Source organism: Molothrus aeneus, chromosome 9, assembly GCF_037042795.1.
Source record: "Molothrus aeneus isolate 106 chromosome 9, BPBGC_Maene_1.0, whole genome shotgun sequence".
NCBI lineage: Eukaryota > Metazoa > Chordata > Aves > Passeriformes > Icteridae > Molothrus > Molothrus aeneus.
Window position 1 is genome coordinate 8,641,733 of NC_089654.1, and position 280,405 is coordinate 8,922,137.

General features: G+C 46.9%; 12 protein-coding genes across 19 annotated transcripts; 8 read left to right on the plus strand and 4 right to left on the minus strand.

Moving 5' to 3' along the window:
• Positions 1-308: 308 nt before the first annotated feature.
• On the minus strand, positions 309-14,928 carry CMPK1 (cytidine/uridine monophosphate kinase 1). Its single transcript, XM_066555963.1, has 6 exons — positions 14,762-14,928; positions 5,857-6,003; positions 4,833-4,985; positions 3,271-3,347; positions 3,087-3,183; positions 309-2,610 (listed from the first exon to the last, which is right to left on the minus strand). The coding sequence occupies exons 1-6, from the start codon at positions 14,834-14,836 to the stop codon at positions 2,569-2,571; spliced, it is 591 nt and encodes a 196-aa protein (XP_066412060.1). The 5' UTR covers positions 14,837-14,928; the 3' UTR covers positions 309-2,568.
• A 636-nt stretch (positions 14,929-15,564) lies between these two features.
• STIL (STIL centriolar assembly protein) lies at positions 15,565-34,110 on the plus strand. The gene is made up of 16 exons (XM_066555603.1): positions 15,565-15,632; positions 16,649-16,756; positions 17,083-17,198; positions 17,304-17,491; positions 18,444-18,691; positions 19,521-19,604; positions 19,718-19,804; positions 21,455-21,602; positions 22,734-22,843; positions 23,622-23,736; positions 24,506-25,552; positions 26,795-26,945; positions 27,674-27,899; positions 29,762-29,954; positions 30,552-30,805; positions 32,594-34,110. Exons 2-16 carry the CDS (start codon positions 16,665-16,667, stop codon positions 33,411-33,413), a joined length of 3,879 nt encoding a protein of 1,292 aa, XP_066411700.1. The 5' UTR covers positions 15,565-15,632; positions 16,649-16,664; the 3' UTR covers positions 33,414-34,110.
• A 3,520-nt stretch (positions 34,111-37,630) lies between these two features.
• On the plus strand, positions 37,631-48,857 carry TAL1 (TAL bHLH transcription factor 1, erythroid differentiation factor). Its single transcript, XM_066555771.1, has 4 exons — positions 37,631-37,644; positions 40,357-40,785; positions 41,534-41,625; positions 45,768-48,857. The coding sequence occupies exons 1-4, from the start codon at positions 37,631-37,633 to the stop codon at positions 46,184-46,186; spliced, it is 954 nt and encodes a 317-aa protein (XP_066411868.1). The 3' UTR covers positions 46,187-48,857.
• A 14,086-nt stretch (positions 48,858-62,943) lies between these two features.
• Positions 62,944-69,649, plus strand: PDZK1IP1 (PDZK1 interacting protein 1). The gene is made up of 4 exons (XM_066555711.1): positions 62,944-63,010; positions 66,748-66,856; positions 68,726-68,824; positions 69,359-69,649. Exons 1-4 carry the CDS (start codon positions 62,944-62,946, stop codon positions 69,429-69,431), a joined length of 348 nt encoding a protein of 115 aa, XP_066411808.1. The 3' UTR covers positions 69,432-69,649.
• Positions 69,650-76,445: 6,796 nt separating this feature from the next.
• Positions 76,446-82,526, minus strand: LOC136560078 (cytochrome P450 4A6-like). The gene is made up of 12 exons (XM_066555710.1): positions 82,341-82,526; positions 81,364-81,505; positions 80,633-80,677; positions 80,421-80,548; positions 79,878-80,002; positions 79,644-79,795; positions 79,333-79,439; positions 78,973-79,163; positions 78,543-78,676; positions 78,055-78,119; positions 77,311-77,393; positions 76,446-76,614 (listed from the first exon to the last, which is right to left on the minus strand). The coding sequence occupies exons 1-12, from the start codon at positions 82,524-82,526 to the stop codon at positions 76,446-76,448; spliced, it is 1,527 nt and encodes a 508-aa protein (XP_066411807.1).
• A 6,750-nt stretch (positions 82,527-89,276) lies between these two features.
• Positions 89,277-101,841, minus strand: LOC136560169 (cytochrome P450 4B1-like). The gene is made up of 12 exons (XM_066555853.1): positions 101,041-101,841; positions 97,036-97,180; positions 96,341-96,385; positions 95,683-95,810; positions 94,054-94,178; positions 93,787-93,938; positions 93,082-93,188; positions 92,427-92,617; positions 91,518-91,651; positions 91,303-91,367; positions 91,016-91,098; positions 89,277-90,023 (listed from the first exon to the last, which is right to left on the minus strand). The coding sequence occupies exons 1-12, from the start codon at positions 101,218-101,220 to the stop codon at positions 89,855-89,857; spliced, it is 1,524 nt and encodes a 507-aa protein (XP_066411950.1). The 5' UTR covers positions 101,221-101,841; the 3' UTR covers positions 89,277-89,854.
• Positions 101,842-102,161: 320 nt separating this feature from the next.
• On the plus strand, positions 102,162-118,064 carry EFCAB14 (EF-hand calcium binding domain 14). The gene is made up of 11 exons (XM_066555606.1): positions 102,162-102,423; positions 103,360-103,508; positions 106,475-106,620; positions 108,243-108,341; positions 109,991-110,101; positions 110,667-110,747; positions 111,615-111,806; positions 112,521-112,601; positions 113,408-113,519; positions 114,341-114,472; positions 115,285-118,064. Exons 1-11 carry the CDS (start codon positions 102,248-102,250, stop codon positions 115,458-115,460), a joined length of 1,455 nt encoding a protein of 484 aa, XP_066411703.1. The 5' UTR covers positions 102,162-102,247; the 3' UTR covers positions 115,461-118,064.
• On the minus strand, positions 117,961-118,747 carry LOC136560273 (uncharacterized). Its single transcript, XM_066556002.1, has 2 exons — positions 118,558-118,747; positions 117,961-118,472 (listed from the first exon to the last, which is right to left on the minus strand). Exons 1-2 carry the CDS (start codon positions 118,745-118,747, stop codon positions 117,961-117,963), a joined length of 702 nt encoding a protein of 233 aa, XP_066412099.1.
• On the plus strand, positions 118,729-127,693 carry ATPAF1 (ATP synthase mitochondrial F1 complex assembly factor 1). Of its 3 annotated transcripts, none has more exons than XM_066555721.1 (9): positions 118,729-118,954; positions 119,974-120,082; positions 120,621-120,671; positions 121,364-121,426; positions 122,045-122,095; positions 123,887-123,934; positions 124,824-124,919; positions 125,511-125,618; positions 126,922-127,693. In XM_066555721.1, exons 1-9 carry the CDS (start codon positions 118,746-118,748, stop codon positions 127,114-127,116), a joined length of 930 nt encoding a protein of 309 aa, XP_066411818.1. In that variant the 5' UTR covers positions 118,729-118,745; the 3' UTR covers positions 127,117-127,693. The 3 variants fall into 3 exon arrangements, with proteins under 3 accessions (XP_066411818.1, XP_066411819.1, XP_066411820.1); XM_066555722.1 differs by having other exon boundaries at positions 127,194-127,693; XM_066555723.1 differs by lacking the exon at positions 126,922-127,693 and adding an exon at positions 126,522-126,653.
• A 5,173-nt stretch (positions 127,694-132,866) lies between these two features.
• Positions 132,867-154,919, plus strand: MOB3C (MOB kinase activator 3C). Of its 3 annotated transcripts, none has more exons than XM_066555628.1 (6): positions 132,867-133,026; positions 133,242-133,699; positions 134,171-134,341; positions 140,729-141,228; positions 149,987-150,189; positions 153,344-154,919. In XM_066555628.1, the coding sequence occupies exons 4-6, from the start codon at positions 140,811-140,813 to the stop codon at positions 153,371-153,373; spliced, it is 651 nt and encodes a 216-aa protein (XP_066411725.1). In that variant the 5' UTR covers positions 132,867-133,026; positions 133,242-133,699; positions 134,171-134,341; positions 140,729-140,810; the 3' UTR covers positions 153,374-154,919. The 3 variants fall into 3 exon arrangements, with proteins under 3 accessions (XP_066411725.1, XP_066411726.1, XP_066411727.1); XM_066555629.1 differs by having other exon boundaries at positions 134,178-134,341; XM_066555630.1 differs by having other exon boundaries at positions 133,644-133,699.
• Positions 154,920-162,788: 7,869 nt separating this feature from the next.
• On the plus strand, positions 162,789-185,135 carry MKNK1 (MAPK interacting serine/threonine kinase 1). 3 transcript variants are annotated; one of them, XM_066555748.1, is made up of 14 exons: positions 162,789-162,857; positions 163,702-163,812; positions 166,264-166,358; positions 169,470-169,568; positions 170,252-170,349; positions 171,769-171,848; positions 173,273-173,346; positions 176,183-176,287; positions 179,255-179,310; positions 179,867-179,962; positions 180,720-180,914; positions 181,538-181,702; positions 182,295-182,338; positions 183,291-185,135. In XM_066555748.1, the coding sequence occupies exons 4-14, from the start codon at positions 169,472-169,474 to the stop codon at positions 183,517-183,519; spliced, it is 1,239 nt and encodes a 412-aa protein (XP_066411845.1). In that variant the 5' UTR covers positions 162,789-162,857; positions 163,702-163,812; positions 166,264-166,358; positions 169,470-169,471; the 3' UTR covers positions 183,520-185,135. The 3 variants fall into 3 exon arrangements, with proteins under 3 accessions (XP_066411845.1, XP_066411846.1, XP_066411844.1); XM_066555749.1 differs by having other exon boundaries at positions 182,298-182,338; XM_066555747.1 differs by lacking the exons at positions 162,789-162,857; positions 163,702-163,812; positions 166,264-166,358 and having other exon boundaries at positions 169,454-169,568.
• A 27,606-nt stretch (positions 185,136-212,741) lies between these two features.
• On the plus strand, positions 212,742-220,958 carry TMEM275 (transmembrane protein 275). 2 transcript variants are annotated; one of them, XR_010784114.1, is made up of 3 exons: positions 212,742-213,156; positions 216,995-220,611; positions 220,644-220,958. XR_010784114.1 is itself a non-coding variant. In XM_066556052.1 (2 exons), exon 2 carries the CDS (start codon positions 217,085-217,087, stop codon positions 217,631-217,633), a length of 549 nt encoding a protein of 182 aa, XP_066412149.1. In that variant the 5' UTR covers positions 212,742-213,156; positions 216,995-217,084; the 3' UTR covers positions 217,634-220,958. The 2 variants fall into 2 exon arrangements, 1 of the variants encoding a protein (XP_066412149.1); XM_066556052.1 differs by having other exon boundaries at positions 216,995-220,958.
• Positions 220,959-280,405: the final 59,447 nt, after the last annotated feature.

Here is a 280,405-nt window from a genome sequence, read left to right on the forward strand (position 1 = left end):
ACTCCAAGTCACTCTTCCTTTGCACATGTGCCCAATAAATGATCACTGCACAACTATATGAACACAGTCATTTGATAAACATGTATAATCAAGAAAAGGTATCAATGCCACAGGCAAAGGCTTGATCTTCTCCTGTGCCTAGAAGGATCTTCAGGATTTCAGTTTTGATGGTGAAAACTGAACTTTTATACACATACCTGTGCATGTGGCCACGTGAAGTATTTAACTCTAATAAATACTTACTTTATAAAGATGGATATATTTGGAAAAATATCCCTTGTGACAGATAATTGTAAGGCAAGCACTCATTAAGCCACAGAAAAAAGTTTATTGGATCTCCTCAAATTCTTTATACAGTTTTGCTGCTAAATGGACACAACACATTCGCACATTGCCTTTAATTTTTATTTCAATCATAAGTCCATCTTGAAAGAAGTGGTAACACATTTAATGGCATCTTCAATAAATAAAATGACAAAAAATCTAGTCCTTGCACAGACACATTACAATCCACTCCAAACTCATTACTGCCAAAACATTGTTGGGAATTTTTCTAAAACTTGCTTCAGAGATTGGGATCTTTTTGTTTCAGCACTTAAATACACAGAAAAGAGTATGATGAGAGAAAATTCTGAACAGAACTTGTAAAAAACAGTAACTTAGAAGCAAGAGTTAATGAAATCTCTCTAATTGGATTAAAGAACCAGTTTGAAGTATTTCTGAAAAACCCTGATTCTAACCTTCATATTAAAACATGCAGTTTTGCTGGATCCTATCCATGTCAGCATACTTATACAGGAAGAGTTAAATTCCAGGTTTTCTTCTTTTATTTTTTTAAACAAGAAATTCATAAAGTGAGAGCATTGGCCTCCCACACTCACAAAAGCAGTCATGGTCCATATATTCAGCAGTAGTAAACAGTTATTTGTGGCCAGTCCATTGCCTGAACTCCTACCAGACTGGAAAAGCTACTGCAGTGTACCCCTGGCTCTGCACCCATCTCTTGCCCAGTCCAGGAGCCTCAACAACCTCAGCGAGGTGAGAATTCCTGAAAATACAAATCTGACTGCAAGATGAGGACCAACACATCTGATTCTAATTAAAAACTAAGCTTAATTTAAACCTTCTCCTAAATAGAGAAAGTCATGACTAAAGAAAAGCTGAGCACCAAGATTTCCAAATTGCAATTCTGTGTAATTAGCATGTCACAAAGCAATTAGAGTGTCAGTTAATGTAGGAACAACCATTCTAGCACTAAAATCAGTTAACACTCTCATCTTCATGCCATCAGTGGAAGCTTTGGGCACAAAAGGAATGCATGGTTGGGCCCCTCCAGACCTATGCATACTATACAGGGGACAGGAAAGCTTAAACAAAAGACAAAATTGCACCACATCTGTGCAAACATTTCAACCAGGTTGTTTCAACCAGTTCCCTGCTTACCCCAGCTCCTCCTGCTGACTCCACCTGGCTTATTCAAAAGAACATGGGGAAGCAGGACTCTGTTTCAGGGTATGAAACTTTTTTCTGCAATTATCTTCCCCTCAGCTGACCACATTGTAACAAAAGTGCAATAACTTACAAACTTCTCAAACAAACAGCTATTAAAATTACACATTTTTAGGGAAACATATTCACTAGTTTAACCATAAAAATATTTCCCCAAGTAACAAACCTTAAAGCATTTGGTAACACAGTATTTCAATAATAATAATAAAGAAAAACCCTTCCACTTGTTACAAAAGACAGAACTGTCAGATTTTGCCTACTGTACACTTTTTAAGAACTTTGCCATCTTGTGAAGACTATGCTGTAGTTAACAACAGAACTATCATTTAAAATAAATGAGTATTGAAATATTAAACTGACTTTCTTAATCTTTTGCAAATTAAAACAAGGAAAAATCCAGGACCATGTCATCCAAAAACTTGCAAGACAGTTTACATCCAGAGTCATAAGGAAGCACCACTTCTCATAAAGTACTTTTTATGTCTGTTCCTGAAAAGCATATTTAAGTTTCTTGGCAACTGCTAAAACAGATTCTCACACTAACTGCAGCTTGACTTAGAGAATTCAGGTCTGGGGATATAAGGGAATTTTGGGCAAAATTATACTTCGAATAAAAAAAAAAAACCTGCTAAATTTGGTCCAAGCATCCAAAAAACCCCAAGGTATATGGGTCCTTCATTGACCCTAATGCTGCTGCTCAGTTGATCTTTAAAAAGAAAGTAGGTGTACAGCAATAAGGAAGAAGAAGGACTGCCTATGATAGGCACAGAACTGACAGAATAAACAGTTTCTTTACAAAGATGTATTAAACTGTGTTTCTGCCATGTGAGTAACTGAACTTGCACTAATGGAGAACCCTGAACTTTGTATAATATAGCCACAAGAAATGATTTCCTATTTAAAAAACAGATCCATTTCTAATCAACTGTTTTACCAATCATCATTAGATATGTGAAAAAAAATAAAAAATCTTTTAAAATAATTACAAAGAGTGGACTGCAGTAGCAGCTATTCAAGCAAGATTCAAGCACAAGTTTAAATGGAGTTTCAAGCTGGGAATTAGCCTTCTTTGTCGAAAATTTGTACAACATTTTCAAAAACCTAAAAAGATAAAAAAGAATTTTATGAAGCATTCATCTAACAGTTACTCCAAGTTAAACCAACTTAAACAGTATTTGACAGTACTTTCAAAAATATATAGGGTTTTTTTAAAACATTCACAGTAATTCTTTAACAGTGAGACTGGCATCAATTTTGGGAAGCAGACAGAAGAGTAACACTACTTGAGAAGAGTAAAAGCTCATGAAAACGTAAAAGGCAAGACCCTGTTAAACACAGAAAAACTGGAAATGTGTTTAGTCCAGTTCACACTCAAGCAGAACAGATCAATTTCCTCAAGTTATTCACATCTTACTCGGTCCTTCAAGAGTCAAATCAAGAGCTCCACAACATCCCTGAGTAATAACATCAGTGCTTAATTAGCAGGCTAATCACATACACACACATCTCAGAAGAATGCCAGAAATATGCACCCTGCCACCCTGTGATCCCCATGGTTTTTTGGCATATATACTTACTTCATCAACAGATTTAGAGGCATCCACTTTTCTGACTTTTCCCATTCTCTCATACAAATCTATGATAGGCTTAGTAGACTGCAGATATGTATGAATTCTAAGAGAAAGCACAGGGAGAAAAAGAAAAACACATTACAAAGAAAAATACCAAGAGAAGGGACCAGAAAAGTTTTTAGGACAGTACCTCTTCTCCAGGCTCTCCCGGTTATCGTCGCTCCTACCACTGCTCTTGCCTCTCTCAAGACAGCGGCCGATACAGATCTACAACAAAACATCAGAAACATGACTGCAGCCAGGAACACCAGCTGCCATCCTGAGAGCAGGAACTAACAAAAATCCTGCAAATCTAAACTGGCCTGGCACACAAAATACAGCCCAGAACTGGTGGATGTAACCAGAAGTCACATGGGTAGTTTCTTCTAGAGAAGGATGATAGTTTACAATCCAGTTTACGAAAATGGGATTGGGGTCAGAGGAAGTAAAAGCAGCATCAAGCTCTGTGATTTGACTGGATCCCCAACCTGAGACATAAAAAAAGAAAATTACCTGATTTTCAAGGATGTGTTCAGGCTTTCTGAAAAGCAGCATGTCAAATGGGACTATTAATATATGTCTGCACTGAAGGAAAGTCACTGTATGTTCTCTCAAGAATTTTGTAAGGCAAATTGACGATAATAAGTTACTGTCAGTTAAAATGTTCTTACCTGACATTGCTATAATGAAGACTTCAAAATCTAAGTAAAAAATAAAGAACTAACCATAGCTAGAAGTGTCCCAACGAACTAAGTTTTTTAAACCTTTAGTTAAATAAGCAAAGCTGACACATTACATTCCCTGAATACTTTTATCTAACTCATTCAAGAGGACAAGGGTTAAAAATTATTTTCCCTCCACAATACAATCATAGTAAAGATCATTAAGCATTGTGTATTTTTAGATCTAGTAAAAAACTGGAATCACAAAATTAATGCCCCACCAAGTGAAAAAATTAACTTAGTTTTCTTTAAGGTTTTAGCATAAAAATAGTAATCCTTCATGTGCGCTTTAAGATTACAAAATGATTGCAAATAAGTTGAAAAAAAAACCCAAAAACCAAAATCTCAGGAAGCTGGGGAAAGGGGTAAGAGGAAAAAAGTCAGCTTAAGGTGCTGGGATACTCATAACAGTTTTTATGTTCAAGGGCACTGACAAATTAAGAAGACAGCACATCACGGCACTTGTTAAATGAATGTAATGCATCACTGTCAAAATGCCCTTGTAATTTAATGACTTACTGAATAAAATGTTGATTACTGACTATCCTATAGCACAGCTCATAACTATGAAAATAAAGATTGCAGCTGCACTTCAGAATTAAAGCAGACATTGTACCAAGTTCATTTTGGACTAAACAACAAATTAGTAAGAGTAAATAGAGTAATATTTACTGAAAAGTAACCAAATAATTTTGTAAAACGTATTTAAAGTTTTGATAAATTTTCTTTAAGAATGCAATTGCCTAGAGTACTTACTCAATATAATTTATTCACATACAATTATACCAGTTGTCATTAGCTGTCTATTTCAATAAACATGCAGCTTTTCATCGGCTAAAACAAGTTGTCAAAAAATCCTTCAAACACCCAGGCCAAGTTTTCCTTCTACTCTTACATTAGTCCATTCTCCCTGTCAGAGTTTAATTGTTCTTCTTGAATGATTCCCACAATATTGCAAGAAAGGAAGTTAGAGAATTACACACTTCATTACCTCATTGTCACAATCAAAAAAGAGAACAAAGGAAACATCCGCTTTTCCATCCATAGTCTTATTCCAGCCTTGAAGATTATCTTCATTCCTGGGAAATCCATCAATCAAAAACTTGTTCTTCTGGGAATTGGCAGCCATTGTTTGATCCATAGCCTGATAAAAGATAATTCAATTCACAATCTCCTGCACATATGCTGATTTATCTACTTATTAATTTACCCCCAAGATGTTGACATGGTAAATTGAGAAGCATTTATTTTAGGATTATTGCAGATTTACAAAATGCACTTTTTGTTTCACTTTCAATGCATACTGGTTAATTCAATGATGCACCAACAGAACTATTGTTCAAATTGAATCAGTTATTTCACAAAGCTCAAAAATCTCATAACAAACAAATCTTGTAATAAATCCCAGATTTAAAGCTTATTTTCTACCAGATACTGGGAAGTGTCTTTACACAATAAGACATCAGAACATCCCTGATCTAAAGTTAATTTGAAGGGGAAAACTCCAGATAAATTTACTGCCATGAACAGCAGCCTTTTTTTTTACTTAAAGTAGATATTCCCATTGTTTTCATGGACATCCAGCAGAGGCTGAAGCTTTTCCTTTCACAAGAACATCAGTAGGTGCTCTTCTCCTTCACCTGACTATCTATTTTGACAAAACTTACAAATCTTAGTGCCTTTAAGGCCTCTGACCTCCAATCAAATATGACTGAATAGACCAAGAGGTCCAAAAGCTAGTGCAGGGAAATAAAAAATACAGTTTCACTGCTTTTCCTAGAGCTACTAAAAAATTAAGGAAAATAAAAATAACCCATTTTCACAGATCCCCAGGTATGAGAGGCCATCAGCTCTCCAGCAGTGAGAGAGAATCACAAGTGATTGCTGAGAGAAGCAGCTCCGTGTCTGCCCATTCATACCGCTCACACTGGAAAAGCAGTTCTGCCAGAACACAGCCACTGCTTTGTTGCTTACTCTGCAGGAGTGACCCTGCAAGGAAATAGCCTTTTCCTTACCCTCTTCAGCAAGCTGATTGTTATTTCAACTGGCACGATCTCCCCCTCTTTAATGTAGTTCTCAATGAGTTCTCCATACTGGGAGCCTGGCCTTTTCCGCTCGTCCCGGAGAAGGTCACCGGCAGAAAGGTGAGTGTAGCCGTATTTCTGCAACGGGCAAAGCAAACACAGGCTCCCTTCAGGCAGAGCATTTGTGCAAACCCAACACCAGTCAGCAGTGTCGGCCCTGTTTATCCTTGCACTGCAACAGAAAAACCCAGGGAGCAGCATCTTGCTAGTGACAGATCTGTTCCATCTTCACTGTGCAATCTGACAGTAGAGCACACTCTGCACACAACACACACAGTAAGAATCAGTCATTAAGGATGGAAAAGACCTCCAAAATCATCAAGTCCAGCCTTTGACCAAACACCATAGTGACAACTACACCAAGGCTTTAAGTTCCACATGCAGTCATTCCTTGAATGCTTCCATGAATGGTGACTCCACCATCTCCCTGTTCCAGTGTCTGACAACCAAATCAATGAGGAAATTCTTCCAAATGTCCAACCTGCTGCACCTTGAGGCCATTTCCTCTTGTCCTGTTGCTGGCTGCCTGGGAGAAGAGGCTGACTCTTACCTTAGTACAAACTTCTTTCAGGGAGTTGTGAATGACAAGATTTTCCCTGAGCCTCCCTTTCTTCAGGCTAAAACCCCCAGCTCCCTCAGCTGCTGCTCATATGACTCACTCTCCAACCCTCCACCAGCTCCATTACCCTTCTCTGGACACACTCCAGCACCCCAATGTCTTTTTGAGGTGAGGGGCCCAGAACTGGACATCCTTGGGTAAAATGCTCAACAGGGTTTTGGTCAGGTATTTCTGTACCATTTTCAAAACCAATTTTTTTTATGTTTGGAAACAAGACAAGACAAGAATTTTGTTTAATTACATACTGAAAGAAAACACAGAGTGATTGCAGTTCCTTTGGAGCTGGAGGAATGTCCCAAGCACAGGCTAAGTCAGAAATCCCTATCTTCATGTTGTGGTTCTAGCACCAGCTTCCTCCCCTGCCTTGGTGAAATCACCTATAACACAGCAGCTGCACAAATAGTCCTCCTGCCCCTGCTACCTCCTTCCCTGGGATGACCACGGAGAGCAGCCCTTGGGGAAAAGCAGTGACTTCTCCTAAGGATGACGTGGTAGATGAAGGTCAATAGCTACACTGGTTCCACCCTCTGCCACACCACACAGAGTAAACAGAGAGATCAGATTCAGATCCATCAATGTGATAGCACTGTGCAGGAAAACAGCACACACCATTGCTCTTTCACCTCAAACTACAGCTAAAATAGTTACTTATGAAAAAAACTGATGGAAGTATTTATTAGACATGAATTTCTCAGGCATTTATCATTGTAAATAGATACCCAGTGCAAGTACACAAATATATTCCTACCAAAGAGAAATGCATGGTTATAAATAATCATTTTCTCAGCTCATTTAACACTGCAAGAAAACTAACAAAGTGCACAATGCTCCTTGACCAAATATAAGTCCATCAAAACAGGCAATAAATACATCTCCTTGGTATTACCTAAGCCAGTTATACATCCAAAACACAGCACACACATACATTCTTATCGGGAAGTTTTTACACAAAACAAAAGCAGCAGCAAAAAACTTCAGGGTTATCAGTTTGGCTGCAGCAACATCCAAAGCAAATTTCAAACAAGGTGTCTGAGAGGCATAATAATGTGACTACACACTTGGCAAGGCTGTGAACTTTGGATTTAAAAACTTGGCTACTGAACTAAGTACAACAGAAATATTACACAACCCACTAAGTGACTTTAAAACATTTCAGTTGCTTTCCAATTTCACCCACAAAAGCATGGAAAGTTAGTTCTGCCATAGTCATAATTTAAGAAGGGATATAATTACTTAAATCTCCAAAACTGTACAAAGTTGGCAAAAAACAGAAGCAAGATTTTGCTGTAAGTAAGTGTGAAGGAAAAGCTTCATAGACATCCTCTGTAAGCTCACTGTACTCTTGCTTTAATGTACATTGCTTTTGGATAGGCCTAACTAATTGCAAATCTAAATATTTATAACCTACAGAAGCCATAAACCAGAATAAATTGTTCCTTATAAGCAAGAAACATTACTCTGCTGAATGCTAAATTAACATGTAGTTCTTCTTGCTAAAGTTATAGAATGATGATTTTTTTAGCATCAGGTTTCTACAAAGAAGAAAACAGGAGGAAAATACAATCCCTTAGGTTTTAGAGGATTACCAAACCATTTAATTTTCCTTGGCATTTTCCTTTTCATGCATGAAAACAAAATTGAGTCCGAATTTTTTTGGAATTCTCCATCTTTTGCAAGAGCAAACTAAAGTAGTTTTTAACAGCTGAACTGGAAAGCAAAGACAGAAGTGTTTAAAAGTGCTTTTGTACAAATAGACTTCTTTGAGATAATAATAAATTATATTCAAGACTAACCCTCAGAATGGCTTAACCAGGCTGTAAGAAAAACAAACCTCTCCTTCAGGGGCAAAACATCTATTTGTGAAATGTGCTGAGCCAAGAGCCAAAGAAAACACATGGGTTTAAACAATGCAAACAAGGGGGGAGAATGGCTTGGCTGCTGCTTCACACACAGAAGGCTTCAGAGATGTGGAGCTCCCGCTACCCTTGCCAGTTTTAATCAAGATGTTCAGGGCACAAAGTTTTCTTTCATTTTAGGTCATAGAAACCCTCAGCAAGCGTCCTGAGCTGCAGCAAATCATTGCAATGCCAAGGGCTTGCAGAAGAGACTGTGATGTAACAGCACAAAACATGGGTCAAACGCTCAGGTCTGGACAAGGTCTGCCTTGTGGCAGCAGGACTTGGCACCTCCCAGCAGTGCCAAGCACATCTTGATGCAATCACCAGAATGTCACTCATTGCCACTCCTGCACTCCCTTCTGCAATCAAAAAGGGAGCAGGACTGTGGTTGCCAAATAATGAAAAAGCAGTTTCCCCAGCTCTTACTAGGCACATAATGTCAGAATGAAAGGATGACTTGGAAAAAAAAAATAGGTCAAAAAACAATTTCCAAATATAAGGATGCCAAGCACTTAAAATCTGGAGAGATTTTGGTATTACACAGAAGAAAAAGGAAAATATAGAATTAACTATTCTAAAATGTATTTCAGAGATAATGCTTTCTGCTATGCTGTCAGACTGATGTGATCTAGAAGAAGAAAAAAAGATTAAATTGGTAAGTTACTATTACACAAGTTCTCATTACTACACAAGTAATGCAAGCTCTTGGTGCTGCAATGATTTGCTCCAATTCAGGACACTTGCTGAGGTTTTCTCTCACCTAAAATAAAAGAAAATTTTGTGCCCTAACCACCTTGACTAAAACTGTCAAGAGTAGTGTGAGCACCACATCTATTTATTACACAAGTTCTCATTGTTTTCAAAATTAATTTTTTGAAGTATGGGTCTCCAAATATTACTTACAAAAATCAACTGTGAATGAAAAAGTGCTGCCTTCAACACCACTCAAGACATTCTCCTCTTTTGCTTTAATAAAACATAAAAATAATTTAAAAAAAAATCTCAGTGAAATAGAAAGGTGAGCTCAAGTTTCCATCAATCCCATTACAGCAGTGGCTAGAGCAGAGCAGATCAGAATAGCACTTGCTGTTTGCCTCTGCCTGGTCAGTCACAGCAGGACAAACTGGGACACGAAAGCTGTGAGCTCCACATCTCCAAATTCCAGCCCGAGACTGCAGCCTCCCCGGGATGCCCTTCCCTCCCCTGTCCTCCAGCCCTTCCAGCTTCCTTCTGCCAGCCGGGATTCGCAACTTTCACTCTGCAGACAGAACAGGCTTTGTTTTCAGTAAATACAATAAACAGACGCATAGGAATGGAAATGCATGAGTCACATCAGGCTGGAAGCAGGCGGAGTGTGCCCAGCAATCTCGGGCAGTCAGGAAGGATCGGAGGTGAGCAGCAGCTGACGCTGGCACTCCTTCCACAGCCCCTTCCGAGAGACACGGGGTTTATTTCTGATTCAGCCCTGGTGGTCCTGCAACAAATCTCCCCACTAAACACACAGCTTGAGACTTCCTTAACAGGGCAGAAGCCAAGAAGCAAGAGAAACACAAATTACTGCTTTGACCTTGACTCCTATCTTGGCTTATCATTGTTAGTTTTAAAATGAAAGTCACAGGGCTTAAGATTTAAACAAATAAAATACAAACTTTTATTGCCCTAGTTCTGACCTGTCATATCTTGGGCAACCTTAATAAACAACCAAAATTTGCTACATACACCATTCAAGAACTAGTAAAAATAAAAACAGAACTGTGCAAAGCCTGCAGCCTTCAGGGTTTTTTTTCTAGCCTTGAAAGCTTTTATCTGTCCTACTAGCACACGGAATTAAATCTTTGGGGTACAGGTTACAATGCAGTAATAGACCTTCTGTCTGCTTATTCCAATTTAAAAAATGGAAGAAATTTCAATAACAAATATGTTATTGTCTCTGGGAAACAAAAACAAACAAAACCCCACATTAACAAACCAAAACACACAATGGAGATACCACTGACAGTGCCTCCAAGGGAGAGGGGGGCAAACAGAGCACCCCAGGTGCTTCAGGAGCATTGACTCAATACAAGGCACCCAGTATGTTCAGGAAAGTCCAAAGTTTAATGCCTAGTGTTCTGCAAAATGGAAATGTTCAGGGATAAATCTTCAGGGGCTAGATTTAAACACTCACCATGTTTTCTTAAAAAAAGCTCCCAAGTTCAGCAATATAAATTTGTATTCTAAAAATCAACTATGAGAACTTAAGGCTAAGTAGAAAACCAACACATTACATTCATTAAAGAGATTTCAGAAGCTGAGTTTAAAGCAAACAATTTAAACCCTGTTTTTATTTCAAGGAAGTTAATGCTGTATCTCAGCAGACTTCCAGAAGACAATTAACACATGACAGCAAAATCTAAATCCTCTGCTACTTTCAGAGGAGCATTTCTGATACAATGAATACTTCTTTGCATTGTTTTCTTCACCCTAGGAAATCTCCTTATCATATATCCCAAAGCAACTTAACAGCTTTTTCTATTTGGATATCAACTTATGCTCTTATAAAACCGAGAAGGCTCAGCATCCCACTTTGTGGAATCAATTTTAGATTTAAGCACAAACATACAGGATAGGGCTGTGGTAGAGGTGAATTATATTTTAGGTACACAGAGAGCAATGCCTTGCATAGCCCAAATCTCTACAGATCACCTTGCCAAAACAATCAGACAAGAAAGTACAACTCAAATCTTGCTTGGAATAAAGACAAATGATTTGGTTATTATTCTTCCCAACAACCAAAGAGCTTTACATCTCAAGCAGAGGTTATAAGGATTTAAAATTTAAGCACAAGAAAGCACATTTTGTGCAGATTTGCTGAACGCATTTTTTTTCCTTGACTTTACCGTAATGATTTTATACGCAAAGTTCAGAAGTCAGCAATAAAGCACATTTCATTATCTCACAGTCACAGAAGAGACACTGTGGAAAGCATGAAGGTTACTGCAAGAACCTGCATTCAAATGACATCATTCAACTATAGCTCAAATATTCTGCCTCACATGACAGCTACGCAACAGTCCCAGATGATGGCAAGCTCCACCTAACAAAGCTGTGGAAGGTTTCAGGAGTTAATCTGCAGAGCTGGAAGGGAGAGGATAAGAACTTAAGAGGGAATTCTGCTTCATCCCTCTCTAAATAGGAGGAACTGCTCCAGAACAGCAGCAGTTCTGCTGCATTTGCATTTCCCTGACAATTCTGTGTCTGTGGAACATACAGGAGTCGAGTCTTCCCTCCGTATCGGAGAAAACCAGTCTGGTTCAGCTGTCTCATCCAACCTTATCTGTGGAGATAAAGAATCCTAATCACTTACCCACTGTTCCCTTTCTTACACTGTGTCAATACCCATTTCCACTTGTTATTAGGTCTTCCCTCAAATCATTTCTCCATTTGTGTCCAAATTCGGCGTGCATACATGCCTTCTCCACATTTAGGGACTCCAGCACACACATATTGAGCAGTTATGATTTACACTAGTATTTAACAAATACATATTTCACCTACAACATGGGATACCCATCTCCCTTTTTTGGGAATGCAAAGCACAGTCTGCAGAAAAATTACAAAACTTCTTTGAGAAATTGTTCCCAGGTACTTAATGCATAATATCCCCTTTACTCTAAAAAACACAGACATCCTTGGTTTTTAATAAAAATAGTTTGATGCTAAATTCATACAAGAGCTCACCTCAGCCAAATGAGACTTCTTCCACATGTGATGTGCTCTGTCCCAAATCTCCAGTATGAATAGCAACCAAGAAATATTTATAGCTCATACTGACTTTTTGTTCAGCACAACCTTCAGCTCTACAGTAAGATACTGGGTCAGATTCATTCCAAATGTAAACTAATATTATTCCGTCCATTTACAACAAGGATGAATGAGGTTTATTATTACTCAGCTACAGCCCCCTTTTCTCTGTGGCAAACTGCCAACAGGGTTTAAAACATAAATAAAAATATGCTTTCAACCTAAAGGCAGCATTGACTGCACACAGGCTGCTCACTTGCCTGCAGCAGGGCTCTCTGGGGGCTGCCAGGGGCCACGGTGAGGATTTGTGCTTAGAAAAGCTGCTGCTCTCCAGTACCTCTGCTGTGTTTCACCCACACTTCCCTGCTCATGTGCCCTTTTTCTAAAGTTTTCCAGCACACTCGCATCAGTCCAACTGTTCTTTAAACTACCTCAGACCCTCTCTGCCTCCCAGTTTAGCCAGTGACTCTCCTGGAGGTGTCTGAGACAGCAGGAAGGTTGTTCTTTGCATTCAACAGGTCTGAGTGCTTTCTACTGTCAGCTCACTGACTTCAATAAACTTCTTTCCATGTAGTGAACAGGATTAGCAGAATTAAAGCAAATTTGCATTTATTCGAATTTGGATTTCCCTTTCCAGGCTTAGAGAAGAAAATAAATACTGCATAAGCAAGGTTTTCCTTTTTTTCCTTTCCAGCTAGAAATACTATTTGAATAGCAATGGCTCATTTGAACTCCTCCTAATAAAGTGGTCTTTATCCAATTATATCAGCCTATCCAGCCATAGGCATTTATCCTCCTAAACACAGGCCAGCAGCCACACAAGGTACTTCAGCCCTGAGGCTACACTAATGGTTTGCTGAAAGCCATTAATGACAGCCTACAAGGTCCCCCTATAGTTTAAGCTCATTTGTTTTCTACGTGCCAGGGGCTGAATTTGACCTTACCAAAAAGGCTTTATGAGCACTGTGAACCTTCCATGCCACAATTTAATTTAATGAATATGCTGGTTTGAATGCAAGTCTGTAATTTGAGGTTTAAATCCTTCAGAACTAAAGTCATAACGGCATTTTTTAGTCTGGACCAAATTCACTTAACTTAGTTATACCACTCCAAGGTCTGGGATGTAGCAGCAGCGTGGATAAACTGAAACAGCACTCCCAGGCCACCACCAGAACAGAGGACACACACAACGTGGCTATTCCAGGAGTTTTGGGGTACTTTCCCACCAACAGATTCAGGAACATGGGCATCACTACAGTTCTAAGCCATATCTTTCAGTGAGGGTATGCATAAGCTTTGATCCTATGTGGCTCTTAATAAGAAAAGTACATACAACTGCTCAGTAAAAAAAGGGGAAAAAAAATAAAAGAGCTGTTTGAAATCCAACATACACACATGTTTGGAAGCATTCATCCCTAACTACTTCTGTAATTATCCACCTGGATACACTGTAATTATCCCTGCGGTTTTGGTGTTTAAAAGGACAGTACTACACCATGTATCATCCACCATTCTTTCTTACATATTTGTTGTCTCAAAAGGCTGGAAAAAATGTATTTGGAAAACTGAAAATTTGAAAGTTTAGTAAAATTATACTGTCAGTCTTAGGCTCTTTAAAAAGAAGGAACAAGATGAACGATCTATGGGATCAGGATATCCTTTGACCTCTATCATATTGTGTCATAGAAAAAAAGAAATAATTTGTTCTATTTTTAACATATTACTTCCACCACTTACTGAGATGGCACTGGGTAAAAAAGCCAACATCCTGCAATGCCTGCTGTACCAGCTGTACCATTTATGGGACAGGCCTCAGGAGACGCGGACCTTGATCCATTTGAAGCGCACTATTCCCAATAGCTATCAGACACCTCACCCACCTCCTCTGCCAGGCCCCAGCTCCGACGTGGCCGTGCAGACGTGTACGGAGCCACCCACTCGGGATGGGCTGCGGGACCGGCCCGACAAGGCAGCACCGCCCGGGCACCGGGAATCCTGCCTGGCCGCCGGGCCGCCCCTCGGCCACGGCACAGCCGGCAATCCGCGCTCCCGGCAGAACCGGAGCGGCCTCCGGACCACCAGCGGGTGTCCCCAAAGTGGATGTAAAAACCTCAGTGGTGTCCCCCAAGTGGATATAAAAACCCCAATGGTGTCCCCAGGGTGGATGCCGGCGCAGGCACCGCCAGCAGAGTGTGATCCCGCGGGGCTGAGGGAAAAGGCAGGAGAAGGGAAAGGGCCAGGCGGCCTGACAGGGGTGGAAAGGGAACGGAAGAGCAGGAGTGGGGGCTGCCCCACCGCTTCACCCACTAAAGGGGAGATGTGGGTCAGTTATTTTTATTTATCGCCTCAAAGGAGCGAGGAATGGATGGAGACTCGACAAGAGACCAGACCGAAAGGCAGACAGTGGTCTCGCCACCCCCGTCTGCGGGACATGGCCCCCAAGAGGCCACCTCAAAGATGGTCCCGGACCCCACAGAGGGATCCTACAACTCCCAGGGCCCCCCGCGGCCGGGGTCCCGCACCCCCTGCACCTCACCTCCACGATACGAGCGCACTGCGTCCCCTTGCCCGCCCCGGGCCCGCCGAGGACGAAGACGACGACGGGCTTCATGAGGAGAAGGAGGCGGCGGCGTTGCAGCAGCAGGACAGCGGCGGCGAAGCGGCGGCCGTGGGGCGGCCGATAGGGAGGGCGGGCGGGGAGCGGCGGGGCCGAGGCCGGGGCTGTGACCGGGGCTGTGACTGAGGCAGCGCTGCCGCCGCGCTGTCCCCGCGGAGGGAAAGTGCTTCCGGGTCCCGGACGGGGCGGGGCGGGCACGTGGGCGAGGGGCTGGCAGCGGCGGTTCTGCGGGGACTCACGGTCCTGAAACCCGGCTGGGGAAGGCGGAGGCCGGCGCGGCGTTCCAGCGGGACCGGGCGTGTCGGTTCATTGCTGGCCCCGCCACAGCCCTTTCCGGCATGGCATGACATGGCATGGCCCGGCTCAGCGGCGGCGGCCCCGCTGCCATGGCAACGCCACCGCATCGCCGCACTGCGCCTGCGCGCTCCCCGCCCCCTGGCATTTTTAAACCCCCTGCGCGCGCGCTGGCGGTTGGTTACCCCGCGGCTCGCTCTGATTGGCCGAGCGAGCCGTTCCCCGCCGCGCGCCGATTGGGTCGAGACGGGCGGAGGGGGCGGGTTCTGCTCTCTGATTGGCCGGTGGGGGCAGAGGGCCGGCCGGGGCCGCAGAAGGCGCCGCGGCGAGCGGGACGCGGCGGGAGCGGCCGAGCCGGGCTTGGAGCCGCCACTGCTGGTGCCGCTCCTCTCTTACGGCCGTTGCCCGGCCGAGCTGGGGGCTGCAGCGGGCGGGCCCCGTGCTGGAGAGCGGGAGAAGAGGAACGGGCGGAGTTGCGGCCCTGCCTGGATCTGAGGTACCCGCTTGGTGCCGTGAGGGCCCGCATCGCCCCGGCCCCGCCGAGCACACCCTGCCCCTCTGCAAGTGCGGCTCGGGGTATACAGAGCTGTGGGAGGAGGGGGGGTGGGCTTCTGCTTCGTGCTTGCCAGGTTGAAACAGTGGTGCTTTAAAAAAATGTCCCTTTCTGCAAATTTAAGTTTAAGGCTTGTTTGCGCATTTGGTTTTTAAGGGGAGTTAATTAACTGCCGCTGGAAGCATCGTGGCTGAGTTCCTTGGAGGACTGCCTTAAAAATAGAGTTCTTTCTTGGCAAGTTGAAATGCAGAGGAAGCACCTTTGCTTGGCAAAGTTTCATGCTTGACATAACTACCGAGAGACTTCTTGCTTGTTTGTTAAAAGATATTGAGGTAATTGCCAAATTATATGGGCTGTCAATTGTTTTGTATTGTTGCTTTGTTTAGGTACCTCAAAAAATCTAATCCTGATAGTGTAAATAAGTTAATGTGATTGCATACTGATTTCTTCAGGGCTCTTTGAAGTCTGACTGCAAGATTTGTACTATACTATTTGAGTTAAGCCAAAGCTTTATTTCAGAAATCTTCAAAGTTTAAGTGGTTTGAATGCTCACTTGAAATATGGAGACTAAAACAGGGCTTTGGGAAGCTGATCTAGTGTTAAATTTGCTAAATCAGGTTTTTTTGTGCTATGGAAGTTTCTAATTAGTGATAACTCTTATCCAAGTAGTTTTCCCTTAAGCTTTATCTGCAAGCTTGTATTTTGGCCTACACATCTTCCAAGGTTGCACAAAGAAACTGTCAGTTGGACAGTAAAGGTTTTGTGTTGACTGTAACTCTGACAACTTCGTAGGACAAAGTTTCTGCTTTGTTGGCCTGGACTTGAAATAAAAAAAGTACCAATAGTTTATGTATCCTATTGCTTGGTTTTCTTACTCTGGCATGCCTTTGTTCCTTCTTTTAAACATTGTAAGATAACAATGTATCTTAAACCATTTTTTTCGTCTCTGATTTTCCCAGATTTGTTCCCAAAAGGATGGTCCCTTTCAGTTTCCCTCTGTCCAAGTGTGCACTTTGGGACCCAGTCCCCATGGGCGATGTCATTGGCACACACATCACCTATTACAGGTAATGGTACCCTCTTTGGGCAAACTAAAGGTTAAAATAAATTATGGAGTGTGTGATGCAAAGCCTTATTTTGTCTTTTGAGTCTGTTCTATGGCAAGGCCCAAAGGAAAAGGAAGCAATGTGTTTGTTATAAGCATATAGGGATTTTCACTGGAAATATTTCAGTTTCCTTTCCTTTGTGTAACAGTCTAGTGGCTTGAAGGTGCATGAATTTAGAGTAACTTAAAATTTCTTTCTATTTTCTTCCTATATGGATAAGTGATACTTCTTAAAAACAAGCATTAAAAAGAATTTGTGACTTAAACTTGCTTATTATCTCTTTTTAGAAACCCCAAAATATGTCTGGTGGAGAAAACCTTGCGGCTTGCCTATCGCCATGCTAAGCAGAATGAGAAGAAATCATTTTCCTGTTTTCTGCTTGGAACCCTGGCAGTAGATGAAGGTAATTCTAAACATGAGGTAGACAGGCAGTGTTGGTTGGTTGATTAAGCTGTAGTTAAGCTGAGCTGTTGCTCTGGGACTCTAACTTGATTTCTTTATTTTGAAGATGGAGAAGGCATAACGCTGACAGTAGATCGCTTTGATCCTGGCCGAGAAGTTGCTGGTGGATCAGGCAAAATTCCAACTGCATCCCTTCCTGGAGACTTCTTGATTCCATGTACAGTTAATGCCTGGGAACCTTGTTCAGATAATATAATAGTGCACAGTGTTGAAGATATCAGCTTGGCTTTCAAGGTAGGCAGCTCTTAAAAACTTTTGGGTCTCTTAAACAATGAACTGTCTGCCAGGCAGGACACTGGATTATGCACAGAGTTTGGTTTCCAGCACAGCAAGGTTAGGGCTGAACCAAGACTATGTAGTTAATTGTGTGAAATGAGCTGTTTGAGTGTTATTGGAAACTGGTAGAATCAGTTAATCCTCACAGGTGTTTAAGGATCACACAGTCTTTAATCTTGGATGAAAATCTTGCTGACTGACCAAAGTTTTTCAGCTGGTCAAACCACCAAAACCAGCAAAACAAAAGCGATGGCAGCAAACTTACTTAAATGAGAGAAAACAGCTTTTTTGACTTTATTCCCCTCAAAACTGTCATTAATCAGTTGCAGTATTTGGGCAGTTGTTGCTGAAGCGTTGCTAGGCAAGTGACCCGCCCCAAATGTGTGGAGCCCTGTGTAGGTTGGCAGCCATAGCTGAAATGTGTGCTCTGCTGTAATCTGTTAAATACACTTTCCATTCCTCTAGACTTTTCCCTGTAGTTATTATAGTGTGTATTTTATAATACAAATTAAGCCTGCCTCACATCTGAACTTTTTCATGATGATACATCCAGATATTAAATTACGTATTTCTTAAATGCAAGTAAGAAAACTTTGGTAAATCAGCTTGAGTCTTTTAGTTTTCTGTTATTATATTAATTTTTATATAATTAAGTAACCCCAGGTTTTCTAATACATCATAAAACAATGCTGAGGTGTGCCTAGCTAATTTTCAAGTGTATTCTGCATTATTCATTCTATTCAGTAGAGCAGTGAGCTTTGGAGACCTAGGCTAATGGCTTTTTGTATAGTACCTACTGCAATAATAGCTGTGATGAATGATTTGAATTCCTAGTGTAATACTTGAATCTTGAATCATGGTAATCATAGAAAATAATTTAGTGTATTTAACTTATTTTTCTTATTTCTAGGGTCTGCAGCAGAGTCTGTGCAGTAAAGAATCTCTGGATCTTTCTAAACTGCTCACTGTTAGAGCTCACGTTTTTTTCACAGAAAACCTGGATAATCTACACTTTAATTTTTACTGGGCTTCTCTTACTCTGGCCAATATTTTGGAATACACCCCTGTGAAGTCTGTCCCAATTATTCCAACAGCCCTAGCAAGAAATTTGACCAGTCCTATGAATATTGCACAAGTTCAAGGAACTTACAAATGTGGGTGAGTAAAGGGTAGTGCTAAAGCTGTCAAAGTTGCCTGTCAGTTTCTTGCCTTTCCTAAAGGAGGTGGGTAGGAGAGCTCTCAACTGTACTTTGCATTTTAGTAAAATAACTGACATAAAAATGGCATGTCTTGTGGCCTTGGAAATGTATTAAAAGTTATGAACAAGAAACAGGAAATAGGGTGGAGCAGAAACATTAACTGGTTGAGTAGAAGTTCTTGCTTTTGGCTTCAGTGAAAGGATCTTCCTACTGGGACAGGAGAACACACCTCTAGTTAACATAATAAATATAAACAGCTTCCAGCTTTTTAAACACCCTACAATGGAAAGCAGATGAATGCAAACCAAAGCTTTCTTTTTGTTAATTGTGCTTCTGAGATTGTGTTGGGAAGTCATCATTCTGACTGGTAACTAATTTAATAGGGTGAACTAAGGATAGATCAGGGAAATAGTGTGAAGCAACTGAATGTCATTTTATTTGGACAGGGACTTCATGAATGCCTCTTTGAAAGTTACTCTTCAAATTTAACATGACTTGTCCTTGGGGATTTGTTATAAATACTAATTCTGGTATTCACTATAGTACTACAAATAGTACTATGTAAATGTTGTCCTTGATAACTCTTTGATACACAGGGAATTGCTGAAAAGCTGGGGAGTTGCTGTTAAGTGTGTGGAGTAAGAGCAGTTTTAATCTTTAATTTGTTTCCCCTAAATTTCTTTTCTTATGGTATTTTCTAAACTTTTACTTGTCACTCAAGGAATTTTTTTTTGGTAAAAAACTGTCTTCCAGAATACTAAAACAACCCAACTTTTGCTTTCTTTCAGCTACCTTACTATGGACCAAACACGGAAATTGCTTTTACTGCTTGAGTCTGATCCCAAGGCTTATGCTCTGCCATTAGTTGGAGTGTAAGTGTTTGTCCAGATTAATACACACTTTGATTTGAGATGTATCTGAAGGATTACATAGCAAAAATTTGGTACCAGAGCTGTCTCTAATTAGATTATTTTCTTATTTCTAGTTGGCTGAGTGGAGTTACTCACATCTATAGTCCTCAAGTCTGGGCCTGTTGCTTGCGATATTTGTTCAGTTCTTCAATTCAAGAAAGGCAAGTCACTTTTATAGGTAAAACATAGAAGCTATTGGCTGCCTAAAAAAGTATTCCACAGAAATGCATGACAGCATGGGCTCTGCTCAAAGATATTTGAGGGAATTCTGTGATTTATATGTTGTATAGTGGTAAGGCTGTCTGCTTTAAATGTTCTTTTTTGGTTTTGGCTTCTGCACAAAAATTTTCTGTGACTGAAATGTTGGAAAGCTGAGCTGATACCTCAGTCAGAAGAGGGTGAACATTAATATCCTTGAGGTCACTGCATTTTAGTTTAAATAAGAAGCCACAAGCAGGAAACAGTAGTTTAAACAGTGGTGGGGTTTTGTTTTTGAGCTTTTCTTAGGGATATTTTCTTTGAGATAAGTTGTCTTCCTGGTTGTGCCTGACCAACATATTGAAGCATATTGATTTGCAGCCTATGCTGTCCTGTTATGACTTCCTGTTAAATGTTCAGGTTTTTTTAAGAGTTTTTGCATTCTGGGGTATTTTTTCATTGTGATGTTAGAGGATAATCATTCCTCATTGTCTAGATTTTCTCATTTGTAACATTTGCTGAGTTCTATTTGTATGGAGCTGGGAGAGAGTTTAGGTGTTTATAGTTTGAAACTGCATCTCAGGTAAATGAGACTCTATGCTGTATGCATAAGTGCTTCTTCTGATTGACCACATTGGTTTTTAAATTATGAAATGCAACCACGTTTGGTGAACAGATGTGTCTGCAATTACAAAATAGACTTCTTTCCCTTAACAACTGAAATATGTCCAAACACAGATAAGAGACCAATTAGATTATTAGATAGGCAAGTTGGATGCTTGACTCTCATTAACTTTCACTGATGCCATCATGGAAGTGGATTAGGGAGATTTGATGAACCATGCAAGCAGCATTAACCTCTGCAGGCTAACTGCTTAATCTGTGCATCGTACATTTTTAACTCTTTAAGTTGTAAGTAAATTTTGAAGTTGCATGAATGTGTTTTTCAAGCATCCTGTTTTTACTGCTTTTTCTATTGTGTATATTATTTAATGAAAAAGCAAACAATCAAAAAACCTCACAAACAAGCATGTTACAAGTGCTATTAAAAGAAATTGTTCTGAAATTAGTACTACCTTTTACTGGAAATACACATTGTTGTCATTATGCTTGGACTTGTGTTAAATGCTGATTGTTGTTACTCACTATTCTCAACTTACAGAAAAAAACCCCTTAAATACAATTTTCCTAAAAAAAAAATATTTTGCTAATGAATGTTTTTTGAATGTTTAGGGATAACTGAGTCATTAAGTGTCTTTATAATGCATCTTCAACTGAAAACTAAAAAGAAAATAAAACACAATATCATTCTTACAGATGTTTTCTTCTCTGTTATGTTTGAACTCTTCCAGGAATTCATTTAAAGTACTAAGTGATCGTAAAGGTTTGAAATACAAAGGACTTGGATTATTCCTATTTCTCTACTTTTCTTTGGTTCTTGCATATGGCTACAGTCATAAATCCATCTGCTAACTCTCTATAGCTAAGCACTATTCAAAATACTGTGATTCACCAGTTTGCTAAACTGTGTGAAAATTTGCTCACTGTATTGAAAATCTAAAGGCCTTCTTCATGTTTAAGTTATTTAAAGATGTGTTTTTCTTCTATTTTAGGGTTTTTTCAGAATCTAGGAGTTTTCTTGTTGTGCTTTATTCATTGACACACAAGGAACCAGAGTTCTATGAGTGTGTTCCATGCAGTGGGCAGACTGAGCTGGGGTTTCAAATCCTAACTTGCCATGAAACAGTTCACCTCTTCAAAGTAAGTGTCTTGCTTACCTCCTGCATCGTGGTACTTCAAAATTTGCCTTAAAAGAGTCATTATGATGTGACCCGAATGGATCTGCAATGTTTGACAATGATGTAGCTCTATAAAGCTGCTTTTTCCTAGGCACTACTGTAAATTCAGTTTGGCCCTCAAATTGAGAAATGACTTCCAAAGTCAGCACTGCTCATTTTTCTAATAGCATTAAGCATCTGTCTTTTAAGTATATCATGCTGTGTTGGCCTTGGTTAGTGTTCCTTCCTACTAGTGACCTTCTGGCCTTGTGAGCAGAGACTCAGACTTCCTGCAGCATTTGGTGTGCTGTGTTCACCTTGGCCACATCTAACAGCTGCTCTGGGTGATGCTTGCTGGAGAGCAAAGCTGAGTGTTGTGCTTTGCTTGAAGTTGAATGCAAAAAGGAATTCAGAGGCTACTCATTTCATCAGTTTTATTAATGGAAAATTTTATCTTTGTGCAAAGTAACTCTCCGAAAGAATTTGATGATAGAAGGCTGGGAGATGGCTAGTAAGGTTTGAGGAAGTTGTAGGAAATCTCAGTTCCTTATGTGTTTTCTAGGCTTGTGCAGAACCTGAAGTTGAGCTGTTAATTTGCTCAATAGATGCTGCTATGCTCTGTCAGAGAAGCAGTGAGTGTAATGTGTGTGCTGTGCTGTGTACTCAGTTCTCTTCCCAGCTGAATTTCCTTGTCAGGCCTGCCTTCTCCCTTTAGCCTAGGGCCAGCTCAGCTTTCTAAGATGACAGATCTCTCCACAGAAGCTCGCTTCTGTTGTTTCCAGGAGTTGCCCAGCTGTGGTGTGTGAGGCAGTACAGGAACGTTTGCTGTTTCCTGTAGTGGTGGCAGCCCTGGAGGAGTATCTGAGCAGTTACAGTGAGGAAGCATCTGCTCATGGCTATAATTAGCCCAACTACTTTACAGAGTAGCAGGGGAACAGTGTTAAACAGGAAGGGAAGTTGTCTGCTTCCTTGTAGTGCTGAAAAATTTCAAAGTAGGGGACAAGCAACAGATAATCATATAAATGTCCTTAAAGCTGTTTCTTTGGTAGTAGTACCTCAGTGATTGAATGTTTGAAGGTTTCCTGCCTCACGAATATGGAACATCTCATTCCAGAATGTTGAACCATCAGACAAGAGCCCTATCCAGTTTGAGTTGAGTGCAGAAAACCAAAATGCAGAAACTGAGTTCTTCAGCAGAATTTGCAAGAAACTTCCAATCAAAAGGTAAATCTCTGAAATGCCATTTATGTGCAAAAAATGAAATATTTATTGGATGAGGGGTTTGATCTGATCTGTGCTATGTGTCAGTTGAGCTGTGCATACATTCTATTGCATTAAAATCTGTGTATGTGCTTTTATTTATTCCTAGAGTTAATATTTTTCAAGTAAGATGGTCAAGCTGTCTGTATTCCAAAAAAACCTACTTGGTACTGGTGGTTTTAATTTATACAGTGGATGTTTCTAAAAAGGCTTCCTCACTGATGAGGCTTAGTTCACTCTATTGAGCTTTAAGTGAGCTCTGTCCTTTGAAGCAAATCTCTAATTGAAATCTACTTAAGTAAAAAAAATATTCCTTTTTTTCTTCCCACTTTTCAGAGCTCCAAGACCTGGATAGTTTGAAACTTAGTGATTTTTAAGAACCTGGCTTACCCTTCAAATTTTTATTTATGACTAGAAGATGGTCTTTATTTTCCTTCAAACAATGTTACAATTTTCACTGTAGCACCTCCTATCTTTTTGCTATATATCACTGCTTTGCTGTTAGAATGTCACTTAAAAGGTGTTTGTGTGGTGCTGTGGGGAGGGAGGGTTTGTATCTTCTTGCCCAAAAGCAGCTTTTCTGTTTTCATTGTTTGATCTTAGAAGTGTTTCCTGGGTGAACTCCCCAGCTAACCAGGGAGAAGATGGATGGCAACTGCTTCTTTGAAAAATGTGAAGTTTCACATTACTGCTGCCAATTCTAACAAGCAAGCATTTTTACTTTGTTTTATTTTGGTTTCAGTCCTCCCCAAGGCTCTTCACCCAGCAAGTTGTCAGCAAGTGATCACGACTCTGGTGTGGAAGATGAGGATTTATCCCCCAGACCAATTCCAAGTCCTCACCCAGTGAGTCAACAGGTAACTAAATAAATAGTTGCTCTGGGTGTCTCAGATGTGACACTTAGAGCAGCAAAACTCATTGTAAGGGAACTGGAGAGGGTAAAGTTTCTCTCAAAGTGTCAGCAAGGAAAAACAGAATTGAAGAAATTAACTGTGAGTCCCACTCCTGTAGTTAATCTGCCATTTTTCCAGGATTTTAGACACTTTAAATTCCTGTACATGCTGTGATTTGGAAACAGAGAGAGTAGTTTCTATTTTAGGAATCTCACTGTTGTTGAATGGAAGAGCTGTAGTGTCTGAGATAGACAGTCAGCTCTTGTGGTTTATTTCATTTACCCAAAAGATCTGCTCTGTCCTTTTTTTTCACTGAAATGTGTACAAATACAATAAGTACACAAATAGGTCTAGAAGGATGTGATAATTGTGTATAAAATATGTTCACTTGGAGCTATCTCCTGGATCTAAGAATAGTAAGAGGGGACACAAAGTCCATCTCTAGAAGGGAAATATCCATATTCTGAAATGTACTCCCAAAAGACATGGAACATTCATTTGGCAGACAAGGCTGTTACACTATATAAAATTTTCCTTTAACAATAATCCTAGAGATCTTGCTGCTTTTTCTGGATTCTCCAGCCTTTAAGGAATGTGTTTAACATGTGATTGGTTTGGAAGCTGCTAATTATCATATATTGATTTTAAATGAAAAGATTTTCTTTGAAACTCTGCATTCAAAGAGCAGACAATATTTTTAAATTATCATACATGTGTGTAATTGTCCCTTCAGGTTACCAGAATTTTTCCTTCAGTGCCGGAGCTATCACTTATTTTGGATGGGAGTTTCATAGAATCAGGACAATCATCTAAACCTGTCGGGACTTCAGGTGCTAAAAGTCTGCCCACAGTGCCAAATCAGCCTATGAAAAAGAAATGTTGCATGAGACCTACATGTCACCCCAGCCAGCACTCTGAAGACAGTCAGAACTTTCCTGGTAATATGGGAGATCCCTCTTTGAGACGATTACCAAATCCTATAAACCAGAAAATTCCAGCTTCAATGCCTTGCAGAGGAAATCAAGCTCTACTACAGCAGCAGTGTAAGAAGGCTTCCCCTCAATCAAGAAAAAGTTCAGGATCATCTTCTCCTTCAACTCCTTGTAGTGGGCCTTCCCCAGATACATCAGTGCACCACCCCAGAAAGCCATTGGAAAAACTTGTATTAAATCCTGAGAGTGTCACACCACAGGGAGAGTCTCTGCCTAGGAGAACATCAGTATCTGGTTCCAAGCAACTTCCTGCTGTCACACAGCCAGTCCTCCACAACTCTGCTCTGTCACCACAGAGCTGCAGACAGCCACCAGATCTGCAGGTGCCAGTTCAAGTGCCACCTTCCTGTCCAGCATGCAGCTGTCAGTGTCCTGCTTCTCTCCAGTACAATCCCATAAACCCATGGCAAGGAGTTGGGAAAATGAGCCCCAATCACAGAGCGGAAATCCAACCGGAGATGGCTCAGCAAAATCCTTGTGCAGTGTTCCATCAAAATATCATTTGCCCAAACGTTTGCTGCAACCCAGGGTATGCCACAAGCAGCCCTATAAACGTGAGATATCCTGGGAATGCAGGGAGCTGCTCTCTTGACAATGGCTTATCAGCTGGAATGAGGATGGCATCGAGTGCGAGCCCCTCGAGTGTGCAGTGCTGTGCAGCCCACTCCCCGTGCCTGCACACGCCTGCTCCTGCAGCAGCATCAGATAATGGCATGATGGGATTATCTCCAGATGCATTCCAGCTCCTCACCCAGCAGGACAGACAACTCAAATTACTGCAAGCTCAGGTCTGTGGAAATGTCAGCTTTCTCCTCTGCCCTCTCAGTGATTATGCTTTGATAGTTCCCCTGCCAAAGGAATTAAATTAACTGTTGTCTATCTGTGTTGGAACAAGGGAGCCTGTCATACCAGCTGCAGTCTGGGCATGGGGAGGGGACTCCATTAGCTCTACCAACTGATGTCCCTTTAAAAATTATTTGACTTATATCTAAGTAAATTTTGCATTTATTTTGATGCATGAAGGAAAAGCAAACTGATACACTTTCTGTATAAATGCTTTTCTACTTACCTGCTTGTACACGTAAAAAAAAAAAAATTGCATAGGCTATAGGCTTTGTAATTATTGTAAATAATGAAGCACAGAATGTTCTCTCATGTTGCTTTTTCTACCTTCAAACCTGCAGCTCCCTGAGCTGTTGCTTTGAAAACTTAAGTTGTCTGCATCAATTCCTGGTTCATCAGGTCTTTTCTGTGCTAAAAAACTGGATTTTGGGGGTCTTGCTGTGCTCTGTTGCCTCGCCAGGTTAAGTTTCTTCAAAATACCAGTCCCTTGATCAACCTTCTGGCCCTGTATTTTGGGGCTGAAGAGCCAGAGTTTAAATTTTGCTGCTGGTGATGAACAGTACAAACAGAAAAGTTTCCAGTACTTGAACCAGAAAATGACAGCTGGAATTTGGTTTTGGTATAGTTCCTGTTTGTAAAGTTAAGCTCCTAAAGCATGGGTTGTGCATGAGGGAAACCCCTCCTTACTGCAGCCTTCGCTGTTACTGTATTTCTCCCTGGAGCTGCAAGCTAATCATTGAACAGGGTGGATGAAAATCCTAGAGAGAAGATTGCCTGGCAACCTTAATTTTATCATTTAATTGCTTAGCTTTGTAATTAATACAAAGTTGGTGTAGGGACAGTTGGCATATAAATGCTTGGCTGGTAAGTCGGTTAATAGGCTTTGTGTGTGAATGAAAGGCAAGGAATACTTCCAGCAAGTGTGGTACAAACAGGCTTTACCCAAGTTGTCTTGGTGCTGCCTCTGCCAACGTGCTTTAAGATCTTCTTTGCTAGCTCTGCCAACATCAAAATTGGTGTTTTGATTTATGCTGTGTGCACTGCTGACAACTGGAAGGTGTTCAGACTGCTGTGGCAGCACAGCCTGCATTTGAATCCAGATCTTAGCAGAACCCAATTAATTCACTTTTGCCTGTCACAGCTGATATTTTATTGTGCAGATCCTAACTCTGTGATGACCGTTACAGATCCAGCGCTTGCTGGAGGCTCAGGCTCGCCAGGAGGGTTCCTCGGAGGCGGTGGAGAAGGCGGAGAAGGCAGGGGAGCTGGTTTCCATGGAAACTCAGACCTCACCACCACCGCACCCCAGGAGAAGCGTGAGCGTTGCCGTGAGCACAGGTAACGCTTCATTCCTTTAACACAGACTGGCACTGCTGCTTTCTGGACGTTTCTGTGTTTTGTTGGGGCATGGAGGAAATGTTTTTGCAGAAACAAGCTGTGCAAATATGTGCCTAGATCCAAAAAACACCTAAGTTGTTGAGGTGTTATTTGCAAGTTTAGGCTGGAGTTACTTTTGTCTTGGATTGCCATCACTGAAAGAGTTATTTTTCCAATAGAAAAGTGTTCTATTTATAATGGTGTCTTGTTGAAGTGTAACTCCACATCTTTTTTTATTTAATACACTGTTTTGAAAAGTAATCATTTCTATGCCAATATATATATATATATTTGATGTTGTTTGTAAATCATGCATGAAGAGGAGGTTGTATTTGCTTTAGTTTAGGAGGGTTATGCAGCTGTATCTGTACAGCTGAATATTAACATATTGGCTCCTGCTAAATCCATGGAAATGTTGTGCTTAGTCTGGAGGAAACTTTGAAACAGGCTCAAGGTCAATGCATTAAAGTTATTTAATGCAACCATTTATTTTCATCAAGTATACTTTGGAAGAAACGAGGACTTGAATGATGTTTTGGCAACTTTGAGCTGATTTAAACTGTAAATCACTTTTTAAATGGTGAAAGAAACATGAATGGGAGAGAATTATTCCACTAGCTATAGAAAGCCAGAGTCTCAAAAAAACTATTGACTCTTCCTAAATAGTTAAACCTCTAATTTTGTCCTAGGTGCTAGTTTATTTTGGAATACAGCCTCAGAAAAACAAGGCAACTCCATACCACGAGGGAAAAAAGAAGATGGAGAGATTTCTAAGGAGGACATAAACATTTCAATTAATGCTGAACAAGATGCAAGTAATACAAGTATTGCTTCATCCTTAAGGGTGGTTGACATGCCCAGCTTTGTAGAGAGTATTCACCTTGTGGAAGAAGGAGCTAATCAGAGCACTCCCCAGTAAGTAACAGAAACACCCTGTGCTCACACAATGTGCTGAACTGCCTTATGTAAGTTATTACTTCTGTAATATTTTTTCCTTCAGGAGTTATAAATAGTCTGACCTCAGCTGTTGTGTTCTCTCCCTTCTTTATTTTTTAATTATGCTTTGAATTGTACAGCTCACCAAAAGACATCTGCCTTTAGAGTCTGTGTTTATCAGTCATGCAGGTTTAGCTACCTGTCAGCAGCAGCTGATGGCAAAAGCCTTTAACTTACAAAAGCATGCACTGTGCTGGCAGCATTTACCTTTTCTTACCTTAAATCCTGACTGGAGAAGGTGATGCTGCTATACTCAGTTGTTTTCCTACAGTGGCTTTTCCTTGTCAGCATTCAGAACCTTTCCAGTTCTGAGGGGCTTGGGATGAGGTGTTTGTGATTATGTGGCTGTTCCCTGAATTTCTCTTTATTTTATGCCTGATTACTTTGTGAGTGGTGCATGCAGATACTGACTTCACTGCTGTTAATTATTTTTGAGCTCAGTTGCTTTATAGTGCAGTGGCTAATCTCAGACTAATTTGGGAAGTGGTTTTTAAAATATTTTTAATTATCTATATGCATAATATTTCTACGTAGGGGTAGCTCAACAATTTAGCACTTTAGTGATCTAATATTGCCTAAGTATAAAAAGCTAAAGGAGTGGGAATGCCCTTCCAGTTAAATTAGGTTCCTAAAATAGTCATATTGGGAAAAATGATGGTAATGAAGCTATAACTTAACTCCTCATAGTCCTTGATGGAAGTGCTGTCTGCAAACATATCAAATGTTACAGATTCAGATCAGTCTTACAAACATTGTATTTTTGGACAATGCCATCTTAAGGTTCTCTTCAACTTGGATTCATAAACCAGTAAAACAGCTGTAAAGTATCTTATAGTGAGAATGTAGAGCATCACCCAGATTCCTTTGAGGAGGAGGAGGAGGAGGGGAACATTTTTGGGAATGATGAATAATTGCTAGTATAACAGTAGCTGATAACCTACATTGACTATCTGGTATGTCACGTGGTTTACATCTTATCACTTTCAACACAGGCAATTGATCAGTTGAGTTCTGAAATTCCCTTATCTTACACTTGTCTCCTCAGGAGGAACAGGAAGGGGGAGGAGGGTTGCTTGAGGATCTTCTTGGGATGATAGTAGTATTGATATGTCTGGTCTCTAAAGGCTTATGCAACGCACACACCAATGAGGGGGTGCAGAGCATTGTGTTGTAACTCATTCAGTGTTTAGCCTTTATAGCTCCTCTTGCACATCTCCTTTTGAAAAATATTTCAGCTAGGTGTTTGTTCTCGGTTTGTGATACTCAGTGTGCATGTGGGTACTTGTAACTGTCTTTGAGAAGTTTTTAAACTGCCACAGGAATCCCATGGGAAGTTATGTACCTTGGTAAAAGCAGCTTTTTTAATAAGTCATATGTCATAGCATACAGAAGATACTTGCTCCTAAAGGCTTATAAGTGATATGCTGGAAACATAAATTCCAAATTGTTGATAACTTTCCTTTCATCTGGTTTAAGTCATAGTTTGTCAGTGAGTTTTCTCTAGTCCAGGGATGCCATTGCCACTCTGAAGTCAACTTTTGGAAAACTACTCGGGCTGTTGTAGTTGCTCACTTGGAGGTCCATTTCCTCAGTCCTCAAATGACTTTTGAGACTTTTGACTGCAGAAAGGAGCAAAGCCTTGAGCAGCAGGCAAAACTAAAACCCCTTAGGATCAATTGTTCTCCTCCTCTGATGTTCACGAACAAATAAAGTACATATAGTGATAATGATGCTTATGCTGTTTCAAGGAAATATGTATCTATCTTGGTGTTCTCTTCCAGAACTGGAAACGTTTCCCAGGCACTTGTTCGTGGTTCATCCTTGGAAGAAAGTGCCAGTGTGTCTTTACAGAAAGAGCCATCGGAGGGAGCCAGGAGCCAGGTGGTGGTAACAAGTGAGCAGAGCTCGGAGCCACCCAGCTCGCTGCTGCCTCAGCAGCCCTCAGAGGAGCTGAAGCTTTACCAGGACTTACTGGTAACTCATGCACGTTTTATATTCTGCACTGAATGCATCAGTCAGAACAGCACCCTGCTGAACTTATGATGTGGTATTGGCATGAATGAAAGCTGCTTGTGGTTTTCAGATTCACATTGTGCTCTACAGAAAACTCCGAGTTTGTGGTTCTTCAATTTTTTTATATGTTTAAGTGGTTGTTTTGTACTTCTCTTTCATGTATATGTGGATTACTTTCTATTATCTAATAAATAATATTTTTTTAATTCAAGGACCTCAGCTGATAACTTCCCAAATTAGTGGCCTTTAAAATAACACAGCATTTTACCTTCAAGTCCCTTAAAGGGCAGATATTTTCATCTTGAAGAATATCAGTATGTGATGTGTTTAAATTCAGAACAGACTCTTTTAGAAAGCTTGAAGTGGAAGATGTTCCAGTGTTTGACTACACTGCTATGAGTTTAAGTGATTGCATCTGAACTGTATCTGAATTTGCCTTCTTTGTTAGAATAAGCTATTAATCCATCAAGTTGTATCTGAAATTGTGTAGTCAGGAATTTGGTATTTGACAGTCCCTGTATGTCATTATGTTTTTGCCATGTGCTCCTTTTTCTCTAGGGCCAAGTAAACCACCTCTTAAAGACCTCAGAAGAGCAAGATCACTTGCCTTTAAAATCAGAATTTGTGGTTGATGGTGGTCCTACATATCAGGATATTGATGATACAGCAAAAGTTGCTTCAGAGACTGACACAGGAGGGGTGGACAAAGAGAGTGTCATTAGTGCCACACTCAAACAGCTGAGGAGTCTTGGAGTGACAGTGGACTCACCTGGCAGTATGAAGGAAAATACACACAAAGTGGACAATGCCAGGTAAAAAATGCTGGTGGTTTTGAGCAGTAAGGTGCAGATCCAACTGAAAATGAAGATTTGGCTCAGTGAGTCAAGAGAAGGCTGTTCACTGCCACTGGGATTTGGGTGCACCTTCATCTGCATTTCCTGCAAAACTGAAACGCTGGCTCATGCTATGGGCATTTCAGATAGGTTTAAGAGCTCTGCTAGAAAAACTCAGAATATTTAACTAGAACACAAATAGCTCTTGTTGGCAGAGCATCTGGTGATTCTTAAAGGGTTGTGCAGGCAATTCCCTAGAATAACAAGGAAGCTATGGGCAATTCTTTGGTCTGTGTCCAAGTATTCCAGAGCAACTCTGGACCTGGGAGACTGAACATTAAGCAGCTGTGTATTTTGCCATTGCTTTTTTACCTTTGTCTTGCTCTTTACCTGTATATATGAAATTATCACATCAAAACTGGTTCTGTCCTAATTGATTGTTATTGCTGTGACTTGAGCAGAGAAAGTGCTGGGGAGGGAAACAACTGTCTTGTTGAAACAGAGGAAGGAACAGAGAAGTAACTTCTGAAGGAGGGTTTTTAGGCACAGGAATTTACTTGCATAGCTGTGTAGGCATAGGCTGACTGCCTGGTACAGCTTCACTTTCATCCTTATTGTCTTCTTGGTCCTAGTGTGTAGCTGTTATGTAAACAAAAAATCTAACCACCTCCTAATTAATCTTCTCTTCAGCCATGTGTCAAAAGCTGTTTGCAGTCATACAATTTCTAACCTCTATTCTCTCCTTTTCACTTGTGTTTTATTGGGTGATTTTCTGGGATTTCTGGACTACCTCCCTGGCTGGAGTCTGTCAGTGTTCTTTTAATGTCAATGCCATGCTAACATGTGAACCTGTAAGGCAAAACTGGAACTCTTGGGGTTTTTTTCTTCAAACTTGGGGAGTGGGGTGGAGTTCTTCCTTCTGCCACTTTCAAGACTGATAAACAATTCTGAGAAAAGGCCTACAGCTCAGCAGAGAAGGAAACAACAGTGCAGCTCCATAGCATAATAAGTGGTTGTTGTTGCTGAGCCAGTTTATTTTCCCTGGGCAAACTTCAGAATTTGTGCTCAGTGAAATAGGAAGCCTCTTAATTCTTGAGGAGCTTGGGTTTATGAGCTAATATATGATGTGTGAACTAAATGCAGTGGTTTACAACCATTACTGGTGTAGCAGAGCTTGTTCTTTTGGTCTTTAAACACTTGATATATATATATACAAGAAATTGCTGCACCAGGCAACAGAACAAATGAACGTTCCTCATTTGAAGATACTTCAAAAACTAGAACCTTGTAGGCTTCTGGAAACAAATGCTATGTCAGAGTTTCTGTAAAAATCCTGGAATTACCATGCATTGGGAAAGATGTACTTGGTCTCAGTCATTTGGCTTGTATTTCTAGCTATAAAATTTGGGCTGAATGGTAGAATTTAGAGTTGTAGGATCAGACACACAATGTCACATTCCTTGGTGAGAAAAGACCAAGAGTTCAAACGTGCTTTAAAACCAAAACCAGCACTGGAACCTGCTAGAGATGGGTGGCTCTTCATATGAGGGCACTGTGTATTGAAGGAGCAGTGAATATCATCCATCCTCTGGCAGTGTTTGGATGCTTATGGGGGTGAGTAGCTGGTTTTCATTATGTGCAGATAATATAATCTCAGTCCTGATTGGGCTGTGTTCAGAAGAAAGGAGAAATCAGTACAGTGCGCAAAATTGTGAAATTGATGCTTTTCCTGTAATGCTAAGGTAACTTTTTGCTGCTTTATTTCAGCATCTTGGCGTGCATAAGTCCTGAAGCAGTGGTGCCTGGGTTAAATTCCATGTTACTTGCCAATGTCAGCATGTGTCCCAACGTTGTTGATCTGAGCATGGAAGCCAACGCCATAGCCCTGAAGTATCTCAGTGAAAATCAGTTATCCCGGCTGTCCCTCAGTCGCTCAGGCCAGAATCCTCCCACAGATTTCTCCTTCCAGGACATCTTGCAAACAAATACAGACAAGAGCATGGTGGGTCTGAGTTTAATTTCACCCAACAACATGTCCTTTGCAACCAAGAAGTACATGAAGCGATATGGGCTGATACAGGGCTGTGACAGCAGTGAGGATGAAGAGGAACTGCAGGCTCAAGATGGCAATTTTGGCACTGTCAAAAGCAAAAGCATGCCAGACAAAAACTGTGCCCCTGCATTGGACACCTTCAGCCAGCAGACTGAATTACCCAAAAGAGTGGATGGAAGGGTTCCCATTCACCTAAAAAGTCACAGCAGAGAGTTGGCTACTAATGCTTCTCCACCAGAATTAAACAGCCCTGTGTTAAGAAACATTACAAATGAAATTTTTCCTCCCAGAACAGATCAAGCAAATGAAAACTCACTTCAGTTCCTGAAGGATTTAAAATCAAAAACCAGATTGTTACCTGGGAGGGTTGAATTCACTGAACAGCCTGTCAGGAAAGATGAAGGAGATACTCAGGCCTTCCGTGGAAATCTGCACACTCCCGCCCTTGAAATGTTAAACCAGTCAAACAGCATCAATTCTGTTGGCACCATTCTTGATGTCAAACAACTCAGGCAATTACCAAAGCTGTTCTGAACATCCCTTGAGATGGCTGCAACCACTGCTTCAAATCAGAGGGCCCTCTCTGTAAAAGAGTACAGGAAACCACGGATTGAGCTCTCTTTGAAGAGGTCACTCTCTTGTAGCAGTGTAAAACTTGCAGAACTGAGTTTTCAGCCAGCTCAGGGACAGCCACCTCAAAGTGCCTGGCTGAGGCAGTGCTGATCAGCACAGACATGTGTGTGCACTTTTGTTTACAGTTAAGTGTGATTTTAAAGCATATTGAAGGTGAATCAACCTGAGCCCAAGATGTACTTTTAATATAATTTTAACAGTGGTGATTTTTTACTTAAGTGTTCTTTTGTTGACTTTTTTAAAAACAGACTTTTCCATGTTTGTGCCAACTGTGAGCCACTGATAATGTGTGTGGCAGAGCAGGGGTAACAGAGCTAAAGCACTAATTTTTAGAAGTTTGCTGAAGTGGTTGGATTCCTGTTTGTGGGTTGTGTCTGTGGGGAAGGGAAATATAACTTTGGCTTTACTTTGTATAAAATTATTTCGAATTCAGCCAAAATGGCACATCTAACTCTGTGTATCATGAAATCTTTGAAGGACAGGGGGGAAAGCTGGCACTTTTAAGACTTGTAATTTTTTTTCATCTCTGTTTTCTATTTATTTAAAATTACGTACTGCTGATAAAGGTCAAAGTTTCCATTAAAAAAATTAATCTTCACTTGACTAGTGTTGCCTTTATTTAAGACACAGTCATTGTTAAAATGGTTAACTTGAAGTTCATTGGTTCACCTGCTACTGAACTCATCAGGAATCTGATACTGGGTGGTGGGGTAAAAAGAAATAATAATTTACTTTGTTCTGAATGAACACATAAATATTCTGTCACCAAGCACTCCAGTCTATTAATGAAGCAGCTCTTTTCCATAACCTTGTGATGATAATATTGCGAAAGGTGAAGAATTGGCTGGAAGTAGTGATTCATTCCCATTCCCACCATTCCTGGTGGGAGTGAAATTATGGTAGAGCCATGTGTTTTCTCACTGGCCTTTTAGGTGCATCAGCATTCTCTCACAGGCTTTGGAACAAACTTTGTTTTAGTGATGGCATTGTCTCAACAGCAGTTCAGCCTGGTGCTGACCTTGCCTTTCCTGTTCTGAGTGTTAAACCAGAGATTAAAACACCCTCTACTGAAATCCTGGGCCTTTCCCAGTCACAGCCTAAGGACTGCAGTGTTCTTGGTATGTTTGAGTGAGCACTAATTGCTAATTAATTTATTACAGAATTGGGCTGAGATAAACCATGTGCTGTTTTGAAGCCAGTACAGAGAGGGGAAGGCAGCAGCTCCTTTTAAGCCAGAATTTCTCCTCTCACGCAGCCTCTTCCATCAACAAGGATATTTGCTTCCTTTCAGGAAAGGTGCTACTTTACTGTGCTGAAAAATAAAACCTTTCTCCGTCCCTGAATCTCCCCTGGATCAGGCATAAGCTTATTATCTGCCAGCACATTTTCTGCTGAATCAGTCAAAAAATAGTTAATGTTTTTGAACATTCCAGTGAGATGAATGAGGCAATTCATACCTCTGAGCTATTGTTGCAGGGTTTTGTTCTTTGTTTCCTATTGTAAAATGTCTGGAAACACAGGAAGATGACAGCTGTATTGGTTAATATTTTAAAGACTTTCTTCAAATGCTCAAGGGCTAGAAACAATTTGAAGACAAAAGCCAAACTACTTGCACACAGCTCAGGACAAGGGTGTGGTGTTATAATAAGTTACACAAAGCACATAATCCTGGATAGCAGCCTCCAAGCAAGCAAAATGTTAATTTACTGGACCAAAACAACAAAAAAACACCCTTCCCTTTAAGCAGCATTTTCTTTTCATAGTGTGGTGCTGAGTAATTTCAGGATGCCTGGATTTTTTTTTCCCTGAAGCATCCACTGCAATTTGAGGTAAAAAAAAAACCACCTTTAAGCCAGGTCTGGCTTTGTTAATTGAGCACTGAGGCCCAGGCTGTAGAACTGGCTTGTGAGGTGATGGCATAGCTAATGGGGCAACGTTAAGGCTTTAATGATTTGGGGTTTTTTTTTTCTTTTTTTTTTTTCTATTGTTTCTAGCAATTATTTATTATAATTAAGGGAAGATATATATAGTGCTAGATGAAAATTTGCTGGGCTTGCTTGGAGCATCACTGACCCCTTTACTTGGGATCATTTTGGTACTCCCCACCCTGACTGAAGCGTTTGATCCCTCTTCAATAAAGTCAAAATGCGGACCGGAGGTGGGCTGAGCACGGCCCGGCTCCCACCGCAGCGGGCACAGGCACGGCTGGGAATGGCCCTCGGTGCTCAGAAGATGCTCGGCTTCCTAATCTCCCCCGCCCAGCCCCGGCTGTTCTATCTTTAACGCTTCCTGTTGCTGAGAGGAGCCGGCTCGAACATGGTCGTGTTTCCTGGCGGGAGGCACGGCGGGCTCTCCGGCGCGTCGTGACCGCCCCGGCCCCGCCGCCCCACGCACGCCGCCGGCATCGTGCGGGCTCCTGCCGCCCGGGACACGGCCCCGGCCCCGCCGAGGCTTGTGGAAACCTCTCCCACGGCCGCGTCCAGAGCGGGAGGCTGAGGGGAAGGAGTGAAAGGAAGAATAACAGCTCCGGCATTTCCCCCTGCGGAGGGCGCGCAGGTGGCGGGGAGACAATAGCGACCCCCGCGCCCCGGCCCCGCCGCCAGCCCCGCTCCACGGCAGGTGCGGCCGGGCCTCGCCGCCGCTTGTCCCGGGGCCCCGCGCACGGCCCGAGCCCCGCAGAGAGCACCGGGGGTCTCCCGGGAGGGGCTCAGCCCGGGCCCCTTCCCTGCCGCCCCGAGCCCGCCGTGATTTCGTTGATTTTCGGGTTCCCGCTCGGGCCGGTGCCCGAGCTGTCCAAACCCGCTCCCCGCCGCTGCCTGTGGGGCCGCGCTACCCGCGGGTGCCCTGAGGAGCGGATCTGGGACCCTCCAGTGACTCCTGCCTCCCCGCTGTCCATGCCGGGCGCCTCGGGCATTTCGGGGAGGTTTTCACGCCTCCCGTCCCTTTGGGGTGGCCGCGCAGGGCACTGCGACCTCCGCACCGCCCGCTCCGTCCCCACGAGGCGCTCCGGGGGCAGGGGGCTCTGCCCAGGCCGGGGGTCCCTGCCCAGGCCGGGGATCCCGGCCCGCCCGGGCCCGGAGCCCTCCGCAGCCTGGCTGAGCCCTGCCCCGACGGGGCGCGCAGCCGGTCCCGAGCTCCGGCCCCCGCAGCCTGGCCCCAGCCCCGTCGGCTGCCCCGCACTGCTGCGGGGCGAGCCAAGGCCCTTTCCTCCCTTCCCCAAGCCCCTCTCCTCCAGGATCCGCCGCTAACATCCCAAATTTCTCGAGGTGCCGGGTCGGTACCCGCTCCACTCACGGTTCCCAGCATCCCCCAGCTCGGCAAGGATGCCCGGCCTCCTCCCACCCCAGAACGGGAGACCAGACAGGGAGCTCGCCCCAGTTCAGCCCTTCAGCAAAAATGCACAGTGTTGGGGGGGAAGGCTGGGGGTTGGGGCCGGTTTTCTCCAAAACATCTCCTTTCGATGTGCTTTATTTACCTCCTCTTGTCCCAAAGCAGCCCACACCCTTTCCCCCTCTCTCAACATCTCTAACAATTTATTTTGGCTCATTAAATTTAATTAAGAACGGAGTAGGTGTTCCATATTTAATAATAATAATAATATAAAAAAAAAAACCAAGAAAAAAAAAAAAAGGAAAAAAAAACAAACTAGGGGCATAATAACCTCCAAGAGGACTAAAATAAAGAATCACTATTCAGATGCGGGCAGCCACAGTGCAATTTTTTATTACTTTTTTTTTTCTTTTTTTTTTCTTTTTTTTTTTTTTTTAGTGTCTTTTTAAGAGCATCTAAGCACACACACATAAAAAGCTAGAAGGCATGCATTCCGGAGTTATTCCTATGCATATCCCTGCAATAATTTTCCGCTTTCCTTCGATAAAATTGCCAAATAATAATGAATCATTTCATAAATAATGGGTTTAGAAGCTTATCAGGGCAGGCGGGCCACTGCTGGGGTTTTATCTCTCTCGGCCACATTGCAGTAGTGTTCCGCTCTCCATACTAAATAGGAAACTGGACGTGATGTGGAATTAGAGCCTACCCAGCTGAAGCCACCCAACACTTACTACAAATATAGCCGCGATGCGTAGGCCACAAAATGGCTCCACTCACTTTTCCCAATGAAAAGCAAATGGTGAGTAAAGAGGAATCGGCTCCGCACAAGTCTGGGCGCTGGGGGCGGCGGGATGTGGTTTTGGGGGGCTTCGGAGGGCAGCGAGGGAACTTTTGGGGGCTTCTGCCCCACATGAGAGACGAGAAAAAACACAAAACCTTTTCCGCGGTTGGGTTTTAATCTGTTTTATTCTTTGATGCGGGGTCGGTGTGAGGAGAACACATTTTCCCCTTTGAAATTGCGGGGTGCGGCACCCCCAGGGCGCCGGGACCCCGGGGCTGCGGCAGCCAGGGACGGGCTGGGGGGCGCTGGGGGCGAAGCGACCCCCGGGCCCGGCTCCCCCAGCCCTCCCCAGGGACAAACACCGAGACACGGCCCGGCCCACGGCCAGAATCGGAGCGCTTCTCCCCGAGACCGGGGTCCCCCATATCCCGCTCCCTCCCGTCCCTTGGCTTTGGGGCGGTTTCCCTGCAATGGGCCGGCGGGAGAGGTGCGCTTTTGGGTTGGAAATTTCCTGCCGATCGGCTGCTGGAAAACAAAAGGATTTTGCGAAGCAGAAACCAGCGGGCGGGGATTTAATGCCCCCCCTCCATTTTTTTCTAAACGAAACCACCCCAATTTAAGGCAAAATTCTGCTGATATATTTGCGGTTTTGCGTATTTCGTTTTTTAACAAATGCGGGAACAGACGCCATCGGGATTATTCCTTTTTTTACGAAGGGGAAAACCTAATTTTTCGTGATTTCGTTGGCGGGGTGAGCCGGCCTCGCCTTCCTGTGGCTGGGCGGCGGGGAGCGGGCTCACTCCGCCGCCGGCCCCGTGCCGGCTCTCGCGGTTCCTCGGCCGGTAACCGGCCCCTTGAGGAATTTAATTTGCCCCTTTAGGAATTAAATTTTCCAGCCGGACGTGGGAGAAACGCCGCCGCCGTCGCCGCTTCGTGCGAGCCCATCGGGAGAAAAACAACCCCGTGTCCGGCCCCGTCTGTGATTTCCTCCCGGGAAGGACCGGGCTTGCAATGTGTCCAAAAAACCGCCCAATTCGCCCCAAATATAGGGCGCTTTTTTTTCACGCCTTTTTTTTTCTCTGTTTATTTTTATTTTTCCACGCCAGGCCATGGCCGTCGCTCGCTGTGGCCCCGTGTGCGAGGCGGCGGCTCCGGCGGCGGCGGGGGGAGAGCCGGGGGTGGCCGCTGTCCCCTCTCACAGGGGCCTCCCCGGGGTGCTGTCCCCTCCTTCCCTCTCCCCTGCACCTTTCTCCCTCCACTGATCTCTGGCAATCCGGACCCACGAGATCCACCCTCTCCTTTCTTTTTTTTTTCTCCCCCCCTTCTCTTCCTCCCAGGATTTAGCAGTTTTATCCCGATGCGGGTGTCCTTCCTCTCTGTAAAGTCGTAAGTACCTTGAGGTGGGAGGAGTAAATTCAGCCTGACACTGAGAGCGCTTTTGTTGAAACAGGAGAGACTTGCGGTGTCCCTACTTAAATATGACACATGTGAGTAATCTCTTCCTATACAATATCGGAATAGGCAATTAGATTTTTCTTTCTAGAGGGCTGGCGGGAAGGTGGCCGGAGGGAAGGCAGAGAACCTGTACTGTAGGTTGGGTGGTTGTAATTTTTTTAAATTTTATTTTCCAGAGAGATAGTGATATATGGCAAAAAAACCCAAACCAATTGGGTTTTTGTTTTGGTTGTGTTTGGTTTTGGGGTTTTTTTGGTTTTTTGGTTTTTTCTTTTTTTTCCTCGCGACTCAGTTTATCAGAAACGGAATAAAAAATAACCCGAGGCAAAGGAGAGAGAAGGATGGGTGGCAGCTCTCTGCTCCGTGAAGCTCCTTATTTATATAGAAAAGAATAACCAATCAACCAAAACAACAACAACAAAAAAAAAATCCAAAAACGAACGAGGGCATATGTGGGAGATAAAGCATAGAAATAACCGCGATATCTGCCCGAGGCGCGAGGTGCCCTGTCGCGACAGGGTTTGTTCTGTGGGAGAAGGGGGACAATGCTGTGCGTGCGGCCGCGGCCGGGCCCCTTCCTCCTTCCTGCGGTAGCGAATGCGCGGGGGGATTGACTCCGTTAGGGGCTGGGTTAACCCCCTCTCCCCCAAAAAGTGGTTCCAGGTATATTTCGATAGTTCATAAATAACAATAAAAAATAACCACGGGCGGAGAAGGGGCCGCCCGTGAGGCTAAGGCCGCTACAGGCAGGCCGGGAGGTGACCGGGCTGGCTCGGCAGGGAAGCGAACACCGCCGAAACGAACGGGGATGGGGGACCCCAAAACGGGGAGAAATACCCCCAGAAAAACGGGGCTGGGTGCTGGGCCTCCGCCATAATTTGGCCGCACAATTTGGCCGCACAATTTAAAACCCTCACCCTCGGGCGCTGCCCGAACCCCCTCGCTGCCCATCGGTGCCGCTGCGAATCCCCGCGGGGCACCGGGCGCCTGCCGGGGGCTCCGGCCCGTCCCCATCGTGCGGGACCGGGGCGCTGCCAGACGTCAAAGCGCCGCTCCGCCAGCCTCCGTGACGTCACGGCAGGGCCGGGGCGCCCCGTGACGTCACGGCACGGAGCGGCTCGGCGGGGTGGACGGACAGACGGCCCCCCCTCCCGCCAGCAAACCCTGAATGATTTGGGGCGATCAGGAGCTCGCCCGTTTCTCCCCGTCGGGAGGTGCCCGTGCAGGGGCAAAGCCCCGCGCGGGGCCGGCCCTGAGCGCTGCCTCTCTCCGCAGGACGATGGACAGGCCGCCCGCCCCGCCGCCCCCCAGTGACCCCCGCGATGCCCGCCCCGCCCGGCGGCACGACTCGGAAGCGGAGACCACGAGCGAGCCCGAGAGCAGCCGCGGGGGCATGGAGGCGCCGGCAGACCCCCAGCTGCTGCTCAACGGGGCGGCCAAGGAGGCGGGCCGACCCTCCCCCGGGCCCCCCGCCGCCCCTGTGCCCGTCATCGAGCTGGTGCGCAGGGGGGGCTCCCTGGACATAAAAAGCCGTGAGGCGGCGGGGGAGGCGATGCAGAGAGCGCCGGGAGCCGAGCCGTGCCGCGCCGCCGAGGCCGCCTGCGAGGCCCGCATGGTGCAGCTGAGCCCCCCCGCGCTCCCGCTGCAGCCCCCCGGCAGGGCCATGCTCTACAACCTGGGCCAGCCGCTGGCCACCATCAACAGGTCCGTGTGCCCCCTGTCCCATCCCCAGCCCGGAGCGGTGTCCCAGGGGTGTCCCGCGCGGTGTTGGGGCGGCGGGAGGCGCGGGGTGGAGATGCGGGGCCAGGAGCAGCAGCATCCCTTCGTCTGCGCGGGGCTGGTCGCTAAAATCATCGCGGATTTGCATGTAAACTTTGCAAAGAGAGAAAGGGAAAAGGCGGGAGGAAAGTCAAAAAAGAAACGAAAAATTCTTTCCTCGAAGGAAAATAATTTGCGGTGGTAAAGTCCTGGGTAGAGCGAAGGGCTCCGTCAATAAGCGGACGAGAACCGGTTTAGCTCTGCCGAGCTCCCCGGGCTCTCTCTGTTCTCTGACGAGGCCCGCAAATGAGCGAAGGGGACAGCAAGGCTCCGACAGAGCCCGGGGGTGTGCGGGGACAGACCCCCGCCTCGCCTCCCGGGGAAAGCTGCGGTCGGGGGGCCGAGCGTGCACGGAGTCGCGGGAATGGGGGGATTCTGCCCAAATCCGCAAGCCTGGACTCCCAGCGCCGCTCACGTCCCCCTGCCCGCGCAGGGCTGGCGTCTCTCGCTGCGTGTCCCCGGCTGGCCGCGTGTGGTGTCACCGCACGACCCCGGGCTCGGCTTCGTGAGCCCTGAGCTCGCTCCGAGGTCACGGAGCAGCTCCGCTTCCCGCCCACCCTGGGGCAGCCCCCCTCACGGGCCGGGCCGGGGGGATGTCGGTGTGTCCTCACGGCCTGTCCACCTTTCCTTGCAGCGGGTTTTTCGGCGAGCCGGACTCCTTCTCCATGTACGGCAGCAACCGGGTGAAGCGGAGACCCTCTCCGTACGAGATGGAGATCACCGACGGTGAGAGAATTTCGTCCCTGCGCCGCATTTTGGGCGGGAGGGGTGTCTCTATCTGCCATGGGGGGAAAGTTCCTGCACAATGCCACACTCTGGGACTAAACCCCCAAATAATAAAAGGACTAAACCCCCAAACAGTAAAACGCGAGTAGGATGCTCAGGGAGGCAGGGGGGCTCTCCGGTGAGCGGAGCCCACAGCCGTCCCCAGCAGCGTGCTCGGCGAGTTTGCCTTCACCCAGCACCCAGCGATGCAGCTCAGCCTGTGGCTAATTACATCCCTATTCTGCGAATTGCTTAGAGATTAAATCCGAAAGAAGACAATAAATGCGTGTCTTTGTTGAGGTGCGGATCAGGGCCGTTGCGGTGAGAGGTTGCGCCTGTAAAACCCTTCCAGCCAGGAGGCGTTCGCCCTGCGGAGCACAGCCTTGGGCAGGAAGGATAACCTGCCTTTAAACCAACACCTGGGCATCCTACTCGCGTTTTAGGGTTTGCCTGCTCCTGGCAGCAGGTTTGGGGTGTGCAAGGGGATCTCTGCCCGCGGGCTGCTGCCCACGCAAAGGGACACTTGCAAGAACGATTTGCACGTGGAAGGCCGGTCTGTTTATCTCTGCAGTTAATAGCCCGTACACACGAGATTCGCTGAAATATGTTTTATCTTTAGCGATTGGAAACACTGTATTTCAATTGCTGGACAATTAATTTTCCTCCTCTCCAGCTAGCTGTCCCCTCCCTTCCACCCAGCTAATCTAAGATCGAATCATAACCTGCATCAGTCTAAAATAATGCATCCCGAAATGACAGGCTCAGGGCATTATCTGCATTAATCAGAATCCTCTCCCCTCCCGCTCCTTTCAGACTGCAGCCCCGTGGGACAGGGGATGTTACAGCCCCGGCACAAGAAGGGCTTTTTCTCTGGGTTTTAGCATTTATGGGGAAAAGTCCATCAAATCTCGGTGTCTGACTAAAGCTTTGCACTTGCTATTAAATTAGGTATTAAGGATTACAAAAATACTTGGTTGTAACCAAGTTTTTGAACATGTGTTTTGATGCAGGTGTACAGATTGGGCTCAATCCTGCAGGTTCTGGTTCATGTGAATTTCCAAGACTGGACTCAACATATTTTGAGGGGGAAAAAAGGGTATCAGATTATGTTGTGTAAACAGGAACAGTTTGTAGGGATGTGCATCCCATGCTGAAGCACCTGTGTGGTCTGAGACACTTTGCTTATTGCTCTGATGGGCACCTGCTGGGTGACATCCAGGGCACACGGGAGCATCACTCTTGAGGGTCCTCAGCCCTTGGGGGCTGCAGAAGGGCAGGAAAGTCTTCCCAGACTCTTTGTGTTTGTGGATTTTTCTGTGAGAGAATAAATGGTGGGGGTTTTGCAGTAATTCTTTATCTATTTTATGGAAATTTTGTTCCATTTAATATCTTCCTTAAAAATAACCAGAAGTGAAAATAAAAATGCAAAAAAGTATCTCTAAAAAAGTATATCCTGGAACTTTGGAAGATCATATTTTTTATTAACTTCCCTCATATTTCTAATTTTAAAAAAGCATCAGTCAATCCATTAGAACAAAATCCAGGCAAAAATTCTCATCTGATTGCTTGAATTAATTATGAGGCAATTTTTTTAATGACAAGTAGATTTTCTATTATAACACAGCTATGGGGCATTTTAATTTCCTCCACTGCTTGACACGTTTTGGCCAAAGTCTGATCTCTTTCTAAAAGATATGCTTAATTCAGTTTGTGCAGGAATCGAGAATTTGAGTGGTGTCAGAATTTGTTTTATATACTAAAGCTTGATTTAGGTGCCTCTGGATGAAAATGAACAGGTGGTTTTTTTTGGTTTTTTTTTTCTTATTTCTGACCAATTTATGAATAGATGCCTTTTAGTTACCAACTTTCAGTGAACAGAAACACATATTTGAAGACTGAAAGCCTCTTGAGGATATTTTTTAATGAGCAGTATCCAAGGTGTGGTTATTTCTCATACCCTCATGGGAGTAAATAGCTTTTGAGCTCCATCTTTCTCTGGATTCAAAACCAGTTGCTGTGTCTTGTCTGGAAGGAGTAGTAAAGTGTTAAAAATCTCATATTATTTTAGTAGGATGTAGCACATTCTCCACTGCTTAATTAGCAGTGCTGCTGAGGTCCCTTTGGTCCCTGCCACCTTCCCCACAGTCCTGTGGCACAGTAGGCTGCACACATCAGGGACAAGAAACCTTCCCCGTGCATGAGCTCTTGTACCTTAATTCATACAGAGGGCATTGGGTGCTGCTTGGGGGTGAATATTGCCTTTATTAAAGCATCACACTGGAGTCCTAGAGGTCAGGGAGGTGTTGGCCATTTCTACCTCCCCCAGCTTGTCCCAGGGGCCGTTTGTGCCTTTATTCTGCACACACCGTGAGGAGGAGTGAGTTGTGTGGCTGCTCACACACTGGAGAGGCTGGCAGCTTTAACTGGCTGCTTGGGACTGTGTCCCCATGCAAACCCTGCAGTGCAGGGGGTTCTGAGGGGTGTGCTGGGCTGCAGGGACTCAGCTTCCCCCAAAGGGAGGAAAGTGTGATGGCATCTGATGGTATCTGATCAGCTGGAACAAGGGATTCCACTTCTCCTGTTGTGCTGGGTGGGATTTGCTGAGGTACAGCCTGGCCAGGATACTCATAAAAAGTCACAGTTTGGTTTGGTTCCTGTGCCACAGTCAAGGCAGCCAAGAGTTTCACTAGAAAAGAATAAAGGTGTTTAAATGTGCCCTGGAGGGCTGGTTCCACTGTGTGATGTCAGAACTGTGGCTTGAACTGCTCATCATGGCCAGGGACTTGTTCCCACCAGGAGGGAGAAGTTAGGCAGGTGTCACAGAGTGGGGGATACAGGGGAGAGATGGGGGAATGAGAATTCCACAGTCCTTTGGGGTAAATCTCACCAGTGTGTTACCTGCAAGGCTTTGCTTCCCACTCTGTGATGGTTTTCATTGTATGTGATGCTTCCTATCCCATGGGAGTTTCTGCCCTGGTCATTCTTCCAGATTTTCATGAGATTGATGTGACCTTCCATTGTTGATGTCTCCTGGAGGAGATGATGGGAAGGATGTAATAATAAAAGCATCTTGTGGTAGTGTTCCGTGTTCCCTCATGTGAGCTGGTTTCCATGGACCCAAGGACCTGCAATCCTGATTTACAGCACTGCTGCTCCTGCAGAACAGAACTTTTCAGTAAATGTGCTTTTGGGTCTCTTCTAGCACAGAGACAAAGCTTTTCTCATGTACACCAGAAGCTGCCCTGATGTGCTGAAAGGAGAATTGGTGTGCTTTGTGCCTTCATCCGGTGTACCATCCCCTCTCTGAAACATGGCTGTAAAATTTCAAGGTGTAATTGGAGGTCACATGTAATTAGGTCAAATGAGCACCTCCAGCACTTTGGAATCTCTTCTCCAATCAGTGTCAGAGGGAGTTTTTGCCCTGTGGCAGTGATGACAGAGAGCAGGCAGCCCCCAGGTCAGCTGTGAAGCTGTTCCAAACAGCGCTCACCCTTCCAGCAGGACACTGCCTTCACTCCATGGGTCAGTGTGGGCGCTTCCTACCTGTCCTCATTGCTATGGGACAATTCCCACCACCCCATCTCTTTCAGAGGGCTGCTGGCAACCCTCTGGTCTCTCTCAGCAGGGAAGACCTCTGGATCTCAGAGCTGTCAAAGCCTCTGCTCAAGCTGATTTCCTCCCATCCCAATGGTGTGTCCTTTAGACAATTTTTGGAAGAGAAAATAAAGCCATCTAGTGAGATTAATTTTAAATAGGACTGTTGATGTTGAGTTACCCTTGTGGATAAGTTGAGATACACTAAAATTCTGCACACATATCATGGCCTAAGCCTTCTTCCTTGGAGAGGTAAATTTCGATATCTGAGGAGACATCCAAAGAGATGCAACTCCATTTTTCCCTTCCACTGGATTGAACAGAAGTTACCGCTTTCTCAGCTCATGGGCTCAGCTTCCACTTAGCTGGAAACTCTTGTTTCACTGCCTTGCTGATTAAACCTCACTCAAATTAGTCAGTTAGTTAATTTGCAAAGCAATGACCTATTCAGCAAAGTCACACCTGCCCTGTTAAGCCCAGCCCCTAATTCTGCGTGGTTGGCATTGCAGGCCCTCACACGAAGGTGGTTCGTCGCATCTTCACCAACAGCCGGGAGAGATGGAGGCAGCAGAACGTCAACGGGGCCTTCGCAGAGCTGCGCAAGCTCATCCCCACCCACCCGCCCGACAAAAAGCTCAGCAAGAACGAGATCCTGCGCCTGGCTATGAAATACATCAACTTCCTGGCCAAGCTGCTCAACGACCAGGAGGAAGAAGGAAACCAAAGGGGCAAGGTGAACAAAGACTCGGGGATAGTCCAGGAAGACCTCCTGCAGGACATGTTGTCTCCCAACTCCAGCTGTGGAAGCTCTCTGGACGGGGCGGCGAGCCCGGACAGCTTCACGGAAGAGCACGAGGCGCTGGACTCGAAGCACACGCGCAGCCTGCACCACGCCATCCTCCCCGTAGAAGGCAACGCGCAGCGGTGATGACCCCCACGCTGCTCCCCGAGAGCCACGGGGGAGAGGCCAGGCCTGTGCAGCTGCTGGAACTTGTGCCTGGGGGATTTTGTGGCTCTGCCTTTCCCCAGGAGCTCGCTCTGCCCAGCCCGGCACGCTGGCTGAGGACCAGACCAACCCAGATGAACGTTCGGGGTTTAGGTACGCGACCGTACGGAGGAGAAAAGCGTTGAGGTCATCTTCGTTGTACAGAACTGCTCGGGATGGGACTCTGAGGAGGGGAAGGAGACGTGGCTGGCGCCTCTCCACGTTTAGAGGGTTCCCAGACCACTCGGTGACCGTCTCTTTTCAAACAGCCATCTGGGTGAGACATGGAACTCCTCTTCCACTGCCCGCGGAGGCCGCCGGCGCTTTCCAGCTCCACGTGGTGCTGGGAACTGCTGCATCACGCCAGTGCTGCAGCACTTCTCCAGCCTGAGCACATCCAGCTGGTCTGAGCAGGAGCTTGGCCACATATTCCTGTTGTCTGAGAGCTTTTGACTGTATCTTTTTAAAGAGGTGAAAAAATACCCTCAGCAAAAGAACTATTAAAAGGATTTAGACTATTTCTTTTTCTCTCCTTTTTTCTTTCTTTTTTTTTTTTTCTTTTCTCCCCTCTTCCCTTTCTTCCTTTTTCTTCTATCTGATTTTGGATTGTTTGGGCTTGTTGTATTTATGATGTGGGATTACTTCCGTTTAACACTGTCATGCAGTATCCACTGAATGAAAAGGTACATAGGTATTTTCTGCCACCCTCCCAGTCCCTGATCCTTCTGCTGGTAACACTCAGCAGGTGAATTTCAAGCCTGCTGTGGTCTCCTAGAGTTTTCCCAGTGGTTTCTGTGGGGCCAGAGCTTCTCTTGAGAAAGATGAATTTCAGAGTTAGTAAAGGAAGAAAATATTTGCTAGTGAAGTATCTCTTTGGACTGGGGGATTTTTAAATTCAAAAAAGCAAACAAAAAAAAGGGCAAAAGGAGTCAATGATGTATCAACAGTGTGCGTGTACATAGGGTTATAAAAAGGTTTTTTGATGGTATGCTTTGAATTTTTTGGTTTTATTTTGTGAAATGGTGGTTCAGCTGTGCCAATGCCCACAGTGTGGACAATAGTGCTGGATTTATTCTGGTGTTAGGAAGGTCCTCACCTGTTGAGGCTGGTGGGAGTCCCCAGCCTCTCTGAATCTTGGGGGAAGCAGTAAAAACAGTGGTGGGATTAGCCTGCACTCCTGAGCGCTCAGAAAAAGCTGATCTCTGTGACTTGGCTGGTCCCCTGACCCTGCTGCCCCCACAGGAGGATGTTTGGGAAATGGGAGGACAGGGGAGCAGGAGGCTGCTGCTGCTGCAGTGGGAGCTGAGAGCCACACTGTGCCACCACTGCTGCATCAGGCCACCTTTCACCAGCCCATCTCCTGAGCCTGATGGAGGAATTGCCCCAAACCCATCCTCTCCCTCTGCTCACATGTCAGGGCACAGAAATCTCTCCCATGATACAGCAGAAAAAAAACCCCAAACCCACACACAAACCTCCTTTGGAAGGGAATAAATCTTTCTGAGTGGTGACATCTTCCACCACACTCGTGCCTTCCCAAGGATGCTGAGGTACAAGGGAACACAGGGAATTTGAGTGGATGTCTGCAAGCCCATCCGGGCTTAATTCAGAGCCTTGTCATTTCCATCCCTGCTTGGTTTTGATGCCTCTTTGTAAATAATAGGTAAGAGTCTGGCATGTGGTTTGGCATGTTAGGCAGAATTAGTTGCCTGGGAAGGGATCCTGGCCCATGCAAGGATTTCCAGCATAGCCCCCAAAGTTTTGGAAAGCACCAATCTCCCCCATCTTGAATTGGGGAAAAGGAAGAAAATTCTTGGGTCTGGGTTGCCTGTGCAGGGGGTTTTTACTAGAGAGGGGGACTGGGGGTGAGGAGGTGATGCTGAGGAAGAGGTTTGGACTGGTACTGGTGCCAGGGCTAGGAGAGACAAGCAGGGGGGCTGCCAGGGTGCCCTCGGGGTGGGGAGGGAGTAGGGGGGTGCTGTCACCCAGGTAAAGCCGTTCCTGGTTCCCAAATAACCCTGGGTGGGGTATGTGGGGGTTTCACACCCTTGTTATTAACCTGACGCAAGAAAATAATTCACCGATACTCAGAAATCCCTCATTCCACACAAACCCATTACGTCCTGTCTGTGTCTTTTGGGGAGCTGCACAGTTGGGGAAATGGTACAACCTTGTCAGCACCCCCAAACAGCCCCATGCACCGTGCACGGAGTGCCACAGGTCCCCCGGGGTATGTACAGTTGTACTTTAATTGTGATTTGAATGGTACATTTCCTCTGCCCACCTCTCCTCCTGCCTGCTTCACCTCTCGCTGTGTGGCCCATCACCCCCATTCCTGTCAGGAGCAGGGCCCTGGGGCAATGTCGTACCGTGTGAGTGAATTCCTGCCTTACAGATTTTGGTTTTTTCAGCCCCATCCCTTTCTCTGCCACCCTCCCCTTGGATTTCTGCATTTTTTCTGCAGAAATGAAGTAACCAGACCTGGTACCCTGAGTCTCAACCCACTGTGGACGTGCTATTTAGAAAACACATTTGTTGTAATGTGTGTGTATATATAAATATATATATATAATGAATATATCAAGAATATTTCTAAATAAAGTTTTACAAAGCAGCCTCCACTCGCTGTCTGCCTCTGTCCCACCTCCCCACTCGAATCCATCATCCCTGAATGCCGTGGGGTGAAGATGCCGGCGTGGCCCATTCCCAGCCAGCCAAAGACACAAACGGGCAGCAAAAAAACGTTGCAGAAGGATCTGCTAATTGTGTTTTTGTTACTTGCTTGACTCACACGGTCCAGCCTGGGCGGGGGAAGAGCTCGCAGGGCCGGCAGGAAGGAAGGCGGGCGATGAAGCAATGCCCGCGGCAGGGAGCGTTACCAGCCACCCCCTCCTCGGCCCAGCTGTCACTTGCAGGTCCCCCAAAGGCTCCCGTGGCCTTTTCCCTTCTTCTGGCCAGGCTGACTGCGCAAGGAACGGGCTGATGGGGGCCACGCTACTTCCCTTTGCACCAGGGCAGGCATTCGGCCATGGTTTAACAGGCAGTGAGAGTAATTCCTCTTTTTTAGAAAGAAATTATCACGGCCACGTGCACAAGTGCTTTTAAAAATACTCAGCACTAATTAGGGAGTGTTTACGGGCTAAGCAGTTCACTGAACATGTGTGTGTTTTAAATATATATATATATAGATACATTTATATATATATGTATCTATGTGTGTTTTAAAATATATGTATGTATATATATATAGATACATATATATATGTATCTATCTATCTGTATATATATCTTATACATATATATTATATATATAAATATATATATATGTGTGTATATATATATGTGTGTATATATATATGTATTTATTTATTTATTTATTTATTTATTTATTTATATGTGTATACAGCACCATGCTGCTGATGGTGGCTGACACCATACTGAGCACAGAACAGATGAGCAGAAATGGTACCACAAATATTTTCTTCTCTTTAATTTCTATGAATTACGGATGGTTGCCTTTTTAAACAAACCCTTTAAAGCATCCCTTGCTTTTTTAAAGCCTCCCCACAAAAGTTTCACTGCTAACCCCTCCTCCCCATTAGCCTGGGAGCCGACGCTTGCTTTTGAGGTTTCTAGGTGAAATTTCTCTTCCCAGATGGAAGAGGGGAGCCCTGTCCAGAGCCCCAGAGGAGGGACGTGGGGCTGTCCCCACCCCAGCCAGGCTGAGCAGAGCGCCAGCAGCCAGGGCTGGGCTGGTTCCATGCCAGGCTCTGGGACAGGCGTGGGGCAGGTGTGGGCACTGTGGGGCCGCTGGGTGCTTATCTGGAGCCGGGAGATCATGGCTGTGCATCTGGTTTAACCCCTGTCTCCTGTTGTGCTGCCAGCCCAGCAAGGGCTGATAGCTCACCCACCAGTTATCTCTGCCTCCCACCGCCTGCCCCTCTCCCTCCCGCCTTCCATTGCCCAGACAATTCTCCTTTCACCTCCCTCTTCTGCTCTTTTGCTTTCTTCAAGTAAAACATCCTTGATGGCCACAAGTGTTTTGCAACCAACAAAGGAAAAGGCATCCTTAAGGGACAAACACCCGCAGAGTGAAGGCTTCAAACAACTCTGTGCACATTTATATGTTCTATAACCTATGGAAAGGGCTGAGAGGCTTCCAGTGCCACCTGCTCCGTGGTGGGATGGTCAGTGTGCATCACTCCTGATTGACCCCGGTGGTGGGGAGACCCTGGGTGCTGCTCTGCTGGGACAGGCTCCAGGGTTGTGTCCACAGCTGGTGGCTTTGTGCTGGCCATGCTGGAAGAAGCATCTTTCTTCCATCATCTTTTTCTCCTGAGCATCTGGACCTTGGTGCTGCTTGGCCACCAGAATGCAAATGTCACAGAAGGTAGCAGATATTCACCTGCCTTTGTGTTTAAGAGTTTTTTAAAGTAATTTTTAAAAGCCCTTCCCATTCTTGTCTTCCAAAATTTAATTAATTTCTCATCAAATGGTAATTTCTTTCTACAATCATGTTGTTTTGCAAAGGGTGATGTGCAACGCTCTGTGGATTCAAATATATGGGGAAAAACCCCAACCCAACACTTTTTTTTTTCTGTTCATGCAAAACAGAGAAGAAAGCTGGGAAAGCACCCTAATGTCCTGGTTGCCACTGCACAGAAGGGATTGGTGCAGCAGGAGGAAAATAGACTGGGTGTCATGGGTGGCATTGCCCTCAGCTGGGACAGTGCTGGGGCCCATCCCTCACTGCTGGCACCACAAGGTGATGGGGGTTCTGGTCTGTGGGGCAGGAAATATTCTGGCAAATAGCAGTTTCTTCATAGAAAGAAACCAGAAATATCCAGTTTCTTCACAAACTTGAAACAGATGCATTTAAATGTGTTTTGTTCATCCAGTTTTGTAATGTGTTCCAGGAACTGAGTGACATTCAGGCTTCCAGTGGCAGGAAATTTCCCTTACAAGTGCATGGATGACACTGGGGAGTGAGAACAGCGGGACTTGACATTGAGATAAAATTGAATTAAAAACCAGAGAGAAGGTGGGAGGATTGCATATATCCAAAATGATGAGACAAGAAACACAAAACCCCAAAATCACTCCGAATTTGGGCAGCTACTATTTTCCAGCCTCATTATCTGTTTTTAATTACAACCTTTCTGGCAAAGCCACGTTGAGGGCAGCTTGTACTGGCAGCCCTGCCTGGGAACACAGCCGAGGCCAGGAGCAGGGACCTGCTTCATTAGGGGCATTCCCACATAATTGAATCAAATATGCTCACGGAAACGGCAGCACCCAAACGTTCCCACCCCGGCAGCCCATGAGAAAGCTCCTCCTCTCCGCTGTGACAGGCGAGGTGACAACAGGAGGGAGTAACTGATGGCTCTCTGGGACTGCTCGGTCCGCCCTTCATCCCGGGGCTCATCCCTGACATTCCCAGCGCCGCACAAAGGCTGCAGCCGGCCAGTGGTGCCCAGGGGACACTGCATGGAGATGAGCAGTGAGCAGGTTCCTCTCTCTCCTCCCAGTCCTGATTTTTGTGTTTTTTTTTTTTTTTTTTTTTTTGTTTTGTTTTGGTTTTTTTTTTTAGTTTCCATCTCAAAACTGAGATGGGAGAGAAGGCTGGGGTGGATGGGAGAGGATGAGGATGCTTTGAGGCCACAGGGGCCACAGCGGGGATGTGCACCACTGATGAGGATGCAGGAAACCTCCCGGGGTGGGTCCAGCAGGCACTTTCAAACTTTTCCCCCCGGTAGACATTCCTTTTCCCCTGCTCTTGGAGCTATTCTCAGCCTCCCCAGTGACCTTTCCGGGGAACAATTTACCATTGTGTTTTGGTGAAGCCCAGCCTCTATTTTTACACTCTGTTTTGCTGATGCGGGCACAGGGAGCGAGACGAGAATCCAGCAGGAAATGGGAGGGAGCGTCTGAAGCCCGGGTAAAGCCCCGGCGCTTTGATGTGAGCCCGGCCGGCAGCACCTGGGGGCCCGGGGGCTCCTCTCCGTGCCCATCCCTCGGGTAAATCCCGCATGGCACCAGCGGGATCTGGCCGTGCCGAGGTGGGGATGGGTCCTGCAGCAAAGGGATTTTGGCAAAGGGGCCGGCAAAGCCGCGGTGGTGCTGCGCTCCTCGGGGCAGGCGGCTTTCTGCCGGCTCAAGGAGCGCTGGAAAGAAGGGAAGGAGGTGACCTGTTGCCTGGGCTAGGAGAGGCTTGAGGGCATGCCAAGGGTGTCAGGAAAGGCATGGCAGAGCATCCTGGCTGCACCTTGTGAAATAAGCCGGCTGGAGGTGGCAGGTCTTTGTGCGAGGGGCTGCCAAGCCGTGCTCCTTCCTGATGTGGGACAGGGAGCTGGGCTTGTTGGGAGTGAATGGCTCCAGAAACCCAAGAATCCAGCCTAGAGTGGCTGGGGAAGCCTGTCAGCCCTGCTCACCCCGTGTTTGTGGCAGGGAACGACAGTGTCCCACTCCAGATGTCCATCTGGGAAGACGGCCAAAGCCTGGGAAGGGAAGGGAACGTGTCTCCAATCCTGCAGCTGTTCTGCTTGCACCACTGTCAGCACCTGCAGCACAGCCTCTGAGGCAGGACCCTGCTGCCAGGGCTTGCCCAGAGCCCACAGAAAGCAGAGGTGAAGTCATCCTGCATGTCTGAAGGGTCCAGCTGTGGTCTCACCTACTGCCAGGCCAAGGCTGCCTGGGGGGACTGGAGCAAGGGGATTCTTTCAGCAGCTGTCCCATCTCCAGAGCACTTTGCTGGCTGTGAAATATCCCTTCACAAGCTGCTGTAGCTGAAACAAAACACATCCACACTGTCCCAGTCGTGTCTTGCTACCATCCAGCGTCACAGCACTGCTGCTGTAAGCATCCAGCCTGCTCCATCCCCAGGAATGGCTCTGAAAGGGGAGCTGGAGGCTGGCAGGAGTGTCCTGGATGGGGTCAGCAGTGTGCCACTGTGGATACTGTGCGTGGGAAGTGCCTGCTTTGGGTGGGGAAATCTCTGTGCTTGCCAGGGGTGCTGTTGGTGAGCTGGTGCCCTGTTCATGTTGGTTCAGGGCGAGGAACAAGCCTGGGTGAGGCTCCAGTGTGGGACATCACTGAGGCGGGTTGGCAGTGACACATCAGCACAGCCACCTGTGTGACAAGGAGTGACAAACACACCCCACAAACACCTGTCCATGCACAGGACAGGTGGGTGTGCACTGATCTCAGGAATGCACAGCCCATGTGCCCTTGCTCTGTAATGGTGCACAAACACAAACACTCCTTCTTGCACGTCCCATTCCTGTGGGTGCATCCACGGATGCACATTTGTGGGCAGTCCTACATACACATTTGGATGGGTGTTGACATGCAGTCCTGCATGTGTCCTCAAGCCACCCAAGCCCATGACGTGCTCACACATGTCCTCCCTTGCACGCTGCCCTGCTTGTTGTCCCCACCAGACAAAACTCCAGGGTGGCTTTGCTTTTGGCTGCCATCAGCAGAATTCATTCACAGGCTGCTCCCTGCCTCATCCTTGCAAACTCTGAGCTGTTTTTTTTCCTTTCTGGGTCAGATGGCACCAAACCATCCAAGGCAGGTACTGGATGTTTTCCTGGGTGTTTCCAGGGTAGCAGGAAGGCTGACTTGAGGTGTGGCAGCCGTTGTTCCTATCTCAGCTCCCTGCCCATCCCTGGGACCACCCTCCAGCTGGCTCCATGCTGCTCCGAGCGGCTCCCCTCTATCGCTGCGTGCAGGTGCGGCGGGACAGGGATAAGGCCGTACATCCACACACCCCAGGGACGGGCAGAAAGGCGGTGTGAGCGGGAGCGCGTCTGTCCCCTCCAGCGGGGACACCGTGACAGCACCAGCGCCCTGCCCGCTGCTCCTCTCTCCAGCAGGAGCTCGCAGCCGACGCCTCCCCAGTGCCGTGTTCCAGGGGTCGCAGCGGAGCTGCCCTGCGCGGGTCCCACCCGCGGGTCCCACCCGAGCCCCTCTCACCGAGCCCGGGCGGGCGTTGCGCTCCCCGGGCCGCCTCCTCAGCACGGGCGCCTCCTTTGAACAGGTCTGGGGGAAGCCCCGCTCGCAGATAAACGGAACATCAATCGCACCGCAGCACCGGCGCTTCCCGCCGCGGGGCCGGGCCCGGCCGCCGCGGAACCGGAGCGCAGCAGCAGCCGGAGCAGAACCGGGGCGGTTCCGAAGCGGAGCCGCAGCCTCAGCAGAACCAGGGCGGTTCCGAAGCGGCCGGAGCAGAACCGGGGCGGTTCCGAAGCGGAGCCGCAGCCTCAGCAGAACCGGGGCGGTTCCGAACCGCCGCGGACCCTCCCTGCCGCCCCCGGCGCTGCCGCCAGAGGGCGCCGCCCCCCGCCCCGAGGGAGCGCCGCGCCCGCCCCGGGGTTTGTTCGTAACGGGGTTTGGTGTTTTCTCAAGTTTCACAAATAAAGTGTGTTAAAGACTGTCCTTTCCCATCCTCACTTTCTCTGCTCCTCCCCTTCTCCATTCCTCCCTCTCCTTTTGCCCTCTTCACCCTCTGCAGGTCTTCCTGGGGTGGCCACACACCGATGATCACTGTGTTAAACCCGCTGCATCTGAACACTGCAGCTATTTTCCTGCAGAATTTTGTATTCTGGGGAAGAAAGGCAGAGAGACAGGTTGAGACAGCTGCTTTTACCCCAGATCGGCCAGGCTTTGGGGGTCTCGGTGCTGTCTGCAGGTTCCCACTCCCTGGAAAGTGAGGCCAGGGGGTTCTGTGCCTGTTGTCACCGGTTCCCTGTTGGTTCTGCCAGAGGAGCACAGGCAGCCGAGTCTCCTGGGACTCAGCAGAGATGAGGTGACCCTGTGAAGACTCACACTCCCCAGTGGGAGCGCCTTTGGCTGTGCCGATGCCCTGCTAATTACTGAGTTCTAATTAATGTCCCGCCAGTCCTGGAAACAGCCTCTCCTCCTCAGTCCCAGGCAAAGACATCTCCCAGGGGTCTTCACCTTTTGTCCTCAAAACCTGTTCAGGGCTGGATCCAAGAGGAGCCTGTTCTGAGCTGCTGTGGCACATCGGCACAGTTTGGCATTGTTCAGCCCTCTCCCATCAATCCTGTCCCTCCTGCAGGAGCCCCGGATGCCTGTCCCCATCTCAGGGTACTCGGAGCGTCTGCAGCAGCATCCTGAGGGGGCCGGCAGCCTCCAAAGCTTCAGGAATGGGTTAAGGTTCCCAAAAAGCTCTTCTAACTCCGAAACACCCTGAGAAATGCCTTTTTCAGGTCTTGGACTCACATGAAATCTCTCTGGCCTTTCCATGTCCCTCCCACTCCCTTTCCCAGCAGCAGAAGTCGCTGCTCTGAGGAGACAAGGATGATTTCCCCCCTCTCCTCCATTACCTGCATCTGTTTGCTTGGGTGGCAGCCAGAAAAGTGACTTCATGCATTCAATCTTTTTTTCCCCTGCCCTTTATTTTTCATTTTATTTTCCTGCTAGCCCAAGGCTCCCGCCTGTTGTAGAGTCGAGGGGGAAGCATTCCGGCCAAATCCTACCCTTGTGTTATGGTAATCGCGGCTGCCACCCAGCAGATGCAGCTCGCTGAAATAAAAAGGCTGTTTAACAGGCAGGGAGAAGGAGAGGGGAGCTTTTGTTTGCCACTCGCCAGGGTTGGAGTACACTTGTAAAGCAACAACTGGAGCTCGTTGAAAAGAAGTGGAGGTTATTAGGTTCATTTCACTTACTGCCGATGGTCCCGTTGTTTTTTCCCCTTCCTATTCCAGGCTTTTGCCCTGGTTCTGAGAGGGAAGAGGAGAGAGGAGCCACCTGAAAACCTGCTGCCTCTGCTGCTGACCGTGGAAATAGGGCTGGTGCCTGCTGGCAGGGTTCTGGCTGATTGCAGCCCGGAGTTCAAGGATGCTCAGGATGGTTTCCTGTATTGGGGATGCTCCTCCCTCTGCCCAGGGCCCTTTCTTTTTCCCAGTGAGGATGTGGGGCTGGAGGAAGGAAATCACCTTCCTCAGGTGGTGCTGAGCAGGGTACCCTGCTGAATGCAGGCTTTTCTCTACCCTTGGGGACCCAGACAGTCATGGAGGGCTATCCTGCTCATGGGACCCGACCTCTCCTGGTGCTCCTCTACCTTTCAGGATGCTTGGTCCTGCCTGTTGTGAGACAGCAAAGTTAAGACTCAAGAGCACATTAATTGTGCTGGGAGTTATCAAAACACAGGGCTTGTCAGCAGCAAAGGTGGTCCAGAATTTGTCAGAGCTTGGACAGATGTGGGTTGCTGATGGGGAGGGAAAAGATTCAAGACTGCAGAAGCTGGGATGGTGTAAACCTGCATCCTTGGGGGTTATAGTCTCGTTTTGGATAGGAGAATGACAGAAAGTGGTGCCACGAGGATTTTTATCTTCCCCCAGGTAAGTGGGGACAAGGAAATTATTAGATGGGTTGGATTTCTGCCCCTGGTTCCCTCTACCTACCTCTCCACCCCTCTGTCCTGGTGCATCTTTCACCAGCCCTCTTTGCTCTGAAAAACAGCAGTGATCCCTTTGGATGCCAGGAATAAAATCAACACATTCCCTCTCCAATTCAGGTAGCTGCCCATAAATCTTCCCAGCTTCAAGCTGGTCTCCTAGGACTCCCACATCAGCTGGGAACCTATTTAATCAGCTGAGATGATCTGTGCTGTCTGCTGCCCAAAGGCCCTTTGCACTCTTTGTCTCCTCGTTGAATGATGCTCCAGTCCCCAGGGTTCAGCCAGACTGGCCCATTCTGTGTGACAAGGCTCAGGTGAAAAATGCCTGGAGCTGGCAGTGCCCAGGGTGCTGAGAGGAGCCCCAGCCCCTCTGCCAAGGCTTTATCACCACATCTCCCCTTGCCTGGCTCTCTGCAAAGCTCCATAAACCCACACCAGCACGAAGAGCACCCAGCCTGGTGCCAGGGGAAGAGAATTATGGCTCTTTTTGGGAGGGCTTGGCAAGGGCTGGAGGGGATGTATGAAACCACAGCCTCTCCCTCCTGGGGCTGCAGGCTTGATTTTCAGCATATTTTAGTGCATTTTAGGTTTTAGTGGCAGGGAATCAGTTCCATGCAGCAGCTTTTGCTGAGGGACTTCTGGAAGAGGTTTTCCATGTTGGTCCAGCCCTTGGAAACACAGAACTCAGCATTGCTTAGGATATGGCCTCCAAGAAACAAACCTAAAGCTGCCCCAAAGCAGCAGGACTCTTGGATCAATTTCCAGCCAGGGAAAGGCTGGAGTGCCCCCTTTAATAGCTGAGATTCTCTCCCAGGCTGTGTGGAAGTTGTGCTGGAGGTGCTTCCCCTGCCCTCCAACAGCCTGGTGAGATCCTGCCAGGCCCTTGCCCCAACTCCATCCAGCTCTGGCCCAAGGGGTCAGTGTTTCCAAAGGCTTCTGCGCTCCATAAATCACAATTTAGCACGGACCACCATCAAGACAGACAAAGTAACCTAATCTGCCCCCATATTAGGGTGTTGGAAAACAATAATCCAAGAAGGAAACACATTATCTGGCCTTGTTACTTTACAAAGTAATTTAAATTAATTTTTCCCTAGAGTGGTTAGGGAGCACTGCAACTTGCCCTTGTCTATTCTCTCCAGCTAATGAAGCTTTACCAGAGGCTGCTCGTGAATTCCTATTAAGACCTCATCTTAGAGGTTACAGGGCAAAGCAATTTCTGCTCCTGGGAAAAAATGCCTATGAATTTGTAATTGTAAGTCCATGTTTGATAGGGATTAGCATCTGAAAGGGGTAGAGTGGTGGGTAGCAGAGAAAACATTATTTCAATTAGCTGAAGAAAAGCAATTTAACATCTGATTATAGTTTACACTTTTAATTTTCTCCTATTTCTCTTCCTAATTTTCTGGCATCTGAGGTAATTATTTCCTGAAACTTTCCACCCTCACCAGACCAGCCATCTTTCCCTTCTCCTCCTTTCATCCATCATAGTTGAGATTCAAATATAAATGGTTGCTGAGTTGAGTTTTTTTCCTTTCCCTTCTCTCCAGATTCACTGAATTTGGGGCTGGTGTAGAGGTTGCTGTATCAAATCACACTGAAATGGGACATGATTATTTCTCTTCCTGCCAAGGAGCTGAAAGATGAGGAAGAGGAGGCTTTGCTCCACATCCAGGCTCACGTCAGGCTTGTGCCCAGCAGCCCAACGTGGTGCCAGCTCCTGACTCTCCTAGGCAGAGCCCCAGTGCCTAAAGATCCTCTCTGTGCTCAGAAATCACTTCCAATTCCCTCTTTCCCTCCCACCCCTCGGCCTTAGCCTGGAGCTCAGCTGTGCTCCATCTATTTTCTCGTGGCTTCTTGGTCTCCTATTTCCTAATGACGATGCAATCAGTTTTCAGGCAGGAGATTCCTCGTGAGGAGGCTTGTTGTTATTTAAGGGAGATCATGAAATCCATCCTTAATGAAAGGACAGGAGAAAACCCTTCCACCAAGTTACACTGAAGCCTGAGATTATCATTTTTATGGGCTTCCAATCTTTCCTGCCTCATGTCTTATCAGCAAATGCAGCTGGAGGCTTCAAAAACCCTCCCAGCTTGCTGCTGATTTTATGGGATGAAGATTAGAGATGATCGGATAGCGAATTATTCATTCCATTCGATATCCCTGGGCAGGAGGGAATATCCAGAGCAAAGTCAGCTCCTTTCTCCCTCTCTGAGCATCACACATTGGGAACCCTCCTATCTGCCACTCCAGCAACGCAGCAGCGCTTCCCCCCCGTGCTCAGAGGTGATTAGGGGTGCAGAATTCCCTCTGAGCACATGGAAGAGCCAGGGGGAATCACAGATGCAGGCTCATCCCCCAGCAATGAGGCAAAGCAGGGGCAGGTGGGGTCTCTTCTTGTTGCAGGGATTTTTGGTTTGATTCCTCCCGGCCCTCCGAGGCAGGGTGGATCCTGTTGGTGTTTTCTCAGCCTGATTTTCCAAGGCTGTGTGGCCTGAGGCTGATGTGAAGGTGCTGTCAGAGCCCTGGCAGCTCCTGACGCCAGGGATAGAGGAGCAGGGAGCTCAGGGGGGCAGTGGACAGGGGAGGGACCCCTGAGCTGCCTTAGGATGGAGGAGCAGCAGCATCAGGCCCCTGCACAGGGAGTGGAGGGCTTGAATGCTGCCCAGAGATCCATCCCAAAATCAAATGGGGTAAAAAACATCATCCAGAATGTCCCATGAAATACCCACAGGCCACAGTGGGGCTGCTGAGCTGGCCTTAAGGGCAAGTGAAGGTCATGGATGCCTTTGCCAAGCCATTGGCACTGGGGTGTTCAACATAAATAAGAAAATACACATAAATAAGAAAATACATGGCAGTTTAAAGGCATTTTTAAAGAGGAGAAGCGGGGTACAGAGCTGTGATGGATGAAAACCCAGAGCAGGAGCTGCCTTTTTCTGCTGCCTTTTACCCACAGTGGCACACTGAGCCAAGAAAATGCCCTTTTCACAGTGGTTGTAGCTCCTGGCTCTCTCCTGGCAGCATCCAGAGCAGGCAGGATTTGAAAAACAAATGTCAATGGGACATGAGAGATCCCTGGCACAAGCAAAGAATATTTGGTTTGGATGGTAGATGTCAAAAGAAATAAGAAATTTTACATTTGATTTGTGTTTGGGTTTTTGGTTTGGTTTTTTTTGGGTTTTTTTTTTTTTGGGGGGGGGTTTATGTTTTATAGCAGCTATTGAAATGTAAAAAATTTATAATTCCTTTTCTATGAAAAAACACATTCTTCTTTAGGGAATGTTCAGGTTTGCTCTCCTATAGTATTTTTTAATTTTTATGGCTCTGTCTGGGAGACAGGGAGGAAATGGAGAGGATGAAAGAGGGAAGGAAGGAGGGAGGAAGGAAGGAAGTGAAGGAGGTGAAGAAGAAAGAAAACGATTCCCATTAAAACCCAGAGTCCCACAATGTTTTTCAAAGAGGAACTGGCGTCTGTTCTTTGAGATATATCATCTGGGAACTTTGCTTTGAGCAAATACTAATTTTTCCTAAAAGTTATGTATTTTTTAGGGGAAATAATCACCAATTTTTGGAGTATATGAGTGTAAAGCCTGAAATTCCAATCCCTGCTTTGTGTAAAATCTGTTATACAGGCAACTGCTCACGTGGGTCCTTGAAAGAGCAATGGCCTGGCTCTGGCTCCACTTGGCTTTGACCAAATGCTGCCAGGGTGATTTGTCCTTCTGTGCCTCAGTTTCCCTCAGCTCTAAAATGGACCTGTAGGGCTTTGCCTCACCATGGCTGGGTTTTGCTGGAGGCTTTAATGAGAGAGACAGCAAGATTTCCATCAGCCAGCAGAAGAAACACACAGTTATTTGTCATTGCAGCTCCCAAGCCATGGCCAGGATGCAAAAAGGAAAACCTGGCTGGCAAATAATTTGTTGGAATTTCAGACTTTGCCCCTGCAGTGAGGCTGCTACAGTGACCTGCAGCTTCTCATCCCCCCCAGGCCAGACCCAGGGACATGCAACCAAGGAGGTGCCACGGGAGCTTTGTCACAGAGGCCCCTTCCTTCCTAATGGCTAAACGTGCTTTGGAGCACAGGGCAGCTTTGAGATAAGCACTGGGTGGTTCCCTGGCCTCATCAGTGAGACAAAAATCACTGACTTGTCTTAAATGTCATATAAATGTGGGAACATGCAATTGGTAAAGTATTATTTGCTCCTCAGGATGGAGCTGACAGCAAGACCGCTGTATGAAAGGCACGGAGCCCTGCCTTCATCCCAGGGCCTGGCCTGTCATGTCCTGTCACCATAGCACATGGACGGATCCTTGAGACCTCCCTGTCTTTGGGAAATCACCCCAAGTCCCTGGAGCTGTGCTGTGCAGAGCCCTGGGGTGATTACACAACCCAGAGTAGTGGAGGAGGAACCCGAGGACCCAGCCCCAGGCGTGGCAGGGAGTGGACAGCAGCAGCAGAATGTCCCAGACCTTGAATTTCCCAGGGGCAGCAGCAGGACCAGCTCCTCTAGGACTTCTGATCTGCTGATAAAGCCTTCTGCTCCAAACAGCCAGGCTGCTTTTGCTGGGCTTTTGCAGAGAAAAGCAACAGGCAGGCAGCAAAGATGGAGAGCTCCGCACGCTTTCCCACCAGCTTTCCCCAGGTCTCGGGGAACCCAAAGTTCACTCTCGTTTTTAGTCATTCACAAGCCATTCCTTTTCCTCTGTAACATGATGAGATTGTTTTACAGGGCCTAATTATGGGCCCTTGTTGTGACACTTCCTTGCTGGGTGTGTAGGAAAGTCCCTGCACCACTGATTTCACAAGGAAAAATTAGTGGGGTTGGCAGTGGGGTTGTCCCACACTGCAGCTGGGGGCCTGGCCATGGAAAGGAATTTGGGAAAGAGTTGGGAACTGGCCTTCAATATTATACAGCTCAAAGTCAGGCCTGGTTTGTGTTCAGGATAAATGATATTATTGTAAATAAAGGGTAAATAGTTGAGGTGGAGGAAGGCAGTCTTCCTCTGATGAGTGTGCATTTCTGAGGGTGCTGCACATTCCTGAACATGGGTCCCATGGGATAAAGTGTTATTTGGAGCACCAGGCAGGGTCCCTGGAATGGAAATCACCAGACCCAGAAGTCGGGGGCTCAGATGCTGCTGTGGGGTTTCAAAGATGCTGTGACACACCACAAGAAGAGTGACAATGGAACCCCCGGCTCACAACTTCATAATTTCCTTCAGAAGCAACTGAAGTTTCTCAGCTGTGAAGCCAAATATCTTTTATTCTTCCTGTGGGATGAGCTTGCAAGTCATCCAAACCTGACATGGACTGGAAAACTGCTTAACTCGGGACCTGCAACTTTCTCTGTCCTGCAGCATTTGTGCAGCTTTTGTGAAGGGCAAGCCTTGAGGCCTGCTGCAGCTCTTTGGCTGTTTCTACCTCTTCTGGTATTGAAGAAATTTTGGGGCCAGCCCTGATGACTCAATAAAATGAATGCTGCTCTGTTTAATAGTGTCACCATTAAACAAGGTGTGGGAGGTGAGAGGCAGTGCCCAGCACAGAATCTGCTCTATTAATTGAATGTCTTAGAGTCACAAATGTGTTTTGCTGCGTTATTAGTGACACTTGTTGAAAAGAAAAAGCAGGGAAGTGAGTGGGGGTCCCACAGGGTGGGAAGGGATGTCAGAGCTGGGGCATTGCTGGGCTCCCCCTGTTCTCCTCCTGTGGGGAGGGGACCTGGGGGACACCACGCTCCACTTCACTGGGGAAGAGTTTCACCCACCTGGGTCTCGTTTTTTCCCTCCTGGGCCGATGCAATTGTTTTGTGCCTGAGCTGCCTCCCACGCCCCACCTAAGGGGACTGTCAGGTTCAAGTCACCGCGCCCGGAATTCCCCTCCGGCTTTGGCGGGACAGGGCGAAGAGGCGCCTCCTTCCCGCAGCAGGATTTGAATAACCAGGTGAGAGCATCGGCCTTCCTCCTTGGGGCGTTTGATAATTGACCAGGCGCTCATTCCTGCGGCAGGGCTCTGTGCCCAGCTCTCTGTGCCCGGCTCTCCCTGCCCAGCTCTCCCTGCTCTGCTCTCCGTGCCCGGCTCTTCGTGCCCTGCTCTCGGTGCCCAGCTCTGTGCCCGGCTCTCCGTGCCCTGCTCTCCCTGCTCTCCGTGCCCGGCTCTCCGTGCCCAGCTCTCCCTGCTCTCCGTGCCCTGCTCTCCCTGCTCTCCCTGCCCGGCTCTCCGTGCCCTGCTCTGTGCCCGGCTCTCCCTGCACAGCCCGGCCCCGCTGCCACCATGCCCGCCCGCTGCCTGCTGCTCCTGGGGCTGCTCCTGCAGCTGCCAGCTGCCTTCTGCCAGCAAGGTAAGGGCCTGACCTCTCGGGAAACAGAGGCAGGGAAAGGCAGCGAGCCCCCGGCAGGTGGGAGCTGCTGGTGGGGGACAAGGGACAACAGTGCAACAGTGTCTTCGGGAGGGAAAATTCATCCCTGCTCCTTCCTGAGCTTAGCTCTGGATGGGTGGGTGTCCGTGAGGTTTTGCTGGAGCTGGGATATAGAGACTCTCTACCTGTTTTGCAGAACTGCCACCTGAGGTTTATCTGAGGTGCTTGCACAGAGATAAACTGCTCTGCTTTACCTCTGGCAGGACTGTGCACTGAGATGAGCAATCTGTTTTCTTAAGGCTTTTTTCTTTCTTTCTTTTTTCTCACTCTTATCCTTGAGCAAGTGTTGTTCTGGGTTGCTCCCTGTGCTCTCTGAGCCTCCTGTTAATCTGTAATTTTGATCATTGCTGAGGAGAAGGAGCAAATATTTTCCTCAGCAAATTGACCTCCTCTTCTCTTCCCAAAGACTTAACAGAGAAACTTCCTGTGCTAGGGTATTATTTTTAGGAAAATCACTAAGGGCTTCTCTAGTGCTAGAAATAATGAGGAGTAATTAAAACTCATCTGGTGCTGCCCAAGTCCCGGAAAATTCCCTCCCTCTTTCTCCTCCTGATGCCCCAGCCCTGACCGCTCTTCCTGTGTTTGTTTACCAGCTTGCTGAGGATTGAAAAGTCTGGAGTGTCCATTGTCAGCAGGGTTGAAAGTTTTGCTTGGAAAGAGTAAAGAAAAAGAAATCCTTTAATGAGGATTCAGAGCCTGGCACAGCTTCCTTAGACAGCAGAAAAAGCAGGCCAGCCAAAGCTGTGCAAACACTCAGAGAAGATACATTAAAAAGCAGGTCTGTGTCTTCAAATTAGCTGTTGAGTGTGGAAATGGAATTGCAACAAGTGCAGTGTCTTATTTTGGCACCAGCACTTTTCTCGGTCTGGTTTGTAGCTGCAGATGTGAGGAGACACATCTGCCAGGGCTGCAGATTCCACACTGCTTAGCTTGGCTTCAGAGATCTTGTTTGTGGGGGGAAACCCCATCATTACTGTGGGGAAACACAGAGAGGAGGTGGCAGAGCCCGAGGGACAGGCTGGCCCAGGAGGGGCATCCCTGGTGAAGCATTTTTCCAGGAACACGGCCCTGTTTCCACAGGTGAGACTCATCCTTTCAGCCATCCCTCCTGGCAGGGCAGCAAGGTGTGCTGGTGGGACTGCAGCCAGGCAGTGCCCCCGAGGGAGGGCTGGGACCCAAACCTTTACTCCCTGAACAGATCCTATCAAGCTCTTGCTCCTGCCTGATCCCTATTCCTCCTTTCTTATGCCCGTGCAAGCTTCCCAGAGGGTGTTTCAGCCCAATGCAAAGGCATTTGCCATTCCCCTACCATCCTTATCTCCCCCTGCAGCCAGGCCCTACATGATCTCTGAAAGCCAGAAACCCTTGATTTGGGTTTGGTGTTTTCCCTTTTGGCTTCGGATGCTCTGGAATCTGGTGGAAACAGCCACAGGAGTGAGATTTCACTCACAAAACCATCCAGTACCTCCTGAGCATGCTTGCTCCAAGGAGGTCTGCTACCACTTTTCTTCCCCCCTCCTTTCCTGGAAGATCACAAGATGCAAATTTGGCAGTTTAAGTCATTGCTGACTTCATTCCCTGGCTGCCCTTGAACTTCCTTAACCCCAGCAGGAACCTCACAAAGGGCTGGACCTGACCATTCCCCCACCCCCCAGGCTTAGGCTGGAAACCCTGGGTCTGGCAGGAAAAATAAACTACAACTAATAAATAAATGTGGCCAGCAGCCAAGGGCAGAGTGAGGGAGGATGCAGAGTGAGCCAAAATTCAGCCAGGAGGCAATAGGTGTGTTTGGGGCTGCACTCACAGAGGTGAGTGGTGGGCAGCAGGGCAGGAGCATCCTTGACCACCAGGTAGGACAGGAGGGGACTGAGATCTGCTCTTCCCCACGGCTACCACCCCTGGCTGCCAGCAGCAGCAGCCTGCTGATCCAATGGTGTTTCAGTGGAAACACACTGATACGAGAGGGAATTTCCGTCTGAGCTCCTCCTGCTTGAGTTTCTGCCCTGGGACCTTGCAGAAACACGACAAATGTCTCTGTGGAGAGAGGGGGCTGTGAGATGCCACTCAGGGCTGTTCTCACAGCCCCTTGCCCAGCAGTGCCACTGCTTTCCAGACTGGCACTGCTGGTCAGTCAGCTGGCCAGGCTGATTGCACTTCCAAGAGGAAAAAAAGAGCCGTGTTTTGGGGGTTGAAGTTGGCTATTGTTTTATTTATTATTTTTTAAATTAAAGTCTCTTGTAGTAAAGACTCCAGGATCTGGGGATGTTACCAAAGGACAGTCTCCCTCCCCAAAATCAGAGGGAGAAGAGAGCTGTTAGCAGCAGAGCCAGTGTGAAGCTGTCTGTGGGGTAGGAGTTGGCACGTGTGGAGCATGCAGCCTACTCTTACCACTGCTAGTAAAGATTATTTTCTCTTTATAGCAGAGGCTTGTCTCCTGTGAGACAGAGGAAGCATTCAGTGTAGAGTTCCTGAGGGGGACTGAAGCATCCACTGCTCATCCTGGGGCAGCTCAGCCTTGCAGGTGTCCCTGGCTGGGTCTGAGTGTCCTGAGGCTGCTGCTGGGGCTGGCAGGTGTCACCCTGCACCTGCCCCTGCTGCCCCTGCAGAGGGACCAGGGCATGTGCAGGGGTTGCTGTTCTGATCAGCAGGTGAGGAAAAGCTGGGTCTGAGTAAATACCAATTAAATCTCAAAGGCTGTGTGGACAAGGTGTCCTTTAGTGCTGATGTGATGGCACTTTAGGATGGGTTTGACTACTTTGAATGTTCCATTGTCCAAAATCCAGTGGGAGGCAAGGAGCAGCCATCCCAGCAAGGGCTGGGACAAGGTTTCCTCTTCTCACTGCCTGCCCTTGCATCCTGCCCACATCCAGGAATGTGTCTCACAGCCTTCCCACCTGTGGCTGGATTCCTGCTTAGGTCTGGATAGGGAAAAATGAACTTGTCAGTCTGTTCCATCCCTGGGGGAAATGGGGCTATCCCAGCCAGCTCCCACTCTCCACCCCAATGCTGTCTGGGCCCCCGCCAGCCCCACCTGTTCTTTGTGCTGAGGTTATTCCTCTGAATGCCTCAGCCTTCAATTTCTGTCATAAATCATTTGCTGCTCTGGAAACTTGTTGGATGGTGCATTTTACCAAAATCCACCATGACAACTTTTTGCAGTGGGAGTGGCAACCCAATCTAACACTCTCCCTGCTACAGAGTCCTTATTTTATCAGTCAGTATCTGGAAAATATCCCAGGAATGGTGTCTGTGGCATCTGGGGACAGAGAATAAGCAGTTTGCTGGAACCCCTCTGCCTTCCTTCATTTGGCAAACATTCTCCTTCTCTCCCTTCCTCCATGTCCCCCAGGCCTTTTCTCCCTCATCACAGGGTCACCAGCCCCCCAGGGTGAATGTTTATGTATTTGTATGTGGATGTCAGTGGATATGGGGCCCCAAAGCTGCCAGGCACCACACTCCACATGCAAACACCAGTGAAAACTCTGTTTAATTGTACTTTATTTCATTGCTATCACCCAGGTGAGCCTGCCCACACCAACATTCTGCTCGGATTTGCAGGAGCAAGCTCTCATCTGGAGCTTGCTGAAGTTGGATGGGAGGAGCTGGGCAGATGAGGGCTGAGGGTGAATTTCTAACCGTGTCCTGTTCTCTCCCTGCAGCCCGGGGCAGCCTCCAGCCGTGGTCACAGGGTGTCATTGCAGTGGTTGTGTTCCTAGTGCTGGTGGCCATCGCTTTCGTGGTCAACAGGTTCTGGTGTAAGGACAAAGTGTAAGTGTGGGAGGTGGCTCTGAGCTGGGCTGAGCTGCATGTGTCCCTTCCAGCAGCCTCTGTGTGTGTGCCAGCGTTGGGAACACCATGCTGGCTGTGCTGGGAGAGCAAAGACTCCTTGTCCTCATCTCCCTGTCCTTTTGTCCCTTTCCTGGTCTCTGATCCCTGTTACTGATTGCCAGGTGGGAGCTTGCACCCTACAAATGCTGCCATGAGAAAAGAAAGCACTGGGCTGGGAATGGCAAAGCCATGGCATCGTGGCTGGATCACATAGGAACATGTTCAGGGACCTGGCCCAGCCTGGCTTTCTGTGGCTTTTGGGGGTGCAGCTCCCATGTGCCTTGTGTCCATGGGATAAGGCCTGAACCAGCTTTTTTTGCAAAGCAGACAGAGCCAAGTTGTGAGAACACACTGAGAGGAGCTGAGAGAAAAGGGAGGTAGTGGCACTGGCAGTACCCTCCACCTGGAGCCCATGGCACAGGCCAATGTGGTGTCTTTATTCATCTGAAAAAGGCTCTGTGGGACGGGTTAACTCTTGCCTTGGCCAAGCAGAGTCACAGGCTGCTGCTCCTGCTCAGCTGAGCAAGGCCAGCTGGCTAAGTTGCAGTAACCTGATCTTGAACCTGAGCCCAAAGGCAACAGGGGATGAAGACCAAAGGCACCCCACATCTGTTTCCTGGTCCCTCTGCACTGGTGGGGTTGCTTTAGGATGGCATCTTCTTGAACCTGAATGTTCCTGCAGCCTCTCCAGGCTGGGGAGGTGGGCAGCTGGCTTACACTCTGAGCATCTGCAGGTCAGCTTTAGCCCCAGAGGCATTTTAAGCAGATCCCTTTGGGATGCATTCTGAGCCAATGCATGATAAAACATGTGTGTATATATATATTTATATGGTCTGATTTGCCACTGTGGTCTTTGTTTCCCAAAGAGGAACCTTTGTCCTCACACTGAAGGAGCCCCCAGCCCATGGAGTGGCAGGCAGGAGTGGTGTTTCCCACTGCTGCCCGTGCCTGGCTGCCTTTTCCCAGCCTGGAGGCAGAGGATGCTGAGGAGGGCTTGAGGAGGGAAGGTGCCTTGTTTTAATTAATCTGGCCTTTCTTCAGAAGAGCGGCAGTGAGGCTCGGCAGCCTGGAGCCCTGCCAGCTCTGTGCTGTCACTGTGACAGCAGCTATCAGCTCGAGCCACTGCCTGTTTGTGCCAGGCTGCTCCTTGGAAAAGCCTCTGAAATTGCCCTTGGGCAAGTGCTGGAGGAGGCAGGGCCGTGCATGCAGGGTGGACCTGCACCCACCCTCTGCCGCTAAATCCCGTGGTGCTGCTCAGGCTACAGGCTCATTCCAGAGCTTTTGGAGTCTGGCTCCAAACTCCCCATCCTTGCCCAGTGCCTCCTTCTGCAAGCAATCCAGGCTCACTGTTGAGAGAGAGCAGCTCTGCTTTGCTCACATGGATGTGCACAAGGACAGCCCTCCTGCTCCAGGGCTGAGGCACCAGCGGAGCCTTGGCTGCTCTCTCTGTGTCCATCGGGATCCACAGGGACTATTTTGTAACAGATTGCACAGAAGTAGACTGGAAAAACCAGTTAGCAGGAGGAAACAATCCCACGTATTGACAATGAGTTCTGCTGACTGCCAGCAGGGCACTGGGAGTCACTGCTGTGGGGACAGGGGCTGGCACTTGACACAGCCTCTGCAAACCTGCAGGGAGGGTGTTTCTCCTTGCCCTTGTCCTGCTGGGAAGGAGGCTGAGCAGGGTGTGTGAGGACAGAATCGCATCCAGGTCGTTTATTGCCTCTGTGGTGTCATCCCCAGTAAGGGGCTGCTGCCCTGCACGGCTCCTTTGGTGCTCCTGCAAACTCCTCTCTTCCCTCCCTGCAGGGAAAGTGCTGAGAACGTGGTGAGCGTGGAGGACAAGCCAGATGCTGTCACGTCCAACGGCCATGAAGGGAGATACGTATCAGCTGCAGCTGACTTCAGGTGAAGGACCTGCTCAGACTTCTTCCCCATGGCTCCCAGGCTCTGCTCTGTTCCCCTGGGGACAGCTCAGACATGCAGAGCTGTGGTCTCACCCACGTCCCATGCACCTATTTTTGGGGCTTTTAACCTTTCCAGGGGCTAAGCCCAAGGCAGTGAGGGAGTATTCCCTTCTCCCTCATCTCTCCCTATCCCTGCAGCTGAGACCCACAATCCATCCACCACCTCACAACCTGCTACACTACATTTTTCTTGTGCTAGGTCACAGATTTCAAAAAGAGGAAACCACCAAAAGTGACCACCAGTCACCACATGGATGGTGACAGCCAAAACAGCCCTCACTAACAATTAGAGCAATTCCCACCCCACACTTGGCTCTGGTCCTTTCAGGGTGACCCCTCCTGTGGTCCCCATCTCACCCCTCACTCTGTGCACAGCTGGCACCAGCAGGGTCAGGACATCAGGACACCACTGGTGGCTTTGAGGATGCTGGTCTTGGGATTGAGTTCAGCATTGCACTTGTCCCTCTTGGTGCAGGTCCAAAGAGAACCAGCACGCCTACGAGAACACCGTGGAGCCCGAGGAGAAGGTGATCACCACGGCCATGTAGCAGCACCCATCCACCACCCTCCTCTGCCCTCCATCCGCTTCCGGCTGCTGCGATGGGCGTTTCCACAGAGACCCTCTGCACTGGCATCCCCGGGACTGAGGGGCCCTGGCCTCTCCACAGCACCACCACCTCCTCATCTTCTCCTTTTCCACCCGTGGGACATGTTCTTGTCCCTCTGGGACTGCTGTCCACACAGGCATCAGTTCCCAGGAGGGGTCTGGAGGTGCCACCTCTCCTGCCTGGTGGTCACCCCACCTGGTTGTCTCAAGCCCCAGGAGAGTGTTGACCTGTTCAAGACACAGAGGGGATCCTGCTGGGTGCCTGGGACATCCCCATGCTCCCAGCTGCCCTCCAGGGAGCTGCTGATGGAAAACCTACTCTTTTCTCCCCAGTTCACCCTTCTTTTTATGACCTACACCATGCATTTTAATGTCAGAACAAGCCTCCCTCTCTGTACATATCTTCCCGGTGAGCAATAAAGAGAATTGTCACCTATGACAGCCAAGAGGGTCGTTCTGCTAATCAGCCAAAGGACTTTCTGGCATCTCACAGCTCTCCCAGCCTTCAGGCAGTTGGGAGAATGAAGGACATCAGGGAATGCTCAGCATTTGGACTGCCCCAGAGCCTCAAAGGGATTTACAGGGAAGTGAGAGCATCATTCCCCTCTGTTTGCCAGGTGGGGTTACTGAGCCATAGAAACAACCCAGCACTTCTCAGTGCTGCTTAATGGGTGAAAGGCAGCACTCCCTGAATCCCACTGACCCCAGTGTGCAGCCCTACGGCCAACTGGGAGCCATTTCCAGGCTGGAGGCATGGCAGTCATTGATCAATGCTGCCAGGAAGTGGCTGATGGCCACTCTGGCCAGTGCTGGCTGTCCTGGGGCACCTGGCCATGGTGCAACCTGCTCCTGCCAGGCTGCTCATTAACCAGGGTCTGCCTCTTGCTGTGGTGGGGGCAGTGCCAGGGCCACCATGGGAGCAACAAGTGTTTCTAAGCTGTGGCATTTGAAGATTGAAATGAGAGACCTCTGATGCTTTGGCCATTCCTGGAACATGAGTTACTCCAGTGGCATGAAGGGTCCTCTTCCTGACCAGTGAAGAAAGACTCTGCAACCAAGGGCAGCCCAGCTGGAGCAGCACTGGGGTGGGAGATTTCTAAGAGGGCATTTTTGGCAGCCCCTGGGAGTGAGGTATTTCTAGGGCTCTGCTGTGCACTTCCCACAGCTGAAGCTGCTGATGTCCCTAGCAAGTGGAGACACAAAAATTCAGGCAGATGTCTTCCAGTAACAGCCCCTCCTCAAAAGGTATTTTCCCTAGAGCCTGAGGTAGGTGAGTGTTTTGAAAATGCCCTCAAAGCCTTGGCATTGAGAAATCAAAGCTCCCATTGAGAAACTGGATGGGAGTAGAAGAAAACAGGCAGAAGGGTTAGAGGGGTCAAGCCCTCAGATATGAAGGCAGGATGGCTGCATCCCCAACATCATGTCAGATCTGTTCCATCTACCACCCTCCCTTGGGTAGCTGGAGGCTGAGCCAGCCCCAGGCTGGGTCCTGGAGCACCCCAGCTGTGCCCCTGATGGATGCTGCTCCCCTGACTTTCCTCTCACAGGTGCCAAACATCACGTGGGTTTGGAGAAAACCAAGCTCCCCAAGGTTCAGTGGTACTGCTGTACTCAGCAGGGTTTAAGGATTAGTCATTGCCTGTTCCTGCCCTGTCAGCACTTGGGCCGGGGGTGTGGCAAGAGGAAGGGAACCCATTAATTTTTTACCCCTCAGTTGCAAAAGAAGTTAACAATGTCATCCTTATAATGAGTAACAACAGGAGTTCATTCCCTGCTCTGTGTACACAGTGAATGTGTGACAGATGCCCGAGCTGCTCACCCTGCAATGCCTGGATGTGGGGTTGGAGTGCAGGTGTGCTCAGAGGGCCTCATCTCAGTGTCCCTTTCCCCACGGATCCCTGCCATGGCTGTGAGTCTGAGCAAGGACAAGGCTTCACTGCTGGGCTTGCCCAGGAGCTTTCCTGCTTGGTCTTATCACAACCAGAGCCCCTTTGGAGTTCCCTTCCCTGGGGAAAGCACCTTGTGCGGGGGCCAGTGCTATGTCCTAGCAGGATCTCACCTCTGCACTGCCCAGGGTGCTGCCCTGCCTCAGTTTCCCTTGTCTGTGTGAAGCAGAAGCTGAGGCTGACTGAAGCTGCCTTCCCTCGAGCTGTGCAGTCGCTCGCAAACGCTTCTCGGTGTGATCCTAAAAAGAACAAAAGGGAGCGAGCATAAATGAAATTTATTGTTGGAAAATCTTAATTAGATTTTAAGCCCCAAAGGGGGAAAAGTGAGGTATTATCTGACACAGCTAATGAGTGTTAAGGGTCCATTGTTATATTTCTTGTTTACCTTTCTGTGCTGGCTGATACAGCCCAGATCCTCGTCTGTACTGCCATAATTAGGATATCTCATCTCTTGCTGATAGGGTGGGGATGCTCTTTAAGGCACAATGCTGTCTCATCCCTCCCTGGCAGGATGAGCATGATTGGGAAGACAACTTCTGGTGTTCCAGTGCTTGTGCCTTCCACACAGCCCCCGTGAGCTGGGGAATGTCCTCCAGAGTCCGGGCTCTACCTGAGACCCCCAGGTGAGGGGCACCTCCCACAGCTTCACAGACCTCTCTGAAGGGCCCAAAGCTAACTTGCCTGAGGGCCAAATCCCCTCCAATACCTCTCTCCAACAGCACAGGGGGATGAAGGTGTCCTTCACAAGCCTCCCCACGCCCACCAGTGAAGGGTAAGGACACCACGAGTTCTCCATCCTACCCCCCCATTCCATAATGCCATTATCTCTGAAGCCTTGGGCTTCAGGAAGATCTCCAGGGTTGTGTTCTGCTGCTGACAGGATGGTCTCCTTTGGGGCAGAAGATATTCAAGGTGGGGGAGGGGGGGGGTTTGCATATCCACTTTGTTACAAGGTGTATCACGACTTTTCTTTGTGACCTAGGAGGGTGCAACACATCTCTTGGAACCCCAGATAATGAGATATCTTGTTGGAAGCCACCCTTACTCTGATGCTTCCCCAATCTCTCCTGAGGGTCTTTAGCTATGAAGGTTTGAGATGTTTCAGCTGTAACTGCAGCAGTTTGGGCAGGTGGACACCTATGATATGAACTATCCCAAAATAGTTTAATTACAGATTTGCTGTATTCAGGTAAACTGCTGCTGGAAGCAGCTCTACCCCTGCACCTGAGCAAACCTCAGGTTTATATCCTGGCCTTGGGCACCTTGACACCCAGGAGGTGTGATTTGGATCTCCAGAGGAAAAAAGGGAACCTGTCCCACCCTTTGGGTGGTCCTTTGGGTGGGGAAGAAGCCCAGCCACCCAGGTGGAATCCAGGAGCATGGCGTGGAGGGGTGGCTGTGTGTGGGCAAGGGGGCTGCAAAGTTTTTGGTCTCGATTCAAGCCCCTGAAAGCCGGAAGAAAAATGCCATCCATTGTGGGTTTATACACCCGTAGTAGCCAAACAAACATCCCCGGAGCCTGTCCTTATCACTTTATTACACCTGCTAGAGTGAATAGATTAAAGAGAATGGGGGAGGGGGGAGAAAGCTGAAGAATCCAGCAGAAAAACTGGGTTTTGGGATTGTTAATTATTCTCTGGGGTCTCTAATCTTTAACTGGCAAACAGCATCACTAACTGTCTTAAAGCCCCTCCTGGAACATCCTGATAATAAGCCATCTGCATGAAGGCACCCCGTTATCTGCCCTCCTCCAGCCGCCTGTGACATGGCTGGAGTGGGAGATAATGGATGTGTGGTGTGTAATAACGACACGTCATTCATGATTATCGGCCTGATACCCAACCTTTTAGCTCCATTGTTTGTGCTTCAAAAAGAAAAAAAAAAAAAAAAAAAAAAGGAAAAAGAGAAAATGAAAAGGAGAAAAGAAAAAAGGAAAAGGGAAATTTTTGGTGCTGTGGATTGTCCCGGGGTCCCCGAGGTGTCTCCGTGCCAAAGGGGCTGGCTCTGCCAGCATCTCCCAGAGGGTTTGTGGTACTCGGGAAGGGCTCGCCCTGGATTGGCGGCTGCTGTAGCCATGGTGACGGAGGAGCGAGCTGAGACAGCGCAGAAATGTCACTGCCTGCCACGGAGATATTCGGGGCAAATGGGCGATTAGATCTGTGTCACTGCCTGCTGCCCCGCTCCTCACACTGCTCTCCCAGCCGTTTGGGGCTGCCTTGGCAGAGGAGGTTATCTTGTACAAGCTGCTGTCCAGAAACTGCCACGGTTTGAAGGTGGGGGGATGTTTGTGCTGCTCAGTTTGACCTGGCTAAGCTGAAAACTGGAAGAGTTTTCTCCTGCTGCATTAGGGCTTCACGGTGCATTGGTGCTGTGAGACCTTCCCTCAAAAGCTTTGGCCCTTCTAACTGCAAACCTGGTTTAAGCATGAATCTTAACAGGAGGAGATTTTAAAGTGTTTGGCTCTGCTTAGCTCAATTACTGTCACAACTGCCTGGAATAACAATCCATTTTTTTTGCATCAAAAATGTCAGCAGTTTCTCCTCTCTCTCCCAAGCAGATTACCAAGAGCAGTTTCCCTGGAGAAAGTCTCTGCTGAAAGTGGTTGGGGTTGGCCATTCATAAAAATCTAGCAATCAGAAGGACTCTTGGAAACCAAACGGGCAGCTTCGGTCCTGGCAGTGAACAGGGTGATGGCCCCAAAACACAGGGCACTGTACAGTTAATGGGGTGGGCAGCAGCTGGGGGTGCTACCCCCCATTCCCAAACCAGAAGATGCTGCAGTGACACCTCTAAGTGCCACCAGGTTTCTTTTGGAGCCCACCACCAAGGAGACTGGGATGGGTCTTTGTGGCCAAGAGCACCCAAAGCTCCTTTCTTGGATCACCCGCTGGAGAGTAGATGAGCAGAGCTTCCAGGTGGTTTGCCTCTTCCCAGATGGGTGGCTGAAATGTCTGACAAATAGGATTTTTCAGTAACAAAAAGGTGTTTTTAAACCACTGCCCTCTGAAGGCCTGGCTGTGCTGGAGCTGGGGAGGAGCACAGCAGGAGTCTGACCTTTCAGACCTGAGCCCAGCAGCGGTGCCAGGGTGGTGGCACTGGCATCTGCACAACCTGCACCCAGCCTCCCTCTGAGGGTGAGAAGGGGAGGGCTGGGAGAAGAGGAACTTGGTCTTCAGCTGCCTTGCAAAATAAACACAAGCTGCACCTTGCTGGTTAATCTCAGCATTCCTGTCCCTTTTGGTACCTACATAGCCAAAACAAAGGTCTGGATCCAACCTGAGCAGAATGTTTTTTCTCAAAGTGAGGAGGCAGCAGGCAGCAGAGATGGGGAGCAGGAGGGCTGCAGGAGTTCAGTGGATGGGGAGATGCTCAGGTTTGACTGTGGTGATCTGGCCATCAGCAGAGAGCTGCTCAGGCAGACAGACAGGCAGACAGACACGGTTTGGATGTGTTGGTGCCTGCAGTGATTCTGTGCTGCCAGCGCTGGGGGTGAAAGCTGCACAGCCTTGTCTGTCGCCGTGGCATGGCACACATGCAGGCCTTGGTGCCTCAGTGTCCCCTGCTGCCCGCTGGGTGCCCGGGCCCTCGCAGTGACAAACTCCTCCTGGGCTTTGGGTAATGCCCAGACCCACGGGGGACTCTGACAGCGTGGCTGCTCTGCTGAGGGTGGGGACAGGGATGTCCCCAGGGACAGGACACATCCTCTGCCTTGCTGGGCCTGGCTGTGCTGCCTGCCAGGCCCGGGGGCTTTACCAGGGACCAGGGAGGATTTTTCTGGGTCTCCCACTGCCACCTACTGATCCATTGCACACCCTGGACCTGCAGCTCATCCCGATGGTCCACCTGGACTGGTGCTGGGGAAAGGCTCCCTGTACCCCCATCACAAACCCAATTCCAGGGCCAGTGCTCACCTGCACCCCTTGGACCACCCTGGAACTGAGCAGTCAGTTCCCAGCCTCTGCAAGACAGGGTTTGAGGCAAGCTCACATCTTTTCTTGTTTCATTTTGCAAGCTGAATTTGTTCTTACCACCAGCAGTTTTGTGGTATTTCTATTTTGCTTTGTTTGAGCACAGATCATTTCAGTTGTTTCCCTACTGGAAACGCCTGGAGTCACAGGTGAGGTGATGGATGGTGTGGGATCTGTGGAAACAGGCTCAACAGGGTGCACAGAAATAGTGCTTGTGGCTTGAGAAAACACTGACAGCACTGCACAGCCTTGCCTCTGGCCTGCTGGGACTCCTCTTGCACCCTGCTGGGCCTCCAAATGCAAAGGAAGCCAAAGTCATGCTTGGAGCTCATCCCCACAAGGCTTTATTTTCATTTCAGAGAGGAGAACAATGCAGGTCACACGCTGTTTCCAGTGTGCCAAGTGCTTCCTCAGGTTAGCTGGTGGCATTTTCTGTGCTGGCTCCTGAGTGCCCTCGGCTCAAGGAAGTTCAGAGCTGGGGCAGAAAAGAACCACAAGCATTCATCTCCATAATGGTGGGCACAGTGCCAGCCCCAGAGCAGGAATTGTTGGGAGGTGGTGTGGGGATGCAGGGAGGGCCCTCCTGGCCAAGCACACCCAGGCTGGAGGCAGGGGAGGGGCTGTGCTGGGGCAGTGCCCAGGCTTTAGGCACCCAAACCAGGCTGGGTGTTGTTCACTGCCAAGCCCAGTGGGGAACTGACAATGGGGCAAATCTACAGGCAGGGGACAGCAGTCCTGTCAGGGAGACTGTGAGGGCAGGTTGGAGACGAGCAGGACATGGAGGATGCCCTGGAGGTGAAGGATGAGCCACAGCACTGCTGTGGAACCCCCTTAGCAGTGCTTCTCCCCTGGCAAGGAGGGGAACAGAACCTGCTGGGTTTGGTGGTTGTGGGCTCAGCGAGCCCCTCTGGATGATGGTAGGACAGGGGTTAATGTGGGAGAGCTCCACTGTGGATCTGTTTGGTGATCCCCTCTTAAACCTCTGGGTGGAGGGTGTCCCTTGGGAGAGCTCTTTCCCACCTGCCACCGTACCCTGTGGGATCAGAAAATCTTCTTCAAATGCAGGTGTATCCCATTGCTGGACCTGAGGACGATCTGTGGTATCATTATGGGAAGCTTGGATGGGTCTGGGTAGAGCTCAAAGCGCTGCAGGGTCAATGCCAGGGCCACCTTCAGCTCATTCATGGCAAACTGCTGCCCAATGCAGTTCCTGCAGGGAGGGGACACATGGACACATGCTCTGATTGCTGCCTTTGGCCCCAGCCACCCCCAAGCTGGACTCACCCCATGTGAGAGCTGGGGCACCTCCAGCTCCTGTGAGGATGACACTACAGCTTATCTAGTAAGCCCCTGACGCACCCAGCTCTGTGGTGGGGTATTGCTATTTATTTTATTATTAAACATTGAAGAAAGATATGAGACTGAGAGAACAGGGTCTTACTTCACTAGGAAGTGTAGCCAGGATCCAGATAAAAGCCCAGACACCTCCAAAAGGTCATTTCTGGCTCTGTGAGGTGATCCTCTTGCAAGCTACTGAGGCCTCATTATCCTACATCTGTCTATTGATACAGCATGGGACCCATGGAGACTTGGCCCCCTTGGCTTTGAGGCACTCTGGAACTCACCCCTAAACAAGGGGGTGGTGTTCCCAATGCAGGCAACAGAAAATCTAAACATCTCTACAAAGCCACAGGAAAAAATGTGTGAAATCCTACAGTGACCACAGAGCTGATGGAGCATGGAAATCCTGTTAGAGGAGATCCTGTTATGGAAAGCCTGCTTGAGTTGGCCAAACCAGCCTGGCTTGTGGAGACTGAGGGAGGATTGGCCTTAGGAGCTCACATCTGAGCTAGGTCTCACATGCAAGGCAGCCTGAGAGGAAGGAGAGGGATGAAGGATCTCCCACCTGGATCCAGCAGAGAAAGGCATGAAAGCATGGGAGTGCCTCTGTGCTGACTTCTCTGGAGAAAACCTCAGGGGATCAAAAACCTGTGGGAGCAACAAGGACCATCTGGTCAGTGTCTGGTGCGATCTGAGCAGCACCAGGTCCTTCCCTGGTGCCCAGGTTAGGGCTGGATGTGGCCTCTGCTCCTCCTGGGGGAGCTGCAGGTGGCAGTCCTCTCTCTACAAAGCCACTGAGTGGATCCTCCCCTTGGACATGCCCAGGTCACCCACTGCAGTGCCCAAGGTGCCTGCAGGGGTTTTCTCATCCATTCCAGGATCCCTCCATTCCAGAGATGCCTGATCCTGGCTCTCCAGACAGCCTGGAGAGAGGCAGCTATGCAGCCTTCTTGAAACTTTCCAGTTATGTCTTGAAGCCTCTAAAATTTTCTCTTCAAATCACACACTCTCTTGTGGGGCTTGGGAATTGTCATACCATTCTAAATGTGTACAGGGCAACTGGAAGCAGCCAGAGCATCTCTGTGTCCCCATGCACAAAGAGAGACTGTTGAACACCCTTTCCCAGCCCTTTGTCATGTTCAAAGCCTTTGGGGTGTTTGGTAACTCGATTAAACTTTGTATTTAGATGTGGACTGTTAGAATGACAAGGAGAAAATAAAAAAAGCATAGCAGGGAGGCACAGGCTGCCTTCTTCAAGGGATCTGGGCTCAGAGACCATCCTCCCTTTCTTGTTATCAAGGTGAAATACCTCAGGGTCCTCCCACACATCCCGGTTCCTGTGAATAGCAAATATGCTCAATCCAACCTGGCAGCCTGTAAAAGAAAAGTGAGGAAAAGCTCATGACAGCTCAGAGTGAAAATGCAGGAGAGGTGTTTTTGGGATGCTCTCCCTCTCTGGGCTCTGCAGGGGCTATTGCAGGAGATCTGGCAGGGATCTCCTGAACACCTCACACATCAAAAACAAAGATCTCAGAGCTGGGTCCCTTTTTTTTCTATCAGTGTGTCACTTTCACTTGGCCAGGAACAACACTCCACAGTCCCCTCTGAGCTCTGGAGCACATCCTTGGACTCTGCCTGGCCACCCTTTCCAGGCTCACTGTGGGAGCAAGCTGTGGTAGCTCCATACAGCTACAGGGAGAGAAGGGAGTCTGGAAGACCCTCCAGCCCCTCCACACAGAGCAAGGAAGGCCCCCTTGTCACAGACAGCAGCATGAAGCATGGACAAACTCAACAGACCTGCTGGCAAGCTGCGTCCATCAGGAAATGTCACGGGTTTGGAGAGCTCTCGGGACACACCAGCAACGGGCGGGAACAGGCGTAGGCTCTCTTTGATGCACATCGTGGTGTAGGTCATCTTCCCAAGATCCTCCCTGAAAGCAAACTTGCTGAGGATGCACTCAATCCCTTTGTCTATGTCATTGACAAAGGTGTTACTGGTCTGTCCCAGTACAGACCCCTGGGGGAAACCACTTGTCACTGATCTGGACAATTGGCCACCACCCACTGGATGCCACCTTCCAAACAATCCCTCAACTACTGAACAGTCCACCCATCAAATCCTTCTCCCTCCAATTTAGGGAGAAGAATGCTGGGGGGAACTATGTCCAAGACCTTCAAGGGTAAATTAAAAGAGTTCAAGATGAAGGAGTAAGAAGGCCTATCTCACCACTCAATGGTGTCTCTGTCCCCCAGGATGCCCTGGATCTCCTCCCTGCAGCGCTGCTGGTGCTCAGGGTGCAGTGACATGCAGTAGAAGAGCCAGGAGATGCCACTGGCTGTCGTGTCATGGCCCTCAAACATGAAGGTGTCCACCTCAGCACGCAGGTCCTCATCAGACAGTCCAACTCCATTCTCATCCTAAGAAAGAGGAGAGCATGTCATTCCCAAGCACGCAGGTCTTTTGTTTTTATACCCAAAGGACTTGGATGATTTGGTGTCTCTTGTGCTCCCCTTCTTGCGCTGATGCCCCCTCGGTGCCACACAGTTCTGTTCTTTGGCATTTGGTGCAATCATCTCAAACACTTACCTTGCTACAAAGAAGAATGTCCAGAAAATCCAGGTGCTTCTTCTTCTGGATCTTTTCAAACTCCTTCTCATTGGAGAGCAACACCTTTCTTTCTTTTATTACCTGATCTGCACAGAGGAGAGATCAGATCTGTGCATCCTGTCCCTCCAGAGCACCCTCATGTGCTTGGCTGCTCAGCCATCAGCTTGGACTCTGTTTAAGGTGTAACCCTCTGGCAGGTCCATGCTGTAACCCCACTCTGAGCTACTCCAGGGGCAAGCGGCAGAGAGGTTCAGCTGGGAGACAGGGCTGGGAGAAAGGGGCAGGAATACCTGTGTGGGTATGGGCCAGCTTGCAGGCGTCCTGAAACGCGCGGCCGTTGTGAGTGAAGTTGTAGAAGGCAACCCTGAAGGGAAAATTCCGGATCCTATTGCTCAGGAGGTAGCTCAGGTCAAAAACAGCTCTAATATAATAGTTGGAGTTGCTGTAAGGAGGCAGAGGTCAGCAAAATGAGTGGTGAAACAGGAGCACTCACTTTCCCAGGGTTTGGAAACTCAGGCACCGACCTCTGAGTCTGACAGTTGGAATTAAAGCTGAAGGCACATTTCATGATGCTGTCTAGTGTCATCAAGCTGACATCCTGAAAGAGCTCCACTGACCTCCTCTCTGTGATCCTCTTGTCCCATTTATCCTGGAGGAAGAGCCAGGGTAAGGAGAGACAGACCACCATCTGTGGTCAGGTCTTTTTTCCTGTCCCTCTTCCCAGATCCACACTGCTAATTGCTTTCTTTTCTGGAAGCAGAGGCCCTAGCTCATTATATTCTGTGAATCTAATCTAACTCTCTGTGCATTTCTTTTCCCAGGTATGAAAGGATGCACATCAGGGTATGAAAGGATATCCTTACAGTGGTTGATTTCATTGGCAAACAAAGAGAAAGAATAAGTGGAATGTCCAAAGGAAGGTGAGGAGAGCAATTTTAGAACTCCAAAACTACTCCAAAAATTCAGTGAAAGTAGAAACTCTAAGTGCTGTCTCTTTCTCTTACTCATTTTTTATTTTCACTGTTTCACGGCTGAAAGGTGAAAGTAGCAGGAGTGGGGATTCTTACCAGCATCACTTTGACTGAGTCTGACATCAGGGTCACGTAAGATTTCAGCACATCGTAGTGAAAGGCTGGGGTGAGCATCTTCCTGTGCTGGAACCATTTGCTTCCTTCCAAGATCAGCAGTCCCTTCCCTGAAGCACAAAGAGCAAAGGCACAATCAGTTCCTGCAGGCCCTGATCACAGCTCTGACAGCCTTACTACTGCTTTTGCCTTACCAATCCAGGGAACTAGGAGTTTGTAGACTGCACTAGCCTTGGGATCTGTAAAATGGAACAAACATAGAAATGCATGAATAACTGATGAATTCAACACAACAAAAGAGAAAATTCAGGATAAATTTGCATTAGATTTTGCCCTCTAAATCACATGATAGAATTAATCTCATTTAAATACTGTACCACCAGAGGTTGAGTTTAAAAGTGATCGTCTACAATTATGACTGCAGAGGACTTGAAAAAACAGGGAAAGTTACAACAAGAAAATGTGTGTGGAAAAGAAACAGCCATGGCAAATTCCAAAACTGAGAACAATGGGTGGGAGTTACTGGGGAAGGCCATGTATGTACCACTGATATGATGCACAGAAGGGAGCAGAGGGGAAGACTTAAGATGCTTTCTGAGAGCCATTGCCATGATAGCTCACACTTTTACTGGGAAATACAAATATTGTGGTGGTAGAAGCCGTAAGAGACAGTAAGACAGATGACCCTCAAACTGGGAACTGACAGGAAACTGGAAGGAACAGGCACCTGGTGTCTGTTTTGCACAGGAATACACACTGCTGCATGAAATCTGGGGCAGCCTGGGAGTGTGTGAAAGAGGAGCAAAAGAAGAATTGCAATAGCTGTGAAGGAAACTGGCAGAGGGGATAACTCCAGGCAAGTTTCCCAGTATTTTCTTGGTAGGAAAGTGTCAAAGACTTCTCAGAACTGGAGGCAGAGACTCACCTGCTCGGCCAAGTATGGTTTTGGCATATTCAGGATGGTGAATGATTATAGATGGCTCAACTGGTCCAAACCATCTGGGAAAGGCATAGGGATATTCTTCTCCCCATGACACTACTTGGTGTAAAAAATTTTCAGATTTTAACTGCAATGAGAGTTAATCAGGGATTAATAAAGGCAGAAAAAGAGGGGCATGCCAGGGAGAGTAGAATTCTCTGTTGGGAAATGAAGGAAGAGTGGGTGGACTTGCCACACAGGGGCTTTTATGCTGCAGGTGGAGGAGAGGAGGAGCATTGCAAAGGGACTGTGCACAAGAGGCAAAGCTGCCTGAGCCACCAAATCCCTGCAGCACAAGACAGCTCCATGGAGAGTCCCTTGCTGGGCTGGTGGTATCTGAGACTCTTTAGGATGGCCTGGGCTTGGAACAGCTCCATGTTGCATTTGGGGGCTGCAGCTGGCACAGGCAATGCCAGGATGTCTGGTGGACAGGCCAGGAGGACCAAAGCTGTCACACCCCTGTCCCCCAATTTCAGCAGTGCAAGGTGGGCATGCAGTGTGAAAGCAAAGCATCTGCACTATAGCCTGATGAAAATGGCTGCATTAAAACACCCTGCTTTTGTGGCCATGTCTTCTTCAGCAGCTATAGGGTAAGACACTCCTTTTGGTAGAAGGTTTAATGTAGCAAAGAGACAATAATTATGATTGCTCATATTTAAATAACTTTATGGAAGTCCCATGACTCTTTGTTTAACTACATGATTGAAAACCCATGATGTTTTTTGTTAAATGATGCACACCACATATCCAGCACCCTTTTCTCCTGCCCTGCAGAAGCCTTGGCATTCCCTGCACAGAAGTTTTCTCCTGTAGGAAGAGACAGGAGCAGGTCACAGGCACACCCCATCCAGTCCTTCTCCATCCTGACTGATACCTTGCACAGCTGGGACAAACCCACCCTGACTGAGCCCAGCTATCCTTACCAGGTGATTGTGGCCATAGAGCCAGTGTTTCGGGGGGCCAGGGAATGCCTCCAGAGCTTTGATGAGCTTCTTCCGCTCCCAGTAGAACTGGAGCACCTTCAGCAGCACAAAGGCTGCACCAAGCAGCACAGACAGCTGCAGGAGGGCAGCAGAAGGTCTGGTTATGTTGTCCAGCAGAGATGCCATGCTGGGCCAGGACGCTGCCTTCTCCTCCCTGTTTCTCACCTGCTCCTCTCACACCTGAGCCAGGTGGGGAGCTCAGTGCAGGTGAAAATCCTCTCCCTCCTCCTCTGCGGGAGCTGAGCCTGGTGAAGTGGAGCTGGCAGCAATTTATAGCTGCTGGAACATTAGGGCAAGCATTGCGTCAGCTCGGCCGGCAGCCAGTGCACTCAGTCCCCCTTTGACCTGTTTTCTGCAGCCTGTCCCTGCGACCTGGACAACAACCAGCCCCTGAATATTCCCTGCTTTTGCTGAAGTCCCAGCAGTGCTGTCACACCCACCCATGTGGGAACCCAGGACATCCCTCTGGCTGTCCAGGATGGCCAAGACCCCTGCCAGGGAGCTCAGGAGCCCTGGCACAGAGCCCAAAACATCTGTGGTTTCAATTATGACCCGTGGAGCAAATTACCAACCTTATATGAAGATCTGCAAGCCACAACAGTTTAGGTAGAAAAATAGTGAAGTTATCATGGGGTGAAAAAGTAGATTTTGGTGTTTCTAGAATGGGGATCCAGGGGGCAAGATGGAGGGATCTGGGCATGTCCAGCCTTTCTCCTTCTGCTTCTTGGCCTCCATCTTCTGCTGTGATGTTGGCACTTTTAGATTGGCTTAGAGTAGAAGCTCACTGTCTAACATAGGGGATAGGTATTGGAAAGTAATTGTAAATATTGTACATGTAGCTTTTAGTATAAAGAGATAACACTGCCCCAGGGAGTGGGGGCAGTGCCTGGACTGTCCTGCTGGATGGACCTTGGCAGGGCAGGAGAAAATTTTTTATAGATAAAATACAATAAACAACTCTGAGACTGAGAACTGAAGAGCTCCAACTCCTTCTTCAAGCACTCAGGCTGGGAAAAGAAACTTTTAACATTTCTTGGGGTGACTTTGACCAGCTAAAGATCCTGAGAGACCCACAGTCCTCCATGCCCAGGTGGATGAAGCCAGAGGAGGGAGGAGGTGAGATGCAGGCAGGCTGGGGCTCTGGCTGGGCTCTGTGCTGCCCTCAGAGGGCTCAGGTGTAGAAGCTTTCATTTGCCCACTGGAAGTGAGGAGCACACAGGCCACATCTTCTCCATGAGTGGCTGCATGGGGTCAGCCACCTGCACCTGTGAAAGCACTGCCCTACTTGAATAGGGTACTACTACCTTAGGCAGAACATACCCTGCTTTGCAGTATCCCTGAGATTCAAGAAACTTGCTGAAAATCTACCACTAAGACAATCTACCCTAAAACAAAAACTGTTGGAATTTACAAAAGTACTAGTGACTGAAACTCCTCGATGTCAAGAAACTTGAAAGACATTTAAAACATCAACTTGCATGAGATGGTTGTAAGCCAGAGAATGGGCAACACTCCAGCAGCACATAAGGGATGAGGCCCTGCTCCCCAAGGGCTCCTTCCACGGACAAGCCAGGAGACAAAACTGCTGTCCAGAGGAGTCACCATGGCCAGTAGATGAGGCAAGGAGAGGAAAAGCTGCAGAGCAGTGGGGTGAGCTGCAGCAAGGTTGAGAGCACATGATGGGGAGGTGTGATGGCAGGGCCATGCTCCCTCTACAGCCCTGGTGAGCCCTCCTTCCTCTGCCCACATGGCATCTCACCTTCTCCAAAAGGGCTCTGCATCTTTGCATTTACCTCTCCAATACAGTGCTCGGTTGGGCCCAGGTAGGACCCTCCTTGCAATCCCTGTGCAGATCCTGCTGATTACCTGGGTTCCCACCCCATAGGCCCAGAAACCTGGAATGACAATGGGGAGTTGGTGGAGAGCTGGGGCTGGAAATCTGACATGTGTGGGTGACTTCCATGCATATTGTAAAAATCAGGATCCCCAGATGGGCTGAAATAATGTCCCATTTGTGTCTTGGGATATTATGAGGATCAAATGTATTATCAGCTGTGGAGGCTGATAGTCTGATAGGCTACAACACAGGGGCTGCTGAACTCTGTGAGTGCTTCCTTTCAATGTAACACATCTCTGAGACAGAGAACTTCTGATGTTTGGGCACTTCCCTTTAGTTTTTAGTCTAAAATACACCATGTCCCACATTTTCTGCTTGTAGGGTCATCTTGCTGGAAAAACCACTGTTTATCTGAGGTTCATTGTCATTGCCTTGGAGAACATCCCTGGCAGGCACTACGCTGAGCAGCGTTACCTTTTCACACACTTGGCCATCCTCGTGGAAATTAGTGTATCTCTTTGTACTGAACCAGCTGTGTCTGTGTGAAAGTTCAGGGCAGAGTTAAAGGTTGATCTTTAGGAGGCAGAATGCTGTAATCAAGTTAGGCATGTCTTAGGGAGGGCTTTGGGTATAGCCAGAGCATCAGGGACCCACTTTGACACGACAAACTCTCTTGTGAAGACCTGCAGAACATTCATAAATATTATGATGCTGTGTAGTTGGATCCCTCACAAGCTCTGCACAAGGAAAAGAGGGATATGTGATGGTAGAGCCTTTGATCAGTGCCAGTGGAGCTGTTTGGAATGTCTGGTGGTACCTACATCATTATCAGACTGACCCATCCGGATTTGGCTGGCACCTTTCAGCAATCCCCTACAAAATAACACATAAATGCCCCCAAACCCAGAGGTGGAGGGGCCAGGCAGAATGGAGCTTCTGGTGCAGCTTCACATTAAACTTTTATGATAACACAGAAATTTTCAGTGCTGACAAAGTCCCTGGAGAGTGAGTTTGACCATGAACAGGGTCAATTTTCACCAAACTGCCTTCCTTATAGTTATAAATTAACCAGTAAACTCTGGTTTACTGCTTTAGATTATTTTAGTTTTACTGGTGGAGACAAAGGATATGGTTTGTCTTGAAGTTCATATGAGATGTCAAGTAATGAGCTAATATGGAGGGAACATAGGGGACAAACTGGCTAAACCCATTTATGGGGATTTGGAGCAAGAATCTGATCTTTGGTGATAGCAAAATTTGGTTTAACCCAGCCTCCAGACTCTGCATTCTATATTTCACTGGTGGAGGGGAGAGAAAAGCCTTTCTCATGTATTTCAGAGGTTTCACAGCAAGAGAAACCATGAACATTCACAGCCTGGGAAAGAAAACTCAGGGGGTTTTGCTGGGGAAGAAACGATGAAAGTTCAAAAGGCAAAGCTGCTGCAGAGCTGCAAATGACGAAATGTGAAACAGGGCAGTATTGGTTTGATCATTGTAAGGGACAAGGCCAGAACCATCTGTTGGCACCAGGAAAATCTACAGCCCTGGTGATGGAGGACTCCAGAAGAAGATCTCAGCATGAAAAAGCAGGTACAAGGGTTTTCTGATAGGGGGAACAGAAGCTTGGCTTGCCCTTCTGAACATTTGAGACTGGTGAAACTGCAGCTGGGTGTTAAAGAACACTTGGAAAGTTGTTAAACATTTGCAGAGAGCCTCTGGAGGGCTGCCTTAGTGCTGTGGATGTCCATGTGATGGCAATGGGGTCACAACAGTTCAGGCCATCAACATGAAACACCCCATTCACACTGGAGAATTTCCATCCCATACCACAACCATGGACTCAGCAGGCTGTGGAATTTGCTTTCTGGGTCTTGGGGATTTCTCCACTCACTTGAGACACCTAAGCAGAAGAGGGAGAGGATATTCCTCACTGATTTAACTCACATAGTCAGAATTCATTGCAGAAAAAGTGGTTTACTGAGCAGGTGAAATTTAGGTGGCAAATGGGTGCTTTGCCCCAGAGGCTGACCTTGCAGCAGCTGCTTTCCCTGGTTGTGCCTGTGTTTATTCAGATAGGAAGAAGAGTCCAGGCCCATCTGTCCCTGTGTGTTCCTGCAGCACATCGTGATGACAGATGAAATGTAGCAGTAATGCCAAAAAAAATAATAACATTTCAAGCTTCCAAACACATGATAGATGAGAAAATCATGGCGAGAGCCCAGCAAGTGTTGCAGAGTAATGCAAGCAGCCTGGATCCCATCTGACCACACATGTCTCGAGGATGAATGTATATCTGGAAGCATTTAATACAGCTGTCTGACAAATATGTTGCAATACTTATTTAATTTACAGGCTGCTTCCAGTGTAAAATCCCAGTGGAGTTTAGATGAAATTGCTGGTGCCATCTGACAGTAAATTTGCCTGGAGAGCAGCGTGGGTCCTGTGCAGGGACTGCATTCCCGGTGCTGCCAGCCAGCTGCTCTCCCTGCTGGTCCTGCCACTTCCAACATGCCTGGAAGCATCCAAAAGAGTGCCACCGCGGAACTGAGACAGACAGAGACCTTCCTGTGACCGGGACGTGGCTGCACAGCGCCGGTGACAGCCTGTGGGGAGAGGAATAACTGCAGGAATGGGTGGCATCTTTGCCCTGCTGCTGTCGGAAAAGCAAGCAATGAGGAAAAACCCAGGATGTTTTTAAGTGAAACCAAGACTGACCCTTGTAGTACAGCCACCACCAGGAGCTCTTGTTCCAATGGTTATCTGAAGGTCTGAATCACTCAGCCCAAGGCCAGCCCATCATCTTTGGAGCTACCCTTTACGCAAAAAGTAGGGAAGGATGAAAGAAGGAGGTAAACGCTCTGCAGCTTGACTGCCCTTGTAGCAATGCATCCCGTGTAACCAGGTGTTTTTATTAGTGCCATATCTCTAATACCTGGGAGGTGAAAGGTAGATTTGGGGAATTGCTGTGAGGAATCAGGTTCTGGCTTGCTCTGGCACTGGGGCAGCAGCTCCAGAAGCCCCGCTGCAGCCTCAGCCCTGCTCTCCAGTTCAGAAGCAGGGCGGCCACGGGAGATCTGCGATGCAGGACATGAGATGATGCAGGATGTAGGATGATGCAGGATGCAGGATATGGGATGTGGGATGCAGGATGTGGGATGCAGGCTGGGCTGCCATGTGGGGTGCTATTTAACAGAGTGTCTCTGGTTCCTGGCCTCAGGGGGTGACAGCACCATCACAGGAGAGATTTGTGAGCAGATTTTATGCTGGGTTTGGGTAGCTGCAGGGGAAACCAGGCTCTGCTCCCTTCTCATGTAAAGAGGCCACAAGCATGAGAGGACAGTGAGAATGCTGCAGGACATCTTCCCTTTTCCTCCTCAGATATGAAGAGGCAGCTTTTTAGTGAATCCTAGAAGTCAGGAGGGAGACAATGACTGAACAGGATGAAGACAGGAGCAGTCAGGCTTTTCTATCCCAGGGCCAGGAACATTGATGTGTTGGATGGTCCAGTTGAGACAGCAGAAGTGCAGCTTTTTCTGTATCCCCAATTCAACCCACTCACAAAAACAAAACCAAATTTGCCCCAGCCTTCTACCACATCCATTACCTCCTCTGGCCTTCTGAAGTATTCAGTAAAACCAGTCACCAACTTTTAAAACCTCTGTAGATTCTCCAAATAACCTATATCCAGGGCTTTAGAAATCTTAGGGAGTGCTTGATGTGGTGGAGTGTGTATCTACTCAAATGCAATTTAGCAGCTGCCATGTATCTACATGAGGTATGTCAAGTTCCCCTGGTGTGATCCTCTCTAACCCACTCTCTTTCAGTGGGTACACCATGATTTCAGCCTTTGCTCTTGCTCATTAGATGCCCATGCTTTAATCTTTCACATTGGAATGCCAAGATTCATCCACTCCTCTTTAGATGCTATTTTCTTCAAATCTTGTCTTTGTAAGAAAATTGCATTCAATAGAGAGATGTATGCAATTTACTTCTGGTAACTTCAGTTATTTTGATTAAAAATTTTCTCATTTTTCACTTTAGAGTATGTAAGCTGGGAGCAGATGCTGTTGCTTTTATACTTAAATCTCCAAACAGAGTTGAAGGACACTGTCTCATTTCATCTGCTGAAAGAGACACAAGTGAAAAATTTTTGAGAAATATTTGTGCTTATGCATCCAAGTATGATGTTTGCTGTGATTGCAAGAGCAGGATCTTATTGATTCATCTTACCTTTTCTGTGTCTCTGTGTACAGAACATCCACTGGAGAAATTGCTGCCTGTCAGTCATTTTTTCTCTTGGTTTTGTGCCATGCCTGTGCCTGCTCTTGTGCTTATGGACTCGCATTCCATTCACAGCAGCAGTTTTTCAATTTATCAAAATAATTTTGTATCCTGACATGGCCCTCCAAAGAGCTTGTGGAGTCTCATAGTTTCATAACTTTTGACATTTTGATAAGCATACTCTGTCTCTCTCCATTGCATAATTCGGATTTCAGCTCGAGAGCTGCACCTCGTGTCTGAAGAGGGGACAGGCAGCTGGAGCAAGTGGATTTTCTTCTGGGCTGTCCCAGCACACCCCTGCAAACCAGACCCTGCAGGTGAAGCCTGTATGAAGTCATCTGCACAGCAGCCTTCTCCCAGCTTTTGGGATTTCAGTTTGATGTGTGATATTCTATCCCAATAATGATTCCTGCAGAGGCAGAAGACAGCTCACTAGTATCCTCCAGTGTACCAACTCTCATAATTTTATCAGCCTAAGAAAATAAAATAATACTAAAAATAAAGAGGGAATTCACCCCACAGACACACTTTCTAACAATGAGAACTTTGACTGATGATTGATTATTGGGCCCTGTTAAAGGGTTGCCCATGGAAGGAGATTCTGTGTTGGCTGGAGACCCACAGGCAGTTTCCTGCCTGTCCAGGGTGGTCTCTTAGTGCTCGTGGGCTTCCTCTCCATCTTCCATTTCTAAAGGAGTTTTACACTGCATTTGTGATGAGGCAGGCAAGCACCAGCAATATAAAAAACACAGCTGCTGTTTGCAGGAAAAATTATTGATTTATTAAGACAAAAATTACAGAATATTTTGCAGTTTGGGCACGATTTCAGAGCCCAGACTGGAATCAGTGCTTTCAACAAATCAGAGGCCCACTGAGTGTGAGAAGAGAGACAGAGGTCTGTAACAGCTGTCCCCACTGCAGGAGAGGAGGGCTCACCTCTAGGCACTGAGGAAGGTGCTGATGACGGAGCAGGGCTGGAAATGGTCACAGATTTGGCCAGGGCACGAGTGTGAAGGCAGGATTTGGTAAGAAGGAGGCTGGTGGGACCTGCAGGTGTTCCCAGACCAGGCCAGGCCCACTCTTATGGCAGTGCAAGGGGACAGAGAGCGTGGCCGTGCCTGGCTGCTCTCAGATCAGTGCCCTGGAGCAGATGGCTCTGTGCAATGGCACCCCAGCCACCTGGGCCTCACCTGCAAAGGGTTGTCAGCTGGTGGCTGAAGCACAGAAATCAGGAATGCTCATCCCCAAATCCTGCCCTGCACTTCTACCCCAGAGAAATGCCGCCCTGTCATCTGCTCGGTCCCTCCCTCTGGTGAAGGCAGGATGTGTGCCAGCATCAGCGGATTTTCTTTAAGTACAGGTGGATCCCGTTCTTGGAGCGAAGGATGATCCGAGTTATCTTGAGGGGAGGCATGGCAGGGTCGGGCAAGAGCTCAAAGCGCAGCAGGGTCAGAGCCAGCGCCACCTTCATCTCGTTCATGGCAAACTGCTGCCCGATGCAGTTCCTGCAGGGAAAGGGAGCAGCTCAGCCAGCTCCATCAGTGTGGGGCACAGCAAACCCCACAGCTCATCCCACACAGCTCCATCAGTGTGGGGCACAGCAAACCCCACAGCTCATCCCACACAGCTCCATCAGTGTGGGGCACAGCAAACCCCACAGCTCATCCCACACAGCTCCATCAGTGTGGGGCACAGCAAACCCCACAGCTCATCCCACACAGCTCCATCAGTGTGGGGCACAGCAAACCCCACAGCTCATCCCACACAGCTCCATCAGTGTGGGGCACAGCAAACCCCACAGCTCATCCCACACAGCTTCATCAGTGTGGGGCACAGCAAACCCCGCAGCTCATCCCACACAGCTCCATCAGTGTGGGGCACAGCAAACCCCACAGCTCCATCCCATCGCTGGGCACAGCAAACCCCACAGCTCGTCCCAGCCCATTCCACGCCAGCAGACATCCTCCCCCTCTGAGCCCAGGGGGCCCCAGGGGCATGGGCTGAGCAGGAGGAATTGAGAGGAACATCAGGAGCTCGATGTGTGGTCATGGAGAAGGAGGGAGATGGGGAAGCCAAAGGACAGGCCAGCAGAGATGAGGTGGTGGGTCTCCAAGCAGGGAAGGTCTGTGAGGTGTTGGCCTTGAAGGAGTCAGCACAGGGCAAAGGGAAGGATTGGAAGGAGGGGGGAAGGAGGGAATCAAAGGGCAGGAGGGTGGTGTGGGGTCTCTGCATCAAGGAGAGGAGAGCAGGTGAGCTCAGAATGTTGCAGGATGCCAACAGGATGCCAGCAGGATGTTCCACAGCTTTGGGACCAGTTCCCTGTCCCCTAGAAGGGGCTTGGCAATGCTGCCTTCCCATTTTGCCTGCTGGTATCAGAACGCCTCTGTTGCACAAACACTTTATCCCCATTTAACTGTTTAACTGTGTAATTCTGCAGGGCCAGGACTGCAGGTGGTGGTCTCTGCCCACTACTCCTTCAGTGTTCAGTTCCCTTTACCTCATTCCAGCAGAAAAAGGCAGAAAGGCATGAGAGTGCCTGCCAGAGACATTCTCTGGGGAAAAACGCAGAGGGTCAAACACCTGGAAATGAAGAATATGCAGCAAGAAAAAGTGATTATTTAAAGAACACACTACTGACTGGTTTCTTGAGAAATGTGACACCCCTTAATTTATGAAGAACCCCATAGCAGAGAGAGAATTCTTCTCTCCTGCTAACAGGTGAAGGGTACACGGGAAGAGGCACATCACAAAGGGAAAGAATTATTAGATCAAAAAAAAACTCACCAAAGGATCTTTCCATACTTCAGGGTTTCTGTGAATGAGGTAAATGCTTATTGCAGTGACGCTGCCTGGAAAACAATTGAGGAGGAGGAGACAAGGCCTCACTGACAAAGGAACAAGCCAACATCTGCACAGCCCAGCCTGAACATCTGTGCCAGCAGGGACAGAGCTGGTGCCTGAGGGCAGAGCCCTGTGCAGCAGGAGGGGGGTGTACAGACCTTCGGGCAGGGTGCGTCCGTCAGGGAAGGTGATGGGCTTGCTGAGCTGCCGGGACACGCCGGGCACGGGCGGGTAGAGGCGCAGGCTCTCCTTGATGCACATGGTGCTGTAAGGCATCTTGCCCAGGTCCTCCCTGTTGGGACAGCCAGGCTGAGCCCCACATCCCCCCACTGCTGTGCTGGGAGGTCTCCTCACCCCTTCACCCACAGCCATCCAGCCCCTGAGCAGACTGCAACAGAACAGAGGGACCCACAATGCCCAGCCACACGCTGAACAGCCTGAACAACCACTGAACAAGCTCAAGTGCAAAGTGACAGGGAAAAGTGAAAAGCACATCTATGATGTCCTGTGGTGAGAAAACAGGAGAGAGCAAAGAGCAGTGCTGGTGGCCCAGGACTTGGGATGGCACCCAGAATGTGCCTTCCAGGTTCCTTACATGGTGCTATAAGGCATCTTGACCAGGACCTCCCTGTTGAGACAGCCAGGCTGAGCCCCACAGCCCCCCCAATGCCTGTACTAGGAGGTCCCTTCACCCACAGCCATCCAGCCCCTGAGCAGATCCCCCTGAAATAGAACAGAGGGACCCACAATGCCCAGCCACATTGAACAGCCTGAACAACCACTGAACAAGCTCAAGTGCAAAGTAACAGGGGAAAGTGAAAAGCACATCTATGATGTCCTGTGGTGAGAAAACAGTAGAGAGCAAAGAGCAGTGCTGGTGGCCCAGGACTTGGGATGGCACCCAGAATGTCCCTTCAATGGGGGCAGACTTAGCTGAAGGATCTGTGAAGTCCCTGTGCATGCATCAACCTTTAGCACCCCAGCTTTGGAGCCTTGAAGACATCTCTCACTTAGAAATGGCAGCAATAGGAAAGGAGTGACCAGCAGAGGAATTGGTGCAGCCTTACCACTGGATTGTCTCCCGGTCCCCCAGGATGCCCTGGATCTCCTCCCTGCAGCGCTGCTGGTGCTCAGGGTGGGTTGCCAGGCAGTAGAAGAGCCAGGAGATGCCACTGGCTGTCGTGTCATGGCCCTCAAACATGAAGGTGTCCACTTCAGCACGCAGGTCCTCATCAGACAGTGCAGCTCCATTCTCATCCTAACAGTGCAGACACACTCTCAGTGGCCCATACATATAAAATTTATATATATATATATTACAGTAACATACACACATATATATAAAAATATGTAAATATCCCAGTAGGGGCCATTATATTCTTTCAGCTATTGCAAAAGGGGTGTGATGATGCCTGTGGGATACATTAAATAAAATCAGTGTCTGTTTACACTGAATTCAGAGCTCCTTTCCCTTCACTTTTAAATCTCTTTACCCCCCATATTAAACCACCAGGACTACAGAACCCCTCTGCATGCTGTATACCCAAAAAGACACTACCAACACTTCAGCAATGGAAAATTGGATCACCTTGGCCTCTTTTCAACTGGGTGGGACTGGGCTAATTTTTTTAACGGCTTGTGCAGTCCTGAGGGTCTCTGGTGGCTTGTGGCACCCCTGCAAAGACTGACTTGCTTTTGCACTCTGTGCTCCTTGCCACTCACTTTGGCACACAGCAGAATGTCCAAGAAGTCCAAATGTCTCTTCTTCTGGATCTTTTCAAATTCCCGTTCATCTTTAAGGGATTCCTTTCGCTCATGGATCACCTTGTCTGGGGAAGAAAGGGTCAAAGGTTCAGCAGGGCCAGGAGATGCCAAGCTGCAAAACTTTGAATGCAAAACTCAAAGTTTTGCATCTCAAAAACTCATCTCAAACTTTGTGGTTTGAATGCAAAGCACACCCAAGGAGATGACCACTGCTCAGTCCATGATGCATTTGACCTGCGCTTCTGCATCCCAGGCACTTTGCCTTTTCCAGCAGCATGGCCACAAATGCCATGGATATTGTCATCCTTTTCTTTGTTCACCATGGACTTCTCAGCCTTCTTTACACACCCCTCATGCATTTAAATCACACCTGGCTCAGAATGGAAAATCATTCCTTGCACAGACGTTGCCTGCAATGCCCGTTCCTTGTCTCACCAGTCTCTGGCCATTTTACAGGAGCATTTCCAGAGGCAATTCATCCAATTCTCCAGTTTAATGACCCAGGAGCTGAGAGACCCCTTTGCTTCTTGCCTAGATCAGATCACGACTGCAAGCTGATGCCCTGCTTGTATCTCAGCTCTGAGCCTCTGGGCAGGATTCACTGCACAGGCAAGGAGAAAACCTCTGCCCAAAGTTTTGGGAGAGGATGCCAGCAGGGAATACCTGTGTGGTCATGAGCGATCCTGCAGGCCTTCCTGAACTGAAACCCATGGGGGCTGAGCCAGTAAATGATGTCATTGTGGTAGGGGAAGATGCGGAGGCGCTGGTGCACCATGTGGCAGAGGTCATAGACAGCCTGGATGTAGGTGTTTTTCCTGGAGAGAGGGGGATAGGAAGCTTGTAAACTTGGGAGCACAGTGACAAGCAATTTGCCCATTTCCCTTCTGAGCTGCAAACTTCCTGCCAGGGTTTGGGGCAGCCAGCACTGACCTGTTGGTCTGGCAGTCACTGTGACAACTGAAGGCACATTTCATGATGCTATCGAGAGTCATCAAGCTGACGTGCTCAAAGAGCTCCACTGGCTTCCCATCTGCTATCAGCTTTTCCCACTTATCCTACGGCACAAAAGAGATTGAAATGAGAAGAAAAGGGTCAGCCCTGCATGATCTGCAGTCACCCCCTGGTTAAATGAGTGCTCAGACAGAGATACATCCCAGAGAAATGGAAAAAAAAGAAGGGGATCTCTAGTTGCCAGCAAAATCCCAGAGTGGGATGGTTAATATGAGATTTGCCTCAGGCAGCTGCTGTTCTTGGATCCTGGTGGTGGTGAGCCCTGCTGCACCCTATCCTGAGTCAAGAGCACCTGGAGAAGCCCATGACAGGTGCAATTCTGGGTGATGGGGAGTTACCCAAATCTTTCTTAGGATATAGCGTGTTTTTCTGTACAGGAGCAGCATATACTGGCATTGGGTTCCACTGGGTACCTTCTTGAGCACATTTGAGCTTTGTGCCCAAGACACAAACTTTGGAACAAGGTTTTTTTCTGTCAGATCATCTCTGTGCCAGTGTGTTTTGCCAGCAAGAAATACAGGAGCTCTTGCTTAACTCTTCACAGAGAAACGATAAATCCTGCCTCTCTTCCCCAGCAGACACGAAGTGATGATGGATCCTCCATCCCCTCGAGGCTGTAAGGAACGAGTGGGCTTCAAAGCTGAGAAAGGGAGGGGAGGGAGGAGCACGGTGACATCTGAGCTCCACAGCACCAAGCCAGGCTTATGGGGACCGATGCACGTCAGTAGCACAGGCTACGATTGCCACCTGGTGGCACGGGCTCAGACAACTGGCGTTGTGCACAAGGAATTTCAAACTCCCAGGCACTTCTGAGTCTTGCAAAAGCTCTCCTGGCTCTCCAGCACCCGACTCCTGGCTGCTGCCTGGACCAGTAGGAGGAATCCAACCAGGATCTGTTTGAAGATGCCAGGGAGGTTGGAGTGAGGAAGGCGAAGGAGAAGGAAGAGATCCAGCATCCAGACTCCTCCAGTTCACATGCACCAAGCCTGGTGCCCTTCTCCTGTAATTCCTACTGGTTTCCATCCTGCCCAGCACCAGTGGATTGAAGAACAATGCAGTTTCACTGTTTATGAGCCATGGCAGGGATTGCAGTCCAGTCATTGGTATGTTGACAGCAAATAATACCCTTTAACCTTAGGTCACAGTATAGCTCTGCTCCAACCTTTATTTTTGGCAGATTTATTATGAACGTATTCTACCTCAATTCTTTACTTAGACAAACACCTTATAAGAAGTTGCTGTTGGAACTGAGATCATGCATGGGATGGCAGTAACATCAATCCTGAACTCTCAGCCACAGATCCCAAGGCAGTAGTACGAGAGACAGTGTCATTGCAGGAGGCTCAACCTGCTCATCCCTTCCAAGGGATGCTCATCCCTTCCAGCTCAAGGGCAGGGATTTGGGGTGACTCAGAAAGATTGATCACCAGGACACAATGTGTCCTTACAACTACCAGATAAAGAAAATCCTGCTCCAGCATTTACCTCCTAACCAGACAGGATGGGGAAAAGCAAACAGGGCAGAGAGAGGAGCATCATGAGTCCTACCAGCATCACGTTTGTAGATTCTGCCATCAGGGCCACGTACGGCTTCAAGACGTCGTAGTGAAAACCTGGGGTCAGGAGTTTTCTGTGTTGGTGCCACTTGGGCCCATGTAAGATCAGCAACCCATTCCCTGGGGAAACACAGGCAAGGCATGTTTAGCTGGGCACAAGCAGGCTGCTCTCAGCTGTCTGCAGACACAGCCTCAGCCTGCACAGAGTGTGATTTAATCTGCTATCTGAGCTGCTGTGAGAGGGTATTTCCAAATGCTGCCATCAGCCCCAGGGTTCCCAGAGCTGAGCAAAGCCCTGCTCACCAAAATGGCACAATGGTGTCTCTGAGAAGAAACACCAACACTACTGGAAAAGAGAAATTCAGAACAGCAGATACATTTTTCACTAGTTCTCCAATGAATTTAAGCTTCCCCCATCACCAGTCTTTGCTATCTATGGACATGTAAGTATTTATACATATGTTATGTCTGAACTTTCCTTCCTTGAAAATAAATGGAACTACTTAGCACCTTTTTCAGTAAATGTAATAATTTCCTGAAGCTTTTACCTATAACTCCATCAAGGAACAGGTACAATGCTGTTTATTTATAGCATGTTTTTTACTAACTTCAGAATCATTCCTTGCAGGCAAAGCCCTGGGAATACATACCAATCCATGGGACAAGGTGTTTATAGCTGATGTTATCCTTTGGATCTGCAAAAAAAAAAATAAAGAAAGAGAAAATAAAAGGTAAATATTTCAATGGCATGAATCCAGGTTTGCAGCTGAAAGCTCCCTCTAGGGTCTCATTTTTGGGTATGAATTAAAATCAGTGGCATCCCTGCAGAACTCCCAGTATTTCAACAAAAAACAACTTTGTCTCTGCCAGCAGCAATAAATACATATAAAAGCAGATGCTCACACTGGAAAAAAAAGAGGTTACTGTTAGTCCAAAGTCTGTGAGTGTGATAAATGATTAACCCTCACAGACATCACTGTTCAGCACCTTTTCTTCTTGATGCACTAAAGATACTTCTCTATAGTAGGAGCCAAAACTCTGAACCAAGAAGAAAGCTCCCAAGTGTTTTCTCCTTGCTGGGATCAGGCACTGAGTAGTTAAATTTTCAAGGAGCACTTGAGGAGGTCTGATTTTCCAGCAATGATTTGGAGTCAGGTCAGTCCTGCAGCCCTGTGCCTGAAGCACCCAGGGCACAGCATGAAGGAGTGGTATCTCTCCACGCCTTTAGATGATTTCTGCAAGAAAACTTCTCTCTGAAACCCCGCCTTGCTGTAAATGTTGAGGCTGGCATAGGAAACCTGCAGGCTGCGTTTGCTGCTCCCTAGCTGAAGCCATAATCTCTCACCTCCTCTGCCCAACAGAACCTTGGCATAGTCAGGATCAGTGATAACCAGGAATGCTGAGAAACTCCCAAACCACATAGGGTGAGCAAGTGGGTACTTCTGTGTCCAGAGCTCTGCCTTGTCCAGCACCTCTTCCTCCTTGAGAAACTAGTTCAGGAGAATAAAAAAGAGAAAGAATATACAGATTTGGAGGAAAAAAAAAATATATATATAATCTCCCAATACACTGTCTTAAAAGTTCAATGTCTTTCTGATTACAAAACCAGGTAAAGATAAACAAGGTGTTTTTCCTCCTTGTTTGCAAAGCATGGGAAGTAGAGATGTTTGCTGCCTTTAAAGCTCCTATAAAATAATTCTTCCTTATCACTTGATCTTAAGCTAGAGAACATCCTTGGGCACCATGGTAGTGCCTATCAGCTCATATGTGTTATCAGCTCTTTTTCCATGGCCAGCCCATAGCAGACAGATTTGCCCCAGACAGCATCTGCATTTTATGGCATGCAACTGCATTCTGACTTGCACATGGCTGAGCAATTAGCACCCTGCAGCTGGGAGAAAACAGAGCAGCCAACAGCATCACTGCTAGCCCCAGTGCAGCTGTGGGAAACCACAGCCCCCTCCAGACATTTCAGTGGAGAAGGCCAGTGTCCAGGAAAAAGTGAACAGAATTACTCCAAAGTCACCAATGGATAGTACAGAGAAAGGAACACTGGTTAATAACATTACATTAAGAATTCATTGATTTCTGGGAATTGAATTTTACAGGCAATGAAGAGCTGGTGCTCCTGGGAAGATTTATCTCCTGTCCTTGGAAGCTTCAATCTGAGGAGTAGCATTGTCACCAGCTTTCATAGCAGCAGCAATGACAGGTTCACTCCAAAGTAATCTCTGCTTTATTGCTTTTACAGTCAGTGTTGTTGTGTACAGGAAATAGACAAAAAACAAGTGGAAAGATCCACAATCACAGGCAGAGGAAGAAAATTACAGAGACAAAACCATATAAGATTAATTTTTCTTTGAAGAGAAACTACTCTGGGCCAATATGCAGGGGGAAGGATTTTGGTAAGCTGGGTCTGACATAGCTGCTGCTGCTGCTGCTTTGACTTGAAGCTTGAAGATTAATTAAATCAGCATACTGGTGCAGAAATAAGCCTCAAAGTTACTCTACTGGCTGTATCAAGTGAATATTTGCTCAGTTGCTTTAGTGCTGAGTTATCTGAGCTCTGCTTTTAGTCTGGCTGCTGTTTCTCAACCCAGGACATGGCTCATACTCAAATAATCACCTACACCAAATATCCAGCCACGTGTGGCTTGTCTTGGAGAGGACACTCCTGAGTCATGGGGTGTCTGCCAGGGCCATGTCCAGGTTCAGCTCCAAGACTGAGCCCCCCCTTCCTCACAAGCTGGGGTGTCCCTGCAGCACATCCCATGTGTCTCCCACATTCAGCAGAATTATGAACTACAACCAGTTATTACAGAAAGGTCAGTTTCCCTCGCTCATGTTCAAGATTTTGAACTTAATGAATAGAACCATCAATTTCTCTGACTTCAGGGATCAAGTTTGGGGGCAAAAGGAGGCAGCTCTCCTCAGCACCCACGTCTTCAACAAATGCCAGCAGAAGCAGTGCTTGGCACAGTGCCTTTAGCTAAGTGACACCTGAACTTGTGAAAGTCCCTTTGGTACAGCAGCCTGTGCTTCTCTTTTTGTGAATCACAAAAAACATAATGGAAAGTAACTGGGAGATGCTGAGCAAATCTCGCTGGCAGAAGTCCTAATCCTAGAAGCCTTTGCACCCAACCTTGTTTTGGAGCAGCACTTTAGCTTGTGCTATCAAGAACGACCCCTGTGCTGGCAGAGGAATGAATGGGTTTATCTGAGAGGAGAGGCTACCCTCAAGGTGAGTAACCTGCACCAAGCACTCCTGGAGCAGAGGGTGCTAAGTTCTGTGAGCTGCAGAGGAACAGAAAGCTCTCACGCCTTAATCACAGCTCTAGATACCCAGCTCTGCATGAAAGACCATTACTTCTACTTCTTCTTCCCCTGGGGGCTTGAAAAGAAAAGTATAAACCCCACTTGGGTCTAAGAAAGGAAGGTAATTGCCTGATCTCATGCTGAAATGCAAGTTTTGAAATGGATCCAACACTAAAAGCATCCAGGAAGAGGCTTAAGGGCACATTTAATGACTACACACTGATAGCAAATGAAAGAGAGAACACAGGAGCTGAAATCTGAGCATGAGGGTGTGCTGCGGGCAGCCAGAGGGGGCTGGCTCCTCCCCACACAGGGCACAAGTGAACAAAGGGCTGCCGAGGGACCGACTGACACCCTCCCTGGGCCAGCAGGGCAGTGACCCTGCCCTCCTCTGCCTCCCACCAACCCCGGCCGTGGGGATCAGTTTGGTCAGCTCAGGGCTGGCAGTCTGGGTTTAACTAAATCATGCTGCTGCAGTGAGACTGAACAGCTCCACACAACCTCTTCCTGATATTTTAATGTCATTTCTACTGAGTGATTTGGATAAGCAGACACTGATACCCAGAGAATGCTTTAAAACAAAGGAGATCCACCCAGAGCATGACAAATACATTTGAGATTTTAAAGTGGCCTGGATCAAAACAAGGAAACAATCAGTTAAATCAGCAGAACAGGAAATGTCAGTGTTCTCCCTGAATACAGCTCACAGGTCCTTCTTGAGGTGTGTGCAAACTTTGTATTCAGTGTGTGCCCAGAGCATTGCCAGTTTCTTCGCTGGCTTTGTGAACTGTTAGGCTCTGGGGAATTCAGCAGCGTTAATCAGCAAATTATTAAATCTTCAAAAAAGGAATTCTCATACAAAGATTGACTGAGGTAAAAGTTGAGGCACGAGCAACCTAGGCATGATGACAGCAAGTGATTGGCACAAATGGTTAAATTTCCTTCCAGGACAAATAGTCACAACTAACAAACAGAAGAACATACTTTATTTAATTGCAGTTTTAAAGTCTAACTGGCAGTGTAACAAAGCTCTGAACTGGCCCATCTTCATGCTTACATTGCCAAAAGACTGCTTGTCCTGTCCAGCACAGCAAAACTGGCACTGCCACAGCACAGAGACAAGTCCTGTGAGTTCTGCTCCTGATTTCCCAGACACTTTTCAGGGTGCCAGCTATTTAATGTGCCACAGAGGTGGCCACGGCAGGACATCAGCAGGACCCAGTAGAGGGCAAGGTGATTTTAGGCAGCCTTTAGCACATATGGAAAAGCCTTTTGCATCAGGCAAGCTCGTGAGGCTGCTGCTGAGTTGTGAAAATCTGTTTGCCAAGGCAGCCATGGTGATCTGTGTGGGCAAGTGCACAGCTCAGGGAATGATCATCCCTGACACCAGTGACCAGAACAAGGCTCGCCTGTGTGGGTTTAGTTACTCATGACCTTAACGCAATTGTATGAAGATCCACGGCTCCTGCGCTGGGTGCAATGCCTGTGATGTGTTCTGTGGCTGAAAAGTGGCTCAGAATGATCAATTGTCAGGTTCACCTGGCCGTGAGGCCGATGTAAGCTGGCAGGGGAGATGAAGTGCCTCTGGATAACGGGAGCAGCGAGCATCTGCCCAGCATCTCATCAGCTCAGCGCCGCAGGGAGAGCGGCAGCGGCCCTGCCCTGGCTGTCAGGGGAGCAGGGAGGTGACACTAGAGCCTGCTCCGGGACACAGCAGCGCGGCTCGGCTGCCTCCAGCCGAGCATGACCTTGCCTATGCCACACCGTGCTACCGCTCTCCTTACTTGCGAGCCAGCCACCACCCTTTTCCACCGCGCAGTCTGCAGCAGCCTGCGGAGCTCTGCGTGAGCCGTGCTCTCGCAAGGCATCACAGGCAGGGAAAGCACGTTGGTCTGGCTGGGAAAAGGGATGCCACCCGCCCAGCAATTCTCCCGGACGAGTCCCACCAGCATCACTCCCACACGCCCCTCGGGAAAGCTGCTCCCCGCTCTCCTCCCGCCCCCATACAGCGCAGACCCGGCTCTCCCTTCCCCACCTCGTGGACGTGGCCGAAGAGCCAGTGGGTCGGGTGCCCGGGGAAGTCGGCCAGCGCCCGCAGCAGCTCCCGCCGCCGGTGGAACAGCTGGATGGCTTTCAGCAGCACACAGGTCAGGCAGAACACGGCGGCCAGGTGCAGGACCCTGGAGACATCCACGCCCAGCCACAGGAACTTCATGGTCCCGGTGAGAGCCGCCAGCCGCTGCCTCCGGTGTCCCTCAGCGCCCCGGCGGCACCGGCAGCGGCAGCCAATGCGGGGCGGAGAGGCAGGTCCAGAGTCCGAGCGGCTGCCAAATCACGGCAGCGCTTGTTGGGAGGGAAGGGGGAGGAAGGGAAAGGGAGCATCCCGCGGGAACGCTCCGCTCGCCGCCGCACCGGCTGGGAGCTCCTGCCGGCCCCGAGCCCCCCGCCGCCGGCACGGGCTGGCTCCGCGCCGGGACCTCAGGCTGAAGAGAGAGGGAGAGACCGTACCATGGCATTGCTCCTCCCGAGGTCTTCATCCCCTATTCCTGCACCACGAGCTTTCACCCTCATCTCCACCCATTCCCATCCCGCATCCCGGCTGACAGCTCCCGCTCTCCTTCCCTGTCTCCCTCCCCGCTGCCGGCACTGTGAGCCTCATTCCAGCGCCGGCCGGGACAGCGAGCGCGGGGAATGCCGCACCGCGCCGGGCCGAGCCGAGCCGGGCTGGCAATGCCGTGGGTACCGTGGCAGCTTTAGCACGGCAGGCGGAGGGCAGGCAGCTGCCGGGCAACACCGCTTCCCCGCCACGGCTATCACTGCGTACAGCAGCTCCCGCCGAGCGCGGTGGGCCCCATCCAGGCCGCGCCCCGCCGCGCCTCACCGACCCCTTCCCCGCCCGTCCCACCCGCCGGGGGCGGGACTCGAACCCGCGGCCCTGCCCGCGCCCGGCGGCCCGCGCGGGGCGGTCCCGCGGCGGCCAGTGGGAGCGCGGCTTGCTGGCAGGCGGGCGCGGCGCGGCCCGAGCGGCCATGGCGCGGGCGGGGCGGGCGGCGGCCGCGGGGCCGGGCGAGCCGCCGCGGGGCCGGCGGAGGAGCAACAGCCGCGGCCCCGCGGAGCGCCTGTAGCCGCCGCCGGCCCGCAGGCTGGCGAGCCGGGGCGCGCTGGCGGCGGCGGCGGCCGAGGAGAAGGAGGAGGAGGCGGGCGGGAGCCAGCCGCCGGCCGCGCCGCCGCCCCACAAGAGGATGAAGAAGCGGAAGGAGCTGAACGCCCTCATCGGCCTGGCCGCCGACGGCCGCAGGAAGAAGTCCGCCAAGAAGGGCTCGGGCCACCGACTGCTGCGCACCGAGCCGCCCGCCTCCGACTCCGAGTCCAGCTCCGAGGAGGACGAGTTCGCCGGGGCGCGGGGCCGCTGCGGAAAGTGAGTCCCGGGCCGGCGGGGCCCTGCTCGGACGGGTCCTGCCCCGGCTGCGCGGCGGGGCTGCGCTGCCTTCGGCGGGTCGGGTTCGCGGCTGGGGCTCTGAGGGGGCGTGTGAGGCTGGGGACTGCCAGGGGACACCCGGAGCTGCGCTGAGCGTGTCCGACCCCGCAGGTCGCCTGTCTGGGGATAAAGTGTCATCGGGTCGCAGAGCGGCTTTGCTTGGAAGGGACCTTAAAGATCATCTAGTTCCAAGCCATGGCTAGAGACAGCTCCCACTGGACAATCCTCTGGCTTTTGAATTATTTTTTTTTTTTCTGTTTTATGCTCCACGCAGCACAAGCCCTTGTGGACTAAACTCGGGGGAGATGCTGGCTGGGCGCAGTTACCCGTGTGTGTGTGTGTGTGTGTGTGTGTGCTCAGCATGGCACCGTCCTGCGGGCTGGCACAGTGCTGGTTTTCTCGGGGACGTGCTGTGCTTTTGCCAGTAAATAAGCTTTTCAGTTAAGTAACAGCATTAATAATGGGCCTCTGTGCATACCTGAAAGTAGGCATGTCTCAGGGAAACCTGGGCTTTCACAATTTAGAACGCTCTAGAAGTGACATTATGGTAATTCCGTGTTTTGAAGCGTGTTTTTCTAGCTATCAAGCAGATGTGCCTGGCATAAGTTTTATGTCAGCAGAGCAGGATATTTTAGTAAAGGAAACCTGACAGCTGCTTTTAAATATGCTAGATGTGCCTGCTGAGGATAAACTGAATAGAGAGTAACAACCCTGACCTGACCTTATAGCCTTATTTATTCCTGAAAGTGCTCTTTGTTAGCCCTTGTCAGCCAAAATGTGTGCTCTTATAACACTGTCCTTTACTTTGTAGCATTTAAAATAACACTTTTCTAGGCACTGCAGTATATTCACAATCTGTTACTTTGTTTTCTGCAGGGGAGACTACCTGCGGTGCTGCAGGTTCTGTTACCCTTTATGTGCGTTTGTCGTTCTTGCTGCTTGTGTGGTCGCGTGTGTTGGCTTAGTCTGGATGCAGGTGGCTCTCAAGGAGGATTTGGATGCAATAAAGGAGAAGTTTCGAACTAGTAAGTATGAATGTAGCTACTATTTCACATTTTCTTTGGTTGCTTGCTCAGTCAAAGTCTGAAAATACTGAGTAGACAAATAACATCTGAATTGAGGAGTGCTCTGAGCCAAGAACACAGAAACTTGGTGAATCTAAGGTGAATGCTAGATATTCTTGCCTGCTCTGTATCTTCTGAGGAGCAGGGACACTGGACTGGGTGGGCCTGTAGTTGCTTGTGGATACATTTCTAAAATTCCTGACTTTGGTCTTCAGAGTGCTCTCTTCCAAAGAACAAGTTCTGATCAGACTTGTCAAAGCAGTCTAGGGAATTCTGAAAAAAAAATTAAGAAAAATTATGGTCTTGTCTTGAACTCTTTTTAAAAAACCTCTGATACTTGCTGTGGAATTACTGTCATTTGAATGTTGCTTCAGTAGTATATTTTCTCTCTGTATCCTCTGAATGTTTATTTTGCTTGCACTGACCTGTTCTTGTTCAACTTTTACATTGGGTTATGTGTGGTGTGGAGTTAATATGTTTAATACTTTGAAGTGTGGAGTTAAGATGAAGTGTTTTGCCTGTAAATCTCAGGTTTTCTCTGTCCATGTCAAGATTCCCATGTCAAAATTTTCAATATAATAACTTCTGTAGGCTGAGGTATAACAAATGGTGATATGTGCATGTAAGGTATGTGCTCTTACACATACCATGCATGTGATATGTGCTCTTGGCTCTCTGTAACTCACCTCTGGGCACAAGGTGTGCTTTGGTGCCTTATGTTGGTAGTGTTTGAAATCCTGTGTAGATTGAAAAAGGTGAGCAAAGGAGTTGTCTTGGTTGTGATAAAAGGGGCATTGAGGAAGTGTGTGTAGAAATTCTTTGGTGTTGGTATTTGGGTGTTGCTGTTCAGGCGTGTGAGGTGGGAGCTGTCTGCCAAGGTGGAACAGGCTGGCTGGGTGTGAGAGGCTTGCTGTTCCCTCATTCTGCAGGATACCTTCAGTTCCAGGTGCTGCTTTGTAGCTCTTTCTGTGTTCTGGTTCAGGACCTGCTGCTCTTCATGAACTACTCCCCTTAAAGGGTGTGCTGCTGGTAAAAGTTTTGCACCAGGACAGCATTTGTTGGCTTTGGTGTAGCTAAGTTTCATCATTCCTGTTGGACACAGAGCTCTTTGTTAAAGCAGCTGTTCTCCCTGAGTATGTTCTCCCTGCCTGGCAATTACAGATGGCCTTGTTTCCCTCTTAATAGCTCTGATAGAAAAGCTGTACGTTTAATGCTTTGCCTGGTGATAAACGTGTCAGATTTCCTTGCCATCATAATACCATGCCTAGGAGCTGGATGGGAGCCTCATGATGAGGCACAGAATTTAAATACAACAACAAAAAAAGCAGGCAGCAAGAACAACCTGGTTCTCAAAGGTAACATTTTGCCTTGGTGAAATGTGTGGGTGAACAGAGAAACAAAGGCAGGTGACCCATCTGTCGTACACCAAGTTTGGAAAAGGAACCTTTCTCTGAATCTTCATCCAGACTTTTTTCCCCATAAGAGCAGGTGTTTGTGACAGTATTTGGTATGTTCTGCCATCCTTTGCACAAAGTAATGATGGAATGAGTGCTTTTTATAAACAAGATGTCTTTGCATTAAGTATGTTTGGAACAGGAGGAAGTCATGTAGTGTTTTCCCTTCAGTTGTCAGCAATGATGCTAAGAGCATGGGGCATTTAACCTTCCTTCTTAGTGCTCCAAAAAACTCTTCAAGTGGAGTCCCACTGTTCCCAGTGAGAGTGACAAAATGCAAAATAATTTGTCTACAAAAGCCTATGAATACATGAGACTTAGTGTGAGCTGCTTGTGTCAAATGCACAAATTAGTCCTCAATCTGTTTTGACTAAAATACACCTTTCAAGGTCTTACCTACCCAGAAGCATTTGGACCTTGGGTGATCCAGTGCAGATTTCTTTGCACCTAGAAAGTATTTCTAGAACTTGCTTAAAGAGAAGTGAGGTGGGTTTCTGAATATGCACAGCTTTCCAGTTTTGTGTGTTTGGGATTCTTCTTTTGACTGGATGGGTTGCACTGGAAATTTATTCTGGGATCTGCCAGCTACACATCACGCAGGTGCCTCTGCTCTTGGCAGTCTGCTCTGAACAAGGGCTGATTGTTGTGGAGCCTTCCACTGCTGCCTTACAGGGTGGACATGCAGATTTTGGAGAACTCTGTCATCTTCATCTCAAAACCTTTGCTTATTTGTTTCTCAGACCTAGGGATTTAGGATTGCCTCACAGCTCAGCTAAACAGCTTAGTCACTGCAGATCTGGAAGAGCTGCATTTCTGAGGCTCACTGGAATTGCTTTGAGCTGCATGTTTCCCCCTTCCTGTAATATTAATTGCATTAATAACTGACTTAATTTCCAAGGACCTTGTTTACTGATTTGTTTACCAACAGGCATTTGTGCCTAAGCTTATACATTATTTTTTCAGTTGTTTTTAGAGCATACATAGTAACTGTCATACAGAGCAACTAATTACATTAATCTCCTTGGAATTCACTTCATTGTTAGCGGCCCCTCTGCAGGCTTGAAAAGGGCACTGAGGTTCATTTCACCTGCCTCCTTTGCCCTGGGACTGTTGGCAACTCTTTATTCACAGGCCCATTACTATTTCATGTTCCCCTGTGAAGGTAATGCAAAATAACTGCACTAAATAAAGACCTACTGAGGTTTGCCAGAATGACAGGACTATGCAAAGTGTTAAATTTAGTTCAGTCTCTCTGGGTTCTCTCTGCAGATATTGGTACTCTTAAAACAAAAAATAGCTGTCATTCTGAGCAAACACTGAATCCAGACTGGCAATAAACCTGTATATAGAAACTGTTATTGCCTTCTTTCACTGTTGTGGATGTTGCTGTTTGTAATTTATTTTATGCCTTTTAGTGTTGTTTGCCTGGATTTTTGTTTTGGTTTGCTTTTAATTATTTCTTCATTCTTTTAGTGGAATCTAATCAAAAGACATCATTCCAAGAAATTCCTAAACTGAATGAAGATTTGGTGCAGAACCAAAAGCAGCTAGAACAAATTGAGACTGGAGAACTGGGGCTGAGTAAAATTTGGATCAATATCACAGAGATCAATAAACAGGTGAGAGGGAATCAGTCCTTGATTTTGAAAAATAATAAAATATTCCATTCAGTTCTTTTTAATAGAAATTAATTTTATCTAAGGACTTCTCTGGCCATATACATTAGCTTTTATTTTTAAAGTTCAAATAGAGTATAAACCTCATTATAAACAAGCAAAAAACAGCTTGAGCATCCAGCTGGGCTGGAGACTGATCACAAGAGGAGAAATTGCATAACTGGTGGAGGGAGTTCAGGCAGAATTTAAAAGAACCCAAGAACTGTGCAATTCTTACTTTTCCTGCCAAATAGTTGTGATGTTTATGATGAGAGATTTGACATTTCTAATTTCTGAGAATGTTTTGTAAGTGTGGAAAAGAGTTTCCTGACTCAGAGCAAGCTCCTGTTGCTACAAACTAAGGCCTGGTGTCCTGTGAAAATAAAAGCTGCTAACACACACTCAGCCTCTGAGCTGGTGTAAATCTTGGCTCTGTTGATGGGGCTAGAGCTAAGCCATTTAGCAGAGAGCTCTTTGCTCAGCTGCTCTATTAACTCACACTTCAAATGAAGCATCCAGCAGGGCTTTTACTGCAATTTCTGCCCTGGAGGGTAGAAGCTCAGAGCTGCTCACAGTGAATGGTATCAAGAGGTGTGTGGGGGGAACTCTTCTTGACCCAGGTGCTCTGGTTTAATTTGTTAGAGTACTGAAGTGCCTGCTTAGATTGATTTTTCTTCAGTCCCTTGTGGTGGTGAAGTGCTTACTGGGGCACATCTGAAAATTTGATTTGCTTTCTTTAGCATCTCACTGTTTTAGCTATAGTTATTCAGGCTTTTCATGAGACTTAAAATGCTCTTATCTGCACCTGGCTGTTAAAGATACTTGCACGTGGTTCTTGCAGGCCCCCAGGTTACTTCAGGGTCTGGTTACACTCTGAGCCAGATCTTCAGGGAATCAAAATTTTCTTGCTGTTTTTTTATCTGTGAATTGTTGGGATGTACTGCTGGGAATAATCTCAGCTGATGTTCACAGCTGTGAGCTAGAGAGTCTGCATGCCAGCTGGTTTACATTAACCTAATGTAAAATTAGGATCTTTTCCTCAACCTGCAAAACAACTTTGTTTTTTTAACCAGAAGAAAGTGAATTTTAGTCTTTGTTCCATGGGTGTAGTAGCAGAGGGTTTGGATGATAGGTGCACCTTTGCCCATCACTCAGCTGGAGAGGTTGCATGGCTTTGCTGGGTTTTGCCAGACAGGTTTCATTGCTAAATACAGAAGTGGGTGATGGTTTCCTACACATGAAAACTGCTTGCACAAGTTTTTAAGTCTTTCTTGGGCAACAGCCTCTCTCTAAGAGGATGAATGTAAAACTGGCAGAGGGTACCTTACTGAAAAGAAGGGTTTTCTGTGGCTTTCATTTAGTTTTAAAAAATAGTTAAATAAAACCTTGCTTTTTTGTAAGAGGCAGAATATTTTTAATGTAGCCTAGACAGGATTTCTAACCTAGAGACAGGGGTGGTTTTTGTGTTTACCTGTATAATTTTGTATTGCCTTATGTTTTAATGTTACACATTAAGCCATCAGCATTGGGAGAGGTCAGAATCAGGATTGTGTTGCCTAATTCTAAGTACTCCTCTTTGGTTTTAGATATCACTATTGACCTCAACAGTAAATCATCTCAAAAACAATATAAAATCTGCTGCTGACCTGATTTCTCTTCCCCTCACAGTAGAGAAACTTCAGAAGGTAAGTTCTGTGAATGTGGCTATCACTAAATGTCTTCTGTGTGTTAAGCTGCAGCTGGGCTCTTGGGGACAGCACTGACAGCAGGAGTTACCTGAGTTGCAAGGAAAATTTGTCTTTAAAATTTGACTTCATAAATTGTATGGTCCTAGGTAAAAAATTTAAAGACCTTGTTGATCCCTTTTGGAGATGCATTTGTTTGTATTGTGCTGTCCCAGGTGCACCTTGCAGCTGGTCTTTCTGGTTACTTTCCTTCAAGTTGCTAATATTAATATCATGTGAGACACTTGGAAAAAGTTTTATAACTGCTTGCAAACAGGTGGTTTGTTTAGCTTTTTAAATGAGAAAATGAAATGTTTTCTGTTAATACAATGTCTGACTGTGTGCCTTACTGAGCATTCTTTACCAAAGAACTGTCCTGTTTATTTAGGTTAAAAGAATGGCTTTTTGAAATGTGCCTGGTTATTCCCTGGCTGTTCTGTTTATTTAGCAATAAACATTTATGTTGGGCTAACACCTAATGTTAGTTCAGTCTTTGTGGCATTATGTGTTGCCACATCTCATTTCCTACCCCTACAAAATTAATGTATAATTAATGTATAATGAGTGTGGTGTGGCTGATGGGGCTGCCAGGATTTCTTTTTCTGAGAGGAGTACAAAGCTGCTTCCTAAGCTCCTTATTTGCTGCTACAAGCAGGCTGGATTTTCACTGTGTCCTGGTCAGAAGCAAGTCTGAAGGCATGTTGCTGTCAGGAGGAGTGTGGCCAGCAGGACCAGGGCAGTGATTGTCCTCCTGTACTGGGCACTGCTGAGGCCACACCTCGAATCCTGTGCTCAGTTCTGGGCCCCTCAATTCAGGAGGGACATTGAGGGGCTGGAGAGTGTCCAGAGAAGGGCAGTGGAGCTGGACAGGGAGCACAAGTGTGAGGAGGAGCAGCTGGGGGTGTTTAGCTTGGAAAAAAGGAGGTTGAGGGGGGACCTTATCACTCTCCACAATTTCCTGAAAGGAGGTTGCAGCCAGGTGGGGGGGTCAGGCTGTTCTCTCAAGTGACAAGGGATAGGACAAGAGGAAATAACCTAAAGCTGTGCCAGTGGAGGTTTAGATTGGATTACAGGGAAAATTTTTTCACTGAATAGTTTGTCAAACACTGGCTGCACAGGGAGCTACTGCAGTTGCTATCCCTGAGGGTATTTAAAGGACATGGATCAGAGCTTGGGGACATGGATTAGTGGTGGACTTGGCATTGCTGAGTTAACAGCTGGACTCAGTCTTAGAGGTCTTTGCCAACCTAAGTGATCCTATGTCAAGATTGTCTTTCTTATGTGGGATTTGGTTTTCTTGAGCCTTTTTCCTTGTAGGTACCATTCCTGGAAATAAGGATGCCTGCTGGTGTTAAAATCCTTAGGGATTACTGGGGGAATTCCTCTTGGGCAGTGGCTTTTGTTCCTGGTGCTGAAGGTGTCCTGAGGTCCTCCAGGGCACAGGTTGCATTGGGTGTAGTTTGCAATTTTGGGTGCAAAAATCTTCCAAATTCTTCGAAGTCACGTGCCTGATTTTGTTTCACTAACAAAATGTTGTGTTTAGCTGATTGGTAGTTTGGGACAGTGCAGTTTGGGGAAGGCTGAGCTTTCTGTCATGTTTTTTATTGCAGACTGTAGCCAACATAGGTAGCACCCTTACCAGTGTTGCTCATGATGTTGAAAATATACAGACAGCTATTGAGGAATACAAGAAATCCATAGAAATACTCCAGAATGATGTGGTAAGAAAAATGCACTGCTTTCACACTGCCCAATATGAAGCAAGTTAAAGAAATGCTTGAAGTTTGGGGATGTCAGAATATTGATATAGTTTTTTGGTTGAATTAAGAATCTATATTAGGATGAAATAGTTCTGCTGGCTGTCTTCAGCAGAAACTACTCACTGTGTTTATCCTGACCTCTCACTTGGCATTAAGAAACTGAACTAATAAGTACAGTTTTTCAGCTAAACTGCAATACAAGAATTCTTGCAGATAAAATCTGAATTAGACACATAATAAAGCTTGATTCAGTCAGTGGATGCTCTAAAAACATTGCAGATATGGCAGTGTGTATGGTACCAGTGAAATGTGTATCATAATACTTCATTAAATGGGGAAGAGTTAATTAGGGGGGTTTAATGAAAATAAATTTGGACCTTAAGTGTTTAACTATTAGCCTAGTTAAGATACTGCATGCACAGCAGACTGAGTGACTGTACTTGTAACATCCTTAGCTACAGTCTGCCACTTATTAAACACTTATTCACAGGGATTTTGTAACACAATTTTCTACTTCTTTCCTTAGAAGGAATTAAAACAGCTGCCTTCACTTCCCTCCACTGTTGTACCAAGGACTGAGGGAAATCAGACAGAATACTGCAAAAAGGTATTTTTCTCCCTTGCATAAGGAATTTTGGTACAAGTGTCATGGATATGTAACTTACCCGTGTGTTTTGCAGTACTGTAGTGTGCAAAAAGTATGTTTTTTATCAAGACAGTGCAGATAGCATGCTTAAAGCAAATAATAAGATAATTTTGCTCTAGTTTGTTCCTGTATATGTGCAAACAGGAAAGTGCCCTGGTCTGAGAGAGAGGTATTTTGTATTCTGACTGGGTGAGTAGTAAAAAGAGTGAAACCAACATCTGACAAATTACAGGTGTGCTTTGCTAAAGTAAATGAAAATAAGTTCAAGGCTTTTAGTGGAGTGGATTTTATGGCAGCCACTTGCTAATCTGAGCAAACTTGGGAGTGGCATGTACTGAGTCACTCTCACGGTAATGAGGTGTGGAAAACAGTAATTCAGCAACCAAAAAAAAAAAAAAGGTTAATGTGTAGGTGTTTAGCTGAATGGGTTGGAACAGAATGACTGCATTTACTTACATTTAATACAGTCAATATCTTCCTCAAAAATGAATCCTGTATATAAATATGCCCAGTACATGCTTTCTTGGGAAAAATCATTGTGCTTACAAAGCTTGACCTGGAAAAGGAGATGAATAGGCTTTCTGTGTTCACTGCACAGCTGAAGTGATTATATTAGCAACAAAGAGGTTAGCCCTGGGGAAGAATCTCAGTTTCAAACTTTTAGAAAGTTAGAATAACTTTCTGGAAGCTTCCAGTTGGATGTTTTCAGTAGTGTCAGTGTAAAGGCAGCCTGAAGTCTGCCCAGTTAAACTGGGTCAGTCGTGTTGTTAATAGCAGGAGTTGCTGCAGAGGTTGGGTAAACTGACATGTGCTCTGTTTATATTTCAGGAAAGCCAGGCACTGCATGCAGCTTTGGAACAGCTAAATAATACTGTAGTGATGTACCAAAAGTTGAATGACATCAAGCTTCTAAATGTGGATTCAGCCATTGGCAACCTCAGCTGGAAAGTTACACTGTTGGAAAACTCTCCCCTGGTTGTGAAAAGCCCAGAGAAAAGAGAGAACTCATCCACCATCGTGGTAAGAGTTTGATGGCTCAGGGTGTCTCCTTGGGCTGCTACTTCCCTTACACTGCAGATACAGCTTTGCAGTGCTAACTCAAGAAAATATCAGAGTGAAACTTGAGATACTTAGGAGTTCATTTATAAAAGGCTGGAGTTTGTTCCTGAACAGATAACCAGCATTAAGAGTGTTCTCAGAAGCAGTATTTAATTTCTTTCCTGCAATATCTACAGGAAAGTGTCCAAAATACTGTGACATTTAAAAGTTGTGTGGTTGTTTTAAGAGGCAGGATTCACAAACTGAGCTATGTTTTAGGAATCACTCTGGCATAGATATGTTAAGACCCACTGAGGGGCTAAGTGGGACTCTGCATTTGTTCAACAGTGGTTAAATTCTAAAAAAAACTGTTAAGAAACCTCTCAAACCCAATAATAATAATAAAAAAAAACTCCTAAGTAAGTTCATAAATTCTCCTTCATAAATTCTTCCAGTGTTTTCTGTTTGCCACACTGGGGTCAGTCTGTAAGAACATGTTCTGTATGTTTAACAATAAAGGCACATGCTGACGTTGCTGTGGTACATTATATGACCCATTTTTATGACTTCATGTTTATTCTATAATCTATCTGCCCTGGTTTATCTCTGCTTAATGTCTGCCAAATTTGAAGGAAAGAAACTCTGTTGTAGAAAATAAAAAGCACATGAATAAACTCTGCTCTGTTTTTTCTCTAGGGGAATAATGCAACTACCTCTCTAAAAGTGGAAAATGAAGATCAACTAGATAGTGAAACTCAGTCAAATAAACAACTGAAGGTAAAGTAAGGAAATAAATATTACACTGGATAAGTAGAGCATGTAATTGTCTTTCTAAAGATGTTTTAAATGGACCTTAATTGAGCAAAGTTCTGCAAAGATGCACTAGTGGAGTCAAGCCCCTCTCAGTAATGGTCCATCACTGGCTGGGAGTGGGTACAACTGAATGGCCAAACTGTGGGCTGGGGATAGGAGGGGATGCTGCTGAGTTTAGTTTCCACCAGTTAGATGGGTGAGTGAGCAGGCTGCACTGTCAGTTCTGGGCTTGTACTGATGTGAACTCAACCTGTCCTTGGGAATGTACCAATGAGGGACCTGCAGATTAAAAAATATGGGGGTTTTATTGTAGCAGAGATGCAGTGGCTCCTGCACAGAGGTATTCACTACTGCAGATAAACCTTTGAAACAATGATGCAGTTTAGTTAAAGTGCTCACTCCAAGTATGCTTGACTGTTTTATATTACAGCTTTCCAGTGTCTTGCTCTTTTCTGTAGGAAATACAGAAATAAACATCAGATGCTTTTGAAATGAGTGTATGCAAAATAATTGCCTGTTTTTCAGGTTGAGGTACTGATTCTGTTGTTTTCCTACAGACCATGTGAATTTATTTATTGTATCTTCTTAGAGATTATTTATTTATTTATTTATTGTTTTTAAATCTTGTTTATAATTTTAAACTTGATCAGCCTGGATACCTCAAAGTCAGTTAGAAGTGCTGACATATTTTAAATTACTACACTTTCTGGTCTTCTACATTTACTGAAGAGGTGCATTTTAAGATTTTTTTTTTTTTGGTACATATGCAGGAAGCAGGAGCTAGAGATCCTCAGGTATCAAAACTAAAAGAGACTCTTCAGCTGATCAGTGCTCTCACAGGCAAGTCAGAAAATGACAGACCCATTGAAGCATCAAAGAATGGTAAGAATGTCTTGTAACAGTAATCCATAAACCTGGAGCTTCCCTGTGTAATTCAAAGAATTACTAATTAAGGTGGATAATTAGACTGTTCTTTAAGATTGTGATGAAGGCTTTTTAGTTAAAGTGGTGGGAAACTGATGTTGCTAAAACAGAAAACTGTGTATGACTCCAAAAGTTTGAAGGTGACTTAAAAGGTGTATGGCAGGATTCACATGGATCAATAGCTGGTGTTTGAGGGCAGGCAGTTATTAACTGTAGAACTTTATACCCAGTAACATCTGGTTTTGCTTTTTCAAAATGTAAGTGTAACAGAGAGGAAAGGTCTCTGCCTCTGCTGACTTCAGTTCTGCACTTGGCTGAACATCAGACTTCTAAATACTTCATTACAATAGAACTGTGCTGCTTGTTCATTCCAAGCAGGTGCTTGGAAACCTATACCTTGTTGTTGGGGAATATTGGTACTGATAAGGTGAAAGCAACCCAGGTGGGCAGATGCAATTTGCTTAATGAATCTTCTTCAGCACCCTCAGAGTGAGGAGCAGAAAACACTCCCAAGTCATTCTTTGTATGGGAGTTTATAAACAGTAAGTAAATAAACACCTCCTAGTACAGAATGGAAGATTCTTTCAATTAAAGTAAAAAGGGGCAACACTGCTACATTCTGAAGCATTGCAGCTACAATATTGCTACATTCTGAAATATTCTTATCCCATAGAGCTGCTGCAATTAAAAAAAAAATCAGTTTTATTGGATTTTTATTTGGTTTAGGTAGCTGTAATTCTGTGGAATTAGTAAGACTAACAGGAATTGTTTTGTAACAGTTGAAAGTAGTCAGAGTACTACAGCAAAGCCCACAGACCTTTCAAGGGTGGCTTCAAGGTCAGCTGGTGACAACACAGAGAGAAATGGGCAGCTGAGCCATCTGTCCTTACCAGGAATTTCCAGCATCGAAGGTATGTCCATTTTAGGCTGACCTTTTCTTCTGAGTATTTCATGTAAATGTTCAGGAGAGGATAAGTATAAACATTCTGGGAGGTGTGAGGTCAATTTTAAAAGCTTGAGGATAATGTTTGGTTTTTTTAAAGCAATTAAGAAAAAAACTGAAAGAAGAGCATGTAAAAGAAAAGAAAGTGACATTTAAGCAGGAGTGTGCATTATTAGTGATTTTATAATTGTTTTGAGTACCAGAGTATTACATTGAGTGCCCCAGAGACTGGGAGGAAAGTCAAGGGCAGAATTAACATGCTGAAGGAAACAGAAGTAGCTATGAGTGTGTATGTTCTGGGGCTTTTTTCTGGTCTGTATTTTTTTTCCAAGAGAACACTGCCTGGTCAGATGAATGGTTTCTGGATCTTGCTGTTCAGTCTCTTCAGCTCCTGAAAGGGCAGCTCTTTGCATCAGGAAGTGAATAGACACTTTTCCCTTTATATCATCTGTCCTGTTGGTATAGCAACAGTCATTCAGAGCTTGCTTTTGTGGGGGATAACTGCATCTGTATGCAGTTAGTGGTTATAAAATGGGCTGTTAGTTGTAGCCCGAAGTGGGGATTACTTTCTTCAGATTTAGTGTAATTTAATCCAGAAATATTCATGCTTTTTGCTCCTATACTGTTACCAGCAGCTTGTGACAACATAGGAGGCAAACCCCTCACTCAGGGATGCTGTTTGTAATCACTGAGTGCTAAGAGACAGTGCTGGGAATGCACCTTATGGGATATTCCTGTGCACTTAGAGGAGCTGTTTCTCAGTCCTTGTTCTCTTTGCAGATCTTCAGAAACTGTTTGAAAAAGCACCTGCAGATGCTGATGGAAAACTCTCTTACAAAGACCTTCAAAAGCTGTTTGGCTCCACAGCCCAAGAATCACAGAGCTTTAAGGAGTTTGACACAGATGGAGATGAGAAATACACACTAAAAGAACTGAGATTAGCATTAGGTCTATAGGATATATGTTTAGGAATGTGATATTGGTGGATGTTACTGTAGCTAAAGGAAGCTACAGACATGAAAAACTATGGCTGCACTTTCCCAGTGTTTTACTGATCTTTGGAGCTAAATTACTGTACACATTGCCACCTCTTTTTCAGTTGCATTTATTGAAAAGAAATTTACAAATTTATATGTCGATAGGACATAATATTGGGACTTTGTTAAAATCAAGAAAATTCCCAAACTTGGAAACATTTTCCTCTCATTATTTCCTTTTCAAGGGAGTTATTGCTTATAATTTAAAATGTGTACATACTAAAATAAAACTATGGTTTTATATTTCACTGAAATTTGCCTTAAATTAGAGAGCTGCACTTTATGTAGAGCAGAAGGGAAATCTGTCTTGTGAAGATGGGCTGCTTCTGCTTGTAAATATTTGAGATAGAGTAAATTATGCATATTTAAGGACAAGTTGTGTCAGGGGCTGTGTTGGTAGTAATCTGTTTATAATGAGAAACTGAGCCTGGAATGGAGGTTTAAGAGATTCAGCTAAATTTCTGATTTTTACTAACTATATCCATGAATAAATTTGGCCTCAGTCAGAGGAAAGCAGGAGGGGTAAGTCATGCCCATCTATAGCAGGATGTATTTTTAAAGGGAAGAGTTGAAAGTGTTTTTATATCATGAGCCTACAGGAGCAATTAACTTGCTGAGTGCTTGAGTTTTCACTTCAGCATTGTTTAGGCTTTGCTGTGTTGCATTCAGATTATATTTTGTGAGATGAGCCTGTCTATTTATTTTTTTTTAATGAACATATTTAATAGCTTTAATAGATGCTTAAGAGGTAAAAGCCTACAGTGCAGCCTGCTGAGCAGCACCTGAGCAGTTCATATCTCAGTGGTGCTCTGATACACTCCAGGAGTGTGAGCAGGTGGGAAGGCCCAGAGAACACTTGTGAGCTCTTTCCTGGCTATTGTGACCGTGATCCCTTCTTGGTACCTTTATTTTTTGTCTCCTTGCCAACAGAAGGATGTAAAAAGCTGTGTAGGCATGTGCAATCCCATCATCATTCTGTACTGACACATGGTTTGTAAGTGAGGTTTCCTTACTAGAGGAACTTAGATCTGTTCATAGTAGTGGATCTAAACTCAGAATGTATTTATTACCTTCTGGAACATAGAAAAATTACTTTTGCAGAGGGGATTCTCTTGCAGGCTAGATGAGGGCCAAGTTGGGTAATTTTGCTCACAAATATCACTGATCCTGTTAAGAGTTTTTTGCATGATTTAGTGAGTTGAAATTTCCCACCTCGCTGTGAAGCATCAGCTTATGAGGAAGTCAGTTCAAAATTGTTGACTTTTATATTACTTTAGACTGGATGTTTTATCAATAATTGTATTTTGGAAGTATGAATCAGCAAAGAAATGTATAAATTGGAGCCCTATTACCCATTTCCTAGGCTTCTTTCACTGTTGCTCTTCTATCCTGTTTGGGTAATGCAGATGCCACCCACTACCAAAATGCTTTTGATGTGACATTTGAAAACACCATATTTAAAAACAAAACCAAACCAACCACCCTTGGCTTCAGAGAGGACAAGAAGCCAGCACTTGCTTCTTGCCACTTCCCATACCCTTTTATACATTACTGTATAAATCCTTAACCAAATAAAGAAAAAAAGCAATAAAATGTAACCATTCTGATATTTTATTTGTACATACTGTATCATAGCCATATGCCAGAGTTTGCAAAATATTTTTGGAAGTTTATTTGTATGAAATTTAACTTTACCTTAAAATTTAAAAGATTATAGTACCACCCTGTGAATCTTTTAGTGTTTTGTTTTGTTGCAGTCTGCTTTATTTTTAGAAGGCTATTCAGCAAGCAGCAGTAGTGAAAATGCCAGCTAGACCTGATGTGTGCTGTTGCTCTGCCTGTGCCCAGGGAGCTCAGCTGGTCACCCTGCTGGGACACGGCTGCCCAGGGCTGCTTCTTAACTTGCATGTCAAGGGCACGGTCGATGGCTAATTGCTGTGGTCACTTGTAGGATGGGCTTGTGCTGTCACTTGGGCAAAATCCGAGCATCCCTCAGTACCGTGGTCTGTTCTGTGCTGCAGCCTGGGGGCACTGGTCCCATCCCAGCGAGGTTTCTGCTATGCCACTGCTCTCCATCCCGCACGCTTCCCAAAGCCCTGATGCCAGGTGCGGGCAGGGCTCTCTCCCGTGTTTATTCACAGCGCAGATGAAAAGCTGTGAGTGTAGTAAATACACTCGTCTGGATCCCCTCCCTGCCCTAACTCGTGCACCTGCTGATGGGTACCGGAGGGGCGGCTGGATGCTCTGGGCAGCGAGTCCTTGAGAAAAATGCGATATCTGAGTGAAATCAAAACCAATGAAGTTGTGAGAGCAAACTGTAGCAAAAAGAGCTCTGCCCTGCCGAGATTTGCTGTTGTGCCGTGATTCCTGGGTTCGCTTTTGGGCTGTACCTGTGGGTTTGGGTGACCACTGTGTCCCTTCACCTGAGCCGGTAGCGGGGCCGTGCCCACCGCGCTTGTTCGCTCCGCGGCGCTCCAGCATGTAACGCGGCTTTGCTCTCAATAAAAGCTCCTTTCCAGTGTGCGGCTCCGGCCGGTTCCTGGCGGGGGCGGTGGGACGGAGCGGAGGGCGGGCCGGGCTGAGGGGAGAGCGGCGGGCGGAGCGGGCTGAGGGGAGAGCGCAGGGCGGAGCGGAGAGTGGAGCGCGGGCCGGGCTGAGGGGAGAGCGGCGGGCGGAGCGGGCTGAGGGGAGAGCGCAGGGCGGAGCGGAGAGTGGAGCGCGGGCCGGGCTGAGGGGTGAGCGGAGGACGCAGCGGGCTGAGGGGAGAGCGCAGGGCGGAGCGGAGAGTGGAGCGCGGGGCGGGCTGAGGGGAGCGGAGCGGAGCGGAGGGCGGGTTGAGGGGAGCGAAGGGCGGAGCGCGGGGCGGGCTGAGGGGAGCGGAGCGGAGCGGAGGGCGGGTTGAGGGGAGCGAAGGGCGGAGCGCGGGGCGGGCTGAGGGGAGCGGAGCGGAGCGGAGGGCGGGTTGAGGGGAGCGAAGGGCGGAGCGCGGGGCGGGCTGAGGGGAGCGGAGCGGAGCGGAGGGCGGGTTGAGGGGAGCGAAGGGCGGAGCGCGGGGCGGGCTGAGGGGAGCGGAGCGGAGCGGAGGGCGGGTTGAGGGGAGCGAAGGGCGGAGCGCGGGGCGGGCTGAGGGGAGCGGAGCGGAGCGGAGGGCGGGTTGAGGGGAGCGAAGGGCGGAGCGCGGGGCGGGCTGAGGGGAGCGGAGCCATGGCGGGCCCGCTGTGCCAGGGCTGGGGCCTGGGGGTGGCCCTGAGGAGCCGAGCCGCGCTCCGGCCGCTCGGGCTGCTGGCACCGCCGGCACGGGGGGTGCTGGGGTCGGCAGCGGGATCGGGAACGGCGGCGGGATCGGGAGAAGCGGCGCTGGAGGAGAACCCCTTCTACGGGAAGTACCGGCATAAGATCCAGGAGCTGCGGAGGTGGGCCCTGAGGGAGGCGGCGGCGGGACCGGGGTGGGCGGGCTGCGTTTTGCGGAACGGGCGGGCCTGGGGAGCGCTCTCTTGAAGGAGAGATGTCCTTTTTTAACTTTTCTCCCCCTTGAGAAACTCGATTAGTTTAGGCCAATTGCCTTGAAATTCACATGTATTTGACAGCAGGTCAGTGAGGATTGTCTCCTAGCGTGGTCAGCTTGATTAGAGATAGTTTTGCCAAGATTAAATTAAAATTTTAAGTTAAGAACATGAATCAGTATCATAGTAAACATTTTAGAAGGCCAAAGGATGTTAATCACCCAGCAATGCTCTCCACCTGTAAACCTTTGGAACAGGCAAAGAACACTCCAATTTTGGAAACTATCGGAGCAGTCAAAGAGTATTCCAATTTATAGCCTTCCATCTTATTATAAAGGAGGATTTGAACATAAAGTGAGTAGGCAGAAGTTGAGTCTTATTTTAGATGTAAGTCTATCTGCTGGCAAGGCCACAGTGAGAACAGCCCATAGAAGAATCATGGTTTTGAATTATCCTGATAAAGATGGATTACCTTACTTAGCAGTATAAATCAATGAAGCAAAAGACTTCACAGACTCACTCACAGAACCATGGAATGGCTTGGGTTGGAAAACACCTTTGAGATCAGCCACTTCCAACCCTCCTGCCATGGGCAGGGACAACTTCCCCTAGGACAGGTTGCTCAGAGCCTCATCCAACCGGGTCTTGTTGGAATGCAGTGCCAAAAACAAATCCAAAGCCTTGGGTCATAGGAGATATTGTGCAACAGCTTTCACAGTTTCTTAACTGTGCATTGATTTTTCCTGTTTATCGTCATAATTAAAAACTTAAGGTTATTTAAAAGCAAACTGGAATGTTTTAGTTATATGAATTTATGTCCCGTTGGACAAGGAGCAGGGAGGAGGATTTGGATGATCCTTGTGGGTCCCTTCCAACTCGAGCTGTTCTGTTGCTCTGTTGTACTGTTAACAGTCCCTGTTCCAATTCAGGTCCAATCCAGATGTGTTTGAATCCCGCATGGAAAAAAGAAGTGAAGTGAAAAAGCAGCCCGTGGGACATTCCAAACAAGGAGAGTTTATCAGATGCATGGAGGAAAAGGCAAGGACAATTTTCTTTGTAAATCACATACACTGAAGCTCTAATGCTATTTTTATGGGATCAGAGTAATGCTACAAACTGGAAGTATCCCTATCAGTAGGAGCTCTGAAATTTCACTGTGTGGTGGCTAAAAGCATTGCTCTATACTCCTCTGTATTATTTTTTAGACTGTAAATTCCCTGCTTGAAACCTTGTTTGATTAGTTCCAGATTAATTTGGTCAGAAGAATGACACAATCCTGCATTTATCACTTTTTTAGTGAAAGCAAGAAAACAGTTCAATAATATTGGATCCAAAATGCATAATAGTTTCCTTTTGACTAACCCTTTGTGGCCTTGAAATTCATTATTCATATTAGGTTACTAATCTTATTTACTTCATCTAATCAATCACTTATTTTATTAAAAATACACTGTAGTGATCTTCAAGTATCTTGAGCTCCCACTCAGGAGTTTCTGTCAGCAGGCAGGTTATGTGTGGCAGGAAAGGCAAATCAATGGTATTAGCTGTAAAACTAAAGAAGAATGTTTTCTTGCAGGCAGAAGGCTTGGGCAGCAAGACATCAAAGGGAGGATTCACAAAGGATAAGGTAAGAGAAATGACCCCAAGTGTTAGGAGGGTGGCAAGGCAAGGGTGTGGATTAACTTGCATTGCCACAGCCAGTTTCAGTCAAGAACACTTTGACATAATTCTGGTGTTCCTTATGCTACATTTGAGTGTAAGATCTTGGTTAACTGTTGGGACCTCGTTCAACCTTAGAACTCCTGGCACTCTGGGTTTTTATTGCCCTGTGCTTCTCTGTGACACCCTGGAAATTCCTTCCAGTTGAGGCATCTGTTCTGAACATTAATTGGAAAGGGTTAAGCTCCTTTTACAGCATGGAAATACATTTGTAGTGATCAGCCAGCCCAGGGACAAGAGAATTTTATTTCACATTCTTGTATTTTGGTGACTCTTCAGTGTAAATCTGCCAAAGAGCACATCTTTGAGATGGCTGAAGGCAAAAGCTGTTCCTCTTGCAGCTTCAGTAGACATCTGCACAACTGGAGCAAAGCGTGTGCTGACTCCTGAAAGAATCTGTTCTGCCTCAGTGTGTGAATCCACTTCTCAGTGTGTTGCTGCTGTATTTTATTTGGCAATTAGAGGGACTAAGTAACACTATAAATGGAATCAAATTCCCCTAGGTTGATTTTGTTCTCTGTAATTGCATGCATTCATTCTGGATTCTTACAAGGTCGGAGAACTGCCATCATGCCAGATTCTTTATGCTTTCTCTTGCAGACACTTGATTCAATTCTTAATGTTGAGATGGTGAAAGAAAAATCAGCAGAGGAAATAACACAGGTGATGGATTTAAATGGAATAAACTTTGCTTGACATCTGTGCTTAATAATCTGTGTGTAAGGATGGAAATTTTACTTAGACTGAAAAATAAAACACAGCTGTGGATGTATGTTTACAAAAAGCATATTCACATGGGTATCCATAGGAAAAGATAAAGTTTTCTCCATCTAGGTAAGTCCTCCTCGGGGGTACAGGTACACTTGGTGTTGTCATCCTGCTGTGGTGAAGAAAAAGACTGTTAACACAGAGGAGCATCATGCAAAGACTTGTCTTCTGTTGGAAATGTTTTCTATGTTCTTTATTAAAAAAAACACCACCACCAAAAAACACAACCAAAAGTCATTAGTGTTATTGTTGGGAAAGATGTGAGAAGTGCTTCTGATGGTTAATAAATACTGAGCCACCTCTGAGCCCACTGCTGATTTCTGTTACCTGCTTGGAATCTGTCCTTTGGTACATCTGGAACCTTTGCAGAAGTATGTTGCATTAGCAGGAAAATCAGTCAGGCTTGAAAAATGACTTCCCAAAGTGCTTACAAAGGTCAGTTGATGTTTTAAAGCATTTAACATTACTGCTAAATGCTGGACTTTAACTGTATCTCATCTTTGTTTTCTACAGATTTGGAATCAGTATTTTTCTGCAAAAGACACAGTTTATGCTGTTATCCCTGTAAGTAGTTCTGCTATAGTTCTGCACTTGAAAAGCCAGCATAGAAAGCTTTCCTTTCCAACTGAGATTCTGCTGCTTTTAAAAGCAGTCAGTAAAGGAAAGTGAGGTTTCAAGAACAAACTTGCTTGCTGAGTGATTTTATTGCCCCAAACAAAGGCTTTTGTTTTCAGAAATGCATATCCCTTTTTTTCTCACTCAGAGGAGTCTCAATAAATCAAGGACTTTTTTCTGCACACCTGGCTGGAATTTCCAGGCTTATTTTAATACAAGCCTCCAACACTTTTTGCAAGGCCCTAAAGTTTATTAAGTAGCATTTGTATTTTTAGAGTTCTTTTTCTCAGAGTTGCTTGTTCCTTTGCCCTCTTCCCCACAGCACAGGCAGCTGCCTCAAGCTTAATGTGGCAGTCCAAGAGCACTTGGCTGGTAACTTGCATGTGGCTAATCACTTAGGACTTATTTCATACATTTGCAATTATTGGCAGCACTGTCTTTCTTGAGATTGCAGGGTGTTTCCTGAGATAAGATCATACTTCTTACTCCTGATAACTTTTCCAGATGTTAATTGTTCTTAGTTTGCATTAGGCAGAAGGAGACTTTTTTTCACTTTGGGGATTTCTCTTTATTTTTTTCTTCAGGGTCATTCTGTAATTGTGATCTCTTAAATCTGTCTTTTCACAACTGTGTGTTCCTTGAGTTCTTGGAACCTCATTTAGATCTGGGGTCTGATTTGTGATTGTATTTGGCCCTTTCTGTTGCAGCTGAACTCAGTGGGAGGGAGTGTTCTAGATGTGTGATGTGCTGAATGCTCTGAAAGTGGAAGTGTGGGATTTGAAGTCAAGCAGCCTCATGTTTCAGTTTTCCCAACATGTGGATGTTGTGAAAATAGTTTGATTTGCACTTTTACTGTAGCAGAGGGCCAAAGCCAAGGACTCCAGCTAAAATGTAGGTCTTTCATTAGTGGGGCTAGCGCTGTGCTTTGCTGCACTGTTTTAGGAGGAATGTTGGAAGCTTTTTAAGACTTCAATGCAAACCAGATCCCGGGCACATTAGGAAGCAGTTCATGGTGTCATCGAGGGGAAAAAAAAAACCCTTTGTCTTTTGCCAGAAGCTTTTTGTTGGCTGAAAGAAAGGCCTTGCATAATTCTCCCATGCTCAAAAGTACACATGAAGGAATTTCTTCTTGATGAATGGCACATGTTTTCTTTCTTGAACACATAAGAGTAGATATTAATACAGTGCTAGGAAGCAAAAAAAAAATTAGGCAAAAGATTTGGGGAAACACAGAGAACACTGAATGAAATTGCCAGGTTTCATCAGGGCTGAAATAGGGTTGTGGTTTTAATTTAAACCTAAGCAATAAGTATGTTATTGAGTGTATAGATGGGCTGCATTTTTATACTAAGAACAGATGACAATGATGTAAATCCACAATTTGGAGCCAGGGATGTGTTGTCTCGCTCAGCTGTTGACACTACATGATGCAGTGCAGCAATTACTGAAAGAGGATGTAAGCCTCAGGCTTGGGGCCCCCACATCCAAGGCATGAAGCTCTGGATCCAAGGATTTTGCTGCTGCATCCTAGAGACAGCCTTGTTAAAACAGGATGCTGATGACTTTTAGGTAAATAAGAACTAAATGCAGCTTTCCAGGCACTCGTTGCCATCTGTCCCCACAGTGGGACCTTCTCCAGATGGAAGCTGTGCCCTCTAAAGGTTAATGAGGTGATTGTGAGCAGCTCTGCATCCACGTTTGTGTTACTGAAATTGAACTTCTCTTTCTCCTTCCCCAAAGGCAGTCAAGTTTGATTTGATGTGGAAGAGAGCCCAGAAGTGTCCATCGGTACGTACAGCAGTGTGTGGCTGTAGAGCTGTAATGCTTCTCTTCAGAGCCTGATCCATTAACTTTTGACTCTCCTGTGCTGATACCCCTTGTATCAGCCTGATTAGTAAAATCCAGGTGTTCAAACACTTGTCCTGGTGCTCAGATAAAGCAGTGCCTATTTATATGTATGAAACAGTTTGATCTAGATAGAAAAGATGGAGGGTTGAGAGAGCAGCAGCACAGAATCTCCCAGGGAATGGAGACTTTACTGTGCTGATAGATTAGTCCTACCTACTTCACTTGCCAAGAGCAAATGTATCTGGCTTCCTGAGCCACTTGGAGATTGGGAAGTTATTTATAGCCTGAGGTGCATTTCTGTACACTGCACTGGCATTCAGTCAGGTGTCCTGCAAGGTTTTCTGCTCCCATGTTGTCCTTCCCTTGGTGGGTAGAACGAGCAGGTGTGTACCTGTGGAGCTGGATAGGCTGTAAATGTCTAGAGAGGAGATGCTTGCTGCCTCTTCTGGAGCAGCTGATAAAATGACCGGATTAAATGCTCTGCTCCTTACCTTATATTTGACCATTTCTGCTATTAGTTTTCTAGGTGAGAACAAGAAGGTCAGAGGCTGAATGTTGTCCATTCTCCTTTCCTTTTTAAGTCTCAAAATACTGACAAAAGTATTTGTCAAGATATTTGCTAATGAATTAATACTGATAGGGTAATTCTGCTTTATTGTGTGCTTTGGAGTCTGATTCTTGCTGTCCTGTCACATGTGGTGGGGCAAAGAAACTCTTTTTTCTATTGTGGTTCTCTCACTAAAGCATAAATGCTTGAGGCCAGTGTGACACAGGCATCATTTTGTTCTATGTAAGGGAAATTTGGTGTTTTTTTATAATTTCTCTGCAGTTTCTATATGCTTTGCCAAGAAAAGAAGGCTATGAGTTCTTTGTGGGGCAGTGGTCTGGAACAGAATTACACTTCACTTCCCTGATAAATGTTCAGGTGAGTGTTTGAGTTAAAAAGTTCAAAATTGATTTAGGATCCAGAAATAGATAGTATCAGTATATTGCAACATATGTTATTTACTCAGTAGTTTAGCCAACAGGTTGTCTAGCTTAACTTGAAAAGAATTCTCATGACAATAGCTGTTATTAATTATGGTTTAATTGTACATTAGTTACAGGTAAATTAGTAAAGTTATGGGTATTAAGTGTCTCTGTAGTGTAGAGGATAATGAGGTAGAAGTTCAGTAGACTCAAAACATGAGCAAGAGCCAAGCTTTTTAGAATTGTTTGTGCAAGCTACTTAAAATAGCAGTAGATGCTGTAAGATTAAATACCTTCCTAAAAATGGTGGGTTCTTTTAAATGCAAAATGGTCTTTAGTCAAGTTAAAAAAACAACCTAACTCTGCAAATCCCTTGTTTTCTGTAAATACCAAGAATAATGAACTTCTAATTAGAACTGACCCTTAAGCCCTGGGAAGGAACTGCCTCTGTGGCAGTTAATACTCAAAGTTTTGTAATCAAGCACACAGATCTGCAGTGGAGTGAAGGTTTTTATGAGATACTGACAGGTTTCTTTCTCTCCTTCAGACCCAGGGTGAAACTGCTCCAAGCCAGTTGGTCTTGTACCATTATCCTGATCTGCAGAAGGAGAAAGGGATAGTGCTAATGACAGCAGAAATGGACTCCAAGTTCTTGGTAAGAGAAGTTTGTTCATTGGCTTCCTTCGTTTTATGCTGCAACTCCTCCTACAGTTTTGAATTAAAATTAAATTACAGTGAAGCCTTTCAAAGACCCTTTGCCAAAGAATGGTCCCACTGTCTTTTTTTAACCTAATCTACTTAAGGCTAGGGAAAGCCAGAAGGGAATCATCAGTCTTTGGTGATTCCAGTTCATGCATTCTTTCTTTTAAATTTGGGTATTACAAGTGATCGTTGTAAAAGAACAAAGCTACTGGGTTTTTTTCCTTCTAACAGAAGCAAATTTAAATGAAAGCTGTTGCTATCTGCAAACAAGTTAAAACAGGGTTTGAAGCTTAATCCTCTTTGTCAAAGCAGGAGACTTCAGAATTGAGTGTTCAGTTTGTGCACACCTGTGCTCTTTCCCTCTGTGTGGGCACACCATTATTGGCATAACTGTACCAGTGCCTGGACTGATGGCACTGGGCACTGTAGTGGTGGAACAGAATGATTAAAATAGCCCTCCTCTAAATCACCTCCTGACACCCCTTCTGAAACAATGAGTGGAGTAATTGGTAATGCTTTTCTTTTTCCCTGTTGGATCTCAGAGCAAACAATCTTTGCAAGTAGGTCGGCTGTAAGAAGGGAAAAATGAGGATTTGGTGCGTCTTGGAGTGGGCAGGGATCACAAAAGCTACACTTGACCTCTGAGGCAGATGCACAGCAGGAGAGTTGCTGAAACACACAGTGCTGGAGTGTTTAGGTAGGTCAGGAGCCACAGGGAGGTGCTTTGTTAAGAGATTTGCTGAACTAAGGTGGCTCAGAGTTGAGCCACGTGGCGAGTAGGAGTGTGGCATTTCTTTTCCAGTGGGACACGGGCACAGCCCCACCCTGATGGTGACAGCTCTGTCCTCACTGCCAGGTGGTCCATGATGCCCAGTGCTTGTGACACAGCTCTGTCCTCACTGCCAGGTGGTCCATGATGCCCAGTGCTTGTGACACAGCTCTGTCCTCACTGCCAGGTGGTCCATGATGCCCAGTGCTTGTGACACAGCTCTGTCCTCACTGCCAGGTGGTCCATGATGCCCAGTGCTTGTGACACAGCTCTGTCCTCACTGCCAGGTGGTCCATGATGCCCAGTGCTTGTGACACAGCTCTGTCCTCACTGCCAGGTGGTCCATGATGCCCAGTGCTTGTGACACAGCTCTGTCCTCACTGCCAGGTGGTCCATGATGCCCAGTGCTTGTGACACAGCTCTGTCCTCACTGCCAGGTGGTCCATGATGCCCAGTGCTTGTGACACAGCTCTGTTCTCACTGCCAGGTGGTCCATGATGCCCAGTGCTTGGCCAACCAGGTGCAGCTGTTCTACGCCACAGATCGCTCCGAGACCTACGCATTAGTGGAGACCTTCAACCACAGATCCAGTGAATTCAAATACATGGCAGTTATAGCAGAGCTTGAGCAAAGTGGCCTTGGAAGAGAACTGAGACCTGGGCAAGCTTCTGACAAGTCATAGAGCCTGGCCTGTGGTGAAAGGAGCCAGCCCAAGCAGGGGGTCCCAGGAGGGGTGGTCCAGTGTCTTCTGTTTTACAGCTTGGATTTGGCCACAGAAGGAGTCGCAGACGTCCTGGGAGAGTGACAGTCACGCCTGTCTGACACTGATGCAAGATGAGGACTTGGGCCATTTGAACAACAGTAACTAATTGCTAAAAAATGGAGCCCAGTACTTCAGTGTAACTTCATCAGAAAGAGCCATTTTCCCAGTTTTGTAACTTCCTGCTGCCTGCTGGATTGTGGAAATCTGAAATAAAGTGACAAAAGGGGAGCTATGTAACGGCTGTACTGACATCAGGAAAGAAATTACAACCAATGTTTCTTCTCAGTAAATGCATTTTAAAAGCCCTCCACCATTATAATTGCATGGTTCAGTGCTTTTTTAATCTGTGTGGAATTCATATAGGTTTGTCCATCAAGAAGAAAGAATAGGAGCAATGGTCTAAGACAGACACCTCTTTGTTTCTTTGTGAAGTTTCTTACACAGATTCTATTGTGGTCTAAGCTTTTCTCAGGATTAAAAAACCAGAGTCACTAGATTTGTTCTGGGAATTTTCTGCTTTTTAATTGATTTATTAATTGTATCCTGTCGTGCTGTTTCTGTATTTAAGATGTTGTTTTTGCACAGTATGAACATGGGTTTATTTTTTTAGTATATTTTTAATAGTGTAGAGGAACCATTGCCTGTTTTACAGGATTATTTTTTCTCAGGCTGGCATCTAGTCAGCCAACTCACAAATGACATTTGAAGGAGCAAAAAATAACTCTTGTTCCCACTTCAGGAAAGGCACTATCTATAATAAAAGAAAGATGGACTGGCATAGTGACAGAGAGAGTCACCAGCCAGCTTCTTGTTTGTCAAGTGAAAAAAATGTCTTGGTATGAAAATGCAGAGCTGCTTTAACTTAGCAGTGTTGGTAAGAACCTGGCTTTACAGACTGCAGCAGGTTGGGGGTTTTAAACCTGCCCCCAGCAAAAGAATCCCAAAGCTGATGCTTTGAGCTTCTCTTGTGTCATTCCCAGCAGAGACATCCATGGACAAGGACACTGCAGCAGTGTGATGTGCAGCCTGTGGGGGTTACCAGCACTGCCACCACTGCACAGGGGGACACAGGACAGCCAGGAGCTTCCAGGAGCCACTCTGAAATACCTACCATGTCTACATCAGACCCCCAGCACTAACTCATCCTTAGCACTAATTAGCTCTGGGCCACACTGCGCCTTTTCAGCCTGCTGGAGCTGGCAAGCATTCATCCCCTCCTTTGCCAGAGAAAGGGGGGAAAGAAGGATGTGCACTTTGTCTCTGTTGGAAGGCTTGCCTGGTATCAATTTTCTTCATTAACCACAACCTGATATGAAGCTGTGATGAGCAATGAAAGTTTCTTGCAGCATCTTTTTGCTGGGTAGTTGTAGGATCCTGTTGCTGTAATGCCCACTGTCACTCTGTACTTTCTCAGCCTGTTCTTTGCCCTACATGGCCTTTGAAAGTCCCTTCTAACCCAGGCCATTCTCTGATTTTATGACATGAACACTTCAGCTGAGCACTAAAGCTACACAGTGCAGTTTTATGTTGAGGTCTATTTTACCACCAACTCTTAGATGTTGGGTGTGAACTCCTGTCCATTCAGGAAATTGTAAGATGTTTCTAGAAGAGGCAAATCTCTTGGGGCCTTGCTGAAAGGGGATGGTCTTGCTCCCTGGTAATGTCTTTTGGTTTCTGTTCACTGAGTGTGCACAGAGCAGTCTGCAGAGCAGGGGAATAATTAATCAGAGGAGGCATGGATAGGACTGTGATAATCTGAACAGCGAATCACCTTTATTAAAAAGCATTTCTACTTCTGGTTTATGGTGTTCATGCTCCATTTATCATTTTTCCTTAGCTGATAGAAGGGCTGTTTTGATTAATAATTCACTTCCACCTTTGAAAAAGTTGGAGTTGCTGCGTTCATTTTTGATGTAGCTATAATGTAACATCCATGAGAGTGAAATCTAAGGCTTCCAAATCTACACCTCAGCCTCCTTCTGAGCATAAAAGATCAAATTCTCAGGTATAAGGCTGTAGTGATTTACCTGTCATTTTGAGTGGTGTTTTTTAAAACCCATAGTGGGATGTTTTCCTAAAATAAGAACTTTTCCGGGACTTAAAAAATGGCAGAAATGGCCAGTGATGAGCCTAAAATTTAGATGAAGACCCATAATAAAAAGGTCCAGCAGAATCTAATCCTCTGCCCCACTGAATGACTGCTGCAAGGGGGAGTAACCCAGCTGAAGATCTGGCCCTACAAACCACCCTTGCTGCAGAAACAAGTGGTGATTTGTGGCTGTGTGGCTTCTCCAGTGCCTGGGACATGTTTGTGCATGAACTGGGGCTGTCTGGCTTTGTGCAAATCAGCAGCTGTGCCAGTTTTAAGCCACTAAAAGCTCACACAGAGTTTGTAAGATTTGATGCCCTTGGGATCTGTGCTGAGCCTTAGGGCTGGTGAAAAATAATGCTGTTAGGCTTGGCATGGGGGGAGAGGTAAGAGAGGGAGAAGGTGGCTGTGGGATTCATGTGCCATCCAGCCACTAGAGGGAAGGTTTGTCTCCTGATTCTGAGCTCTGGGCACTCACACGGCTTGCCTGAGCCTGTCTGTTCAGCTCTGTGAACTTTGTGAGTTGTGTGCTGAGAACCATATAGATGCTCAGGCTGCTGTATGGTTCATAGAGCTGGGCTGCACTGAGTTCAGCCCATGGTTCCACCAGCCCCATGTCCCAGATCCCACCTGAGCTGCCTTGGGGAAGGCAAACATCCTGCAGTAGTTTCCCAGCATGTTTTGCTGATTGCCAGTCTTTTGGGCCAGCACCTTCCCAAGATAGGTGTGTCTGGTTTTAGTAGGGTTTCAGCCCCTGCAGCATCCTGCAGCAAGGTGCTGTAGGAGCCCCCTCAGTGCTGGCTGTGGTCTGCCTCCAGCTGGAGGAGAGCCCGGGGTGTGGCAGGAGTTCCCGCTGGGAGTGGTGGAGCAAGTTTTGGTGTCAGAGGCTCTTTGTTACCAGCATCCCAAACCTCTGTCTTGCCCACCCAGCCGTGTCACCCTGGGGAGATAAACCCAGAGCCCTCCTGCTCCCAAGGGAGGAGGTTGCAGTCAAAGCAATCAAGGAAGTGCAGATTGATGGATGACGTTCTTACCCTCCCTTAAAATGATGACTCCAGTGCTTTTTCATCTGTGCCTGGCTTTTTTTCCCTGTGCCTTAGAAAATGGCAGGACTCCAGTGCCCTCTGACCCACGGCTGAAGAAGCTCTCACTCCCTGTTTTCTGAGTTTGTGCAGGACACGGTGGAGCAGAGCAGAGCAGGGGAACTGACTGTTCCCGATGCTGCAGAGCTGTTTTCTGGACACGTCCTGTTCCCCTCTGGGAATAATCAGCGCAAACCCACTGCTCCCTCTGCTTTGTCTTCTGCTCTGCACAGGCGTTCACAGCCTTGCAGCCCTGTCTGGGAACAAGCACCTCCCCGGCTGCTGAAGTGGCAGTGCCCATGAGGTGCCATCAGGGCACTGTGTGAGGGCCCAGAGCGGTGCTGGGGCTGGCAGGGCGCTGCCCCCTCCCTCCCTCCCTCCCTCCCTCCCTCCCTCCGGGGCAGCCGTGTCCTGACAAGCCTTGCGAATCTGCTTCGCTGCCCGGGGCCTCTTCCCGTGCCTGCCCCTGAGCTCCTATGGAGCCGCCCAGTGCTCCGGGCTCACTTCCATCCCTGCTTCCTTCCCCCGATAAATCCAGCCATGCACCTGCCTTCAGGAGCGAGGCCAGCACTCCCCTCTTCCTTCCTCCAGGGCAGACAAATGCCCTCTTCACAATAACGCATCCCTCCTTCCCCAGAGCAGTCCCTCGGACCTTTTCCTCTCTCCCAAGTGACTCCTGCTTCCCCTCCCCACAGCTGGGATACCAACTGTGGGATACCAGGCTGGCTCTGGGACCGTGGGCTCTCTGCTTTTTGAGGTTTCCAAAACCTCACGTGAGGGGTAAATCCCTGAGCTGGAGGTGCTGCTCACCCCTGTGGACTCGTGGGGCTGCAGCTGATGTGACTCCAGCCCTCCTGCTGTTCTCCTGGCCCCTCTCTTTTGGCTCCAGACTGGTGAGGGTGGGAGGACCCCATCTCCCCTCCAAGTATTTTGGCTCCATCTTGCCTGGATGTAAATCCTGGCTATGAGTTGCCTTTGGGATCTTTGCTATTCGGCCAAGCCCCCTCAGTTTTGGATTTCTGCCCATTTTCTGCAGGGATTTCAGTTGGAAGTTTCCTCCTGGCTTGGCATTTGCTCTTGGGAGTTACATCTGCTCCACAGACCTCCACTTTCCACTCACAAGGTCTGAGGACATTTTGTTGTTTCCTGCATCCCAGGTCCCCAGGATGGAGGACAGCAGCATTGCTCAGCCCTTGCTGGGACTTGGGGTGGCTGTAATGAGCATCCAGCACTAGGGATGGGAAAAGACTTTGCCTGAACCTGCCAGAGTCAGGAATGTGGCTGGTTTGCTGGTGACCAGGAAGAGTCTGCTGGATTACTTGAGCTTGATCCTGATTTTAGAGGTGTTACTTGGACCTACCTGCAATGGCTGTGAGAGATTCACTCATGAGCAGGGCAAGGATGACATGGAAAAGGCTCAGCCTGCAGGTCCAGGAAGGATGCACACACAGAGCTGAGCTCTGAGGTTATGGCTCTTGTACTGGGTTAGCTGGTGATGGTGGTGGTGGGAAGCAGCTGCACAGATGAATTTCACAGCTTGTGCTTCCCTTCTGCCTCAAGAGCTGTGCAGGGCACTTCACCTCAAGGTTTTACCTTTTCTGCAGATGTGAGACCCCTCAGCCATCTCATGCTGTAGTGGATGCAGAGCACAGAGGAATCCTGCATGTCCTTGGTGTGTCCTTCTCCTGTCACCTCGTTCAGGATCTGCCCTTCAGCCACGTCCCAAATGAGGACAGGCAGAAAAGCAAGGGCCTTCTGGGGTGTGCAAGCTTCAGTTACCTTCAGCCCCAGTCAAAATTGATCCACCACTGGCTGCTGCCCAATTAAATGGGCCCTGCAGTGTCTTCTTCACTTCTACTAACATGCTGCTGCAGGTGCCAAAGAGTTCCTATTGCACCTGCACCAAACCAACCTCACAGAGAGAGGGAGGAAAGCAGAGCAAATGCCTTGCAGGGCTGGGCTGAGCTCCCTCGTGGCTGGCTGGTCTGGGAGGCTGCTGAATGAATTTACTTTTAAAGACTGCCTCTGAACATTGTGCCTCAAGAGCAATCCCTGGCATCACCTGCAGCTGAGAAGCTGTGTTCTGGGGAAAGGAGTGTGGAAGTGTGGATCCTGCAGAGATGCATCCTACTGCCAGGGAGTCAAACCCTCATTCTAAACCCTCCAGCTTTATGCAAACGTGCCCAGCAGCCGCATCCTCCTTGCCCTGTGCCCCACTCCCCAGCTCTCCCCATCACCTGCAAACGCTTGGCTAGACCCGAGTTTAACACACACGTAAGAAAGGCCAGAAGCGTTTCCCTCACTAGAGCTGTCCCGCTGCCAAACAATCGCGGACGTTTCAGCGAGGCCGGAGCATCACACATCTCATCCCCGGGGAGCGACACGTCACCGTGCCCGGAAGGGAGCCGCGAGTGTCAGGGCCACGCTCTGCCTGCCCCTGCCGCGACACCCGCCAGCATCACCCATCATCAACATCGCTGTTCCAGCCCCACCCGGGACTCTGACCCCAAAGCAGATCCCGGCTCCTGCCAAGCCATCCCACGCTGGCTGGCCGCTCCTGCCGGCGCCGAGCGTGCTGGCTCAGGCTTGCCTTTGCTGAGCAGGATTTAAATACCGCAGCGCGCTTAGAACTCACCCCACCTCCGACAGAAACGGAAAGTAAGTGCTCTGTGCAGAGAAAGTTTTTCTCTTTCTTTCTTTTCCCCTCTCCGGCATTTCTGTTTTGGATGGCATCCAGCTTGGCCTGGCATGGAAACCCCCGGCTGTGTTTTTGTGTGTGTGCGTGCAGAGCGGGGAAGGATGAAGGGAGAGGGACTGTGAAAAGATGGGGGGAGGAGGGGAAAACACTCCGGGATTTCGTCTCCTTTCCCCAGCTCCCTGCTGTCCTGTGAAAGCCGGAGCCAGCCAGCGGCACGGCGCTGCCCGCCAAGAAGGATCTCAGCATCCAGGAATGGAGCGTGGGTGCGGGTGGGAGTGAGTGCCCACCCAGGAGCCGGCGAGCCCAAGGCGGCGGATGCTGGGGGCTGGCAGGCCCGCTTCCAAGCGGGTTTTCCAGGGACAGCTGGAGCTGCCGGCAGGGTCAGGATGTGACATCACTGACCGGAGAAAAACCCTCGGCCCCGGCTTCTCTAACGAAACCCCCGTGAGCGCTGGAGCGAGGCGGTTCTCCCTGCTGCTGTTGCTGCTGCGATCCCCAAACTGCCAATAGTCCCGACAGAGAGCCTGGCTTGGACTTTGTAGCTTTTTAATTTTTTTTTTTCCTTTTCCTGAATAAGAGCACAAAGTGCAGCGGAGGAATTTGAGACTGGAAGCCGCCGTGCCGGGGAATGAGGTGAGTCCTGGGAGGTAAAAAGCCAGCACCGCACTGCTGAGGATGCTCCTGGGGTTCTTTTAAGCACGGAATGGGCAAGACTGGGGTCGGCATTAGCCTAGGAAAGAGCAATTCTTCACCCAGCCGGGCCATGGACGCCTGCAGAAGGCTCTTCCCCTTCCTCCGGGGTGTCCCAGCTCGGCAGCCAGTGTGTAAATACCAGGCAGGGATCCCCTGTTTGGGGGATGCTGGGCAGGGATCCGTGCGAATGACCGGCGCTGCGCAGGGAAAGGGGTCCCTCGGGGGCAGGGGGACAGGCAGGGGAAGGCAGCACACGCGTTTCCCGAACGGGACAGCCCCCGCAGCGGCTTTGCCGGTGTCGGTGTCGGAGGGAGGGTGGAAAGTTGTGGGCGGGGGAACTGGGTGAGAGCAAGCGGCGGCGGAGATGGGTTTTCTGCAGCTGGATTATCTCCTCTCGTCTTCTTCCTTGAGCTCGCAGGCCTGGAGCTCCCGATGTTTGGAATTACGGCTCTGACAACGGAGTAATCACCCTTGGGACTGAACCAGAGCTGTTGGACACCACTGAGGCCATTGGACACTTCTTTTCAGGGCTCACAGCAAGTTACTGCTAGTAGCAGAGAGATCTCAGCTCCCAGGAATGAGGTACCCCCACAAGCCCCCAGCCCCACTGGGTATCACACCTAAAATGAACTGGACATGCTGCCTCTAACCTGGAGAGACGCTGCTTTGCTTTTCTGCTTGGAGGTGTCTTGTGTGATCTGGGAAAAACTTTTTTTTGGTGCCTTTGGGCCAGAGAGCTGCTGCTCTGTTGGTGGTGTGGCAGGGAGGCAGGGCAAGGAGCAGGACAGAGCAGGGGGACAGCAGGGCACATCTGTAGGGCGGGTGTAAGCAGCCCCGTTCCTGGAAGCTATCCAGGTCTGTTTCTCACGAGCTGGGGATTTCCAAGCACCATGTGAGTTGGGGGAAGCACCAGCACAGCTTCCCGCTGGCAGCTGTCCCCAGCTGGAGTGTGGGGCCTGAGTCCTGCTCTGCTCCAGGGATTTGTGCTCATGGATGCTCTCATGGGTCTCTGCGGCACCAGGGGAGTTTGCACAAGGAAGGTTTGGCAGCAGGGAGATGCTGCTGAGAGCCCAGGGCTTCTCTGAAGCTCCCCCAGCCCATGTGCTGGGCCTTGATCCCCCTCCCGGCATCTTGTCTTGGCTCATTTCCTGGAATTTTCTATCCTTTAGGTTATATTTGGGACCAGCAGCCAATAACCCCGTTCTCACGGACAGCCCAGCTGGGGCTTGGCTCCAGCAGGAAGCACAGAGGGAGTGGGGCCAGTGCCCCAGGACTCTGCTCCCCAACAGCCTCCTTCTGCAGCCCCCCTTCCTTAGATGATGACAAGGCTGGAAAGGCATATAAAAAGAGGGAATGTGCTCCCTTCCCTGGAAGCACCATTTGCCCACAGTCCCTCCCTGGGTCAGGGCTGCAGTGTCTGCAGTTCAGGGATGCCTAGGAGAAGTCTTTGGGACATGAGTTCCAAGGAGCAGCCCTGGTTGCAGAGATGCTCTAGGACTGAAGACCAAACTGCATCTGGACTTCTTTGGGGCTTGAGGGGAAGCTCAGAGACAGGGCTGCTGACTCCCCAGCTGGGCAGTGAGGCTTCCTAGAGCAGGGAAAAGCCAGCTGGGGCCTGCAGGTTTCTGGGCAGACTGTCCATCTGGAGGCTGGCTGTCTGTCTCAGGGCTCTGGCACATGGTGGCTGAGCTCATGCTGTCCTTCTCCTCCACCTGGGATAGGGCTGGGTGGGACTTTGACACTGCCTGTGGTGGGGAGAAGGGAATCCCCTAAAGCAGAGAAGAAGTAGATATCTGGGTGCCCCAAAGGCAAGACCCCCTGGGGAAGCCCGAGGGGGATGTGCAGAGCTGGTGGTAATTAACCCACTCTTTGCTCTGAGGTGCCTGGAGCTGGACAGGTCTGTGCTCTGCCTCCTTGGCCTCTTCCCAAAGCAGTGGGAGCTGGAGTCTCCCTGCAGGCTGCACAGTGCTGGACCCCTCGTTGTGCTCCCCAGTGGTGGCACTGCCCATGGGGGTTGGAGTGTGCTGATAACACAGCAGTTTCCAGGCAGATGCTTCTGCCAGGGTGTCACTGTCCCGGCATGGATCCAGGGAGGATGCACTTGGCTCTGGAGCATGGGAGGTGCTGGTGTCAGAGCTTTCCTCTCTCCTTACCCTTCATGGTTGTTAGTTCTTCCCAGAGACACTTGCAAAGCACTTTTTCCCCTGAAGCCTTTGCTGTTGCAGCCCTTAAAGGGAGCCTGGGCAAGGAGATCAGTTTTGAAATTGGGGACACTGAGGCAGAGAGCAGCACTGTGACCATCCTGGAGCCTGACAGTGCATCTCTGATCCTTCCTGCTGGTTTTCTGACTAAAGCTTATTTAGACAACCAGAGGTTTTGCTTGGTGACCTTGCCCCCGTGCCTGTAGGACTGTGAGGAGGAAGCCACACTCCCACAGCTCTGCCTGCTCTTCCCTTTTGTTTTGTCGTTTTTAAACAGATCCTTCAGAGTTGTTTTTAATTTACAACAAAGCCTTTGCCTTGTTGTGTTCCTCTGTGGTTTTCAAATGATAAGAAAGAAAGAAAGTAAGAAAGAAAGCAAGCTAGTTTAGATAAAAAACAAAACCAGCCCTCAAACCTGAAATTAGCGCCTAAGTCTGACCCTGAACTTGCATCCCTCCTATCCAGTTAATTTCCTTCCATCTCTGGACTTGCCAGCAATCTAGGACATCAGTTTTTCAGATGTCTGGGCCTGTTACCTCCCCAGCAGTGGTTCTGCCTTGTCCTTGCACAGCTGAACCCTGTGCTTTTCTTGTTCTTGCTAAACCCCACTGAATTTTGCTTTTGCTGCTGCTTTTAAAACCAGCAGAACTGAAGCCAGCAGCAAAACCAGGGGTAGGACTGAAGCCCAGCAGCCTTCATGGACAGGGATGGGATTTGTGGTCACTCAGCTGGGTTTGTAGCCAAGCTCCTCAAAGCCAAGGCTATTTTGGGAGCGTGGATGGGGGGTGAGCACTAAGGACACCACAGTGTGGATATCCCATGGGAAATGTCAGTCTCTGTCCTCCCAGAAACTTCGCTCATCCTCTTCCAACCATCCTCTGTGGGGACACAGGGTGACAGCAGGGCAAGTCTCCAGCTCCACCTGCTTCACTCCTTGTCCACTCGAAGCTCAGGATGAGGTTTGGTTTGGGGGTTTGCAGGTGCTTCAGAAAGGCATTTGAGGACGCCTGGAGTGCCAGCAGCAGCCTGTGATGGGAACTGTGGCGTGGGGAAGAGGGTTTGCAGCCTTTGCCAAGGTTCCTCTTGGAAAGCTTTGATTTTGCATGTGGGAACTGAAGGCAGGGAGCTGCAGGCTGCTGCCATGGCGCCGGCCGGGGCGGGACCTGTATGATCATGTTGTAGGAAGTTGCTGCCTAAGCTTGCTGGATAACACTTCGCCCTTAGGATTTCCCAAAACAGGCAGGGTGAGCAGAGATTAGGACTTGGACGGGTGTCCTGCCCCACCCCAAGCCCCAGTGGACCACAGCATGATTTCTAGGAACACGACAGCCCTGAACATCAGACTCAGCTGAACTTTGCACCATAAACCTTGGAAGAGTTCCCATTTTCCAGCTCTTTACATGGATCTGCCCCAAATACTTGGCCAATGGTGGAAGAGCACCAGTTGTATGCATAAAGGTAGAAACTGGGAAAATCTGATTTTGCATTGGCTGGAGCCCTTTTTCACCAGTTAGGATGTGTCTGAGTCCATTCACAAAGGATTTTGCTTTCCTTCCCAGAAAACAGGAGGGTGCTGAGTTTCTGCCTGAGGGGAATCTGAGGCATTGGTGACTTTGCAAAGCCTGTTTGCTCTAAGCTGGTGCATCCCATCTCAGTGTCCCATCTGCAAGGGCCAGAGCTGGGATCTCATCTCCTGGTCCTGGCCACCACTGCTCCCATGCTTCCCTCTACATTGATCTCTCTGGGCAGTGAAAGCTCTGAAGTGAGGTGGAGAACAAATGTGTTCTTTGGCTCAGTGCCTCTCTCTGCTTCTTCAGGTCATAAATCCCAGGTTGTATTTTTGGCTTCGTGCTAAATGTAATTTCTGGAGAACATTTTTCTCCAGTGAAGATTAACAAGGTCTTTTAACAACTTGGTGATTTGATAGTGGTGGTAGTGAGGACCCTGAAAAGAAAACTGCTGCCTGGGGAGCAGAAAGGCTGTGGTGCCATGCTGGCATCCTGCAGGCTCAGGGACAGGTCAGCTCCAAGCACTTGGGCAGCAATGGGTTTTACTCTCCATTCCCACTTGAACAGATGAATGGTAGAAAAACACCTGGCAGATGTTTAGCAATCTTGTTGCTCTTTTTTTTTTTTTTGAACTGGTGTTTTATTCAGATGGTGCTGAACCACAAAGCACATTCCCACCTGCCTGGTGAGTGAGAGCAGCTTGCAGGGTAACACAGAGATCCAGCTATGGATGATGCAGGGATGCAGTTGTAGATGAGTTACAGGTCTGGCTTCAGCAGATGAAATGTTTATTTCCCAGTGGCTCAATATTTGCAGAGGACTTGCAGTGTGGGCACTAAAAGAGAACTGATTTCACTGCTGTCAGCCCCTGCAAGTGACATGTTTGGTGGGATGTCATCTGCCAGGGTGGCTGCTCATCACCATGGGACAGCCCAGGCTCTGCAGAGAGGAGTCTGCAAACAGCAACATCTCCTGAAGCAGAGCAGATGACCCAAGGCCAGCAGAAATGGTGACATAAAGAAATGTTTGTTGGCATGACTTCCCTTGCTGAAACTCCAGGGAAACCTGGCTGCAGGGCCAGTCACTGCTCAGCCCCATCATTCCTACTTTGCAGTACGGGCAAAGCCTGCTGAGTGCCTCATCCTGAGGGTATCCCAGCACTTCCTACATTACCAAATTAGGAGCCCTGTTGCAGTGGTTATATATAAATATATATGTATGTATGCATACATGTTTTTGAAAGCGTTATGTGTTTGCAAACTCCCCAGAAGGCTTTTTTTAGAGGTGTTATCAACAGGATGTGCTTGAATATGTGGAATCCAGGAAGTCCTGGATAAGGGCTTTTCTTTAGAGCCTCACTGTGCCCAGAGTCCCCTGGCCTCCCATGGGATCCATAGGGATTGCTGTAGCACAGGCCATTCCTGAGGGACAGATAGGAGTCATGATATCATGCTGGCTGCATTGGCTGGCATTTTGGAGAGACTGTGCTCTTTTCTGAAGTAGGAAACAAACTCTTTGTCATGGTTGGAGCCAGTTGCTTGGAGCAGGGAAGAAAAAGCATCCAAGAAACAGCCCCCAGTCATTGCCCAAAAATAAATGAGGGTCACAGGGATGTGGCCCTTGAAATCCCACCCAGCCTCATGAGATGGGGAAGGTCTGCAGATACTCTGGTGTTGAAGTCATACTGCATAACATTGTGTGGTGGCTGTGACCCTCTCTGGGGGGCAGAAAGCACCTAAAACCACACAGGTTTTGTACCTGGGTACAGCAGAATGGGGCTCACACAGTGCTGTGAGCTGTGTAAGAGTGGCAAAGCTCTGGCTCCAGCCTGTGGGAAAGGCTGTGGTTGTGCACTAATGGCATTCATGCTGGGCTTCCCACCAGCACCAGGGTGTGCATCCATGAGAGGGTTTTACACATGCTGGCTGCAGTGCAGAAATCCCTGCAGGCATTGGGATGATCACTAGGTGCTGCTCCCTCCCAGTGATGACCCTGGGGTGAGCCTTAAGGGGAGCAGAGGGTTTCACTTGAGAGATATTTAGCTGATCACAAAATAGGACCGGCCTTGGGCTCAAGACTGAGTTTAGAAAACAGAATTTAAATAGCAAGCTTTTAGCTAAAGCTGTCTTTTTAGTGATGAATGTTCATCCAAGGTTTGTACCATTCCCTCCTGCTTGTGACTTTGGGTCAGTCACTTCCCTTTTCCATAAATATTTTCCTTCCTTTATCTTAACTGCTTCTCCATCTCTTCCCATCAGGGGGAGGCTGCTGGAAGACTTTCTCTTTCCTAAGCCTCAGCAAGGCATTTAACACAAGGAGGCTTTGGCCTCACATTAACACCACTGGTGATTAATGCAGGTAACAAAACAAACAATTCCAGTCTGTCCAGGACAGCCTCGGGCAGATGGGATTTCCACTGGATTTCAGGGAGGAAAAGGAAAACACAGCCCTCATCTGTGCTGCTACTCTTATGCAGGAAGGGGTGAGCTCAGCACTTTGCTGAGCCCCTGGAGCCCCCCGGAGCATCAGCTGCACCACCCGAGGGCTGCCGTGTGCATTGTGTGCATGCCGGGAGAGCCGGCGGCATCCTGGCAATGTTGTTCTGCTGTGCTGGGCTGCGTTTCCCTCCTTCGGATGTGGGTTTTGTTCTTTTGGACAAACACACCAGGCAGAACAACAAAAATAATCCCCCCCTTTTCCCATTGATCCTGGCGCTGGGGCTGTGTGAACCAGCAGCCAGCTGCGGTCGCAGCGCGGTCCCCGGGGCCTCGCTTGCCAGCCACTGCTGCAGGGTCAGGGGTTGTTTGTACTGACAAGTCCCTGGGAAAGAGATGCTTCCCTTTTAGCAGGAGAGGGAAAGGCCACCAGAGTGGGACTGTCTGAACTGGTGAGCTCTGCTGATATTATGGCTCTCACTTTATTGCAGCACTTGTTGGTAAAAGCCTAGAAGGAAGAAGTTGGCTGGAGCCTGGTGAGCTCCTGAGGTGCTCAGGAGGGAGGAAGGGATCTGTCTGCCATCAAGCCTTGCATGGGGTGCATGTGGCAGGGCTTACCCTCTCCAGTGCCAGGAGCTGCTGTGTGAGGTGGCAGCAGCTGCTCCAGCTCACCCTGGTGGGTGTGAAGGGGCCAGAAGTTCACTCCAAATCTGTGTCCCCACGTGCTGTCAGAGCAGTGGGGTCAGCCCTGCGAACCCCTGCAAGTGTGTCCACGCATGCTGCTGTCTTCACATGTGACTGAAATGTGTCTCCTTCTCCTCCCAGAAACCTCCATCCCTGAAGACCCCAGGCCTGGGTTTCATGTTGCTCTGAGCCTCTGCCCTCACCCTGGCTGGCCCTGCCCACAATGGCCCTGTGTCTCAAGCAAGTCTTCAACAAAGACAAAACCTTCCGTCCCCGAAAGAAGTTTGAGCCGGGCACGCAGCGCTTTGAGCTGTACAAGAAAGCCCAGGCCTCCCTCAAGTCCGGGCTGGACCTGAAGGCAGTGGTGCAGCTGCCTCCAGGTGAGAGCATCAATGACTGGATCGCCGTGCACGTGGTGGACTTCTTCAACCGCATCAACCTCATCTACGGCACCATGTCGGAGTACTGCACCGAGAGGAGCTGCCCCATCATGTCTGGGGGGCTCAAGTACGAGTACAGGTGGCAGGATGACAGCAAGTACAAGAAGCCCACCAAGCTGTCGGCCCCACAGTACATGTGCATGCTGATGGACTGGATCGAGATGCTCATTAACAACGAGGATGTCTTCCCCACCAGGATAGGTGAGTGGGCTCTGGTTCCCTGCACGAAAGCTGGGCTTGTAACCAGTGCAGGTTCCCAAGCTCCACATCAGGGTTGGTATTGATGAACTTTGTGATTCAAAGTATTGTGGTGTTTCCCTTTCCGGGTGTTTCTCAGTGTCACAGCCTTTTGCTCAAACTGAGTTTGGGATTTCTCACCCTACTATGAGGGGATGTGGAACACAATGTTCTCCTTTTCTGTGCTTGAACTTATTCTGTGTTTGGGAGAAATGAAGGCTGGGTAGGTCATTAGCTTCCTTGCCTTTCCTCAAGAGGCTGAGCTGCAGAGCTGGTTAGAGGTGGTCATCACATCCCTGCTTTTCTCTCAACTAACCAACTCAGTTTCTTTCTGGTTTTCCATGTAGGTTCATGGTCCCAAGGTCCACTCCTCAGCCCCTTTCCATCTCAGCCCTGATTAGACCTCACATCTTGCTAGGTAGCTGAGGCATTGCTTGAGCAGAGATGTCCCTAGGATGTGGCCTTTCCACTGCCAAGGCCCAGGGTGTATGATACACCTCTTCAAAAAGAGCTGCCAAAGGTAGCACAGCTTTCAAACTAACCCCTCGCTGCTGACCTGCAATGCTCAGCAGCTGCCAAGGCTGATATTAGCTGCTACTTAGCTGGTTTTTGTCATTTGGGGAGATGAGTTCGAGGGTTGGAGCTGATGGGGCTTCCAGAGTCTCAGGTCATGCCTTGGAGAGGTTGTTTTTCAGACGGAACATGAAACTACTTGAGTGTAAAAAAAAAATATTTAAGGGGCTTGGGGCTGGAAAGGCATAGCTTTGCAAGTCTGCTTGACCTTTTTTGTTTGCCAAGCAGACAGAGCTTTGTGAAATCAGTGCAGCTTATGGTCAAGATTTTCATTAATGTGCTGGGAAATATTGAGGAAAATGGTCTGTGTAGGATTACTGGCATTACTCACTGCAGTAGCCCCATTTGGCTGTGCTGTACGTGTAACTCTGTGTCTTTTTAAGGAAAGTCTCTGGCCCTGGGAGCCTGAGAGGGGTCGTGAGTCTCTGCAAGCAAGAGGGCAGGCAGTGCCTGCAGCCTGGTTGTGCCAAACTATTTTGGCTTTGGGATGGGATGACTCCTCCAGACCCCTGATCTGATCTGACTGCTCTGGATTTGCCTGGAGTTTGGCTGGGACAAGTCCCTGAAACCAAGGCCAGCAGGCACTCACTGCTTCTTCCCCTCACTGGTGGTCTGGGGCAGGCAGGGAGCACAGTGCCAGCTGCTCGTGCTGGAGGACAGGCAGGATGATGCCTTTGGGCTGTGTGGGAGAGGCAGTCCCTGGGACTCACCAGGGCATTCACTGTGCTGTGCAGGCATCTTTCTTTCCCTCGTGGGTACAGTGGTGTCCATGCCCTCCAGTGAACGGAGGAGGCTGGAGGTGTGGCTGGCTGACAGTCAGTGCAGGATACTCTGGGACAGCAGTCCCAGCCCTGCTGGGGACAGCAAAGTCCCTGGTCATTCTGGCTGCTCAGACTTGCTGCTGCTGAGGGGTGAGACAGCAGCCACAGGGAGCAGGGTAGGTGCTCCTCTTCCTGATGTGGCTGCATGCCATTAAAAGCAGAGGCACAGATGTGGATTTACTGTGTTTTCCCCCCAGCCAGAAAGGAGTGTCCTGATCCAGTTTCAGGCCTTTCAGGTAGGATTTGGGATGTGATGCTGCTTGACACTGCTCTGGGAAGTAAAGGTGCACAGGGAGTACTAACACCTCAAAAAGCAGCCAGCCATGGGAGGGACATTGCAGCACCCCCTGCTCTCCCACATCTCTCTCTCTGAGGTACAAAAGCCAAATACAGTCATGGTCCTGGTGGTTTTCACCTCATTTCTGGCACTTCTCCCTCTGAGTTGTGGCAGAAGGATGGCTGGTTTCCATTTCTCCTTTCATTTCAGTTTAGGGGCAGTTCTGGGTGAGATCCAGGATGACTGTAGATGAACGTGGGTCAAATCCATTTTCTTCTCTTCCAAGGCTGTACCTGGGGTCCCTTTTCCAAGCCCTTTTGTTGTGGGGCCCCTTGTATCCCCTGAATGATTTCAGGCCCTGTGTCAGCATGTCTTGGTGGTTTTGGCCTCACAGAAGCGAAAAGGAACTCAGGCTGAGGTGGCACTCTAAAACACATGAAAGGCTGTTGGGGGAGGCATGGGTAGGAGGGAGCTGGTGGCACTTTGTCATCAGTGTGTCCCCAGTTATCTGCCTTTCACTGGCCTGCCTTGCTCACTGGTAATTGCTTGGCAGCTCTGGAATTTCAGAAGATGGAGTGTTTGGCTGAAGGGAAATGCACTGGATGACAGAGGAGGCTGGCCAGGATGTGGGGCTCGGGGACAGTGGCCAGGGTGACCAAACAGAGGTGCTTAACCTCTCTCCTAAAGAGCAAGCCCTTGGGAAAAGACCCAGGACAAGGGGAATTAGGCACTGAGAGGACACAGAGGAGATGTGAGCTGTTTTAAGGAGGGGAAAGGAGCTTCATGAGGTGATGAGGGGAAATGACAAATGTCATGCTTTGGAGTTGTGGTGAGACTCTTGGATGTTAGCAGCAGAGATGGGATTTAGCTTGAAGGTTTTTTTCACTCCTGCTTGTGCTGGAGAGGTTCCTGGCACAGCTGCCCACTGTCTCAGCAGGTGTTTCATGAGCTGTGTGCAGCTCAGCTTCCCCTCCTGGCCCCTCTTTGCCATGTGCAGTAAAGCTGTCCCAGCACAAAGATTTCCCTGGCTAAGGCCACCTGACCGCAGACAAAACAGACTTTTTTCATTTTAAATTTGTTTTTAGAAGCAGCAAATGTTCCCAAACTCACAAACATTGCTGGAGGCTAACCTCAGCATCCTCCTGCATCCAAGAGCTACACAGCCTGAAGCAGCTCATGATTGCTGGTAGGCTCCTGACACTTGAGAGGTATCTCATGGGTCAGAGGGGGGAAATCCTTCACCCCAGAGTGAGAGGCTCAGCTAGAAATGAGCAGAGATGGTTCACTTGTGGGTTCACAGGGTCCTTAGGCACAACAGGAGACATCTTGGCTGGGGTAAATGGTCACAGCTGCAGCGACCAGAGCAGAGCTGGGCTGGTTTGCACATTAAAGCATCTGCTCCTCCAGCACAAGTCAGAGGTGGGAGAGGAGCAGAGTGACAAACACCTTTGGTTTAGCCAAGCTGTGTGGTACAGAGCTCTTGCCAGCTCTGCAGTGAGGCAGAGGAACAGCTGGCACCCAACATGGCAGGAAGGGAGCCCGACACCAGCAGAGAGTTTGTGACCTGGCAGAGTTAACCAGCAGGACTGCAGCCCTCAGATGGCACCAGCAGAAAATCCCTGTGGTGGAGATTATTAGCAGGTCTGGGGGGGCTGCCAAGCCCCCTGCATTGCACAGCAAGGGTTGGAAGAGATTCTGTGCCTTCCTCATGCTCAGGGAAATCTACCTGCAGGGCTCCATCCCACTGTCTAATCCTTTCTCTGGAGTGGGAACCTGTTTGTCAGCCAGTTAAGATGAGACAAATCCCTGCATGGAATGAGCTCTGCCAACCTGATGGCTATAAATCTACAGAAGCAGCAGCTTTCCCAGACAACCCATATCATTTGGTGTGTGCTAGTGCTTTGTTTCCACTCTTCCAACCAATGTAGCTGTCCTGAAAAATACATTTAAATGGAGAATAAGCATTTTCTCCATGCAGGGAGAAGAATAAATGATTCTGCAGGTGTACTTTCACCAGCTGGTAAAACTATATCAGTAGATTTATTCAGTGAGTGGACATCCATGAACAAATTACCACCTGGAAAATATCCTCTCCTCCCAGTAACCATCGTGCCCTGTGGTGCCTGGTCCCAGTGCTGTGCTCAGGAGGAAGGATGGCAGGGTGGGGTCTCCAGGCTCCATGGCTGTGTCTGCACTGGCCAGGCCAGCATCAGGCTGGTTGCACGAGGCCAGGTGTGCTCCATCAGCACCATGGTGGCTGCTGAAGCCCCATGGTGCTGCTGTTAGATGAGTGCAGGCACAGGGTTTGGAGCAGCCCCAGCACCGGAAGCACCCTGTGCTCTCTGCCAGATTTGCCTGTGGCTCGACAGAGCACCGGCCACAGGAGGTTTTGTAACAGTTCTTGGAAAGCTTTTCAAAACTCAAACCTGTCATTCAAGCATAGTCCCAAAGCAATTATAAAAACCAGAGAAAACCTGGTGCAAAATTATCTGATACTTTCTTGCCATAACAACAGGAGAGAAATGTTCAGAATTCAGCTAATTATCGGTGTTCTCTCAGCTGGCTCTTTTTTACATAATTTGTTGAGGTTTTTTTCCCCTGCTTTTTTTCTTCCAAAATTAATACCACACCAGCTTGCAGCTGCCATCATGCCATTAGTTTTAAACAGGGCTTTAAACACTTATTTTTAGGAAAAATGAATCACTGAACACCACGGTGGCCAAAATGAAATTGAGAAATAACAACAACAATTCATCACGAAGTTCACTGAATTACTGCATTTGCAGAGGAAAAAAATTACAATTGCCAAGAAGCAAAATAGCTTCCCAGTACTGATTCATCATGAAAAAATTAAATTGGCTGGGGCACAAGTGTTGGGGATAGGAGATGGCAGGAAAGATCCAGGACTCTTTGGCAGTCCCTTACCCTAAGCACAGGCACTTTGTTACCTCTCATTTTCATTTCCTTATACACATGCTTTCCTTATGTTTTGAAGCAATCAGCACAGAGTTGGGAAAACAGATTCCTTGGAGCTTTAAATAATATCTTGGGATTTTCAAGCAAAAGGTCCAAGACAAGCTAAAGGTGCCAATTCATTTCAGGGCTGTGAGTCACTCTGCTTGGAGTGAAATTGTACCTGCTGTACTCACAGCTTTTGCCTTGGCTTGGAGCAGAAATCCTTCCTAATATCTAAACTAAACATCATGCAAGAGCAGTCAAAGGGTGGCTGCTGCCTGCCAGACTGTGGGCTGCTGCTGCTTTCTCCAAGGTTGGTGGACGGTGAGCACTAGGTAAAGGTAATTTCAGTGCTTTTAAATCAGCCCAGGTGGGTTTTGTGATGTTTTGTTCCCCTGGGGCAGTTGGACCGCAATCAGTGGGATGAGCTAGGATGGTGTTTTTTGGGTCACTGCATGTGCACAGGGCAGGGGAGGGTGACAAACCCAAGCAGTGTCACCCTGTTGGGGTGATTTGTCCAGCCTGGAGGTCCATCCTGACTTTCCCCTGGCCTAGTGTATTTCTGCTAAGAGGACATCTCAGCCATGCAGGGCCTGCCCCTCTGGACTCATCCCTCTGTCTCATCCATCTGCTACTGTCCCTGGTTGGTGTCACGATGTGTCACCTTCGAGATGGAGCAAGTCCCCTAAGCAAGGGCCACCAGTGCCCCACACCTTGGTGGGAGCCCTGGGGGGAGCAGCTGCCCCCCTCCACATGTGGGGAAGGGGCCTCATCGCTCCAGAGTCGCTGTTGCAGTGATCCCTCCCAGGAGCCAGAAGAGCCCTGGTGGGAATGGCAGCGAGCTCCGTGTGAGGCTGAGCACCTGCACGGGCAGGAGGGATCCCTGTGCCATGGCTGTCCCCTGGCTGGGACGTGCTGGCTGCAGTGTGTGCCTGGCTGCAGGGATGAGGCACAGCCTGCCCTGGCAGTGTCCCCTCCCGTGCTGGAGAGGATGTCACATGTGCTGTCTGCTGGACATCCGCTGCACCAGCAGCGCTGACCCAGGGCAAGCTGTGTCCATGCCAGATCCTTCTGCTGCTCTCAGATGAACCTTTACTGCAGAGCCTCTTCTTTCAGCTCTGGGTGAGGGGATGGGGTGTTTCTCCAGCTCCCCACCAGCATGGCCAGCGCCTGCTGGGACTGCTGTGAGTTTCTTTCCAAGTCCAAGGAGATCAGCAGCGAGGCACCACTGCTGGCAGAGGCAATCTGCATGTCACATATCCGCCCTGCTTCCTTCCCGAGGGGAAGTGCTTTCATCAGCTGGCACGGAGCCCTATGCCAGATGCAGGGTCCAGTCAAGCATCTCTGGCCTGTATCGAGGGTCCTGGCACAGGAGACAGACATGGCTGCAGCATGGGGACAGGAAGCAGGACCCTGCTGTGCCTCCCTGGGCAGGTGTGCAAGCGAGGGTGTTGCGGGGAGAAGGAATCAGAGCCGGACTCAAGCCGTCCCAAAGGACCCCAGTGAGGGGGATGTCCTGGAATGGGACCTGTAGAAATCCATTAGTGACAGGCAGCCGCCGCTACAGCCTGGCCGTGCCTGGAGGGGACAGCCGCACACTGACACCTGGTGATGGACGCAAAGAAGGGCAGCTCAGCCTCAGCTCCGGGGAGCCTCCGATGCTCCTGGTTCATCTGAAACACAGTGGTTGAGTAGTCCAGAAGTGAGCTTGGAGGTCCTGGCAGCCTCATGGCATCTTTCCATACATCGTTACTTTAGGAGTTCAACAACTTCCATAGTTGTGATGACCATGAGATTTTAATTAGCTGACCTTTAAAGATTCTTTGTAACTCAATTCTTTGATTCTGTGATTTAAGCTAAATCTCTGTTCCCTGATACAATTCTGCTTCTGGAGAAGCTAGGATGTAGCTGGAGGTCTTTTCTCTAAGTCCCTCAGCTGCCAGCATGTCCATGAGGACTTGCTGGTGACAGATGTATGAGACAAGACAATTCCTGGCTAACCTCAGGACAAAAGCTGTGGAAAGCCACTTGTCACCATCTGCCATGTCTGGAGGTGGCCCATCTGACAGCAGGATCTGCACCATAGGTGCTGTCAGCCCCGGGAGCCTGAGATCTGTTTGATCTGCTGTTCACTCTCTGAGCTTATTTCCTTCTCAGCCCAGGACTGGGTTGAGCTTTTATTTGCTCAGCAAATCCTCACTCAGGGCAGAAAGCTCAAATGAAATGATTGATAAAACACTGTGTCCCTCCTGCCTGCAGGGGAAGCTGGAGAGCTCTCTGATCCCTGCCTGTGTCAGACTAGCAGGAAAGGAGAGCTCTGTAGCCAAGGGTGCTGGGCAGAAGCAGATCTGCAGTCACATCTCTGAGGTGTTGGCATAGGGTTGCGCTTTGCCAGATGTGAACACCTTTCCTGAAAAGTCCTAATGGGATCTGTCAGAGCTGGTGGTGAAACAGGTCATGCTGAGGTCCCTGCTGCAGGAGCAGCTCTGGGGCTGCAGTGTGCTTGTGGTTATGCAGATGTGGCCACAAATCAGTCTCAAAACCACCTCTGTGTGATGCTGAGCCAAGATCTGTGTCCTTCTCCAAGGGGTGGCTGGGACATCCAGATGTGGCACGAGCTCAGATGCTTCAGCCCTGCCCTCTGCTCAACACTATGCATGCAGGAAAGGGAGACTGGGCTGTGCTCAGGGTGACTCTGCTTTAGACCAAAAATAATATTATTTTATTATTATTTTATGAGTTCCAAACCCAACACCTGCCCAACCCTGATGACTGAAAACAAGCTCCACACGTGATGTGGGAAGGATGGAACCTTTGCATTTGCCACCCACAGAGGAGAGGGGCTCGGCACTGCTGCTGGGAAACAAAACTGCCAGGAGCCTTTGGGGAAAAAAAAAGCTTTAATTGCCTAGCAAGGCTGGTGAGAAAGATTCAAAGATAAAATTACCATTTTAAATTTTTTAGCTAAGAGATTTGCTGATGCTTTCCTGTGCACAAAATGTGTGAGCTGGCTATGGGTGAGAAGAGTTTGTTTGGAAGGATTTTCAAGAGGTTATGTGCTGCATTAATAAGCTAAGGGAGGAGGCTGGTATAACCGTGGGAAGGGAGGTTTTTATTTTGTTCTTTGTGTATTTGCATTGAATTGCTCTGGGGAGAGGAAGAAGCCTCAGGAAAACAAATATCAGTTCTTTCATTCTCCTCCTCACAAAGAAACCAAAAACAAAACAAAACAAAAAAAAAACCAAAAAAAACAACCCAAAAAGTTTAGTGTTTCAAAGCATGTTGCATGTTCCCTTTAGAGATTTACCCCAAGGTTGCTGGCACTGATGGTATCACACCCTGAGATTTTCATTGTGATAGCAGTGTATTTTGAAAAGGATGGAAATATCCCACACTGTGTCCTTGTACAGGACAAAGCTGAAAGTACAGAGCCAGATGTGGTGGGTCCCATCCTACGAGGATATCTCAGGATTATACATGCACAATGAAATTACAACCCAAACACCATTAAGATGGGCTGTTTTCTTCCTGGGACATTTTATTGAAATAAGGATCAGGAAAAAGGTAGAGACCCCACCCATTTCTGCTGATGCATCAGAAGTGATGTCTGAGGGTGTGAGGAGGAAGGAAAACAGTAGGAGCCATGCTTTTGGGTTCAGAGGAAGGTATCTTTTCTGGTGGCAGATGGTTTGGCTTTGTTCATGGACCTGGGTAAATACAATTTGACTTACATCATGCCTGTGCAAGCTTGTAGGGGAAAGGCAGGGAGAGGGGGCAAAAGGATCTTCTGCCTGATTGCTCTGGATTGAGCCAGATGTGGAGAGTTGCAGCCTCCTCAAAAAAAACCCCTCTTTTTTCTCTCCTATGTCAACTCTCCACATCCTGAGCCCATGCACATGAGAAGTTGCTAGTTGGGAAATGAGGGAATATGTGGGAAGAGCTCAATGGCACACTGCCCCAGTGTCACTCTTGGCATTAGACAGTGTCCTTCCTTGCCATCTATGACTGCCTGTCAAGCATGACAGAGACTTTAAATGCTAACTGGTTTCTTTTTTAAAAATGTTCAAATGGCTTCCAATTTGCTTCTGCTTTGCAGGTGTTCCCTTCCCCAAGCAGTTCCAGCAAGTTTGCACCAAGATCCTCACCCGCCTCTTCCGTGTCTTTGTCCATGTCTACATCCACCACTTCGACAGCATCATCAACATGGGCGCTGAGGCTCACGTCAACACCTGCTACAAGCACTTCTACTATTTCATCAGGGAGTTCAGCCTCATTGACCACAGGGAGCTGGAGCCTTTGGTAAGGATGGCCCTGGCATGGGGAGGTGGAGGGTGAGTGGTGTGGATACAGCACTGGTAGGTTCAGGTTGGGGCTGGACTCCAAGCAGTGCTGACCCTCTCTGGACTCTTTTGGCCACTCTACCTCACACACACAGTCATGTTTTCTGTCCTGGGACCATCACCTTGGTGCTCTGAGAGAGAAATTCCCAGCAGCACCAAGGAAACCACTGATCCTTTCTTAACCTTTGCTTCTGCTGTCATGTCTGTGAATTGAACTTCAATACCCCTAGGACCACCGCAGAGTAGTGTCCCCATAGTGACTTGGTAGCTCTAATGCAATTTGCACATCAAACTGTTTCCAGCCAGTTGTGCCCAAGTGGCTTTCAGGAGTCAGATTTGAGCCAAAGTATCTTCTCCACAGTTTTTCTTTTAGCATTCCCTGCTTGAGATCCTAGTGTGAATTACACTGAGGCTGCAGGAAAGGCAAGCCCTGATAGGACACACAGCTTCAGACAACAGCCTCACTGGATCTCCCAGTTTCCCTACAGCCTCCCTTGGGAAGCAATTAGCCAGGCAGAAGGTGAGAGCCCTTGACAACAGCAGGATTTGTGGGAAGCAGAGGCCAGACAGCCCAGGGCTCATAAAGCAGAAAATGCACATAGTTGGTTTTGTAAGAGAAGCAAGTTTGTCACAGACAAGGTTGAGTGTAGTCTGACCTAGGGAGGATATGTTGCAGTGGGGAAAGAATTAATAGGAAACCCAGTAGTTTGCATGCTGTGATAAAGGCTGGGTTGCAGAAAAGGCCATATCCAGCAGCAGAGAGTCAGGGAAGACCAAGAGGATATAATAATCCAAGAAAGAGCTGAGAAGAGTCCCAGCTGCTTGCTTAAGATCTGAAGGTGGGGGAGATGCCCCTGCCCCTAAGTGCTAAGCACTTTGCTCCTCTGCTTTCATTTGTCTCAGTCAATTTTCAGCCTATCTGCTCTAATTATGATTTAAGGGGATGCAGAGGTGATGGTCTAATTAGGGGAGACTTGAATGACAACACTATCGACTTCAATTATTTTGTAGAATTCAGTTGTAACATACATTATCAAAATGGCCCTCAGCTCCAGAAAATGGCAGCTCAGCCATCAGCCTATCCTCTGTCAGTGTTCCTCATGACAAACCTCCTCAGCATTGCTATACAGTCCATAGTGGTGTCATCCCCTTGGACTGCTGCTTGCTAATGTAAATAATTAACACCTGGCAGCCAAGGCAGAGGCCGACTTTGCTAAAAAGGCTTTCAATGCCAGTGACTCATATGCAACATGAGATGACTGATCTCCATAAATCTCAGGTGAACAAATTCTTTCCTTGTGATGCAACCTCTGCTAAACTACAAGGAAATGAGACACATTTGCCCCTGGTCTATCTGTGTCTCATTGCCTGCCATCCAAGCCTCAAGCAGAACCAACCACAGTTAAAAGGAAGGACCAGGGAAGAGGAAGGGCCTCCTCCCCTCAGGCACTGAGATGCTTTAGGTGTGTATGAGAGTGTCCTGCAACCAGGCTGCCTCATTAGCCCAGACAGCTGTCCTAACCTTGCATTTAGTTAGTCCCCATGAATCCCATGACAGACTTCTAAGCTTTCTCCTGGCTGAACCTCCCTTTGCTGCTTCAATTTCCCTTTTGTCAAGCTTCTGCTTCTGTGGGATGTGATTTCTTAGCTGCAAATCTTGGGAACTGAGAATGAGATCCTTTGTACAGCAGAACTAGCAAAAGTCAGTGATTCACTCTCTCGGTAAATCAGGGAAGATGGGGCCAGAGAGAAGCCATGCACTTGCTTCCTTGATGAGGGCAGCTCGTGGTGCTGGGCTGCAGCACTGGCAGGGCTCCACTGGTTATGCACTAAAGCAGAGCTGTGGGGATTTCCTGGGTGTGAGGAAAGCCTTGGACATTTGGGGCTGGTTTGAGGAGCTCACTGGTGACTTATCAGCCCCCTGGTCACTGCAGTCCCCCCTCTTCATGGCTGCTTTTGTGCCTGGTGTTGTGCTAGTGGGGTGGGAGCAATGCTGTTGCAAGAGGATGTGCACAGTCCTCTCACCCTCTTCTTTTCCTTTCAAGATTTGCAAACATTTCCTGTTTGCAATGTGATTTTGTGGCAGAGCACCAACTTTTCATTTGATGGCCAGGTTCTGCGCTCAAGTGATTTTGTATGTTACTCCTACAGGAAAACCCTCTCTTTGCCACTGTCCCTGATGGATTTGAAAACAAAGTTCTCAGCACTGAAAATCAGAGTTTGCTGCTTCTGTCTCTCTTGGTTATATAACTAAAGGACCTTTTTAGGGTTACTCAAGGGTCATCGTCCTTTCCTAGTTCCTCTTTTTTCAGAGTTGTGTTTTTCCTTCTCCACAGACCAGTCCTCCTTCCAATCTATTTTTAATGTGCAAACCTTTCTGTGGGGTGCACAAGGGGACCTGTGGGCACACAGATTCACAAGCCACGAACCCAGTGAACCAGAATCACACTTTCCTCACTTCAGGATTTACAAGATGCTAGTTGAGCTTTTCAAGGCAAGGACAAATACCGTCTTCCACCAGCTGAAAGCTGGACACCTTCCCAATGTGGCTGGCAAGATGCCATTCTGGCTAAAGAAAAGTCTGTAATCCTAAGTAGAACTGGAGGTTTCCTGTGGCCCTGCTATTAGCACTCATTTGCATTGCAGTGTGACTGTGGGATCCCTTGCTGAAACCACAGGTCCTCTGGCTGAGCTGTGTTCAGCTCCTGGAGTGACAGCAGGGAGCTGCTCCATGTCTCCCATCTCCTAAGGCTGCAAAGAGGGCTCTGAGAGTGTCATCATCTTGTCTGACTGCTCTGCAGCTGAGCCAGGAGCAGGACCTTCATCTTTCAATTTCTCAGCCAAAGTTCTTTCCTTGGACTGCTCTCAAGGCTAGAGCACAGCCAAAATAACCTTGTGCCACAGAGATGGGGGAGAGTGCCAGGATGGAGCTGCTGAGGCAGCTGAGTTCCCAGGAGGGCTGTCATGGGAAACACAAGAAGGCTCCCCAGGACTCCCACGGTTGTTTCCCTGGGTTGGTTTTGGACATCTCCCAAACTGCCTGACACATCACACTACTCCAACCTGTCTTTTGCACTTACTGTTTCTTTCTTTTCTCTCCCCCTTCAATGCAGAAAGAAATGACAGAACGAATTTGCCACTGAAGTCTTCTGGCAGATGAACTCAGCTGGCTCACTCAGAGTCTGGTGGGACAAGACAGACCTGTGGTGGGAGACCTCTTCCCTAGGACTTGCTCTGGGTATTCCAGTTCACTGACCTATGAACACTGCAGAAGTGCCTCTTCAGGCCAGGGCTGAATCCTAAGTTTTCCAAGAGCCTCTGGACAGATTTTTCTTCTTTTAATAGATACCAATCCCTGTTGTGTGGTTCCTTTTTTAGAAAGCTACTGACTTACTGGAGAATGAGGCAAGTTGGTTTACTTTTGCACACTCTGATTTCTAAGACTCAATCTGACATCAAATTTTCAGCAACTTTCCCTCTTGTTTTGTCCTCAGCTACATTGATCTCCAGATATTTCATTATCAATTCCTGCCCTGTGAGCAGGTGTGACCTTGGCTACTAGGTGTTACCTTTCCCACAGGCAGTGGGTTTGTGGAAACACCTGAGATCAGCCCTGCAAAGCTGGTGGCATTTCATCCCACTGCCTTCACATGGTTAGTTGTTGATGTGCTGTTTTTAACATGAGCTGTGAATGTCTCCTTCTGCCCTAATTCATGCTTTACCAAAGGAGGGACCATTTTTCCCTTCAAGGGATTTTTCACATTTGGAAGAAGGGACTTGATGATGTTCTAAGATGCATTCAGTACTTCTTGGACTAATGGCAAGTGCCCCCATGACCAAGGAGGTGAACGAGGTCACTATTCAGTGTAATCAGCACACACTACCTGAGAAAGTCTCAAAAACTGGTGGAAAGAGACTCTTGCCAGAAAACAACATTTTCAACACGTCAGCACTTCCTGAGGTGCTGTCTTGGCTCAAGATGGGCAAATGCTGGTTGTAGAAACTGCTGGTTTCCCATGACCCAACCTTACAGCAGGTGAAGAAGGACTCATATCTCCACTACTCTGCTCTCAAGGTCCCCTTTCAACCTAATATTCTGTGATTCTTAAACCTTTTTGACCATCTGCAAGCATACTATTGCTTCCTGGTCTGTGCCATTACTCCCCTGAAAGGTATCATGTCTCAAAATTTCCTCCCCTTCTGCCTGCAGTGTCTGATAATTAGTGTTATGTTCCCTGTGCCATTTTAATTTTGACAAAAAAAAATTCTATTTTTCCTTTTTTATTGTTTTGGGGGAGTGAAAATCAATTCGTCTGAGCCACAGAATTGTTATGTTTGTATTTCCTGTTCTTTTTCTGGGAAAGTTTTCTATATCTGACACAGATAATATTTATAGTCTGGGGTTTGCCCACTTTTGGGGTAGGGAGGGGATGTGGCTAGAAAATATAAATGTTTAGGCCAACATTAAAGTGCACAAGTGAATTTTTAGTGCTCAAAGCACTTATTTTGTTGTGAAAATATTTTTTTAATCTTGTGTACCAGATGTATATTTTTACATGGTAATAAAACAGAGCAAAATGGACACAAAACCACCTGATGCATCATTCCAATATTCTCTGTGTAAAATAATCAAAGTCCAAACATATTTGTTCTGTTACTAATTAAAGAAACATGAATAAGCCTGCTGTACTTCATTCTTCCCTGATCCATCTGTACTAAACAGGCCTAATGAAGAAGGATAACTTGAAGAGTGGTTTTCCCCTGACAGCTGCTGCTCTGATGGATCTCAGTGCCACACTGAGACCTTGGCTTGCATCTCAGCGAGCAGCTTAACCCAGGCCAGTGGTGCTGGCCAGCATCCTCCCCCTGCAGGCCTGCACCAGAATTTCCCTGAAGGCTTTTTCCCAGCAATTCCCAGTGGTGAGCTTCACTCACTATTTTTTGCAAAGGCATGTAGGTCCTGGAATCCGTGTTCCTGCCTCTTCAGATAAATCACAGCTGCAGGCACAAATTGTTTGTGTGGCACGAGTCAACAACAGCTCTGTCAAGAAACTTCTGCTTTCCTGAGGAGTGAAGCCTGGCTGGACTCAATGCACAGCACCCTCTGGGAGCTAGGGAGGTTGGGAATTATGGAGAAGCTGTTTCAACAGCAGGGTCTAAGGCATGAGCTGATAGCAGCCTACAGCTACTTCCAGCTGAGGTATAAGGATAACAAAGTCCAGCTCTTAGCAGTGGAATATTGTGACACAGTGACCAAGAGCAACAATTTGCAGCTTGGGAGGTTCAAAGTAGACAATGGAAAACAAAATCCAAGGGAATGGTGCAGTCAGCAAAGAGGTACCCAGAGAGAAAGTGTTAACCTCCCTTGGTTAGACAAGACTTGGTGTAAATAATTTCCATAAATAAATGAAGCACAGAAGCCAGCTTTTACTTTTGTCCTCCCCATAGTCCTGAGGCAATGAGTTCCACCAAGTAATTTATTCACTGTGAATTGCAAAAGGGAAGTGTGCTTCAAACCCATGCCTGAGGAGTTCAACCTTGCTGCTTTGGGAGTGCTTCCTGTTTATCTCCTCCACACCGTGGAGCTCCTATAGATTCCTGGGGAACAGAAAACACTGTTTTTGAAAGATCAACTCACAGCCCCATCTCAAGCACTAATTTACAAAGAATTTCAAAGGTCTTGTGTTCGTTTTTGTTTTTTTTTTTTTAATTTCTCTCCCTTTTTAATCTGGTTTACCCAAGGAAATAAAGCTCATGATTATGCTGTGACAACTGTCCTCAATAACTCTGGAAGCAGTTTAGAAAGGAGACAGGGAGATCATTCACTGCCAGAAAGATCTTTTTATTTCTCCCCAAAACACTGAACTATTCCCCAGGTCCTCATCCATCTGAGTGCCTCCCAGCCTGGAGACTTTAAGGCCTGAGATATTTATGAAGCAGAAAGTGCTGAGATAAGTATCAGAGTCAAACTGCTCCTTTCATGAGTCTCAAGTGTGCCTGTGAAGCGCCAACATCCCCAGAGCCTCAACAAACATCCCTGAGCAATTTGAAAGCAGACAGGAATCCTGGGATACATTAAATATGCACATATCATTTGTCAGCCCCAGCTCCTCAAATGACTCATCTGCTCAGCTGCCTGCCAGGTGCTTGGACTCATCTGTCCCTATGCAGAATTCCTGGATTCCTCTGAGGAAGGGCAGATGTGCTACTGCCAGAATTTTGGTTTTCATCTCTGCAGCCAATATTTCCTTTGGAACTGATCAAAAGGCTGTGGTGCTGGTCACCAGGTCAAGTAGAGGCTGGCATGGGGCAGACTGTGCTAGACAATATCTGCAGACATTGAGGAATTTAGGAATAGCTTTGGATGGGAGAAAAAGGGCTTTGTGGAACATAATGGCTGCTGTCCCAGTTGCCACAGGGATGTGGCATGGAGAGGGCTCGGGCTCAGCCAGTGAAGCAAACTGCCTTTGGCCAGGCATAGGTAGGGATCAAGGCTGACCTACCCTGGCAGGACATGGGGTGGTGGTGGAGGTTTGCTGGTCTGAGTGGTGGCTCCTGAGTTTAGGGCTGGACAATACTCACAATAACCACGACGTGATCTAGGCTGAGATATTCCTCTCTTGGTCAAAGTTTGTCAAATGTAAGAAAAGTCTGGGGAAGAGCGAAAAAGGAGACAACTAGAATCTGTTGTTTCCAAGGGTTCAAAATCTGTCCATGCTGGAAGATGACCAGGAATCCACTCAGGATCAGAAAGGGATAAGATTAGTTAATAACACTAGGTAAGGTTAATTCCACTTACTACACTGCTAATTCCTTGCTCACTCTTTTGGAACTGAGATAACACAACTCAAAAGACTTTCACAACTAGCTACAAGAGTGCTTCTCTTGAATGTGTGCAACTTTTACTTTCTGGGGAGTGCTGGCTTTGCTAACACAGCCTGGTTGGCCAGGTTCCCTCATGCAGGTCAGGGAAGGACAAACGACTCATAAATATCAGGAAAACCTTGAAGCAAGAGTGCAGTGTTCAGGTCCCTGTTGTGAAGAGACCCTGAAATGTCATGTCTGCACAGAGAACAGAGCACCATGAGGTCTTTCACACAAGAGAATTTCATGCTGTAGAGGTGGCTGTGAGGGAAACAAAAGTGTGGTCTGCCTGCAAATTTCTTGAAGGTTTCAGTGGAGCACAATCCATTCATCTCCAATGAGACACCTTCTGTTTATCCACTGGGGATTCCAGGTGATGTCATCTGCTACCGACACCACAGGGCAGGACTCACTGCCTGTGTAGTCAGGCAGTGCTGGCCACACTTTGACTGCCCCATCACCTCCAGTCTCTCCCAGCGCCTGAGCTCCCCCAGCCTTACACCCATCCAAGCTGGCTCACCAGTGAGGCCAGCCACAGCTTCCTCAGCAGCAGCAGGATAACTGGGAGAGCACTGTTCAGGCAATACCCATTGGATACTGAGTACAGCAGCTTCACAACTGCTGCTTTTAAATGGATTTGGTATTTATTCTCCTGAATCATGTCTTTTGCAGAAAACCCAAAGAAATTTTGTGACTTTGTAGGAATCCTGGAATGTAGGGCTTTTCTTTCAGAACTGCTGGGTCCAGGTGCTGTCTGCTGGACACAGGTTACTCCATATTTAGCAAGTGGTGGCATGCATTTAACAATCTGCTGCCAGGAACAATAATCATGAGGAGAGAAGATCCATATTTTCAGGATTCTTCAACTTTTACGACTCTTTAGCCTGTGTTAGAAGGAGAAGCTTCACTGCTATTTGGGTAATCCTCCAGCAGCAATCTGCTGGGTATTACGGCTCTCTGATGCAAAAATAAATACCTAAATAGATGAGGAACATGAGACAAAACTGGGATTCTGCATTTGAAAATGTCACCACTCAGAGGGAAAATCATCTTCCCACTTCTGTTTCCAGCAGTGACAACAATCTTCTCCCCAAGACACCCTTTCTGTGCTATGACTTACAAATTCATTAAAACCCACAGACACTTTTATATTACACTATCTTGTAACAAGCCCATAGCAATAGGAGGATTAAAGAAGCTCCTTCTCCTGCACAAGCACAAAAAAGAAGACTCTGAAAGCCTCCCTCTTCAGTGCCGATCACTAGTACAGCAGCATGTCTCCCATCTGAGGAACCCAGTTGGGTAGGGTGAAGTTATCAACCCTCCCTTATCAAATGGACTTTCTGGACTGTTGGTCATCCCTGGTCTCAAGACTTCTATCTATGTACAAATACTGCCTAAACCTCTGGACAGCTCAGAGAGATGTGGCATGTAGAGTGTCATGGGATAAAACTGCAGCATCCAAAAAAAAATGGCCAAAGGGGTTGTTACTCATCTGGGTAATATCCCAGGGAGCCCAAGGACATGAGACAGCTTAGCCCTGCTCATTCTAATAAGAATATATCATCAAAACACTGCATGGAACATCACCAGATCTCAACCCTTTTGTCCAGTGAGGAACTGTTGAGGATGAAACGCAGTCTGGACTGATGGAAGTCCCTGCTGCTGCTGAGAAGCTGCCGGGGGTAGATGGGGCAGTTCAGGCTGCACAGTAACAGCTTCTCATGACCAGCTTGTACAGTGGGCACAAGCTTTTTGCTGCTTATGTCCAAAAGGTTTGATTTGTTGCTCTCTAGAAGGCCACATGTTTTCCAGGTCCCTTTAAACAGAGTCAGTTCAGGATCTCTGTCCCAGAGGGCAGTGGGGTGGCAGTGTGTGAAGCTGTGAGTACTCCTCATGGATTTGGCTGCAGGAAAAGCAGGTTTCAGCCTGGCATTCACACCCACATGGAAATTTTTAGTGCCCATTTTGAGAATTTTACCATGTCCCCTGATGTGAAGAGCTTTGCCAGATGGAACACTGAAACCTGGTCTCTAGTGGTAGAGATATCCCACGCTATTGATCCACTACATGTGAATCCTAAGGTTTCCTGTGAGGAACAGTGCTTTCTCTCTATTTTCCTGGTGTTTTTTTGGGGGGTGGAGGTGAAGAAGGGACATTCACAACAAAGGAATGACCCAGAAGCTTGATCCTGGCAAGTGTGATTGCATAAGCCTCTCTCTTGGTTTAACTGCCTAAATTTTCAGAGAAACTGAGCCTGCACAGATTCCTTGAACAGCAGAGAGAACAGTACATGCTGTGTGTCCTGAAAAGCAGAATAGATTGCAGGTGCTTAAATATAGATTCAGGTGCTTGGCTGTGGGCAGATAAGAGCAGAATAATTCTAGTCAAGGCTTGTAATAATTTCAGCAGTAAAACATAGGCCAGAGTACTGTGATCCATTGTAAAATTACTAAATCAAAAGTAGGTTTGGTAATTACTTTTAATTTTGTCTAACAGCCAACACAGATGGCTCCTGCTCTTCTCTGCTGCATTTGCTGCATGGGTAAAAAGCAGCCATGCACTTGAAAAGCTATTAAAAAAATAAAAGTACGTGGAAGAACAATTTATTGTAGTTAATAAGTTTATTATACCATTTGAGGAGGAGCTTTCTTCTTCACTTTACATGGGACTTACCCCTAAAATATTAGCATAAACATTTCCCAGAAATACCGTGCCTATTCTATTAAAAACAACAAAATGAAAACCAAAACACTTTTTTTTTTTTTTATTTCCCCTCCTGCTTTATAACAGACTAGATTGAAACAAGATTTGCCCTCTGGTTAAGTGTGTTGTGCAGCTGGGTTATTTTTCAAAGAACAAAAGGGACAGAAAAACAAAAACTCCAGTATATACACCTTGCTTTGAGAAGAGACATCTGCTCCCACAGTAAGAACATGCTGTTTTTTGTAAGAGCCCTTTAACCCAGCAGAAAAAGGTGGAATGAGAAGCAGTGAATGGGAATTAAAAACCACAATTAATTAAATTTGAAAATACTCTACAAAAGTTTGGCATTACTTCCCCTGAATTGATACAGTTCTAGATGTTGACAGTCTGAATGTGGTTGCTTGGATTTGAGCTATTTCCACAGTCTTACCACAGTCTACCCTTTACTTCTGTTCAAGTGGAGATTAACATGAGAAGTTGTACAGACTTGATCCTGGCCTGTACAAGGATAAAAGGTTTTGAGGTGTTGTGGAAATAGGTGGGCAGCTAGTGGAGAGCAAAGACTACTGATCCCTTCCCTGAGGGGAGAGAGGGAAACAGGAGCATCCTCAGCCTGGATGGGCAACCAGACATTCCTGTGGGGAACAGCTGCTGGCGCTGGCTTTGCTGTGCACAAATATTCCTGGGCTGGCACATTCTTAGACATCAGATACTGCACCAACTTGCACGAGTGCATCCCTCAGAAAACAGGTTTCAATGCTTCTGCTGTTTATCCTGCCAGCTTGGTGGCAAGAACAAAGCATGCTTTCATCCTGGGAGAGGATCCCACAGAGGAGCCACTGATGGCACTGACCCCATCCCATCCTGTGGCCTGTGAGCTTTGGCTGTCTCAGGCACTGCTCTGCTTCTGAGCTGTGTCCTTTGAACCCAGGGGAGCAACTGGCAGCTCTCTCAAACTGTGCTGCATCTTCCTGGCCCCTTGGCAGAGAAGGCAGCAAGAGGAGGTAACACATGTCTGACCTTGCCTTGGATCTGCTGAGCTGGTGGCTCTGAGAGTTGAGGATGTCAAGCTGCATATCCAGAAAATGTGCAGTGCTGGGATGCTCATGGGTTAAAGCTGTAATTGATTAACTAATCTGAATTTTGTGTTTCAGCCTGAGCCATTTCAGCAGCAGCAAACACTACTGGAATTGAACAGCTTTGGGTGAAAAATATTGTTATCAACAAGTTACTAACCCCATATGTGGCAGCAGAGTTGAAAGGTTTGGGCCAGTATAGCTAAAAGAAGTTGTTCTCGCTTTGTGGCACCTTGAAGGTGATTCCTGGTGCTCTGTAGGTGAAAAGGACTATTTTCATTTTCCTACAGGCTTTTTGCTATTTGACAGTTTCCCAGGTGAAATGGGGTAACATGGTGTAAAAATTCCCAGATCTTCACAAATGCAAACTAAAATGAGCTAGCACATCTATACACGATTTCCAAAGTCCTGATAACTTGCAATTTACTTGGATTTTTTTTTCCAGGCATGCTCAGGTTCTGCTTCAAATTTTTCCTATTTTTGTTCTGATATCTACAGCCACACAGTGCAATGCTTGCAGCCTCTAGGCATCAACATCTCTCAATTCCCAGCAAAGCTAGCATCTCCATGGATGTTTGAAATCCTTATGGAGACGATACTATATCACAAACAAGTGATAGTGATTAGTATCTCAGAGGAGTTCATTTACTCTTTTTTTTTTTCTTTTTAACACAAACTCCAAATTTACCAAGTTTACATATTTTCACTTACTACATATTTCATTACTACTAAAATGAGAGCTGAAATGTCACCCAAACTGTGAATAATCTTATAAAATTCCAGTCTGAGTTAACATGGAAATGAGCTATTTCTTGTCACTCTCTCCACAAATGAATCCACCTTCTTGCTCAGCCTTACAGTGGGAAATAGCACTGACAGCTCTCTGTTCCTCAGCCTTTTTAACTTCTACTTTCTGTGCTTTTTACTTCCTGTGAAGTAAACAGAACTTTTCTTTGTAAGACTGAAAGACTGGGCTCATCTGGAAACTCCAAAGTAAGGTTTCTGCTATTATTTTTTCTCTTGGAGCTATTATACAAAGCAGGTGCCTCGTGTCTCTGCTGAGAAGAAAACCTGATTGTTTTTCCAATCAAATCTATTTTCTGGCAATAATAACAACCTAAAAAGGGATAAAACTGACAGATTAAAAGCCTAATTCAATCGTAGTTGTGAAAAAATATTTTTTCAAGTATTTGAGTGGCATGCTTGTCTTTCCTCCACTGCTCTTACACTGCCGTCTCTCTTCTGTAGTGTATTGGACACAAAGGGAACATATGTTTCACTGCTAATATAAAAAGAGATCAGCTATGGAGAGGTAAGGAATTAGCTAGAGGAAAATAGGCTGCATCTAAATTATTCAGGGAAGAGTAGAAAAAATGCAGAAGGACATTGATTATCCCAAAAGGGATGGGAGAAAGTAAGGGTGGGACACAGCGCTGCTGCTGAGGAGGTTTTCAGCACCACCTTCTCGGAGTCCTTCGGACTCTTTGTCCAACACCAGGGTTTCCATGCTGTGCCTCCCAAGCTTTATCCAAGCTCTTGGCTGTTGTCACTTTACTCTTCCTTTCCTTCTTAGTCCGTCCTGCCTGAAGGTGTTTAAGGAAAGACGGCGAGGCGTTTAAAGAAAGACGGGACGCGGAACTCCCTTGACACAGCGGTGATCGCTCATGGACCAGACTCGGCGATCTTCGGTTCTCCAGCCGAAGTGATGCTGTGATATTGCTCATGGGGGAAGCAGAAGACGGCGAGCAGCCAGCCCAGCCTGGGGAGCAGGCTGTACCCCGTTGACATCGTCCCATTGATCTGCCCCACTGGTGCTCCCCGTCCCGTCCCGTCCCGTCCCCTCAGAGAAGCCGCGGCCCCGCCTGGCGCGCTCCCGTGAGGGGGCGGTGCCGCGCGCAGGCGCGCTCCCGCCGCTCCTCAGGCTCAGGGCGAGGGCGGGTGGTGCCGCCCCGCCGAGGAGGGACCCGCGGCCGCCATGGAGGTGAGGGCAGGGGGGTTGCGGTCACGGCGCTTCCCGGCCCGGCCAGCTGAGGGGAGGCCAGGGAGGGGAGGCCCCTGGGGCTCGGTCCGAGCCCGCGGGAGCTCCTGCGGCTCGTCCGGAGTGTTGGCGGGCTGCGCGCTCGGGCGCGGGAGCGGCGGCAGCCCCCGGCTGGAAGGTGCCTCAGCCCTCCGGCCGGCAGCTTTGGGTCTGGGGGCTCTCCCCGAGGAATGCGGGAGTTTCCTCGTGTCTGGAGCTGGGAATCTGTTCCCCGAAGGTTTAAAGTGCTGAGTTTCATACCTAGTGCGTTTTTCAATAAAGAGTGGTAAGTGTGTACTCTCCTACTGCAGCTGCTTTCTGTTGACATTGCTGGAGTGGGAAAACAGGCAAAGGCGAACGGAGCAACTTCTAGGTGTGATCACGAGGAATCTTTTCGTTCTTGTGTTTTTCCTCTGGCGTAAAACGAGAGCTGTGAGCTCCGAGGAGCACTGAAAATCTGCCTAATGTGTACTTTGTGGCATTAGCTCGAGCAGGGTGACCTTCTGAGGCGAGAGAAGCAGCGGGACAGCCCTGGGTGACAGCTCGGCTGCTGGCATCAGCAGGACTTGTGATAGCCAAAAATCAGCCCATTCCCTGACGCCAGTGGCACTTGTCTGGGAATTGTCAGATTTGTTGGGGAATAAGCCCCACTGCCCTTTATTTTATTTTATTTTTTTTTTCCCCGGTTACAAGCTGACCTCCTCTACAACCCTCTATCATCCAATGTTATGACTCACAATTGGGCTTGGGAAGATTGGTGTATGTTCTGATAACTTCAAAGAATTTTTTTTTTTTTTTACCTAAATAGAGCTCCTCTTCATGCCTCCCAGGTGCTGGATGGAAGCAAGGCAAAACACTCCTGTGGAGCTGAACCTCTTTCACTTCAGTTCTAAGGTGTTTTGTATTGGCAGCCCTCCAGGTAAAGTGGGGTGCCTTGTGCATTTGAAACTTTCTTGGTTCTTTAAAGGTCTTTTTCAACCAAAAGGCTTCTACGACATTATTTCATGGTACCAGTGCTCTGTAATGCTTTCAAAAAAAGTATTTACTGCTGTGAGGAATGTCCTCTCTCCTTCTAGTACCTTCCTGGTAACAAATGTTAGGACATTGGTACAAGTCTTATGTGACAATGCAGTGGAGTTTAATTACTTAATTTTAGAGTTGAAAGCACAGAGAAAGGAAAATAAAGAAAAACCAGTCTTGCTTCAAGGTTTAGAAAAACATTAAGTTACATTAGCTTCTCCAAACACAGCTGCTTGCTGATGTAGTTGTATGTTGTGTAGCTTTTTTTTCCAGTGACAAATGTGATTATCTGATTGATCATTTGTGGGGTGTGGAGCAAGAGCAGGAAATGTTTATCTTGTATCTGTATGAAAAGAAAAGTTGTCTTATAAGAAGTTTTTCTCTTTGGTTTACACTAACAAGGGAGCTGAGGGGGATTAGAGGAACTACTTGGTGATGCAGAGATAATCTTCTGAGAGTTGTTCATGCCATCAGATGTAGAAGAGAGTAAACAGCTTGCTGTTTAGTAAAGGGCCCTCAGAACCTACTTACATTGGATATCTCCTTAATTTAAAAGTGCTCTAGGGGTTGGAGAGCCTTTAAATAGTTGAGTCAACACACTATTGCTAGGAGTTTTCTCTTTTGGAATGTGTGTGATGGAGTTTAAAATAACTTTGCTGCTAAGTTCTTACTGCCCTGTGATGGCAAGTCTTAGATATGAGCTACCTGCCAGTGGTCAGTAGCAGTAAATGTTCTGTTTGCCTGTTCTGCTGGCTGTGGAAGGACAGAGGATGTTCTTTAGTGCAATAACCAGTGTGTGTGCCATGTTGTTCCCAGCAGAGCTCACCATTCACAGTTATTTGTTAGCCCTGTGAGATACACCCTATTATATCCTCCCATCCATGTGGCTGCCTTGGAGACACATTGTCCTTGAACAAGAAATTAAAAAGATTACAGTGTTTTTAAGCCACACTCAGTCTAAGTTGTTCTCCTTACTTGTTATGTCTTAGCTGGATCGGGACACTTCTCTTGTTTGCCTTTGTCTTTCCAGTGGGGATGATAACAGTTCTTTTGTTGCCATTCTGAGTGATAACTACTGCTTTTAAAGAAATGCATGTCTGCCTGGGGAAACACAGGCTGATTTCAGCAAGTCTCATGTCTGCAGCATGTGTGTCAAAATGAGTTGTTCCCCCAACACGAGAGGGAAAGGAGAGCTGTGTGCTCTCCTCTCCATCAAGGTTCTCCCTGCTTCCCCAGCAGTAATCCTAGTGAAGTAAGAAAATGGGATGGGAGGAATCTGTCTGAAATAACTTGATGTGCTATCCTGAAAAGTGAGATCCACCCATGGCTGGAGGGTTTGACTGGGAACCTCAGAAAACCCCTCTTAGTTTGCAAGGGAAGTGTTAGCTGAAAGTACCAAAGAGTTACTCTGCAAATTGCACAAGCAGGAGATGCTGTGACACTGATCTCCTGGAAGTGTGACAGGGGGAAGCAGGGACATAAAGAGAAAGGTTGCTGTAACCTTTTCCCCAGTATGAAAGGTTTCAGGCAGCTGGTGTCAGCTGTGACACTGTGGGTTGTTACAGTAATGCTGTGATAAGACTGGATCAATAATTTTTGTCAGACTTGCTCTTTCATGAAATTGGATTGCTTGGGTTTCCTGTGAACTTTTGGGTGTTCATTTGAAAATGTTAATACTCTTGTGTACTATTGAGAAGATGATGGAATGTTTTTAAGTTCCTCTCCCTTCATGGATAACTCAGACTAAATGAAATTAAAAGTTGTGCTGTAGGTGGAATGAGAAGGTAACTCTGACAGCTAAGAATGAATTGTGGAAAACTAGTGCAAAAATCAAGTATTCACTTCTTACAATTTGAAATTAATGTACTTAATACAGAACAAGTATTAAATAATCTGATTTGACACAGGACTGTCATACATCATTGCACATTCTTCCTCTTCAAATTGTATCTCTTGATGTGTAACATTACAAACACAATTAATCACTATGTAGCTGCTATATAAAGGCAGCTTGGGTTGTTCTGAGCTTCCTGCAACTAGATGGTTTTTGCAGAATCAGCACCTGCTGAGTGTGTCCAGTTTCATTATGAGCCACATCTGTAGGAATCAGCGTTGATGGAGGAGGAAGGGTCCAGGAACAATGTGAGACACTGAGCTGGGAGGAAAACTGGACTGAAGTCTGTTTTCAGTTTGTTCCAGTGAAATTGTAGGGGTGTGCTTTTGCTGCATGTTCACGTGAAGCCCAGCAAAACAGGTCCTTGCAGTGTCTTTAGGCTCTGGGCACTGCATAAATGTGTGGAAAAACATTTTCAGGATTTCTGAGTGGTAACGTGATGATCTTTCTTTTCAGCTCCAGAACAACTTGGCTCAAGCAGGACCCGTTTTGGAGCAGGTGGTGGTGCCTGGACTCTGCTTTCTTCCACTGAGTTCAAACACACAAACAAGGTATTTTCTTCTAAATAGAAAAAGGCACCTCTTCTGTGTTCCCAAGTGCTTCCTGTTACACACATGTGCTTGTTTTCCAAATATACTCTTCCTTCCTTTGGGAAGCAGATTAGAATGAGAGGGGATTTAAGTCTGAGTAGTGGATTTTGGCATGTTCATATATGGAGTGTCAGGAAGCAAGATGAAAGATTACTTAAGGGCTGAATGAAGTGAAACTTGTGGTAATTGTTCCCTTTCTTCTTCTCTTGGCTTTGTTTGCAAGTTTCGTTTACAGCAAAAGAGAAAGGCTGTAACTACCTTCCCACACAGGCTCTGAATAGTGTGTGGTATTAAATATTGCCTCAATGCTGAGTTATGATGATAATAAAATTCAGGGACTTCAGCAAAACTGCAGCTCTCATTTTACTTACACTGTGGATTTTCCTGGTAATATTAGCCTGTGAGTAATAATCCTAACCTGACTGTAGAAGGACAGATCAGAATTTGAAGACACTCACCTTGGACCTGATGTGTCCATGGGCCATTTCCCTCCAGAGCAGTCCATGCAGTCCCTGAGCTCTGTCTGGCAGGGTGAGCTGCCTCAGAGCCCACAGTGTGCCTGTCACCAGGAGCACTCCTGCAGTGTGCAGAACACCTCAGCATTGCTTGGATGGTTGAGGCACACTGGCCTTGGGTGTCTCCAGAAATTCTTTTGGTTGTACAGGTGCAGGAAAAAAAAACAACATTTCTTTGAAAGCTTGAAAAATCTCTAAAGCGTTTGGCTGGACTGAAGGCATTTTCTTGTAGGACCAGCTGTTACTTAAGTACTGGCTCATTATAACAAATGAGTAATGGGAGTGAAGCTGTGATACCTTTAAAGGATGAGCTCTGTTGACAGGAGTGAGCTTCACAGTGATGTGAAATAGCAGACCAGAGCAGTAATAAGAATCTAATACAATTAACACTTCATGTTTTAATGTGATGGCAAATTTAGTCAAGACTATAGGTAAAAAATGTCAACTTTTCAGCAATTTGGTTTCTGTATACATAACTAGTGAACTTCCTGTTTTCAGGGAAGCAATTCTCTGTAATTTAGGAATAGAGTCAGACTAAAGGGAATTGAAATAATGTAGTGAGTTAATAAACAGCTGACTGTAAATATCAGAGCCAGGTGGTAGAGTGCAGGAGCTGCTTGTGAAAATGTCAGCTGTGCTGAGAGACAGGATTCACATTCTGGAGTTTTTGCTGATTTTTAGTCAAAGCTAATATTTTACTCAAAGCTAGTATTTTTAGAGTTTTAGCCAAAGCTAGATTTTTTAGTTTCAAGCTCTGAAGCTGTGATATTTGAAATGGAATAGAATCTGCCTAGCTATAGCTTGTGGAAGCCGTGATATTTGAAATGGAATAGGATCTGCCTAGCTATAGCTTGTGGAAGGTCAGGTCACTAAAGGTGCCTGTTTGACACCTTGTGGAAATCAAGCACCACCTTCAAGCAGAGCAGCCCTATCTCTGAGCAGCTTCAGGTGTGTCACTTTAGTCCCAGTTCTGAATAACTCCTGATGCAGGTTGGATTGAAAAAGAGAACTGGAATTTGCTGCCAAAGGCTCACCTTCTTTTTATGATAAAATTTGAAACTGTATGTGTGTCAGTTTGAGTTAAAATGAAGCTGTTTCTTCAGAAACTGGTAAAACTTGCTTTATATTACTGTGTTTAAGAAGTCACAGAACATCCATCATGATGATTTCTGAACACATTCTGCCTAAGACTTGAACATGAGGATTTACTGTTTTGAGGCTTTGAGTGCTTTATGTTGAAGTGTTTCACTAAGTTGTTAAGGAGAAAGGACTTTTATAATAATGCTCATCCTGAATTTTCAGACATGTGGGTTCTAAGTGACACTCACAGTAGCTATTACTGACAGATAAGAACAAGAAAAATGTAATGGAGCAAAGAAAAAGTATTTAATGTATTGGTAGATTGTTGTGGAATGTTTTCTGCCTTGGAGCTTCTCCCATGTTTTGAGTACTTTAGAAACAGTGAAAGGCAGAAAAATTGCTCATCACAATCTCTGTTAAAAGAGAACTGACAAAAGTTTTTGGGACTTGCTCTTTCATTACCAGTATTCTCATAATTATTTCTCACTATTTATATTGATTTAGCTTTTTCTGTAGTACAAGATGACTAAAAGTAAATTTAGTTGGAATTCCTCATGGCTTAAAATGTTTTAGGTGCACTTTGCTACTGCCTTGAAGATTTTCAGCTGAGATTTTAAACTGTTGAAGCAAACTTAGCTGGATGTGATTGGTGTGAAGTGCTCCTGCCTAGAACTTCAGTGAGGAATCATTTAACTTTTTGGAGATAGGTTAGCTGTACAAATATGGCCATGTTTTTATTTAGGCCTTCAATAACAATATGCAGGTGGGTTTTTTGCCATATTATCTTGCATCAGTGAATAGTTACCTCTGACTAAACTCTTCTAGAATCTGCAGCTAGTAATGTAGGAAAAAATATAAATGCCATAAACACTTCTTGCTTTGAAGCATAATACCAACTGATCTGTGGTTTAGAAAGGTGCATTATGGTTCCATGAGAAATGGTTTTCTTTATGGCCTTTTGGCAGCATCAACTGACCTAGATTGCTCTTGTGATACTATAGCTCCTGTGGTTGCTTTGTTTCACTGAGTGATTTGAAACTTCCCCACACGTTCCTGCTGTTTTGGAGGCTCATTTCCTTGAGCTGATTCGTAAAAAAAAAAATCTCTTTGTAAAACAGCAGAATAGCTCAGAGGAGTGCCCTTGTGAGAGCTGCAAGTGCTGTCTGGTATCAGGGCACATGTTCTTTTGTGGGTTATTTCTGTGCATTGCCTTACTGTGCTGTGAGATAAGGATTCAGAATAGATGCATTGTTGTTCCCTCCTGTTTTTACATTTATTTATCAACACCTCCAAACTATTAACTGGCACCTGAATTGCCTTTTTAGGTTTCCTCTGATATTTGAAAAAAAGGTGGCAGCTTATGATGAAGAAAAGCAGAGAAACTTTTGGATAGATAAGAACATAAACACACAAGAGCATGTGCATTTTCTCCTGAAGTAATTGATTGTTAAAGTCACCTCTATGTTCTGCCACACAGAGATGGTCAGCAGCCAGCCTGTCCCCATAGCAGACAGTGGGAAAAGGAAAAAGAAGAAAAGAACCAGAGCTACAGATCAGGTCCCTGGGAAGTTTGAAGGTTGGTGACAATTGAAAAGCTTTTAACTGTTACAGTCTGCTTTGCTTCTGATATTTTTCTGTTTTCTTAGCTAGACATTGCATTTTTTGGTAGGAACAGTGCTGATGTCAAAAGGTTTTGGTTGAATAGATGTGTGCACAAATGCTGTGAAATTTTGTAAGTAAAATATAGTTCAGTGAGAAAACTGAGCAGTATAAAACTTCTTAGTGGGCAAGTAGCAATGGAAGATACATTTCAAATAAAAATGGTAGCAGCAACAAATTCCAGGTTTAAATGTTCAAGTTTGTTATACTTAAAACACCATCTCTGCAAGCAGATTATGTATGGCAGCATTTTCTGATCAAATAATTAATTGTCTTCCACCTGAAAAAAAGTTTGAATTTTACATGAAGACAGGTATAGTGGCTGAGATCCTAGAGATTACACATTTGTTCATACTACAAGTGTTTATGTCTCAGCAATTTTGATCCTGTGATAAAGTTTACTTCTAATTTTTCTTGAACTTGAAAGAGGGAGGTGAAAAAGGAAGCATAGTTAAGACTGGCATGTCTGCTTTAATACTACATAAATTTGAGGGAAGCTTAGCAGTTGTAGAGCTTGTCTTGATGTTATTCATTAAAATAACGTTCACTTTCAAAATTCACTTTGATGGATGTGTCCTTTCTTCTGGATTTCTTTGGCAGACTTGTACAAGCTGACTGCTGAGCTGCTTGGTGAGGGAGCATATGCTAAAGTTCAGGGTGCTGTCAGTCTCCAAACTGGGAAAGAATATGCAGTCAAAGTAAGTAGAGAGAAAAGCAGCATCACTTCTGTCTGTGATGTGTCCTCTCCCTTTGAGTATCCCAGGGAAAACCTGCAATAGAGTGGGTAATAGCAAATCCTTCTAGGAAATTTTTGATGCTTGAAATGAGCCTGTTTTATAACTGTTGAGAAAACCTGTCAACCTGAAGTGTTGTGCCTCCAGAGTGAACTGGTTTATCAGCTGCAGGTAGAAATCACAAACAGTAAATCACTGTGATTGGATCTCAGGGCAAGCTTTCCTCTCATGCCCTGCTTTAGTTGTAGTCTACCTTCGTGTCTTCTTATGAAAGAAGAGGCTGAGTCACTATACAGCATGGCCTCCCAAACAGTGCAAGCTTTTGGGTGCTGTTCAGAGAGCATCAGGTGCTGCCAGTGGTTCATGCAAAGCTGTCTTTAATTTTTGATAGAGGCCAATCTTCGTTCTGTAATATCACTGAAAAGCTGGGCTCATTTACAAATTTGTTGTTATCCTGAGTCCCCCATTTAATTATAAACAGAAATAACAGCAATAGGGAACCTTTATGTTTGATTCTATTCAAAAATAGACACAAAATTTTAAGCCCCTTTGAAAAAGTAGTTCTATAGATGCTGGAATTTTTTCTGTACTTTGTAAAATTGTTCAAGTTTAAAGGTTGAAATAAACAAAGCTCTGCATTAGGAATTTGATGTGATCAGATGCAGAGGCCTGTGTAGTACTGATGGATGGTTGCCTGTTCTGCACCAGAGAGCTCAGGCTGCAGAAATAAGAAACCAGTCCTGGATACAGGTGATGGTGATGTCTGGGTGATGTCATGAGCTTCCAGTTTATGCAGCAATAATTCAGGCTCAGCCTCTTGTCCTCTTTCAACCTGAGGATGATGTGAAGGAAGGTGACTTCTCATGGCTCTGAGATTGAATGTATGTTTTCTTTAGGTTCTATTATTGGGTCTCTATAAAGTTTACACTATGAACTTTTATTTTATGGTGCTTTTGGTACTTGTTGCTTAAATGCCTCTAATGACAAATCTGTTCTTTTTGATTGTTCAGTGTCTGATGTGACTCAAATCTATTCTTGGTAGAACTCAAGAGGATATCCTGTTCTGCACATTGCAAAGATAAAATTATGCAAGAAAAAGCTTGTGGTAACTGGTCACTGGCTGTATAATGTGTGGATTTAGTTCCTTTCTTCTCTTCCTGACCTAATTTCTCTTGTCCTCTGAATGCCTTCCAGAGCTCTGCTGACACTGCTCTGTAAACAAATGCCAGATGAGAAATTGAACAAACAAACAAAGGTGGAGTGTTGTTCTCCAGTGGGCATGCCCTAGATTCAAACCTTGGAACAGTTACCTAATTCCAGAGCTATATGCATAGTTCCTGCAGTAATTTTTCAAATATGAGTTCTTAAAACTCTTTTTCACAGATCATTGAAAAAAATGCTGGGCATAGTCGGAGTCGGGTTTTTCGTGAGATAGAAACTCTGTATCAGTGCCAGGGTAACAAGTAAGTATGGTCTTGCCTTTGTTTATTTAGAGTGTTTTGATTATTTGTTTTCAAATTTTTATATGTGACAAGTTTAGAAGCTTTGCAGCAGTCTCCTTAAAGCCACTTTGAAATTTACACTTGATTTACTCAGATTAAGAATTTCCCCTTCTTTACCTGTGAAATTTAGGGGAACTATTTACTGATTAATAGTTACACAACTCAATTAGCAGCCAGGTCAATGTAGCTTGATTGTGCTTCAGTGATGCATGGCTTTTGTCCAGATGAGAAATTAATATTTTGACACTCTCCCCTGTGATTTCACCATCAGCAAAAGCTGATATGATACCAGCTGCTGTGGAAAGGAAATCTCACCATTCCTTTCCCTCATGTGTGGTTTGCCCTTCTCCTCGTGTCAGCCTTCCTGCTTTTGCACTGGAACTCTTAGATCAGCAAAAAGCTAACAGTTCTCATTTGGATGTGTGCTGACTTCATGCAGCCACAGGATGAGGCAACTGCAAAGCTGCTACTCATGACTGAAGAGGAAGAAAAGCAGTGCAGGCACTGGGAACTTTGTGATGGGTTTGAGGCAGTTCTGGAGCTACTTTTAGATGTCTCTGTTAATCTAGAATGTATATACAACAGATGGGGTGTATATATTACAATTGTGCAGCTTATATTGAATTTTTCAAACAAGTGCCTAATATAACATACAGAAATAATTTCAAAACCAACTTGTTTACCAAACTCATGGGCTTATGTTGTGCTGTAGAGAAGCAGACCACAAGTTTCCTCTTTTGTGAGGTTAAGAGTAAATAGTCTTCCAGTGCACAACTGATGAAGAACTCAAACTCACATGACCACATGCAGAATTTCAGGGGTTGAGTGTACCATTAAATGTAAAAAATTCTGACTCACACATTTGACATTCTCAAAGTAACCTGGGGTATTTGTGCTGCAAAGAATTTACATGAGCCAAACAGGAGTTGGTCTAAAAATGGCAACTAAGGAGCTGGATTTAATATCTTGTTGACAGATGCCTGTCTCCTTTGAGCCCTCTGTGTTTTGCTTTGTGATTTCCAGAGAGAAAGAACGCCAGTTTAATTATTTTTTCTTTATTTCTGCCTGCAGCACAAATGCAGTGTTTTAAATTATTAAATACAACCAACTACCAGTTATCTTCCTGTCAATTGAGCAGTAGCAGAGCTCTCACAATCTTGTCTGAGTGTGGTGTTTGGCCTTTTTCCCATGCTTAAATTTCAGTGGGAGTTGGAAATGTGGTTTTAATGTCACAGGCAACCAAAGCAACTTGATTAACTGGAACTTGTATTTTTGGTTACTTCTGGCACTTCCTAGTTATCCACTCTGGGCTGAAACTCTTCATTGCTGTGTGTACACTCCATGCTTGTTTCTTTTATTCTCTATTTTGTTTCTTTTTTTTAAAGGAACATTTTGGAGTTAATAGAATTTTTTGAAGATGACACAAGATACTACCTGGTCTTTGAGAAGCTTCGAGGAGGTACTGTGCAGAAACTGTGCCTTTGCTCATTGAATCATTTTGGCTCCTATTTGCCTCTGTTTTAAAGTAATAATTGAAGAACTTAAAATGCTTGAGAATTTAGTGCAGCGTCTGTGTACTCTGGCAGAATTTTCCTTTGATGTAGGATTGACTTAATTGCCTGGAACTCTGTTATGAAAATCATCTTGCCTGTGTCTGGGGTTGCTGTTATGGAGAGCCAGTTGTGCTTGTGGGTGCTTGAGAGCCCATCAAGTGAGCCTGAGTGGTCACTGGGCTCCTGCACTTCCCACTCACCTGGGGAATGAGAAAGCCCATGAAGTGCTTGTTGCAGCTTTCTCACATTTGTCTGCAGGGAGTATAATGACAGTACCTGCTAATTGCATGGCTGTGCAAAACCAGGAGTTAGTGTGGCCAACCCTTCAAAGGAGAACTGAGCTTCTGGAGTATCCTGCTGCCCAGAGAACATCATCTATTGTCTCTGGTCAAGAAGGTTTCTAGGAGCAAACTGTATGTGCAAGAAATAAAAATTCTTTCTGCGTAGATGCAGAACTATTTTTGAAAGAGAGGGATGTGTATATTTCTTGAGTTAAAGCTTTTGTTTAACTTTTCTCAAAATTCTGCATCTTTTTATTGTATTTTCCCATAACACTTTTTCTTAATGCACAGATGTCTCTGACAAATTAGCTGTAATAGGGCTTGTTTGAATGAATCTGCATTTGTCTTTTTTTTCATCTCCACATTCTTCCATTTGTTAACCCTCTTTTTTTAAGTCTGTGCTTGTCAGTGTACCTGCATGGCTGCTGAGAGGATATTAATGATACTCTCCTCTTAGCTATTGATTTTACAGGCTCAGCTAGGGCTGATGCTAGTTTTCTCTTAAAAAAAAAATCAGTATTTAAAGGGTTAGGTATGTGGTTTGAAGACAAAGAATGAGAATTAGGGTGAGATCTGATGCACTGCAGATTCTGATGTGAGTGGCAAGGCTGGCAAGAATGAGAATATTAATCTTCAATGCAAGTCTTACTTCAGTAACTCCAGTCTCAGAGGCTGCTCTTACAGTGTTGGAGCATAATTTGGGCTTTCCATTTTCAACTTTGCCTTCCAGTAGCTGTGGTAACTGAAGGAGCTCTGCTCGTATTTTATCTGTTTTCAGTTCACTGTGATGTCCAGAGTCCCTTTAGTATCCTTGTCTGACAGCATTTTATAATTGAGTGAGTTAAAATTGAGCTGATTAGATTGAACTTGTATGATTTAAGAGTTTTTTCTCTTTTTTTTCTTCTCTGAAATGCATTTTGAGAGGTGTTGTATGATGCTTTCTCCCTGAGTACTGGAGAGGTAGGAACAACTAGTGCCCTGCTATTCTTTCTTCATGAGAATTCTCTACATGGGCTGAATATAAAGTCAGTAAAGTGTGTTTTTATTGATATTGATATAATTCTTATCTGAGAGAGTTTGAACATCAGCTCTATTCAGAAGGGTAATTTCAGATAAACCTGCTGAGTGAAATGAGCACTTCAGGTAGCTCAATATTGTTTCCTGCAAAGTGTGGGGTCTTTTCCACAGGGCTGGAAACATTGAAGAACTTCCACTGCTTTCTAAAGGTGAAAAGAACAACTACACCAGGAAACCCCTTTGAACTTTGTGCACTCAAGAAATCTGTAGCAAACTAGGTGGTGTTGGTTTTAGCAAGGGAAAACCTTGTCTGTGTTTGAAATGTGATAACCTGGTTCAAAGTGGCCTTCCTCCACCCAGCTGACACTGCTTGGCTGTGCATATCTGAGCATACCTCTCTTCTTTTTGAATGTCCTTTCTCTTCCCTCTCTGAATGCTCACTGTGGAGGAGTGCCAGTAGCATTGATGGTATTAGAATAGGAATTACCAAGTAGGAGATTTCCTTCCACATTTAGAACTAGAGCATAAAAGTGAAATCACCTGAGATAGAAAACATTGAGTATACTGGGTCAATAACAAATGGCTGTTACTACTTGAGTTTCTTTGCCTGATTGCTTTTACAGATACACCTCTCTGAATAAGAAAATAGAAGGCAATAGTAAGGCTGCTTAGGGAGCTGGGATCTCTGTGGACTACATGGTTTTTTTAAAGACATTTTTAATCTTTTGAGATGAATGATTGAATTCACTTTATGAAAATGAGGAATCAAACTTCCCTTTATTCTTTGTTAAAGGGATACCAGTGAGGCTCTGCCTGCAAGCTACCAGCCCTTCAGTATGTTTTAATTTAAAGGTCTTTTGTCAGATTTTATATCCCTGGGCAAATTTTACCTTAAGTCAGTGCAGAAGCCTTGTCTTGATGCCTGTGGGGAATTTGATGTGTATTTAAAGGTCAGATCTCCTTTTACTTTGATGGTGTTGAGGCACAAAACATGTATCCTTGACTTTCAGTGCAGGGTTTCAGTGGTGACATTATAGCAAATGAGGGGAATTTGAGTTTGACCATCCATGACCTGGGGTAGGCTGAAGTGTTTATGGATCTCCTTAGCTGATGTTTGAATTTTACTGGTACTGTTGGCAAATCTCTACTGTCCCAGTGTGTGGAAAACAGGCCAGTCATGTCCTGGGGCAGTAAAAAGTGATTGTCTCTCATGCTGTGCTTAAACTAGAAGGTGCACTGTTTGAAAACTATGTTCTAGCACACTTAGGTGGTGAAGCTGCTCAGTTGTGCCTTTTCTTCTTAGTCATTCCCCTCTTTGCTCCACAGAAGTTGCCTGCTGTGAAAGGCTGCTATAAAGTGTGAAAATGAGATTATGGATTCATGGTGCTTGGAACTAGCTCAGCATTCATACTGAGGTTTTCCCTTTCACCTGTTACCCTGACAGGTTCAATCCTGGCCCATATTCAAAAGAGGAAGCACTTCAATGAACGAGAAGCAAGCAAAGTGGTGAGAGACATTGCCTCTGCTCTGGACTTTCTTCACACCAAAGGTGAGAGAGGGCTGCCTCCATCTTTACTAGTTAATACACTCAGGTTATAAAGCACATTTATCTCTAAGTAGCCAGCTTTTGCTGGTATTCCCATTTACAGCAATGGCAGATGACTTAAGCTGTTTTCCTCTGTGATGCTATTTTCATATTTTATATTTCAGTATTTTCAGTAATTGGGAGTGTTAAGATGGTACAGGCTTTCCAAGGAGAACACTTGAATCATCACCCAGAGACACTTAACATTAGGGTTGAGTCTATTTGTTCCTTTACACAAGCCACCATGTAAGGGTTACTCAAAAGGGTTCTAATAAAATTTTAATTTCCTCATCTTTTCAACAGAGGTACTTTTTTGTAATTACTCAGAATTTCTGCTGGTCACAAGACCTGTTGGTTTGCAGAAGCTTTTGGCCCCCCACATTTAGACTCCCACTGTTAAATTGAGGAGACCTAAATGAAGCATAGTCTTTATTTGAAGATGTCCTCAATTCCTTTGCAATTTGCTTAGATTTAAAGCAGTTATGTTTATAGAGATTTTTTTTTTGCGTTAGTGTTTTTCTGTTGCTTTTTTGACTTGGGAATACTTTGGTTTAAATTCAAAAATTTCTATGCATTATGGTCATCCCAGAGTATATTTTTTGGGCTGAATATGATGGATACTTTTGAAGTTTTTCCTAGGTTGTGATTATCTGGCCTTGCAGCTTCAAATACAGTGGCCAGCTCTGAATGGAATGGCATGTAATTGGAGACTGTTTATGGGTTATTTGTTTTGATACATTTTTTCTTTCCTTTTTGCCATTCTGATTAGCCTGGTAGATCTCAGCAGATTTGGTTTGCTGCCTAAATTGCTTAGTACTGGCCCTGGATCAATAAATGTTTAGGTGTAGTCCATACTTTCAAGTCACAGGACTGTTTATATGCTGAGTTAGAATTACAGCACTGGTACCTCAACAAGTTGAACCCATTAAAAAGAAAATTGTAGCAATGCTTGGAGTAAAAGGGGTGAGCCTGATGAATGTGGATCTTGTCACATGTTGTGACTGTTACAAAAGGTGAATTTGAATGTAAACCAAACTTAGCTTGGATCAAGAGTTTTTGTAGTCTTCACAGCCTGTCTATGTGATAATTCAACATTAAACCTTCAGAGAATGTATTTCTTGAATACCTGTGTTTAGAAGATTTTGACTTTGAGATATGGGACATATAAGAAGCAGGGAACTTAGGCTGAATATGTGGAAAAAATCTTTTTTGATGTGCAAGGCTGTAGTGGGTTTCTTAACAGCTGCAAGTCCAGGTAGCCCACTCAAGAGGTTTAGCATCAGCTGAGCTAATACCTTTCTGTAGTTCTCTCTCAGCTTTTAGTTTTAATTCCCCTTTTCCCAAACAAGAGGAGGGTGATTGATTAGAATAGCTGTAGAGCAGCAGTCTGCTTTCTTGTTGTTTGCTGTGAGCTGGGACAGCAGGGATATAGCTTGCAGAATCAGCTACATCCCCTTTTCATTTTATTGTTCTCTTTATGGTTCTTCCGTGTGACATTAAAATAATTAGTAAGTAGGGTACAGAACACTAAAGTAAACAGGAAATTAAAGCACTTTTATTGCACAGCTTAATGGTGAAGTCCTATAGCTAAATGCTTTTAAAAAAATTTGAATGAGGACAACTAATTCTTTTGACAGGAGTAGTTTAAAACTCAGCTGGATGATAATCCTGCCTTACACCCATTTGGGATGTGTGTGCTTTATTGCTAATAATCTACTGGAGAGGTGTTTAAAGGCGGTTGTTTTCTCAGTGCTCTGTGCAACTGCAAAATCAAATGTTACATAATCAGACATTTGAATTCACACAATAATACAAAAAGACACTGTTGGCTTTCCCATTGTGAGCCAAGCCAACTGCTGGGAGTTTGGTCAGCCTTGTTGCAAAGGTCAGTTCAGGCCACCTCAGTGGGTTCATTGTGCCATCATTTGTGCCCATGCCACATGCACTGTGTCAGTATGACACTGATCCCTTTAGCTTAGGGCTCTGCTGTTATATTTTAAGCCACATCTTGTGGAGTGTGCTGAAGAAATGACACTAAAAGCTCCCTTGCCTAGAGTTTGGTGGAATTTTCCTTCCTGTACTCTGAAGTAATATAAGGTGTTCTTGGAGTGTAAGTTTCTAAATCAAGACTAGACTGCAGTTAAATTACAGCCAAGTTGCTCATTTGATTTGATTTTTTTTTTGCCTCTCATATTCTACCTTCCATTTGAGTTTGATCATATTAAATTAAAAACTTCCAGAAATTGTGTTTTTAGGCATTTGAAGAACTTTACAGAGAACCACCTTGCATGTGGATTACACAGATAACTTTGTGCTTCCCTGTTAGGTTTGCCTATTCTGATAGGAGTTGAATGAAGAAGCCTTTTGGCTGTTTTCCTTTAGATTTTCTTCAGCATCTCTAACTGAAACTTTAATTTTTCATTTGCTTCAGCAATGAGTATGTAGCTCAAAGGAATATTTTCATCTGGGAGTCAGGGGATTTTTTTCAGAGGAGAGTGCCTCAAGTACTGTCTGTGCTGGTAGGAGTTCAGCAAGCCAATTGATCCACCTGGAAATAACAACTTCACTGTAAAAGGCACCAAAATAATTTCATTAAACTGTGTAAAGCATTAAACTTTCCTACAGGTCAGTCATCTCAATAAGCTGGTTTTAAGGAACATAATTAATTTGGGCTAACAAAATGTTCTGATGTTAGGTTCTTACTTGCTTGACAGACTCTCCTGTCCAGTTAAGGATGATAAAGGTATAGCAGGATGCAACAGTGACATTTAACAGTTGCACTTTACAGTTAAATTATTATATCTAAGAGGGGCAGGTGTGTGTAACAGGCTCAGACCTAGAATATTTCCCAGGCCACCTTCTAAAAAAGAGAAGTTATGGGGAATAAAACAGCAGAGTATCCTTTCTAATGAACATTTGTACTCTGTTTAGGTATTGCTCACAGGGACCTGAAGCCTGAAAACATCCTGTGTGAATCTCCAGAAAAGGTGCTACTCTGGTCTCTTAACTCTCCAAACTGAATTTTTTTAACTTGGTTCCCAAAAACAGTCCTTGTGGTTTTTTTCTTCTTGAAAAGTTTTGAACCCATTAGTGAACTTCAACTAAATTTAACAGAACTGAAGCTTGAAAGAGACTAAATTCTTCTTTGAGCTGTGAAAATGTGAACATCTGGCTCAGAGATAAAAAGCCAACTGGCCTTGTAGAGGGACAGCAGTGACACCCTAGTGCCTCATCTGTTCTGAGCCAGTACCCAGATGGACAAGCAGCATTTAGAGGCCAGCTGGTCACATTAAATGACCAGTTTTCAAAGTCCCCTGATGTGTACTGGCACTTGCCTAACCAAATAAAAGAATAATGTAGCAGGATCAGGTGCTGGTGATGTGGGTGCAGCTGGGGCAGGGCAGGTGAATGCCTGAAGGTGGCTGTAAGGGAGTAGGTCTCACTAGGGATTTGTGTTCTGTCCTGGGGTTTTCTACTTCACATATGTACATATTCATAGATTTTGCATTAATCCCAGTCTTCCTGACCTCTTATATTTTTTAGATATCACCAGTAAAAATCTGTGACTTTGATCTTGGCAGTGGGGTGAAGCTCAACAGTGCATGTACTCCCATAACTACTCCCGAATTAACAACGCCGGTGAGAGACTGGTGTGGCTTTGTGCTTTCTTTGTTCTATTAAATCAGTTTTCTTATCTCCAGAGGAGACCTTCCAAAGGGCTTACTGCCACTACACCCAGTGCTGGGCAGTTAATTTCAAGCAAGTGTATGTGTGGTAAATGCTGTCTTGCTCTCCCAGTTACAGAACAAATACACAAAAGCACAGGAGCTCAGTGTTAATTCTCCAGTTGGCCAGCATGTGACATGTTGGTCCTGCTTATCTCTTATACAATCAAATGGAGAAACTTTTTGTGCCCATTTTTGTGTGCTTGTGGACAGACTTTGAACCTTAGTTTTGTGTTCATTTCCCCATGTTTTGGTTCTGTAGCCAAGCCAATGAGTTAAGGAGAATGCAAGCTCTCTTATCAGTGTGTAGCTCTGTAATACACATTTGTTTGAAAAAGTACAGTCCTGTGCTTTTGCCATTTACTGTGAAAGAAAAATCTGACAGTGTTGCAGAAGTCTTACAGAAATCTATTCCCCTGATACACTTGTCTGATAACTAATGGATAAGACTTAAAAACCTGAAATATATAAATTAATGTTTTGACCTTGGATTAAAGGTTCACAGCCATGTAGAACAGCTTGTGGTGCTGCTAAAGAATTTCAGTACTCTCTGATGCCTAATTTCTGCTTTTCCACCAAGCCACTTGGTATAAAGAGTGGAAAATGATAAACCTGAGTCTTGTTTTGATGTGACTGTCCCTTTGAAAACTTGATAGAATTTGGTTTCCTAGTGTGGCTCTGCAGAATACATGGCACCTGAAGTGGTGGAAGTCTTCATGGAGGAGGCCACATTCTATGACAAGAGGTGTGATCTGTGGAGCCTGGGGGTGATTCTGTACATCATGCTCAGTGGTTACCCCCCTTTTGTGGGCAACTGTGGCACAGACTGTGGCTGGGACAGAGGAGAAGTCTGCAGGGTTTGCCAGGTGAGTGTGCATGTCCTGGGTGTGTGGGGAGAGCAGAGTTCTCCCCTGAGCTTTGGGTGCAGAACTTGCTGCAGTGTCAGCAGTGGAGAGCTCTGCCTGATGCTGGCAGGTGGTTGGGAGGATGAGCTGTCACTGAGAACTGAGGGTGGCAGTAGAGAAGTTGAGTGATACCAGTTTCTAAAGTAAGGTTGGGCAACTGCCTCTCCTTCCTCCTGTTGTGAGATTTCAGAGCTTCTCCTCACCCTCTTCCCCACTCTGGAATCCTCCCTTGTTCTGTAGTCCCTGAGCTGGTTTATGGTAGTCACTGCAATTCCTCAGATAAAAGCTGAGCCCTGGGAGGGTTGCCATGCAGGGCCTGAATTTACTTTCTAAAAATGGAGTATTTTAGCTGCCCTCTTCGGGGTGGGGGGGATGTATTTTCAGCAGCCAGTTTATTGTGTCCATCTTAGGTTGCACTGAGCCACTCTCTGGAGCTGCCTGTCACTTTCCATTGACTGCATAAGGACACTGGATGGTTTCAGTTCTTGCCCTCCACATTAGGTGGATAAAAGTGAATGGGAAGTCTCACCTGAGAAACCTTCTGGTTGCAGTGTATTTCAATTGAATAATTTTTCCTTTACCAGAACAAGCTTTTTGAGAGCATTCAGGAAGGCAAATATGAATTTCCTGACAAGGACTGGTCACATATTTCCTCTGAGGCCAAAGATCTCATCTCAAAGCTTCTGGTTTGTGATGCCAAAGAACGACTTAGTGCTGCTCAAGTTTTGCAACATTCATGGGTTCAAGGAGTATGTATCCCCCTTTATATAAAGAGTTATTCTTCTTCCAGAGTGACAAATAAGCTGTTCCCTGTCTCTGAACTTTTATTTGAGTCCTTGTGTGTTTCAGTGCTTGTATCTTGATTAATTAAATGATACACAGTGGCTTTATTTTTTTCTGCATAGTAAATATTTGGATGAATATGTCAGCCCTTAAGTGTTTGTTTTGTTTTGTTTAATTATTGCTTTGTGCATTTTAAATGGCTTTCTTGTGAATAGCAAGTACTGCAGTACACAAATTATTGTGCTAATACAGTAATGCAGAATGCTGGTAAATATGGTTATAAAAGAACAGCAGTGTCCTCTTATATTTCAGTTCCCTGTTCAGGAAAGCAGGAATAGACCCTCTGGAGAGCTTCCAAAGCTTTAGTCTTATACCTGCAAGCTGTGAAATCTTCTTGTGAGGGGAGACAGATTATGAAATATGCTTTGCCCACAGTGAATTAGTTTATTTGCAATATCTGTAAAGATTTGGGGAAGTCACTTATTTTTTGTCACTCTTGGGAAAGCTTGGTTCCCAGCTGCTAATATGTAAATAACTTCTCTTCAATGCTTCTTCTAGCAGGCTCCTGAAAGGGGGTTGCCCACCCCTCAAGTTCTTCAAAGGTAGGATTTATTTTCTAAACATCTGTAAACTTGGCCAAGAATCATTCCTGAAAGAATGGGTAGGAGAGAGGAGTTGACAAATTAGGAGGTAACATCCCTGGCTGAGAATGGAGCTTCATAAATGTGCCACACTAATTTGGTTAAGAACATCAGAAATATTAAAGCTCTGAATTTTCTTTATGATCAAATCTTGTTTGTTTGTGGAAAAAACATTAGAGGGAATTCCTGCAGTGCAGTGTTCATCTTAGACAGGAAATAATGATGGTTTTGTCAGCTTGCTGCCCAGGAGAGGCAGAAAAAGGCATAAAGGAGTGTGTTACCCAAAGAGACTGCTTTCTGATGGGTGAATAGTCACCATAAACACAGACCTGGATCTGACTTTCCTTGTAGTTGTGGCACTCACAATATCCACTTACTGTGAGCAGGGCAAGCCTCATTGCAGGTGATTTGATAGGAGAGTCTGTATGCCAGAGAGCCTGAGTCACACATCTGTTTCTGTCTCTGTCTGCTGCTGGTGGTTTCAGGTGGTTCTCCCATAGAGAAGCATTTCCCTAAGGCACAGGTGTAGTGGGACTGCAGCTCTCTGGAGAAGGACAGCAGAATGGCCTCATATGCCCATCCTTTGAGAATTGAGGATGAAATTAGGATGAATTGAGAACTTAAGTAGAAATTAAGGATGACATCTGAGTTAGCTTCCTGGGTTTATAATCAGAAGTCCTTGGCAGAAGGAGGAGTAGAACTGTGGCTGTTTCCCAAATCCCAGAGTATTTTTGTCATGCATTGCTGGTCCTCTGAGTGACGATAAATGCAAATATTAACTGGTCATTTTGCCTGCTGTCTCAATGATTTGGTAGAAGAAATAAACACGCCTGGAAATAGATACTGTGCTGTGAGGGCAAGTGGGTGAAGGGCCTGTGTTGAAGCTGCTTCCTTCTTTTCTTCCCCTGTCCAGGAACAGCAGCACGAAGGACCTGACCCTGTTTGCTGCGGAGGCCATCGCCCTGAACCGGCAGCTGTCCCAGCACGAGAGCGAGCTGAGCGCGGAGCAGGAGAGCGCCGCCCACGCCGTGTGCTCCATGAAGCTGTCCCCTCCCTCCAAATCCCGCCTGGCCCGGCGCAGGGCCCTGGCACACGCCACCAAAACCAGCGACTTCCAGCCAGTTCCCCATAAAGCCTTCTAAAGCTCTGTGCTGCTGTGGCGGGGGCAGGATGAGTCTGTGTTCTTATTTGGATTTTCAGCGCTGATAAAAGCTGCTCTGCTTCCGACACTTTGATTAGGAGCTTGCTCTTGCGATGTGACTTGTAACTTAAAGGGGACAGCTTTTTATGGGAATGTTTTTTGCCTGTCAGATTTAGTAGTGCATTAAGATAATTCAACTGGGTTTTTTTTCCAAACTGCAGAAGATGAGTTTGCTGCTGTATTATTATCTGAGGTGATAATTCACTAAGTTTTCCTCATTTTCTTCTTAGAAGAGCACAGTTTAAAATGCAAACTTGAAAACATCAGGAAAAACCCACACTTTACCAGGCAGAGCATCAAGCCTCTCCCTGCTGATGGCCGCTGTCCTTAATGGCACATGTTGAGGGTGCTGCTGTCACTGCCAGCAGTAGGGACTGTTCTCAACCAGCAGTGCCCTCCTCTCTTTCTATAGACTCAGGAATGAAGGTGATGACTGGGTGGATCTCTGTCTCCATTACATTCATTGGGCTTATATGGAACGAGATGGGACTGTAAAGGTGCTCATGTTTCTAGAGGTGGAGAGAGCTCTGCAGCTTTTTTTATGTCGTTGATAATTTGTGTGTCAGCATGTGGAGTGAAAACTGGGAGAGGTGGGGTTTTTATCTGACACATCTTTGCCCTTAACTCTAATGTACTCCATACCATCTCTTTTTTAATTTTCTGGAGTTTGATGTCCATTATATCCCTTTGAAGCAGTTACATTCTTAAATCTGATATCTGCAGTGTAACAGACTGTTTATGTAACAGTTTACAGTTACTGTTAGGCTTTTTAATATTAATGTGGGTTTTATTATATTAATGCTATCCTCAGCTAAACCTTCCTTTCTGTAAAATTGTATTTCTCCCATGACCTTTTGTGTGTCCAACCTGGACTTCCTAATGTGAACAGACAGACATCAGTGAATTTTGGTGTGTGAATAATTCAGAAATGCCACAAGCAGAGTACAGCTGTACAAAAATGGTGCTGCTGCCACAGAATTCTGCCTCCTGTAGTAATCTCAGGCTGGGTGCCTAGATTTTTACTTTCAGTTTCAATACTGTGGTGCAACAGAGCCAAGAATAATTTGGAAGGGTTTTGGCTGAAAAGCTGAAGATTTTAAGTGACCAAAGGGAGGTCGGTGGGGAAGGACACAGATGTTGAGCACTTTGTGAAACATAAGCTGTGAAAATTGGGCCACTGAGATGCCCATGATGCACCTTAACTTGTCAGCCCTTTTTGAAACCTTTTTCCAGGGCTTTGTGTGCAGGGGGGAAGGAGGGGGCCCCCAAGTGCCAGCACAAAACCCTCCCAAGCAGACTGAGAAGGAATAAAGTAGCAGATGCAACAAGCACTTGGAAGTTGAAAGGTCAAAGCTGAATGTCTTTGCATGGCCTATTCAGAGTGGTTTTACATTATCAGTAATATCAGTGCATATAGCTATTTTTATAAAACATGCAGTATTTTGTGACTAATATTAAAGTGGTTATTTAAAAGTTTTTATACGTCGTGCCAGCCGATGAATGATGAAATGTATTTTGCTTTTTTAAATTAAAATGCCCTAAGTTATGTATTTAACACATTTGGCAGTTCTTTGTGGTTTTTTCCTCTCTTTATTTTTGACACAGTAAAGAGAATTTGTCTTTGTGTGACATTGAATTCAAGACAGTTGAAGTCTCTGAGGACTAGGCATACCTCCCTCTTCTATTGATTTATTTTATTTATCAGTCTGTGGTCTCAGATTTCTTTTTGGGAACTGAGAAAAGCGCCCCAAGCAGGGAAGAGGTGTTAACTTAAGCCAACTGTTCTGCTCTCATGTGTAGTCTAGTTCTGAGTGCCTCTTGCAGAGTCATTTTTTAGTTTCTTTGGAGGTCTGTGGCTCTGGGATAGGGAAGGCTGTTTTCCTGGAGGCGTGGGATGCAGCACTCCCCAGTGCTCTGTGCAGCTCATGCCCTGAGTGGAATCTGAGCAGAGCAGGAGTCCCAAACCAGGTGCCAGGCCCTTTATGTTTACTTGCCTTTCTTTTAAAGGAAATGCTTGTAGTTGAACTGTGCTTTAAAATGATCTTCTTCTCCTTCGCTTTTCCTCCTGGATAAGAAAGGTAGCAGAGAGCACGGGAGACCTTTTGGCAGGGGTACAGGAGTGATGTTTCAGTAGGGCAGGTCTTGGATCTTTCTTTGCTCTGAAAGGAGAAGTCAGATTCAGCTGATGATCCAACAGGTGCCTCTTTCCCTATGATCTTTACCTTTCACTGAGAGTTCAACTTTCTTCAGGTGAGTTAGCCCCAGAGGGCCTCATTTGGAAGGTTTTCACAATGCTCTTTTCATGTCAGTGAGGAAGAGGTTCTTGCTTCTATGTGGAAGGTCACTAAATCAGGCACTCTGATCTGTGCTTTTGAGGTAGTGCTGGGTCTGCTTGTGTTGCCTGTGAATCTCTTGTTTGGCAGCCTGTGGAACCTGAATGCTTCATCACTGAATCCCTGTGCCTTCCCTTTGGGAAGGGCTGAATCTGTGCCATGTTTTTTCACTTGCATGTGATAAACTACACCAGGCAGCTTGTGTGGGCTCCCCAGCTTCTGAAAAATGATGGAAAAGTGTCTTCTTGTGGGGAAACTGGGTTGGGAAGGCACAAGGCAACCTTCAAGAATTCAAAAAGATATTCTGACCAGCAAGGAGAACATCAGAGCAGCTAAGCTGATCTTTAATATTGATTAGGCAACCCACAAGAAAATTTTGCTTTCCATCCCCAAGGTTTTTCTGGGAGGTGGGGAGCAAACTGGGGGAGAGCCATCAGCATGATTTATAGGGAAATAATTTCAAACAAATGGCAACCAAGCAGCTCTAGTCTCAAAGCAGTCCCCTCAGGAGCCAATCCTACAGGATGTTCTGTAGGATTTTGCTGACCTTTATGGGCAATATTTCACAAAGTACACTCAGCCTTGTTCTTGCCAGGGTGGTTTCTGCATTGTTGGTTGCATAAAAGGAAGCTCCCGTTTTTCATTGTGTGGTATTTTTTCTGCTCTCTCTTCCTTCCCCACATGTTTATTGAATCCTTTGTCAGGGATGCAAAGATGCCTTTGCTATTTGGAGGGCTGTGGGTGGGCTGGCTTTCAAGGTACTGAGTAGCTTTGTTAATTTTCAAAACTAATAATTTTCTTTGGACCACTCCAGTGGCAGCAACAGGCTCCAAATCATCATTTGGCTTCCATGGAAACATACTGCCATGGTAACTGAAAGGCTTCCCTTCCTTCCCTTCCTTCCCTTCCTTCCCTTCCTTCCCTTCCTTCCCTTCCTTCCCTTCCTTCCCTTCCTTCCCTTCCTTCCCTTCCTTCCCTTCCTCATGTGTGTTTAGTTACCCCTGCCAGATTCCATCAGCACTTTTAAATTTCTCCAACCATAGAAGTTCACTTCTCTGGGAAGAACAAAAAAAGTTGTAAAACCAGTGGTGCCATTTCACTGCCATTGTTTTGGGGGAAAAAAGAAAACTCTTTCAAGTCTGGAGGGAGATGTCACTGAGACACAAATTCCCTTCCAGTGTAGAAAAAAAGCTCCAACTCCAGAAGACATGCTTCATCTTTAGATTGTCTTGTGGGAGCTTGCTGTCATGGGCTGCTTTGGGAAATTGGGCTCTGCACCCAGCCCAACATCTGTAATACTGAGGAGAGTGAGAATTGACTCATCCAGTGGTTGTGAGCCACAGTACCAGTGTTTGGCTGGGTCCCTTCCAGCTAATTAATTTGACACCAGATTTTCTGTTGCTGTCTGTCACAGCTGCTTTCACACTAAGATTAGTTAGCAAAGTTTGGCAGGCTGACAAGCAGCCCCAGTTCAGCAACTCTGCTGTGATTCAGCCTGGAGTGGGAGGGAAGGGGGAATTGGGCCTCCTGGAATGTTTTGCTAAGCAAGAAGCAGGGCCAAGGGCAAGGACACTGCAGAGCAGAGGGTACAGAGGAGCTTGGAGTCAGTTGCTTCATGGTTTTGCCTTCTCTTTGATCCAGAACAAAGCTAACTGGCACCACATCTGATCAGAGTCCTGTGGCCAGTTCTGAGACAGCACTGTGTGTGTATATGGGTGGGAATCTTGCTTCTCTCATTGTTCCCTTGCCCAAAATCATCACCCTCAGGACTTGAGAGCTTTTCTTGTCAGCTGCCTTTGTAAGTGCAGTGCCTGCAGCCAGCTCCAGACTACTTGTGGGGAAGGCAGAGCTGCCTCATCTATTTCCTGCTCCTTTTTTCATTCCTATTTCCCACCCTGATGTTCTTGCAGTAGCTCTAGATCCACTTGCTTAGCCAGGGGATGCTCCAGCAGCCTGCCATGGCCTCTGCAGCCTGCTGTGGAATGAGGTGGAGAAACAAGCCCTGGAGCCACATAGTTGTTTGCTGGAGACCTGTGGGACTGCTCCTGCTGGTCACCAAGCTTTCCCAAGGGATTTTGTTGGTGACAGTAACAATCCAGGGACTCCTTGTGGTGGTGGATGAAGCAGATTGGCTTTTGTTCTCTAGCAGAGGGGTTGAGGCAAGTAGTGCTGGAGAGGGGAGGACAGAATAGGCTGCACTCAGCACTGCTGGGATGAACAGGAGTGGACTCCATTGGATAATTCACAAGTGAGTGGTGTGCTCTGTGTGACATTATCCATGGGCATGTGCTGCTTCCAGAGGAAAATGTATTTCCCTGCTTCCAGAGGAAAATGTATTTCCCTGCCATGGAAAACTTTTGTGGAGCAAATGCTTTCTGTGCTCAGCCTAAGCACCAAGCTCTGGTACAAAGCTTCCAACTGACTTCAGCAAGGGTTGCTCCCACACTGGCTGATTTCCTCTTGTGTTGAGCTGTGTCATATCCTTGCTGCTCTACAGAGAACTCTTAACCTACTTTGGGTATTTTCAAGCTGAGTTTACAGCAATCTCCTAATTGTCTCCATGCTAAGTGGAGTACGCCATCCAAGCTTCTTTCTGTATTTTCTGAAAAGTTCATGTCACCCCTGGCTTGGCAAGGTGACATGGACTTTATCCCCCACATGTTCTTCCAGCAGCATCAGGATGCAGCTTTTCCTCGTGACTGGCCTGCAAGGGCCTCACAGTGCTATGATGCCCTGCAAAGCCATTTTTGGGGTGTTTCATCAGCACAGAGTGTTTCCCTCCCATCCCTGCACTCTTCTTAGATCCATTGCAATGAAGGGAAGGGCAGCTGTAAAACTGCCCTGTTCTGAGCAATTTACTTCAGAATTTACTTGAAACTAGAGCAGGTTCCCACTCCTGGAGGAAACATCATGAGGTTCCTAAAAGTTTGACAATCCCACTTCTTTTCATTTTAGATTCAAACAGCTTGGACAGCTTTGAAGGCCTTCATCCCACTATTTTTCACCAAATGTGCTGCTGGAACAGCTGATTTCCCCATTGCAGGAAGCCAGCAGTGCTATCTGTGCTGGTGGCATGAACATAGTCCTGAGGCTTGGGCTGGAAATGCCAGAACAGTCTGTCTGATCCTAACTGGAAACCTTGCTGGCATATCAATGAGCTCTGCTGCAGTCACAGGCTGCAGTTGGGGATTTATAGGGGGAGTGATCAGATTAATTGAGCAGCAGTGGGAGTGTTCAATTACACTGGCTGCTGATTAATCACCCTTGGCTGGAACATGTCAGCACACTTCCTCCTGCCAGAAGCATTGCCCGAGGTGTGTGCAGCAGCAAGGCCTCCACTGTAATCAATGGCAAAGCCATTGCACTCCTCAGCACCAGCAGCTCCTCTCCTGCTTTGTTGATTCCGTGGAGAAATTTGCAAAAGTCTCAGCCAAGTATTTGAATTTGAATTTTGCTTTTGATTCTTAAAAAAACTGGGGTGATGAGGAAGATCTCTAGGAAAGATGATCTTTAGGATCTGATGGCGACTTGGGCTCATCTCCTTGATGTGGAGACATCAGCTATCATCAGTGTACCAGTGCAAACACTGTCACTGAAAGTGATCCTGCTGGTGTTGGGGTGCTTTCCTTCCATCACCCCAAAGGATGGTGATTTAAGGGGATCTCTGAGGAATACCCTAAGCTGGCACCAGAGCTTCTCCAAGATGCTCCATCTTTTCAGCTTGTTTCTCATGGCATCCCTTCCCTTTTTTACAGGGCTTGTGTGTTGGGAGTCAGGGCTACTTGCCTTTCCCACCTTCAAAGCCATGTCCAGATGCCATGAAACGTTTGGGCTGTTGTGAAGGTTGGAGGAGAGCCTGAAGGGAACACCAGAACACATTTGTAGCCTCTCCACCCCTTAGTCCATGCAATAACCTCATCTTCCTCTGTAAATATGTCTTCTTTTCTGAATGTGACTCCTTGTAATCACATTCCTTCTGAGCCCTCACGTGTCCAGGAAAATACCCTGAGTCCTCTGGGTGGGAACCCCCCCCATTCTGGTTCCAGCTGTGTGCACCAAGGCAAGCCATTGCCTTGCACAGTGCCCTGATGCCTCCCTGCTCCACAGAAACCTCAGCACACAGTGTAAGATTTCTCTGGTATCTTGGTATCTGCAGCCACTAGCTTGCTTCTGTTTATCCAATTTTTTCCTGGCCTCTGGGAGCAACAGACCAGAGGTCAAGTTTTCCCAGCAAAAATTCTAATTGCTCCCTAAGAGCAGGACTGCCTGCTGCTCTCTTTCAGCCCTGTTACATTACTGAGGTGCTCTTTAATATCATGCTTGTGATATTCAGGTCCTCTTCTAAATGAGGGCTCAGTGTCATCACCAGATGTCACTGCCTGGCTTCTCTTTCTGTCTGGGTCATCAGCTAAAGTGATTTAATTGTTTCCATTCCAATGGAATTCTATGAATTCCATTGTTCCTGCTTTCTCCTCATTTGTTAGATCCTGTCCTGTCATCATGACCATGGCATGGAATTCTGGCTTCTGTGCAGATTCCTCTCAGGAGCTCACATCACTGAAGTTCCTTTTGCACAAAATGTATGTATGACCAATCTCCTCACAAAAATACACACAAATCTATTTGTACAGTGTTTCTGGGTGAAAGGAAGAACCTGCCGGGAATGAGTGTGTGGGTGGCAGCCTGCTGCATAAGCAGTGCTGCTCTTTCAGGCTCTGCAGTAGCTAAAGGATGTGCTTTCCTGTCCTCTAGACTCAGGTTTTACCTTCCTAATACCATGTGCCAATTAAAATAAGCAGATGTTTATAACTTACGAAAATTTTATAAAACTCAATGCCTTTTGCTTTGTTACAGGAAATTATATAAGCTGTAAGAAAAGTCAGAGATTTCATCTGTGTTTTTCCTGTTTTCTTCCCAATATTTGAGTATTTTTCCTTTGAGAAATCCAAATTTCTCCTCCTTTTGATTGCCAGTTGATATCTAAGTCACACAGTCCCTATTTATGCTTTAACACACAGACTTCTCCCTGTCCATGTTGCTTCTGGAGTATGGACAGTTCTCCATGCTCTTCTGTGCCCTCCAGTCTGAGTACTGACTTCTGCAGGGGAGGACTTGGTCCATGATCTGGAGGCATCTCCAGGTTACCAGCTCTGTTTTACCTCTCATCTCCCTCAAGAGTTGAGATGGAGACCCCAGGTTTGCCCATTTCCATGCAGCTTCCCAGCAACACGAGGATCCTCAGGGTCTTCACCACCCTGCTTAATTCTGTGCCTGAATCAAGCACTTTCTCTTTTTAGGTTACACAAGAACAGATGCTGGGAAATCTCAGCCTTCTCATCAGTTTGTGGTCCGATTCACAGCTTTGTTGTGGCCCAAGATGTCACATGTCATCTCCTCCTGCCACTGGCACATGCAAGGCAGCCCTCTCCTCTGCCATGGGTGGTTAAGCTCCCCTGAATTACACATTATTTTTTGCACAATAAGAACACACACAGACTATTGCTGTGACTCTTCATGGTGAGTTGTTTCAACGCTTAAAGCCTGTGGCTGGATATGGAAGATTTCCAACACCACCAGTTACTCACAAACTGCACACAAACAGATCCCTTACATTATGGTTTTGGAAATATTTCCCCCTTGGGCTTCTTCATTATCAGTTCAAGACAGCAACAATACAGTCCTATATCTGAGTTATGAATGCCAGCCTCTGTCTGCTGCTGTGCAGCCACTCAGCCTTGCCGGAGCTCCTTCGATGGGTTTAATCCCAAAATGAGTTTTGAGGAATGCTGCCAAACTTTTACAGCTGCACCAAAGTCGGTGAACTGCCCTTCCCTCCCTACTCTTGTAGCTTTTTATTATTTTTATTTGTCGTGTGTTTTTTCTTCTGTTGAATAATTCAGCTAATGGGCTGGCACTGGAGCGCTTGAGAGCTGCTCCCTAATGAGGGAAGCAGCTTGCCAGCTTTTTATCTTTCCAGTCCTTTGACTGCAAACCCAACATTATTAACAAATCACCATGGAAGAGCCGTGGCAATACAGAACAAAATGTTGTTGTCTTAACTTAAGCGGGCGAGCAAGAAAAGATAAACAAAATAAAAGAAACCCAAGCCCTGCCTGGAAGAACAAAGTGTGAAAGTGAAGCGTGCATGGAAGGAAGTGATGGTAATAGAAATCTCTTTGCAACCTCATTCTGCCTCAATATCTGCAAGCAGGAAAGCTGGATAGGAGGAAGGATGTTAACTTGCTGAAGAGACCTAATTCAGAGGATGAGTGTAGGTGTAGCTGTTGGCAGCTCTGTTTCTTGCCATGTTTTAATGAATAAAGGCTTGTATAGAAACCCTTTATTTTCTTTGCCAACTTTATTATTTTTTAAAAGGCTGGATGATTTATGGTCCATGTGATAGAGATGGGACTTAAAAAAAATGAGTATTTGGTGCCTTTTTGCACTTTGCTGAATCCCCTTTAAAATGACATTGACATCACTTTGCCTTGAGTTTGTTCAGATACAGACACACCCTGACATATTTCAGATAGGCAGTTTAAGCTGTGGTCCTCTCTGCATTTGTCCTTGCCTGGATGCCCAGGGTTCAGCAGCTCTGGATGCCTGAGGAGTCCCACTAGGGAGGGCATCTGCAAGGTCCCTCCTCTCCTTTGCAGGACAGTAAAGCCACAAGTGGGGAGCAGGCAGAAAGTTGAGCTGATGTGGCCCAGATGAGCCTCTCCTGAGCCAGCAGCTTGTCTGACACCAAAACTCTCATCTCAAATTCCTGCCCAGTGAATTCTGCAGCTGAACTAAAATTACACCGAGTGCTGCATCCGAGTGTGACATTGTTAATGTTGTGATGTTTTCTGCCACACAGGGAAGATAACCATCTTAGCTCTTGGGGTCAAATTCTCACCCGCGCATGTAGCATGAGATGCTTAATTTGATAAGGGGATTTTATCACAAATACTGACCTAAAACTATACATCTAAAGATCTCACACATGGCAAGGTCCCAACTGTACTGTACAAACACGGGTCCAAAAGAGTCTGCTCTCAGGAAGTGCTGTTCTCTCGTTTCTTTCCTGTTATGTTGCCAGCATTTGCACAAAATGCAGAACTCTGAGCTGAATGGCACAGCTGGGCAAAATTTGGCACTTCTGAATTGAGCTAACCTGGCTTGATTGGAAAATAAAATCCCACTCATCTGGCCTGTAATTGCTATTAAAGGGTCCTTTGAAGATGCAAGGCTGAATTAAATCAACCTTGCTATATGGACATCCGGGGAATTGCACCAAATTAGAACAGTTAAAGATCTGACTTGTTGTGTTTGCACTCAAAGCCTGGAGAACGGAAATTGAGATGAGCAAAAATGATGATGGTAAGGAAAAACAGGGGAAAAAAGACAAAAAGAGTGATTGAGAGCTCACGGAGCATTGTTCAAAATGGGCCCTCAGGGAATGCAAACTCACAATTGTTGCTTCTGGAAGACAGAGCCCCTTTTGTTTGCATGGATGTATTGCTGAGCACGCTCCCCCTGCCTCTTGCTCGGTTATAATGTCTCCTGTTTCACATCAGTCCTGCTCCTGCCTTAGCCCATCCTTCAGCTACTGCAGGCAGGAGATGAAATACCCTTTGCTTTGCCTGGCAGGGATGTGTGTGATGTGAGGCCAGATGGCTGCCAAGAGGAGCATTTGAGAGTGTCTCCACATCATTGAATTGCAGCTGCTGTTTCTGCAATCAGAGGTGATGGGAGGGTTCCCAGCAGCAACCAGGAGCAGATGGGTAAAGAGGGACATGTCTTGGTGGGGTGGGATTAAAATCCACTGGGATGGGGTGTGCCCAGTCCCACTCCAGGCTTAGGCTTTCTGTTGGACAGTGGGATCATAGGAATGGGTTTATTCTGCCTGCCCATAAAGGTGGTGACCAGGAGCTTGCTTCGATGCATCAGTGTGATCCCACTGTAGCTGGCTGAAGCCAAACTGATTTCTGTTGTTTCTTGCTCTTTTTTCTTTGTTTTCTTCTTACTGCTGCATTACCTTACTAAAAATACCTAAAATCATATCATTTTCTGAGCTGCTTCCTCTGCTTGTTCTTGTTCCAGGCACAAACATCCATCTCTCTCTAAACACCTCTTTCCTCTGCCCAAATTAAGTCACTGCTTCAAAGCAGAACTTCATCTTTAGGGAACCTGTTGTTGCATAGTCCTGACTTGCCTCCCCCTGAGCTAACAGGAGATTTGGCCCTCAGGACAGGGGTCTGGCTTGGTAATGGCTGCAGGGAAGGCTGACAATGCCATCATCATCTAATTTGGATGTTGGAACATCCTGGCTTCTTGCTGAGAATTAGAAGAACTGTTCTGGGTCAAGCTGAATCCTGTGTAACTGTAGATCTTTTTTCAGTCAGAGGCCAGGAGGACATGTTGAAGGAAGAAATGTAATTACTGTGCTTTTCCTGCTGGTAACCCCCAGCCTTTGGCAAGCAGCAGCTTAAGGACTTAATGTGTGCTGTGCAGTCAGGAGAAGGCAGAGATGTTAGCTGCCTTTATGAAATTTATAGAAGACCTCCTATTCCATGTTTCCCTGCTGTCTGGTTCACCCATGGCACAACCCTCCTGCAGCCTCATGGCTCAGAAGACAGGCTGAATTTCAGCTGATGTTGTTTTTGAATCAGGATGTTTCTGATGCTGGTGATGAGTTTTGCTGTGAGCTGTCTCCTGAAGTTGTAAGTTGGCAAGCTGCCCTCTAGGTTTGGATTGATAGCAGAGGTGTCAGAATATGGTGTTCTGGCTGGGAGCTTTTCATGGGAAATCCTACCCTCCAGGTAAAAGGAAACAACAAACCAAAGGCCAGCTCAAGAGTCATTGTAAAAGGACCCTTTGATGAAACTAAGCTAATGTAAAACAATGGAGCTATGTTGATGATGTCATGAAAACTGTCTCAGAGTGGGAGAGGGTCTGGCTTGTCATTTTGGAAGCCTGTAGTGGTGACAGTGGCCTAAGGTGGCACCTGACTGGTGACCACTGCCATGGTTGAGCCCCAGTGGGAAGCTCAGCTCCATGCAGCTGCTCACATCCCTTGTGTGGGATGGACAGGAGACAGAACTGGCAGAGTAAAAGTGAAGGAACTCATGGGTTGAGTTAAAAACAGTTTAACAGGCAAAGGAGAAAAGCCATGAACACAAACAAAGCAAAACAAGGAATTAATTCCTCACATCCCATGGGCAGGCAGGTGTTCAGCCACCCCCAGGATTGCAGGGTGCTCCAGCATGTGTGATGGTAACCGGGAAAGGCAAACACCAGCACCCCAAACATCTCCCCTTCCTCCCTTCCTCTTCCCCCAGCTTTATATGCTGAGCATGACTCACGAGCAGGGCGTGGAGCATCCCTCTGGTCACTTGTGCTCAGCTGTCCTGACTGTCCCCTCCCAGCTGTGCACCCACAGCCTGCTCACTGCTGGGGTGATTGGAGAAGCAGAAAAGCCTTGGCTTAGTGTAAGCAGTGCTTGGCAACAACTAAAACATCAGTTAGCAACATTATTCTGGTATTAAATCCAAACCACAGCACTATACCCGCTACTTGGAAGAAAATTAACTCTATCCCAGCTAGAGGATAGCGTGTCCTGAAACCAGGACATCACTGAGATACCTGGATCCCAGGGAACATGCTCAAGGGATGATATCAGACCTTTGCATTAGGACACAACTGAGTTTTCCCTGGGTTTCTTCTACAAAAGAAGCCTTGTTTCTGGAATGGGATGCAGAATGAGCTGACAGGCAGTTTAGGATGGGATAAGGTCCCTCTTCAGAAGGAAGGTATGGAATTTGTAACCTGTCCTTTTCCTAGGATGTCAATAGGCTCAGTTACACTGCACATGAGAGCTGTGCATGGAGCTGTCTGTGTTGTGTGCATCTCTGAGATCAAGTCAAATCTGGTTCTGTTTTCTCAAAAAGTGTATCCCCCATTGTAAAAGGTCTTTTTTTTACCTTTAGTCACAGCCAGGCATGCAATTGCATGTTTTCTGTGCGTGTGTTTGCACATACAATCGCCCCAATTCTGAGCACAGCTATTTCCTATCTGTTGTGATCTGACTACAGCAGAAATTAAAATAAAGATTAGATTAGTTACCGTGGTAACAGCTACCCTTACTTCATATGACGCACGGATTCTGTGAAGCAGGGGAGCACACATCAATTTGTGCTCTTAATTTTTGGGACACTCAGGGCTCAGCTCTCCCCAGGAGGTCCTCTGATGACAGCAAAGTGATATCTTCCCATTCCCAGCAGGAATCCTCTTTGACGTTGAGTTCATAAAAGCTTCAGAGGTGCTGACACCATCTCTTGGCAGAAACAATCTAATTTTCGGTTCAATTTATTTCTTGAAACAACAGCAGCAAAAGGAGCAGGAGGATGAGGGAGGAACAAAGTCTGGCCTAGGGAATAGTGAGGCTGTGAGAGGGGTATTTGACTCTTTGGGGGAGGGAACAGCCAGGATCTCACAGGGCGTCAGTGAGGATGCTGAGTGAGTTCTGTGGCTAATAAGTAATTGCTAATGAGGGGGAGAATTGTCACATAACATCAATGGGCATGAATTAGCAAAGTGTGCAAAAGAGGGGAACTGTCAGATGTGCTGGGCACTCAGTTCACTTTTCTCATGGCTGCACATCACGGTTTTAAATGTTCCTGCTTTGTATTGAAGAAAAATGAGCAGCCTTGAGTGGAGGCAGTCAGACTAATGATGTCTTGTGGTGTGAGATGTCACTTGTTGCATCTCCCAGCTATGGGATCTTTGGAGGTGTAGGATGAGATGAATTGCTGGGTCTGCAGGAGAGGAGCACATGAGGAGATGATACACTTGGCTGCAGTTAATGATGGCTGCTGTGTTTCTGCACACTCCACAGGGATAATGGCTCCTTCTGCTTCCTGCCCATCGGGCACATATTCATGTTGTCTTTCAATCTGCACCCTTGGTCCTTCCTCAGAATTTATTCCAGAGCTATCACTGATCCCAGAGCTGCGTCTTGCAGTGCAAAAGGCACAGCTGTGAGCCTGCCTGTAATGAAAAGGTGACAGAGGAAGGTCTGGGGATGCCTCTGCCTGCACTCTTCCCACATTCCCCGTCCATTGTTCCCTGCCATTTTTGCCTCTGTCACCCTAACAAACATATTTTAAGCCTCTGCTTCCAAATAAACCTGCTGCCCTTGAGGACATCGGGTACCTTGTTCAGTCACAGATTGAGCAACCCACCAACCTAAAAACCCACAGAACTTGGCAGGGTCTTTTGAAAAGGGGAAGTGGAAAATAAGTTTAATAACTCTTCAGCTCTCTGTATCTGGCTTGCCCATAAAAATCAATCCCTGTTGATCTGTCTAGCAATGTGTGAACCTGCCTGATAGCACAGCTCAGCCCCCTCAGCTGGAAGCCCAGCTCAGGGTTTCTTGAAGCCTTTTCCAGGGATGCAGATTGTGGCACCTGCTTGTCCACTTCGGGGACTGGGAAACATCTTGGGGCTGCTCAGCACCATGGTCAGGACTGGATCTAACAAAGCTGTTTCTAAAGCTGGGATGGGGAACCAGAGGCTCCTGTGAAATATCAAATCTTCTGTTTTCCTGACTTTCCCTTGAAAAACATTTAGGAGGAACTTCCTTTGGGACAGTGGCATAACATGCTGAAAAGGGACAAAACGTCCCAGCTCACACCAGAGAGGCAGCAGTATAGATCGAGGTGCCTGTGCTGTCACAGCTGTAAGAACAGAATATATTATGAGTGCTAATTATATTAATTAAAGTTGTGCTGCTGTTTGTGGGAACATTTCCAGAGAGGAATGCAGATTTCCCCCACTGTTTTATTTCCAGACAGAAGATGGAGGCCTGGCAGGGGCCGAGTCTGTGAAGAACATACGTGCTGCGGTTTCTGAAATGTCACAAAATACCCAAAGTATTTTAAAAATGCAGTCTCCAAAAGCAGAGTTCCTTTCTTTTGGATTGATTCCCTTGAGATTTTGAGGCATGAAGAATGTTTGCTTTCCCTAGCACCCTTAACTTGAGCTGTGCACACAGATGCCTGTCCTGGGAACTGCTTTGTGCCTCAGTTTACCTCCAGTTTCAAAAAAGGAAGTGCAACAATTAATCTTCCTCTGCCTCCTTGTTTTATTTGGGACATCCTCTCTTCAGCACCTTGGCCTGTGTTTTTACATAGCCCAACACAACGTTACTGTCACCTTTTCACTCTAGCAAAGCAATGTCAGTATCACAGACATCTTTTATGAAAAATCCTTTCCTTAGGATTTTTTTTATCCTGAGAAGCTGAGAAGCCTCAGGAACAAAATGTAACCAATGGTTATCTGCTGCTGTGGAATGCAACAGGTGCAGCTGGGATTGGTCTCATGTGGTTGTTTCTAATTAATGGCCAATCACAGCCAGCTGGCTCGGACTCTCTGTCCAAGACAGAAGCTTTTGTTATCATTCCTTCTTTTGCTATTCTTACCCAGCCTTCTGATGAAATCCTTTCTTCTATTCTTTTAGTAAAGTTTTAATATAATATATATCATAAAATAATAAATCAGCCTTCTGAAACACGGAGTCAGATCCTCATCTCTTCCCTCATCCTCGGACCCCTGTGAGCACCATCATAGGGCAGCACTAAGGAGCTGCAGCTCTGTAGGGTCTGGGGGAGTTCTGGCCTGTGCAGGGCCCCCGTGGCCTCAGGGATGAGCTGTGCTCTTTATCCAGCTTCTCCTCCTTTCAGCCCCTCCAGCTCAGCCCAAACCCCAAGAGCCTTTCATGGGCAGCACTGCTGTAGGTTTGACAAAGCTCTCACCACTGTTTGTTCCTTGTTCCTCCTTCCCCAGGCCCCGCTGCAGGAGCTCAAGCAAGGCTCCATCTCCAAGGGCAAGGTCCTTGGGAGGCGAGGGCAGCTCCAAGCGGGAGGAATGAGCTGTCTCTCCACACAAGAGCTCTATTTATGGGCTGTTAAGGACTCTGGCAGAGCCCTGGCTGGCTCCTTACGGCGGCTGCAGAAAGCTTTGTCTCTCCTGCTCTCGGTTTGCCTGCAGGGTACCTGTGCCAGCTCCTGTCTCCCACCGATGCCATCGCCCCGGCTGTCTCAGCACTGAGCATTGGCAGAGCTGCCTCACTCTGACCTGGCCTAGACCATCTCATTTTCCACCTGGATTCATTTAACAGTGGCTAGCTCTTGCCCTTTCTTCAGCAAAAGCATTCCCCCTCCTCTGCCTAGCAGCCTGATTCCTTAAAAACTTGTAAGAACACAGCCTCTCTCCAAAATTGACTGGGGTCTTGTGAGCTGTTAGAGAACCTCGTCCTTTTCTGCTCTGGGCATCTGGATAGTCAATGCAAAATGGGAAACAAGTGGAGAGGCCAGATCTAGTAAAACCTTAAAAAAAACCACCCTCTCCTTTAGTTAATGTCATTTGTATAAGTGTCAAAAGCTGGTGCAGGAAGGAAGATGTGTGTGCTGTGTGCAGGCCAGCAGTGCTTGTGTTTGCCTGCTCTCCTCAGCACCTGGCCTTGGATTGATGCTTCCTCTTTGTCTCACCAGAATGAGAAAACCTGCTGAGCTCCCTCCCAGCTTCTGACTTAAGGAGGAAGAGTAGAAATAGATTTTGGGACTGGTAAAAAGGCTTAGTGAAGACTTTCCTGCTGCCCCAAGGTAAGCTTGGTGCATTGTTAGGATCAGCACATGTACTTTTGTACATCACTAGATGCAATAAGGGTTCTGTGTCTTTACAAGCAGCAGAATCAGATCGATCAGTTGGTACATGGTTTGCTACAGAGAGAGAAAATGAGGACAAAAACCCGATCACTGTGGTTTGGGTGAGGGAGAATGGTTGGGAAAAGAGCAGATTTAGTCCCCAGCTCTGCTAGAGTCTGGCAAAAGAAATGGCAAAAGAGAAATGGCAAAAGCCATTTCATTTCAGCATGTCAGACAGGGCCAGGGGGATTTCTTTTGTGGCACATCCCAGCTGCCTGTCAGCACCTCTGGGAGGGACTGGATCCTGTCCTGAGGAGCAGACCCAGCTGCACTGACCACGGTGGTCCTGCCCACCCCAGAAATGTTTGCCAGGCCTAAATGTGGGACCCAGACCTGGCCTTGCTCACCAGAAGCAAGGGAGCAGGTAGCAAGGCGTTTATGATGTCCTGCATGTTCTCCCTCACCACTAGAGCCCCTTGCTTTCATTTCCCCCTTTCAGCCCTGGCTTAGCAGTGTCCAAAAGATTTAGTGCAGCTACACTCACTATTGCTCTCTCTAATCTTCCCCGTTTCCAGGGACATCCAGCTCTCCCTTTGTTTTGCTGCTGTTTGGTGTACCCAAGATTTGAGCCTTTCCATCTTTCAGCTTGATACCTTTCTGAGCAAATGTAATCTAATGCTTACAGCAGCTTTTCTGAGGCACAATGTGCTGTCCTCCCAGTACAAGCTGTCTCTGTTGGCTCAAATCTGCAATAACAATTATCTTTAATAATCTTTGTTGTTCAGCTTGTATAAGGGAGCTTAACTACAGAAGATGAACTTGAGAATTTTCCTAGCCCACGTCTGCTGTGATCCCAGGCTGGCTCCTATTTCCTACCCCTTTGTAATAATTAGTTGGTGGTGAAACCTGAGTGGAAGTTGTCTGGGCTCAGAGAGCTGAAGTTTGCTTCCTATGACCTATGAAAACAGGAGGACAGTGGGTAAAAAACACCAGGTCACTCTGTTCTCACAAGACTTGGAGAGACAAACAGCAGCTCGTCTTCATCCTGACATAACCACCTGCAAAGTTAGAGCTGTACAGGTGGGATGTGTCAGCTGCAGCCTGGACAAGAGTTGCTGAATCAGAGACCAAAGAGCTCAGCTCAGCAGGGGATGAACATCTGGTCCCATCTTCTGCTTTCTAGTGACAGATCTTCCCCAAAACCAGTCACAAAGAGTTCCTCTCCCTCGGGGCCCCTTCCCCTTGCCCTGCTCTCACAGCCCAGAGGCCAGGAGGGTGGAACTTGTGCATGAAGCAGGGGGAGGAGAGCAGTGTAGGGTTCAAGGAGGCTGTGGGTGGGGAAGAGAGGAGGGGATCACTGGTTCCAAAGGGTGATGGAGCCCTGAGGGCTCAGGATGGTGCTCTGGGGTGGATGCTCCTTGGCAGTACCAGAGCTGCCTCCCCCATCCTCATACCTGCACCCAAAGGGGTTGGATCTGGCTGGAGCTGATGGGAACTGCTGGCCACAAGACTGAACTGTGTCATTGAGAATCAGGGAGAAAGAGGAGACAAAGAGCATTTCCCACACATCTGCAGAGTGCAGGTACTGGGGATTGCACCTGGGCTATGGGAACGTTGCAGGATCCTGATTTATACAGGGCTTGTAGGCTGAGCACAGGCTGCCTTCACTCCTTTGCTTTCTGTGGGCTCACCTGTGCATGAGCTGAGCTGTGCTGTTTGACAGAAATTGCTTCTGACACTGTTTATGTCCCTGTCTGGACCTAGGAGACCTGAGTGAGTGCCCACACAGCAGGAATGCAGCGGGGGTGGGAGCCTGCAGTGCTGGACACACGGGATTGCACTCCAAAAAGCATGAAAAATAGCTAAAAATGGCTTTAGAAGGGTCTAAAATACAGTGGTGCTGCCCAGCCAAGGGAATTGTACAGAAAGCAAAAGAAAAAAAAGGTGAAGTGTGAGCTTGGGCTCCTTTTGCAAGCTGGCCTGAAGCCAATCTGTGTCCTTCACACCCCAATAAATCCCCCCCAGGCACTGGTGTCTGACCTGTGACATTCACGGTGTGCCCAGGAAAATAAAGCTCAGCAGGTGTCAGAGCTGACACTTTATTGTGGATTCCTGTACCAATGGCTGTCCTGGTCTCAGCCATGCTGATTTCCTCCCATCCCAAAACATCTAAGCAGCCAAATAACCTTGTTATTTATGTTGGGGGATTGCAGCTCTCCTCGAGAGTCTAAAGCAAGCTTAAAAATCCAATTTTTCTTCAGAGTAGAAGACTTCAGTGTGGAGTCATGTTTTTGTGTGAGCTTGATGCTCTCAGGCCTGGGATCTGCTTGGATGTCTGTGGGTTTTCCCCTGAGTGTGGCTTCCTTTAGTAGCTGCTGAAGCCTTTTAGGGCTTGGTGCTTCTGTGGCATCTCTGTATCCATCTCCAGGCTCCAAGGTCTCTGCTGGGAAGCTGCAGAGAAATCTCTGCCCTGTTTAATCCATGTTCCAGCAGCCTGTGGGACCTGGTGCCAGTCCTTGGGCAGTCTAGGAGGAAAGCTGGCATCAGTTTCTGCCAAAAAAAATCAGCTGAGATTCGTGAGATCTAAGAGGTTTTACATGGTTTTCTTGGTGCAACAGGGGTTTGAAAGGCTCTGATCAGCCCTGCCTGGTTCTGCTCCTCACATCCCCACCCAGGGAACCCTGGTGTCCAGCACTGTGCTGCTAATGTAGAGCAGAGAGTTGAAAAACTGGGGCTTTCTGGTGTGGGTTGGGCCTTCCAGTGTGTGATCTGTGTGCCTGCATTGCTCCTGTCCTGTCCTGTCCATGCTCTGTGTCCTGCATTGCTCCTGTCCTTGCTCTGTGTGCCTGCATTGCTCCTGTCCTGTCCTGTCCATGCTCTGTGTGCCTGCATTGCTCCTGTCCTGGCTCTGTGTGCCTGCATTGCTCCTGTCCTGTTCTGTCCTGGCTCTGTGTGCCTGCATTGCTCCTGTCCTTGCTCTGTGTGCCTGCATTGCTCCTGTCCTTGCTCTGTGTGCCTGCATTGCTCCTGTCCTGTCCTGTCCATGCTCTGTGTCCTGCATTGCTCCTGTCCTGTTCTGTCCTTGCTCTGTGTCTTGCATTGCTCCTGTCCTGTTCTGTCCTTGCTCTGTGTCTTGCATTGCTCCTGTCCTGTTCTGTCCTTGCTCTGTGTCTTGCATTGCTCCTGTCCTGTCCTGTCCATGCTCTGTGTGCCTGCATTGCTCCTGTCCTGTCCTGTCCTGGCTCTGTGTCCTGCATTGCTCCTGTCCTGTCCTTGCTCTGTGTCCTGCATTGCTCCTGTCCTGTTCTGTCCTGGCTCTGTGTGCCTGCATTGCTCCTGTCCTGTCCTGTCCATGCTCTGTGTGCCTGCATTGCTCCTGTCCTGTCCTGTCCTGGCTCTGTGTGCTCTCCTGGCTGCACTGAGGTTTGTGCTGCTGCTGTTAGCAGCAGGAGGCAGGACACAGGTTATGTTCAGTGTTTTCTCAGTGAAATCAGCAGCTTTCCTGGCTCTGCCCCAGTCTGGCTGCTGATGTTTTTCTTTCTGCTCCAGGCTAGAAGCAGCACCTGCATAGCAGCAGCTCTGAGATGATACTTACTGGGCAGCCTGCTTAACAAATTACAGCTTGAGCAAATTAAAAGCAAATGGAAAAGGAATGATAACAAGCAGGAGGGGTGGTTGTTGGCACTTTCTCAGGGAATTCAATTCTTGGCTGATTCCTGCTATTTTTCTCCATCTTTTACACTGACTTTCTCCTTTCAGTTTGCTGCAGAGGGATCTCTGGATGCCCGCTGGGGCTGGAGGCAGCTGTGCACGGGGAGAGGAGGCTCAGAGCATCACCTCTCCTTGTCCCAGCCCCAGCACACCTGGCTGCTCCCTGATTGCCACGGGCTGTGGCTGCTCTGCAATGAGAGCTCTGAAATGCCTGGGCAGAGGCAATGCCTCTTGCTGGCTCCAACTGGAAAGGGTATCAATAAGTCTTAATTATTTTTTTGGCCAGGTTTCCCTCAGAACTGAGGCTCACATGGTGCTGTTCATGAGCCTTTGTGTGCCTCCCTGCTTTGCTTTTGTTCCTCTCTCTGTTCCTCTCTGCTCTGTGCTGAGGGTGCCCTGCTCCTGCCCTTCCTTGTCCTGACTCCTGCTCTCACAGGCACTGGGGTACAGCTGGCAGGGATCAAACAAAAAAACTCATTTCACTTCTGCTCTGGCAGATGAAAAAGCCACATCAAAACCTGAATCAATGTGTGGGGAAATTCTGCTGCCTTGGAGGGACCAGCAATCAAAGCAAATGCTCTGGCATAATGCTAAATCCCACAGGGATTCCTGCCACCCCAAAAGGGGCTTCTCTCCCCCTGTTTTTCTCCTCCTGCCTGGAGAGCAGAGAGAGCTTCCAGCCGACTCAAGAGTCTCTCTTCTGGAAATGAGCCTCAGTACTGAGAATATAAAACTTTGCAGCAAGCCCATAAATTCCCAGGTAATGTTTCCTATGAATTCTCCTGGATTATACTGCAAGTTTTATTAATGCTTTCTAACAAACCCTCCACTCATGGTACAAGAAGTGCTACAAAAGTCACAGATAGTCATTCAATATCTGGGAAATTGTGTTGCATTAATTAAAAAAAAATTACATCTCCTGCAGTCAATCCTTCTGCTCCTCCCTCCCCACACAGACACTTCTGCCACTAAATGGTACCAGAATCAGCTTTATGTTGTCCATGAAACCAGGTCATTGTCAGTCCAGCCCCTCTGCAGCTGTTCCTGTCCCTCTGGTCATTCAGATCACTGCAGACTTGGAGCAAGGTGCAGAGCAGCAGAGTTTGTGGCTGCACAGATGAGTTTTGAGAGGCTCGAAATTAATTAGCCACATGTGCAGAGAGATTCTGTCATTCCAAAGGTGCTGTGTGGGATTCAGGGCAGAAAAGGGCACATCCCCTCATTCCCAAAGTCACAACCACATTTTCTCAGTGCCTGGCAGGTGCAGGAATCCCTGTTCTGTGTTGTGGGTGGTGTGGTAATCAACAGGAGCTGAGTAAAACCTCCTGACCAGGAAAAACAACCAAAACTCTGCTGCATGATGAACACAGGGAGGGCTCAAGTCTGCAAGTGCCTGTGGATGCCTGGGCTGCTCCAGAGCCCCTGGAGAGTCTGCCTGCTGGGATCTGTGCTCACCAGGGACCCTGGGCCTTGGCTCCCTGTCAGGAGTGGCTGAGGCTCTGCAGGAGCAGATTTGGATGAAGCACAGTGGTGAGTTAGATGAGAAAAGCATCTCTGTGTGTGCTGCACTTGTGCATCCCCAGAGTGACCTGCTGGGTGATCCCTGGAGGGAGCAAACAAGTGAACTGAGCTGAACTGGACCCAAAATTCCAGAAAACAGCACTGTGGCTGAGCCAAGGGCTGAACTGTTTCCTTAGCAGTGAGGACGTTGCTGTGTTATGGGGAATAAATAGTTACACCTGAAATAATGCTCATAGATTTCCAGGCATTGATCCAGCTTGGCTTGCAGGTCTCAGGCCTGGAAAATAGGCTTGAATGGTTATAAAAGGTATAAATTATTTTAAATTAATCATTGATTTAATCTGCCTCTCCAGAACCTGGGATCACCATGCTATTGAATCAGGAATAAGCTGCAGTTGCATATAAAGAAGGATTTGAAAAATGCACGTACTCAGTACTTTGGCTTTCTGCTCTTTCTATGAAGCACACACCATTTCCCACTGAGATGAGTAGGAGTTGTACAAGCCCCAGCAGCGAGCAGGAAATCTCACAGGGAAGTGCCAGAGCACTTTCAATCCAGCCAGCACCAAATTGTGCCTATTTGGGCACGTAGGGGAGGCAGCAAAAGATCCCTCCTGGGTGAGGTAGGGATGGCGAGAGCCTTGGCCTCTGATTTTATAAAATGGGGTTAAATGTGACAAACACCCAGGTGAGCCAGTGATCCTTCTGTGCCTGGGGATAGCCTGAACATCCTCGTGAGTGATGTGGTGGAAAAAGCTGGAGACAGAGAAGATGGGGGGCGCTTGGTAAGGTGAAGCTCGTCAGGAGGTTGGAGGCCTTGGAGAAGGTGCTGGAGACCATCTGAGGAGCTTCTGCCCTGCCAAAGCAGTGCTGACTACTCTTGTGGGCAGCCTGGGAGCTGGGGGAGCAGAGGGGGAAGGCTGGGACAAGAATTCCATGGGAGGAAAGATGACAGCAAGGTGATGGCTAGGCTAGAAAACTTGCTAAGGGAGAAGAAAGGAGCAATAAGGGAAATGCTCAATAATTTAGAGACTTTTGTAAAGATGTGGAAAGTCACTGAGCTACTGCACTTAATGAGGCAGCAGTCATGAGCAGGCTCCTTCCAGCACTCCCTGAGAATGCTCCAGGCCTGTGCCTTGGGTGCAAAGGGAAGCACATCAGCTGAAAGCTCTCCCTGAGGCACTTAATGAGGTGTCCCTCGTTAGCTGAACCTCCAGAGCTGCCTCTGTGTGTGCTCCCAGCCTGTGCCAAGCACAGTGAAATTGGTGCATGGTGCTGCTAACACAGCTCAGCCCCTAATGGGAAAGGAATGGGAGTGTGCAGGGTCAGGTCCTGAGAAGGGCTGAGAGAGGCAAGTCAGCATGGAAACCAACAGCAGCCATTAAGAGGGTTTCTTTAACTCACTGGTTTATGGACCCCATCACTCTCTAAGTGGTGTGGTGGAACAGCAGCCTCTGCTGAGTGCCTGTTGCTTGAAAGAAGAGCTGACTGCTCTTTCCAGGAGCCAGAACCTGTCTGCCTTGGGGCACCTCACCTCTCTCTTCAGCTACTGTAGATAAAACTCTGCAAGAGTTATCAGATCCCAGTGCTGCTTTCTGCTGAGGATCTGACGCCAAAGCCTGCTCAGTTAATCATGTATGAGCTGCCATAGTTTTCATAGCACATAACTATTATGGGATTTCTTTTCCTTCTCTGGATCCTGCTCTTGAAGGCATTGGCTGCACATGTACCACACGCAGCGCATCTCAAACCCGTGGGAAGCAGTGGCTCCCTGTGGACCTGTGGGTGGTTGTGGGGACTTGAGGGGGCTCTGCTTCTCTGTGTCTGCCAGAGACAAAACCAGGACCTGTGGTCTGTGGTGTCTGAGGCCTGAATCCCTCCTGAGAGCAGGCACTTGGAGGGAGAGGAGAAGCCTGCTCACTGTGTCCACTGATGATGCTGGGAGGACGATGTTGGAACTGAGAGGCAGAAAGATGAAATGTGTTAGGAGAGAGGCTTTGTGGCAGAGCTAATGAGCTGGAGTCAAGTGCTTTAAACAGATGCTTGCCTGGGCTCTGTGTAAAATAAAACTTGTGCAGGCACAATGGTGCTAGGCAGGGTCTGACGTGATGACCTTACAACCACTTCACTGAAGGATGTGATTAATGACCTGGGCTTTGTCATGGGATAACTTGATATCCCAGACTGGGGTGGCAGACATCTGCTCTCTGCCAGAGGGTAAATACTCACAGGACAGCATCCTACAGACCTTGTTCACAGCTTGCTGAAGTCACTGCAATCACTTCCATGAAGTTCTGTGGGATCTGGATAAGCCCCAGAAGCATCAGAGCAGTCAGGTTCTTAATGCACCCCACAGCCAAGGAGATAAGATACTCACAGAAAAGCTTTTCAGACCTTCACATAATGACTTCTAATTCTGATCTTTAATAGTCTCTTAATTCTTGCCCATTTTGCCGTGCTGAAGAGTTAAGGACTCACCTTGAGGAGTGTTCTACTGTTGTACTGCAGATCAGGCCATGGGGGGCCCAAGACGTTTTGAAACCACAAAAACTTATAAGAGATGACACCTGGCCCAAGCTGTTAGATATTTTGAAGGGACATGGACTCTGTCACCCTGACATTGCTTTTCTGCCTTTATTTCCAGGTCCTAAGCATCCTTGGAGACTCTGGGCTGCCTTGTAAAGCCTCAGCCCTTGGGTGAAGACTGTTGGATGAGAAGCAAAAATGTCAGTGCCCTAAGCAGTGACAGACTGATCAAGGACATGTCTCCTCCTCAGACAGAAACACCATCTGTTCATGATGTTGAGTCTGACATCCCTCAAAGCAAGATTTTCCAGGAATCCAACCTGGCAAGAGCACTGTGATTTGTGCTGCTGGTAATTAGCATCTCTTGTGGTCTGGCATGCTGCAAGTTGACCATCAGGTGGATATAACAGGAACAAATTCAGTTTCTTTTTGTTGGCTCACAAAGCAACAGATCTGTTCCAAAGGGGGTTTGGTCTCCATGTCCAGGGACAGCTTGAATGTGGAAATTGATGATCCCTCATTTTACTCATAGCATCTTAACCTGCTTCCACTGGGAAATGGATTCTATTGGTCTAAATCATCTAAACCATGTGGCTGCTTTTCCCCACAGGGATGAGAGAAGTGAACATATCTGCATCTGAGGCACCTGAGAGCACGTTTGCAGCCAGGCTCTGATGTTGTGCATGGCTCAGCTGGGCAGCAGTGCCTTGCTCAAAGGGGTACTGGAGTGCCTGGATGGACAGGAAAACTCTGTGGGCAGGATAATGGATCCTGGGGTGGAATTGGTTCCCAAGTGGATGATGCACTCCCATGGTCCATCATCCACAGTCAGAAAGTGGCACAGCTGGCTGGCCTTTCCCTGTGTGTAGGGCTCAGCCCCAAGAATGGTTATTGCTTTATCTCAGATCCTATTATCTTGGCTTTTCTTCATCATCAAAATTCCAGTGCTGGTTTGTGATGCCACCTGAATCCCATCCCCAGGAATGTCTTCAAATTCACCTGAGGCATACTCCCAAGAGCAGAGTACAAATCCTCTTGGAAGGACAGCTCCTTGCTCACCTGATGCTCATGTTTGGGGCCTGGCTCTGTTCCCATGTGCATCAGTGGTTCTTGTGGGGGTACCCAAACACAGGTCAGATGTGTTTGTGTATTATTCCTGGAGAAGAAGGGAAAAATAAGGAAAACTGTTATAATATGTGTTATGTAGCATCCAATGTATAATCTCTAAGATGTGAAGCACACTCTGATTTCAGTTTATGAGGAACAAACAGACCTTCAACTAAAATCTCTAATAATCCTTCTTATAAAGAAGAAGGTGTAACACTGAAGTGCCTGATGAACAGCATTTGAAATGATGAAGTAGAGCTGCTGATGGGCACAGTGTGTGGATTTGTCTCTTCCAGATCAAGTGCCCTTTGGTGTGATCTGGCTGGCAGAGAGAGCCATGATGTGACAGAGGAGGATCAACTGGGTGTTGGCCTCCTGGGTGAGTAAAACCACGTAACTTCAGGCCTCCTCTTCCAGTGATGCTGCTTGCAAATTAGGCTGTCAGTGGGAACCTTTGAGAGCTAAACAGAATAGACCCAATCCTCCCTGCTAGGTAATTAAAAATATTTGCCCCTGGCTGATAACTGACCCACTGATTTCCTCCCGTTTGAGAAAGCTTTATAAAAAACTACTGAGCTGTTTGTGTAACAGGGCAGCCAATTGCACAGATGTTTCCTGTCCACTAATCTTTCAGAGTTGTGAGAAGATGTCACAGGAAGGAGAAACATGTTTGAAATTCTGGAAGCCTGTTTAGTTCATTTGTTTGTTTGTTTGTTTGTGTGATGGGGAAAAACTATCTCCAGATTATTTAAAAAAAACATAATAAACCACAGAAGTGTTCTGGTAGACCAGCAGGTCAGAGGGTAAAGGCAGAGCTTTAGTGATGCTGAATGTCAGGCTGGTGGTACCTATTATTCTGCCTCAACAGCTGCCAGTGTCACAGATTAGGACAGTGGCAAACCTAGAGCATGTTCTCCTCCCCAGGTCCTTCCCAGTGATAACATGGTGTGCCTGGAGCTGCAGCTGGTCTCTTATGTTTGACAGGTCCAGCTGTGTCTGTGTTCTAGGTCTGAGCACATTAATACTGGTGCTGTCCACAGTAGAGTCCTGTGATTTTAATTACACAATGTACAAGGAGGTGTGTCCTTCATGGGTTTAAATCTTCTGCATAGCAATTTCACAGCTGCCTCTAGGAATGATAAATACTACAATTTTTTGCCTCCTTTTTGATGCTATAGACAGATAAACATTGCAGAAATTGGCCCCTGCCTCTTCTGCATTTCAGAGGCAGCACAGAACCATGAGCCACTGAGGATCCTGATGTAGTGCAAACTTTCCCACAGACATGATGGCATTTAGAGTTGGTTTGGAGCAACAGCAGCTTCAGCCTGGCATTTCCTCCAAGAAGAGGCAATTAAACTGTAAACTCACAGAGAGGTGCCAGATCTGGAGACCTCGTGGAAATCTGCAGGGGGAGGTTTCTGCAGTGACCTTTGTCTAATGATCTAATTAAGGGACACAAGCTCCCAGTGCTCTCTCTGTGATGGGCATGGTTCAGCAGGCAGCAGGATGGGCTCTGCACCCTGCTCCTGTTGTGCTGAGGGGTCAGGCTGCTGGCCTGCTGCTGTTCTGCTGGTGTGCTTTCCCTCGAGGATCAGTCCCATCCAAAACACTTTGAAAGCTCTAAGGAACATTCCCACCCTTCCCACCTTTTTTTCAGCCATGGAGGAAAACGTCTCATAAGCAGTGTGAAGTCTAAGGGCTTCCTATTGTGGCACTCACCATGCTGACCTGCTTCAGGGCAGGATGTGGTGGCACTAAAGCCCAGCCTTGGTGGGTGCAAGAGTGCCTGAGACAGATTTCTTAGGGCTGAAACCAGTCAGGAACTGACAGTGGGAAAAGACAAGCAGGCAATGCTTCCTCACATTCAGAAATTTCTGACTTCAGTTAATCTCTGAGTTCAGCAGAAGCTGGGAACAAACAGTTTCTCCCAGAGGAATATTATTTCTAGTTAGCACAGGGTTGGGATCTTTCCTCTAAAAAAGGCAGGGCTCCCCAGTCCCTGGCAAGTTTGAAGCTAGAAACCATCAGTCTGGCAGAAACCCCTTGGCAAATCATGAATGCTCATGAGCTATCAAAGCTCTGCAAGGAAATGAATCTGCTCTGATTTATACCAGTGGGAAATCTAGCCTTTAATTTTAGTTCTTGAATTAGCAGTTGTTTTAATCACATGAATGCAGTCTGCCAGTTGTCAGGGCCACATATGCAAAATACAGAATTACTACTTCAGTGGAGCCCAAAAAATGTAACTTTTTTTTTATTTCTAAAGCCTTTTTGTGGGGCTTATGGGGCATTGAGAAGAAAGTGTGAGGGAGAGTCATGCAACAAGCAAAGGGAAGCAGGAGCAGCCTTTTTCATCACTGCTTTGTGCAATTAGGGCACAACTGACAGGTCGTTCAGTATTAATTGGCCCCTTTGGAGCCTGAGCTTTATGAATGCTGTTACACAATGTGAGAGCAGTGGGCTCAAATCAATGACCCTGGCAGTCTCTTCCCCTCTGACAGCCACAGTTCCTACATAAACAGGGATTATTGGAGTGCTCCTGCTGGACTCTGGGGTGTCACACCAGGAGTGGGTTCAGCCACTCCTTTCTGTACCCAGCAACAGGCAGGGAACACTGAACACCAGCTCTGCCACACGTGGAGCTGTCTCTCTCAGAGGTGCCAGGGGGAGGTTTTCTCCACAAAATCTTCCATTGTACACTCTCACATCACTTTTCTGGTAGGGTTGAGTACACTGAGACATTTTGAACTTCATGTTACAGGTCCAGGGAATCCCTAGAGGAGACACTGCATCTCTGGAAAGGTCTGAAAAGAGATTTCCCAGTCATTTCTGTCTGTAAGCCCAGGCAGTCAACACATCTGAGCAGTGCTGGTTTTCTGATATCCTCCTGCCCTCTTGCTCAAGCCATGCTGTGTGCTGTTGGCATTGCTCAAGCAAAGGAAAAAACAGAGCTGTCTTCCTCAGCAGAGACTGAACTCCTTTCTGTGAAGTTTGTTTTTTCCTGAATTTCTAGGATGACCTGTAAAGTAAAATGCAGTATGGTGCAGTAGAGGATGCTGCTGTATTAAGAATCCTCAGGCTGAAGTGGTGCCTAGAGAACAGAGAGAAGTGTTCATTCCTCCTCAGTGATTTCTCTCTTTGACCTTTGTTTTTCACTGCCTCTGTTACCTTTGTCCTCTCTCTCTCCCTCATGAAAGCAACAATCTGAAAGAGAGGGGGCATGATTGATGTTCAGTGATCTTCAGCCTGGTTCATAGAGGATTCTTCAGCAATAAATTGGAGAAGAGCCTGTGTTCAGCTGTCACTGGCAGCAGCCAGGCTGGTTACAGCAGTGGGAGCAGGGGGAGCAGACGAGGACAGCTGAGTGTCAACCCATCTTAAGCTCTGGGAGAATTATCTCTACTCCATCCAGTGCACAGCTGCAGTTTGCCATGTCCCCTGTGCTCACCAGCTCTGCAAACAGACAGAGATTGGCCCCTTAATATGGAGTTAGGCTGTGCTTAACACAGGGTCTAGCATGAGGCGCGGTTTTAGACCAGCTACCTCGAAGAGCACCATAGATCTGATCCTTTGTTTGAAACATTAGTTTTGCATCTGGGGACTTTTTATCTATCTATCTATCTATCTATCTATCTATCTATCTATCTATCTATCTATCTATCATCTATTTATTTATTTATTTATAGCAGCTCCCCACACTATGGACATTGCACCTCTCACTGCCTGCCGCCCAGCATGGACTCACCCCCTCGTTTGAGACATTAGTTTTGCATCTGGGGAGTTTCTTTCTGTCTATCTATCTATCTATCTATCTATCTATCTATCTATCTATCTATCTATCTATTTATTTATTTTTATTTATTTATAGCAGCTCCCCACACTCCGGACGTGGCACCTCTCACTGCCGGCGCCCAGCATGAACTCACCCCCGCACTCATCCCTCCGGCATCCCCCCACCGTCCAAAGGCACCGAACACCGGTTGTATTTTTTTATTTAATTTCTCGTTACGTGCGTTTCAAACCTTGGAGGGATCCGTGCCTGGCTGCAGCACCGGCGAACCCGCACGCTGTTCCTCGGCATCCGGCGGTGTCTCCCTCTCTGCTCCGCTCCCCGCCCCGGGGCTGACCCTCGGCAGGGATGCGCTCCCGGGTTTTTCCTCTCCCTGGGGGAAAAAGGGGCTGTTCTGCTTCGGGCACCTCTGTCAGCTGAAAGGGGCGGGAGCTGCAGCCTTGAAGTAGAAAAGGAAGAAGGAAAAGCAGCGGGGCGAGGATGAGCGGTGCCGGACAGCGGTGGGCGGTGGGCTGAGCCTCGCGGGCACCGCGGGCTGCGGGAGGAGGAGGAGGCAGCAGAGGATGCGGCGGGGCAGGGATGCTGCGGCTGAGCACCCGTCTGCCTAGGGAGAGCAGCATCGTCCTCCGAGGGCAAGGGAGAAAGTGGGGGGAAAGCGGCGGAGCTCTCTGAGCTCTGCCAGGGACTGCCCGCCTGACGCCCCAGCAAAGTTTCCTGAGCTCGGTGACAAGAGGGGAGGAGGGATGTGAGATCCCCCTGCCCGCAGCGCGCAGCTGGGCTTCCAGCCCCGGTTCTGCTGGGACGAGCCATGGCTTTGGCATCCCCGAGTGAAGGGTGAGGCTGAGACCCCGGGCAGCCGCTCCCTCCAGCGCCTTCCCTGGCTCCGCGCTCCAGCCCAGGTAAGCGTCCTCCCCTTCCACACACCCAGGCTCTCTCTGGCCCTGACAGAGACTTTCCCAGCAGTTTGCCCAGGAAAGAAAAAAAAAAAGTCTTGTGCTTCTCCTGGCAGCTAAATGTTGCGTGCCTGCATGTTTGTGAGCCTGCCTGTGTGTGGGGTGGTTGTAGCTGTCTGACTGCAATTCCAGTTTGCTGATCACTGTCATTATTTTTCTGTGCCATCACACCTCTGGAAAGCGGACTCATCTGTGGTCTGTCAAATATTTTCATTGTGCTGCTGCACTGAGACGGTGTGGAAGGATGACAGCTCAATTTCTCTCCACTACAACTAAGAGGGAAGCGTGCTTGGCTGTACATGCTGCTGGTGCTGCTGCTGTGGCTTTAAACAATGCTCCTAAAATGCTGGCTGAATATGTCAGCATGACCTTCAAGCTCTAGGAACTCTCAGAGATATGGGTGAAAGTCTGCCTTTGTCCCCCTGAGAGAACAGGGAGGGGTGGCTATTCCCCTGGAAGGAATCATTGTAGCCTCTGGATTTCCATCATGCCGGCTTGAGTGTACAGCTTTTATTTTTGCACAGCAGTGCTTGCAGTAGTGCATTTCATGCTGAAATATTGTTTGGAGAAGAAACCTACACTCTAACTGATAAGAAAAGAACCTGTTTCAAACAAAGAGCCCAAAGAGAACTTTTCCACTCCTGATGGAACAGAAGTTGGTCATCAGTTTTAATTAGAATAATTTGGCTGAAAAGTTGGTAATTTTTTAAGCCATTGATTTCACTGTAGTGAAAGGTAAAAGCTGCCAGATACCCTCAGGCAGGTCAGCAGTGGGAGCTGACCCACATCAGCCCATCCTTGTGCCTAAAAGGGGATAGAGAAGCATCAGCCTGGGCTTTAGGAGATGACAGAAGAGGAGAGATGTTCCTGTTGTACATGACAATCAGAATAAAGAAGGACTTTATGTTGTCATGGGGCCTTGTTAGGTAGAGGATAGCGTAAGGCATTCTGTGGCTTTGGTTTCTTTTTTGCTTTATCCTCCACTGCTCTGTTGGCTTTCTCAGCCCCATGTCATCTGGTGGTCTAACAGGAATTCCTTGTGGGCAATCCCTGATGTTTCATATGGAGATGAGGACAAAAGCAACCACTGATCTACTTTCTGGGTGTTCCCAGTCCAAACATCTCTCTATACTGTGAGTTACCCTGTGGTGTGTGTGCAGATCACGTTCTGGAATTATGTTCTGCAATCATGCTTGAATTCCAAGATCTCCTGCCCCCAGCCTGATGGGAGAGGTTCCAGGCAGGAATCTCCAGTGATTCCATTGTTTTCTGCTGGGAAAGATCCATTACCCCACGTAGATGCTGCAAGCAAAGGCAAGGGGAAAGAAGTTTTGCCTTGGACATAGCATAGCCAGAACACTTCTGGTGCAGCTGTAGAGGGGGTGTGACAAGCTTCAACCCCTGTGCTCAGGGGTCTGTAATGATGAACAAAAATTGCCAGGCAGAGAAAATGAGCTATGAGGGACCATGCTGGGTGATCTCTCTGCAGCCTTGAAACCAGCCAGAAACCACAGGGTCTCTTTGGAGTGGCTACAGGTGCCCACTGACAGATGGGATGGGCAACAGGTTGAAGTTCCTCTTGAAAATCTCAGGGGCAGCCAGACCTCTGGTGATGCCTTGCCTAAGAGCAGAAGCAGCTGGAGTGTTTAGTGTCCTGCTGGAGCCCAGCTGCCTGGCTCTTCCAGGAGGGAGAATTCCTTCAGACTGGAAGCAGGTGAATGTGAGAAGCCAGGAGGAAGGAAGCTGATGGAGTGAATCTGTGATGTTTTCAAACCACGAGCAGCCACGCAGTTCCCTGGTGGGTATTTTACAGTGGGAGAATGTGGGGCAAACCAAGGGGAAGAGCCACATTGGGGTGTCTGCAGCCTCTGTGTGCTAAAGGTTTGGGCTGGTCTGCAAACAGTGCAAAAATGTGTTTTTAACCAGAAGCTATCTTGCTGCTGGTCCAGAGCTGGTGAAGGAGGCAGAATCAGGGCTCCAGCTCCCATCAGCATGCCAGGGTTCCCAGGCAGAACAAAAGGACACTGCTAGGCAAACATGGATGTGTGTTAGCCTGGCTGATGGAGAAAATGCCCTTTCTCTCTCACGCTCTCTCAGTATCCTGAAAAATCTCAGCCTGCTGAGAGACCTCTCCCCAGCCAGGCATCCCCAGATGAGGAAGGATTTAATCCTGCCCCTGTCAGCTCCAGCTGCCTCACTGAATAGGAACTCTGCTGAAAGTTGACTGCTGCACGCATACAGGTCTAAACAAAAGCCCAAGCCAAGGAAATGAGACATGACACCTGACAGAGCAGCAGAGAGTTTTGCCTCAGCTGGAGGTGCCAGAAAATTTTATAACCTAGGAAAGATGTTGAAAATGGCCGGCTGATCCCGCTGGTGTGTGTCAGTGTGATGGGTGATGGCTTATTATTTGTTGTTGGTTTTTGTTTGTTTGTTTGGTGGTTTTGTTTGGGTTTTTGTGTTTTTGTTTGGTTTTGGGGGGTTGTTTTGTTTTGGTTTTGTTTGTTTTGGTTTTTGTTTAATTTAGTGGCTTCAGAGTGTTGATAGCACAACAGAGATCCTTGGCTCTTGCCATAGAAACTGAGTGGTATCAGTTTTTTGCTGACAACACTTTTGAAAGGGATTTGACAGGAGAGGAGGGAAGAAGCTAGGGAGCTAGGCAGGAGAGGAAGGAAGAGCAGACTGCTATTGTTTGCAATCTGGCTGGGAAGAGAAATGCTCTCCTGCCTGTAAAATCAAAGACATCACCAGCAAACTGCTGACAAATTGGCTTCTGGCAATTTGACTTCCCAGCAAGTACGGCAAACACAAATCCAGCTCTCATCACATCCAATAATCTCCTCCATGGAGAAGCTGCTACTGTCAGTCAGGGCTGTGTTACTGCCTTGGGTCCTAGACAGATCCCCACACAAGCTCTTTTTCAGCTTCAGCATCTCAGTTTCCATGAGCCTCCATCCTGGGGTTGATACTGCTCAAGGCTTGTTGAAGTTTGGGTTATGGCTGCTGAGGCAAGCAAGATTCCCAGTCCCTTTCTGTGGGGTCTCCTGTGATCACACCAAAGATGGTGAGATGCATGGTACAAAGCATGGTCTAGCTGACAAAACACCCACATTTGCTCCATTTTATTACAGACTTGTGTGACTGACAGGGTTTCATTCAGTGTCTGTGGATGGCTTTTGTATCACTGAGCATCCAAGTCTTACCTGCTCGAGGGATCTCCAGGGTTGCCTCTGTTGTCAGCACAGCCTCCCAGAACAGACATTTCTGGGGGATTCTCCGGGTCATCTTCTGGGACCTTTTATTCCCCACTGGCTGGAAAGGCAACCTGGATGGCTCATTTCAAGTATTGGAGAACTGAGACATGGAGCAAATTGTCCCCCTTTCTGCCACAACTGGGGACCATTACCCATTCAAAAATACATCACCAGTACTGCAGTGAGGGGTGTTCGGGCAGGCCTGGACTCTGTTATTTTGGGCAGGCATTGTGTGAGACCAGCTATGGCACAAGCTCTGGCCATGGCACACTCAGATTCACTTGGGCATCATCCACATGGAGAGCAAAGGACATGGAGCACACTGGGCTCAGTGCTCCAGCCTGAGAGTGACCACATGTGACCACCACAGTCAGGGTGGTCAAGTCAAGTTCAGCCTTGAAAGCAGGCTTGGATTTGGGCTTAGTTTCTGGCACAAGCAGACCTGGAGAAGATGCTGGTCACAGGAATGGCAGGGGGGGAAATGTGCTTTTGTTCATTGCCCTAATAGCTGCTTCTTCATTCCTCTCCAGGATTTCGAGGCAACAGGAGACTGGAAACAGCCTTCCCAACAGAGCATTCACTCTGTGAGGACTGAGGTGACCTCCAAGACTCTTCCCAGCATGTTCAGTGAAAAGAGCAGCGCCTCTTTGCCCCAAAAACCCACCCAGAAGAAGACTCGACCCCAGGGCCTCCCCTCCCCTGCTCTCTGCTGTGCCTGTGGACTCTGCATCATGCTAGCAGGGATCAACATCACCTTAGTGGGAGCATTTGCCTTTGGGACCTTCCTCCCTGTGAACAACCCTCCCATCATCATCGGGCCCATCCTGCTGGTGGTGGCCTTCACGTTCTTCGGTGCCTGCTGCATCTGCAGCCGGAGGCCCCCAGCCCACGGGGCCAGGAAATCCAAACCAGGTTCTAACATTGGGCTCATCAAACCTGGCAACACAGCCTTTGAAATTGAAACCAGTGAGCACACGGTGCAGGACACCACTGCTGTTCAGCTGAGCCCCACCAATTCCCCCATCTCCTCCAAAAAGTCCACCCCGGTTCACGAGAACGCCAAGGCTTGCAAACTCTTCACCATGGAAGGCAACGGGCCAGTGGCCAAATACTCCACAGGGGGAGAGGCCATACAGCTCAACCTGCCCAGGGACCTGGCCACATCCTAAACCCGGGCAAAGCTTTTGTCAGCAGCCAGCCAAACGCTGCCATGGGTGGGCTGGAATTGTGCCATCAGTCAGAGGCGTGGGGAAGGTGCTTGTGGAAAGCCAGCAGTCAGTCAGGTCTCTCTGAAACACTTTAAGGGAGATGGATGCAACAGCAGAAAGAAAAATAATCCAGATTTTTTGCTGAAACATGCCCATTATACAGTTTTAAAAAGAAAACTGATAACGATGCTGCTGTGAAAAGATGATCTCGGTTCCTGGAAATACGCTGCCATTTTTGGGGAGCACACAGAAGAGGGGAATGAATTAATTTGTCTGATATAACGTGACAGTTGGAAGGAGAGGCTACATGGGACTGACAAATGACAGCTCTTTCTTCTCAGAAGTGAAGCAATTCTTGGACATAAAAGAAGCAGGAATGCAGTAAATTACAGCTTGCTGCCACTCAGTCACAAGAAGATTTCAGCATTTTTAGTGCCAGACTTTTTGGCAGTAGGGACAAAGCTATGTCTTTGCTACTGAAAAAGCAGTGTGAAACCATCTCTCCTCTGTTGAAAATTCTCGCCCTATCCTGCCCTCATTTGGGTGATTTTACTGCCCATTCTAAGAGAAGGAACCACAAGGATCACAATCAGCGCTGGTATTTTCCTCTCACGTTAATGAGCTCGAGCTGCAGCTGTGCTACTCCTCTCAGTGTATTTCTTGGAAGATCAGTCAGGCTGGATCCTTGGGGATAAGCTCCTGGGGTAACCAGAGACTAACAGGAGCCTGCAAATTAAATTTTTGGGCCGTGATTATATATGGAGTACTAGGCAACATTCTTCCCATATTTTTGTGGAAGGTTGGCCTGGGACATGCCTCAGGGCAGGGGGTAGATGAGAGTATGGGCTTCAGAATAGCTGTGCTGGAAGATGGTGACTGTGAGATCCATTGCCCAGGAGTGGATCCTTGCTGCAGGAAATTGGCTGCTCAGGGTGCTCATGGGCTTGCAGAGCAGTGGGATGAGTTTGCAGAAGAGAATTTATCAAGAGCTGTTCCAAGCAAATTCCAAGAGAATTTATCAAGAGCTGTTCCCTCTGCCTCAGAAAGACCCTAACCTGATGGAATAATGCTGCAAAGGGTTTGTGTTCTTCTCTGGGGGACTCTGGCTGGGAGCACAGTGCTGTGCTGATGGGCTTTGCTCTGACTCCTGTTCAGTGTGGGGAAGGACTGCACTGCTAGGCAGGACTCGTATGTGGGGAGGCAGCACCAAGAGAGTGGATCTTGAGTAGGAATGGCTGCACAGGTTCCTCTGTTTATGGTAACTCTATATCTGAAATGAGGTTTTTGGGACTTTGAATGACAAGGAAATCATCTGGACCATACCACATCACTACAGGGGCCCAGCCAGCCCAGGATCCAGTTTCTGACCAGGCTGAGAGCAAGGTCTGGAGAGGAACATAAGGACAGGGGAAAACCAGGATGCTGCTTGCCAGAAGTGCTTTCCCAGCTTCCAATGTGCTATTGCTTAGGAGCTTCCTGAGCTGGAAGTGGTGCCTGTATGCAGCAGCCCTGAATGGATTTCTCCCCCATGAAATAATCCATTTGCGCCTTGACTGTCTGTCAACTCCCATCATTTGTGATCCTGCAGCAGAGAGTTGCACACTTTGGCTTCTTTTCATCCTGCATCCTCCTACCTCCCTTTGATGGCTCAAATTCCCAGGTTAGAAGGGTCAGCAAACAGCCCATGGCCTCACCACCCCTCGGGTTTTCTGAGATGTTCTCCATGTCACGTTCCCTCCATCTCTCTCTTACAGAACTTAACATCTCCTGTAGCCAGAGGGGAGGAAACTCTTCCCATTCAGCCCAGCAGCAGCTGCTTGTTTGGCTGAGGACAGCACAGCCCTGAGGCTTTAGCCATCAGAAATCCATGTAGAGAGAGATGGGAGGGCTGAAGGGGAAGTGCTGGAGGAGAGGGAGGGGCTGTGGCATGGCCAAGGCTCCCCTTGGCCGCCAGGTACCTCTGTGGAGAGGCAGCCCTGTGGAGAGAAAAGCCCTGGTGCTGTACAGGCCATGCAGGAGGGGTCCTGGCTGCTCCGGGAGCCCCTGGGCAGCTCATGGTCCCTGCATGAGCCCAGCTAGGATGAGGTTGAAGTAATTCCTTGATAAAAGGTTAACCAAAGAGTTGTAATGTGAGTCCTTGAGCCCTCCAGCAGTTTGCTGCCTCCAACAGCTCCTTCTCCACATCTTGATTTTAGTAGGGTGGGTCTGCACTGATTAGGAGGAGAAGAGGCAGGTTTGGGAGGAGGGTGTTTGTGTAGGGCTGGGTAGATGTGGCTTCAAGTCTTTGGTACAGCCTCCTACTACAGTCATTGATTTGAGCTGTGAGGGGGCAAACACCTGCTCCAGCTCCATGGAAAGCTGCTGTAGGGGTGAGCATTGCCAAGGAGCAGGGCTGGCATTGGCACACCTGAATCTGGAGATTGCTCTGAGCTGGATGGGTCTGCACAGCCTGAGCCCTGTGGGATCTCCCTTAGTGCTCATTTTCTTGGGGAGCTCTGCCCCCAGCACTGCCCCAGGAATGCAGGAACTGCTGTGCTGAGGAAAGGCTCCCTCGAGTTTTGCCTGCCCATGAGTGCTGCAGAAATTAAGCAGAACAGCTTGCTGGTGTAGGCTTGATTCTCAGCTTGCTGGCCTCACTAGCATACAACAGCTTGGAACTCTTTTAGAGACATTTCCCGTGTGAATATGGTTATCTTTGAGCACTTGGAGCCAAAAAATTAGAAAAATCAAGTGATAACCACACAATTCCTTTCTTTGATTGCTGAAGTCCAGAAAGCCAGGACTGGAGAGCACCCTGGAATCACTCCTCATCACAGGTGCCCTGTGAAATGCTACCAGAGGTGGATAATGCAATGCCTGACCAAGAGAGGACAACCAGCAGAGATGGTGTCTGGGCAGGCAGAGGGGTAGGAGCAGGGAGATGCTGATGCCCTGGTGAGGTGGGTGTGCCCACCAGTGATGCCCTGGTGAGGTGGGTGTGCCCCCAAGCTGTGACCCACACCTGCCTGCCCAGCACAGTGGCCATGAGAGCATCCTCTGCCTTCCTGCTCTTGCCTTCTTCTGTCTTTTGTAATTCCCATGTCTATCTGTCTGCTCACCCCCATGGTCAGCTGTGCCTGATGTTGTGAATTTTGTGCCTCCTGGTGTAGTGGGAGATAAGGAGAGTTCCTAGTTCTCCAAGTCAGCATTTCTAGTGTGAGTCTTTTTATAAAAAATGCTGTTTCTGTGTGTGCAATGTGGAATTTGGAAAAGAGAGACACATTAAAATAATTGCACTCAGAAAGCACTTGGCCTGTCTGCCTTTTCATTCTAACAGCCACCTCCTCCTTTATGCCCAGAGCATGTGTGTGCCCCAATCCTGTCTGTGTGCATTTTGCCTCGTGCTCCTCACTCTCCTGCTTGTTTTCCCAGAGTGCACAAGCAGCTGCAAGGAAAAAGTGTCCCTAAGAATTCACATTACCTCTCAAATGCCACTTTTCCTTGAAAACCTGATTGCCTAAACACTAGTCCCACTGCACACTCCCACCATCATTGCTTTGACTGACAGGGAAATAACCAAATGCAGCCTTTTTTGGCTGCAGGTGTGTGTTTAACCCCCAGCTGGGCACCTGGACAGGCCAGATGTGAACTCTGGGCCTCTGGGATCTCAGGGACACAGGAGGAGCAGGGCTGTGGGCTGGGGTGGGTGAGGACTGTGGGCTGCACTGGATTATTTCAGCTGATCCTCGCCAGCCCTGGGTAGAGATGATATTTAATTTATGGTGCAGGGGAGGGAGCTGTACCTGTGTGTGCCTGTGTGTCCGGGATTGGTGCTGTCACCTTTCTGTGCCTGTTCTGGGCTTAGCCCAACATGGTCTCCTGGAGATGAGTCAAGGAGGGATGGCACAGGGAGAATAAAGAGGATTTGAGAGCCTTGCAAATTCACCTCGTCAAAGGGCTTCTCCTCCATGTGCAGCCAAGTGATTTGAGATGAGAGGAAATCTCTCCATTCCAGGCAGCCTGGCTGGTTAAAGACCTGAGAAATTAGCTGGCTGAGAAGGCTCCACTGACAATGTGTGTAAAATGAAAACCTTTTCCCTGCAGAAAGGTGTTTTTTTTTTTTTTTTTTGCCGTTAGGAAAAACTCCCTGGGAAGGTTTTTCCTTTTTAAAAATGGGGCCAGAGAGAAAAGCATGGAGGAGAGTTTGCTGAGCATCCACTGCCATCCTCCTGGACTTGCAGCCTGTAGCATTCCTGCCACAGCAGCTGCTCTGCACTAACCTAAGCTTCTCTTTCCATCTGGAAGAATAAACCAGAAACATTCTATGAAATGTAATTAGCATTTTCTTACTTCCAGCCCAAATTTATCTGTGGCTGGTTTATTTCCTTTTATCCTTGTACTAACAATGGCTTTTAACCAAGATACCTTTTAACCTCCTGGAAATTTTAATCCCTGAAATATTTTAGGTTTGCTGCAGGTCTCCTAGAGTTTTTCTTTCAATGGGCTGAGCTGGCTGATTCCTTCCATCCTTCCCTCCTGTGAAATGCTCACCTTTGCCCAGGAGCCCTTACTTCTCTCTGCCTTATTCCTCTGATTTTGATTGAGGAGCTCCATGAAAGCTCCTGCACAGCCATTCTTTTGCAGGACTCCCAAGTCCACAGCGAAGTACAAACCTTCCAGGTCTGTCTTGTGCAAGAAACTGGGCATTTTCCTTGCATAAGGAAAGGAAGAGGGAAAAAAAAATCCCTGAAAGAGCAAAAACATCCATGAAAATGTGAAATTTCCATTTGCAGAGTCTCTCTGTTAAAAAAAAATAAAATGAGCTCTTATGTCATTAGTCTCTATTGAGTCCATGGCAAATGTGCTCAATTTAAGGGTTGAGAGGCTGTTTTTCTCACACTGTCAGATGCTGTCAGCTCAGCTGAGCTTTCAGCACTGGGAGAGACCCTCAGGCACTGCCAGCAGCCCCACCACAACCTGCTCTAGGAGAGGTTTGAGAATTTCTTTAAAACTCCTGGATTCCAGACTGATGACCCCAAGGAGCTCCCTCTTTGGGGTGGCCCTGCCACAAGTCCCCAGGGTGATGTGAAGCCCCAGCAGAGATCCATCCTGTCCAGCAGCACAGCCCTCTGAATGCACCAAGGACATGGGGCAGCTCCCTGCTGCTGTCTTGCACTGTTTGCTCTCACACACTTCCCAGGGAAGCCAGGAGCTTGGCTTCTTTAATTTTGAAATGAATTTGAAGGTCTTTGGAGATTGACCCCATGCAGTGGTGGCCAGTCTGGGGGTTTCTGCTGCCCCAGGGAGCTCCAGCAAGGAGGTGACCAGGGCTCAGCCGGGCTGCAGAAGGCAGCTGAGCCACCAGGGCTGGTCAGCAAGGATGGCTCCACACAGGCTCCTTCCCACACCTCTGGTCATCTCATTTACACAGCCTGGGCAGAGCAGATTTCACTGTTTCCACCAGCAGATCTCCTGCTACTCATCATCATCATCATCATCATCATCACCATCATCATCATCATCACCCTGAGGCTGTCCCTGCAGGACCTGCACACACTGAGCTGGTTTTGGAGTCTCAGAGCACAGACAGTGTCAGCCTGGGAGGACAGATGATGTTTTTCAGGGCATTCACGCACACAGAGTCCCCAGGAGTTTTTCCAGGGAGCCCAAAGTCATCTGGAAATTTTGATTTCTTGAAATTGGCCTGTCCTGAGAATACACTGGTTCTCATGATGCTTTTGCCAGGAAATAAACTTCCCAGGTTCCAGATGAAATTTCCCATCCAAACACTTGCCCTATTACTCAATCCTCCAGGCACCCCTAAAAAAAGATCTTGCTGAACTCTGTCTCCACAAACTTCAAAGGCAGCTTGGGGACTACAGCTCCTTATCAGACCCCCTGTTTTCAATCAAATCCAAAAAGGCAGATTTCCCAGTGCTTCTAATGAGCCATGCCTCTGAGGATCTGTGTACCCTCCCCAAGACATCACAGTGGGTTTCTCCTGCTGAAATCTTCACTGGAGTTTCTCACATCCATCTGCTGTGACAGCAAATACAACTTCATACATAGTGCTCTGGCCTGGTGCCAGATGGATATTTGATGAAGTTATAAATTCAGACAGAAAAATTATTTCTTTTCCTGGTATGTAGGCAGAAAAGATGCTTCTTTTGGAGACAAATCCCTCTCTGTTGTTACCTTGGCATGAGAAATCAGTTTGATCTATAGTTCATCTTTTCATCTCCAGCTGAGCCAGGCAAACATGATGCTATCATTAGGAGCTGATCCTCCTTCCCCCATGGCAAGCAGCTGCTGCTTTTTCCCATTTGCTGTCTCCAGGTCTCCGCAGTCTCCATTTGGAGGCAGATTTTACACGTACAAACCCAGGGGATCTGGCTTCTGCAGCTCACTCAGGGGTGGGCACACCACTGCTGCCTGTACCCCAAGGCTGCTTGTGCAAATCAGTAGCCAGAGCTGTTTTCTGGGAGCCTTTCCCAGGGCCATGGAGTTCACTGGAGAAAAATAACCTTTATCTGGCAGCTACAGCTGCACCTGGGAGTGGCAGAGCTGTTTGCTCCAGAGAGGTGAGCCCAGGCAGCAGAGCACAGAAAGCTCCCTGAGGCTCCCTTTCCTGCTTCATCCCACATGGTGTTCTACAAACGGCTTTGCTTTCTCATCCTTTGTCTGAAAACACCAACTGCCCCAAAACTTTTGCTGTGTTCTTGCTGGATAAATGGATTTTCATAGCCATAAATCTCTGGAAATCTCTCTGAATGTGGTCTGACACCATGCAGAATGTCCAGCAGCCCCCTCCATGACCCTGGTGTATTGCTGTGTGGGTGCCAGTAGGGCAGTTCCTGCTCTGGGTAAAGAGAATGACGACAGGTAAGAAAGGAAAATGAGGCACAAGGCTGAAAAGGAGGAGCTCAGCTTTTCCCAGGGTAAGAATAAACCCACAACTCTCAACATCTGCCACAACCCAGGGCCAGGACTCCCATGCCTTAATCCTGTGTTGTGTGGAGATCCACCTGCTCGTGTGTGCTGGCTTCCTTTTCCTGATTAAACCTCCAAATACACCTTTTGGGTGGGCCAGATTCAGACACCCAATAAATGCACGTAGATTCCCTTGTTCAGGGCAGCAATCTCTGAGGGTCAGCAACACAGAGATGGCTTTTCTCTGCAGGGAACTGAGGGATGAACTGACTGCATGATCCTGTTGGATGTTGTTTTCCTGACTCGATGCATTTCTCTGGCACAGGGCTGAATTTCCCAGCAGCTCTGGGCTACATATGTTTTCATAGAGCCTCATTAAATACATAGCTTCAGTTCTGAAAATCACATTTGTTCTAAATAAGAGCTGTCTGCTGGGAAAATTAATTCCTCTGACTTAAGTCACCTCCCTGGAAGTGATGCTGTTGTCTTCGATTTCATGGCTGGGATGATTACACTTTTCCAACACGCAAAAATAACGAGATTAGGGAATTTGTGGCAATGAAGGCAAAGAGGAGGAACTGGCTAACAAAAAAGAGAAGAGAAATTGAATTTTTCCTCTTAAAAGAAAAGGAAATACCTACTTCACAGAAACAGTTTTGCTTTGGGGAATAACAGTGGGGGAAACTCCTTTTGAACCAAAGTCTCTTATTAAACCTCTCAGGTTTGTTGTCGTGTTCAAAAAGCTTTGTGATAATGGTGGTAACTACCATTATTAGTTACCAGCCACCCATCAGCAAGGCTGGGGGTAACCCTCTGTCCCTGTGACACAGGGAGGAAAACCCAGGAGTGTGTTTTCCCTGAGGCTTTAGGCAAGCTGACAGTGAGCCTGTGGGCTTCTGGCAGGGCGTGGTTGGTGGAGGGGCATTCCACCAACCAGGATGTAGGGGCAGTGGGAAGATGCCAGATCACACTTAACTGAACTTGTCAAAGAACTTTCTGGTTGGGAACAAAGTTGTCAGAGCAACTTTTTACACAGGCAGATAGTGATAGAACAGGGTGGAAGTGGTTTTATAAGTCCTTTTAAAACTAAAAGAGGGGAGATTTAGATGTTAAGAAGCAATTCCTTACTCAGAAGGTGATGAGGAACAGGAACAGGTTGCTCAGGGAAGCTGTGGATGCCCCATCCCTGGAAGTGCTTGAGGCCAGGCTGGATGGAACCCTGAGCAACCCAGTGTAGTGGGTGGCATCCCTGCCCACGGCAGCAGGGCTGGAACTGGCTGATGTTTAATGTCCCTTCCAGCCCAACAGCTTCCATGATTCTATTCTGAAATGGGGCTGGTCTCTGCCTGTGCACACATGGCACACGTGGGCACCCCACACTCCTGCTGCCAAAACTCAAAGGACCAGCCAGCTGATGTGCCTCTGTGATGCCAGGGATGGGAAAAAACCACCCCCTGGGAGTGGGAGAGACAACTGCCAGAGGGAAAGGCTCTTCTTTGGTGACACTGGGAGCACTTTAACACTCGCAAAATCATTAGGTTTAATGTTTCTGTTATTTTGCTGTCAATTCTCCTAATGGTGCTCCAGCAGCATGGAGTTGAGTGAGTCATAGAAGTAATTATTAACTAGGCTATGGCACTGAAAAGGCATTCAAAGTTCAATTCAGTACCAGCCCCAGTCGATGTGCAGGGTGTACATTCATTAATGGGCAGGTGCTAAGTGCTGAGGAGAGAAAAGGAGAGAGCCCATTCTGTATGAAATATTTTGCCTCATTATTCCCACAGGGAAAAAGGTAGCAGCAGCAGGTGGAGGGAATAAATGGTAGTAAGGGCATACATCTTGATCCTCACATTTTTAAGGGCATTTGAAAGCCAGGCACTCTGGGTTTTACTACATCAGTGCTCAGACTGATGCAGGGACCCAGAGGTGTTGGCATCTGTAGGTGCAAAGGATGGCAGGAAGCTGTTCCAGCAAAACTTGGGAGTCTGAGTGGAAATAAACAGGCAAAAGGGATGTTTTGGATGTGGGGAACTGGATGTGCCAGGAGATGAAGTGATGTGACTAAGGTCACACAAGGATTTGGTGGCAGAGGAGAAAGCACTGCACAGAGTTAGTGCATCTAGTGACTCACCCAGCAGAGCTCCCCTTTTCCTAGATGTGCTTTCTGCTGAGGGCACAGCCACCCTTCCAGGCAGACTTGTAGCTGGGGGAACAGAAGTACATCAGCTCTCTCCCAGCCATCTGTCCTTCCTCTGTCACTACCTGCAGGAAAATGGCAGAGCTAAAGTTCACATCAACAGTGCCAATCTAGCCTGGGAGGCTAGGTTTGTGCAAAAATGTTTTATTCTGTTATATTTCCATGTTCTGGGGAAAAGGTTTTGTTTCAGTTTGGAGAGCAGGAATGATAAAACACATTTCTGGAGGCAGGAGAGGAGCAGCAGCTCTCTCATTTCTGCTGAGAGGAGCAGCAGCTGCCTGGAACAGCAATTACAGACCCTGCAGAGGTGTCATGGGTCTGGGCAGGGAATGACCCAAGGCGCTTGGTTTGCATTTCATGAGCCTGGATCCGTGTGAATAAAAGTGAAGAGTCACTCAGAGGAGGTGATGGGCTGTCTGGAGTGAGAACAGCAGTCATCTGTCTTCTTTCATGATGTGTGAAGCAGGGTGATGGAGATGGGAGAGGAACTTATCTGTACCAAGCCACGGGGAGTTTCCAGAGGGACTGAGTCCATCCCCACGGCCACAGGGGTGAGGTGCCCAGCTTGTGGGTCCCAGGGGAGCAGAGCTGTGGCAGACAGCACATGGCTGGGGCTGGGCAGCCTTCTCCAGGGCACTGGGGATGCTGTGCATTCTACCCCAGGGCTCCTGCACATCCCCTGGCACTCAGGGAGGACCCAGGAGCCTTCTTGCTCCTCACAGCCCAGGGCTGGTGTCTGTCTGCCCCTGCACTTTGCATTTGAGGTGGGTTCATGGTGATCCCAGTTCACATTCACAAATCTCTGGTGCTGTCATGGGGCAAGGGAGCCTTGGGAGAAGGGGATTCACCAAAAAGATGGATTGAAGGGTTGAAATGGCTTTTTTGTTTTTCATATGAGCATACCTCAAGCTCATTTGACTCTCACAGCTTCTTCATAATCTTCTAACCTTGCCTTTCCCCTCTGTGTCCAACATCCTAGACCAATGATACTCTTGCAGAAAAAATGCAGTGGAAACCAAGGACTGTCAGCAAAAATATAAGAGTCAGGGAGTCAACAGACTCCAGTGAAACCTGCTTTGGTGATGAGTTCTAGACAAGCTCTGAGCAAGGTTTCACATTTCAGCTTCACAGGTTATTGGGACTGCTGTGATAACTCTGTTTCTAAATGAAAGCAAGCCTGTGTGGGCTCCTCAGATTGTTTCCATTCAGATGATGCCTCCAGCTGCCCCCAAAAGCTGAGTTCCACAGCAGCAAAAAGCGCTTTATAGCCTTGGCTCTAATTAACTCCCTACAGCAAGAGACACTTTGGCTGTAACGCGCCAGTGGCTTTCAGATATGCCATTTATCAGCTCCTAAATGCAATCAGAGCCAGTTTGATCCAATTAGGCAGCAGCAGCACAGGATAGCACCATGCAGCCTGTGTGCTGCAGCACTCAGGACAAGGAAATGCAGTGCTGGGAGAATGAGGGAATGCAGTGCTGGAAGAATGCAACCTCTCCATCTAGGGCACAGTGCCATCATCCTTCCATGTCAATCTCTTTCTGTGGCTAAGGTGAAAGTCCTCAAAAAGCACTTCAGTGTCTGCCAAAGGCTGAGCCTGTAACTCTTGCATGTCCTGTAGACAAGCTTGGTTGTCTCTTCCAAACTGCAATGGGGTTTGTGGTGCCAAGAAATTTCAAGGATCATCCAGATTTGACCCCCTCCTATCAGCAGGGACACTTTCCACTGCACCAGGTTGCTCAAAGCCCAATCCAACCTGGTCTTGAGCATTTTCAGGGATGGGGCAGCCACAACTTCTCTGGACAACCAGTTCCAGTGCATCCAGCACCAAGCAGCCTTTCCCCATCACTACCTGCCCATGTAAAAGGCCTCTGTGGCTCTGTTTTGAAAGCTCTCTACAAACACTGGAAGGCTGCAGTGAGGTCTCCCCAGAGCTTTCCCTTCTCCAGGCTGAACCACCCCAGGTCTCAGTCTCTCTTCCTAACAGAGGGGCTCCAGCCCTCCGAGCATCCTCATGGCCTCCTCTGGATTCCCTCCAGCAGGTCCCCATTCCTGCCCCTCCTGACCTTGAGGGCTTCCCTGGGGGACAGTTTGTGAGCTGGGGAGGGTTTTCTCCTCATCAGCCAAGCCTGCATTGGGCCCACAAGAGGTGTTGGAAAGGTCTCCTTGGTGCATGGATTCTCCCTGTGGTGGTTTTTTTTTTTGATGCTCGGCTAATGGTGCTCATGGAAGGATCATGAAGCTGCTGCTTCCCCCATTTTTTGTGTGCTTTTGTCTGCACAGCTCTGTGCTGGTCTCAGCCTGGATTCTGCCCTTTTGCCAAAGTCCAATCCCTACCATCTTAGGCCAAACTTACAGGGCCAAATTGCACCCAGAAACACCCAGCATCACCTCGAATGATGGTGTCATCCCTGAGTATCTGTGGTTACCCAAACTGTCAAACCAGAATTTCCTGCAGCTATTAAAACACAGGAAGCCTTGCAATACCTTAGCTAAAGTTGTGCAATTTCCCCCTTCTTACCAAAAAAAAAAAAAAAAAAAAAATCAGCCACCACAGATCACAGATCTTGCTTCTCTTTTTGGTTTTGCCCCTGGGGAGCTGACTCCATCCTACATCATTCTGTTGGGCCACTTGCAAACCCATCCTTCTCCAGAGCCACCTGTTTAATGCTGAATTAATTTACATTTCTTTTAAGTGCTTGTGTTTGCTTCAGCAGACAGGCTATGAGTTATTGCCTGATCTGCTTTTCTGCTCAGGAGGTTACAAGGGCCTCGTTAAACAGAACAGAATATGCAAAATGAAAGGTGACTTAACCATTGAGCAACACTGAAGTTTAGAAACACCAGGCAGCAAGACAAGAGCTCTTACATCACTGCCTGCAGAGCTTTTTGCCCTGGGTTCAATGTTTACATAAAATTATCATCAAGCCACGAATTTAACTGAACACTGCCAGTCTGAATGACAGTTTTGCATGACAGTCAGCACATGAAGCAGATCTCATTCAGGGGAGCACTAGCTGTATGGAAAGTGGGTTTGCTCCAGACTGATTGATGAGGAGGTACCAACATCAGGAGCTGTCTGCTTGAGGGATCAGGCACCTTAAAGCAGTGGCTTGGTTTTGATGGATGCCAGAGGTCAGATCCTGAGGAGCAGAGCAGATCAGGTGGGATCTGAGCAAGGAGACACTCAGTGCTGCTGGAGAGGCACTGGGAGAAGAGCTGAGAGCCAGCAGGCACAGCCACGGGGCTGGAATTGGGCTGGGCACTGGACCGCAAGTGTTTTCTGCTGCCTTTGATACATTAGGTGGGGAGGATACCCAAGAGGAACATTTAGGCTGGGTGCTGCCAGGATCTGCTCTGAGCAGCTTCACCAGAGGGCAAAATCAGATGCACAGAGCATCAGGGGGACTGGAGTCATTCTGGCATTGGATGCAGTGGTTCCTGCAGCAGCAAGTGCAGCTACCAGTGCCTGAGGGATGCTGTGAAGGCACCGAGGCAGTGAAGGCAAACCAGCACAGTGCTGGCATTTGGCAGGAAGAGACAACATTGGTTATGAGTCTCTTTTCCCACTGAGTTGCTGCTTCCCAACAGGTAAAAGCAGATTTAGCATCCTTGGAACTGCTGGGCTATTGGGCTGCTGTCCTGTCAGCCTGGCCAAGCCTGTGCCAGGTCTGCCCCTTCTCTGATGCCTGCAAGTCCCCAAGTGTCACCTCCTTCTCCTCTGTACCTGCTTTGTTCCCCTCTGCCCACAGCTCTGGGGACCTGCAATGAGCTTGTGAACCAGGGAGCTGCTCTTCCCCTCTTTTTATTTTTTTTTCCTTTCTCTTTTATATTCCTCTTTTAGCTTTATCAGGCAGTCTAATAAAATATATTGTCTCTCCCTATAAACCTTGCCTCCAGAGACTTAACCACACTGAGGTTGCTATAACAACAACCGAGCTCTTTGCCAGCAAGAAACGAAGGGAAAAAGGCACTGGGAAAACCAAGGGAGAGCTCAGCAGAGAGACCCCCCTGCAATGTGTCACTTTATCCCTGGGAGGGGCAGGAGGAGGCAGAAGAGAACCAAGGAGAAGCAGCAGAAGGAGGGATCAGAGTCCCACCTCTGCTCGGGATGTGCTGCAGGACCCTCCCCTGATCAGCACACAGATGCCCTGCTCGGCTGAAAGTCCAGGCACACAAACACCCTGACAGGGGCAGTGCTGCACAGCTCCCATCCCAGCCAGGAAGGAGGGAGGTGTCCAGGACTCTGATCCTGGGCAAACCAGGCACAGGTTTCAGAGGACAAATGGACACCACATTTATCCTCTGTGACTGCAGCTGGCCAGGAAAGGTTGCTCCTGCCCCTGAGCACAGATGCTCAAGCAGCAGGAGAGGGACTGCCATGGTTCCCTGGGCTGAAAAGAGCCAGGAAGGGCTCAGGTGAGGGAGAGGAGGTAGAGATTGCTGGGAAAGGCATGCAAATGTTTGTAGAAGATGCTTGTCCTAGGAACTAGCAACTTAAAAGAAGGAAAAAATGGTAGGAGAGCTTATCTGGAGTAGCTACAGATACCTAAAGGCAGGGACACTCTTCTCCATCCTTTTCTGCTCTTTTTAGCTGATTGCAAATGCCACAGTGAAGCTCCTCTAACTCTATCAGCCAGGGATTTATTCTAACCAAATCTTAATTTTTCCCTCCCAAGTTATGGATTAGGGGCTCTGAATTGTTAAACATCTGAGGATTGCCAAGAATAGAGAGTTTGTTAAGCACCCTGAGAGCTGGGCATTAAAGAAAGTTAAGTTATTGTTCTCGGATCCACTGCAGAGATGAATATTTATGACTCAATCTAGTTTTCCAGAGTCTCATCATTTCTTATGTCAACTGTATTTTATAGAAATGTCCACAGGGAAGGAATTGACTTTTGTCCTGGGCCCAAACCAAACAAGCTCAAGCAGTGATTATTTGGGTTTTGAAACAGTGGGATAATTTAATCTCAACATCTATTGATCTCCTTCTGCACTGGAATCCTATGGTTAAACATCTGCAAGGCAAGGAATAGCCTGGAGTACAAATTCATTACAGAGTTATCAATAGGTACTGAGCTTTAGACTGGGAAAAAAAATGTTTTATAATCTGCTTACTTTGGAGTAAAAAAAAAAGAAGATGCAACTTCCCCCAGCTGAAGATACATCAAAGGCCATGAGGGAACTGCTCCCTGTTGCCAAGGTTTGAAAGGCAGCTCCACTTCAAGCCACATGGTCCCAGTTTGGGACAGACATGGGTAAATCCTTCAGGAAAATAGCTGGCATTTCCCTCTAAAATCAGATTTTGAAATAATAAATTTAAAAAATAGTTAAAATTTGGGGAAAGCAGTGGCAAATCTGCTGTTGCTGACCCTGATCCCTTCCCTGGCCTTCAGCTGGGGATGAGTTTTGTGAGTCCTTCCCTGGCTGTGCTCCCTCCTGGAGGCAGCTGCCTTGGGTGGTGAGCAAAGTGATTCCCATATCAGTTAATTAATTGGTGCAATCTGTTAATGAGGTTTATAATGTACTTTGTGGGCCACCTGGACAAAAGATGATTTCGAGGATGGCTGCATTTTATCAACAATCTATGTCCCTGCCTTTTATCAACTGTAATGGTTAAATATGGACTAATTAGGGGGGACACACAAACCAGAAAGAAAGAGCTGGGGCTCTCACTGGTGGATTTATCATTGGTGAGTAGGAACTGCAGCTAACAGGGAAATCTGTGCCCTTCTGAGCAGGATGGGGGAATCAATCCATGCTGAGCAGAGTGGCAGCCTTGGGCCAGGGGCAGAGCTCAGGGTGCAGGAGATGCTGGGTGGCAGCTGGGCTGCTCCACCTGCCTTCAGCACAGCAGATGCTTCACAATCCTCCCCCTCAGCAGCTTCTTGGGATCCTCCTGCCAAAATCTGGCCCATACTTCACTGATGTGGTTGGAAATCCAAAGGCAGAGGGTTGTCAGTTGTTTTGATCATTGCAGTGCAGTAGTACAATAATCACCAGGTGCCTGGGATATTATTTAAATGTTCAAAACAAATATTACAGAGTGGGAGTGCAAAGAAAAAATACTGAGAAGAGTAAACCCAGGCAAACCCAGAGAAAATTCTTCTCTCTGTCCCCTGCCCTTGCCTCAGCCCTGTGATGTTCATCTCATCCCCGTTTGGCAGAGCTCATTTCCCTTGCAAGGAAATAAAAAGTGCTCAGCTCTAACATATGCAGCAGGGAGATATGTGAGCATCTGGAGGGAATCTTCTTCATCAATCATGTGCAAGGTAAACCCTTTGTGAAAACACCCAGGATCCACTTTGCAAAATGACTCCAATAAATGACAAAACAATATGCATGCACTCTTAAGGAAGTAAGAGATTAAACAAAGATCTAGAGCTTATAATCATTGCTGCTTTGGGGCAGGAATAATTTACAGTAAAGGACACCTGCCTGATGTCTTGCTTAGCAGTTTTGCAATTCGTTTTCTCATTTCCCTTTCCTAGACAATGCTTGAAATTTTTTTGTAACCAGAATAATTTGAAAAAACTGGGCCCCTACTATGTACATTTTCTTCCACTTACCAGTGCATAGATCTGAATCCATAGCCCATTAGAGCAGAAATGGCTGCAGAATGATGACCACCCAAATTAACAACTATTTACTGTAGTTGTTATCCAAATCCCTCTGAGCTGAGCAACCTGGCATCCACCAGAAGACATCCCTTTCTAGGACTTGGGTTTAAAAGTTCTTTGGTTTGGATTTTTAGTGTCAATACACTGCCCTGCAGAGGAAAAGACTCAGCAGCCTATTGTCAGATTGGGTCTGGGAACTGGTACTTGTCAGCAGTAAGAATGTTGACTGCCCTGAGCCGTGGTCCTGAAGCCTTTGGGTTGGTGAGATTCCTGTTTCTGGGGGCTCATTTCCTCCAGGAACAGCAGCTGTGTGATAAACCAGCGAACACAGGTGTTTCTGCACCCCTCAGGCTCTGCCTGTGCCTGTCCTGTCCTCATTCAGTTGCTCCCAGTCTCCACCACGCAGGCTTCTGTTCAGCCTGTGAGTGACGAGCTGCAAATACAAACTGCCTTCCACCAACTCTAATGCCTGGTTTTATTCCTCTCATTCTCACCAGAATTCCTCTTAAAGCAATAGAGATGCTTAATAGGGGCCTTGATAATTCTTTGCAGGGTTGAGCAATTTGAAATGAGCCCCCCTCCCCATGAAAGCAGCACTTCCAGCTCCTCACTGCCTCTGAGAATGAATGGGGCTTTATTTATAGGCAAGGCACAAAGCTGAAGGCCCAGGATGAGAGCTGCCAAGCTCCAGAGACAGAAATAATATCTGTGATTGACCTAAATGTCCAAGGCAACCGCTGAGAGCCTAAACACAGCACAGGAGCAGAGCCTTTAACGAATAAACTGAAGGAAATTTATACCCAAGGCTGCAAGATGAGTCCTTGGGAAATAAAGGAAATAAATCCCCTCAGCCTTTCAGCAGCACTTGCTGGAGGTAGATGCCCAGATCTCACCCTGCTGCTACACTGACCTCCCTGAGCATGACAGAGATTCTAGAGCAAAGCCTCTGACCTGACAATCTGCAAACTCCAGAAGAGACCCTGAACTGGCACTTCAGCTCTCAAATTCTGCATGGGCCAGGTCAGAAATGTCCTGGGGGACAGCCCTGAGAGGCTGTGGCCCTGCAGGGTGGCCCCAGGGTGGGCACAGCACAGTGGGCAGCTGCCAGCAGCCAGGGGAGTCCTGAGCTCAGCAAACAGCCTCTGGTGAGTGATGGGTGATGCCCAAGCACCTGATGCCTCAAAAACCTCATGCATCAAGGGGAGAGCCAAACACTTCTGTGAGAATTTTCCTGGAGGCAATTTAGCCCATGGCAATGCACATCTGGGGATGTCAGGGACTTTCTAGACTCACAGAACAACCCTGGAGGTCGTTTATATCCCACATCCCATCCTCATCCCTAGAATCCTTCCCCACACTTGACAAAAAGCAGCAAACCCCCTGACATCCCCCAGCAGAGCAGCCAGAGAGCTTTGCTGCAGTTGTGAGGTGGGAAAGACCCTGGGGCTGAACAGGGACCCTCCTCAGACTAAAACACAACCTGGGCTAAGAGCTGGTGCTGCATCCTGGGCACGGGGAGCTGTAGGAAACACAAATCCTCCTGGGAGCACAGGGGAACGAGGCAGCTCCCAGTGCCTGTGCTACCAGATGGGGCTGGCAGGTGTCACTAGCAGGAAGCACAGCTGAAAGAAGAGGAGCAGGAATGTTCAGCTCAGATTCCCCTATCAGCCCTCACTGCTGGCTCGGGGTGTGCATTTTTGGCACAGCACAATACTGGGGGAAGCACAGGTATTGCAGCAGCCAGGTTGGGCTCATGATCAGTGATGGCCAGTGCTGTGGTGTCTTTGGTCTCCTGGTAAAGTTACTGTCCACAAATGGAATTTGCTGGTTGTTGAGAGCACAGCTAAAAGTAAAGGGCAGTGGGGAAGGGTTCTGGTCCCCAGCATCAGCCAGGATAAGCAGATGTAACTGTTGCCTTTCAAACTTTGCAGCAAAATGTGAGTGGCTGCTGACAGAGTGGCTGAGACAGACACTAATCCAGCCCAAGCTGAGCTCAGAGGAGCTGGCCCATGGCCTGACAGTCACTTCCAGCTGGTCTTAGTCCACCCCACTGCCATGAAGAGGGTCCTGCCTCCCTGTCATAGCTGACCCCCTCTTCTTATCCATACCAGAAACCTGACCTGGCTGAAAAGTCTCATCTTATCTCCTTTTCTCCTCCAAAAATGTCCATTTCCTGCTGAATCCATTAATACTATCCCAGAATCACAGATTACTCTGAGTTGGAAGATAATTGAGCAGGATAATCGAGTTCAACCCTTCAATGAAAGCAGCTCCCTGCTCTGCCCCTGTCATGCACACCCACTGAGGAAACCCCAGCCCTGGGCACCACAGCATCCCTCTGCTCTTTTTTATTCCCTTTTTTTTTTCCCCTGTGCCATCTCACAAGCTTGGACTGCTGGAGCCTGTGCTCTGAGCTATGGTTATTGCCCACAACTTCCCCCTGAACCACTCTGACAAGTAATGGAATTATCCTCCCTCCCCAGCTCATCGCCTGGGAGCTCTCCAGCTTTAATGCAGCGCTAAATTTTTGCTCCCTGGAAGGAGAAGGGCAAGAAAGGGGGAGACAGAGCAGTGCAGCCACAAACAGGGAGCTGATAAATGCTAATGAATTTATAGGGATTATAGCAATCCTTCAGCCAAAGCCAGGGACCCACATAGCTACACTGACCCACGTGATCTGCCTGCAAGAAATCACCCAAAAGACAGAAAATTTACCCAATTCACCCTAATTATGGCTGGCAGCAACGACAAGGAGACAAGGTAAATATTTCACGTGGCTGCAGGTGGACAGACATGCTGTGACCCCACTATGCTGTGACCCCCAAGCAGCTTGAAACCTGGGGAGCATTTTCCAGGCCAGGCTGAGCCCTGCACCCCCAGGTCCCCAGGGATGGTGCTGGGGCCAGCAGGGGCTGGCACAGGGCACGCTGCTGGCAGAAGGCTCCCAGGTAAGATGGTCGGGCATAGGAATTAAGCTGAGGGGATGCAGCGGGTCCTGCCCCGCACACAGCAGGATTTTGCTGTGGGGAGGATGCAGAAGGAGCGGCTCTGCTCGCTGCTCGCCGGGTTTGGGCAGCAGATGGAGCTCGCTCCGCTGCTATGAGCATCTCCTCACATCTCCTCGCATCTCCTCACCTGCAGCTGGATTTGCCGGCTCTGAGGCTGAGGGTGCCCTGCAGCCTGGCCAGATAAGGGCTGCCAGCTCCCCCACAGCTGGGGCAGGTGTGCCACACCTGCTCATCCTCTCAGTTTTGGGTAAATCCCGGCCGTCTCCACTTTTACCATGTTTCTGTGCTTGTGCTGCTCACTAAGATCAGAGAATCCTTGTCCCACTAAGATCAGAGAATCCTTGCCCCACTAGGCAAGACCCCGAGGAGATTTGGCTGCCAAAATACCTGGCCCAAAAGGCAAGCTCGAGGTCAGCAGTGAAAAGCTGAGCTCCAAAGGGTCCCACTGAGATGTCCCACCTGGCAGAGGCTCTCTGGTGCTTTGGCCACCTCTGGAGGACAGGAAAGCTGTGGCCATTAGTGATGGATGTGGCAGGGCTGGAGGAGCCCTGGCCTTCTCCTTTGGCCATGATCTCATTTCACCAGCACTGGGGTTTTGAGCCTAAAAACTTTTTTGTGCGTCAGATCACCAAAAAACGCCTTGAGCTTAAAGGGAGAGTTAATCTGTTATTTTGTCTTTTAGTTTGTTGAAATGCTTTTTTTTTCCCTTTTATTTTTACACATTTACATTAACTTCAAGGTGCGAGAAGTACAAACTCTTTTTCTTTTTTTTTTTTTTTTTTTTTTTTTTCTCTTCATCTCTGCTGGTTTTGTCTGGGATAGAATTAATTTTTTCCCAAGTAGTTTGGATGGTGCTCTGTTGTGGATTTGGGAGCAGACCTGTAGTGGCAGGGGGATGTTTGGCTGTTGCTGAGCAGGGCTTGCACAGAGACAAGGGCTTTCCTGCTTCTCCCACCTCCTTGTGAGGAGGCTGGGGGTGCACAAGGGGTTGGGAGGGGACATCCAGGACAGCTGAGCACCGTGACCACAGGGCTGACCCACACCATGTGATGTGCTCAGCAATAAAAGCAGTGTGAAGAAGGAGGAAAGAGCAATGTTTGGAGTGATGCTGTTTGTCTTCCCAACTCACTTTCGCACGTGATGGAGCCCAGCTCTCCTGGGGATGTCTCAGCACCTGCCTGCCCATGGGAAGCAGCAAATTAATTCCTCATTTTGCTTTGCTTGCACACACAGCTTTTGCTGTTAAACTGTCTTTATGTCAGCCCATGAGTTTCCTCACTTTTATCCTTCCAATTCCCTCTCTCCCATCCCTCTGGGAGGCAGTGAGCCAGTGGCTGTGTGGTGCTGAGCTGCCCGCTGGGGTTACTCCACATTACCTCACATTCTTTGGAAAAACCCAACCTCTGTTGTTTGCACTATTTGCAGTGTTCCTGAGCAGACAGTTGAGTTTCTCCCATCATCACCCGCCCCCAAACAGCTCTCTCCAGAATTCCAGGCGAGCTGCTCCTGTGAGCTGTGCTCCTCCAGGCTCAGCTTTGGTGGCAGTCCCTGGGAGCCGCGGTAGATGGCACTCCGGATATGACATCCCGGGCTTAAAACTTCACTCCTGAAGTTAAACTGAAATTAAAAACCTGGGAAAGTTCAGGAGAGCTTTAAGCCTCTTAATTTAAATACAGATGCTGAACGTCTGGAAGAAATTCCTGACACTGGAAGCTGCTTTTGCCACCTTGCTCAATAAGAAAGGTGCCATCCCCCAGTTATCAGCACAGGGTGAGTGTGGGATCCCTGAAGCAGCAGGTAACCAAACAGAGATTTGGGGGGAGGCAGGTGGAGAAAAGGGCATGGCTGATTTCATTACCACTAATAATAATGAACCCTTCTCTCAAAAAAAAAAAAATCTCATTGCAGAAAAGACCTGATATAAAGCTGGGTGGAGAAATGGCACTGGATGTGGGGGCTTTTCTGGTGGCTTTCAGTGGTGGCTTGGCTTCAGAGACGTGCCACATCCCTGACCCATTTTCTTGGCTGGATGCAGGAGTCTTGTGAACACCTCAGCCCCACACGGCCACTGAGGCTCTGCTCTGTCCCCCTGTGGAATGCAGTAGGAGGCACTGCTGGTGATGGAGGTTTGGCAAAAAGTAGGCAAATTATGTCTAATTGGTTCTAAGTCCTGCTGAGCAGGATCATGAGTGTGCAGAGTCATCTCAGGTACTGAAACAGCAGGACAGAGATTCACTTGAGTCACGGTGTTCTATTGACTTCAGCAAGAAACTGTTCCAGTTGCAAGGGCTTCTCCAGATATCCCAACTTTTACCCAGTTTCCAGGGGGTTTTATGCAGGAAGTGCCGTGACCTTCATGTGTTTCCTACAATGTAGGCCAACAGACTCTGCTCCATATTTTTGGGATACAAGAGTTGAAACTCCTTATAGATACTCAATAAAATGTGACATTTGAGGATTTTTTAAATCAAATAGTTTGTTTTTTAAATGAAACAAAAGACAACTGTATTTTTTAGTCTGTAACTAAACTCTTTCATTTCAGGGGAAAAAAAAACCCAAGAAAAATACTACTTACTATTCTTGTAGTACATTGCCTTTTTTATCTACATGTATTCAGCCTTTCTCTTGCTTGGTTTAACTATAAAATGATAAATACACCAGGCAAAAGGCATAAAATCATCTGATACTAAATTTAGGTCCTCTGAAGGTGAATTCTTCCCAGGTGAAGTCCTCCAGGAAGCAAGACAGAGAAAAGTCTCTTTGACTTTGAAGGCTTTTCACTTGTTCCTCACTCAGGCTGTATTTGGGGAACATTTTAGGCAATGCCTGGTCTGAGATAGCTTTGAGGTTAGAGGCACCCAAATCCCACTGAGAGACCATGAGAAAAAATACCATGGGAATAATTCTTCATGGATAAGCAATATCCTAGTCTGGACAGCTTTCCTTGGATTCCAGCAGAAGAGGAAAGATGCTGAAAAACCACAGGACTTGCATGCTCAGACCTTTCCTAGCATTGGTGTCTTCAATGCTTCAGCCACCTGAGACCTTTGTGCACATGGTTGGTCCAGCACAACATTCACTGATGCCTTTTTGTGGGATCCACCAAGAAAAAAAAAAATCCACATTTCTTCATCTCCATGTGAAAGACGAGCAGCTAAGGCACAGGGAGAACAGAGCAGCACCCTTGCTGCAGAGGCTGTGCACAGCCCTCAGGTCTGTGCGTGCCTCAGCAGGTCTGGGGGAGGCTGGGCTGGAAATGTCTGCTCCTGTCAGTGGCAAAGGCAAGAACAGGACATTCCATATTCTTCAGGTTACGTCCCACTTCAGCCAGCCAGGTGCCAGAAACCTGATATTAAGTAAGCTGGGGAACTTGTGTTCCTTTCCTAATGGGATTCCAGCTGGCATGAATCCTTTGCTGAGGTGTGGGTTCCAGAAGAAGGCGTGGGCAGGTATCCCCATGGCAGGGAGAAGTGATGAGGAGGACTCCATCTTATCAGAAGGCTAATTAATTACTTTATTATACTATATTATCCTGTATTATATTACATTACATCTAAACAGAATCTGCCAAGCACTCAACTGCACTCATCTCATGACTGTCCCCCAACAGTCCTGACACACACACACCTGGCCCTGATAGGCCAAGGAAAGAAAACACCTCCACTTTGGGTAAACAATCTCCATATTGCATTCTACTTTTGCACAAACATAGGCACAGCAAATGATAAGAATTGTTTTTCTTTTCTCTGAGGTTCAGAGGATGTGAATCTCAGAAATATTCTTGGGAAGAATTGTGCCTTGCTTTTCTCTGTGAGGAGAAATGTGGCGGCAGCGTGCGATCAGCAAGAGTGATGTGCTGCTTTTTGGATGAACTCTGTTCATGGTGTGGAAGGCCTTGCTGGGTGAATTCACTCTGCAGAGCCACACCAAGGAGCCATCCCCAGCTCAGGCTGTGTGGGGCTGGCAGCATTCCCTCATCTTTGTCTGGGGGATGGAGACACTGGCCAAAAATGCTGTGCTGCAGTGGGCTCTTCAGTGGCACTGCATGGACATGTCCCACGGTCTAGTTCGTTTCTGATATGCAGGGTTTAGGAAGTTAAGATCCCCAGAATGAAGAAATGAGTATTATTGGGTATTTTCCCCCTACTGGACAAAGCCCACAGTGAAATCCTTCCTGTGCTGCAGGCCAGGAGTGCTCAGGACAAGAAGAGCCAGTCAGTGTGTGAAGGGAGATGGGACTGTGGCTCATTGCTGACCTCATGCTGTACCCTGTTGTCCCAGGAGAACCCAAGCAGGATTTGCACCCATGCACGGCCTGGCACAAACCCACCAGGTCCCTTTGTGTACCCAACACCTTTGTCCCTCCCCTGCCGTGTGACTCAGCCTCACCTCTGAGGAGCAGCTCAGCTCCTCAGGCTGGAGTGAAGGCTGCTGGTGGAAACCCAGAGGAAAGAGGGGTGTCCTGCCTCTCCCAGCAGTCACTCAGGTTGTTCCCTCCAGGCTGCACCCATGTAGGCTCCCAAATCCCACATCTGGCTGTGGTATTGAGGCTGCTGCAATAGCAAGGTCAGAGGGGAGGCAGGTGGCTTTTGACCCTCCCTCCTATTTTCTTGCTGAGCCTTGATTTACTGACAAAATGCTTTGTGGTTGTTTTTGGCAGAAAAGGGGTCGTTTTGCTGCAGCCAGAACTGTCCACAGGGATGCAAGCTCTCCAGGACAGCCTAGCTGGAGAAGGGGGCTCCTGCCTGAGTGGGAGGAGGGGAATAACTGGGTTGGGACCGGCACTTTGTCAGGTGGCAGCACGAGCTGGAGATGTTCCTGGGCGCTGCTCAGTGGGAGTCTCTGCTTCTTCCCCCTGTATAAAACTGCAGACTCTTGGGGAACACAGGTGTGTTTCAAAGAGCAGAAAGATTTGCAGTGGCAGAAATCTGCTTCACATCCCTTTTATACACATCAGCCTTCTCACAGGGGTTGTTAAGACCTCCCAAAAGCTTCTGTATAGCAGAGTAGCTGCTGAAAAAGAGCTGATATCCAGGAGGGTGACATTTGCACTGAGATGTGCTTACCCCTTCATTGTGTACCAGAGCAGAGAATAACTAAATCAAACCCTCAGCAAAATTCCCAGTCCCAGGTACACCATAATCCAGGGGAATTTAGGGGCTTGCTGCACTTCAAATGAGACAACAAACCTGCATATCCCACATAAAGGTCCTGAATACAAACACAATAATTTGCTGAAATTCTCCTCCAGCACTCTCGTGTTTCAGCTACCACATCAGCAAATATTTAACAAGTGTGGGGAAAAAAAAAAGACAAGAAAAATTAATAGGATTTAAAAAACATCTTTAAGTACTTAAAGAGCAGCTTACAATCAATTAAAGACCTCATAAACATGAGAACATAAACAATATCAAAAATTTTCTGCACATTATAAAATGATTTGCCATAGAGTGGCTTGTGTGAAGAGATTAGATATGCTTTTCAGCATAAAACATTATTCTGTAAAGGCATTATGTTTCAGCAAATACACCACGCTAATTGTATTAGAGGAAATTCAGGTGAAGCATAATTCCTGGATTAGAAAATTGAAGACACAGGTTAAACAATATGTGTTGGTCAGGCTGCTTGAAATTTGCTGGCAGGTCTGAAAAGAGATTTTTTTTTAACATTGATTGAATTACTGATTTTTTTTTTGTAGTCTCTAAGGTTTGTTTTTTAAGGGTACTAAAGTTTTGAGCCAATATAATGGAATATATTATGTATATGAAAGCAGAAAAACAAATATTTGTTCTTATTTCAGCTATTTAAACAATCCAACTATTTATAGAGTTGGAAACAATTCCTAACATTGCTGTTATTCTAAAATCATTTCCCCACTGGCAAACTCTTTTAATCTACTTAATAATTTCTCAGACCTCAGAAAATAATTAACACTTTCCACAACAGATTTTTGTGGAATACAAGCACTACAACCATCCAAAAGGCATTTTTGGCCAGCAATGGATACAACCCACAGCTCAGTGCTGGAGCTGGGCATCGTTGGTGTCAGTGAATTTGCAAGCAGTGGTCTGTGGCATTTCACTCGTGTGCAGAGCAGGTGTTTGCATTTGCTGGCACTCACCCTCAGCGCTTCCAGATGGGTCAGCCTTGGCAAACTGCTTTTTAAATAAAACTTCTACTTCGTCCACCCACCTATACACTAACTTCATCTCAAACTTCTTCAGATGGAAAAGGAATAAAAGTCTACAGGGTGAAATAATTTCTTTTTGTTAAGTAATGAACACTGACTGTAGGAGCTGTGGGATGCAAAGAAGAAATTCATTAGGGATCCCTCACCTCTATTTTTTGACAGGGAGCACAAGCACAGAGAAAACTCCTCATTGCAAAAGATTCCCAGACTTTGTCTTGTCAAAAAAATCCTGAGCTGGTTTTGTATGACAGGAACCAACAATAAATAAAAAAAAAAGATCAAACACAAGAAAGAGAAGAAAAATGGCAATCACCCTGGGAGGAAGCTTCCTAGCGTATGATAAATTGGAAAATGGACATACAGAACATGCTGACATACATTTTTAATGGCCCAATTGCTCAATTAATTCTTTCCCTTTTTAATGTGAAAATCGTCATAATTCCTCCCAGATTAGTATAGATACAGGCCGACAGTCTCTCCTGCTCAAGGTATTTGCAGGACATAATTCATTCATAAAGCCGTAATGCACTCATCTATCATCCGAAATATTTCTTTTTTTTTTCTTTCTCTTTTTTTTTTCTTTTCCTTCCCCTCTCTCCCATTTGTGCTTGGGGCTCTCGCTGAGTCTCTGGGCACTGATGTATTAGCTGGCATATGCAAGCTATGAATTATCAACTGAAAGGAGTCAATTATCCACTCTAAAAATGAGTGTCTGGGCACCAATAGCCTAAGGGGCCTTTTTTGTATTTACGAAATGATTTCATGGCAAGTAGAGGTGTGTGTGTGGAAGGGGGATTGAGGGGGGGGAGAAAAGAAAGGCTTTTTTTTTTTTTCCCCTTTCCTTTTTTCCTTGTGTCCACCCCGAGAAAAAAAAAAATTAAAATGAAATAAAAGGAACATTTTGAACTTTGAATGCAGTAATCCATTTTTATACACAGCGACTTTTAGGAGCGATTTCTGCTGGCTGGAAAGGAGCCTCGCCTGGTGGCCATGTTGCCTGGGCTTCTCCTGCTCTATCTGGTCTCAGCTAAGCCTTCAATCAAAGCCAGAGCCCTGGCTGACTTCAGCTGCTAATAGACTGGATAGGAAATGGGATATTGGATAGTTTCTTGGTCCCCAGTCTCTGGCCGTGTGCCTTGTCATCTCCGCAGACATTGATTTCTCCCCTGCTCTGCTCAGGGGCTGCAGCCCACCAAGAGCTGACTCCACATCAGCAAACCTTGAGCTGAGTTATGCTTAGGGAAATGAGGTCATTAGATGGAATTACAGCGGGTTTTGATAGCTCGGTAATAGGTTTTAATGATGGAATTTAACATAGGACCCCCACCAGGGACAAGGCAGATATACATCCAGACAGGTCACTTAATAAACCTCCACTCAGCACTTGAGTTGAGGAATTTAGGAGGCTCTGAAAACACAGCCCTTCTTAACCAAGCCAATACGTCACTGGCAAGTAGTCTCTTTGGAAGGCTTTTTATTATTATTTTTGAGGGGTTTGATTGACTTAAAACATGATGTTCCTTTAAATATGCACATTCATTTTGCCAAATGCGTTTTTGAGGAGGGTTCTTTTAGGCAGCAGATGTTTTCCTTAGATGTGAACAGACTGTTGTGCTCTTGGATGCTAAAGAGCCCATCTGATGGTGTGGTAAATTGTTTGGAAGTTTGAAGAGCTTAGCCAGCCTTTTATGTATTTGTTACTGACAGGTAAATTGCAGGTTAAGTGCAATAGCAGCATTAGCTGAGGAGTCCTGGCTTCCACAAATCTACCTTGGCCTCTAATCTGAATACAAAAGGAAGGAAGGAATTAAATTTGACCCCTGGAACATGCTGTTTGCTCAATCCTAGACTTACCCAGTAAGCTCCTTTAAGGTGCTTTTCTGTTTGTTCTGGCCTCATCCCAAGCAGGTACAAGAATGCCCACAAAAGAGGACACTTCACAGGTAGGAGAGTGGATCAAAGGCAGAGCCACTGCTTTGTGTGTCCCAACAATGCCAAAGGAGCAGGCTTGAGGCTCTCCTGGAGGACAGTTCACTCAATTTGTCCTCCAAAGGCTGCAATGCCACGGTGGCTGCTGCAGGTCTGTGCACTCCCCACGGAGTCCTGTGAGAGCCACCACACCTCATGGAATCACAGAATGGTTTGTGTTGGAAGGGACATCAAACATCACCCTGTTCCAACCCCCCAGGATGAGCAGGGACACCTTCCACTAGCCCAGGTGGCTCAGGGCCCCATCCAACCTGGCCCTGAACACCTCCAGGGATGGGGCAGCCACAACTTCAGTGGGCAGCCTGTGCCAGGGCCTCACCACCCTCACAGACAACATTTTCTTCCTAACCAAGGGGAGCAGAGGGTGCAGCTGTCGAGCCATGGTGATGACAGACATTGATCAGTTTTTCCTTGTTTGTTTTTGAACCTGAGCTGCAAACCCCTGGTCAGCAGCAAAGTCCTCCATGCACTGCAAAGGGACATCTCTAAATAGGAGAGCTGAGAGGGAAGGATCTGGTCACTGGGGACAGTCTGCTGGGACAACAGAGGTGGGGGTTTTATTGACTGTTCCACAGGCACCTCTGTCTATTATGGATTGTTCTCCTGAGAAATACCTTTGGAAAGCAACAAGGTGATCTCCCTATATGGTCTTCATATTTTATGGAAAATGAGAGTGACTATTCCAGAAGATACTCTAGAGCCAAAGTAAATATCTATGCATCAATGTCAATGAGAAATGTGTCCTTCATGGTGTTTGATGTCCAATTTAAACAAATTCCAAGGCTTCCTTGACAGCCAAGGAGGACGATTTGATGAAAATTGTGGTGAACTGACCCAAACTCACCTTGAAGAGTGTCCACACTTCACTAGTGGAAAACCGGTTTATGGTTAGCTGCCAATGGATCCAAGCACTCAGAACTATACTCTTCTTGATTACATGCCTGCTAGTGCTACCATCTCCCAAAGGCAGCTCAAGAGTCTTATTTAATATCAGTGTTATAGGCAGGTCAAAAACTCAATTATTTTGGGGGGATAAATAATCCTGGAGAGTCCAGGCCAAGAAGCTGTGGTGCTTCCCCTCAGCATGTTGGGGGTTGGTGTAGTGGAGGTGCAGATCCCAAAACAATTCCTCAGAAGAGAGGCTGGCAAGCTCTCCTCATGGGCAGCCAGTGGATCCAGGAGCAGAAGACCAGGACTGTCCTCACTGCTCTTCTCCAGCCTTCAGTAATCCCAAGCACAAGAGGATGACGAGTGCTTTCACGGGTGTTTTGAATTAACCAAATTTGGCTTTATCTCTCTTGTTGTTACCACCTGCTAGCAACCCTCACCCCCCAACCACAGAGACTCTGATCTTCCCTGTAGCCTAACCTTTTTCTTCTTATTTTTTTCCCGCTTTTCTCGAACAAAGGTGTCATAAGTGATTTGCCAGCTCAGATGATATTTGCTCCAAGTGTGAACTATGTGGGCTGTGGAAAGCTGTCTGTTTAATTTTGAAATCCCTGATGAAGCTAAGAAACAAGGCCTGGAACAAAGAAGAAACTGCCACTTTTTGGCAAGAGTGTGCTGATTTACAAAGGGCATCCTTCAATTATTTAAGGAGCAGTCAGCAGTGCCATAACTTTAAGTATGAATCAAGTGGCATGACTGAAAAATTTGTCACAGTGTGTTAGATCAATGGTAATTACCTTACTGACATGAGTACTGTTATTATTTTACAGGGCTGCAAACAGGATCATGGACGTGAGGAAACACAAACTGCATTGTGATCAATACTCTCTGAAATATGACTCTCCGCGGCCCAAAATGGAGTTTTCGAGCCAGGCAAACCATTATAGCCTGATTCTCTCTCACTGCCTTTAGATGGATACCCTGAAGTAAAACACAGCAGCAATTGGTCAACTTGTTTCTGGCTTTGAACAGGCAAATAGTCACTTATTATTTTTAAGGACAACTGTGTGCAAATAAAAAGTCTGTGCAGCCAAACTCCGGGCGAGAAGAGAGCTATGGAGGGGGCGTGGGGAAGGAGGGCTCTGCCTTGTGCTGTGCCTGTTGTTTAAAACCTAGGACTAATCTGCTGCAGCACACATTTGGCATCAAAGGTTTTCAGGTTCTCCTCCACCTATGATTTCAAAGGATCCTGGGACTCCTGATCACTTGGCATCACAGCTGGGATTTGTACATGTACATGGCACAGCCACCCACCACACAAATTGTGTACAGGACTGTCATGTACAACCCCTGGGACATGCTTGGACTCTGGAGCTTATTTGGGATATTCTTTCCAGGCAAATTCTGGCAGTAGGGATGGACTTGCCAGGCCTGTGTGAGAACTTGCCCAGCAGATGTGAAGGAGATGAGGAGAGATTGACTAGACACAAAATGGACACACTTCAAAGCAAGGGGATGGCTGGGCAAACACAGCTCCAGGGAGGAGAAGGAGTTAAATGAAAGGAAGAGATTTGCCTGATCTCTGAAGAATGAGTCATTGTAACTGAGAAAGGAGCTCACTGAGAGCTCAGCTCTGGAGGTGCAATGGGGAATACAACTTTGGCCATAGCTTGAAAATGTCCCAAATGCTGTGAGGGGCACTTCTAGAGAGAGGAGAGCACAACCAAGGCCAGTGAAGGATCAGAGCTGAATAGGTGATGTGCAAGTCAAACCCTGGAGATAGCCAAGGGTCCGTGAAGCGCTCTTTGTGAAGAGCTGGAGGAAGGGAAGGCCAGTGGTGAAGGTCACCAACAGAACAGAGGAATGTTGCATCCAATCCAGGGCTTTGAAGAGCAATCCTCACACTGAAACGTGAGCACGTGGGAGTCTGATAACAAATAAAGATGCAATGCTCCCAGTTTCAGTGCTTTTTACTAATCAAAGAGTAAATTGATGAAGGACACAAGGGGAGACTTGGTCAGTCTGCCCAACATCCTAAACATCACCTACAGCACAACCAAAAAAAAGCGAAAATAGAAAGGGTTACTTGGGACTATCTGAATTTCTGGCATTCCTGTTGTTCTTTGGATACTGTTAGGAAATCGTGGTCCTTATAGCAGGAAGACTAAAGCATGTCTTTGGGTTATTTAGTGTCAGTTTGTCATCTCATTTTCTTGTTAAATTCCAGAGTTCCATCAGGAATGAACTGGAACTCTGTTCAGTTTCATGGGGAAAGTTTCATGTCATTAATGGTTTATCCATTTCTCTGTGTATGTGTTGGGAGGATGAAACAGTTGAATGGCACATGATGCTAGGACACTGTCTGATGAGAAACAAATATTGAGGGCAGCAGGAAGCAGCAAAAATGAGCAGAGCCTCTTGTGAGGTGAATAGTTCACAAGTGGCTATGTATTATTTTGGAAAGGGTCACAAATTAAGGTGTAAATTCATGTACACCTTTAAATTGTGACCTCATAAAAATGATCAATGGTTAATGGTGCAGATAACAGGATTCATAAGGGAATTTTATTGGCCACTTTTGTGAAATAAATATATTTATACCATACCAGTGGGAAATAAAAACACATCAATAAATCATATGATATCTACAACTATACTAATAGCATGAGTAGCTGTTATAACCAACGTTTTTAGACCTGCAGACACCCCCTCTGGCATGGTACAAATATAATACATGTTAGCAGCAAAATGTGGTTCAGTAAGAGACAGACATGTATATCCCACTTGTGAGTTATCTAGGCAGGCACCCCTCATGAATTATGGTCCCTCCTCAAAATATGAGCCATAGAACAGCAAAATAGATATTCCACAATGATATAAAATGGGTCAAAAAGCACAGTGGTATAACAGGCTTGTAATCATAGAATCATTGAGTATCTCGAGTTGGAAGGCACCCGTAAGGACCATCGAGTCCAGCTCCCATCAAGCCCAAGAGCTGCACTTATCTTTTCAAAGCAAGGACCATTCTTCCCCTGCTTGCTCAAGCAGGAGCACGTCCAGGCAACAATACCCATTTCACTGCTGGATTTGTATTCTTTTGGGGGTTTTTTTTCAGCTGACTACCAACTAGGAGAAAAGTCAAGGTAAAATCTTGCATGCTGTCCTACAAACTCAAACCCCGGCCGTGTAGGACTCTCCCGTGGTGTTCCTGTTTCCTGGGAATCCTCAAACAATTTTCCCATGTTCCAAGGAGCTGCAAGGTTTGCCTGACCTTGCCTCTAGCTTTGTCAGGGTGTCCCAGAAGAGCTGTTCCCATTACAGGAGCAAACCTGAGCTTGCCCTGCTGGCTGCACCCACCAGCCCCATTTGTGCTGAAGTCCAGCAAGGGCAGGTTGCAGTCAAGCCTCCTCAATAAACCCCATTCTCTGCTTTCAGGTTGCAGCTTCAGTTTCTTCATGGCTTGTCTACAGAGCCTTCATGAGGTTCCCACCTCCTGAGCTTCAACTCAGCCTTGTTTCATGGTAGCTTTCTGGCTTGGACCTCTCAGCCAAGGGGTAAAAATGTGCAGTACCAGGTGGCTCCCACAAGGCACCTCCTAAGCAAAACTCCACTGAAATCCATGCCAAAAACTCAAAAAAATAAAATCTTGGCTTCAGCAGGCTCTGGAACAGACACATTTGGAGAGCTCAGGTGTCTGATGCCACATTGTTGTATCTCTCCCCAGCACCAATTCTCTTGGCATCAGAGCAAATCAAATACTTCTTAGGGCTATCTGCATTTTCCAGTGAGCATCAGCTTCTGCCATGGTGACAATAAATTCATGCTGTGATGTGACATGTAGCAATATGCTGCATTGGCAGGGTGGAGACAGGCAGAATTTTTTAAAAAGCCAACCCCAAATATAGCTAAAATTGTTGGTTTGCATGAATTTGGGAGGCAATTATTCAAACACCAGCTTGGCTGAGTTTATGAAGGGGAAAAAAAAAAGTCTCTTTTCCACTAGCAGAGAATAATAAATTGTCCTTGTGTTTTTTTGTGTATTTTCAGCTAAGCTGCCTCCTTTAAAAAAAGTAGTTATGAATTTGCTTTCCAAATGTATTTTTCATTGTGTATTTTATCATCTCTAGTCCGATAAAGTTTTTTTTAGAAACAACACATTATTGTGTCAGAAGGGGAGGAGGATAAGAATACACCAGGGAACCTTTCAAAAATGTTTAAGTATTAATTTATTTCATGATGAATTTTCCACTGTCATTTTCTTAATAGCATGCACATGAAATAATCATGTCTTAAAATGCTCCATAATTGAAGGACATTTTCATTTCCTGATTACTGAGGGAATCCTTCTTTGAACCTTTATGACTAAATGATGTAAGCACCAGGCTTTCTTTCTTTTTTTTTTCCCATCTTTTAATTTATGCATTTCTTCCCTCTGCCAGTTTGTCGAGGCAGCTTCATTCAGTGATAATTTTCACACGCATGGAGCTCTCCTTTCAGATGAGAACAAGTCCTGGAATGTCCCTCACAGAGTGGGAGCTGCCTCTCTTACTGATGGTATTTTGGTCTACAGGCGGTTTTGAGGTCACTTACAGGTAGGTTGGTTACAGGGACAGCTTCAACTGATGGATTTTGGCTGATGTAGGCAAAAAATCTGTCTTGTCCTGATGGGTTCTTCCTGGTCGTTGTGGGAACCTCCATGGAGTTGTGTACATCAGGGTCCAGTTCAGGAGTCAGAGCTGGATCAGAGCCACTTTTCCCAGACTATTTCATTTCTCTGTTGCCCCAAATATGGCCCACGTGGCTCTCAGCTAGCCCTGGCACACTCATGGAACCAAAGACAGGGGGACACTGTGAAGCTCTGAGCTGAAAACGCTGAACACAAACCCCCTGTACCACATCGCCCCTCCCTCAAAATGCTGAACAAAATGCTGAACACAACCCCCTGTACCACATCCCCCTCCCTCCCCAGAGGCTACGGGCCAGACCCAAAACCCTTTGTGGCCACAGCTGTCCCAGGCTTTGGGAAGTGGATGACCATCACCGCCTCAGAGAGGTGACCCTGAGTCCCCACTGAGCCGGCAGCAGACCTGCAGGTGGCAGGGCTGGTGGGGGGCTCTGCCAGCCCCCAGCTCAGAGCTTTTCCCCAGCCAGATCCCTGCCCATCCCAAGGCTTGGCTCCCATCCCCACCCTGAGCCCCCCTCTCCTCCCCCTCCCCTTGCACCAGCGTGAGAGCAGGAGAGACGGGGGGCTGGGGAGCCGGAGGAAGCACCACTTGCCACGAAGAGAAGGAAGATTTATTAGTGTTTATCCAGAAATACCAGCTAGCCTGCTGCTGATCCAACTGAGCCCAGCAGGCTGCAGATTGGGGATTTGCAGCCGGCCCGTTCCGTGCCAGGCCATCCATCACGGCCGGGCGGAGCGGGGCCGAGCGGCCTGCGCGGCCCGGGGGCTGCCGGGGACCGGGGGGGACGGAGCAGGAGCCGCCCCGGGCCCGGTCCCCAGGGCTTGTGCCCCTCGAGCCTCCCCAGCCGCCGCCTCTCCCCCCTTCCCCTCGCTCCCCATCCCCAGCTGGCTCCGGCCCGCACCACACGCCATCATTTTTCTCTCCCGGACTCGCTGAAGCAAGCGAGACATGTCAGTGCCTGATGAAACCCCATTTTCACTGATTAGCTCCCTTAAAAATATTTCATCTATCAGTGCCAAGATTTAAGTACTTCCCACTTGCAGGCAGCCAAGTGTGTCTTGTTGACTATGTAGCACGGCCATTTACATAGGCAGTGACAACGCCACGGCAGCGCTAATGTCCCCTCTCCCCCCGCAGCATCTCCGGGCCGGCACAGCTTAGACCTGTTTTATTGCAGACCTGTCCTCCTCATCTGTGGGAAGAAGAGAAAACAAGGCGGGAGGAGGGGGGGGGGGATAAAAAGACATCTCTGATGTGCGTCTCTCTTTGCTACAGGAGTCATTTGCAAAGTCATAAATTTCAATTTCCTCCCCTGTTCTATTATTACCTGGGTCTCAAACAAGTTTTACATTCATTTATTCCCAAATAGAAATGCAATTTCCCCAGCAAATGATACCTAGCTAGAACTCCATTTGTGTTCCACCAAGAAGACTTATTTTCTTCTTTACATTTTTCCCTTTCTTCCTTTTTCCTTTTGTTTTTTTTTTTTACACCTCTATTTTCATGTCACCCTTTGGGATGGTCCTTCCCCATCCCATCCCCTCACTTGAGGGCACATAAGGGAGACAAGGCATTTCACTCTCTGTCCCAGCACCTCACCTAAGGTTTCCAGTGTTCAAGAGCTGAATGATGGGATTTGGGATGTACATTTTTGTTTGTGAATGACAAAAAATGGTGGAATTTGGGAGAAATAAATAGAACGAAGGACAGCTGTGTGTCTCGGGGCTGCTGTTAAATATTTTTTGAAGCCTCATCTCAGGTGGGAGGCAGCATTTACATCAGAACATCACCTAAATGTTTGTACCTAGCCTCCAAATCCAGCAAGAACAATAAAATGGAAAAAAACCTTTCACACTGTGGAAATGACAAAATCCAGTGTGTTGGGGAAATTTAGCAAGAAGGGGACACGGTGGATAGCTGTACAAAAAACTTCCGTGGTTTCTGGATCCTCCCACTGGAATAGAATGAGTTTCACATTAGTTTTTGATCCAGCTACAGTTGTTTAAGTACAGGTCAACAGAAATACAAAATGAAATTAAAAAAGAAAAAAAAAGCAGTACCGTGTCTGCAAAGGGAGAAAAGGTCTGATAGATAAGGCTCCTTCTTTTTTCTTTGGGCCATGTTCTCATAGCAATAATCATGGCCCAGAGCAGAAGTCACAGAGCACTGGGAACTGGTGGTTGAAATGTCTGGGGGAATTGGGTGGCCCTGGAGATAAAGGTGGGAGATGGTAAAGAGAGGGTGCCATGGGGAGCAGATGGCAGCTGCTGCACGTATTTGGTGTGTCCTGTGGGCTGCACTGGCAAAGTCAGCTCTGGAAGGAAGAGTTATGTGTTGCAACTTGAGGAGAACAAACTCAGACCTGTAAAATAGGGTGGGTTTAAAGAAAGTATTACCTGTGGGACTGATTAATTGGATATGAATGGTGGGAACCAGAGAGGTGGAGAACCTGCTAGGAACACTGTAAGTGGGTGTCTCTGCTGTCAGTGTCAGGCTTCTGGACAGGAACTTACACTGAATGGTCTCTGCCTATCTTGTTGGAAGAAGGAAGATTGCTGTCCCCACAATATAATCCCCACAACTCCTTTGAGACTTTGTGGGGTGCTGTCTGGAGGGATTATTCAAGGTGTTGTTAGAGTCCACATCTCAGTCCTGAGCTCTGCTTTGCTCCCCTTGAACAGAGCAGTGAGCTCAGCTGTGTACCCTGGACAGCCACAGCACCTGTGTGAGTGAGGGCTCTCACAGGGGCAGCATCCAGCCCAGGTGGTGCTCCACACCTTCATGCAACAAGTCCCAGTGTGGCAGTTCCTAACTTCACCCTGAGGCAACTGTTTCCTGGGCTGGACAGAGATGCCACTTATGTCACATTGGAGTCACTCCACTGATGTCGGGACATTAACCTGGAGTTATTTCAGCACAAAGGCCACATCTGGCTTATTCAGAACATTCCCTGTGGATGAGTGACTTGTTGAGGGAGTCTGACTTTCCTGCTGGTGCCAAGGTAGTGGTTTGGCCATGAATTTGCCTTTGGCTCTGTCACTGTTTCCTGCTACCCACCAGCTCAGCAAACTTACACCAGAGCAAAACTTGTTTACTGAAGACTTTCTGAAGCAAGTCTTATTCAGCTTTTATTTTTCCCTATTCATCCCACATTTCACACACTGCTGAAAGTAAGTACAAGAACTATCCAAGCTGAGATCCCATCACAGTGACATTTTGACTGATTGTGCAAGACCTAAGTCGCACTCAGTGCCACTGCCCTTACAAACACCACATACATATTCTAAGGAAGAGAATAAAGAAAATCAGCCATCCTTTTAACTTCCACCTTCCAGCACTAGATTTCCCATCCCAAGATTAAGAGCCTAGAAATACCAAAGGATAAATGCCAAGGAGATTCCTTTCATTGGCTCATTGGCGTCCTGACATCTCTGCCGAAAACAGAATGCTCTGATAGAAGAGAACAGAAAATGCCCAAACCAACACAGCAGGGGTCTGAAAACCAATATAGTCTTATGGCTTTTGGCATGTTGTAAGTGACATAGTCAGGCACTTCCCTAATACAGGATAATATTGCTCTATCTGCAAGAACATGTGGAGGAAACATTGCATTTAGCGCTGAATTGGCTTCATGCTGGCTCAGCATGGAGAGGTAAACCTGTACGGGGGGATCTCCACCTCAGATGCTGCAGAGGGGCTCAGGTTATGTGGGGATTTAACTGTGGAGAAATGAAGCTGCCCTTGCTGCATTCATGTGGAATGCTGGTGAAGAAGGCTGAAAGAGGAGGTGAGCCTTGCAGGTGGCAGTAACACCTTTTACTCTACAAATTTTAACTCTATCTGCCTGCTAAGGTATAATTTTCTTCAGCAATATCAACTCAGCACACAAGCAGGCTGCCCTCATTCTACAAGCCAGTCTCATTTGATATTTCTGTGATTTGTCTGAATTTTCTTAGCACAGTTGTGTGTGAAGGATTAAACAGCCTCAAAACAAGGCTGGAACAGGGAATAAGCAGGACTAATGTATACTGTATCTGCTCCTCTGTCTCTGCCTGCTGGACCAGTCCAAAACAGTCCTTCTTGAAAGCTCTGGAGCAAATCTTATGAGCAAGATTTCCACATATAGGGCACGTGGACTGACCTCATTCCCATCATCCCAAAAAGGGAGCAGGAGAATGGGGCCAGACTTCATCTTCTCCCCAGGTACCAATGACGAACCACAGACAAAGCACTTCAGGCAGCATACAGAATATTTGTTTTGTGCAACAGCCCATGCTTCTCTTCTGGTGTAACCACTTCCATCTTTTCTTTGAAGATGGCCATAGAGGAGATGTTCATTAATAAACCTCTCTTCAGCAAAGCCTTGAGCATCCTGAGCTCCTGCTCTTACTCTTTTACTCCTTGGTGACTCTATTGCATGCAACACAAGGAGCCTGGCAGACATGGTGCAGATCAATACAATAGGTGCAGATACAGGGCTAGACCAAGCTGGCCATGCACTGCATGGGCAGGCTGGATATCCCTGCCATGAGATTGATTCATTCATCTGGCAAAAAATACCAAAAAATCAACAGCAAACCCATCGGCCCCATCTTCACCACTGGCCCTACCTTGGATGTGAAATATTTCAGAAGGCCCAGAGCAGTGACTCTTTTTCCACCTGTCTCCTGCCCCAGCCTCTACTGTTTGGGCACAGTGTTGGCCCATCCTTCACCTCCCCTCTTCAATGCCCCTGGCCAATTTTGATGGTGCAACCATCACACCACTGTGCAGAGAGCTCTGGTAGAGCCAAAGGCTGCAGTGCTGCTGAGAGAAAGTCAAAGTGAGTTCAGCTCTCAGCTGCTCTGCTCAGCATCCTCTTCGGCAGCCAGGATGCAGCATTCTGCAGGCAAAGCCACGCACACCTCCTAAAAACCCTGTATGTTAGCAACACACAGCTCTGTGCTGGGCCAGCACACAGAGGATTTGGGGCTGCCCTCAGAGACATGGGGACTAAATTCACAGTAGTGGGGACCCCAACATTTGGATAGGAAGAGGCTCCATCCCTTCTGTCACTCACAGAACAGGAGCTTTGCAGTCTGTGTGGGAGGAGGCCTTTAATGTAGTTTTGCACCTATTTGCTTGCCCGTTTGTTTTCAAACTCCCTTAGAAGTCATGATGTTTAGTGTGACACATTTATTTAGTAAGCTAGTAACCACAAAAATGAGCTGTGTGGCAGCTCCATTGAGCACAATGCTAATAATTGACAGGGCAGTCCAGATGGTGAAATAGAGGTGAACAGAATGGATTTTGCCAGATATTAAACTTGACCACAGATGGAGGTGGCTATTTTTATTAGTAAGCTCTGAAGGGGAAATGCCATGCACCCACATTTACACTGCTATAACACTTCTGGTTTTAGCTTCTATGAATCTTATTTTGCTTCCATAGGTCTGAAAGGGCTTTATAAAGAAATTGCACTGAGGAGCAGAAACCATGTTGCTTAACTCCTAGATCGATGTGCAATCTGTTCAACAACATTTCTCAAACACCTCAGCCTTGTTGTCCTTCTTGGATCTTGGTAACTTTCTTTCAGTGATGCCTTGGAGTGGCTACCTGGAACAGAGGCTAGACAAGATCAAGAGAATAAAAGTGGGCATTTATTAAAGGGTTCAACAGGTACACCTTGGCCAGTCAGAAGCCTCCAACAGGCTACACCCAAAATGGACAACAGTCATGAGTTTTTCAGACAGATAAAAGTTTGGTCCATTTACGTATCAGGGGTTAATCCTCCAGTTACAGCCTCAGGTAATGAAGTCATTTACCCCCAGTTTTCTCCCCACCCAACTCACTTTTGTTTATATTTTTCAGGGCCTGAGACAGTGAGGTGTCCTTGAGCCCCAGGCCTAGAGAGGAATTGTTTTGTCTGAATACAGGAGAAGAACAGTAGCTGACAGGCCATGGAGTTTTGGAGTTACACATTAAAGCAGTACAGGATCTGAAAAATATAAAAGCTAAACCCTAAGGCATCAACAGGACAGTCTGAATCACAGGTAAATGCTAAGATTTTTAATTGAGAGGTGATCCAGGTCCTGTAGGTGTTGGTGAAACATTTAGATAGGCAGATGGAGGGAAAGTTTGGAAAAACTATGTTAGGCTGCATTTGTTGCACTCAGGGTTTTAATAGGTTCATATTTAGGCCTGTATCTCTTTAATCTCATGTCTCTAAGATCTTTGAATTTGACCTTGGCGTGGTCACAAACAAAACCAGAAATCAGCCTGGAGGTGAGAATCCATCCACTTGACAAGGAGGAAAACTGACCCAGCAGGCAGTGCCACCCTCAAGTGGGCAGAGAGGCTTGCCTGAGGAAAATGCAGAGCTGCTGTCTCTGCCAGCCTCTGCATCATCCCAGAGACTTTATCTGAGCCAGCTCCATGCCGTTGGTCAGTGCTGGTTTGGCCACTCTCAAAGCCATGACCTTGCTCCATGGCTGGGAAAGTGGAAACTTCTTGTGACACTTTCCTGTTAGCACAGCCTTGGCCATGATTCATGCTCTTCCTTCTCACAAATATCTTTGATTGTGACATTGCTGGGATGTCCAGGAAATAGCAAAGAACCATCTTCTGGTGCCCCCACAAGGCTAGAGGGTCATACTCCCTCCTTTTCCTCCTCCATTCCATGTTCTCCATTCCTAACCCCTCCTGAAATACCACTTTTTATTCCAATGACTAAGCAGGCCTACTCCCCATGAGTGCTCCAGCCTCACCAGGGCACGATGTAACACCAAAGGAGTGAATCTCTCTGCCATCCACATGGGGGATTCACCATTTTTGACACAGAAGTTATTAGAGTGGCCAGTGACACCACTGAAAGATCTCAAGGAATCCCATGTGAAAATTACAAAGTAGCTGCCCATGGCAAGGAAGTTAAAATAAGGTTGGATGGAGCCCTTGAAAATTATAAGAACTGAGATTTAGCTGATCTCCACTAAATCCCTGTTGGACCTGGGAGATGTTATTTCCTTCTTCTATTTTTTTTTTCTTCCTTAAAGCTTAAAACCAAAAATAAATGTTTTCTCTTCTTTTGCTCCCCCTCCCCCTGAAATCCATAATGTTATAATTAAAATGTCATAGTGAGACCACTCAATATTTATCAAGAGTCAGATGCTGGCAGGTACAGTTTGGGATCCAGATCTAAAGCTAGCATAAACTAGTAGAGCTAATGGGGGCTGCCTCATTTACACTAGAAAACAATTTGGCCTGAGGTTTCACATTTTCTTGTCCATCCCCGAATATATAAATGCTGGATCAAAACTGTGTTTTCAAGAAGTTTCCTGTGAGTATTAATTTGAACAAGAGCAGTGAAAAATCCCTGGTATTTCATGGAGGCTGCATAGCTGCAGTTTCCCACTGCAGGAGGGCAGTACGGTTTCATTTGCAGCATCTATCCTTTTAAATGGAAGAATAATACTTGTCTTCATCTGCTTTTTATTTATCTTACTGCTGTTGTCAGCCAATACTTGCAGATTGTGGCTCACCATTTATTGTTCACCCAACCATTCCACTTAGGCAAAACACCTCTTAATATGCTCCATAAAGAAACTTTACCCATTTGGCTCATGGTACTGTTAATTTGCATATCATTACAATCTCATTAGATTTATGGCTCTGATCGAATACTTCCACCACCCTGTTACTCTGTGCTGGAAATCTACAGGCTTTTGTTAATGTTCTGTATCTCTGAAATGCCTCTTTTCTTTCTGTCCTGATTTTTTTTTAATATTTTTTTTCCTTTCATTATCAGAAGGATTATGATTATATTATCAGAAGGAATATGCAGAAATTCACATTCAAGGCTGGGGAAGTCAGCACTGTATGCTTATGGGGATAGGAAAAAGATAAAAGAGTCAGGAAAGACAGACAAAAATATGTGTCCAATGATGGTGTGTGGCCCCTTTGAGCTGCAATTTAGGAAAGCAGCAGCCACCACATGTAAATTTAATCTCCAGGCCCTCATTTGTCTTTAGGCTTGATCCTTCTTCCAGAGATGAACCACACCAAAGGTAATATTTTTGGCTCAGGTATCCTTGAAAAAAAATAAAGACTACAGAAGGGCAGTGACTGCCACCTCTATGCAAACATGTTCATGCCAGCCAAGCCTGGCAGCCAATATTCCCACCAGTGAACATGTGCTCTTATTTAAAATATTTGCATTCATTTAATTCTTCATGTCTCTGGTGATCACATACAAGTGATTCACACTGCACACTCAGTCCCTGAAGAGCCTGTGATGATGATAATTCAAACAGATCTATTACCTTTTAGCTTTCCAAATGTAATTATAATCCAATTAATTAGGTATTCTCAGTTGATTCTGGGTTTCTTCCTCCAATCTCAGTCTATTGCTGTATGGAACTGATGGCTGTGAGTGCTTAAGATCATTCTCCATTAGTGGTCATTCTGCAGGAGAGGTTAATGATAAAGTCAGGCAGGTGTTTGGCTCTCAGTGGCAGGAAGCATTTTTTTAACATGATACTCAAACAAATTTTGCATCCCATTCCAGCTTTCTGTTATTTGATTCAGCAGTCTTTTCTGTGTGAAACAATTTCTCCAGGAGTTGCAATGGGTTAAAAAGAGAGAAAGCAAGGGGAAAAAAGGCTGTTCCATTATGCAGCTTCAATTGCTTAACAAAACTCTGTCCCCATCAACTGTGCCTCAAAGACAGAAAGCTCCCAGCTCCACGGGAAGAGCAGCAAGTGGAATATCAGGTGAGGGCACAGCAAGGCAGGAGATGGTTTCCACTGTGGCTAGATGGAAGGTATAAGCCCTCATCCCACCTGGGAAGGCAATCCAATTAAAGTAACCTGGAGGTAAGAAAAAAAAAGTTAAAGGAAAAAGTATGGGAAAAAAAGGTATTAAAACCTCTCTTTCCTTCCTTTGCCATCTACATTGAAGGTTTGAGTCATTCTTGCCAAAACCCAGGATAAACCCAAAGGTCCAGGACTGGTGTGGGCACAGCCATGGGGAGGTAACCTGGTAACCTTTCTCCTCAAAACCAGGATGGGCCACAAGCACCCACCCTCAGCCACAGAGGGTGAATTGTCCCTGGATAAGCTCCCCCCAGCCCCCCCATCTCGCCAGGTCCTGGACATATCTTGCAAACACCTCACTCAATAATTCAGGTGCTACAACAGGGCCTTGCAGCTCACAGAACCAGCCAGAGACAGGACAAGGGAATGTCTGCATGGAGATGGAACCATCCCTCCATGGGCTGACAGGGTCCAACCCTGCAGCTACAAAAGTGCACATCTGTAACCTTCTCCAGCCTCAGCAATGTGTCTGCAGTCTCTGAGCCCCTGGGAATGGGTCATCCAGCAGTGTTTATGCATAAATAGTGTGTGAATGTCAAAGGAGGAGCCATGCATCAGCTCAGCTCTGCCTGTGACATTGGACAGGTCACTTTGTCCCTAATGCTGTACCCGTCTTCTCAGTCATCAGTTCTTCTCGTTAGAAGGGGAAAACTACCAGCACTCTGGGACTCTGATCTTCACCTGAAATTTCTGAAGGCTGCAAAACAGAAATTATGAGCATTAGAATGCTCTGGATTTCATTGAGAATGCTCAGTAAGATCACTTGCTAATTATAACACATCATGCACAGACCTCAATCCAGCCACAACCTTCTGGCTATATCAAGTTGTTAACTGATGGTCCTGGGCTAAAATAATGGACTTGTTCCAGGCTGTGCCTGCATGGGAGAGAATACCTGAACATGGGAAATCTTACTCATAAATCAAACCATGAGGAAGTGAGGAAGAAATTTCCAAGTAGAACACTCTTTATAAAAATTCTTCTCTTCTCTTCTCTTCTCTTCTCTTCTCTTCTCTTCTCTTCTCTTCTCTTCTCTTCTCTTCTCTTCTCTTCTCTTCTCTTCCTCCTCCTTTTCTCTTTTTTCTCTTTTCTTTTCTTTTCTTTTCTTTTCTTTTCTTTTCTTTTCTTTTCTTTTCTTTTCTTTTCTTTTCTTTTCTTTTCTTTTCTTTTCTTTTCTTTTCTTTTCTTTTCTTTTCTTTTCTTTTCTCTTCTCTTCTCTTCTCTTCTCTTCTCTTCTCTTCTCTTCTCTTCTCTTCTCTTCTCTTCTCTTCTCTTCTCTTCTCTTCTCTTCTCTTCTCTTCTCTTCTCTTCTCTTCTCTCCTCTCCTCTCCTCAACATTTGTCTTTGATTCTCTTGTCTTTTTTTGCCTCTTATCTTTTATTTCCAACTCTTGTCTTCTTTTCTTTTTTTTTTTCCTTTATTTTTTCCTTTTTCCTTCCATCTTCAAAATGCTGCACAAAAGACCTTTAAAAAGTGGGCGGAGGAGGAGGAGGGCAGCAAGAGATAGCTCTGAGGTACATTTCAATCTGCATGGTTGAGGAAGGAAGGAATTTTCAATCTCCTCTCTATCATTTTCGATATCATTAATCCTGAGCACTCCATTTTCCATGCTCGCCCGCCCAGGCCCGCAGAGTGAGCGACACATAAAGTGACACATATTCATCACTTGGCATTCAGAGCTGTGAAGGCTGTAATGTAATATTAGTGTTGTGTTATCACTGTGTCTCTCTCGCCAGCCCTGGCTGCGGCGACGGCAGATGACATGAATCGATCACCTGTGACATTTTTGATTTGGTGTCACTTTCCCCATCTCTGCCATTTGTTTTGGCAGTTAAGAAGTAATTGTGTGACATTAGCATGGAAAGACTCACTTTGCCAACCCCTCTTCTCAAGCGGGAAGAGGGGGATGAATCTCTTTTGTCTTGTTCCATGGGTTCAGAGAGGCTTGCAGGAGACAGGGCTCAGGCTGCAGGCTCATTCCCAGGTGGCCCCTTGGAGCCATCAGGGGATGAGGTGTCTAAGACAGGCAAGCTGCTCTCCTGGAGTGGGGAGCACACTGGCAGAAGGTGGCATTATAAAACACAAACAAGCCATGGGTCCCAGCTCTGCCCAGAGGTTTCCCCAGGTGATTTTGGGTACGTCAGTCCTCACTGAGGCTGAGACACCAACTCCCCAGGGGGCTGCTGCTCAGTGAAGGGCACTAAGAGGATCCCCACTCAGGCCAGGCTTTGCTCCACTGGAGTCAGAGCACCTCATTCCTCCAGCTGCAGATGTGCTCCAAATGAGCAAATAACAGTAATCAGGGGAGGTAAATCAATTAATTTGCACTGCAGCCCTGGGATCTCCAACACCATCACACCTTGGTCATTCCAGCATCACCCTCCCCCTTATATGTACTCAGCCATGGCAAGTCAGTCCCTGCTCTCTCAAATGTCATAAAGGTGTCATGCAAAGCTAAAAGAGGCAGGCATAAACCATCACAGTCCTGGGAATGGGCTCCTGAAAACAGAAATATGCTGGGGCTGTCCCTCCAGATTTTAACCAACCAGATATTAGCTGGGAGCATTACTATGGGATGAAATGGGGTGGCAGTGGGAGGCTTTACTTTGACATCTGAAGATTCCCAGCACATGGAAGAACCATACTTTGGTGCTTAATCAACTGAGCTGGGCTCACAGCAGCACCTTTACAATGATGGCTTTTAGGAGTTAATGTTTTGCACCAAATTCTCAATTTTTTTGTCAGGCAAACCCACATTCAGAAAAGCCACAGTGTCTGTAAAACATTAAGGATCTTGGCATTTTAATGCATTTTGTCAGAGCACGCAGTGCGGATGTCGATACCTACACACCAGGGACCAGAGGCATTTGGCTGATTTAGGAAAAACTCTTCCTGAAGGGAGAATTTTTTGTAATTGTCCACTGGGAGCTTTGTTATAACTTCTTTTAAAGCAGCTTGCACTGGCCAGAGTCAGAGCCAGAACCTGCCCAGAGCCAGCTGACCTGGGCCCAGGTGGCAGCTCCAGGCTGGCGTGCTCCCTGTGCTCCCTGTGCTCCCTGTGCTCCCTGTGCCCCCTGTGCCCCCTGCACTCCCTGTGCCCCCTACGCCCCCTGCGCTCCCTGTGCTCCCTGTGCCCCCTGTGCCCCCGTGCCCCCTGTGCCCCCTGTGCTCCCTGTGCTCCCTGTGCTCCCTGTGCTCCCTGTGCCCCCTGTGCCCCCTGCGCTCCCTGTGCTCCCTGTGCTCCCTGTGCCCCCTGTGCTCCCTGTGCCCCCTACGCCCCCTGTGCTCCCTGTGCCCCCTGTGCTCCCTGTGCCCCCTGTGCTCCCTGTGCCCCCTGCGCCCCCTGCGCTCCCTGTGCTCCCTGTGCCCCCTGTGCCCCCTGTGCCCCCTGTGCTCCCTGTGCCCCCTGCGCCCCCTGCGCTCCCTGTGCCCCCTGTGCCCCCTGTGCCCCCGTGCCCCCTGTGCCCCCTGTGCCCCCTGTGCTCCCTGTGCCCCCTGCGCTCCCTGTGCCCCCTGTGCCCCCTGTGCCCCCTGTGCCCCCTGTGCCCCCTGCGCTCCCTGCGCTCCCTGCGCCCCCTGTGCCCCGTGCTCCCTGCGCTCCCTGCGCTCCCTGCGCTCCCTGCGCCCCCTGTGCCCCCTGTGCCCCCTGTGCTCCCTGTGCCCCCTGCGCTCCCTGCGCCCCCTGCGCTCCCTGCGCTCCCTGCGCCCCCTGCGCTCCCTGCGCCCCCTGCGCCCCCTGCGCCCCCTGCGCTCCCTGCGCTCCCTGTGCCCCCTGTGCTCCCTGTGCCCCCTGCGCCGCCTGTGCCCCCTGTGCCCCCTGTGCTCCCTGTGCCCCCTGCGCTCCCTGCGCTCCCTGTGCCCCCTGCGCTCCCTGCGCTCCCTGCGCTCCCTGTGCTCCCTGCGCCCCCTGCGCCCCCTGCGCCCCCTGCGCCCCCTGCGCCCCCTGCGCCCCCTGCGCTCCCTGCGCCCCCTGCGCCCCCTGCGCCCCCTGTGCTCCCTGTGCCCCCTGCGCCCCCTGCGCCCCCTGCGCTCCCTGCGCTCCCTGTGCCCCCTGCGCTCCCTGCGCTCCCTGCGCCCCCTGCGCTCCCTGCGCCCCCTGCGCCCCCTGCGCCCCCTGCGCTCCCTGTGCCCCCTGTGCCCCCTGTGCCCCCTGCGCTCCCTGTGCCCCCTGTGCCCGCTGTGCTCCCTGTGCTCCCTGCGCTCCCTGCGCTCCCTGCGCTCCCTGTGCCCCCTGCGCCCCCTGCGCCCCCTGCGCTCCCTGTGCCCCCTGTGCTCCCTGTGCTCCCTGTGCCCCCTGTGCTCCCTGTGCTCCCTGCGCTCCCTGTGCTCCCCGTGCCTGGCTCCCTGCTGCTCTCAGGGCAAGCTGGGGCTGCACCGTGGCAATTTCACACACGGCTGCTTGCCAGCTGCTGGGGCAGGAGCTGGGGGTGCAGGCCAGGGGACACCAAGTGCTGGGGAAAGCCCTGGCTGGTCCCCCCACATGGCTTTGGTGAGAACCCCCCTCCCTGCAGGAGCCTCCTGCCAGCTGGACCCGTTAACCCAGTCAGGAGACAAATTGTTCCACGTGTCAATTTTCCATTTAAAATGCAAACTAGATTTGACAGAGTAAACTGAATAAAGATTTGGATCGGATAATCCAGTAAAAGCTAATTACTAAAACAAAATGAGACACTGAGACGCAATCTCCCCCCTCCCCTCCCTAACGAGCTTCATTTGATGAGTTCTCTGCCTCGAGTATTAGCACTTTCTACCAGGGAACACAAGCTATTAACTCCTTTTAACAATTTATGATGTTCAATAAACTGATTAGGAGCCCATGGTACATAATTTAAAACCATTTGGATGTCCTATGGCCATTAAAGAGAAAGCAATGAGTCTGAACAACCCTGCTAATTAGAGGTCTTGATGACTCCTGATTAGAAATCCTAATTAGGTGTCCTAACTAAATCTTTGCTTGTTTTTAAATTTATTGTCTTCATCTCCTCACCTTGTTTACCAGATGATTTAGGAAAGTTAAAAACAGACCTTCCCAACAGAGAAAGGTTGACAGCATCACCAATAAAAATGCCTTAACATAAGCTTCTAAATATTCTGAGTTTGGTTTTACTCTGAAGTGTAAAACTAATTACAGAGTTTAGTGGGCTGGCTTTCTTTCCATCTTTTATTCTTCAATTCATTGCACATGACTGAAAAGCCCCAATAAGTGAAATGTCAAAAATTGCTTTTCATTGCCCCTCTTATTCATCCAGTGTCAAGCTTCCCTAAAAGACAAAAAAAAAAAATTCTTATTTTTACTATTGGTTCAAACTGCAAACATTATTTTCCTTGGATTTTTGATGTTCTTTTAGAGATTATGTTTATTGCTGACTCAAAAATCTACCACTTTTTTCATATCCATTTTCAGAATCAGTTTCACTGTGATAAAATTATTCGAAAATATATAATCAAAAGTGTACTTCTGATGCAAAGTTTAGGAATAATTGTAATCTGAATTTGGCAGCTTGGTTTTTGTGTCTAGCCTCTCCAAGTCCAATTTTGTGCATGATGATCTGCAGGGAAAGAAGCACCAGTGGAAAGATGAGCTCATGCAAACAGAGGTCTGATGTGGAAAGAAACCAAAAATTGTTTCACCCTTCCACAAGGTCCTGTTACAGCCTTTTTTTCCAGGATTCTGGGCAAACAGAAAGTCGGTGCCATCAAGAAGGGAAAAGCAGAGAACCCAATCCCCTTGGAAAGGTTCATTATTGGATAATCCTCCTCCCTCCCAAAAATCTGTCCCTTATTTCTACTCTAAATTCATCTGCTTTATCTTCTAACCATTGGGCTTTGTTCAGCTTTTGTCTGCTGAATTTAAAAGCTATCTGCTACCAGAACTTTTCTTCCTGGGAAAGTATTTATAGATGAAAATCAAGTCACCATTTAACCTTCTCTTTGTTAACTCAAACAGATGAGCTTAATCTAGCTGGAACACTTTAATGCAATAGCAGAATGGTGAGTGTGGGTGATGATATCTTCCTCAGCATTCAAGAATAAATCTCTGTAGAAGCTTTTCCTAAAATTTCAACCAATGGAGTACCAAAGTTAAAACAACAGGAACACCAATGGTTTTCCAATGACCAGAAAATAGCAAGGGTACATCAACATTTCCAGCAAACCTGGGAGATGGATCCCAGTCCTATCTCCATCCTCTGCAAACACAGTGTGGGACCATGGATGGGTTTAATTCATCCTTCTGGGGTGGAGAAGCCCAGATTTAGCACAGATGAGGCATTTTTGCTTAGGTGATCCGGAGGGACTATGACAAGACCAGGGCTTGGCATCTGGTACCTCAGGAATGATGCTGCCCTAGGAGATCTCCTGTGCTCAGAGCTTAAAAAGCACTGAGGCTTTAAATGATTTGATAAACAGGACAGAAAATACAAGACAGCAACTTAGGTGGACTGGTCATTTTCTTTAATTCCTGGCAAGGAATCTGTTGATTGTAGGTACAGATAGATACAAGTGTTCATGGGAAGACCATACAGAACCCTTGTCAGTATAAATTTGACAGCCTGACGGAAAAGCATAGATCCACCCTCTGGGAAAAGTGTTGATCAATCAAAAAATTTTTGCAGTTACTGAAAATTTTGTGCTTACACTCGCATTTTTTTAAAGCAATTGACAGCTGACAAAGAAGCAAAGTTTTTACTGCAATAATAAAAAGTTTAAAACTGGGAGGAAGTATTTCAAGTTTGAAAAGAACAAAAGGCAAGTGAGGAGGGATTGAGAAGAGCTATTTTGTGAGAGAAATGGCTGTGAGAAAGGTTATCTGACATTTACAGAAATTTCACATCAAATGTGCACTAGGCCTGCTGTGAGCCACCCCACATCTCCTTTCCAAATGACAACAGTCCTCCTCATGGATCCACATCTCATGGCAAGAAGCAGTGGCCTGTACCAGGTGAAAGCCAGCAGAATGGCCACCCCAAAGCAGCCCAGGAGAAGGCAGGTCAGAGCCAACGTCCTGTTGTTGTGTTGGTTTGACATTTCAGCCAAGAGCATCTTCATCCCTGCCTTGTAAATACCATCACAGCACGATTGGGAGGGCAAAATCTTCTTTTAGGAGATGATGTTCCATCCTGTACAAAGCCATCACGTGAGTTTTAATCTGAAACTTTGCCCTTTAGTTGTGTTTGACATGAATTCCACTTTCAGTAATACTTACTTAGCACGGAAAAGCCATAGGTGTTATCGGCGTGATCTCTTTTTTGGGTGATCCACATGGGGAATATGTGACCTTTAACTCTTTTTAATACCCAGCAGAAAGAGGCTGCCTTTCTCCCAGTGAGCTGAGCTCTTCATTTGTTATCTCAATCTGGGATTTAGCAGGATTCAAAGCTGATTAGTTTAGAAAGCATATGGGCGATGAAAGACATTTTACGTAATGGGTTTACACATCCCATTTGGTAAACAAGCAACCACACTGTTCACTCCAAAGAGTTAATATTTTCATGCTTTTTAGTCTTCGAGTTTTTCCACTGTGGGATATTTTCTCACCCAAGGTGCTGTGGGACTCCAACCAATCCATCTCTCCAGGCAAAGCAGCATCAAAAAGATTTTCCTTTCTTTGGTAGCAGGAAACAAAAGAGTTTCATTGGGAACAATGGCCAGTTGTGAATCACTGAAGTGAAATGTTCCTGTCTTCCCTTTTATCAATTTATTAAGCAGTTTGACAAAACTGATATGATTTTCTACTCTAATGTTCCTCCAAATCTATACATTCTTAGAGGAAAAAATAAAACCAACAAAAAACATCTCTCTTGATTTAGATTCTAGACTCGATGATTGCAAAAGAAATAATTCAGTATTGATGGCAAATTGACAAATTCAGTCCTCTTAATCATCTGCAGGATGAAGTCCCTTACAACCAGTAAGGCTGAGGACGTATTGCTAAAACAATCCTATTCCTTAGCTCCTAGCCTTGTCCTTTAACAGGTGTGGGTATGATTTTTGTTCTCTGTAAAACACCAGGGTCAAGGTGACGAGTGCAGAATCACTGAGACGTGTGTGGAACAATTGCTCTTTCAGACACATGATTTATGAAGTATCTGACTAATGTGGTCATGGGAGCCTGAGAGGAAGGCAAGGAAGCTGGTTAAGAAGCACTTAGCTCCCCTCTCCAAGCCCACATTTGCATCCCACACCCACAGCAGCATTCATCTCACTTGATGGTAGCTGCTTAAAATTTAGGCATTTCATTTAAGGCAGTAGTCAAAGTTCCTTCTCAATCCATGGGGAAAGCAGCAACTGCAGATGATGATTCATTCCTCCTCTATCAGGCACTATCACCTACAGATACCCTGTCCCACAGTCCTGGAAAATGCCTAGACACCTGCTTTCTAAACAGATGATACAAAACCCCAAATACCCATTTAACTTTGGGCCCACACACATCTGACATTCACATTTCCACGCAGCTCAGCTCACCATGGCACATCTGAGATGGGACAGGAGAAGGGGGACTGGCCTCACACCAGGAAATTTTCTGCCTCTCATGCAGCCTTCCAACACACCCCTGAGAGGCTGAGCCCCTTCTGAGACACCACTGAGGACAATGGCTCCCTGTCCAGGTGGAGTCTGGTGAGCAGTGATGTCCCTCAGAGCTGTGTCGTGGGACTGGCACTCTTTAATATGGCACAGACACAGTGACACCGAGTTTGCAGGTGACACCAAGCTGAGTGGGTGTGCTGACACTCCTGAAGGATGGGATGCCACCCAGAGGGACTTAGACAAACTTGAGAAGTGGCCCAGGGGAAAGTAATGAAGTTCAACAAGTCCAAGTGCCAGGGGCTGCACCTGAGTCAGGGCAATCCCAGAAATGGGAGAAGATGTCAGAAAAGGACTTGGGGGTTCTCATGGGTGAAAAGCTGAACATGATCCAATGATGCATTCTTGCAGCCCAAAACTACAGGACTGTCCCAGCCTTTTTGCCTGTTGTTGGGATGATGGAGAGATCACATGGAAATATTGACTGTTACTGCCAGGTACTGAAATCACCAGCCTACACCCTTCACCTCTGATTTAGGGGGAAATTGCCCTTGCTACAGCCACTACAAAATAGGAATAATGGCCTTTAATTAGCAATCAGAGCTGAACTCCTTCTGCCTGAAAAATGGCCATTGTTTTTAATTAGACTCCCAGGGCACTATCCTGCCATCCTGGTCCCAAACTCTACCACTGCCACAAATAAAATTCAATGGAAGGTCTAAGCAGGTCCCTTTCTCTGCATGCAGCTCTCCCTGTCATATTCTTCATCTCCAACAATTTCAGATTTTTTTTTTTGACATACCTAAGATGAATATTCAAGGTTTTAGCCCAATTTACACATCTGTAATCCAGCAGTGAGAATAAAAGGTTGTCAGACAAAATAAATGTGTGTCTCAAGGTCAGACCAGGTTGAAACCGATAATGGTGCTTAACAGCCTCTGCCATGCTTCTGCAATGATCAGCATTGCTCTAATTGACAAATTAGCTGTCCATATGGGCTCAGAGGCAATCATACATCCATAAATCCCAATAAATACAAACATAATCTGATCTAAGTTGGATCAGCCAAATAAGTTAAAGCAAGATTTAACACCTTAAAGGATTGCATTTAAGGAAAATCACTGTTAGACAAGATTCATGTAGCCATATGGCCAGAACAGAGGCCACCAGGGCTCATCCCTGCTCTCCCTCTCGTGTTTCCTCTGTGGAACCAGACATGGACTAACCAGCCTGTGCTTGCCAGGGGCCAACGGGATGGGGGTCCCTCCCCTAGAAATTTACATGGGAGCTGCTTTTGGGCAGGAGAAGAGCCAGCTCTGGATTGGCTGCTGCTTCCCCAGGGGAGGCTGGAGCCTGGTGGTGCCATGGGCAGCACTGTTGGTGGGGGATTAACTGAGGGGAGCGGCAAAGCTGGATGGAACCTGGAGATTATCCATGTTTGTTTTCTCTCATCTGCAAGCAGATGGGGCAGTTCTTCCCACTGCAGTGGGCTCTGAGGGATGCCCATGGAAGCTCTTGTGTTGCTGTAGTGACAGTTTCCCATGATCTCCTGAAAAAGAGAGCAATGCAATCAGCCAATATGTGTGTGTGTGTTCTCAGCTCTTTCCCCACTTTCCCTCTCCAAAATCTCTTCTGAATCCCTTGGCAGTGTCAACCACTGAGGTCTCCAAGGGGTGCTTTTCCTAAACAGCTGGGAAGTTTCTGCAAATTTCTGGAAAACAGGTAGCCTGGTAGAGCAAAAGGACTTTGGAAGTCCTTGCAGGAGAGGCTGGGACTGTCTTCAACATGCCAGACCCATACAGGTGAGTGGCACAGCAGTGATCTCACCTCCTAAACAGGCTGCAGAGTTCATGGTGTAACAGGGGTTCCCAGCACTAGTAGGTCCAGGCAGATTCCCAAAGCCCTACCCAGGTCTCTGTCCCAGAAGAAGCAAGGCTGCTGGCAACCCTTTGGTAGGACTAAAATGTGTGGTTCCCCTGAAAGCTGAGGATGTTGCTGAAGGCATTAAGAACATCAAACCCTTTATGGTAACAAAACCATTCTGCGTACTTATCCTGGCTGTTCTTTGAAAAAAGCTTGGCTCTTTCCAAGGACATCATCAAAGTCTCACAGTTTTTATTGCTTTGTCTCTCCCACTCAGGAAAACCTCCTGGTGCTGTCAGGGGCCCTGAAGTGCTGGGGGCTTATTCAAAGGCCAGAGGCTTGGAGGGTTAGGGATGGAAAAGTGGCATTGAATTATCCCAGCAGCTGGGGAAGGGCGTCATAGACTGGGATTGGGTGATGTAATCTTCAGCTCCTCTCACTGGGGAGAAGGATGGATATTAAAGACAACAGCTGCAATGAGTTCCTCCTTTTGGGTAGGAAATGTAGATGTCCAGGGTACACTACACAAGTTGAAACCTTGGATTTTCCTTGGGCCAGATTCAGCTCAAGTCAGCTTCAGCAGAAGGAGAATTATCCTCCATCCACCTCACCTCTTCCTGTGGGCATTTCCTGCCAGTCTGTCCCCCCTCTCATGGGACAGCAAAAACTTTGACATTGATGGCTTTGCAGACTTTGGAGTCACTGTGGACATCAGAAATCCAGGAGGTGGGATGAGAGAGAGAAACATAGAGACACAGATCAAAATAAAAAATAGTGAAAGAAGGGCGACAGAGGGTTCATGTCTGTAAGTCCCTCCTTCAATAAGTCCTGCCTAAACAGCCTTAGGGACTGAACTTCTTGGTGTCAACCTCCTGACTTCAATTGACTTTGGATCCAGTTCTGAATTAAGCAGTAAATCACAGTGCTCATCCTAGGCACTGGATGGGTGATGCAAGAGTTAGACAGTGATTTATGAGAGATTGGACCCAGGGCCAGCATGCTCACCTTCAAATAGAGCCTTCACCTTTCTGGACTGTCTCACGAAGAGAAACTGAAGTCTCCAGCTTTGCTGCCAGAATGGTTCTTCAGAAGACTTTATCAGCAAAAAGAGGTTATCAGAAACATTTGTGGACTGGAGCAGACAGTTTTGGACGTTCTTTTTTGCTATGTTGAAAAGACTGCCAACTGTCCAATGGGTTAAGCGGAAATTCCCTACTGCTCTCTGCCACCCTTCCTTTGACATGCACAAAAACACCACTGTGTGTTACCCACTCATCAAAATTCACCAAGATTTATGCTATTTCAAGTGTGAATTCAAATGAGTGCACCATTTTTACACCATTTTTAACTTAGGTGTCTTGATTGCAAGCTCATATTTAAGCCTTTCAAAGAGATGGAAACAAAATTGTGTAAGGTTCAGGGAATTCCTTGTATTCCTTGTGCTCATGTGTTCCTGGCAAAGTATCTATTTGCACTTGTATATCTGCAAAGTGGCATGAAGATCAGAGACAGCAAATAAAGGATGTTTGTTCACTGTCTCTTCCAGTGCAAGTAGTAGACATAATCTACTGACAGTAACAAACAGAGATCCAAACTAAACACAGTCAGAGCTTGTAAATACATTAATGAAGATCACAAAAAGCGATGGTTTGGATGTTAAGATTTTATTTTACTCCAAAATGCAACTGAACAAATTCATTAAGGAACAAAAGAGATGTTCCATTCCAAGACACCACTGCTGGCTCTCCAGGTCTAAACAACAAAGTGACAGAGAGTGTTCTGGAAAAGTGTTCCCCATTCTTCCACAGACCCTCCCTTTTGGGCAGTTTCAGAAATAGGGTCAATACTGTTTCCAGCTGGTGTTTGGCCTGATACTGTACATCCATTCTGGTGCATTTAGATCCTTTTGTTCCTGGGGAAATCCCACAGCATGGTTGGTTGTGCTGCTGAGGTCCAGAAAGTCTCCCCATACGCTTCCAAGGTGCCTGGGCACATGGTCCTCTCCTGGAAACAGCCACAACCCCACAGCTGCTATTGGGTAACCCCACAGCTCTCTTCTGTTGCTTACTGCTGGCATCCAATAGGGCCATTCCAGTGCAGCAGCTCCCTACATTTTGCTATTAGATTAAGGGATTATTGATGATGATTCCCTAAGCAAACACAGACTGCAGCTCTCCTAGCAACAGGCTGATAAACCTTGGTTCCATGTTTTAATTCCTCAAATTCCATTAGAAGACATTCTTACAGTTTAAGGCTTAATATGTTTGTTTTCCCAGCTCTAATGAGGATTATTAAGTCCAGGGGATGCAGTAAATATGTTTGTCATTAGTAGCCTTTATGTATACTTTCCTAGGCTTGCTATCACAAATTTCCTACCCTTTAGATCTTTCAGTCTAAAAGAGAAACACTAAGATAAGAAGTGGAAAAATAAATCTGTGTATGTATGTCCAGGCACATATAAAGCTCTTTTCCCCAGACTTATCTTTTTCCTCTGTTTCCATGTGGGGCAGATTTGTTGTCAGATGGAGTTTGAAGGCCTAGCCTATGATTCTCATTGACAAAAATGGGCTTTAGCTGAGACTGCCTGAGAAGACAAAGAAAGAGAGCTCTGCAATTGATGGGGTGGAAGATGAGAACAGGAAAAGTAGCAAAGAGACATATGGCAAGGGCACAAAGAGACACCCGGAGACAAGACAAAGCTACAGGGTTTAAGCAAGGCTTCAAGCTTGCTTATCATACACATCTCTTATGAAATGACCCATTTAAATTACCCATTAGCTAATCCTCCCAGCTACTTTCAGGCTTTCAGTGAGCATTAGGGCAGAACATTGTATGGAAAGATGTGAAGCCTGGACCTCAACCCAGGTAGAAATCCCCCTCATATCAGATCAATCTCAGGTTTAACTGAGCGCCTTTGGAGCATGGTGGATATTTCTGTTGTTGCAAGAAGGCTTTAGGAAATAACACTGGAAACAGCCTCCTGGCAGAAGGGCTCCAAGTGCTTTAATACCATGGGGGAACCCACTAGAATCAGTAGGCAAACACAGGTTAAAAGCCAGAGCCAGGAATATTGGCCCTCTGTTGGTCTGGATGCTTTGAAGACCTTCCAGCTACAGCAAAAGAAGGTGGCAGATGCCATGGTGGCAGAGCTATGGCTGGGTAAACACCCTCCAGAAACAGCTGAAGGCACCTCTCCACAAAGAATGGCCTTGCTGTGAGAGCAGGTTTGGTTTGGTAGATGTCACACACATTCTCTTCACTTCAGTCAGTCCCACCCCTGAGCTCACACAAGATACAAATCCAGGTCCCCATGTGCAGGTGAGGGTGGGCAGAAGCCAGATCTACACTGAGCCCAGCTGCAGGCACAGCAAAAACTGCAGGATCTCCTGGGAAAAAGGGGAATGGGACTCTTGCACATCTTCTGGGTCAGGGTCAGACCTCTGCACACTGATGGGAGCACAGACGGCAGCCTGGGGTGCTCACTGCAAACACCTTCTAAGACAAAGATTTCACTGCAGGCCATCTATATTTTCATGTCATGGCTTCTGCATTTCTCTTCTGACCACAGAGAAATGGGGAAGGGGTGAGGGACAAGAAAAAATATAAAGCCCATAGGGACTGTAAGTAATAAAAGGCTGCAGCAGATTTGTCACACTATTTCACTTCTTATTAAATTGAATGGTCTCAGTAGAGAGACACATAAAAGAAAACACAGATTCAAATACCTCTGAACTCTGGAAATACTTGGAGATAGCTCTAATTCTTCATTTATCATTATTATATCTACTAAGGAAATAGATGTATTTTTTAATTCACACCCCAAATTATTTTTTAAATACTTATGTTAAACAAACAGAGCTACTGCAAAACAGTTTTGATTTTCTACAACAATCTTTTCATATTTTCCCTATTAATCCTATTTAAAAAATAAATTGTTCCAGAATAAATATTTTATTACAATTTTTTGACCTGTGAGCACTGAAACCTATAGGTGCTGGAGCTTCCTATGTAGCAAATGATTCTCAAGGTTATGTGCATTTTTTTGTGATAGAAGGCCGGAATTGAACTGAGTAAGAATTAGAAATAGAGGAAATTCAGAGGCTTTTTTTTATATTAAACTCAAAGCCTTTCCCAGAGCTGAGTGTTTCACTTCAGCTGGAATTTGCCTGAACTCATTTCTGGATTTGAAAGTGATTTTAGAAACCAAAGCCTAAGTGGGGAGTGATTTACCAAAGAAATACTCACTTCTATGCACTATTCTTAGCAATAAAAAGAACTATTTTCTTTTCTTTTTAAAATGCCAATAGAAGTCAGATTCCTTATTACTCATAGCTCCTCCCTGCCCCAAGATCAACCCCATGCTACCAGCTGTACTTACAGCCAGCAGGATATTGATCAAAACTGATAGTCCTGTGTAAGGTAGCTGAGCTCGGGCAAGTAAAATGCAAAAAAATAAACCATATGAAAACACCACTTAACCTGAAAAGCAAAGGAGGTGGAGAAAGACCTACAAAATAAACATGAAAACCTCTATGGGATTCTCAAAAATGGTCTCTTTCAACAACCATCCCGTTGGTCTTAGCTGTAATTTGCCAAAACAAATTCCTCCACCTGAATCTTGTCCATACAGAGAGGTGCTGTCACTTCACAAGGTGTTGGGCAAACAAATAAGCCTGATCTTGACTGCAGGGGAGTCCCTGGGACTGGAGTGGGTGGATCAGGAGGCAGATGCTGGGCGGATGTGACTGCTCACCCTTCTCTTGAGAAGTAAATAAACAAAGTTTCCTTTATTTACCAAAGGCCTTAAATAAAAGCTTGGTTTTCATGGCACCACAGCTGAAAGGAAAATCTTCTGAAATATTTTATTTTTCTACAGGAAAGCACAAGGAATGTGCTTATTTAGCTGAGATAAAATGATAATTCCGAAGAAATCATTGTGGATTAGGGAGCGAAGCGATTAGAGGGAGATGGTATATTTATGAATGTGTGCATAGCCCCGCTGGTTAAAGGGGTATTAATCCCTCTTAGTCTGCAAAAGGACCTTCAGACTGCTCAAGCAAGCAGGGCTTAGGCACTGCAAGCTTCCTAGAAAGTCCTAAATCTTCACATTAGCTCCCTGCGTTTCCTCATCTTAAAGTCTAAGCCGTTTTCTAAAGGATACTTCCATAAACAAGCCCCCTCAGAATCTGCAAGGATTTGGAAATCCGGATTGGTGAAATTTTTTAAATCCAAGGTCCAAGTGGATAGAAGAAGATTAGGTTGCAGTTAAAAAGGCCACCTTTAAAGAGACAGTGCTGTCCTAGATCATTATTTAGGCTGAACTGAAAAAGAAAAAGAAAGAGAGTGGAAAGAAAAGAAGACAAAAAGGAAAGAAAAGGAAAAAGTGTTCTATCTGTGATCCAGTTGACTCAGTGTCCTGCGTGGCCCCAGAGCCTGTCGGGGGGAGAAAATACGTGTATCTGCCAAAAACAACACTGTATTTGTCATACAGCATTCAAATTACTTGTGCCTGCTCCAGCAGACCTTGCCCAGGGGTTCAGTGGGACTCCCTGTCCTGCTTTTGGCGAGGTGGCCCTGGCTGCCACCAGATTGCATCTGGATTTCTCTGCCCAAGGTGTACAGCACACACATGGCAGTTCACATTTGCAAACCCTTAGGGCATTCCTCAGGGAAACTGGGGGCATCCTACAGGTACACAATGGGTAATCCTGAATGAGCTTCACTTGCTCACAAGGTGGCTGGTTCAGGAGAGATCATGAGGTGGTCTTGTCTCTTCCTCCCATAAAAGTGTTTACTGCCACAAGGGAGGAGGGACAGTGAACCTACAGGGGAGCCAAATTCAGCAGAAGACAATGAACTCTGGCTTCCTCCTCTCACTCTCCAGGACTGATGTCCACCAGATTTCCAGTGGATTTAACTTACAGTCCTGGTTATTCCACCAGAACAGCCAAAGAGCATAGAAACCCTTTCATACCTGCCCACTTTGCCTTAACCAAGGAAAAAAATCAAGCAGATATTGAAGGGAAAATAAAACAGATTACATATGATGATGACTACAGAAGAAGGAATGACATTTGACACCAATTTGTGGTCTTGGCCAAGTCCTAGCTACGGTTATCCTTAGGAATATATAGATAGTTTCATTTTGTCTCAAAAGAAGTGTCCTGACACCAAAACAGGGCTCTCCATCATGCCTGCAGGGTTCAGAGATGCTCAGAGTGCTGATAGAAAACACAGGTCTGGGCACTGTTTCCTTTTTTCTTAGCAGCTGGTTTAGGTGCATTGTACAGGTCACTTCAGAGGAGGCTCTGCAGCTGAAAATTTGGCAAAGTCTCTCTGTAGTGCTGCCAATATCTCTAAAATTAGCAATATCTCAGCATGATGGGATGTGTCATTAGTATGTGATTAGACCTCAAAGTGGGAGGATTGGCAGTAAATCCAGCAGAAAAAGTCTTGTGGGTGCCTCTGCAAGAGGCGAGGAAGATCTCAGGGTTTTGTGGCCTCTGCTTCATAACATGACCTGGCTGCAGTCAATTGTCTCCAGCCAGGGATGCCAGGGGTGAGATTTGGGAAAAGATCAATCCATCTGCTCCTGCACAGAACAGTGGAGCAGCCACAGAGCAAATCCTGGGGGTGGCAAAGCAGCCCAGCAGGTTACGCTGCACAGTGTGACACCTCCCTGGCACTGGAGAGCAGTCATGGCATGGCTGATTCCCAGAAGAAGATTTTTATTTTTCCAGTCTTGCTGCAGACTTCCTGGGTAATGTGCTCCTCTTTCAACCCAAGGTACAAAGTCCTGGTTTTGGGCCACAGCTTTCATCTTGTTTGTGAGTTTATACTGGGACATTCCAGGCCATCACTGAGGGTTAAACAGTCTCCTCCTTCCACAGCCTCTTCAACTGACATTTCTGCTGTCTCTTCCTATTGGTTTCTAGCCTGGTTTTGCATTTTATCTGCTCTCCCCTTCTTAAAGTGCATTGATAACACTTATAAATCCTATATTTCCAATGTTTTTAAGGCACAAACCCTCCCCTTTTCAAGATGTATTCATCTCGTTATGAGCTTTGTGTGGAGTCTACATGTGACATATCAAAAGACAAAAAGACAAATGTAAAGTCTGCCAGGACAGTGCAGCCCTTCCTCCATCAAATCAGAATAACACAACACATGAAATGAGATTGTTTAGCATATTTGTGACTCTTGTAATTAGGAAGATGAATGGATTTGTTATGAAGACTAGAGAAAAGGGCTCAAGAGGCTTCAGTTCATGTTCTAGCTTGTCTATAGGGTTTCTGTGGGATCCCAGACATATCCCTGAAAGGTTCTGTGCCCAAAATTCAGAATGAACATGGCAATATTATTTTGTCACATTTTAAGGAATCATTCTGAACGCTGAACTTTTCAGGGCAGCAGTCTACTTACAAGCTTTCCTCCATCCTTTCCCCAAAAAGCAGATTTTTAGTGTTCCTCTCCTGCAAGAAGAGCCCCTGCCTTAAAATGGACTGTGGTAGGATTTTGTGAGTTTAAGCCCTGACACCTCCTTCTCTCAGACAAAGTTGCAGAGCCATGAAATCTTTAAAGTATTCCAGCATGTCTAGTATCACTTTACAGACAAATGCTAATGAGATCATAAGCAATTGACCAGAAACAAATAAATAATTCAAAATCTACTGCAAGTGTGAAAAGTATTTAAATGCTATTGATAAACTAATCTACAGACTCCATTAGCAATTCAGTCACACAGCACCTGTATTGATCAGGGAATTTAAGCACATGCACAAAAACAAACCCCAAAAATACAGCAAGCAAAAGCTAGTTTGTTTGGCAGTTCTTTAGCAAGCAACTTCATTAACATTTAGGAGTTTATTGTGTCATTTGCTCTGGGAGTTTTCTTGCCTTGCTGTTTTACAGACTGCAGTAACAACCTGAATACTGTATCTATGGAGTTATTTTTAAGAAGTTCATATATTTATCTGTAATATGGTTTAAAAATCACATGCTCACTGCTCCTTTTGAGGCATCTACACATTGCTGGACCAGCCATTGCCACAGGCCTCCCCTCCAGAGTCTGCTTTCGGGTTACAGACAGTGTTGGTTCCTGATGTGCTGGGTTGTTCAGCCTTTTCCCTCACAGCTGGGAGTGTAACATTGAACTTCCTGCTGAAACACCTTGTTAGGGTGTGCCCCCCAGCATCAGCATGGGCTTGCTGCAGGTCTGTGGATGGATCACTCCTCACCCTGTGGTGCAGGGGAAGTCCTTGAGCATCCTCAGCACATCAGACACGTCCCCGTGGAGCTGCTCAGGGATCTACAATTCCTCCACCGGTCTCAGGCAGCCTGAAATGTCCCTTGAGGCCCATCACACCCTATCAGGCCGTCACCTGGCCCTGTGTAGCAGAGTGAGACTGTCACCTGTCCACCACAGAGGAAGGGAGGGTTGGTGACCCCCCAGCACAGCAGAGGTGGGGGCAGGACCGCGAGCAGACCTTCCGATGGAGGGGGTCTCTTTTTATCTCCCCTTCCCTGATTGCCTAACACACCAATGTCTTCAACTCAAGGAGCATTTTGGAGTGCTGCCTTCATTCCTGAAGACAGAGTTGAAGGCTGGAAAAAAGCATCAGGCTCAGCAGTGGTCCTGACAGATGATATTTGCAGCTAGGTCTCCGTCTCCTCAATCCACCCTTAGGCTCAGCCAGACCTGCCAAAGCTCCCTTCTTTGCTCTTTCCTGCTGTCACCCAGCAGCCTGCATCAGGGCAATTACCAAAACAAATCAATCTTCTCTTGACAGTTCATTTACACTGAATTAATTTGGAATTAGAAACTGTTATTGCAATTGGCAGCTCCTGATATTCCCAATACAACGAGGCATCTGCAGGGAAAACAACTCTAGACCCCGGCGTTTGAATTAAAAAGGACAGTTCTTGATTGAGATATAAAACCAGAAAGGATTTTTTTTTCCCCACTCCAAGTTCTTGTTAGTTTTAGGCTGCTGGCAGCAAATCCGGATCTGCAGTGTCCTAAATAAAACTCTCCTTATGGTGGCACAATTTTTCTCACTCAGAGCAGTATTTTTGATACTGCTGCATAGGGATGAGACATCTGAGTCTTAATTTGCACCTTCCATGTCACACTGGAGCCTACAATGTAGGGGCACATTGGAAGAGGCAGTCTAAGCAATCTGGTGCCCATTTCACAGGTGAAGAAACGGAGACACAGGGAGGTTGAGAGGTGAATTTGCCAGATCTGGTTTTCCCCTCTGAGGTTTGCAATCTGAGATGCTTCCATTAAAAAAATGTCCTGCTTTCCTTCTCAAAAAACCAACAAACCAAACCAAGCAAAAAAACCCCCAACCAAACCAAAAGAGAGTCACACGAACAAAAAACCCCAAAGCCGCATATTTTGTAAGAAAAAATAATAAGCTTCCAAGTAAATTTTTCAGAATCCTAAGGCTGATCCCACAACATCATGTTACACTCCCTCGAGGTATTTATTTACACCCCTGTCTGAGGGGATTTGACCCAATATCTTCCACCTACAGGCACTCAAGTATTCAGATCTAGGATAACCTTAACTCTGGGATTTGTTTTAAATTTTAGTCAGCCCTGAAGTGGTCAGACAGTTGGACTAAATGGTCATTGTAGGTCCCTTCCAAATTAAATATTCTCCATTCTAACCAATAGCACTTCTTAAATCGTTTGCCAATTTGCTGGACCAGAGCAAAGACACACAAATAAAGAGGATAAAAATGGCAGCCACGAGGTTTTCCACCCCTCTCTGCTGCCTACCACCACCATCACTGTTTGTACTTTGTTTGGGTCTTTGGGAGTTCTCCTCAGCTGCACCTCATGGGTGAGGAAGGCTGAGAAACCCCTCCAGGACCAGATAAGGGGCCCTGAGCTGCTCAGCCAAGCCACGACAGGGGTGCTCCCAGGAGCAGCCCATCTCTCAGCACCTGGGCATTTTAGCATTGCAAACCAGCACACCAAAAAGATTTAAGGGGCACCCAAGGTCAAGCAGGAGCTGGGTAGTGGTTGGGAGGCTTTACAGCTGGACTGAAGGGCTTAACATGGTAATTGTGAACCTATGTCCCTTCGTGGCTCTAATCCCTGATCTGTTTCCTGCTCCACCTTTGCTAGGGCTGGCCATGCACCAGATTTCTTGGTTTCAGTGGGTTATTCTGTAATTCCAATATGTCCCTCTGCCCAGTTAGAGCTGGAAAGTGTCCCATAAAGGGAAAAGAGGAGGAAAAATACTTGTGTGGGGTTTCATGTGTTGGTTCCTGCTGCCCTGTGTTGCCTGCCCTATCCCACAGCACATGGGGTGAATGGGATACATCCTCAGCAAATATCCTGCACCTACATCCATCCATCTTGCACAAAAATCTGTGCAGTACCCCAATAGTTCCTCCACCCTGTCAGTCATGGGCTTGTGGACCAGCAGACACTGATCATCAGCATCCTCCCTGTGCAAATCAAACCTGTATCCCTGTATAGTCTATCCCTGATAAAATTCCATTTTGTCCTTCCCACTTGCTGCTACAGAAATCACCAGGGTGAATGCTCATGCCTTGCTTAGATTCCTTCAGATCCTTCTAGAACATTAAATCAAAATGGGAGTAAACAAAATGTTAAATGGGAACATCCAGTGCTGAAACCTGCTCACTTTTATGGGGATGAAGTACATGAGCAGGCAAGCACGAAGGCATCAGAAATTCAGACAATTACATTTCTGTCCCCATTGGAGACCCACCAACTGGAAAAAAAAAAAAAAAAAAAGAAAAAACAAAAAACAAAAAAAGGACCTGACCAAAACATCTCCTCCAAATTTTCTAGTAATCCTGCCCTCTGTGGGACTTTTCCACTGCAACTCAGTTCAGGGATGCATCCTGCAGGCTGCTGGTGTGGATGCTGTCCCTGCACACCCAGGTGCTGATGGCTCTCCTTGAGGGCTCCTCTGCCATGCTCAGCCCGGCTGCAGATCTGCTGAGCAGGGCTAACACAGGGATGAT

What these genes read in the sequence shown, in the direction of transcription:
- LOC136560078 (XM_066555710.1), bottom strand. Translation starts at nt 82,526, where the DNA reads ATGGCATCTCTGCTGGACAACATAACCAGACCTTCTGCTGCCCTCCTG. An exon ending in ACTCAGTCAAAGTGATGCTG is followed by an intron (nt 80,003 to 80,420) that starts GTAAGAATCCCC and finishes CTCTTCCTCCAG; the next exon opens with GATAAATGGGACAAGAGGAT. An exon ending in ACATTCTTCTTTGTAGCAAG is followed by an intron (nt 79,164 to 79,332) that starts GTAAGTGTTTGA and finishes CCTCTTTCTTAG; the next exon opens with GATGAGAATGGAGTTGGACT.
- PDZK1IP1 (XM_066555711.1), top strand. Translation starts at nt 62,944, where the DNA reads ATGCCCGCCCGCTGCCTGCTGCTCCTGGGGCTGCTCCTGCAGCTGCCA. An exon ending in TTCTGGTGTAAGGACAAAGT is followed by an intron (nt 66,857 to 68,725) that starts GTAAGTGTGGGA and finishes CCCTCCCTGCAG; the next exon opens with GGAAAGTGCTGAGAACGTGG. An exon ending in TCAGCTGCAGCTGACTTCAG is followed by an intron (nt 68,825 to 69,358) that starts GTGAAGGACCTG and finishes CTCTTGGTGCAG; the next exon opens with GTCCAAAGAGAACCAGCACG.
- CMPK1 (XM_066555963.1), bottom strand. Translation starts at nt 14,836, where the DNA reads ATGAAGCCCGTCGTCGTCTTCGTCCTCGGCGGGCCCGGGGCGGGCAAG. An exon ending in CAATCAGCTTGCTGAAGAGG is followed by an intron (nt 4,986 to 5,856) that starts GTAAGGAAAAGG and finishes ATCTTTTATCAG; the next exon opens with GCTATGGATCAAACAATGGC. An exon ending in CCTCTAAATCTGTTGATGAA is followed by an intron (nt 2,611 to 3,086) that starts GTAAGTATATAT and finishes TTATCTTTTTAG; the next exon opens with GTTTTTGAAAATGTTGTACA.
- MKNK1 (XM_066555747.1), top strand. Translation starts at nt 169,454, where the DNA reads ATGTTCTGCCACACAGAGATGGTCAGCAGCCAGCCTGTCCCCATAGCA. An exon ending in GGAAAGAATATGCAGTCAAA is followed by an intron (nt 170,350 to 171,768) that starts GTAAGTAGAGAG and finishes TCTTTTTCACAG; the next exon opens with ATCATTGAAAAAAATGCTGG. An exon ending in TATCAGTGCCAGGGTAACAA is followed by an intron (nt 171,849 to 173,272) that starts GTAAGTATGGTC and finishes TTTTTTTTAAAG; the next exon opens with GAACATTTTGGAGTTAATAG.
- EFCAB14 (XM_066555606.1), top strand. Translation starts at nt 102,248, where the DNA reads ATGAAGAAGCGGAAGGAGCTGAACGCCCTCATCGGCCTGGCCGCCGAC. An exon ending in AAAGGAGAAGTTTCGAACTA is followed by an intron (nt 103,509 to 106,474) that starts GTAAGTATGAAT and finishes TCATTCTTTTAG; the next exon opens with TGGAATCTAATCAAAAGACA. An exon ending in TCACAGAGATCAATAAACAG is followed by an intron (nt 106,621 to 108,242) that starts GTGAGAGGGAAT and finishes CTTTGGTTTTAG; the next exon opens with ATATCACTATTGACCTCAAC.
- TAL1 (XM_066555771.1), top strand. An exon ending in CCGCTGGCCACCATCAACAG is followed by an intron (nt 40,786 to 41,533) that starts GTCCGTGTGCCC and finishes CTTTCCTTGCAG; the next exon opens with CGGGTTTTTCGGCGAGCCGG. An exon ending in CGAGATGGAGATCACCGACG is followed by an intron (nt 41,626 to 45,767) that starts GTGAGAGAATTT and finishes TTGGCATTGCAG; the next exon opens with GCCCTCACACGAAGGTGGTT.
- MOB3C (XM_066555628.1), top strand. Translation starts at nt 140,811, where the DNA reads ATGGCCCTGTGTCTCAAGCAAGTCTTCAACAAAGACAAAACCTTCCGT. An exon ending in TGTCTTCCCCACCAGGATAG is followed by an intron (nt 141,229 to 149,986) that starts GTGAGTGGGCTC and finishes TCTGCTTTGCAG; the next exon opens with GTGTTCCCTTCCCCAAGCAG. An exon ending in ACAGGGAGCTGGAGCCTTTG is followed by an intron (nt 150,190 to 153,343) that starts GTAAGGATGGCC and finishes CCTTCAATGCAG; the next exon opens with AAAGAAATGACAGAACGAAT.
- LOC136560169 (XM_066555853.1), bottom strand. Translation starts at nt 101,220, where the DNA reads ATGAAGTTCCTGTGGCTGGGCGTGGATGTCTCCAGGGTCCTGCACCTG. An exon ending in ACACCTTGTCCCATGGATTG is followed by an intron (nt 95,811 to 96,340) that starts GTATGTATTCCC and finishes GTGTTTCCCCAG; the next exon opens with GGAATGGGTTGCTGATCTTA. An exon ending in GACCGGGAGACAATCCAGTG is followed by an intron (nt 91,652 to 92,426) that starts GTAAGGCTGCAC and finishes CTGTCCCAACAG; the next exon opens with GGAGGACCTGGGCAAGATGC.
- LOC136560273 (XM_066556002.1), bottom strand. Translation starts at nt 118,747, where the DNA reads ATGGCTCCGCTCCCCTCAGCCCGCCCCGCGCTCCGCCCTTCGCTCCCC. An exon ending in CTCCCCTCAACCCGCCCTCC is followed by an intron (nt 118,473 to 118,557) that starts GCTCCGCTCCGC and finishes CGCTCCCCTCAG; the next exon opens with CCCGCCCCGCGCTCCGCCCT.
- TMEM275 (XM_066556052.1), top strand. Translation starts at nt 217,085, where the DNA reads ATGTTCAGTGAAAAGAGCAGCGCCTCTTTGCCCCAAAAACCCACCCAG.
- STIL (XM_066555603.1), top strand. Translation starts at nt 16,665, where the DNA reads ATGGTCCCTTTCAGTTTCCCTCTGTCCAAGTGTGCACTTTGGGACCCA. An exon ending in GCTCTGCCATTAGTTGGAGT is followed by an intron (nt 19,605 to 19,717) that starts GTAAGTGTTTGT and finishes TCTTATTTCTAG; the next exon opens with TTGGCTGAGTGGAGTTACTC. An exon ending in AGTTCTTCAATTCAAGAAAG is followed by an intron (nt 19,805 to 21,454) that starts GCAAGTCACTTT and finishes CTTCTATTTTAG; the next exon opens with GGTTTTTTCAGAATCTAGGA.
- ATPAF1 (XM_066555721.1), top strand. Translation starts at nt 118,746, where the DNA reads ATGGCGGGCCCGCTGTGCCAGGGCTGGGGCCTGGGGGTGGCCCTGAGG. An exon ending in GAGCCCAGAAGTGTCCATCG is followed by an intron (nt 123,935 to 124,823) that starts GTACGTACAGCA and finishes ATTTCTCTGCAG; the next exon opens with TTTCTATATGCTTTGCCAAG. An exon ending in AAATGGACTCCAAGTTCTTG is followed by an intron (nt 125,619 to 126,921) that starts GTAAGAGAAGTT and finishes TCTCACTGCCAG; the next exon opens with GTGGTCCATGATGCCCAGTG.